Raw genomic sequence first — 287,496 nt, 5'->3', positions numbered from 1 at the left:
CTATAATACAATTTTGTATGTTAAACAACAGATGTCAAACAGAAGAAAGGAGAGAGGCCTTTGCTTTTCTTCTGTTGTGGACCTTGTTCTTCCAAAGCAGCCATTTTTTCAGTTGCCATGACAGTGTTAATAGGAGTTTATCATTTTCCCATGCCTGCTGCATACTAATGAGGGATCAATTCATGAATGTTATCTGTAAGGCTAAGAAGGGTCCGGCACTACAATCTGGGATTGTATTCACAACTCGGAACGGCATCACCTTCCCCAGCCCTTTGATAGCAACGCATAATTTTATAAGAAGCAGGCTTTCTGCGATTCAGCTTCTATTCATCGGTGCACCGTGATATGTAGCAGACAGACCTGACGACTGCATTGCTGAACGCGCCAACCAAAAAGTTTGACTCACTATTTCCTGATTTGTCATGAGGAAAACCAGTCATGAAATATTCACAAAGATAAGGGAATTGCTTCAGAGGTGTGTCATGGGGAAAGCAGAGATTTGTGTGAATTTGGTGTGACTCTGGGAGCTGGAAACTTCCAAGTTTCTGGCATTTGGGGCGCTTTGTTGTAGGCAGCCAGTGAAAAGGCAAGTCACACCTTCTGCGGGAAAGCACTTGGGGCCTGCGGTCCTGCGTTCAGCCGGGTACTGTGCACTGTGCGCTGCGGGCTGGATCCGGCCCCGCCAGCCACTTTCCTCACCTCCCAGTGGCGCAAATAGACGAAGCAGCCCAAAGATTAGCAACTGATTGGAGAACTGCTGCAAATGGAGTTAAAGAGATGGTAAACAGTTTTACTGCACGAGTTAAGGGAAACGTCATAAATTCCGTGATACAAAATACATTTCCAACATCATATGCCAGAAAAGCTCTTTCCTGGGTGCAAGCTTTTCTTTCCTTTCTCAATTTATCAGCTGCACTGATAAACATGCTTTTTAATCGATGATTATTCATATTCACGTTGTGATTTATTATAAGTAGCAAACTGAGATCCAAGCAAGGCTCACTTGGGGTGTAGAAAACTTTTCAAAGACATGTTATTCATCACACTTCTCATGCAGCTGATTCTTATATATAAATCATATGCTGTTTACTTGTGCTTTTTTTTTGTAACTTTAAAAGGCCAAAGCAGAGTTCTTCCCTTCTTCCCTCCCCTCCCCCCCACACCCAATTTTTTTAAAAGAAATCTGAGGGCATTTGGGGCTTTTCTTTTTTGTTATTTGCAGTTGTTCTTTTATCATTATCTTCAGGAAGCAGCGTTACCATGTTGCAGATAAGAGGCACATCCAGATGTGCATATCAAAGGATGAACAACTACTTATTAAGAAAAACTTCTTTTACGCCGAGCAAGGTTCAAAGGAATAGTAAAGTCTATGGCATAAGCGACAAAACTGTCTGGCAATTCTGTGCATTGTCAACCTAATGCACAGAACTGGGGGGGAAAACACTTTCATCAAAAAGAAATGGTGGCGAATTGCATGTAGAGAGAAGAAAAGGCAGTCGGCTTAAAGAGCAAACACCCTTCTAAGCACAGACAATATCAAGCATTCATTTAATTCTTGTGCTATAAAAATATAATTATAATCTATAAAAAAAAATCCCCAACTGATTTCAGTGGTGGAAAATTTGTTGAAATATGCTTTTTTCTAACCTCTTTTTAAAAAAAAGTTCCCAAAGTATTTGAAGATTTTTCATGGCTATATCCAGAGCTTTATGTGTTGCCACTCATTTTAACTATTTGAGTATGTATTCATTTGGTGTAAAGGCAGATTAAGAGAGACTCATGGGTTCCTATTTTTGTAATTCTGGGAAATGTTTGAGTTTGTAATGAACGTATAGCAATATCTTCATGTATTACTCATAATCTTTGAGACAAATTGCGCTCTCCCTTTAAACTGAAGGAAAAGTGTGGTTAGCCGCATGTATAGCTGGGCTATTCTGCAGTGATGGCATAATTCAGCGTCTGGATCCGAACTTGGAGAGGTCTTGAGCAGTGTGGTCACTTCTGTAACTGTGATGAGTACAAGAAATGTCACTGACTCTGCCTCGCTGAACAAAGACAGCATAGAGACTAGCTGACGTTAAACAGTTTTACTGGTAAATTGGCTGCAAACACAATTTTTCCTTTTTTGGCCTTCTGTCATAAAGGCGGGGAGTGTGCACAATGGCGCAAACCCCTCTGCTTTTCTTCGGGGCTCCCTATCACAGAACATTAGGGGGCTGGAAAAAGGAAGCAAGTGGCGTTACTTCTGTTTCACTTTCAGGATGTGACCACTAACATGATCCTTTATTTAGCACGCTCCATGTTAACCTGGAGCAAAATTTGTAGTTGTTCCAGGTTTAGCGTTGGAGTCATGGATTTAGATTTGCTGAAGTGGCTGAAGATCAGCTTTTCCTCCCCTCTGTTTCACTGTTCAGCAGAGATTGTAAAGGCACCTTCAAGGAAGGGCCGCATTCACGAATTAGGTGTCTTTGCTTTCTGATAGTTGCTCCGTGATAAAGTAAAAGCCGGACTCTGAATGTCTGGAATTGTATGCCACATGTAGGACCTGATGCATTTTAAAATGCTGCTGAGGTTCAGGAGTCCAAAATTTGCTTTTTCAGGAGGAAATGTCTGTTGAGGTATGTCCTGGATATACTCAGGACCCATCCTGCCAAATTTTGAGCAAAATTTAGTTGCAAATAAAGCAATATTTTTCATAGTTGTCTGAAAGGCCTTTTGATAGATAGTTTATAATCAGTCTTTCATTCTGAGTAAATTGAAATGAAATCTTATTCAGGTTCCCGTCCTGGTAATGATATAAAACATAATAGCTTAGCAGCTAGCATAATCATTCCAAGCTTCCAAGCTTTTTTCATTTTTAGCTGTGTTGAAAATATGAGATTGCATAATGCATTATGGTTTATGTAACCGTCTCACATGGCTTTACGTTATAATTTCACTTCAGTTTTACCTCAGAGTTTCTGACAGGTCAAGCAACCTTCTGATTTCATTTAGAGTTTCCATTATTCTCTTCTGAAAGGGAAAATCTAGCTCTTGTTTGGACAGCTTTGGTAACTCCAAAGGAAAAATTGGGCATTATAGTGAATACAAAAGATTCACTTTCCATGCATTAGGCTTTTCAATTGCTTTCTTAATGCAAAGTTGGACAGGAGAGTATTGGCAAGAAAAAAAAAGATCATTTTGTGTCCATGGTCAGATGTCAATATTGACAAAAATAAATGGAATGTAACAATAGATCCTTGCAAAGATGAAGGTCATACGACTAAAATGTCTAACCAGACCTTGCACTATAGCTGTAACTTCCAAGTACTAATGCTGCTTGTGATAAGTTGCGGGGGGAGGGCATTCCCCTGCTTTAAAACATGCTGAAAGAGAGTAAGACTAGAATTTTAACACTAGACTATTTTAGGCTAGAATACTGAAGGTAAATCAGAAGTGAAGTGCTTAGAGAATTTAAAAAAAAAAAAGCCCAAGGAGGGCAGAAGTATTAGGCCGCAGAGGTCTGTGCTCATAACTCCCTCCTGCATTCTTCAAAATTTCTTTCTTCAAAACTTAAATGATGATCCCTATTCTCTCTGCCCAGGGCAGTGGACTGAATTCCAGTTTGTAAATTGGGTTAATTAGTCATCATCTGAAAGGTCATTGACTCAAATTGAGAGTTTTCTCATTTTCTCTCACTCTTAAACTAAGAGTTTTCTTCACTTCAAATTTTCTTGCCCAAGCCAAACCTTTTATGAAATCAGCCTTTGAAGTTGTTTCTTTTCTTCATAGTAACATTATTGTTTTAAATTTAATACACAAAACAATAACTTAGATGCTGTTGAGCATCCAAGCCCTTTTCCCTAGAGATATTTTTCCAATATGTGGCAGCAAAGTATAACCCTTCACAGCACCATCAAGCTGGCTCACAAGTACCTGTGTATAGACAACTTCTGGCCACATCAGGAGTGTTACTGAGAGGCTAAATGTCAAGCAAAACATGGTTCATAGAGGTAATAGAAAATTTAATTCATTCACATTTACAAATGATTCGGGAACTTTGACTCAGAGACTCTTGAGAAGTTTGAAATGCCTCATGCATTTATTTCCCAAATACAGTCTCCCTCCTTACTGCATCGTCTCATATCATTGATGTTCCTACCTCTTTCTGCCTTGTTATATGAAGGCTTATAATACAGTCATCTCTGACTTATCTGAATGCCTACCTCTCTCTTGGGAGGCTAAAAGATAAAAATCTTAGTTCCCCATTGTTCCCTGTTCCCTGTTCAGAAATATGGACCTATACCTAATGCAATCCAATTTAAAAAAAAAAAAAAAAGAACTGAATTTGTGGCTGATTTATAGATCTGATGAAAGCTCTTTTCTGAACATGAAATAATCGCATTAAACAAATGACTCATTTTTTATTGCCGCTGCAGTCTTAAAAGTTCTTTGTGTCTTCTCTTGCATGTGGAAAAACTGACCATTAACTTGATTCCAGTAGACAAAGAAGTAGACAGAGGTTTCACAACCACAGTGTTGGCCTTCCAGAGTCCTGAACAGCCTCTCCAAGTTCATTTCAATTACTGAATCCAAAATGTTTCTTCAAAGGGCTCATCTGACTGAAGGGTCGTGATCATAGGTGGAAGGTCAGTTGGTCATTTGCTGAGGCGTTCACTTCTCAGTCAAATAATCTTTCATAAATCTTAAAGGAATGCAACAGTGTGTGCCAGGAGAAGTAGAGGAGGTGGGTGGAAAGAGGAGGTAAAATATATTTCTCCAAAATATATTTCTCCAAGCACAGTATAGATATTTTTTTTCTTTGTACCTGTGGAATGAAACCGTTTCTTCTTCTCCAAAGATGAAGAAGTTATGTTGTTCCCAACAAGAGGAACTGTCCAGGTGTCTGCCCAGGCTCAGAGCAGGGTCTTCCAGTGGATTTGGCTATCATGCATAGGTCTGGATGTAATCTTGGTTCGGGCCACCCTTGCCTCTGTGCTGCGTTGTGCTGGCACAGCTCTGGGGAACACGCAGAGAGAAGACTGGGATGACTTTATATATTGCCAATTTTAGTGCAACTCCGACAGACTTTTGTACAGAATTCTTGAATTCTGAATTTGACTGGTAATTCATATTATAATGGTCAACTTTGGTATGGGAAATTCTTACTCTAAATGCAAGCAATCTGTCTCATAGACTGCAGTAAACGATCCTGGTGCTTATCTGACATGTGCAATGTGTCTGTCCAGGAGATGCAACAATTCTGTCATTGAATGGCAAAAGAAAAGTCCCTTAAATAGATGGTAAGTTGTTACTTATCGGCTACTAATACTAGGAGAAAGATTCCCAGTGTAATATTTGTTATGGTGGAAAATGTAGAGAAATTGCATCAGTGCCTCAGTTTTCTAATGTAGCTAGGTTTAATTACTGTCGTTTCACAGAAGTTCCTCCCCCCCCCCCAACAAAAGCGTTTGTCTGTGCAGTTTGTTAGAACTGCTAGAAAAAATGGGAGTTACTAGTGCCAGTATTATCAGAATTGGTTTCATTTCTTAAAAAAAAATACTGCATTCATAAATATGCACTGTAGATTCCTCCAGGGAAATCAGAATTTTTAGCTGCTTAAAAAAATATATGGGCTGATTGTCCCCTCGCACTCATCTGTAGCACACAACAACAAAGTTCTCCACAACGTTTCTGAACATGAGTTTGATGATGAGGTGTGAAATGTTTCAGTGATTTGTTTTGTGTTTGTTCCTTTCATTTCTAGATCACTCATGACAAATAGCAGTGTATCAGCATTACGGTTTGCCACTGCATGAGCTAAAAGGTGAAAATTGTTCCATACGTTTTTTTATATCTCTTTTGTAGCTATTATACTGCACTAAAGATGACTCGGGGTCACAGTGCTTGCACTCAGCATAGTTTATGCATTAATAACTTATTCAGATGATCTCACCCTATTTATTTTAGGGTCCTTAGATAAGGGTGACTGTTGCCTGGGCTTCCTTCCATAGTAACCCTTTCTGTCATGTGATTCGAATAATTGCTTTCTTATTGAAAAGAAAAAGCAGAAAACCCTCAGCTGAAGTTTATCAGCTCCATGGATTTTTCTCGTGTATGTACATGACAATTTAGTGTGTGTGAGCAGGGCAGTTTAGCAGAACTTTGTGCTTAAACTACTCATGTGAATAAGTCACATGCACATCAGCTACAAAAGGAGCTTTGGTCAGTTATGTATAAATCTCCATTAAGTGGCAAAAATAGGAAAGTTTTACGTGACTGGTATCTCATTCAGAATAACTAACTCATTAACTTTAACCATCTCAAACCACTATACGATCAAGGTCAAAATGCCTGGACAAATTAAACGCTCCGGTCACTTTGCTAGACCTACAGGAAAAGTCAGTATTGGTAGTTTCAGTCTCTAGTTCTTATGATATATTTAGTCTTTATAAATTTAAAGCTTTTTGTCCGGATTTATGCCGGAAAGGAGCCCTATGTGATAATGCAGTATCTGTCTCTCTTGCAGTGCACATTTCTCTCCGAGGTGGCACTAGAACTTGTTGGCTAGTCTGACCTAAATTTGCCCAAGAGGGAGACGTCTCAAAGATGGTATGTTCCAAGCAAATTGCCAGCTAGATATATGACGATATCTGCGTTTGCAGACTGAAGACAAGGATGTAACGTGTTCAACCTTTATGAGGCTATAGAGAGTCCAACTACGTGATATGCAGGAAACCTTCTTTTGTTAATTTGCAACAGAAAAGAGTAGAAATAGAAACAAGTTGGGTGAATTGCTGTGGATACATGTCCCCTTCCAGTTTGATGAGGGTACCGCTGGTGGCAGCCTCGCTGCCCCTCTCGGCAGTCCTCCGCGCGGCTCCCTGCCAAAGCCAGGCTGCCTCCTGAGCTTGTTTACCTGCAAAAGTTTAAATTACAGCTCCCTGCGAACCCGATTCATCTCCCTGAGCTGTAATGGTAAGAGTACGCGTGACTGCAGTGATGGTAAAAAAAAAAATTACTGTTTTCCTCCAAGGGAGAAGAAATAATTCCTCCTGTAGAAGCTCATTTTAAGTGAGCTTCAGGTATGGATTTTTATTCATACTTGCATTAGATTATGGAAATATTCCACATCATTAGAGGAAATAGCGAGCCCAATTTTTAATGTGCCTCTAAATCTGCATGCAGTTTTAGAGACCTGGGGTGTTTATTATGGACTGTTGCACACGCAAACGCAGGCGCAGGCTCCGAGCCGGCCGCGCAGACACCCTCCCGCTTTGCCTGCGCAGATCAGCGGCGGGACGAGCGTGTGACCAGCCGCAACGTGAGCAGTTTGTGCTTGCAAAAAAAGGACCGGGGCAGGCGGCATGCTAGTGCTGCGCAGCTCTCGCTTGGCAGAGTGCTTGCGGGCAGGCAGCGGCGAGGTCTCAGCCTGAAAGCTGCTCCAATTTGGAACGCAGACAGCCAGAGGCTCAGTTGGAGAAAACTGATATCTTTATGCCACTTTACCCTATCAAAGATTTGATTCTAGGGTGGCGCTGCCGTAGCACCCTGGTGGGGACGGGCCCTGTTTTAGCACATGGTAAATCAGGTGGCGTCGACCCGCGGCAGTGTACGGCGCTGGCCTTGCCTCCACGTGGCAGACGTGGAAAGTGCCTTGTTTCCACGTGGTTATCTCGCTGTGAAACTGCTCTCGCACGCTGGTTATCACCTTGTAAGAAGACACCTTTGTGGCAGTCAAGACTAAGCCCTGGAGGGCCTGATTCGGAAATGCTTTGAAACATTCACACAGGTCCAGAACTGTCGGGAGGACATGTAAGAGCATCCCTGAGTCCCACGATGGCAAAGCTTAGGTGTTCTTCCCAAACCAGTATTTTCAGTGTAAATACTTGGGCTTATTAGTTTAAAAGTCGCTTTCTCTAAATATTCCCTTTCATACCAGTAGCTACCCTTTCTGTAAGCGTTCCCCCAGCAAGCAAGTCTCTTATGGGAAGAAAACATGCAAGGATGTGGGGACAACCAAGTAAAATTATTGTATTTTTTTTTAACTGTCGATATATCGAGGGTTTTTTTCCCAGCCCTGCCTGTGCCAAAGATATCTGAGCCCTTCGCCTTTCCGTCACATAAAGCCAAAAAGAAGCAAGTTACAGAAACAGCTTGGCAACCTTTGTTTCACCCATTGGCATTTTAGGCATTTTCAGTTAAAACTCTGCGAAAGGTGAGTGCCACACTGCGACCGCGCGTATCTGCAGGCAGCCTCTTTTTCAGTAGCGTGCTATAATCGTGCTGCGTGAAGCTGACCCCTACAGCAATAACTGGCAGGCTTGCTGCGTTGGTATGACGGGAAGTCTCTGAACTCTTCTGTATTCTGCCAGGGCTTAACAGGTTTGTACTCTCTGTTTCAGCAAAGTGTTTGCATGGGCGTACGCTCGCCTCTGCGTGTGGGAGAGACATCTGAGAGATGTTACTCTTCCAGATCAAGAGGGACGAAGAGCAGCTCTTTCAGGCAGGTACTCTCATTTGCCTTCTCTGCTCTTTGCAATGCAGGCGCCGCAGCTAAGCAGTTGTCGTTAAGCTATAAAAGCAGGAGTACGCATGAGAAGGAAACCGGCACATAAAGCCATCCTGCACAGAAGGCGACATCCATGAGATTATTCTTGCTTTGAGCAACTTTTTGATTTGTAAAAGGGCGAAAGGAAGCACAGCTTTTGTACAAAGGTTCTGATAAATGTGTTTATGTCAAGCAGCACTGAGCATGTGGCCGGGGCAGACGCTTGGCAGGCGTGAGAAGAGAGCGCAGCCACCGGCGCTGCGCTGGGTTGTGTCAGCTGAGGATACCATCTTCCCTAAAAACGTGGGGGACCGTGTCCACCCTACTTCTCTTTGAAGTTAAGCATGCTCCTTTGGTAGGAGCCAATCCAGCAGGCCAGTTCGAGCTGTGGATAACCACCTCGGCAATCCCACCACTGCTAAGCACCAGCAAGCCTTGAAGTGATGAGGTCAGATTGAGCTGCCAACTGATCTAGATTTGCTTATGTACATTTGCTGAGTCCCCCAGCTTCACAGTTTCAAGTATTATGCTTCATGGCATGGAATCCTTTTCCTTTGGGACAATATTCAACCCCTGCTTGCATTAAATGCATCAGCAAGAAACAACTTCACTTTTTATTCCGGGGGGTTTGCAGAGGAAGTCTGGCTGAAATTGTTGATTATAGTCATAACCGAAAAGCACTTCCTTTCATGCTTCATTTTAAATGCAGCTCCAATGCTTGCCAATAATAAAATACAGGCTAGTCCCTGTGGTTTAAAAAGCTAGTAAAGCACATAAGCAATTCTGGGATTTTCTTGTTTCCATTAAAAACGGCCAATGTCCTTTATTTGCACGGTTGCTAACATGATTTAGGTCTGGACTGCTAAGCTCTTTTCAATGTACTGTAGGTCTAATTGTACGATTTTTGCAAAGAGGAACAGCAGCTTTTTCCCTTTCTGTGGCGCAGGAGCAGTCCTGCTGTGAGCTTGCAGCAGGGCTCAGCTCCCGGCAGGGCGCAGCGGGGGGACTTCCTCTGCCAGGCGGGGAGCGGGGTCGTCCCCGGGGGCTTCCCCGGCTCACCTGGGGCCGCGCTCTCTCTGCCGTTTACCCCACCTGTGCAAGGCCACTAAACAGTTTTATGAGAAAAAGCCCTTAATGCCTTCCAGTAAAAATCATTTCAGAGGTTCCCACCCTCGGTGCCTCCCTCTGCGTGCACCTCCGCCTCTCCTCCTGGGCTCTGCGCGCTGAACCTAATTCCCCGCTAATGCGAACAATCCCATCGCTGGTTTTTATACATTCGGTATAAACGTTTCCTGAAGCTCATAAACACCTTTGTCATTTATCAGTGCAGTGAAAGATGTTTATTGCCTAAATATGAAAACTATGATGGGGTTAGTACTTAAAGAGGTTGGCTGCCTGCTCCCGTAGGGTGGCATTCTCCGAAGGAGGGCCAAAACCAGGGGCCAGGTTTCCATTTTGAATATAGGTGGGGGTGCCCACTTCTTAATTACTCATAGTGATGATTCCAGCTTGCAGCATGAAACGGTGAGCACTGTCTGACCAGAGCTCATTTTACAGCCGTTCTGGTATGTACCAAATTGAAGGAGGTAAAAGAAACTGGTCGGGGTGGTGGGGGAGGAAGAGGAGATCTATAACTGGCATGTTAATAAAACTCCAGTTTGTCACTTCAGCAGCACACCCTGAGTGTAATAACTAAGCTTCCTTTCTATACCCCCTATGAGTTCCTTTGTATTGACAGATGCCATTTGTTCATTTACGACGTGATAATAAAAACCTTCAGCTTTACTGAATGTTGTTCTTTTCCTCCCCTGACACTGGGGCACCAAATGGTTTGTACTGCACTCAGCAGGCACTTTTCATTAAAGATCATGGCATGAAAATGAACTGTATTTGAAAACCATTTAGCAGCAGAAGTTCTGGTATTAAATAGGCTGCATATAAACATTGCCCGCCTACGAAGCAGGGCTTCCTGGGCGCCTCGGCGCACGCTGACACATGCATGCTGAAATAATGTGTGTCTTTATGTTCGTGCAGCGGTTCACAGTCCAAATGCTCAGATTTCTATAGCAATGATCATATATTGGTGTCAGTTTTCTCTGAAATTTTTTTAATCTCCATCCAGCTTTACGTGGCTCAGAAATGTTTCTTTTGGCTTATCTGCCTTTCTTTAAACTTGTGATTGCAAATGTTTCCAGAAGCTTTCACACACACACACAAAAATTAAGTCAAAACTGTAAATTTGGGTGTCTGAAAACTCGCATCTGAATTGATAATGAAACCTTCATTCAGGAACGCTTGTAAATATCAGCTGAAAGTGTATGCTTAAGTGCTATTCGAAATTCGGGCTTACAGCACCTAGTAATGCGGTTTGATTTTCAAAGATACTGAATGCTTAGAATTCCCATTGACCCAACATGAACATAAGTGCATGAGTTTGGGTTAGCTCCACCTTTGAAAATGATGGCCATGATGAGAAGAGTTTTCACTGCTAACACTGAAATATAACACCATAAAAATAATTTAAAAATAAGCAAATGAATGAACATCATTTGCTTAGCGTGTTTTTTTTTAATATGCCGGGAGAAAAATAGCATTGCTATACTCTGTAGAGGATAGCTATAGTACATAGCTGTATATTTTGCTGCAAGTAATACATCTAAGCTTACAAAAACAGTTAATACATAACAATAATGCATACCAGTTATTTACCTTTAAGTCAAAAAAGTGATTATTAAACCAAAAAGTATTCAGCTAAACCGGAACATAGCCACATACCATTCTCTTCAAGTACTAGTAGAGCGATCTCTGTGTTCTTTCCCAGGCAACTCTAGCAACCCATCACAAGCTTCTGCAATGCTGCAATAGGACAATGTTGCTTTTTAAAAAAATTATTTTAATCCCTCATATTTCATTGTATTTGGCAAAATATCTGTAAAAAGAGTGTTTATTAACCACAGGAAAGGTAATAACGACTGTTATCGTCTTTCCCTGATCATCTAGGAGAGACTTTTATCACTAACATTATCACTTGTTGCCAAACAAGTACAGAGATGTTAGCCCGGAGGATGAAATAGTTTAATCATGGGGAAACAATTTGCAGTGCACAGATCTCAGCTGGTTCCCCTTTCATCTGCTCTCAGTTACTAAGCGACTTCTGAAAATCTGTTTTGTAGCTGTAATAAAATTCATTCTATGGTCTCGCACGCACACACCAAATGGTTTACCTAATTCAGAAGTGTTACAATCATCTGGAACAAAGAGAGAATTCATAAGTTTTGAGGAGAGTTATTTTGTTTTTTAAATCACATAAATATGATATTTGTCTTCTAACAAGAAAAAAAAAAAGTGGCTCCTTGGTTCTGATTCCTTCTGAAAGACAGCTATGATAAAGCTATTAGACAGATTATTGCAGAGAAAAATCAGCCCCAAACTTAATGTGGCCTGGGAATCCCAATATTCAGTGCTCATAAAATGTCATAGCAACGTATCATTTTTAAGTATGCCTCCGGGAGTGTATTCTCCATATTAAATAAATTCCTTTTATAATCTGCAGAAATTTTCAATATTTATGTTCCTAGCATTTCAGTAGAAGAGTGAAGTTTTGATACCACTATGTGCAAAGGCCTTTGTGAAATCTTTGCCCCTTCTGAAGTTGGTGGCACTCCTCAAAGTTACTCTGAGGACCCTGTATTTTTGTCCTTCTGCTCTTGGAGCAAAACCAATGCCAAGTCATCTTCTGACCCAAAGGGACAATATATTCTAATATTACACTCAGAGCTCGGATAAATCCCAAACCCTGAAAGCTCTTTGTTTTAAGCATGTGAGCATATGAGTAACTTCCTTGCTTAAGTGCCTTGCTTGCTTTGGTAATAACCTAAGAGTATCGCTCTGATGGCACAGGATCAGAAACTGATTCTGCTGCATTGTGAGTGAAGCTTCCCTTGGACTTCATGTGATTGCAGCTCACTTGAAGGGTTCGTCCCTGAAGTTAACATAGTTATATCCATTTAAAGTGTATTATTCAACTCTACTTCTCTATCTTTTCATGTGATAGTGGGGGAGAATTGTCATAAAATTGTTTTTATTTAGCTATAGACTAATCCCTACCTTTTTCCTCTCTTTCACATGTGATGGGAAAGACTAAGTACCTTACCGAGACATAGATAGAGCAGTCTCTGGGAGAGAAGAAAATTAAAATTTTTGTATCTGCACAAACGTCATTAAGATTAAATTAAAAACAAGCTTTAACTGAAAAACTCTGTTGTTGGAGTCGCATTCCATGGTTTCACCAATTGGACAGTATTTTACCACAAGATGAGCTCATGTGTAGTTCTAGCAACGACATTTTCCGCTTGTGAGTATTCCCCCCAGGACGCCTGTGCTGTCAGTGGGCTAGGGAGCAGGAACAGCGCCGGATCGTTCAGATCCCCGCTTCCAACGCAGAAGCCTGCGCTTCAGCTCCAGGCCTGGTACATGGCTTGCGAGTCATTGACTCTTGGTAAGTATATTAGAAGTGCAGATAAAATGAGGAAATGGAGGATGTGCTCATGGGTCATGTATCAGCAGGTAGCTTTGGGCCTGGTTTCTTAATTCCTTCTTAATAGTTTTTATTGAAAGCCACCACACACCAAGGAGTTGCATTGACACAGCCAAGTGGTGGGCTCTCATACCCTTACTCACATTGAATATTACTTCATGACAGGAGCAGCTCTGTTGAATTAAAGGCCTTTTTCTTGTTTGTTTGTTTACAGCAAAAGGAAACTGTGCTAATTTATCTCTCCGTTTCTTATGGAAGCTTATGAAACCTGGTTGCAACAAGCTGGTGACAACTGGCTTCCAAACTTGAATAACATTCAGGAGGTTACAAGAGTCAGTTCCAGCTTTATCTCTAGATTTGCAAAAGCTATTTGATTATGCAGCCCATATTACATTTGTTTTAGTTCTCTGCATGGTAATGTTTTTGCTACTGATGTTTTTGGCTACTAAAAGAGGACAGGTATACTTATTCAATACGCCCTGTTTCTTAATTATATTAAAAAGTAAAATAAAAAGTGCATTAAAACGTAGGATTTTATCTGTAGTTACGCTGTTCCAAAATACCAACAGTCTCACTTCGTAGACCAACAAACAATTACTTTTTGGAGTTTAATTGCTAGAATATAAGTCATTTCAATGTAACTGGAAGAGTCTATCAGCTTCTAATTAACTGTCTGAATATGCCTGTTTCTTAGATGCTGACTTCCACTGGCAATATATAAAAGCCTGTTGTAATACACCTTAAGAAGGTGCTCTCTTATGAGCTTCAAACCACCATACCTCTGAATTCAAGAAATGGAAATAAATGTCTAATGTTTTTCATATTATCTTATCTCTTCCTCTTGCACAAAAATGGCTTTTGCTGAGCAACAGATAACATCTCTCTCTAAGCACAATGCGCTGGGGTTAGCTCAAAGAGTTCCCACTCTTCTCAGGCTCAACATACTGTAGGCCGTTATTGTGGTCATGCAGTAACCAAAAAGAAAAAGTGCTTGGTTCACTCTGAAAAAGGAACTAGTAGAAACCTATCTACACCAAATCACAGATATATCAGTGCAGGTAGGATTAATTTATAAAGAAAAGCAAAGAGAACTTTCTAATTCTTACCAGCCAAAGCAAGGAAATTCAGTTAGGTCAGGATGTCTCTCCATCATTACCGTGTCAGATTGTGTCTACAGGTTACATCAGTCTCCGGAACGGGGATTTATCGTTTACTGTGTTACAAAAGAGACGTGTAAGATTTGAATACTCAACTTGCAGCTAGTGAGCAACGGTGGAGAAGTTAGTTCTGATGTGCGGGGTGAATTAAGTGAGAGCAGAATTTAAGCCTTTAGATTAGGCTGGTGACAGTCAATGGTTGTTTGGTTTCCAAGAGCATCATTTTCTACGAATTACTGTGGTGGGTCTGCCTGTGCCCCCACGATACCTCTTGTTTCTTTAGTCAGCCTGCTTACACTGTGGAAGTCCCGCGCTGTGAATCTGTCAGGACAGTGATCACGGTGGGCAGTTTGCAACGTGATGTAGCGCAGGTCTGATACATGATGCGCTGCTGCAGCTGTAGGAAACAGAAACAGCTACGTATTGATAGCTGAGCAAGAAAGCACGGTCTACCTTCCAGGCTACGTCAGTGTTCTGGTACCAAAGTCGGCATTAAGCTCCGTGTTTATTCATTGTGGCACTGGCTAGAGTGGGGATAAGTTTTGTACAGGGCACACAAGGCAAGGTGGGGACCTCTTACAGTTCCTCCATCTGATGCAACTTGTCCACATGCTTCACACCGCCCATTAGACACCATTGTTAATGAAAATCTCACGCCTCACCTGAAATCTCTATCTAGAGAGGAAGAAATGTTGAAAGGAAGGATGGATGCAGCTAGGGTCCCTGACAGCCTACATTCAATCCCTCCTTCTGCTGCAAACTTCCTGCATAACTTTGAGCAATTGAGCTGCTCTCCCTTTGCCTCAGTTTCACCCTTTATACAGGAAAATGTGCAGATTATAATGTTTCCCAATGTCAGTGTGATATTGTGACATATCATATTCAGATACTATGTAATGAGGACCATATAAATTCCATAGCTAGTTTATCTGATCCAGCAGTCATGAGTCTGCCTGTCTGAAAGTTGCTGCTCTTGATAAGAAAACATTCCTGCTCTTGAAATTCCTTTATGAGAAGCGACTAAGGAAGGTCTCAGCCACATTTTGAGGAGCAGGTGCTTTTGTGACGGTAGTGCAACGGTCAAACCCTACTTGCAGCTCAAGCCCTGATGCTCTGGGACAAAAAAAGCTCTTTAAATGTACAGCCTTGACCCTCAAGAAAGAGGTGGTAATTTGTCGGGCACCTTCTGCTGTTTTTCTGCAATGCGGAGGTAGTCCTGGACCTCAAACCATTGTGTCATATCTTTATAACTATGTAGGAATGTTAAGTTACTGCTTTCATGTTTCTTTTGAAATAGCAGAATAAAGAAAATTAATTGTTATCATCCTATTTGAAAATTAAACTTTTCATTTATTTTAATAGGCATAAAAGGTCTTGATTTTGGCCATTTTTGAATGAAAACAAATTAATAAATTTTTTTCTCTTTGTAGTGCTTTTGCATGAAGTTTTAGCCTGATCCTACAGATCTATAACCATCTGAATATCTTTGCTCGTGGTGGTATGACAGCTGACTCTTAAGTCTGAAAGAATGCTGGATTATTTTTCTTCTGCTGTTAATCTGGCCAAAAGAACTCCAAAACACCCACCTATATTACTCTATCTGCAAACTAAAAAAGGTTTCCAGGTTACAATGGTGACTCTAGAAGTTCCTCAGCTAGGCAGACTTCATGGCAGCAGTCCATGCAAAGCCTTTCCTCTTACCAAGGTCAGGGAACACTTCCTCAATAAGAGGAACTCTTTGGAAGATGAGACCGCAGATCTCTGCCTGCACGGAGCACTTCTCTGTATTAGCATCTTTAATGTCCGAAATACTTCTAAAACTCATCCTAAGAGTTTTAAAATGGGATTTAAAAGGCTGAATTACACATGTACTTTTCAAAATTGTCCTTAGTATAGTTATTGCTATTTATTATTATTATGTTATTCGTATTGTGAAAGCACTAGAGGCTGGATGACTAGAGGACTAAAATGTTACTGTACAAGTTGCTATACATTTCTTCATAGAATGATTTGCAAAAATAGTACTTTAATCTTAATTTATAAAGGAAATTTATGAAGATTATTATACTTAAGATTATTAATACTTCCATTTTTTGAAATGTTTTGATCAAATGTGGATTTTAACAGTTCAGACCATGTCTAGTACAAAACTCTCACCCTTCCTCTCTACCTTTTAATTTTGCCTTCGTATAGTGAGTCCTACAGTATTAATGCAAATAATCTGTTTATTACTCAAGCAGTTCAGAAGAAACATGACTTGTCTAATTCTGTTTATAGAGCATGTAATCATTAGAATAAAATAAAATAAAGCTCAAAACAGCTAAATTACCATCATCTAGATTTAAAACTGACCTCCAGTCTTTTCTGTAACAAAAATACCACAGTGATCACTTCTGAAGCTCCTCAGACCTAAACTTTGCAGTATTTTCCATTTTTAACAATGTATCTCATTATCTTTTGTTATAGTATTTTTCCCTATGTATGTTCCCCATTTATTTACATTCTGTTCCTGTGGTAGTTGCTCCTGATTTGAAAGGGAAGGCTATAGTGTCAGTTGGCTGAAATCACATTAATTGAGCTCTTTCTGATATAAAGATCTTAAATCAATGCAGTCTCCACCTTGTAAAATGCACAATTTTTGTCTTTTTGTGCCTCCTGAGATGCAATGTATTAAAATCCACGTGGAACTAACTTTTCTTTCTCTTCTCACTCCCACACTTCCCCATATGTGGTTCTGATTTTCCCCTCAGGGTACCTATGGGAGGTCTGGCAGAGTCTTGGGAGCTTTCAAAGAATGTTAATATGTATTCCACTGCATTTTTACTTTTAAATGAAACGCAAAAAGATATTTATTTTTGAGGATAAACAAGTAAAGCTGCTAGTTAAAAAACTACTTGTGAGAGAAAGTTCCCCTTTTTTGTAAAAAGCTTGATAATGTTTAATTGTACTTCGTAGCATTTGGCACTCAGGGTATTAAGCATTTACAATTCCTTGTAAAATGTCTAGGCAACACTGCATTTTAATTCTCCTGAGTTTTCTTTTTTTCTTGACAAAAAATTTCTACTTAATGGCCCGGTCCAGCATTTGCTATTCAATCCTTAAGCATTTTGTTTGCCAAAGAGCAGAATCTGGTCCTGGATATCTGTGCTGATCTTTATAAACCTTGTCTCAATGCTGTGATACTTACCACTGTGAATACTGTGATTATAATCACAAATGGGAGCAGAGCTTTCTGCTATATGTAATTCTGCAGATAACAAGAATAAGCATTTGTAAGACCAGACCCTCAAGCTAAAGCATATGCAGACGAGCAAAAAGACGCAGGCACTTTTAGATAGATGAGCATTTTTCAGCGGCGATCAACGTTCATTAAGTTATTGGTTATAGTTTCGCTCCTTCATTTTACCCTCACTTGCAAAGTTAGCTCGTCCGTCGGTGCTGCAGATAAAGACTGTGAAATCTGATCACTGGAACTAAAATGGACGGCTTAGCTGCCTAATCTCCTCCATCCCGTTATCATCAGCTCCCCATCCCCTCCCCACACCATCCTCAAAATTGGGAAATAGCTACAGACTTATGGGAATATGCTACTGAGCTAAAATAAACGATCCTCCGAGAGTGTGTGGCCTCAGCCACCAGCCACAGCTTGACCTGTTTATGAGACCCAAAAGGGGAAATAGACCTTTGGGGAGATTTCAGCATTTCTGATCAGCTTCAGAAAGCTGATAATTCCTTGTGTTCGTATTAATAGTGATATTTGAAAAGGATCTAATAATATATTCCTCACTTGCATAATCTGATTTTAGCCCTGCAGACTTGTATAATTCTGGTTTTATCACTGAAGACTGAAATCTCAGAGATACAGTATGCCATTTTCACTAGAATATTAGCCCATGTCAGGAGAATTAGATCCCTCATTTACACAGTGAGCCCACCATCACAGCATTTAGGTAGGGTAAAAAGAAATGTTTTTAAAAGGCCTTTGAGTGACACCCTGCAATGGAGAGCAGGTTACAGTTTTCAAGGCTGCTCAAGTCAAAAGCAGCTGGAAGCAGGGGGAGACCCACCTGTCGCTCCTGCGACCGCTCCAGGTCCTCTCCTCCCGCGCAGCCGCTGCACCGTGCTTTGGGGCTGCGCCCTCAATAAGCAGCCCTGAGCACCCTGCAGCACCTCGGCTCCGCATCCCCAATCCTTACTGCCACTCCAGAAGCTCACAAGAGTGTGGCTGCGCAATTTAATCTAGGAAGCCAAAATTGCTTTCTCTGCAAGGTCGTTTATACAGACATAGCAAGCAGTCCTGTATCTATGAAATCCTTCCTCTATATCGACCTGTTTGTTTGGGTTTATTTTTTTCCAAAATAGACGACTACTTCTTAAGCAAAAACTAGCTTCTTTTTTCCGCACCTTGTTATGAGATAAGTTAGCGCTCTCTGCCTTGTGGATACGCAGAGAAGCCAGATTGAGGTGAGGAGCAAAACCTAACAGGGTTTGCATGCTGGTTCCCATAACCTGCTACACTCATGCTTCTCCCAAAGCAAGCTCTTACTGACTTTGATAAATGCACGTGGGCTCCCTATCTTGTCAGTGCATATGTTTTGTTAATGGAAGGTCCTTTACCAGAACCGCTGAACAAGAAGAAAAAATAAGATTACTACCGACATCACATGTGTCTCTTTTACATCTGTAGACTTTGCTGAGCTTTACAAAGGGGAGGAAAAGTAGTTATCTACATTTTCTTGGTGGTAATTGACAAGTTCAGCTAAAATCCTAATCTTAAACTATAATATAATATGAGATGTTTACTCCATATTGCTGGATCACACAGACACTCTCATAATAGCCCAAATTTCAACTGTATTAGGTGCTGGAAAAATTATAACAAAAAGATAGTTCCTTTTCCAAATTTCTGCAGTCTCAATGTGAGAAAAGATAACGAAATGAGACAGAAACGTATGAAGCAGACAAAAGCAAATGGATTTGGCTAAGAGTCTGAACCTTTGAAAGTTACAGCCAAATATGTTTATTATTAAGTTTTAACTGGACACCACACTGGGTATGCTGATAAAGTATCCCATTCTACATTCTGTATTACCACGAATGTTTCCAAGGGATATGAGGTGCTGCTAATTAAACTGAATTGTGATTATCTATCTGATTTGTTATACAGGAATGTCATTTTTGCGAGTTTGCCACTGGTCTGTCAGATCTGGGCTCCCGCTTTGGGCTGAAAACAATGTCTGCACTCCGGACAACAGTGCAAATCTCCCAAGTAAATGTGTAATGGTATATGGGGAATTAGGTTTGGTCTTTACAATGTTGTATAAGGATTCTTGTGAGAATAAGTAAATGATAGTCTGTTATTATTATATATTTTACATTTCTTCTACTTAATTTAAATTAAGTGTGCTCTATCCAAAAACAGGTATTTTCTACTCTACACTTCCCATCCCCCTTACACAACCAAGGGCATATTTAAAACTTAAGGGCAAATGTTCCATAAAACACTGCCCAACCCTTTGCAAATTCCCTGCATAACTCTCACATGCATCCTCTAACTTTAGTCCATCCCTACTCCAAAGTTGTTATTTGCCCTCCAGTCCTCTTTTTTTCTCTCTTTTTTTACAATCTTTGAGATGGCAATTAGCTCAAGAGATGCACTTAGAGCTTTGCTTCAATTACAGATCCCTCCATTTCAAGTTATGTGCTCTGCTGTTTTATGCTAATTTGAATGTCCTTTTGCATGAAACATCAGTCTGAATTCTCTAATTGTTCCCTCCTTATCTGAGATTTGTCTCATGCTTTCCACCCATGGGTGTGGTGATCTACATCCCACATAGTCCCAAAGGCTAACTCTTTTGCCTGTACCTAGGTTTTGTTAATGAAATCCCCTTTAGGCAGAACCACTCCGGCAAAAGAAAAAATAGAAGTATTAGTGCTGACCGCTGACCGTTCATACAGTCCTTTTCTCTCTGCAGATCTTGCAAAGCTTCACAAAGAGGCGTAAATGTTGTCATCTGCATTTTACAGGTACATAAATTAAGGCAAAGAGGGGAAAGGTACATCTGATAGACCCGGATAGAGGCAGACCCGATACAAGTAGTTGGTGGGTTTGAGGACATTATGCCCAGTTTTTCCTAAAATGACAACACTTATCAAAAGTGTGATGTGGCTGGGGACAGCTACAGGGGTTATCATGTCTTCTGTTACTTTTCGTGAGTTTTGTCTCAAATATATGCAAGTGAGGACCTTAAAAGTAATTAATACTTCTATTGTGAACTTCAACACTAAATAGAAAGCTTCTGTCTTCACTTCAACTCTACCAGTGCTTCCCATCCCAGTCTCCAAAGGTATCCCTTCTTCCTGTCTCCAGAAACGTTTTGGTACAAAACAGAGTAAGAAATGTGTTGGGGGAGAAATATTAGGTTGGTGAAGGTTGTTGCTACGAGCTAGAACCTGCGGTACCAAATGCTCTGAAGGCTTCAGTGGAAGAAAGGAGATGCCCTTGAGTATTTCAAGGAAGCAAAGAAAGCCTGTCTTCATGCTAGCAGTCCTGATTGAAAAATGACACCAGACTTTATGACTAGCAAGACACAATATTGTATATGACACTTTCATTCTTGGTCTTACTCCTCACCCCCCAAATCTCTGCTGCTATATATTAAGTATCCCCCTTGTGAAGTTAAAGCAGCTCATAAAAGTGTTAAGTAAAAAGTCAAAACTTACATGGGAACAGTTACATTTTCTCTGTGTGGCCATAATGAGGTTATTTATGGTACATGTAGGAAAGATTAAAGGTTTTCATAATAAAGGAAAGCAAGAGCTCAAGAACTGGGTGCCTCCTAACAGCACTGACTCTCAAGACAGGATAAATCACCCAAGCAACCATTAAAACTTCAAGAAGATTGCTTGTAAACCTCCAAGCAATGCCAATAAAGCATATTCCTTGCCATATAGCAGTCCATATGGTGGAGCTCAGCAGTTTTTCAAAACTAAGGGCTATTCACAATTTAACCCTACTGTCTTTTTCCTTATAGGGCATAGTGCCAATGAACCACTATCAAATCAATGCAATCTTTAAATGTGGGAGGGTGGGAGACATGGGAAGCAGACTGCAGTCTCAAGGAAAGTTAACTTATCAGGAGGTGAGGTCCTCAAGAGCATGAAGATGTTTTAGGATTCCTGTGTTTAACAGCTCAGTGCCTTTTTCCATTCTCTTGGTTCTTGCAGGTCTCCCACCAAAACAAAATGCTAGAGACACATTTTTACCGGCTCTCAGGAAGTTTGGGAAATATTCCAAGGGCCCTCAAGGTTCCAGTTCGTTTGCATTTTAAAAAGTCAAGTCTGTCCATCCCTTCCACTCTGAAAGGCCAAGGTAGTGAAAACTGCAATAAATCACAAAGTAAGCTTGTGTGTGGCATAACATCAGCAACTGCATAGGATGAAGTCAGAAATCCTCCCTCAAAGTTTACACCAGAGAAAAGCCCAAAGCCAAATATATTTTTTTTCTTTTCTTTTCTTATCTTTTCTTTTTTCTTTTCTTTTCTTTTTTTTTCCAGTGCTTTGTCAGCAAAATCTAATCTAGATTCAGATATTTGATCCTACTGGCTCAGGCTGTACAAAGGTAAGCACTGAGGAGGCTGGGGGAGGAATGAAAATGGATCAGCAGTGGCTGAACAGTAATTCTCATAGGTGACCAAATTCGTGTCTAGGCCAAATTCTGTGGTCCTTACCCAATGAATTTCTCTTTTGTTTCACTTTTTTTTTTTCAGTCTTTACTCAGGAAAAGTTACCAGGTCTGATCTTCATGTTAATTCTTAAACTTGATTTAAGAGAGTAGAACAAACTTAGGAAGAGTCTTAATTCTGAAGACTACAAGCTCCTCATGGCAATCTCTTGTACGTTTGTGGGGAATTTGGATAACACATTTGTTTCGCACAATGAAAGCCTCATCCACACTGGGATATTTCTAGTATTACTACATGAGAAATAAAAGTGGTGATAATAAAGACAAGGAAAATCCGTTGGTATTTGAATAACTTGGATTTAAGTAAGTGCTCAGCTTTCAAGAAATATTTTTTTGGGCATATTTGTCCACTGCCTTTGGTGCATCCACGGACTGGGGTTTAACAAAGAGAGAGATCGATCCGAAGTGTCTGGCCGTACAAACCAGACTCTAATGCAGTCTCCAATGCAGGCATTGGATACCTTAGCGATTGTTGCCATAGACTACCTGCAGACCTAACTTTAAAAAGTAATGCACTTTCAAGTCTCCTAGTAAAATCAATGAAAGCTGTAGGTGTTTAAAATCTCCAAAAATTAGGTGCTAACATGATAGATGTTAACCTGATCAGGACTGGACTCTGCCTCTCGCAGTGGGAGGAAAGGACGGAAGCATAAGGGCCAAAACCATCTGGCCTCAGTGAGTGCTTCCCTTTCCACAGGCAGTTCGGATACCAGGATCCACACTGGGAGAGGAGTACTGGCGTTGCTGGGGAGTTCCTGGGAACGAGCCCCCTCGCAGCATTAGCAAGGCCAGGAGCACGGAGTCGCCAGGCGGGAGGGTTGCGTGGAGGATGGCCGTGAGACACCAGTCCGTGCTCAAAGAGATGCTCCAGCCATTGCACACGTTCATCTAGAAGGAGCTTTTGACCCAACACGTGGCATAAATGGGAAGAGAGCTTCTGTTTGGGGACAGAAAATGGCATTTCACACGTAGCTGTGGTGTATTTTCTTTGTCTATGGGCAGATCAAAAGCTCTAAAGAGTCAGGCCTAAAGTAAGAGCAAAGCAGAGAAAGTGATAATAGTAAAATTTTAAATGGAAAAAATTATAGTGAATGTTACACAAATCCACTCAAATCTCGTTACTGTTTATTCCCCCTTCCCTTACTCCTCAAAAATCCGTATGTTGCTAGCACAATATATGATTTTTCAGTGCACTTCTGAAGTAACCGTCTTATTAGCAGAGCAGGATCATTCAACAATGCATCCAGAAATGCCCAGGAGATTTCAAGTTAGCATGGAAATCTTACAAAGGACACCAAAGATAACTGCATTGGCTCTTCTGTTGCATTTCCATTTTATGGCATCTTTTTATATTCTGTAGTAGGCTTTTCTGAATAAAAATGAGACAGTCTCTTAAGAGGCCTTTTTATTATTTGCATTTGGCAAAAACAGCCTTAATGAGCTGTTAAGAGTCATTCCCCACTCCTATTGTTGGAGATGCATGGGAGCCTGTAAAGTGTTGAAAAGCCAAAAGACAATTTATGATCCCTGATGCTATCCCTTCCTGAGACAATTCTTCAGAAAGGAAGATATCTGAGGAGTAGGAAGTCCCATTATTTAAATGCCTGAGTAACTTTTACTGGAGTCATAACTGTGGAATTTGCTATTTTCATTTCAGAACTGTTTACACTGTCTGTTTTCCCCTTAAAAGCAGCAGTGCAATGCGTGTGGTGCACGGTCATTCAAAGCTGCAACACTGAAGAATGGGAAAATGACTCAAGCAAAATTTGCCATCCTTTCACAGGACTGAATAAATAGCACCAAATTGCAAGCAAACACTAATCAACTTATAACACTTTTTTTTTTTCAAGCAGTGCTTATGCTTAATAGTTAGAGCAAGCGATCCCTTTGTCAGCCCTAGTCACGTTAGCTTGGTGCACACAGGTCTAGGAAGTGTAATGAAGTAAAATTCACTGCCATATGGGAGAAGAGGGTTATTCAGGGCAGTGGAAAAAAATGAAACAAAGAGTTTCACAAGTTTCTGCGGCAGACGGATGTGTGGTTCCTGGCATTGCTGTCTCTTTGAAAATGGACAGCAGACAGTAAATGTTGGAGGTGTTTGTTATTGACTGAGGGTGCTGCAAAGACAATCAAATATTTGTGACAAAGGCAAAGACCTTGGATGTTATCGTTGACACTCAGTCGTTTCAAAGAAAAAAGCAAATATTGCATTCATTGTATTGTCTCTTACTGTAAATGACAAAATGACATCTTTTACCAGGCGCATGTGTATTGATTTGCTTCAGCCCTTACCAGCTTAAGTACTGCAAATGGATAAGGGATAGGTTTGTCTCTTTGACAGTAATTAAGTGATACTCTCACCGAAAGAGATGACCCAATGAGGCCTTAAACTGTGCGATTTTCCTATCTTGAAAGAGCTATGCTCATTTCTACTATTAATAAAAAGAAGTAAGGCATTGAAATAGTGAAAGATCAAAAGCTCTGTTTTAAGCCATTTTTTAAATTTGGGAGCTATGTTCTTTTACTCTAATACTTGAAAATTAAAAACCAAAAAAGTGTTCTGCTCTGTGATACTTCCGTTGCGTGCCTTACCATATAATCTCAGCACCACTTCAGCGTACGGCCAACATCCTGTATGCAGCGAACCAGCACATGGAAATCATGATTCTGGGTGGAGGGAAAGTTATTTAAATGGTTAATTAATTCACCTGGAAAAGCTAGATTTAGTGACTGGCTTAAGAAAGAAAGAAAGAAAGAAAGAAAGAAAGAAAGAAAGAAAGAAAGAAAGAAAGGCTTCAAACATTGTTGTGCCTCTGACCAGAAAATCTCTCTGCCGTGATACCGTCCCAGGGAAGAGGAGCCCCAGGCGCACCGTGCCCGGTGGCGTGCGGTGTGGCTGGACTCGCGCCGGATTCGCTTTGGACCTTTGGCTAGAAATCTCCCATGGAGGCCGGAGGGAGCAGCCCCCAGTTTGGGCTACCATCCGGGCACGAACCAAGGCACAAGGAGAGCAGGGCAGCGAGGATCCAGGCCATTGCTACACTGAGCTTTTCATGTAGTTTGAAAGGGCACACACTTTTAGATGTATAATTTACAAAATATTTTTGACTAAATACTCGTGTTTGTGTAATTGGATTGCCTTCCTTTTATTGGTACATATAATAGTCGCTTATGGTCTACAGTAACACAATAACGTTTCCAAAAATAAAGTGACTTAGTCTTGCTAAAGGTGCCAGCATGGGTATTAATCTTTAGTTCTCTCTCTAAGGAAGCATGATAAAATATCAGATCTTGCAGTGGTTTTTCCAGATCAGATTTCCATTGGTTCTAGCCTCGGCCTGGTCTCTAATTTTTCAGACACGATCACGTTTTTCTGCTTGAGTTGGATTTTTGAAATCCCCCGAAACGTCAGGGTCTGATTCTGACCTGAACCTCTTGAAATATGTAGGGCGACTGTCGGACTTACTCCTTCTTCCATTAATAGCAATATAACTGCTGTATAATTTGCTCTTCAATGAGGCAAATATTGCCTCGCTGCTTTGTTAAAGCCCGAGTCCTTTGTCTGAAATGTAATCATCAGCAATTACCCCTGTGCAGAGCATTTTGTCACAGTTACTTACTGCTCGCAAGCCAGCCCTGTGTAGTAAACAATGAGAGCCAGGGCCAGACTCTTGCTGCTGGAAGCTGCTATGAGGAGCCTGACAATAAAGCTATGCAAATTTACAACAGCTGGATTCTTGGCTCCTTCCGCGGCTTCTGACTATTTTAATCTGTTCTCTCCTTCCGTAATTTTATTTGCATAAAAACACAACACAATAATTTGACGACTACTCACTCTCACGCTGTGCATAGAAGCAAAACAGCTTACTGCTCAACGGAGCAATCAATTCTACTTTTTTGCTGAAATCACACAGCTTTCGCTTTCTTTCATATGCTGCGACTTACAAAAGTGACTTACAGTGCTGCTGGGTTAGGAGGTAAAATGAGTAATTCGTAGCTGTTAAGAGAAAAGGATTATTCTGCTATTAACTCGTGGAACAAAGCTTCCCAATAAATGACGTATTATGCTATGCGCTGAGTGCTTTTGTCCAGTTCATAGCACAAATCATACTGTTCCTGAGTGCTCATCCACAGCAGTATTCTTTAATGCTTAACTCAGTGACCTCACAAAAATAATTGGTGTGAAGCAAATTTACTTAGCCCGCTGCCTTTATTTGCGGACTGAATGGCTCAGAGAATTGTGCATATTGTTTATGGAAATGAAGAGGCAGAAAAGAAAACAGAATGTTGCTCAGCAGATAAAGGTGGTCCCATGCCCAGATGAAACACAGGGGCTTAGCATGGTGTCCCTGCCTGCAGTATAGACACCTAATGAAAGATGCTGATAGGCTAATACAACTGCAAATCAGTTCAGAAACTGTGAAAATCCATGCCAGCTGCTGTGATTTAAAACGGCTGACATATTTTAGGTTATTCTTAGGTTAAAATTTCAAGTCTAACTGTGAGCTTTGATTAATAATTATCCCCCAGATGTAAACAGTAATAATTTATGAGCAGATTTCTGTTGACTTATCAGTAAAAGAAGAGGCCTGATTCTCATTTACAGCTGTGTAAATCTGAAAAAAAAGCCCTAATGCCAACCCTGTTTGAAACTTTTTGCATTTCCAGCATAGACGGTGTTCCAAACGCAGGGACCTTGTTTCACACTTTATCCTTTTTCCGTGTGGTTAGTGCTGATGAACACGTCTGTCTCGTACTGAGATCCCTTGGAGGAAGACAGAGAAAGGGGTGGGAGGGGTGCTGGGGAGCATATCAAAACACTGCCTGTTTGTGTGTGTGTGCACGTATATTTGTATGTATATATATGTAAATCTGCCCTACAGGGGGAAAAAACAATTACGTAGTTTAAAACACGGTGATAGACATAACAGAGCAGTTGTGCTTGATGTGCATGTGATATAACCATAACACAAAAGCAGCTTACCAAACAGCTTGCAGAGATTAGCTAACAAGAACTAAGCCATTCTTTTCAGAAGGTGTTATTAGCATATTTTTCATCAATACTATACTTAACAGCTACTACATAGCAGGAAGTGGTATTTAACCTCTTGTTACAATGTAACGAGATTACTTTGTATGGTTATGTTACATTCCATTCATAAGGGCCCTCCTGTGTCCAGTTAATTAGATTCACTGTTTGGCTGCCTTAACCTAAAGAAAATGTAACAAATTGTATTTGGAATATTTAAACATTTTGGTGATTTTTGGTTTTGTTGTTGCTTTGGCTTACTTCAAGGCTATGTTGAGAGCTGCGTAAAACTTGATTTTGAGAGATTAATGATGACATTCATTAGACTGTTTTGCTAGGCTTTGAGGAATATATATATAACCAGCTAAATATAACCACTTAAATCCGCACTGAATTTAAAAGGAAGCTAATTCTCAAAGTGAAAGTCATCTGAAATAGATGAATGTCACCTGATTTTTGAGTCAAAACCATGTGAAACTGGTTTTGCTTGATTTTGCTGCAAAATTCTCAGCAAGATTGTATTCTTGCTGCAAGACTGTTGCTTTTCAGTGAATCCACGCTCAGCCTGGAAAAGGCTAGGAACTTTCAGAAGAAAATGATCTGAATTTAGAGTCTGGAATAAAACTATAAGCAGGTGAGACTTGTGAGATGTAGTATTTCTATTCTGAGCAACTTAAGTGGTCCTAGCAATTTTTCAATGAAAGATGTTTCCTTTCTAAAGATTTCCTGGGTGGCAAGATCAGTGTCATGACTTTCATCTGTTATTTGAAAGAGTCAACATTAATTTTTAAAAAAAGATTAAAAAAAAAAAAAAACTTGTAACAGCTGCATATTTTTGGCAGAGTTACGATGAGCATGAAAGAAAAAGAGGAATCAGCATCTCTCCTGCAAAAGCTGTTCTGTGATTCTACAAAAACCTTGGAAAAATAATTAAACAAGCCTTATTTTTTCATCTTCTGCAAAGACATGATTTTACCTTTGTGTAAGAGGAGGGGTGGGAAGTGATGAAGTAGCAACCCAGCTGAACAACGCTACCCTTTAGCTGTTTGGCCAGGCAGGGAGCATGCCATGCCACCGTGGTACGGGCAGCAGCACAAAAAACATATCAGAGCTCTCTTTCCTGGCCTTCCACTCACCTCCATAAAACCCTTCAGCACAACCCTTCTCTGTATGATTTGAGAATCAAACTTTTTACCATGTAAAAAGTTATAAGTGAGGAGTGAAAATGTTTTTAACCCCAAGACAGAAGTTAAAAAGCAAATTAGGAAAAATTTGCAGCTGTTTTTTTTTTTTTTTTCCTTCTGTTTGGCAATGTGAGAACTGGTTTTAGGTTACGTTGAACTGTCTTTTAAAACACATTCTGAAAGCACTAATATGACATGGGGTATCTTACAGGGTGCCTCTTCCGGTTAGTGGGCTGCGAGGAGCTAAAATCCAAAGCACAGCCACAGAGCACACTTACATTTTTAGGAGGGTGTTAATGTGGATGCGGCGAAATTGCATGCTCCAAATGGAGGGAGATGGCTGCCAGCCTGGCTGGTTGCCTGTGCAGCCTTTCCTCGCTTTTTCAGGCCGTGGCATGGTGAAAGACTGGGAGGTCGCCAGCGCCGTGTGCCAAAGCCCACCGGGATCCCTTTCTCGGGAGCAACATAGCAAATGTCAGCTTTACCACTTGTTTTCCTTCAGATCAGAAATTCTTAAAAACATTTTTGTGTGCATTTCCAGACTGAAAAATTAATTCAAAGGGACGCCATCAAGGTTCGCAAGCTCAGAATTTGATTTGGCTGTGCATGATTTGGAAAGCCCACGCGGTTCTTTACGTGTACGAGAGGACAAAGATTTTTCTCCAGGGAAAGTGTATCAAAGCTGTAGATCTGTCTTCACGAGTGATCCTGTTGTATCTGCCTGGTGTTCATACATAAGAGAGAGAAAGTAAATCAGAATGAAAACAAACTTCCTCTCCAAGCTTCCCAAATGAATGAGTTTGTTTAATTTAAAAAAAAAGGGGGGGGGAGGGGATTTTATAAACAGCGTACAACTCTTTGAATTAAAAAAAAAAAAAAAAAAAGAGTATTTGTCAGTGGATTATGGGGCACTTATTGACTCCTGCAATGGTTCCCACACTTCCCATGGTTACACTTAGGCAATATCTCTTCACATCTGCTTCATCCCCTCCAGATATAACTGACAAATCCTCCTGACATCCAGACTTTTACACTGTAATTAAGCATGCAGTGGACTTATCAATTATTCAGTCAATAATATGTAAGCTATGTATCCTCCTGCATCTATTTGCAGAACCTTCTTTTTTCCCCCCTTACTGTGACCTTGCTCAGGGAAATGAAAGAAAGTAAAGCTTTCGGGTTTTTTAGCTGCCCTTGCCCTCAGACACGTGTGTGCACAAACTTTATTAATAAAGTGTCACTTTTAGCCCAGAAAACATATACGATCTACATATTTTACTAAGAGAGAGACTGTGCCAGCCTTCAGCTGTGTATCAGTTTATCATAGAAATGGCCTTCACGAGATCACAGCTGAGCTTACTAAGGCCCTGTTCAGCGTGAGCAGTGCAGATGCTAAAGAGGAGGTGATCTGCTTTTGAACTGGAAAATGCCAGAGAGTCATCTACAAATAAAATTATCCCAAAAGCAGATGTTTCCGCTCCTCTGCCATCATTTCAGAAAGAAAAGTCATAGAAAGTTATTAAAACATTCAGACAATTCAGTTAAATAGACATATCTGTCATCTCTGAAATTTTCAAAAGGCAGTAAAAGCCATTTTTTCATAACATTTCTTACAGCTTTTCAGCCATTTCTAATATTTAAGCCTTTTTAGAAATAAAACATAAATATATCACAATAAAATATATCACCTGTCCATGTCTTAAGGGCAGCTAAACCTCGTACTTGTCCAGATTCTTAAGCTGTAGAGACAAATTACATAAAAATGAACCTTGAAACTTGCTCCTCATTTCAACAGAACTGTGCTTATTTTTTGCAAATCCTCCCAGAAAAGCTAAGAAAGCTATTTGCTGTAATGCAGGTACCTGATTAAGTCTTTACAACATTGAGGTCTCTGTCAACAGATAAATGCATAACTGCTTATCTGCTGAGGCATTTGACATCCTTAACTTCTGAAAATCAAGCTTATGTGGTCTCTCTGCCAGGGCATTAGAAATGGTCACTTTGTCATAGGGATGACAGAGCAGATACTTATTTTAAGATGCTGTGGAGTTGTGGAGTATGGGTAGCATTAACAAATCGAATGCCTTGCAGCACTTCAGATAAACAGCACAACTGCAAAAATATCTTTCTAAGTTTCGCCATATTTTCATCTCTTCGTATACAAGCCATTTCTCTTAAAGGTACTGACAGGTTGGCAAGCATCTTCTATATGCTGTTTATCAGGATCCGATCCATGGGATTTTATCTTGCATTGCAATAAAATATTTTACTCTCTAGGAGCAAAATAATACTCCAGAAGTGTTCAGAAACATTATGAATAAAAGCTGTGAAACACTGCAAGCTTAGTTGAAAAGTTCACTTTCGGTTAAAAAGTTATATTTCTATTTTTAATGATAATTGGAGTAGATTTAATTATAGTTTTTTCCTTTCTTCTCACTACCTTTTTTTTTTAATTCTACCACCAGAACAGGGGCTAAAAGAAACAATGTTTAAAAAAAAAAATTATTTTTTGAAAGAAGGAGTACTTTCCGAATAACTCCTGAAAAGAAGCTTCAGATTTAATTTCCTGATTTTGCTTTTGCGGTATCGCACGTTTATGGTTTTAACTCGATTTACAGCCAGGTCCTGCGGAAGTCTTTCTGAAAAATTTGAAGAAAGCTGGAAGCCCCGGGTGAGATTTCTGTGCGTTTACGTTTTCTTACAGCGGGCGCTCCAAACGCTCCCGTGGACTTCGACAGCGGCAGAAGGTGTTTGAGACGCGGCGGCGGCGGCGGCTGCGTTTCGCTCCGGCAAGGCGCGCCAGGCTGCTGCTCCTCCTCCCGCGCTGGTGCGCGAGTGCGGAGCGCGGCGGGGGCGCGCGGCGGGGGCGCGCAGGCGGCGGCGCGGCCGGGGAGCTGTCCAGCAGCAGCAGCGGCGGCGGCGGCCGCGCCGGCTTCCCGGCGGCGCCCCGCAGCCCCCCGGCGCCGAGCCTGCTGCTGCTTTGCGCCAGCTGAGAACCGGGGCTCGTTTATTTCCATCTCCAGCAAACTTTACAGAATCGCATCAGCCTCACCAGATCTGCCTACATAAAGGAAATGTTTGCCCCCCTTTTTTTTTTTGTTGGTGTGATGAGTCACTTTTCTTTTCTATGAGCGTAAACACACCTGCAGACACAGACATGTACACCCTCAGTGCCTGTTCCGAACAAACATACTGCGTCCTAGGATGTGGCAGCATGATGCTACTCACCTCGGCTGACAAGTGGGTGGATGCTTCAAATCATTCCTGAAAAGCAAGTGTTCGCTTGCATGGGCCACCACGGGAAAGATGGTTGTTTCCCGTTCTGTAAAACTCTGAGTAATTGTATCATTGTTTTTTTTCAAGGCTTCATTCTCTCACATATATATAATGAGTACCTGAAGAAGTTATCTTTAATCTTTTGCTGTAGGGCTTTCTCCATTATCTTTTTTATCCCCCAGAAACCATCTTAGGTTTTAGGAACCTTTCACCTTCTGCTGGTAAGTAGTTAAGCATAAGACACAACTGCTCCACTTGTCAGGACTTATAAGGACAATCATATATGATGGATCAACTATTTGTCCATAATTCAGCAAAATACTGAGACACGTGCCAAAATTTAAACACATATGTTCTCCTGGGGTTACTTATATGCTTAAAGTTGGGCACACGCTTAAGCAGTTTGTGGGATCAAGGCCTAAAGAGTTATGTTATTTCTCAGTATAAATTATACTTTTAATGCTCATTCTAGAGCACCATGGTAAAATAAATCTTTGTCTTAGCTACTTAGTACTAATGAAAAACATTATTATTGGTATTTTTCCTATAGCAATTCACTTAAAGAGAAATGTTGTACAATTACAGAGAATGGCTAACCGTGCTTCTTGATCAACCTGATAATTAATAGGAATAGAAGAAAAAGCCCTGTATTTCTGAGTGCCGATCAGGCAGCAAAGGCACTCCAAACATCTGAAGAAAAAACAGTTTGTTAATTGCTGTCTAGACAGTTTATTGCTGCAATAAGATCAAAACACAGAATACTGAGGTTTGTGGTATGAATCATGCAGACTAAACAATTGTTTTATTGCATTTACAGAGCACTTGATTTATAACACAGTCAGCTTGGTAATAAAATTCCTCCATTGTATATCCTGAATAATTTCACTCCTTTCTGCATCTTCCTGTTTTATTTCGATATCAAGATGTTTTAAAATGTGTGCACAGGGGTGGGGGTGGGGGGTTCTGTCACATATAAATAAAGTTACTTGTCTTGGATCTCTGTTATATCTTCCCTAAGCGTATAACATCAGCTGAGTCTTGATCAGCTGATGGTAATATGGATACAACGAGGAGCAGATTTGTTGAGATTTGGTCTGCAGTCAGTATGCTGGAGGAAAAGTAACCCCATGTCCCATCGCAGTAGGTTTCGTTCCACTGCACGCTGAACCAAAAGAGGTCAATCAGGCAAGTGACATTTTTTTAACTTTATTATTCTGTAATTTTTTTTACTGAGAATGGTTCCTCTGTCCTATCCTGTGAACATACCCAGAAGAGGCTTAAGGGGAATTTTCTGGGGCTGCTGGAAAATCTTCTTGCCTTTACCTCGTTCTCAAGGGGGATAAGTGAATTGTTGCCTGAGTCTGAGTCTGCCCAACGTGCCAACTTCCTCTGTGACCAGAAAGATATTGCTGCCTGTGGCTTTTATGTAAGATAACTTTGTATTTCTGTCATTTCTTATTTTCAACCAATTGTGATCATTTCAATGTCCACGGAGAGCAAAGAAATAACGGATCAGAACGTAGCGCTGCAGCAAAATCAAACTGAAACCAAAAGCCTGGAAACTCAAATTCCACAAATTAGACTCTGAAATCACTCCCATTGAGTTTGATGGAAATGTCGCTATTGATTGCTTTGAGTTAAGGTTGCACCCACAAATATAGCAACATACATACATCCGCAGTTGGCTTGACTCCCACTAGTAAAAGCCGATATTCCCGATGGTCAAATTAAATTATTCTCCAAATAGCACTAGGCCTATGTCAAGACTCTTCCATTCACAGAGGTGCTGTATGCATACTTCATTATCTCCCGGTACAAACTGCCCTCTGAAAAATGACAGCAATGCTCTGGTACAAATTTTAACTCCTGTGGCCCAAGGATCACAGTGATTAGAAACCAGTCTTGATTCTTTAAAATCTCCAGGTATTGAATTGCCTTTCTGCTTTGTAGTTCCTCTTGCAGCTTTGTAGGAAGATGGTGTGGCTCCATTTGAAGCCACATCTGGATCTCAAGCTGCCATCTGACCTAGGGAAGCCTTCCTGAATTTCCTCAGCATGTGAAGAGCAGAGTTTGTGGGGAGCAGATGGTCCCCGAGACACGCACAGGACAGTGCACGGCAGAGGAGCAGCATCAAAGGAAGCAAGGGCCCTGGGAAAAGGTAAGCCTCTAAACAGCAACCTGGACAGTGTCTGTTTTGCAGCTGATCTTACAGGAAGGCAGAGCGTCAGCTGGCACACTTTGAGAAAAGACCTACAAGTTCTTGGACACCCAGACAAACTTGGAGAAGAATCCATTAATGAAAGGAAAGTCTTTTGGGTAGATATTATGTTTCCCAAAATACCACCTCCACTGTCCTCAATTCAAGAATTTCTTCTCCAAATGATGCAGAAACAAACGCAAGCAGAGAACAGAGAAATTGCCTTTATAAATAGCTAATTTATTTCAAAAATAAGTAGTGATAGTCTTGGATAAAAGCGAACACTTAAAGCCTCCATGACAGGGCCGGGCAAGGCAGGCAAAGGGGATTTCTAACAGCATAAATCAATGCCTTGCAGAGAGATGCTGTAAAGAATACCTGAGATATAAATAGAATTCAGTAATCTTGTAATTGATCACTTAGAGATTTTCATGAATAAAATGGTAAAGTAAATCTATAACATTAATGTCAATAATGTGGAACTACAGTTTCCAGTTTTGAGAGTCCAGATAGATAAATTGTTTGGTTGCTTTCTTTGGGTTAGAATGAGAGAGTCTGTTACTGTCTAAGAGGATTTGGCATTAAATTAGCTTGTAGGCATAGCAGCAAAAGCTCTTTTCAGAGTTCAGCTGCTGTGCAGGTGGTTTTTCAAGCAGGTAAATACTTCTAGAAAGGGTGCCTTGTTTCCTGGTCGTAGGAGACTACTCTGTGCCTTTCAAGAGATGTTGCTACCAGAGCTTTCTGATACCAATTCAGGCAGTCCTCTCCTCTGGATCTCTAATGCTTCACACGTAACAGTGTCAATCACCAGCACCTTATGCAAACTTTGAAGCATAGTTCCTGCATATCTAGCCCAAAATGCTCGGAGTCCATCCCTTACCTCAGAGGACCTGCTGAACCCACCCTACCAGGGCTGGCGAGAAGGCACTGACGTTTCAGACAGTCTATTTTTGTGACAAACTTCTGGAGACAATGATAGAAATTTTTTTTTCCACTTTCCAGCTGAGTTTTGGCTTACTGTTCCCTGACGGCCTTGAGTGTGTTATTCCAGAAAATTACTTCCCTCACACCTGCTGGGAGTGTGAATCCAGCCAGAAGGGGACGGAGCAGACACACCGGATGCCTTCTCCGGTCCAAGACGCTCCTCAGTACAAAAGAGCAGAGGAATTTATGGTGGGAGAAGGCAGAGTGAGAGAAGGATGAGTCTAGGGAAAGGCACCAAAATGTTGTAGATACTGCAAGCAACAAATGCAGGTGCTGAAAGGCATTATGGACCACAGACCTGGGGGGTGATAGCTCAACAACCTGTAGTCCTAGACTGACAGCTCTGGCTCCTCCAGCACAGGACCTTCTCTCGCAGCAGTCCAACGTAAGCTGCTGCGAGCACGCATACTCGGGGGCAGCCAGCCCTTCACACTTTCTTTTACATGGCTTTAAATGCTGTTGGAAGTATTTCTGTTGTTTATGGCTGCTCAATAAAGTTTTATCTTGTGAAAGTCATGATTTATTCACTCCATCTTGCCAAACAGACATGTGCGCTCTCCCACATCAGCACCCCTTTACCAGATTCATAAAACGTGTTAACAATTCATTTAAAATTCATATACAAGCCATGTACAGCTCCTTCACAAAGCTGTAGCCAGTAATATAAAGCAGCACGTGCCCTGACATATGGTACACTATCAATGCATGCTCTTAAGGTCTCCCTGAGCTGTAAGTACCTCAGCGCACTTTTGCAATTGCTCTCCTGTCTAGCCAGATTTAGAGAAACACTGGTCAAGAGTTTATCTCCAGCCCTTCAGTTCACCAATTGCTTGCTTAGCAGGAGGCTTTCACCTGCCCAGACAAGAGGCAGCTTTTTTTCTGGCCTATGCGTGGCTTATGCAAGCTAAAAGGTAAAGTGAGAATCAAAATGGGGATTTTGATCCCTCTGGGAAAACTGTCTTTGCCGGTAGCTCCTCCAGTAGTCCTCAGTCTGAAAGGCACAATCCTCATATGGCTTCGGTGACCTTTTACTAATGGCTTTGAAATATCTCTGATTATAGCCGTTGCCTGTATATTCGGTTTTACTGTAGCTTACCTACTCACAGCACTAATATTTTCATTTTCCAGTAGAAAAGACTCCTGGCTCTGAACCTGACCCCAAAACATCGTGCCTCTAGGCTCCTCATAGCAAGGTGCCCTGCTTTCAGTCTGGGCCAGAAAAAGAGAAGATTGTGGGAATCTGACCTCGGACTCCGCTATCCTCCGGTTTCTCGCAACGTGCGCGCAACCCTCAGTATGATGACAAAATGCAAGGATGCTGGGATGTCTGTGTGTGCTCTTTCCTTCTTTCCCTATTTTAACAGTACATGCACTAGGAAAGGCAGGCCACGGTTTGCACCTCCTAAGGGGGAAAATATTGGCGGCTTTGTGCTGGTAATGTTTCTGAGTGTGGACAGGGCCCGAGTAAGCGCTTCAGACCCTGAGTAGCCTTCAAAGAGCACCCAGCTGGGCTCTCTGCTCTCTGTGGAGCTGGAAAGAGCCCTTGCTGCATTCCTCACAATGTTGCTACACACATTTGTGCAATATTTGGCTTATTTGTGCAACATAATTAATGAAACACGTCTCATTGGCACCAGCATCCCTAGGGACCCGAAAGCAAATGGGAGCCTTTGAAGCCTTAAAGGGTCTTAAAAGCAGAAAATATTTACAGTAAGTTTATTAAACTAAGTTTTACTGGTAATAAATTAGCAGCCCATAGATGTGCCCTTTTCTTGGGGATCTGATATAATCTTTTAGAAAATACAGGAACGACTTGCAATTTTCATAGCACCTTTCGATCTCTGGATTCAAAAGCTACCGATATGCTTTGTTACCAAGACGTATCCCTTCCTGAGGCAAGGACTCTGCAGAGCCAGCACTGAGTCAGAAGGACTTCTGTTCATATGCAGTCCTCAGCCTTATACTTTGCCTAGAGGAGCAAGTGCGCAAAACCTCACACATAACACTGTGGCGTTACTCCTTTTCCTGTAGCCACTGATCCATGACGCTGGAAGTATTTTAAAGACATTGACCCAGAGTCTCAGTAACTGAGCTGCCGGGTGGCTGATATGTCCATTCCCTTGCTACATCTGCAGTGTAGGTTATGTGATCTTACCGGGCTGTTTCAAAACCGCAAAACGCCGGGGGGTGTTTGCAGATTTGCACATCTCTTACACTGTTTCATTGTATGGTAAATTATATTGGAGCCTCTCCTGAGCTCATTGACAAAAGCCCATTGTTCCATGTGTTATATATCCCGCATGCTCTGCCCTGGGACTATACTTGTGTCGTGAAAGTGTTGGAGCGTTTGCATGAGACCTGCTTTCTGGTATTTCTGTTTGGCCTTTTAATGACAATTGTGCAGGTGCACGGCTAAAAATAACGAATCTTTTTCGAACCTATGAAGTTGTTCTAAAATTTAGGTAGATCAGTTGTCATTCCTAGCACAGCCTGATGGAGCAGTGACTTCAAAGTTGTTGCTAGATGACTTATTACTCGGTTTTATTTGTTAAGAGTACGAGTGAGTATCTTTCCATTAAACAGGGGGACTGGGCAGGGAAGAACTCGTTTAGGACAGTGGTCTGTAAATCATTTCAAAAGATTCAGTCCTGGGCACTTGCGCAATTGCACTAGGGTATATTTTCAGATTTTAATAAGCTCATGATTTCAGTGTAAATGCTGTTTTAAGCTAATAAATGATTAAGTTGTTTTGCAGGATCAAGTCTTGTATGCCAGCAAGTATGTTCCTTCGACGTGATCTGCTAACCACTCAAAAGGGCCGAAATCGATGACCTGAACCATGGCATCTGCAACCATGGTTTCATGACAGAAAGGCTTTTTTACTGGCATAAAGTGTTCTTGCCCCATTATACCCAGCTGCCACCCTGAGCTGGCCCTCCACCTCTTTTTTTCTCTTATTTTTAAGCTGGATCAGCCCCCTAAACTGGATCACGGAGTGGTTTTCCGAGTAGATGAACCAGCACAGAAAAGATTGTAGTGCAGGGAAGAGAAAAAGTGGAGGGAGGACCAGCTTATTGGAAACCACTATTGCCTCCAAAGTCTCCGTAACATGAAACCGCAGATAAGGTTAGTCATAGCCCGCGACGTGCAGCTGACGAATGACCCCATGGGAGAATAGCTTCCCGGCACGATTGTGCAAGGGGCTGATACTGTGTCTTCCTAAATCCTGCAGGGCTGCAGCTTATTTGTACAACAAACAAGAGCTGATTAGAGTTTGCCACGCAGAATTGGGCCTCTCTAATGTCATTCGGCTGCATACGTACTTCATTGCAAAGAAAACATGGTTACAACTTGTGCTATGTTCTTTCACCAGGGGATATTACATTAGTGTTAAACGTTCGTTTGACTTCCGTGTGTTAATAGAAGTGCATTGGGCAGGATCCTGAAAAAATGCAAATCAGAAGTGACTCATCTAAAATATTCAGATGGGAATGGGATCAGGGTCGAGCCACTTGTCCTAGTTTCTGTCACACAAACACTAACCCTTTATAAATCATTAATTTCCAGACTGTTTATTATCCAGGGGAAGTAACAAAACAGTAGTATCACGTAACACATCCTAAGAATGCCTTGTTCATTTTAAGAGCAAATAAAACTAAATAGCACCAAGTTGTTAGTGATGTAGCCTATGAGACCAAGCAGAAGCACAAAAAGGGGAACTTAATCAGGCTGGGGCCACAAAATAAACAAGGGAACGGGTGGGAAAAAAAAAAAGGATTGGACGAGAGCACCGGTCGCTCCCTTCACATAGGTGCTCTTTGTTTGCTATCGCATGGAAAGCGTCTCGGCTCACTCCGTGGCAGCGCTTTCAGGGGGATGCTCCGGCGGTGTTATTGCATTGCGAATGATTTCCCCAGCTGCCGTTCCCCTTGCTCACCCTTCTCACAGGCATAATTTAACACCTATCCACAGGCAGGGGAGAGAGCAGAGCCACCGTTTCAAAAAATAAGCTTCACAGTTCATTATTCCCAACAAGAAAACAAACTTTTGGCTGCTTCATAAACAAGGGCCCTCTTCTAACGCGTTTGTCATATGTTTTCCGAGAGCCTTCTGTGATGAGGCAATGGCATTAAATCGGACCTGAAGGTGACGCAGAGGAAGAATAAGAACGACGCTGAGCTTTGCTACAGCTTCCGGGACGTTCGGGGCCCCCCTTCCAGCGGTGCCGCCGGCTGCAGAGGCGCAGGGCAGGTGTCCTCGCGGCACCTCCCTTCCGGCAGGGCGTCCCAGCCTTTGCGCCCAAGCGCAGACTCCGCTAAGGCACAAAGAGCAAAAGCCTGCAATTTGTTTGAAAATGTAATGACAGCGTTGCAAGACAGCGAGGCTTAGGTAAAATAGGATGAAATTCTAATTTATTTTTGTAATATTTAAATGGGTCGCGCTGACAGCTGGGAAATTTACAGTTATTTGTTGCCCACAGTTTTGCTAGTACAGCGATGCCAGAAGCAGGGCTGTGTCAGTGCTGTCAGACCTCCCGAGCACAGACCGTATTGGCTTTTTGTCAGTTTAGCTTAGATCAGTTCCTAGTTTGCACTAGTAAAAAGTCCTTTTTTTAGCCAATATCACTGAGTCGTTCCTGAGCAAGCTTTTTCGCTAGTATTATTTGTCAATCAAGTATTGTATATCTAACAGTGATGTTAGCAAAGCTGGAATCCAGGCCTGACAGATGATTTGGGTCCATATGTTATTTATTTTAATCTCCTTAGGTTCCAAAATGCTATATATTTATGGTTACTCTTTAAAGTTATTGTTAGTCACAAAATATTAGAAACCGTTTCATCTGTACAAATGCATAATTAATTTAATCTTTACCATATTTTTTTTTACATCACACAGGAAACATCCTAGTCTGATGAATACCATGGACATATAATTAGTACTTTACACAGTAAACTAGATTATAACTTACACTGTCCACTGTGGCTCCAAAAACCCTTACAGATTTTAATTCAATTGCTGCACTTTATCTAGATGAAAGCATTTGAATTCAATTATTATTATTCAGTGTGCGTTTGTGCCCTTATATAGGTTAGATGTGGTAGTAGTTTTAAAACAGAAGTTTAGTGGAAGTCTCACATTAGGTATTTTGATCTATATTTAGGCATCTACCAGATTTTAAATGCTGAACATCTGATTTTTCCAGCCGAGGTTTGACTAAGTCAGGGCTGAATAAGACTCGAGACTGGAAGGTAAAAATAAGTCAGTTCTGAGGCATTTCTGAATTTCAGTGCGAATTAGGCACCTGACTCACTTTGACACTCTTGAAAGTCCTGCTATATGCCTATCTGTACCTTTTAAAGGCCTAAATGCCTTAAAAAACATGGCTGAACACTTTGGATACATGCTTAACAGTAAAGCCCTATACAGTTTCCTCTCTCTCTTTGATTTGTTCTTTCCCCTGGCTCAGAAAGTTTTAGATATTTTTGGGACCGAGGCTTCTCTTGAAGTGAGTCTGCCCTTTTTAATTTTAGCTGAAGAGATGTTAGATGCGTTAATGTATTTTAAGATATTTTTAAAAATGGGCTCCTTGAATTAGCCACGCGCTTCTATATTTAGGCATCTCGCAGAGAGAAGGGGACAGATCTGCCGCGGTTCGGTGTCGCGCTCCGCTCGGCCGCCGCTCCGCGGGGCGCGCAGCCGCTGCTGCTGGGGGAAGCAGGGGCAGCCCATTTATTCTCCTATTACAGGCCATCCCTGTGTTTATACCATTTTGTTTAGCTTACTCCTAATGCACATCCTAAGACGTACCTCTAATACACATCCTAAGACATGTTTATGAAAATTCTTTATAAGCAAAATATTTTACTTCCATCGAGTCAGTTCAGATACAGAACAGCCTTGTCGCTATGGGCCAGTTCAGCCACACTCTTGCTCTCGCCCTGTGCATCTTTTATTTAAAAAATTCTGCCTTCAGGCCACCCACATTACCACGGCGAGACCCAATAATTGTAACACATGGATTCGCAGCCGATCGCGTTTTGCTCTTGCTAACATGCTTGCAGGCTGTGATTATTCTTCAGAAGATTAAATACGATGTAGGGCTGCAGAAGGTAAGTTGCTAGCTGCAGAACCAACAACTGGATTTTGGATTTGTTTTTGTTTTTAATTTCCTAAATGCTTATTTAGAGCAGATACTGAATCCCTTTAGGAAGCACACATTCCCTAGATGTGATCCTCCACTGTCCACTAGTTTTGAAATCTGTTACATCAAATGGGCTCAAATCAATGGCATCACCAAACGGGCTAAGCATAAAAACCATGCCTTGAACTTAAAAAGATTTTGAATGCTTACAGAGCCCATTGACTGAGTTTCTGGGTGCTCAGCACTTCTGAAAACCAGGCAAGAAGCTTTTAAAGATTAAACAATAGCCCAACTCCAGCAGGAAGTAAGATCATTTAAAATTTGAAGAGAGACACATAAAAAGGGGACATGACATTCAAGAGATATTTTATTATATTAGACAGCAAATTCATAGGAAATGCTTTTTCTGCAAAGTGATTTATTAGGCTGTGGGACTCGCAGGCCACCAAGAACAAGGATTTAAAAAGTTTCATGCACAGACTGGATGACAGAGCTATCTTTGTTTAACTGCTATTGCTAATAGCATTTTTGCAAGGGTGGTTTAATCTCAGGCTTCAGGGTTTGATCTACACTCTGATATTCAGATCAAGATGAAACCTGATGTGGTGGCCGATTGTCCTGCATCAGCTTAAAGCAAAGTCTTTCACACTGGTTTTCCTGAGCGTTTACTGATGTCCAGTGTCAAAAATAGTTATTTCATTACAAAGAATCCTCCCCCCCCAACAAGGTTTAGTCCCACTTAGTAATTTTTGTAATCCTAAAATCAGGTTTTGGTGGTCAGGCACTGCAAAGAGTGTGCAAGCACCCTGCAGAGGGATTCAGTCTCTGGAAGACAGAGATGATGAACCCCGAGTACAACAGCGTCCAGCTCCTCAGATAGAAAGGATTTTTCCCCACACCCTGGCGTCTCTCCACGGAGCCGTGCTGCACCTGGGCCTGATCCCACACGCTCTGATCTCGGTGTCATCCGAACTGAGGTGGGCGCAGCTTGCCGTGCCGCTGAACCCAGCCTTCTCCTGCATTATTTATGTTTACTCTGTTCTGAAAAAAAAAAAAGTAAAAATGTTTTACGTGCTTTTTAAACTCATAAATACAATGAATCAAAGGCAATTTGGCAAATCCGTTTTATGGCTAGAGGCCCACCTTGGATCTGCACACTTAGTTAAACTCAGTCTTGCTGAGGCATCTTTCTACCACCAAAGAATCTGTGCCAATAGATCACGGTGACATGCCGTTCTTCGTGAGCATTAGAAGGCATGTTTCTTTTTATTTGGCCATTACTTTACTTCCTGCCATCTATCTTCCTTGATATTTCTTTTCCCTATTTTCAATATCTCTTAGAATTTGTCTCCCTGCACTCTGTTTACCCTCTGTGACCATCAGACTAAAACCAGATAGAGACCGAGGCTCATATTCTCATCAGGCTGAAATCTGATTTCCTGTGTCTTTTTTATTCATGTATCACTGATAGTGCCTGGAAAACTGAATATGCACTGGGTTTGGATGAAAAAAATTCACATAAGAGTGAGACAAACCCAGCATTATGCAGCACAGGTATCCCAAAAAATCAGATATTAGCTCCAGTTTCCCCAAAAGCTCCAAAATTATTTTAAAGTCCTCTGAGATTTATATATATGTATATATATGCATATATATATATGTATATTTATGTGAAATGTTTTATTTACTTTCTGTGGTTTTGTGACTTTAGAGTGAACCCTATGGAGGCCCCACGTTTCCAAGCTTTTCTTTGTGACCAAGTGTTTTAAGATTACTTTACATCTCTGTTGAAGAAAAGCTTCTCATACAATCATTTGTTTCTCTAGGAACTTCAGCTCTAAATGAAACATCAAATATCGTGGGAGTTAGTAACCTGAACCTGAGCAGAATAGTTCCTATCAAGAAACTGCTTGATACAAAAATATGAGTGCTCTGAATAGCGGTCATTCATTTTCAGAAGTGCTGTCAGCTGGCCATACAATAGTAGAATCCCAAAATCAGGGAAGTTTGCTAAATACCTCCTTAAACTAGCACTAACGAATTTTTTTTTCTCTTTGCTTATGGATGTATGGATGGAATTTCCGTAACACTTAGCAGATGGCACATAATTACAGGTAAGGTTTGATTAAACAAAATCACTGTTTCTTAAATAAAGGCTGAAAGCAGGGGGCAACGTAGAAGAAGAGTGAGTGGGCCATTACAGTTACGGGGCCAGAGCCTCAGCTGTTGCATGTTACACAGGCGCTGCTGGAGCTCATTTATACCCACCACCACGCCAAAGGCAGTTCCTGCCTCAGGGATGAGCGAAAGGCTTGTGAGACACACGTGGGAAAAGGTGTTACTCTACAGCTACCAAGTAACCTCCTAATGGAAGAGCTGGAGATCTCATTCCTTAAGGTCTATGAAGACTAAACAGGTGAATTTACTGATGACTTTTTGCTCCTCTCTTGTGTTAGCAGTGTGGTTTGGCTAGATAGAGCAGGGTTTTAAAAAAATAAAAACAAAACCTTTGGCCATATGATTCAACTTGAGGTAAATTCACCCTGGCCCAGGAAACTGTGTCCTGGCTGCTCATTCAGAGCACTTCTTCCTGAGATGGTTGTTTGTTTGTGTACAGCTGCCCCAGGCGATAGCATCAAAATTGCTCGCTCGCACTGAAGCAACTCCAGCTGTACAGGCAGGGCCTGAAATAATTTAGAATGAGATTAACACAGAGCTGTTGGTACTGGCTATTCCACTGCAGGTTTATACCCCAACTGATCTAAACTAAGACCCCTTTATATACAGCCCTGTTGATGAATTAAAAATTTAGAGGAACAAAGCTGGAGCAGGAGGGAGAAATTGCTAGTGCTTATATTTGCACTGTACATCTGAAACCTCCCCGCCTGCTCGAAGGGTTACTGAATGCACAGACTGAACTTCAGAGTGGCTGGTAAGTATGTAATCGCAGACTGATTTACCCTTTCCTAGAGGTGGAAAAGTTACATTGGTGGCAAAAAGAACTGTGCAGGCTTCTCAAAAGGAGAAAATGCTCCCAGATACACGCAACCTGATTCTGTCCTTACTTCTAGAGTTACGTGTTGAAAACCAAAGTGGGAGAACGGGGTGCTGGTGTTGTGAAGGGTCCCTTTTGCGTGCAGCATGGGAGTCTCCTGCAGTGATTGCAGTCCCCGGCTTTCCCTGGGGAGAGGTCCTGGGTGGCGTGGCTGAAGGCTTTGTGCTGTGATGAGCACATTTGAGCCCCATGTCCGCCCCCCTGGGGGGTGTAGGGGTCTGGAGCCACTGGAAGTTTCTGTCCCTGCTATGAATGGCAGTCTGTGCTACAGTGCTCAGCAGCACCATTTCTGCAGCCAGCAGTTGAGTTTGCCCTTCTACTCCCACCAGCTGTGCTGGGCTGCCACAAGGACTCTTGTGGCCATGGTCTGAGGAAATGAGCTAGCTGAGTCGGTAACTATATTTTCTACTGGGCTATTTTATTTCCAGTGCAATATAAAAGGAAGGAGAGATGGTGGGAGTGGAGGTTGCAGCTATGGTGCTGTTTGGTGAGGATGCTCAAAAGCTGCTGAGCTAACCCCGGTGGCTCTGGCTCTGGGAGCTGCGCCAAAGCCTTGCTGTCACCCAAGGGAGAGGACTTTGCTCTTCTGCTTTCCTTTTCCTATCCCTGCCCCTTCTGCCCTCCTTCTTGCCTCTTGCACTCGTCAGCTTTGCTAGACTAATCCCTGAGTCAGTCCAGTCCACTGATCCAGCAGAAAGCTTGCCTCCTCTTCTGCTGGGCTGCTGTGAGGAGCGAGCCCCAGCAAGTGTCCAGGTGGGTGCAGAGCACCCCAGGGTGCCAGACCGTGAACGGCGACAGAGCGGCTCTGCACAGCAGCCAGCCAGATATTTTGGCTCATCCCTTGCTGTGCAGTTTCACCTTAAGGGAAAACACCAGTTCTCCAGATTGTGAGCCACTTGGGCCTTGTCATCTCCTGTGTTTACATAGTCCTGAGCATACTGACTGCCCAAAATAAATAGCAGGAGGGGGGAAAAAAAATGAGGGTGATAGACTGCTGGCTGATTACTGTAGGTGGTGATACCATTTCTGGAGAGCTGCATTAGCATTCAAAATTCAGGCTATTCAGCCTTGATTTCACCATTACTCATGGGGAGGTCAGACAACTGCTCTCTTATAAAGTCTCCAAGCATCAGTATTCAGGATTTTGTATGCAGTGAGTGAGTGAGTATGTGCCATTGCTGCACTGAGCTTTTCTTTCATTATGTCATATTGAGGAAACGCCCTGCAAATTGGTGAAGCATGATCAAGTCTTTCGGCCCTCAGGCAATAACTTTATACCTTCTTCGGTGTGGCTGAAGGGATGATAAATGTACATGTTTCTTAAGATGACTTCAGACAGTCTCTGAAGACCAAAGGTTTTTTTCCCCCATATTTTGCTTTTCCCAAAATTATAACAATAAAATCTCAGCCATCTTAAAACATATCAGGAGGTCTCGGATGCAAATTGCAGCCTGAAAAGGTTTGTAGGAAACAAGTCGGTAAATGTATTTAGTATATGAAGAATGATCTTTCTAAAAAAGTACAAGATGTTCTGTTTCACCTAATTCTCTGTATTGATCTGTCGCATCAGCTTTCTCTTTTTCTTCTTTTAATGCATTTCTATTTCTTCCAAATGCACAAAAAAGGTTTCTTTTGCAAAACAGAACAAACAAAGTTTTTCTCAATCAGTAATTTGTTTTCTTTTGTAACTGTAAAAAGAAACTCCTAAAAAATCAATATATCATTGCCAAGTCATACACAATCCGGAATGGAGCAAGCTTAGTAAATAAAGGAAATTGCAATTTTTTCCTATTTGGTCAGCCTTTAGCACACTCGAGGTGACTACCAATGTCTTCTGTGCTTCTGGTTTGTTCTCCCCCAACCCCCACTGCCTGAAAATCTAAAAGTTAATCTCAGATGAAAAGAAAAGTTTGAAAATAACTGTTCTTAGAGGCAAAATTCCTGATGTCCTAAATTACAGCAACCCCCACCCCAGAGTGACTGGCTCCTTAAAGTAATCTGACCTCTCTCAATTAACTAGCAGAGAGATAAAGATTGCTCATGCTAAAGTTGTCACATAACACCAGGCTTAGAAATTGGAAAATCTCAAGTAAAAGACAGATACCTCTCCAGTTGTATCAATAGTTTCAACAAATATCAATATTTGGAAATGATTTGCTCTCTTGATGTGCAAAATTGAGTGAATTTATGCACCTAAGGCTGACAAGAGGGGCTTCTTGTTGAATAACCACTTTAATTAAAATGGATAAGAGATCATTTACAAAGTCTTTTAAAAGAGCTAGGGCCTGTGTTGCCTTTTTCAAGGTATAACCATCACCTGCAAAATATATGCAGAGAATTTTGAAGCTCAGAAATGAACTGCATGCAAATCCCCCCTCCCTCAAGGGAGGGGGCGGAAGGAAAAGGATGTTATACCTACTTGATTTGCACCTGCAATTAAACAGCCACACAGGCTACTCTAATTTACACTGAAATTTAATTGCAAGCATAAATCTTGTGTATACGAGTACCATATAAATAAAAACTCTCCTAGATATCCACGATGCTGTTGCACAAAGAAGCTCAAAAGTTCCATATTTTCTTTCTTCATCATTATGGGTCTCCTTTGTGGGCATGGAAATGCTTGAATACATTTGTCATCTTCCCTGAGAACACTTATACCCCCCCCGCCCCGCCCAAATCGGGATCCAGTTTGCCTTGCAGGTAGGGTTACCTTTAAACCCAGGTGCCATTAATGGGGGTGAGCAGCAGAAAGTGGGGAGATACAGGGTGCGGGCTGCAGTGTGCTAAGGGCAATTCCAGCTTGCAGGGGCTTCCTCCGCTGGCAGCAGTGGTTTGTGCTGCTGCGTTTTCTGTGGCGTGAACCATGCTGAGAGAGTTACAGGGGATGGCTCAGGGGATTATAGATTTGTTGAGGCCACTTTTACGAGAGTCTATGCAAGTGGAGCAGGAGTGGATCAGCACTCTTTACACAGGTGGCACGTTTTTCTGATGAAACTCAAAGGAGAAGGCAAAAAAAAAAATTCTAAAAAGAACAAAAAGCAACCCGATTTTGGTATCTTCCCCTGAGATATGGATAAATTCTTATATGAGAATATTTCTTACGTAACTTTTTTTTTTCCATATAAGCTTCAACATTAGGGAGCTTTTGAGGAGTCTGGATAAGAAGACTGAATGAAACCAAGATGTAGAAGCCCAAAAGACCTAAAGTCATTTCATGCTTGGAGCAGAATGGAGCAGCATAGTCACTCACTGAATAATGGTGGAAACTTTATGGAAACTTATATTGAAGTAGGATTAGGTATTTTTGAAGGCTGAATTTTAAGTTCTTTTTTTCTTAATGGCTGGTCAGTTAAGAGACTGCTAGGTTTTTATTTTTCTTCCACAAAATGTATTCTCTCTGTTTTTCCCACTTGAATTATGAGCCTGCTGCTATTCTGATAAGCCTGTTTATGGTGCGACCTACTTAACCAGATCTCTGGTGGCTCGAGGCTCACAGTAGTGCAAAGACTAAAGGCCACAAACAGGAAAAGATATCATATGAAAAAAAAAGTTTTCAAGCTTTTGTCCTTTACGTGCTGCAAGGTGTCAAGCACTGAACTAGAGCTGCGACCATTGTTCAACCAACTGCTCTTTTCAAATGTAAATATCTACAAAAGCCGTGTCAGCAAAAGGCATTCTTTGCTTAAACTGTGGCTCCTAGCCTATATCCTACAATAAAACCTGAGGCCTGTTAGTCTATACTTAGGACTTGTTACTAGATTTTAAAACTGCTTTCAGGCACAGTTTTAACCTAATCTGGCTGTATCACTAGCATCAGCAAGGTTGTGAAACTGCAAGGTTATGCTGTCTTGGACTGTTTTGTAGTTTCCACCAGTGCAACTGTTGTTTAAGTAATATATTTCTGCAAAAGGTATTGGCATGATACAGGACTAGCTATGTCCACACAGGAAACAGGATGGAGGTTATCCAAAAGGTCTGTTGATTTTTCAGCTTTCGTACTCTGAAGACATATTTCCTTTGAAGTGTCTCAGATAGGGTAGTATCCAATTATATTTGTAATCCCAATCTAATTCAATCAGGGACTCCAATTATAGCTGATCTGCCCCTTAATCTAGTTACAGTCTGTGGAGTAGACTGCACCTTAGCTAACCTAACTAAATTAAAGTTCAAGCTGTTGAAGAACACTTGTAAGCAGGGATAAACCAAGTTACAGCTGCAACTAGCTGAAAAGTGGGAGAGGGGACTGGGAGAGCAGGGGAAACGGGCCTAGCTTCGCTTAACTTTCAAACACTGCATCAGCTCTGCTTGTAGTCAGCTCTCTGCCAAGCTGCCAAGCTGCAGGGCCCGAGTAACTACTTCTGGACTGAGCCACATACAACGATTATTTCAGCCTTATCTAGTTGTCTCCCTCTGGGCTGCTTCACCCTGGCAGCCCCGCAGCTGGGTCGGGAGTGCTGCTGCAGTGCCACCTTCGCAAGCGTGCTAGCCAGCTGCTTGCCCGTGGCTCCGGCAGCACCTGGAGCAGCCCGGTCCGGTGCAAATCCACCCTGCGCAGGGCAAATGAGCCATCACAACCATGTGCTTCTGCAGGAAATAATCGGGCAGAGTTACGCGGTGTCCAGGTGTTAGAGCAGGCAGGCTATACAGGAGCTGTGCGGGAAGGCTTGAGGACGGCGATAGCCCTGCTTGCCAGCCATGCCGCGGCAGCGCAGCTTCGGAAAACAGGCGGCAAAGTGCAGAGCTGGCGTAGCCAGACCAAGAGGAAAATTTTCATTCTAGTTGATTAGCCAACGTTTAAAACAACAAGTCTGACAGCAGTTTGATCAGCCAGTGTGAATGGGGTTGCAAGCTGAGCTTCACAGGGGGAAATATTTTAGGTTTTATTATTATTTATCCTAAAACTGGCAGGCTGAAGTGACCTTGGCTGGCAAAACAGCAAGGATGCCTATCATGTTTAATCAGACTTGGGAGCAGCTATTCAATTTAATTAGTTCTGTCCCAGCTTTGCTGATTTCCAATGTATTCATTCAGCAGTTCCAAGTTCCTTTTTTTTTTTCCCTCCAGTTTTAACACTTGTACTTAAGCTCTCATGTCGAAGATTGAAGTCTGTTTCAGCTGTGCTGGGAGACAACTGTGTTTGAACTAATTAATTTGAACTAATACTGAAAAGGTATCCCCTTTGTTTGAAGAGAAAACTGAGTAGCAATAACGCTCTTTGCTAAAAGCAGTGTCTGCAGAAGAAACACCTTGCAGAAAATGCCGTTTACCGCAGCTCAGCCTGAACCTTCTGCTGTGACTAAAGACATGTTTATAAAGGCATATGAATTCTCTTAATTATAGTAATATAACTGCATGACTATAAAGCATCCAAACTGGGATTTATAACATTATAACCTGAATGTAATGTTTTTGGTGATGAGTTTTCTTTTGCAAATAAATTCCCATGTAATTGTTCAGTCGTCCTATTTAAGTAGAGATACTGAGTAGCATCAAATACAGGATCTTATCTCCAGTAGGCTCTCAGTTTATTGCTGCGGTACTTCAACACCTGTACGAAAAGCTAGACTTGTAAAATCCCTGTAACTATTCATTTAGAGGAGTGGTATTGGAAATTTCACCCAAACATTTAAATCAAAGAGTATCTTGAAAGAAGATGGCATTCTTAAGATTCAGAGCAGACAGAACATACCACCATCTTCAAGTTGTGGTCATTAATTGACCTGTAGGAAAGTTGGAACTGGGGAAAAAAAAGGATGATACTCAAACTTCACTCTTAAAACGAGATCTGTAAGTTACCAGAATAATATATTGCCCACAGTGAATTGTTTAGATGTTTAAGAAAGGTCATACTGTTCTGTGATCCTTTGATCTGCTCATTCTTGACATAAAGTATAGAGTATTACATTCAATCCATCTAGTTATTTAAGGTATCATCCTACATCTAAGTTAACACCTCGCAAAAAAGTGCAATTCATAGATTTTGTACTTCTGTTTTAGGCTTGTTTTTCAGACAATTGTGTGGACTTCAATCTATTCATGCTTTAAAGCGCTAATGGGTTTTTCTCCACTGCCTACCAACCATAACAGTTGAGGACAGAGTTTTGGAGTCTTTGTGTATGTATACATGGGAAAGCTTAGCTATTAAAGACCAGGTGGCACCTCTAAAATCTGCTAATGCTCTAGATCTCCAGTAACAATTGGTTATCAGCCCTTCCCTTGGGTATGGCAGGAACCAAATCCACCTGTGTGGAAACTAGCCAAAATTAGAACTGGGTTATAACTGATAAAGGTAGTAGGAAAAAAGCACTATAGCAAAAGAAATAGAATTAGGTCTACAATATCAAGAAAAACATTCTTAGTAATCATACTCACAAAAGTAGAGAATAAGAGCTAATTTTACGAAGTAGAAAAGATCATTACCAAGTGGTATTTTGACATCTAAATATAACTGAATTTTTATCATAATGCTTCACTGAAAAAAAAAAAAAAAAGGAAACTGGTAATCTTCCCTGGACTGTGCTTTCAATATTTCTGTGCCCAATTAGCCCAATTTTCCTTGCAACTCTCAGGAACGTAGACCTGGGAAGAGACTCCTGAAAGCAAGCTCAGTCCTTTGCTATGACAAGCAACATGTTTCATTTGCTGCTCATGAAATGCAGGAAGCTGCATTTTAGGATAGTACAGCAGTGTGATATATTGATGAATTGATTATGGAGCAATATTGCATGCAATTCAATCGTGGTTATCTAAGATGCTAAGGATATGGGAGGAGGCTGTCCTAATTTGCTACCTACTAAACTGTATTTAGCATTGTGTCATCTGATTAAATATTTCATAATTGCATTTGGATACGGCCTGATATCCGCTGCAAAATTATCTTATAATCAAAACCCACTGGCCTAATTCCCAACTATGTAAGGAACTTGCCATAGGAAACTGGGCAAGCTGCGGAGAAGCTAGAGGCAGCCCCACGGCACCAGCGACAGGGTCTGCTGCTCACAGCCGTTAGTCCCTAAGTCCCCTTCTGCTGTGCCTACGTTTCCCGTTTCCCCCTCTAAAGGGGATGACAATTGGACATCTCCAAAGGCTCCATGACAGCTTAGTGCTCTTAAAAAAAAAAAAAAAAAAAAAAAAAAGTATACTTTGTCTGGAAGAAAAAGTTCTCACAGGATTCCCCTTCCTATCTGCCAGGTACCGTTGGGTCATGAAATTCAAGGAAAACAGTCCCACAGTGGCAACTTACCACTTACCTCTGATCTTACAGTTTTTCAGAGGCAAGCAAGTGTTTGAAAATGAATAAATATTGCAGCATGTAGGGGAATGTTATTCATTTAACTTTCACGTAATCCATTCCTTAAAAGCTTTGTTTTGGTGGTTTGGGTTTTTAGGCAAAGCTTGATCTCCTATTCTCCAAATTGTGTCCCCCATCTAATATAATATGTTATACTAGGAGACTTTTCACGCCATGAGAAATAGAGCTGATCGTGTTTACTCTTGCCTAGATGAAACGCTTGGGCATTTTAACAAACATCCACAGATTTGTTTGTTTACTCACCTAGCCCACATGCCTCTCATTCCTCCTGGTTGTGGAGCCAGTTGGAGAATTTTTTTTTTTTTTTCCAAAAAGCTATAATTCCTATCTTACTCCTTACCTTACTTGGGAGATCTAAGCTTTCAAACTAAGTTGTTTCCTGCATCTTTGGTCAGATGTACCTTTGGTAAAATGCATCTTTGACATAACAGCATAGAACTCACGGGAATTAACAGTCCATTAGTTGCATTAGGAGTATCATTATGAAGGTGATACTTCTCTAGTGTTTATAAAATGTCTTAGAACCAGCAGCATTGTCAAGCTGAGCACATGAAAATGTGTTTACAAAGTGAAGAGGGAGGCCAACTAAGCATTTTTACTCCTTACACCCCTGGTTACTTTTCTCCCTCACCTTTCCATGCTGCAAGGAAGGTGTGACCATCATGTCACCTCAAAAATCCTCCTCCATCACATCATCGACCTCCAGATATCATTCCTGCAACACAACTGCAAAATTATGTGATCTTTTTATAAATCCTAGTTAATGGAGCTGAAGAGGCCACCACAAGCACGGGGCACTGGGATGACGGTGCAGAGCCCCAGCTCCTAAGGCAACAGAGCTTGCCGTGATCAGAAAGCCTTACAACAGAATAAACAACCGCCCACTCTAAACAACTAGTTATTAACTAATAGCAGTTTTGTGATGCATTTGTTCAGTGATGTGAAGAAAATACGAGGCTCTGCTAACACCTTTGTAGCAGCTCTTCATTACTGTTTTACTTACTGTTTTACCTCTTAAATATTTAAGACTGAGTATCTGAGGGAATTAGATGCCAAATCCCTTTGATGCCAACTCTTTTGAAAATCCTAGCCTAAAGATTTCAGCACTGTGAAAGGAAAATTAGAAGCAATTTCAGGAGAGTTTCTAATTTTGCTTAAATTAAAGCTTATTCATGCAAAGTGGTACCCTTTTAATTATATTGCCCTGCAAACATATATAATATAGAACCATCCCCCTAGTGAGGGTAGTTGTATTGGTATTAACAGTTCCTGTGAAGAAGATGATTAAACTGTATATGGGGCCTATATAACTGCAGTTATACTAGAAGTATAAATAGGTCAATAAGCAATTTGTTGCCTGAGTAGCTGACTCAGAAGGCCTGTCTCTAAAGACTCATGCTGCATCATTCTCCCACCCCTCAGCATTTTGCCTGCTCGGTCCAGTCCAACGTCCTTGATTTGTTTGGGTGGCTGGTGCCAGCACACGTGTGCGCTGCTCTGGGGTGACAAGCTGCGCGTGCGCTGCCTAGCCAGCTGGCTGCCGTGTTGTACACAGAGAAGGTTTGAACTACATTTATTTCCTTCAGTGAGGACGTTCATCTGAACCTTTTCTTCCCTACCCAGATGCTGATTGTCATGCAATCTGCAAGAACCTTTGCAAGGTGTTTGAAGCCACTGCCTGCTTTTGGTTCGATTTGGCCAAAATTGCTGGCAGATTCAGAAGTCGTTTGAAAGACGGATGGATGGATTGGTGGACAGATCATGGAAATAAATAAACCTTATTTTCTTATAAAGTAGGAGGAAAAATAATATCCCTTAATTACCGCAGTTATAATGGTATAAAAACTGTTTACAGAGACTGTCTCCCGACTTTGGGTTCAGTTAGTCTGGAGGAGTCGTATGTACTTTCCAATATGCAATTTAACGTACTTATTAACCACTTCCGAATTTGAGTGTCTCAGATTCTGCCTTTAATCTTGATTAATCGGCCCAACAACGAACATAAATTACGCTGATTTACATTACCTACAGAGCTATGGTCAACTTGATATCATCAAACTTGAGGCTTCCTAACCGTGTTCAAACCAGGGTAACGTTCACGCAGCCTTCCGTGCAGTGAAGGTAAGTCCCGTGAGCTTAAACTGCAGGGTTTAACTTCCAATAAGCTGTATTCTTATCCTGTAATAAGATTACAGCAGGAAAATAAACTGCACCTATATTATTTCTTCTCTGAACTATAAAGGTGTGGGTAACGTCGTGCAACTTAGAAAAAGGCATTTCTCTTTTTAGTTATCTTTCAATTCAGAACTGAGAAAAAAAGAGGAGCAGTTTTTAAATCTGCACATTCTTCCCAGCAATAAGCTGAACCAACTGGAAAACAGCACAAGTTTAAGTAAATGTTCCTTACTTTGGTGGAAGTGAGTGTGTGTGGGGAGGGGGGGGAACATATATATATTTACGTACACACACAAATGCTTATCAGATTTGTCATAGTCCTACTCATTTTGTGAGGACATTCCTAAATACAGGAATTTCCCGGGCTGGGCAGAGCTGTAGTTCCTGCCTCTGGCAACAGTTTCTGGTGGCAATGAGTTGCACGTGCTCATAACGCAGGGCATTAGGAAAAGCCTCCTTTTATCAGCGCAGAGGGTGGGTTGGGCTGAGGTTGGAAGCATGCCTATCAAGAACGATGCCTGGGCTCTGTTGGTGGTAGAAGATTGTTCCTCTGGACTTTTCTTAAAAAAATAAATAAATGTCAAGCCAGGAAAGGAAGCCTGCTATTTTTCAAATCCAGAAGCTGTAATCATGCTAATCCATATGATCGTACTAAAGCCAAATAACATGCCTTTTGCATATGATGTAATCACTCAGGATAGCCTATTTATAATCACTGCTAGCTGGGAACTCCTTCCCAGAAATTACATGCAGAGCAGTTTTGCCTTAGTAACAGTTCTTCCTCCCTACATTTTCCAGTTAGTGGTGCTTTCCCCTGCTGGTGCTGTCCTCCCCCCCCCCCCAGCACCCCTTGTTTTGTTCTTCATTTTAAATTAATGCTTCCCTACACTTCTTCCACTCTTTCAGTAAGATAGAGCCATACTGAGTGAAAACCCAGTCCTGCGCAATCAATACCAAAACTGCAATTGATTTCATATAATATATTCTTTTAAATTCAGTACAAATGCTCTACATGAGTTAGCTAATTTAAATATGGATCTACTGTACAGAGCTATCTGTCTCTCAGCTTGATATAGAAAACTGTTTAATTCTCCAGTGTGGGGTGGTAGCATTATGTGTAATAAACGAAAATCTGTCGGTTATACTGAGCATATCAAGTGCAAAAGGAGAAAATTCATCAATATAAATATCTATTTGCGGATCAATCAGTATCAATCTTGTTTAACAGTCTGTTTCCTCAGGACACACTTTGGAAACAAAGAGCATATCAAACTGCCGGTTGGTTAAACAAATAAATATATAGAAGCTCCTTAGGCAACACGGGGGTGGAGTAATCAGCACATAAAAATGCTCAGAGTGATTTTAAATACCTGATAATTTCTTTTATTCTGTATTCCAAATACAGAGTTTTTCCTGATGTTAACACGTCTGGTATACCAGTGCATCCAGAGAGGGGTGTGCAAAGCAATTATTTGCTCGTGAGGAAGTGGCAAGGAAAGTACCCTGAAAAACAAAATGTGTCCCCTGACCTCCATGTTCAATAATTGTCCAGGGAGGGGGGTGATACCTTCTGCTCGGCAAGATTTTTCTAAGGTTTGTATTATCCTTAGCTAAATAAAACCCCTGAAGAGACACTATAAAAACAAAACAAAACCCCAAGAGGATATATAACTAATTAGATCATGATGCACTGTTTACCTTGGTCTACAATGTTAAGATCTTTTCATGGCTGTCCCATACAAACTACAGCTCCCCCTTCCTGAAGAGCCACAAAAAGTCAGTCCTCAACAATATCGTGGACGTTTGGTGTAGCTGTATTCACAGACACCAACTTCAGAATATAATAAACGTTGTACGAAAGCCAGGTGCTTTGCAAGTTAAAAACGCTGATAAAGTAACTGTTAAAAGGAGACTGTACTGTTGTGCAACGGTCTGTGGCAATTGCTGTGACCTCATTATAAACCATTGCTTCTCGCCTCTGTCTTCCTGCCAGCTATTAAAATTCAACTTTTTCACTCTCCATCATGGTTCTGAACCCCCACATAGTCACCGATGGACGTTTATCCTCAGAGCAGCCTTGCAGCTAGGGAAATATCGTCCTCGTTTTACCAGTGGGAAACTGAGGCACAGACCCTGGGAAATCGCCTGCTGATGAACACAAGGGCAAGGGTGTATTGGGTCCTGGGACTGAACCTTGGTCTGCTGAATCCATAACCAACGCCCTGCCCACCAAATCGACCTTCCTCTCCGGTTTCTTCCATCAATCCGTTTCATTTTTGATAGACAGATCCGGAAGGGGTTCAACGGGAAAACAAAGAGACACCATCTTCCCCACAAAAGATTGTTGCAATCCACATCCCCAAATATTCAAGGATCCTCACGTTTGTGGTTATGCAGGATCCCTTTGGCTTCCCCGGGCATCACAGGGGATGGAGGTGACTGTGCTGTGCGACACTCGGGGGCTTTGCAGCAACAGAAACGGGAGCCTCGGCGGAGCTGGGTGCTGCGATCCCGTCCAGCCAGCCGGGCGCTGCCTGCAGCGCGCCACCGCGCCCCAGGGGCCACCCAGGCGGGGCAGCATTTAAATCTGGCGCATTTACATATAGAAACGAACGGAAGACGGGAGTAAAAATAAAAATTAGTCCTCCACGGACTTCTGCAGTCGCTTAGTTTAGGCAAACATTTTCAATATGTTCCTATACACTTGCTTCATTTTTTTTTCACACAAATCTTTTGTGCTTTTTAACTTTTTTACTTCCTTTGAAAAACGCTACTGGCTCATATTTTTTCCAGCCTCCCAGAAAGTGCTACTTTAAAGAAATCTTTAGGCAAGTGAAACAACGCGAAGCGTAATTACGCGCCGTCTGGATCCGCTTTTAAAAGCGCTCTAACTTGCCACAGCATCACCCTCCAGGAGACCCCCCCAGTTTCGCCCACTTGGACAATCAGTGCTCTTTCCTGTTCAACCTTATCTCACGACAAAGGGAAGAGCTAGCTAGCGCAGTCCCGGGCTGCTGCTTGCTTTCCGAAAAAAAAAAAACCAACAACTTTAAAACACAATATAAAAAGCGCAGGTGAGATAACAAAGGTATTGTTGTCCCCCGCCAGCCCGGCTTGTTTGTTTACTCCCAAAGATGGATCCCGCCGCCTGCTCGCAGCGCGGAGGTGCGCGGAGGGCCCGGCGCAGCCCCCGCCTTTGTGCCCGCCCGGGCGGGCCGGGCCGAGCCGTGCCGGGCCGGGACTACAAGGCCCAGCGTGCCCCTGGGCGCCCTGATCAATGGACCTTATTTGAATAATCTGTGAGCCTTTGGACTCAGGCCAATCAGCTGTCAGGGACCCATGATAAATCGCAATGCATTATTGATAATCATAATTACTCTGACATGCGCATTCCGCCCAATGGGGGTAATTTCCCAACTCTAGGAATTTGTTGTGAAGAGGAAAATAATTGCTACTATTTTGCTCCCGATGCTGGTGCACCATGTCGCGACGCAAGCAGGCGAAACCCCAGCACATCAACTCCGAGGAGCAGCCTCCAGATGCTGCAAGTGGTAAGGCGCAAAGTAAGGCGCGGAGCCGCGGCGAGTCCCAACTTTTCCCTGATGCGCGGAGGAGCCGCCGCGGAGCGCAGGGGCGTTTTCTGGGGGGCCTTTTTCTCCCCTCGTGCCCCCCTCTCCGGCTCCTTTTTCTCCCACGGGCTCCGCTCGGAGCCCGACCCCCCAAGTACCCGCTGCCCCCCTGGGGCATTTAAATCCCCGCGACCCGCCGGGGCCCCCGCGTGATATTGTTCCGCGGGGCAGAAAGGGGCGACGGCCCCTCTTTATTTCCTGGGGGGGGGGGGTGACTCGGCTTGGAGCCGCACAGCGGAGCGCGGGGCCGCCGTGGGGGGGTCCCTCGGCCGGCCGGGCTTCCGCCCCCCCCCGGTATTCCCCCCCCCCCCCGACGCGGCCCCGCGGAGCCTGCGCCGGCCCCCGCGTGGGGGGCGCGGGGCTGCGGCGGCCCGGGCGCGCCCGCCGGCGCTCCGCGCGGGGTGCAGCCTGCAGGGGAGTGCGCTCCAAACCCTCCCCGAGGTGGAAAGGCTTTCTTTTTTGAGGGGGGGAGGAATTGCAAGCCGTCTCCTGAGGGTTAGGAAATGACTCGAGTTTAATTTCCCCCGATCTTTCTGTTTAATACTTTATCGGTAGTTAAGTGAGGATTTTTGTGGGGCTTAAAAACAAAAAAAACGCTTGGACTATTTTTGTTGGAGATCACAATCGCCCTGGACCTTTTGTAGCTTGACCTCCAGCCATCTTTGATTTCCGACTTCCTAAAATAACTCCGGTGAGCTAATGTGGGGTGTGCGTGAGCGCTTTGTATTTGCGTGGAGTGGGGGATTTCGGTACCGCAAATCACTGTCCCTCCTTTTAGGTGCTCTTGCAGATCTGTGTCCCGCAAAGGAAAGCGGAAAGTATATATTTGACTCAAATTATCCCAGAGCTCTGCGTTGGGGTGGGCACGGAGGGGGAGGGGATGGAGGGGCAGTTGGTAGCCAGAGCGCCCCCCCCCCCCCCCCCCGGAGCCCGCCGGAGCGGAGCGGGGGTCGGGCCCGGGACCGTGCCAGGCTTTCCGCGGCAGAGCAGCATCTTTCCGCAGGGGCCGGGCGGCGGGGCCGGCCGCCCCCGGGGTCCAGCCCGGGCTCATCCGGCAGCCCAAAAGGTGGAGGCGAGCGGCGCTGCCGGGGCGCGGAGCGGGGCTCGGGCGGACGCGTCCCGCGTGGGGAGAGGGGGAGGCTGGTCTGTGGACTGAGCTGGGCTGCGCTTCTTAAGAATCGTTTTGACTGTTGAGCCTAAACCTTTTAGTATCTCCCCCAGGACCTTTTTTTTGGGGGGTGGGGTGGGGTGGGGGACTCTCTGCCTTCCTAAGGGGCTGATTTTGGTTCTCTTCCCTTCCTAGAACTGATCAATAGCAATGCACATTGCAGGCGCTCCTTATTCCCAAACCGCAGGAGGTTCGGGCTCTTAATTTTTTTCCTCCCCCCTACTCTTCTTTGAGTCGAAATGTGCAATTGTTGGGTCCGGTTAATGGTGACTTAAGAAACAGCAAGCTGGCCAGAAGGCAATAAATCCCATGTTTAATGCATGACTGTTTTCCTTTGTGCATATGGTTAGGTTGGGGGATGGAGGTGATGTTTCCACATGTAAATCTCTGCCCACTGCTGGAAAGCCACCTCCGGGGCTGCGCTGAGACAAAAGGGTTAATAACTCCTGATGCAGCCCGCTCGGGGCGGAGGGGGGGGTGCGTGTTGGGAGGGGAGGGTGGCTACACACCGTCCTCTGTGGGGCAGTGGGCAGCTGCTTTTTTGTTGTTGTTTGGGGGTAGTTTTTTTTTTTAACTCCTCTTTTTAACAGCGACACCCTCAATGAAAATCCTCCGGGAGTGGGTGCAGCAGCTGCACGGGCCGGCGGGCTTGGCTAAGTTGTTGCCCCGCCGAGGGGCTTCCCTCCTGCCTGGGGCCGGTTTTGTAGGTCGAGGTGCTGGTGCGGGGCCGCTGGCGGTCGCCAGCCCCTGGCTGGCAAACGCTGCCGGGGGGGGGGGGGGGGGGGGGGACGGAGCGCCGGCGCTGCGGGCGCCGCCCCGCGGCCGCGCTCCGCGGTGCGGAGGGGGCGGCAGCTCATGCCCCCCCCCCCCCCTCCGCGGCGGGCCGGGGCCGGGGGGGTCCCGGAGCCGCAAGCGCCGGGGGGCGGCGGGGTCTGCCGGCGGCCGCTCCCGCGGAGGGCCGGGGCGGCGGCGGCCAGCGCACATCTCCCGCTCAAACGCCCTCCGGCCGCGATCTCTGCGCTCTCGGAAATCAAAATCCAGGCTCCGACCTCGATGGCTCCTATCGCCCGCAAATCTTCAAAATAGTCTAGATGTTCCCTGTTCTAGGTGTGCCCTTAGTGATGTGTGCCCCAAGTGATGAAGCTGCATAACAAAGTCAAAATACCTCCAGAGATTTGTCTGGGAAATTATCGAGTATAGGCATAATTGTAATAATAAAATCAAGCCCTTATCTCCTGCTTTGCAAGTGTTCCTTTGCAAAGCGATTTGGGACCCACCTCTGTGAACAATGCAGCGTGTTAAGAGACGGTTCTGCGAACCTGGTGATCAATTAACAGGTCAAAAAATCAGCAGGTGGTCACTTGAGAATAATACTACATACTGAAAATTAGCATTTCCACAAAAGGGGTGAAAATACCCATTGTGCTGGATTACTGCCATTAAAAACCCGCTCCAGTCTTTAAAAGATACAATATCAAACCCCAGCTTCGCTGGCTAAAACCAGAGATTTCCGTGTTCCGATTCCGCAGATCGTGCTTCGATCTCTGCTAAAGCTGAGGGGGCCGGGCGGGTTGGGGGCGATGTTTAAGGAAGAAATCCAAGTTTGGAGCTTGGCCGAAACTAGGCTTGGCGGGGCCGGCGGGAGGAGCCCGCGGGCGCGGAGCGGCCGCGCTGCCCCGCGGAGCCGGCCGCCCTTAGCGGCCCAGCGTTGGCCTTAAAGCGAGGGAGCCGCTAGGCGCTCGGGGCGCGGGGCCATGTGCGAAGGGAGCCGGAGGGGTGGGCGGGGGGGATGCCGGCCTTGTTTTTCCTTTTACGTAAGTGAAACATTATATTGGTTGTAGTGCTCGAGTCCTTTTGCTGGGCTCGGCGGCATGTGACGTTTTGACAGAGCTGCTGCTCTAACCTTTGCCTCCTCCTGCTTGCTGTGGGTGGTAAGTTGATGTCAGGCTTACAATTAGGACTCTCATGCAATTGACCTTGGCAGCGGGGTTTGTGCCGTTTAGCTCGGTCTTAAACACTGTCCTAGTGTTAAGTGTGGGCTTGGGCCGCCGTGTTTATAGCTGGGGGCCGCGGGGGGGGGGGGGGGGGGGGACAGGAGCCGCCGTGGAGCAGGTAGCGGCCGCGGCGGCTTCCTCTCCTCGGGGGAGCCTCTGCCTTCGTGCCCTTCCTCGCTGGCTTGAACCAGCCTTCAGAAACATCCTCTAGCCTGAATTTTTTTTTTTTAAATGTTTCTAATTGCGGGCAGTGCTCGCTTTGCCGTGCGGCCGCGGAGCCGGCTCCGCTCCCGCGTGGCGCCTTCTGCCGGCGGCGCCCGCTGGCGACGGCGCCGCCGGGGCTGCCGGAGGCCGCGCGGCCGCGCAGCGCTGCGCGGGGCGGCGGTGCCCGCCGGCGGCCTCGGCGCAGCCCCGCGGCGTGCGGCTGCCGCAGCTTTCGGGGGGGGGGGTGCGCCGCAGCAGGTAACGTGCCGACGTTTTAAGGGGGGTTGTCACGGCTTTCGGTAATTTTGTGAGTTGTTGTTGTGTTTTTTTGTTGTGTGTGGTGTGTTTTTTTTTTTTTTTAAGCCCTTTGAAACTCCGTCAAAAGGTTCCTGGCGCCAGGACCGGGCGCAGGGGCCTGCCCTGCAGCCGGGGCCATGCCCACGGTTTGAAACTGGAAATTTACTTCTCTGAGCTTAACTTTTCCCGTGTCTTTCATCACCTCTAGCTTGTCAGATCAGTTTGTTCACATCTTTTTTTTTTTTTCTTATTTTCTACCCGTTGCTTAATGTTTCTCTTTGGTAGGGGATAATCAAAAATCGCATAGGTAGGTCGGTAGGTGGCTAAACCATAACTAAAGCCTTGAGAGAAAACGACCACTGTTTAATGTACTTTCAGGTGAGATGTAACGCGTTTCTGGCTTCTTCTTGGGTAAAACGTTGATTTAATTCAGTGTAGAAAACCTTAAGTAAGGCCTTTGGAATATTTCTCAATAAGCAATCAGTCAAATGTATTTAGCTTACTCAAGTACATTTTGATAGTTGTAGTTGTAGAAAGTATGTTTAAAACGGTGTGATATAGTGGGGGGAGAGGGGAAACTTTTTACAGTTTAAAGTTCCTGAAATGTCCTAAATTTTCCAGCTGGGATTAGCAGGAAGGAAAAAAAAAATCAAGGAAGCACAACCTCTTGAGAGGACTGAGGAGCTGGTGGCAGAAGTTTTCACATTTAAGGACAGATACTTTCTAATCCTTTGTGTGTTAATTTTAGCTGCAAGTGCATGGTCATGCTGATGTTGAAGTACTAAAGTTGATCAAACCTAGTCTATGGAAAAAGTAACCTCACCAAAGGAATTACATTCTTTCTAAAGAAAAAGAAAATAAAAAAGCTTGAGCTCTGAGCAATTCCTCCTAATTCAAGTGAAATAAAATTTTATCACAGTTGAAAAAAATCAGGTCACTAATTGCTCAGATGAGTGGTAGACTAGCACTAGCAGCACCCTTTCTGAAATCAAATCAAACCAGATGAAGACTTATTTTACTCCTCACCTAATGATTCCCACCAAAAATTAATTCGAGCCCTGTGGACTTTATCAGCCTTCCTTGTCGATGACCGCCTTGTCCTACACAATAGTGGATTTTTTTCCATCCATTTGCCAGTGATTCAATCTAACCCCCCTGCTGGGTTTACTGCATTCTTCTAACTTATTGGATAACTAGATGCTGAGAGATAACATTCCTGAAATTCGGGGGTGGGGAGATAAAAAAAAAAAAAAAACAGTAGAAGGTCTATCCCTGGGAAGCCTTTGGAGAGGGTTAACTTAAGTGCACAAGCAATTGTCCTAGCAGGACCCTCTTGCTCCTCGGTAAATACTATTACAGTATTTGGACAGAGCTAGCCGCAGCTGTAGGCACATGCACAGGGAGCTTTCTTTGCAGAGAAGCAAGCCCACGTTTTAAGATCGTTAAATACATGTCACTGATAACTGCTCAGGGTGGGGGAGGGAGGGCGGCCCATGGTTTTTTGGTAAATGAGGTGCTCTGGTTGCAGACACTTAGTGCTCCTTCAAGACTTGGAAGAGGGTGTAGCTAGAAATTAAGATGAAGAGTTTCAGAGAAGCTTTTTCTTTTCTTTTTTTTTCTTTTAAAGAAACAGTAAACTGTTCCTTCGTTATTCCAGCTACACACAATATTTGAGCATCCTGTTCTTACAGTCTATATCTCCTAACCCTTTGGAGACGGGGGAAGCTATTATCCTCATTTTTGCTTAGGTGGAAGGGAAATAAGGCAAAACCCCTAGGGAGGGGCCCTATCATGCAGCAAGTCAGTACAAGCTGGGAAGTGAAGTCGTTTGGAGTCCTGAACCAGTGCCTTACTGTCAAACAGGGCAACCGGAAACCGAGATGTGTGACAGTGACAGTGCCAGTGCTAGCTGGCTGCCGCAGGGCCGCTAGCCTGCCTGCTCGTGCCTGGTGCACATGCGTTCAATTTACTGCAGTTTCTCTCCCTGAGGTGCTGACTGATGCTTAGGACCATATAAAACATCTCTCCCTCCTTTGCATTATTAAAATTAGGAACAGGCCCTGTGGTGGAGTGTGCGAAAGGGGGGGCTTTGGATTTAGTATGGTCTTTTGTCAGTGTAAAAGTAGACAAACAAGAAGGTACTATCAGCACAAGGGAGATAAAGAATCATACACTCTAAAGTAGTTAAAGTGTGAGGACGTGTCTACATGTGGTTATTGTGGAATATCTCCTTGTGGTGGGCAGCAGTCTTCAACGCAAGTATCTCTGTTCTGCTTGAAGCAGAAGGGATCTGAACTGCAGTGCGAAATGTGTGCGCTCACTGAGGAGCGGCTGCAGAAGAGCTTTGTGCTTTCTAAAGCAAACCCTAAGGTTATTTTGCAGCACAGGGAGGCTGTACAGATGGGCTTGGGAGATTTGATGGCTGAGGTTCTAAATACTGGTGGATTAGGGGAGGGGGGAGGGTTTGGTAGTCTAACTTGCAGTTCTGTAAAATTCCTGTTGGATTGGAAGAGTTATAGTGAAAACATTCACGAAGAGCCCTCTCGAGTCCATGTACAGTATAGTTATGAAAGCTTCTTGTCTTTTTTAACACACATTACTTTCCTATTATATCTGCTCAGACTTGCAAAGATGGGAGTTTAAAAACAACCATTCTTGACCTCAGGTGACCCCATTTTATTGATCAAGTTTTCAATCATGTACTACTTATACTTGCGTAGTTGGCAGACTCGATTCCCATGTATATTTTCTCCATAGAATTGCATTAACTTTAGGGGGCATCGATTTAATGTTTGGGCTGGGAAAGGTATGAAAAACCTTTTTCCTGATTTCCTTCATTTGTGAAAGTTATTTTGGTTAAGCGGGCCAGGGGAGAAAGTGTTTCACTCTTCCAGCTGGACTATTTAGATGCAAAGGATCTGACCAGTTTTGATCGTAGTTGTGTTGAGAACATCTTTTTCTTGCTCTTCAAGGTGTTTTTGACTTGTAACACTGAAGCATACATGATTAACAGAATTGCATGTTAGAAACTTGAATTTATTGGTCTGCAGACCTTAGCATAACAGGTCTCTGGCACTTGCATTTTTCAAATCAATCTTAAAAAAAAAAAAAAAAAACTTATGTGCACTTTCCATCACTCAGTATTAAACATCAGAAGTTTGATTTGCTGACTGTATATATGTAATACCCTTGTTACCCTTGCAAATGTCAGGGTTTACAATGTCCTCCCCCACAGAGCTTTTCATGCCGCCCCAAAACAGTGAGCGAGCGTGCACGCCAGGGCTGCCGCTTGGACATGCTCGCCCTCCACCCTGCCATGTACAGGATATACAAGTGTATCAGATGTGTGGTTCAGTTGCACCTTTGAAACGAAAGCCGCAAAAGCTCTTGTGCTTGCAGAGTCTTTGGCTCTGTTTTTGAAGACAGCGTGGGCTTGTAACGTGAAATCGGAGATAAATCCCAAAGTGAGTTAGTGGAGACATGAGACTTGAATATAAGCGGTCTTGTACTGCAAGCTCTCCAAATTACTGAGGTCTGCAGTGTGCAATTAACGGTGAGTTACGGCATGTTTCCCCTGGTGTGGGCTGTTGGATTATCTGATGCCCTTCCTTCTTCCCCCTCGGTTGCATCAGCCTTGGGTTTTACCTCTTGAGTACTCCTGCTTCCTGCGCCCGGCGCCCTCGCTCCCCTTGAGCGCTCAGTGTCTGATGGGTTTTCTCTTTGGCGAAGGCTGGACTGGGCAGAAACATCCTGTTTTGGTTTAGAGTTTCTTTAAACCTCTGTTCCAGTTCTAATATTTCTCTGAATTATATTTCATTGTCTGCACACAAATTATGATGATCTGTGGGCACTGGTGGAGGCAGGTAGGAGTAGGCTTGCAAACTAGCTTTCTTATCCCTTCCTCTCCTTATTTAGTTGCATTTCTAATTTGTCTGCCTTTTATAGTATTCCAAGAAGGTTTAAAATTATTTCATGTAAATGCTGCAAAGAGGACTTGTTCGTTGGCTCTCCTAATCATCCATGACAACGTAGACTCATACCTGCATGTGGGTTTTGTCAGTTGATCACTTTTCTTTACTACTGTGACTTTTTAAGAATTATTTTTATATGGACTTACTTTTGAATATTTTAAAAGCAAAAGCAAGAAGCAAAATGTTTGATCAGCTGCCTTCAGTAGTAATTACCTCCATAATGGAGGAATGAATGCTGCTTCATATATCGGCGTTGAATTAAGAACTATGCTAAAGTTTTGGGTTAATAATCTTATATGAATTACTAGGAGGTTACTAACTATGAATTACTACCTGAAATAAAAAACACAAACTAAGCTTAATGTGATGTTCTGCTTTATATATTAGATGCCGTCTCTGTTTTGCTTTGGGTGGTGTTCCTTTTAACCTGTTTGCAGGGACTAACAGAATTACTGCGCTGTTCCATTTTTACCTGTATGAAGGGGCTTGCAGTGACCTTCTCTCTCCCTCGAGCCTTGTGCAATTTGTTTTATGTTGTTTTTTATGGAAAAGAGGACTGGGATGCAGGCTTTCTTGGGGCTGCAACTGAACTGGTAGCAAAGCAAATGCTAGGACTCCAGTTCTGTCTGCAAACTTGGTACCTGTTTCTTGCACCTGTAATTTGAAATTCTGGTCAAGTCAATGATCTTAAGAATAGGAAAAACTTGATCAAAATTTAGCTATTAATGTGACTTTCCTTGTATTTTTAAGGGAGTCCACAAGACGTCCCAGGTGACGGAGATGGTGAAATGAGTTCCAAAAGGTGCCGAACAGAGGAAACCAAAATCTGTGAGAAATGCTGTGCAGAATTCTTTGATCTCTCTGAATTCCTTGAGCATAAGAAAAATTGCACTAAAAATCCACCTGTCCTAATCATGAACGACAGTGAGGGAACCGTACCCCCTGAAAGCTTCTCTGAAGCTTCTCTGGGGAGCTTTTCAAGCGATCGACTGGACAGCAGGACACGCAAGGACGTTCAGGCAAAGGGCTGCACTGGCTCTATGGAAAAGAGAGAAGGGAAAATTGATGCTGAATCGATGGGAGGAATGTATCTTAAAATAGAGCCCCCTGTTACACCTGCCACTCCCGGGCTAAGCTATTTACCAAAATCCAAAGTACCTAACACTAATGTGACTTTGCAGACGATACGTGGCACTAAAGTGGCTGTGAACCAACGTACCTCTGATGCCCTCTCTTCCTCAGCAGCCAGTTTTAATGCCATTCCGATGATCCTCGAGCAGCTTGTGTGTTTGCAGCAGCAGCAACTCCAGCAAATTCAGCTGACAGAGCAAATTCGTATTCAGATTGCCATGATGGCTCCCCATGCCCTACACCCCTCTATAGCAGCTGCTGCTGATCCACTCAAAGCTTTGGGTGCTCATATGTCTCAGCAGCTGTCTGCTGCTGTTGCTTTGATCGGACAAAAAGCTGGGAGCCAGAGCCTATCACTGGAATCCTTGAAGCAAGGAAAACTACCTCATTCTAACACTGGCGTTGCGGCTGCCGGCTCTCTGGCTGCCGGGCTTTCCTCCTCCTTCCCCTTGAAGCCGGAGGCAAACAGAAGCTTCCCTGGTTCAATTTCTCGGTTCCCGAATCCTTTGCTACCTCAGTCCTCCAACTCCGTCATCTTCCAAAATCCACTTTCGGCCGTTTCTTCTGTAATAGATTCCTCGAAGAAGGGGAAAGGAAAACCTCCCAACATTAGCGTGTCTGAAAGCAAACCGAATGCTGCAGAAGAGCCTTTCTTCAAACACAAGTGTAAATTCTGCGGCAAAGTCTTCGGCAATGACAGTGCCCTGCAGATTCACCTCCGTTCCCACACTGGTGAAAGACCCTACAAGTGTAATATTTGCGGTAACCGCTTTACAACCAAAGGAAACCTTAAAGTGCATTTTCAGCGTCACAAAGACAAATACCCGCACATAAAGATGAATCCTTATCCGGTTCCTGAGCACCTGGACAATGTTCCCACTAGCAGTGGCATCCCCTATGGGATGTCTGTACCGCTGGACGAGTCTAACCTAATTGTGGATAGTAAGCCTCTCCTTACAACCCTGCCTACCTCTGTGGCTACCAGTGTTCCTCAGAACGTCTCCAATCTAGCAGGCATCAAGGAGTCTGTCACTGGTACGTTCTCAAGTGACCTGCCATCAAGGCCTTCTCCAGAAAGCGAAGGTGGCTCTTCCTCATCGGGGGCAGTTGGTCATGAGTCTGGCACAGAACAGAGCTTGAATTCACCACAAGCAACCTGCAGCGTGAGCATCTTCCATGTAAGCGGGTCAAATGAGCAAGGTTCGGAGACATCAAAGCTTCAGCAACTGGTTGAAAACATTGATAAATCTACTGCTGACCCCAATGAGTGCCTGATCTGTCACAGAGTGCTGAGCTGCCAGAGTTCACTCAAAATGCATTATCGTACTCACACCGGAGAGAGGCCGTTCAAGTGTAAAATCTGTGGCCGTGCCTTCTCCACTAAAGGAAACCTTAAAACTCATTATGGTGTCCACCGGGCCAATACCCCTTTGAAGATGCAGCATTCATGTCCTATTTGCCAGAAGAAGTTTACAAACGCAGTTGTGTTGCAGCAGCATATCCGCATGCATATGGGGGGACAAATACCTAACACACCAATGCCAGAAAACGCCTGCGACAGTGCTGACGTGGATCCTGCAGTGGCTGAGAAGAACGGAGACGTCAGCCGCCCAGATGAGAACGTGGAAAGCATAGAGATGGAAGAGGACCTGGACTCTCAGGATGGCCCGAGGAGTTCTTCAAAGCCTCCTACTCCGTACGATGCACAATCAGATTCCCCGGCCACGGCAGCTGGTTTCTCTGGGATCGCAGCACTGGAGAATCAAATGAAAATTGTAAACTCTACCTTGAACTTGCAGCGGCAAAGTAGCTTGAAGTCTAGTGACAACGGCTCAGCAGAAAGCGATGGCATGACAAACGATTCTTCCTCTGTGGCGGGAGACCCAGATTATCAGAATGGCAGGAGTCCTGCTGCCTCTGAGTCCGCATCCCTCCACGCCCTGTCCCCAGCCAACAGCCAAGCTGAGAGCGTGAGGTCAAAGTCACCTAGCTTCAACAATCAAGAAGATGCAGGTGTGGGAAATAAAGCGGAGGGTCCTGACAACACATCTGCAGAAATGGAAGGGGTTGGTGCTTTGGATTTAACATATGGCAATATTGGTCGAAAGGTCATTAAAGAAGAACCTGGCTTACACTTTGCCAATGGAGAATATGGTGAGTTATTTGAAATGTTGGCGGTAGCTTGTGTGTGGTGGGTAGCACGGGGGGGAAACCCTTTTCAAAAGAACCAACAGACCCATCTCTACTTCTTCCTCTTTTTCCTCCCTCACTGAGAGAAGGGTGCATGCCCTAGAAAGTTGGTGGGGGGGGGGGGTGGGTTTTTTGCTTATTGTTTTTCTATGATATCAGATTCAAAGTTAAACCAAATTTAAAGTCTAAGTGCTCTCTTCCTCTGCAAGAGGGAGCACAGAGATCCCTAAAATAAATGAGGGCTGTGCACTTTCATAGGCTCACCTAATATCTCCCTGTAGCTCCCTAAAGCAAGCAGCTCTACGTTTGTGTTTCGTGGAAAACTGTTTAACCTGAGAATGTGGTGTTAAAACTTGGAAATATCTTGTGAGGGTTTTGAGCTTTTTAGCGCTGTGGTTGATATTGATCTAAATTTGATCAAAAGGGAGACTTCTTAACGCCTAATCTCACCAGTAAAAATAGGAATGAGCTGATTTTTCTGTCTGAACATACCTGCAAGCTTAATAGCAGTCCTGTCACATGGCTTCTGAGTCTGAGGGCTTTGTGAGTATGTTGTTCAGGCACGTGCCGCTACAAAAGGCAGGACTGGATATCTTAGGCCAGGTTTAAGCTTGAAAGCAGAAGGTGGAATAAATGTTATCTTCGCTCTCTTTCCAGGTCGAAATAGTATTCCAGCTGCTTTTGTTAGAGCCCCACCAGCCCTCATAAAAATGGAAATACCCAGCGAGCGTCCCATTAGCACTAGCCATTTCATTGGCCCACCGGCTCTCTCGCCTGGTGTTGCCCCGCTCCTCGTGCCACGACCGAAATTCTGCCGTCCGGCCAAACAGCACATCTGCACTACGTGTGGGAAGAACTTCTCCTCCGCGAGCGCCCTTCAGATTCACGAACGGACCCACACTGGTGAAAAGCCGTTTGCCTGCACCATCTGTGGGAGAGCCTTCACAACAAAAGGAAACCTGAAGGTAAACTACCCATTTTAGGTGTTTAAGTTGTGATTTCCTTTGTCAGGGAAAGTCATTCTAGAGTGGGAGACTATTGCTGATATTTGTCTGGCCTTTGAGGACAACTTGGATTTACTTATAGTTCCTCAAGTGATTATCTTTGACTTCTGTCTCTCCTTTGAGTTTCTTCCAGCAACCTGCTGGCTAGATGGTGTATTGGGATCACAATTAGGTCTCTCCTGTAGAAGTTTTACTACTGTCATTGATTTTCTTTCATTCCTGGATGGTAGGAGAAGATTTAGCCCTTATTGAACAGGTTGCTTTATTTTCATTTGGATTTGGAGGTATCAGGACATAAATTCAACTATTGAATGCAATAAAGTGACGTTTACAGAATACGTGCACTACACTTCATTGTTTGGAACAGCGTGCAGGACAAGAAGGAATAAAACTGAAAGAAGATATTCCTGAAGTGGTGCGGAGTCCTTGAGCGTTTGGGCCTAGGCACTTACTAGACAAATGCCTCAAGTCTGTCTGAATTGTCACGTTAATCCCCTTGTTCTGTAAGGGACTCATAGGTTCCTTATTCTCACAGTGGCTTCTCACTTCCCACGAGAACCTTTTCAAGCTCTCCAGTCTTTTATATAAGTGCTGATAGAGAGGAAAAATGCTTTGTCTTATGAACAATCATTTGCTGTTAAGTGCTAGCACTGTGTCTGCGGTGTGGAAGATTTTTAGCTTAGGTGTAATATATCTTCTGAATCCTTGGGGTCTTTTTGGTTTTTTTGTTTTGTTTTTTTCCATTTACTGGTATTTGGTGCAATCTGTTCACAAGAAGTAATGTGGTTTTGGTGGAGGAGGAAACCCAGCCAATTTCACTTACTCTAAGTGTAAAAACCCCATCCTACGAGCACTTTGGCAGTGAAATCTAAAGACCCATGGTTATGTACAGCTGTAGAATGACTGTATCCTACACAATTAAGGAAGAGAACAAAGACAGACAAGAACTAGCTAGTTCAATTAAATATCTACCTGAATGCAAATTGGGCACACAACTTCTCTTGAGCAACTTGGCTGTAAGCAAGGTAAAGCATGAATGTACCATACAAATGAAGTATTAATGATTCTCTTTACTTTCCTCCCTCCCTCCCTGAAAGGTCCATGTAGGAACTCACATGTGGAATAACTCTGCCAGGCGCGGAAGAAGGCTCTCAATTGATAATCCCATGGCTCTGCTGGGCAATGATCCCAAGAAGGTATCTGAAATGTTTCCAAAGGATATAATGCCTCCTTCGGTGAGCATTGACCCCACAGTATGGAATCAGTATGCAGCGGTACTCAGCAATGGCATAGCAATGAAGACTAATGAGATCTCGGTGATCCAGAGTGGTGGCTTACCTACCCTACCAGTCACCATTGGGGGTGGTTCGGCAATAAATACTGCTACAGTCTCCAAAATAGATGGGACCCAGTCTGGGACTGGTTCTGATATGGAGAAGGCCAGTGGTGCTGCTGCAGACAATGTGCCAAAACACCAGTTCCCTCACTTCATGGAGGAGAACAAAATTGCTGTTAGTTAAAAACTCTAGTGAAGTTGACCTACAAAAAGAACAAATATATATATATACACAAACATATATTTTTAAGAGATTCCACTTCAGCCTCCTATTTTCCTAGTGACGTGCAAATGATTTTATGGTTGTCTTTGTAAGAGTTGCCCAGAGTACAATCATGATATTGCTTTGCAAATAGTAAATAATAAAGAATAGGAACTCCTTCTATTTGGAAAGATGCGGGTCTTGCAAAGTAGTTCTTACTTCAATGACTTCAATGTTGTACAGCCTTACCGAAGTTTCTACAACTTGAAATTCCAAAGTTCAGAATATTTACCTCTTTGTTTAGAGTGAAATACTTGGGGGTTTGAACAGAGTGGAAACAACCTACTGTTAATGGAAAAGCTTATTTACTGATGACAAATGAAAACTATTAATGCGGGTAAATATCCTAGAATGTCTGCCACCCTTTTAGAAGTAGTCTTTCTGTTTGGTTTTTGGCTCTGTATGGTTTCTGAATGTACTTTTTACTATAATGGCTACAAAAACTACAAAAAAACCCTTTTTTTATATAAAAGTTCCTTTTTGCCTCAAGTTCTATGAAAAGAAAGTTACTGTTTTTCTTTAATCACTGCTCCGAAGGAATTGATTCTCTGTATTGTTGACTGCTGCTTATTTAATACTACTATTGGGACAGTCCTTCAAGAATAGTGCCAAAACTCCTACTTCCAAAGATGTGCAGTTTTTCCTAGATGTTTTATTTCATTACCGAGAGCCCCAAACAAGCATGGGTGGGTATGTATATACTTTTTTTTTTCCTCTTTTGAAAGGGAAGACTTGCCTTGGGAAGTCAGGTCTAAAAGCTCTGCAAGGAATCTTAGGTGACTGTTGCAACTAGGCATGGGAACTGGTTTCCTTAGCAAGAGACTTTTTTTTTTTAATTTTTTATTTTTGTTTGGGTAATGTAGAAGATCAGTCTGTGTAAACCTGTATTTAAATATGAAGTATTCATGCTTAGGTTAAATGTTTTGTGAGTTTTTGGATGGCGTTCCTACTCTGGTCATTAAGTTTCTTGGTGGTCTGTGAACTTGCATTCTACCAAAATGGTAATTAATGATCCATGTGTATTGTATGAAGGTTGCTGGGATAGTCATCTGGATTCTAAGTTATCTACCTCATTTTTTTTCCTTTTGTAGATGTAGTGTCTATTTTTCTATTAATGACCACTGTAATGAACTGAGATTCAAGCAGATGCTTCCATGCACTATCTGAAACCAAAACCTGATGTATTAGTGGAAGCACCTGAAGACTTACTGGACTTACCTTTCACTATTCCTCTAATGTCTGCTGGAACTGTATGTGTAATGGAATCTAAACTAGATTGGAAACTAAGTGTTTGGTATGAAAGGACTGAATGATGGAGAAAAGTCTGATTTTTGACTGCAGGAAGTCTTCAAGTCCAGTCTCCGTTGTGGAAGGCCCCAAAAATGCATATTACCAAAAGTTTGTGTAATGTTGTTGCACCTGATTCTTGCTTATGATCTCTGTATGCCGAGTTGTGCCTTTCCTGCTGGACTTGTAAGTAAGAACATACCAGTACCTGTTTACACTGTAAAATGGATATTGTTACATAGAACATGCAAAAGGCATCCCAATTGTCAAGTTTCTGCATTGTGAATGTATGACTTTTAAGAACTCTGTAGTTTTGAGTATCTACTGATGCGTTTCTGTTGACATTTTGAGAATAAATTTTTTGGGATGGCTTTTTCCACACTTAATGCCTAAACTTTTCTGGCAAAGCGTTTGTTTCCTGAAGAGCATGTTGAGTATGCAGCATGTGGTCTCTGTCCAGTGACTCTTTTTAAAAATCTATGCTGCTGGGTTATGCTTTTTCTATCTGTTTATTGAAACAAGATACTAGGTAACACTGGAGGAGTGCCTAGATTAGTTTCTAGGGAATAGTTGGGCTTTGGTAGGGGTTGATACTTGCCAGGAATGTCAATTCCCATACTAAATTAGAACCACAGCAATGTGCTCACTCTAGAAAGGGAAAGTAATGCCAAGTCATCAAATTGCCAATGTTTAGTGATGCCAGCTGCATAAGAAAACAAGAATAACTTTCCCTTATAGAGCAAAAAGAAAACTGAGCTCTGAACATCAGCCCTCAAGTGGCAAAAGAATAGTTAAGGTTCTGACACTTACTTACAACCTCAACTAGTGAATGTGTTTTGCTGTTGGAGGTGATGCTGGAGGAAAATGGTGCAGAAACAGTGTACGCTGATAAAACTGTTCCATTGGGGAAAGGCAAGGCTGGACCAATAGCAGCTGCACCCTGACTGAGGTGCCTCTTGCACAAGGCTAGTGCTGGAGGGGGGAAAAAGGGCATTTGCTCTCTAGGCTCTGCCAAAGTTGTCAACAGAGCCAGGAGCTCTGAAGGGAGGAAAAGAGGAGGGGAAAAGGAGGGAAGGACAGCTGTGAAGTGGCCTAGCAAGGTGGACAAAGAAAATTAAGGAGCAGAAAATAGGTAACAAATCTGGTGGATGCACAAGAAGGTAAAAAACATCCAATTCTTAAACTGCATGCTCTGTACAGGCTGGTTAAAAGTAGCACTATAATTCCAGAAGGTAGATATTTTGGGGTGAAAGTAGAAGATGTGATACCCTCCCCTCTTCTGCTCAGGGAAACAAAGAGATTATGATCTGAACCACTAAGAATGAAAGTTATAGCATGAGGCCTTTAAGCACAGTGATAAGAAGTAAAAATAAACTGTTTATCACTATATGGTCTTCCTCACCTAGACCCATTAATGGACCTGTTAGACTCCTTGGGTTGGATTCGTGGCTGGCTCCTCGCAACTGTGGTGCTGGCACCCCTGTCCATGACCCACTGCCAGGCAGGACTTGCTGCAGCAGCGCTAGAAGCAACTTGGTGTCAAATCAGAAGTGCTGGGTGTCCAGGAGAGGTAGAGGCAGGCATACTTTTCATCTTGGAAGACCTGACCTAACTGGGAAGTCTTTTCTGTAGCACGGTACAGCTGTGAATAATGTAAAAAGATGGCCTGCTCTCAAAAGAGCAGCTAGCCTATGCTACCAGGCACACTCAACTGATGTCATGAAAATGTTTGCAGTAGCAAGAGTAAATAAGCAGGTCTGCTAGTAGGAAGCCTACAAAACCTGCCTTCCTGCACGTTTGCATCTCAGTAGCCTCTGTGGATGTCTTCTCATTCAAACATCACCTGAGGCTTGGAATATTTTTCTCTTCTGTAGATTCTGAATGTGTCCAGTGAGGCTTTATCTCAAAAGGTGCCAACCTGTGGGGCTCTATGTGGCTGCACGTTTCATGACAGTTAAGATATAAATACATATTTAGATCTCTATGCTCTTTAACTGTGCTATTCAGCAGGATGGAGATTAAGGGGACATGGGGAGGGAGAAGTTAGTTAAAGAATGAGCTCTGGTCTGGATATAGGTGATCAGAATACTTGGTCAAAACCTCCTATTGGCACTTGGGCCAAATGTTCTCCTGGTTTCCCAGCAAACAGTTGCACCATGTCCCTGTGGCTTGGAGAAATTGTGAGCCCCTTGGGGAGGGAGGGGGGGCATCGAGCAGAGGCAGAGCCTGGCTGTGCCACCCCTGCTTGGGTGGATGCCGGCAGAAGTGGACCAGCGTGCCTTGGCACCCAGTTGCTGCCAGGGTTTGCTGCCCAGGCCACGGTGCAGGCTCCCTGCGTGCAGAGCTGTATCTCACAGCTCAGGGCCAGAGCAGCTCCAGATGGCACAGCACATCTAGCTAAACTGGAGTGGCCCTAGAGCTATGGACAAGTCACCGATCTTATTTTAAAATCCAAAGAACGGGTAGGACCTATCCGATGTCTGCCACCCTAGCAAGAAGTAGGGACACTTCTGCTGTAAGGAGCTGGAGGGCTGGGAATTACCTGCTCCCCAGCGCACGTGAGCTGCACGAGCAGCTCCTGAACCTCGGGGTGCTGGAACTGACTGCGCTGGCAGCTGTGTGAGGTTGAAAGCAACACTGAATTTTAACAATTAAAAAAGACAACTGATTCTCTTCTGTGATGATGTAAATTAGGAGTAAGTTTACTGAAGCTAATAGAGTTATGTTGGTGTGAGAGAAGAACTGGGCATGGTGTATGCACTGTCTCTGCTTGTTAGCCTCTCGCTTGGCCTAAAGCGCTGTCCTGTTCATAAGTGTTACTGCTTCCTTTGCTCACTGCAGCTGCATAGTGGGCTTTCCCAGGCTGTTGCTCTGACTTTGTGAAAGTAGCATATTTACTAGCATGAGCAGAGGTAAAGACTGCTTTACTTAAAATGTTCAAATCTGAACCTAGTTGCATCATTTTCAAAAAAAAAAAAAAAAGAAGAATTGATGTGTACTAGGCTTATATTAATGCAATAGCTCTATTCCTCTAAAGATCCATTTGCCTTGACCGACTGGTTTTGTTCACAACTGTCCAGCAAGCTCAGCAAGCTTGAGAGCAGGAGAACTGGTGAGGGCTTTGAGGGGTAAGTTTGCCTGAAAATCATCCAGATAATCGTCTCTCTAGGCTGAGTGCCATAAGGGCCAATTGCCTTTCCAGCAGCTGGCAATGAGGAGGTAGGAGCCTTCAGGTGGCAGCTGAGAAATGCACGGAGAAAAGTGTAAATTGCCTTTGAGCTGGGAGGTGCAGGGGGGAGAAGACCGGGCTGAGGGAGGCTGAAACGAAGGGGAAGAGCTTTACCGGATTCGTTTATAATGTTTTCCTGTTGAAAATCGTTTTGCTTACTGTGGCGTTTGCAATACGTTTGGAAACGGAGAAGATGACGGCCTGTGTTTGCAAAGTCCCGTGTCTGCGCAACCCCCCTGCCGCGGGCTGAAGCTTTCTCGGGCACCGGGCGTGCGGCGCAGAGGGCTCCTCTCCACGCAGAGGGCTCTGCGCTCGCCTCGCGTGGGTGGGCACCGGGCTCGCCGCTGCTCCGCTCCATCCCACGCTCGGCGCTGACCTAGAAACGCTTCTCTCGCTGCCCCCCCGCTGCAGGACAGGAAACATAACTCAGAAGCAGAGAAGAGAGCCGACAACTACACGCACCTGCCTATTATCACATTTCCTATTTTCTGCACTTTGAGTTAATTGCTTATAAAGGGTAGTGTTTTCTGCAACATTTTGATTTCTGTTAATACCACTGATACTTGAGAAGGTGTCTGACAGATGTTAATTTATTGGGAAACAGGCTTTTTGGTGCCTATTGTAACTGAATGATGTGCTAGACGTTGCCGCGGGTCTGATGCAGCATAGTTGTCCTTTCAGAGTTCTTCATCAGCCTCTCTGGTTGTCACATTTTGCAGCCCAAAGATTAACTTCTCTGATTAAATTACTTCATGCAGAAAATGCCTCAATTCAGAATGAGAACGGGTAAATCTCGTTGTGTGCCTCATTCTCTAGCACTGGGTTCAGGCAGAGTCCAAGCATTACTGAAGGTTTGTATGGCAGTGTCTCTCTCAAGAAAGTTAAAGAATGAATCAGGCAAAACGAGGAGCACCTGGCAATATTTTATACCATTAAAAGTATCCATTTGAATCCAGTATGTGAGGAGCACTGTTCTGACTATTTCATATATTGACTATTTCATATATTAAACAAAGATCATTACAAACTGTGAATCTTCCTCTTGCCACATGGACTTTGTATCTTTAGAGGCTGTTGCAGTCCTTCCTCATACAAATAGCTATGTGGGCTTGCAAAGTCAGGGTCTGCTTAGGAAAGAATTTATAGGGTTTTTGGGGGGTTGGGGGGGGGGGTGTTGTTCCAGCATAGACTATGGGATGCACGGAGGAGGTGCAGAGATACCGTCTGTAACGTCAGTGCAATACCTAGAACTGTAGTTCTTGAAACCATGAGCTTTAGGGGGCCAGGTGTACAAAATGTGGTGCAGTGCAAACAGAGAGGTAAAATGCAGGAGGAATCTTTGGGGCAAATAACTACTAGACAAGTTAACCATATCCTTAGCATAATAATACAGAATCTGTCCTGAAACCTGTTGTGTGCATTGTCTTCCTAGTCCCTCACTGCCTTCGCAATCCTATATACGTGATGAGAGAAGATGCTTTTTAATCGAGTTAACTGAACTGGCTTAACAGCCCCTTACGTTCCAGTAAAGTTGTTTTAGAAGAAAAAAATTTCTCTATACGGTCTAAACCTTCATTTGGAGTATCAAACACATAAATAATTGTTGACACACTGGTTGTTTCAGTGAAGCCAGCTTGATTACTTAGGTCCTTAAAGTTAAGCACGTGCTCAAGGGACTTGCTGATTTGAGGTGCCTACATCTCTGTATGTAATAAAAGTATTCCCTGTCACCTCATGATGTCTAACTTCAGAAAATAATCCAGCTTCCTCATTATGAGCTTTTCAATTCTGCCTATCAATTCTTCAGTCTTTTTCTAACTGATAGAGCAACCACTTTATACAGACTTTTTTGTAAAGTTTGCAAATATAAAATGAACAATATACCAATTTATTCTCAGTTGAAAGCTCCTTTCTTTTAGCACACCCACAGGGTGTGTAACACAGAGAAATAAAAATCAATATGGTGAGAGCTTATAAAATAGTTATTAGAAAAATCATTTCGAGAGCTAGCAAAATGAAAATATGTGGGGTTATTTTCTAGAAAAAAAATGTACCCTTTTCTCTATTCATTTTTATATTCAACAACTATCCTAGGAACAATTGTTCCTAGGAACAACAGTTGGACACTATTATTGTTTTGGGAGTTAGGTGCTGAAGGGTTGCTTTCTTCTTGATTTGCAACATATAATTGTGCAAGGAAGAAAAAGATCCTATACAAAAACTGCACTTCCTCAGATCAACGTGAACAGTATCAGCTCTGAAACTTCATTACGAAAACACCAAATGTTCTCCCAGTAACAGAGCCTATGGCAGTGGGAGCTTTATTGTAGTTTCCCTTAGCAAGTGTTGATGGATTTATGGAGGGCTTCATTAAATATAGGCTTAAAGGATATCCGCTATCGCCCACTTGTCAAAAGAAAAAATAATATCAAAGCCATCCGTGCAGATCAGAGATGCAGGTGTTAACAGTGCATTATAATCTGGTAGTGTTTAACTCACCAATTAATTGCAGTAGTCTTGTCTGAGTTCAGACATTGAAAAGATAAATTTAAAAGATGAATGCATCTTGTGTGGACTTAGGGCACACGTACAACGATACTGTGTTGCTAATGATTCTTGCTTTGGCATCCCGGTTCACGTTTGTGTTTCTCTTGCAAACATGCTCCTTCCTAGCAATGACTGCGTGTGTGCAGCTGTTAAGCTGTGGGAATGGGCTGCTCTTGCACACGTTTGTTTGTTTGTTTAAGAGAGTGAATGTATTGGTCCGAGCATGTTTCAGTACTGCCTTGAGAAAAAGTAATGCTTCCCGTCACCTAACTTGCCTGTTTCCTTCTCATTTTTAGAGCGAGCCAGCAGCAACGGGAAACAGCGCAGCGCGCGAGTGCAAGGTTTCGAGCCCCTAGCAACCAAATCGCAGTGCCTGCACGCTTGTCTGTCCTTGCAAAGAGCAGAGCTGCAAACCCAGCTCTGAAACAAAGCTGAAAACGCCAAACGCACCGGGCTAAAGGTTCAGAGACAGAAGGTGCATCCTCGTATGCATAAAACGCGGCACTTATGAGATCAGGTAATAAACAGTAGGCACAACTAATAATGGCACAGTTTGTGTGTGCCTCAATTGCCTGTGCAATCACATACTTTTTGTGCAGCCAGGCACACCTCGGGTCTGAGCCATCTCTTTAGATGTCAGAATTACCTATAATTTGGTAGTTATGCTTTGAGATAAAAATGCCATAAACAAAGTAAGCAAAAGTGAATGTAGTTCAGTACCTCTCACTCCAAAATTGAACTAGCCCTCCAGAATTAAAAATATCAAAACAATGTTATATTTTCACCTTCTGCAATGTTCATCAGGCAAAAGGAAGGAATGAGTCCTATGCATAAAAGACTCAAAATATTCATTTGCTAGCACAACTAAAACAGAGTAAAATATGTAGCATGTTATCCTAGACAGGTAACAAGTAGAATTTGCAAACACACTGTTAAAACTAACATCCTTTGGTTTCAGTGGGAAACTATCGCCTTGGACTAGCTCCTTGGAGGAATTTAGGCACCCACCTATAATACCATATATTACTTATATATTCTTTATCCAGTGGCGGTAAGACACCTGGATCCATTTGAGGATCCCTGAAACACTTTGGAAGGTATCACTGGTGATGGAGAGAGGAGGAAGCACAGCAGTGAGGAGAAGGAGGAGGTGGAGGTGGAGGTGGAGATGGAGGCGGCAGCAGCAGCCCTGGGCAGCGCAGGTGCAACAGGGAGGTGGGAGGAGATGGACAGAAAGGATCAGGCATGAAGGCTTGCTACCAAAATGCTGGGAACCACTACAGTAAAGGCTCACTTTTTTTTCCTAGCACACCAGCAGTTCAAAACATTAGGAATCTAAGGTATTTGTATAAAACACTGAGTTTTTAGCATGGATTCAGTTGATTTCTCAGCATTTACTCTGCATGATTTGAACTTTGTTCTCATTATGTCATATGAAATGGCTGGATGCAAAAATTTGATTTAGATGCTCACAGCTAGTCCGTCGTGTACCTAGACGGTTCATAGCCAGACCAGACTTCTATTTGCCTTTGCAAACCTGCATGGCAGACACAGGCGACTGATGAGTATTCAGTGCATCAAATATTATTCCTACTTGCAAAATAAGTGTGCTGGCATTGTCTGCTATGGAAAAAGATATTAAATCGTCCTAATCAATAGCCTGATAGTTTCTTACAACCTTTTGCATTAAAAATGGGAGCTCGGCCTTGGACTTTCCAAAAAATGATTTCTGTTTTTAAAACAGGATCTATAATTGTGCAGTGATAAAAACACTAATAACGTTTGATAAACTCTCCCTACAGGACAGCCTCAGAAGTCATAGACCACGTGGTTCAGAATTGGTGCAATGACAAATCATTCGAGGGGAAAAAAATTAAAGCCGTACTTGCTGTGGCATTAATTTAATCATCTGGGCAAAAGAAACCCTGGAGCAAGGCAGGGAATAAGAGGAGGAAAAATATAGATGATGATTTAAAATTATGAAAACTAATTAGGTCCTTTTAATTAGCAGCTGTTCAGTATGAAGTCTGTAACATGTAGGGCTTGCTTGTGAGCCCAAGTTCTGTGCTAACAAAAATCAAACATCAGAAAAATAAGCCAGAGGCATCAGAGAAACCAAAGGAGGTTTTATTTCACTTGATCGAACAAATCCAATCTTTTAGTCTGAGGCTGGAAGCTTCCTTTAGGGACTCCATCTCAACAGGCAAGTGAAAGATGCTTCACCCCCATCCCAAAACCAAAGGCTTGGAAACCTGGGGAACATGAATCTGCTGTGGAATGAGAGACCGCGTGCGGATCTTTGTGGTGAAGCTAACACTAAGCAAGAAGTACATTAAGGAGTGAGTTTAGCCCATTGGGCTACAGTCTAGCCTAGACTAATCTCTCACTGCGATTTTTCCAACTAAAAATCAAAAGTATTACAATTCAAGCCAGAAATTTAGAGTGCCCGTAAAGAAGGCTCTGAAAGTTTGCTTGAAGCCTCAGCTGCCACAGTAGTAATTTTGCAGGCTGCCGTATGATAGTATCGTTTCTTCTGTCACTGTGGCTTGATTTCTATCACTGCTTGCTATAGGCATTATCACTGATTATACAGACATGTGTAAACCTGGGCGCACACCCCTTCCCTCCTCTGTTAGGGTGGTGGGAATCGAGCGCTGCTTACGCCAGCCAGTTGTTGTCGGAGGGCAGAGTTGAGTAATGTGAAGAAATGACGTAAAGGAAAAATTTCTGCTCCATATGAAGGAGTGATGTAATTCATTTCTGTCCTGAAACGCAACAATATCGAGGGCCAAAAGGCGATGCTTAAAAGAACACTGGCACTTTTTAACCTTATATTTGATGCTGCTTGCAATTCAGAGAAAATAAGAGTGACATTTGAAAGGCTTTATTTCAGTTACAGACTGAGCCTCAAGTCTTGAGGCTGTGATTATCACGTAAACCAGTTTTAAAGCATTAAACCAGTGGTTTTGTGGCAATGGTGTTATCTTAATATAACAGTTTTGGTCAAGTATAATATCCTGTTTAGGTTCTTCAGCTGCTGCTCTTACTAAACTATCACTTAAAGTGAATTCTATCATCTATATCCTTTCTCTCTTAAAAAAAAAATAATAATTTTATTCCTGCACCTAAGTACTGAGAAAAAATGGAACAAACATTTTTCATGAGCTGGAATGTTTATGGGAGGAGAAAGGACTTCTATTTCAATTGTCCCCATGAGTGGATAAGAAAAGTAAGATTGATAAGAGTAAGAAATTAAAATATAACTATATTGAAATAGAGTCTAAAAGTCAGTTCTACAAACAGTTGTTGTAAAACAAACAAACAAACAAAACTCACCACCAACAACTGCCATAGCTAGAATGGCGTTAAAAATGTCTACATAAACATTCTTAGTATTTGTGCCTGAAACTGGTGTAAGTTTTCTATTAATTACATTGTTGAAATGTCCTCATTACAAAACATCAGGATGACTCGGCTTCAACTGAAAAGGAAAAATTTTAAATGACAGTTGCAGTTTTTGCAGTTTTCATGCTGTTGTAATCCATAGTATAACCTGAGCTGTAACTCAGCGAGGGTAGGAAATAAAACAGAGCTATCCAGAAATGCTGATGGCACTTGCTACTCCTTGCTGGTCTCACTCTTTCTCTCTTTCTCTTCTCTCTCTCTTTTTTTTTTTTTAACATATGTAGTCTTTGCTTTTCTTTTTTTCTAATAGTCTTAATCTATCACTAGGAAAATACTGACCATCATTTAAATTACTTTGAGCTCAGTTGAAGATACACCTCTCACCTTAAAAAAAAAAAAAAATCTTCAGTCAATTTGGTATATACTATGCTGGAAAAATGTTCTTTATGGTAGATCCAATTATAGCATTAGTGAGATGCTAATCAGAGTTGTCATTTAAATGTTATTAGACTACATTCCCCTAACTTGTGGGCACTCCCTACAAAAGAAGAAAGATCTAAGAACTAGCATTTGTGGTTCCAGTGCTATTGCTTTGGAGCAAGTGATATTTTTAACAACAGTATAGATAGGTATGTCCTGCTCATGTTTCTCTCCATGCAACTACAAAGGAACTTCCACAGGAGACTAAGCATATTTTTTTGAAATCAGTTCTCATTTAAGGCTAATAAATTATTTTTTTAAAGAGAAAATTCAACAACAAAAATTCTAGGCTTACATGATTTTCTTACAAACTTAACATTGAAATCAGATGGTCTAATCATAGCATATGAAGTAAACATGGAGGACTGAAGCTGCAGGTTATGAGCCTCTGGGGACAGGTACTGTATCCTAGCCTTCTTGGCTCCAGCAGAGATTTTGAAATATATCATTTAAATACCTCAATTTTCATATTACCACAAACAACATGCTTGTATAGTATTGTTTAATTAACAAAGAGATTCATTTTTTTTTATCATGCATTTTTGTTGCCCACAATCCCAAGATGAATGAAATGTGGCAGAAAAGCACGTTGTACGTAGTGTGGACTGGAAACAGGAACGCTTTCTACTTTTTAGCATGTTAAAGAAACAGTGATTTTGAACGGACACTAGGTCTTACTCAGTTATTCTCTGCTCTTGGTCACTGTGATTGTGGTATTTTAGTTCAAGAGAAAAATGAGCGATTTTGGTTGCCTGGGTAGGTGGAGAAGCCCTGACTACCAGGGATAGCAGGCAGGCGAGAGAGGCAGTCGCAGGGCCTGAACGAGACGCCCGCTGTAGGTGGGCTAAACAAGGCTGCTGCAGGTATGGGGAGTCTTTGCCGAGGAAATGTATCCAAACAGCATCTTTGTTTTAGGGAAGCTTTTGCTGACCGTTTGCAAAGGGCAGCTGGCCTTGCGCTAGAAAGAGGTTCAGATTGCAGGGGGACTGGGACTACAGTGTAAGATGCCGAGATGGCTATGCAGATCTGACTAGTTTATATGATCTTTGTCTGCACTGGGCATTTCCTCCATCTGTGTAAAGGCACTGGTGTAAATCTTAGTGGTTTTGAAAAGGAAGATGCTACGCTGGATAAAAGAGACAGTCTATACCGACCTGGTGCATCCATGGGCACCAGCCAGCACAAGGCTTCAGTTAGAGAAAATATTTAACAAAGTTGCTCATAGTGAAAATATCTAACAACCACGCGATGGTTCCTCAAGAGGCAAGTGCTGCCAAAGAAGTTTCTGGTCCAGGCCCTGGTCCCCCTGAGGCTACCGCTCTTGTTCAGCTGCTGGTAGGCTGTGCTCAACGCCAATCCGGTAACAGGATTTAATTGAAATAAATAAAAAAAATGATCCCTCCCAGGCAGGTGTTTTTAATAAAACCAGTCACTTTGCAGGTCTGATTTAGAGCTTAGCCACACAAAGAGGTGAGCTTTACGGGGCAGGGAGAAGAGGGAGGAAATGATACGTAAGGGCTGAGGACTGGACCCTCATCAACCAAATGTGAAACCGTAACATGGAACCAGAGCCCAATTAGTTACACAACTTGAAAGCAAATTATTATTCTTTGTTACTATTGCTGTCATTTTCTCAATCTCTTTTTGGTTTTCCTTGCTGACTTTAATCAAGCTTCCACTAGGCTATCGTCACAGTTTCTGGTGGTTGACCAGGTATCATTAACCCTGTGAGGCTTCCCTGTTTGTGGTTTTTCTAGATGCAACTTAACAGCCCACATTTCAAAAAGGATGCGTTAGATGATTTGACCAAAATTTTTCATCATAACATTGCTAGAAAAGTATACATCATTTCAATGGGACCATTACAGCACCAGTTTGTAGTCTTCCTCATGAAATACATTTTAGCTGCTGGGAATTTTGTTTTCTTGTTTAAACAAAGAACAAGGTCAACAGCATGAAAACTGCATGTGTTGGAGGTCAGCAGGGTGTACGATTGCTGAAGCGACCCTTTGCTTTCCCCTGGAGTGCAGCAAAGATGAACGTGAGGATCACACAGGAACGTGAGGAGACAGCAGGACCAAACGCAACGGAGGTAGAAGAGTTGGAGCGACGTGCAGACGAACGGCTGGAGAAGGCCAAGGGGAGTCAAGTGACAGGCTGGACAGAGTTTAGCTGGGACAGGAATATGAGACTGCTGGCAGGAAAGCATCAGGCTGCATCCAGGAGCCGTGTCTGACAAAATACAAAGTTTATCAGGCCAAGCACATAAATGTTGGTGTGCAAAAAGTCTCTCCTTCAGGAGTCCAGTACTTAATGGGAATCTGATTCGTATACTTATTTTTAATGAGTGCTTAGTGTCTCTGTAAAGAAAAAACTTCAAGTCATAAACCGAATGGAAATACTGGAGCAATTTGTGCCTGAATTTGCAGCGGAAATAACAATACAGCTCAGATGTAGCTCACTTACTTCTATCTAGACCTTCTCTTACGTGGCCAAGTAATAGAAAATAATGCTGCCTTAAAAAAAAAAAATCACCTAGCATGGTCAGCCAGTTCTTTTAACCTAATTAACCCAAGCTCAGCACACTGCTATACTAAGCCCCACTCCAGGCTTGGCCCAGTGGCTTGAGCAGTAACGCCCTAGCTGCTGAGCAGCATCCCCCTGCCCGGGGCCCTCTCGGCTGCAGCAAGGAGCAGCCCCGACCACCCAGCCCAGGCCTCCTCCATCGCCGCTGCCTGGATCAGGCCCTAGAAACGAGCACTGCCGGGTGGGCGCAGACCACCGAGCCAGAAGGGTGCAAGAAGCCACCCTGTAAAACACGGCTGCGTGAGGTGGGTAAGGGAACGGCTGTGGCTCAATGACAGGGAGATGTGGCTTGCATCTTCAAGCGTCCTGGATGCCCTGGCTGCAAACGGCCACCGCGTGCGCCTTTCGCCCTGGGGAAGCAGGGAGCGCCGGGGCAGAGCGAGGGAGCCGGGCCCGGAGGAACCGAGGGGCGGCCCCCAGCGCTGCAGGGCATGAAAGCGGAGCAGGTGCCGGCCGAACCGAGCCGCTCCCGAGTAGGCGGAGCGCCGCGAGCCCAGCTGAGCCGAACCGGGCCGGAGCAGGCGGAGCGCGCTGAGCCGAACCGGGCCGGAGCAGGCGGAGCGCGCTGAGCCGAACCGGGCCGGAGCAGGCGGAGCGCGCTGAGCTCGAACCGGGCCGGAGCAGGCGGAGCGCAGCGAGCCCAGTTGAGCCGAACCGGGCCGGAGCAGGCGGAGCGCGCTGAGCGCGAACCGGGCCGGAGCAGGCGGAGCGCCGCGAGCCCAGCCGCAGCGCACCGGGGCCGAACCGGGCGGGGCGGGGCGGGGCGGGGCGGGCGCGGCACCTGCGTGCTGGGAGCCCGGCGCCGCCGCCGAGCCCGGCCCCCTCGGCGGCGCCGCCAGACGGCGGGCCGGGCCGAGCCGAGCCGAGGCGCTGCTGGGAAGAGCATCCCACCCCGCTCCGCTCCGCCCCGGCCGCCGCGGCCATGACCGACAACATCCCGCTGCAGCCCGTGCGGCAGAAGAAGCGGATGGACAGCAAGCGCCGCAGCGGGTGAGCGCGCCGCGGAGCCCGGCCCGGGCCGCGGAGGGGAGCGGCGCGGAGCCTCGGCGGCGGCAGGAGCGGGGCGGCGCGGTCCGCGCGCGGCGGGGGCGCTGGGAACGCGGCGGAGCGGGGACCCGCGTCGCCCTGCGGTGCGCGGCCGCGCTGCGAGCCCGGCGGGAGGAGGAGGAGGAGGAGGAGGCAGGCGCTGACAGGTTGCTCTTGACGCCATTGCCGCGGCACGGCACGCCCGGCCGCAGCCCGGGCGGGGGGCAGGTTCGGCTCGGCCCGGCCCGGCCCGGTTCGGCGGCTCCAGCGCCGCGCCCGGGGGAGCCGAGCCGGGCCGGGCCGGGCGGGGAGGGTGAAATCGCCTCCCCGCGCCCTTCCTCCGGCCGCTCTCCCCGCAGACAAAGCGGTGCCCGGCGCCGCCGGGGGGGCCGCGGGGCTCGCGCTGTGCTGTCGCCGCCGCTGCGCTTGGCACAGCGCTGGCACGCTGCAAGCTGAGGCTTTTTTTTTTTTTCCCCCCCTGAAGAACCAACCGTGAAGGAGCAGAAGTAGTGTGTATAATTCTGTAGCAAAGGTCTGTAGCTAAAGGCGGAAGGCACCGTTCAACTGTATCGGTTGAAGCAACACAATGTCCTTGCTGTGGGGTGTTACAATGTCCTGGGTGTGGGGTGTCTTCTTACAGTATCCTTGGTGTGGGATGTTTCCTTGTAGGAGATACAGGTTCGTAGAGGTATTCCCATGCAGGAGGTTAAATAGGAAAAAGATCCTTTCATGCTCTTCCAGTAAGAAATTGCACCACTATTCGGACGAGTTGGTTTGTCCCCAGTGGGGGGTACAGGGTATTCAGGTTACCTGGCTGTCAACTATTGCGCTGCATAATTAGTCTCTGGATCATATATGTTCTCAAGTATGATGAGTAATATTAGCAAAATAAACCAAAATCTCAAAAAAAATTTATGACTCTTGGAACAAAAGAAAGTTGGTATTTTTCCTTGTTCGTTACGGGGTTTGTTGACAGTTTTGATTCAGATTCTTCTAATTGAAATTGCTCCATGTGGCTTATTTACTGACAGAACGTTGTTTCTAAAAATCAGTGTAGTAACATTCACGCCAGGTTGTATTGCAGACAGAGCTGTGATATTTGTGTGATGCAGCAAGTAACTCCCCTCCCGCTGCAGAGCACGCTTTGCCGGGCAGTCCCCAGGGTCAGCTACCTTTGCAGTAAGTTTGTTGCATCAGTTATGCGATCGAGAGAGAGGTGGAGGCATGAGGAAATTTCCAAAGTTTCTTGACAGGTTTGTTGTCATAAAGTTCCCTAATCTCCCCTGAGGCCCTCCTAGGTTGTAGGATGTTGTCAGCGGTGTCTAACAGAAATTGCCGTGATTTAACGTAAGTTCCAGATCGTTGGTTGTGGAGCCCTAACTGGTTAGCAGCCACAGAGCTGGTAGTTCCTGTGTTAGCCGGAAGTTTTGGTAGTATGAAGTTCTGAAGGAAGATGGCTTGGGATTTTTTGTAATGGTAGTCTGATTAACTTGGATTCTTCTGTTTGGCGTGGTGACTCTCCTATTTGCAGATAGGACTTATCATGCATATTGGGAACTCTTTTCTTGTTTTATTGATGAGTAGCCTGCAATATATTAGTTGATCAAATGATAGTGGGCATGGCAAAGTGTCTAAATAGAGCAAGTCCAAAACAGGTTATCCAAATCGTAAACCAAAGGAGAAATCGGTCAGCAAGGCCAGGAGAGTCCCTGGTATCAGATCCAGAACTGGGAGAACTGGGAAACTTAGACCGTAATCAAGACCTTCTTTCTGATGTTCCCTCAGAGAAAAACACAGACCAAAGCACCTGTAAGTCAGCTTCCTTCATATATATGAAACCCTCAGTGATGACCAAGTCTCGAAAGATTTCACCTGAGCACAGCCCTGACTGCAGTTTCTATTGTTTGTTTTTCTCAGACGGGGATCTTCTTGTCTGTCTAGTCTCCTGGAACGGGGAACAGAAATCTGTTCCCGTACTGAATGACTTAATAGAAGTCTTCCTGAATGTTAAGAAAAAAGAACAAAACATTTAATTCTCATGTAGGCAGCAAAGGGCAGGTGTCATCCTGGCAAGGCTTTAATTATAGCCTCGGCCTCTCGCTTACTTTGAAGAGAAGCCAGCAAGGAACTTGCGCTGTAGACCTGTGCAGATGACTGACGGTGCAGACAGCTGTGATACATTTAACAAACCAATGAGGGTGGTGGTTATCTATTCCTGAGCATGGCTTTAGCGTGGATCTTCCTGGCTGCCGCCAAAGGGTAAGCGCTAAATTCTGCAGCTGTATTCCTTGAATTCAGCCGTGTTCTTCAAAATGCTTTGCAACACTCTGAAAGCCACTATGAAATACATGCCAATTGGGAAGGAAGCGTAGCGTTACACGCTGCGGGAACGCTGGTGGTACGGCAGCAGGGCTGAGCTCTGGCAGAAAAGCTGCAAGTTCCTGTAATGCCCAGACGCTCCAGTCAATGTATGACGCGAGATTTTTCCCTAAATAGCTGATGGTCTCAGCCTGCAATCCTGCAAGGCTTTTCTGAAACCAGCAAACTGCTGTGCAATGTAAGAAGGCCTTGATCCCTAAACGTGGTGGGGGAAGAACGAGGCAGGGAAGGAGGAGGATTCCTGGGAGGCTTCGCATGGTGCTCATGTGGGACGAGCGCGTGCGCTCTTTGGATTATTTAAAATAGCAAATTCCATTTCAAGGTGAGCAGAGAGCGATGGGAGCTCCTGCCCTGGGTCTGACTGCGTGTGGGGGTGCCTCGGGGTGTGCAGAGCCCGGCTGGTTTCCTACCGACGGGCTGTTTGGCACCGAGGCGTTTGCTGGCTGGGAAGGGCTGGGCTGCAGAAAGAGCCTGTCTCCTTGGCCGTTCCGGAGGCGCTCCAGCTGCACAGTCATGCTGCTGGAAACCCGGAAACGCTCACATAATGTGGCTATACATTAAAAGGCTAGCTGGTTGTCATACGCAGTTCTGACTACTGTTTTGTTTTATTTTTTTAATTGGTAGGAGGAAAAAAAAAACACCTTCTTTATTTTAAAAGCATATAATGAAATGAGGCAGGTTTGTTTGTATATTAAAGATGCTAAACATGGTTGTTGAACAGCATAGCCTGTGAGAAGCACTGAAACATCATATGAGAAATCTGATTGTTGTGGTAGAAATGAGAAAATACATTGGTGAACTTCAGCACTGATTTGACAAATACTAGCCCAATATTAGGAAAAGGCAGCACATTTCTTCATTAGGTTATTTTACATGAAAAATGCTTGTGAAAGCATTTTTCATTTTCTCTCTCAAATATTTCTCTGTAAAACATGCTGCATTTATAAATAATACTTTTTTTTTCTTAGTAATGGCAGTTAATCTAGCATCTGACAATCTGTCATATTTGTATTTCTTGCATCATAACTAGGGACTGTATTTGGTTACAAAAGCACATGCGGTGTAAAGTACACACGCTAGACCTTTGTGCTCTTCACTGACTCACGTTCATCTAGATCCTTGTGCAGATTAAGGGCCACATCACCTACAGGACTCAAAGCTGGGGATACAGTTGGCATTGTATTAGATGTTTTCAGTGGCTGTGTTTTTGTTCTGGGATTTGTTGTGTTTTTTGCCAAGTTGTGATTAAACTGAATAGCAATGCTCTTTAAATATTCCATATGAGTTTTTTTCATATATTTTTTCACATTCTTCCTATACAATCTTCATTAGCAAGTCACTGTATGCCATGACTTTTTTCTAATTTACTGCACATCAGGGGCTATTGCAATATTGTTCAATACTTCAACTGCAAAGCAGAGGAGGAGAAATATCTTCTGAATTCCTAAACTTTTACAGAAAAATACTCACATTTCTGTGACTTTGACTCCTGTTCCTGGTAAGTGCATGCTAATTCTAGTAGCACCCCCTAAACAGCAGGGAGGCAGTGAAGTAAACTTCTAGCTGTCTTTTTGAGCATCTTTTCCCCTCCTTTTATGAAAGCAGCCATTGGATTTCCCAGTGGTAAATGTTTTGTTATCCTAATAACGTCAACAGTCCTCCCCTGGCAGAAACAGCCTGCTTTCTGCAGTGTTGACATAGCCCTTGCCCTGAAGAGAGAAACTTTGGCGTCATGTGTTGGCCTGAGTGGTCCCTTCCTTCATAATGCAGGTCTTGATACCCAAAAATGCCAAAAATAGGGATGGTATCCAAAGAAACAGTAGGTCACCAAACACAGCTATGCAAGTGCATGTAAAATTCCTTTAGGGAGGAACAAGTGAGTTACCTGGAAAAAGCTGATAATCATAATCTAGAAGCCTTCTTATTTAATGAGTTCTTGATAAATGCCAGATTTGTGTACTTGTTTGTGCATGATCAGAGTATGTCATTGTTCCTGGTGTCCAGCTGACCTGATTTGTGTCAGTCTGTTATTTGTGCTCCTGTTGAAGCTCACCAGAAGTCTTTGGGCATCTTCTCTGCCTGGTACTCTCAGCATGAGTCACAGCTGTCTACAGCGTGTTGGGGATAGAAAACCTGTCATCCTAGCATGCGGGCATCTTAGGTCGTGCTACTTAACGTCAGGCTTAAGGCTTTGCACCCTAAGCCTAGCCACGTCTCGCAGCGTTACAAGACCTCGGCGGGCGTTTGGGGCTCTTGCTGCGGACGCTGCGCGCCAGCCGCCGAGCGCCCGGGAGGCAGCGCTGGGCTGCGCCGGGCAGGCGCCTGGCTCTGGAGCCTGGGGTTCGCCCGTTTGCAACGCTAGCGTGGGTCGGGCGGAAAGGGTTGGGGCGGCGCGCGTGTCCCTGGGCTCAGCGGCGAAACCTGCCCTCGGTCTGTTGAGACGCTGATTGCTGCTGCAGCCACTCCTGTTTGTGTAAAGTGATTTGCAAGGCTCGCAGGTGGAGTGGAGAGGAGTTTAAAGCAGAGCTAACGAGTTTAAGTGTGTATTCTTCATTAATGAAGTCTTGAGACATCACAAAAAAGAGAAGTGATGGCACTTGACTGTCTTTTTGGGGGGGGGGGGAGTAAATCCTCGCCTGTAAGAGCGAGCACATGGTTCTGCGTGTGAGAAATGTGTTTTCTCACCACGAGCTCCGTTTCCAACTTATTTCAGCAAGTCGTGTCCTGGCACTTGCACGATGAGTGTGCGGAGATAACTGTCACCGCTTAGCCTTCCTGGCAGCACTGGCTGGCGCTGTGGGTTTCTGCTGTCCCTGCTCAGCAAAACGTAGCCAGGGCGCCTGGTGGTGTGGGGGACAAAAGGGAAAAAAACAAGGTCAGACAGTAGGTAAGAGTTAAATTCCTGCCGCCCAGCTGGTTGGCTCTATGCTTTCATAATCAAAGCTCTTCAGGCAGGTTCTCCAATGTGTATCGACACTGTAAGAGCAACGTTGGCACTGCCAGATTTTTAGCCGTGTTGTAGCCCCTTTGGTGGAAACGCGCACTAGCGGGTGACTGGTTTTGCTCAGCGCTGTAAATCGGGGAAGAGGCATCGCATAATGACGTAATGCGATGGCAGCGTCCCCGATCGACCTCCCCAGTTAAACTGCTGCACCGTGCGACTTTGTAGGATCGCTGGTTGTAGTGCTGTTGCATTAGTCGGATCGGCCCCCCCAATTCCTTTATATTGCAGAGAAACCTTGTGCTACAAGGCTATTTTTAGGAGCCTTTCTAGTATCGCAGGGAATGCTAGATATTCTGTGCCTGGGCATTGATACTACTGATAAATTGCCTGCAAAAACTTGCTAGGCAGGAAGTTTTCCTTATGTTTGTCTAATTAGCTTTTCGGTTTGCTTTCCCTGTAACTCAGCAGGTTGTGAAAACTTTGCAACGTTTAGCTGGGAGTTTCACAAAACTCATTTTGACACAGCAGATTTTCTCATACCCTTTCTTGTTAGTTAGGACTGCATAATGTTTTTGATTGATTTTTCAAGCATAGTAGTAATGGAGCATTTGCAAGCTAAAATTCCTATGGCAACAGGTTTCGATGTGATGGGAAAGCTATGAGAGGTAATGCTTCTGATTGCAAAACGTGCGCTAAAGTTTGGGTTATTTCACTTTTGTGAAATTGCTGCTTACTTCCCTCTCTTTTGGGTGCTGTCAATATTGAGGGCTACCGTCCCTGGGGCCTCATTTAGATAAGCACGCCTGTAAGTAGTTTTGCAGGACCACGATCTTGTATTTAAGCTGTGGTGATAGGTGTTAGCATTCATGGGATACTGCGTACATAGTAATTTGAAGAAGGCTAAGAGCAATTTTAATCATATGTACACAGTCGGGCAGAACGCCGCCTTCTTAAGGCAACACGTTCTGCTGGTTTGTGGGGTTCATTTGTCATTTTCTTATATGTTCATGAAGAAAAAAGCTGCTGTGTTATTTGAACCATCTGAAATTATCTGGAAGTCTACTTTGGGAAATTTAGATATTGGTTAAACCATCTTGTGAGATATTTAGTTATTGGTTTTGATATTTTAAATTTGTCTTTTGGGACGTATCGGTGAATTTTACTTTATAAAAATGAAAAGCACAAAGGAAATACCTATTGAATTATAGCAGTCCCCTGTCCAAGCCTTATCCTATTGTAAATACATTATAGGTACGTAGCTCTTTATTTCACTGTTCAGTAAAATCCCTAGAAGAGGCCCAGCCTAAAAGGTAAACAAAGGTGACTGGTTTCAAATATCTGCTTGCAAGGAGCTGCTTGCTGCGTCTCTAACTGGGAAGCAAGTTGTGATGAAACCGCGTGTGTAAACACCAGGTTTGCTCCCTTGGGCAAAAGCCTCTTGTTTAGAGCTTTATCATAGAGGTCATTTGAAATGCAAGTAGTTAAAACATGAAATCAAGGCTAATCTTTTGTGTGTTGTTGCTCTGTGGAACAAATCATTTCCCCTTCTTTTGCGATGGAGCAAATATATTTTCTATTAAATTGTGGTCTGAATACCACTGTTTTCACTCCTTTCCTTTAAAATATATTTGGGATAGAAGTTACTCCTGAAGATTTATCTTACCTCTTTGTCTGCAAACACAAAAGAGAGTAGCAATTTGAAGTTATCAAACTAATAAAAGATATTTTTGAAGTACACTTTGAATTTGAGTGTTTAACCCTGACTTTACTGCTTACCCCGTGTAGGTAACTGCCTTTTTGATGTGGGTATTATACGCAACAGTGGGGAAGGAATACCTTTCAGCTCTTTTTTTCTTAAAGAGGGGGGAAAATGTTTGTAGACTAGACAAAACCTGATAAGCTCAGGAGCAAGTGTAACTTTTTGAGGCTGGTAGCGTTTAGGTTACTGGTGTTGATTATGTTTCTTCTTAAGGTAATTGGAAACAACAGTAATGGTGCTAGAAGACCTTTGTAACGCAGATGCCTCTTGTATGTACTTGAACAGTAACACATCTGCAATTATTTTATTCCAGGAATTTGGCCTAGTTGTTCCTTGTCATCAGTGTTTTGAGTTGTTCGCGCTACCAACTGTGTTTATTTTGGCTGGATTTTCCTGCATCCCCTAATTTTTTCTCCTCCAGCAAATGAACAATTTGCAAGTGAGCAGGGTTGACAGCTGCGGAGAGGCTAATAAAGCGACTTCTGTGTTGGGGGTGAATCTGTGTACGCTAAAGTAGCAGGGTGGTTGTCGAAACGTGGCAGACTTTGAAAGCACTCGGATGCCAGAGTTCGGGATTTGACTCACCTGGAGCTGGTAAGAGACTGTTCTGCGCCATCCAAAGTTCGTAATTCCATATCCCTTCAGTCCAAATGTGCGTGTGCACTATATAGTGCTCTGCAACCTTGTTAGCACTTTAATTTGAAAGCTTCTTTGAGCACTAAAATATTTTTCCTTGGATGGTACCTGTGCTCACATGGAGTCATGGCTTAGGTTGCTCTGTAATATAGGCTAGAGAAAATCCACCTTTTCAGGGCTCATCTACCACTTTCTGTGAAATATAATAATGTCAGAATAGTAATTTGATTACGCAAAATCCTTTTACCTACTTTGAAAAGCTTGAGAGAAGTTGCCTTGTAAGTCACCCTGTTGTAAACTTAAAGTCCTTGCATGCTCTCATGTAGTACTGAATCAAACTGGGATACCTTTTCTTTGCTTGCTTCTGGAAGCAAAGTTGTTTTATATTCCTCTTACTTAACTGGTAAGACTCCTTTCTGTTCATTTGCATCCAGCACGGCATAAAACATTTTTAAAAAAAAAAAAGATATCTTTATATAAAACCACCTTGTGTAAAGTGAGTTGTAAACCTCGCTTATCATGCTACTATGTATCTTGTAGCAAGATACAGGCTTCAAGAGCTGAATGCTCCCAATACTTCCTTGAATAGTTATTTACTTTCAGTTACACATGTATTTAACTCTAGTTTTTTGCAGCAGAATGCTATGATCCGAGACAGATCTTAGCATCGCTTTTGGAAAGATTTCTGTTAGAGCTCTGAAACTTTGGGATATCAACGTGGCTGATGCTAGCTTTCCCCAAACGTCAAGGAGATTCAACAGGGCTGTCATTAAAGGAACTAGAGGGGTTGGGAAGAGATTGGCTTTGAGTAAGAAGCAGTGACAACAGAAAAACAACACTTTTGTGACCTCCCAGACCAAAATGCTTTGATTTTTGAAGAGAGAGACTATTTTTCAGCTTCCCTTGAGGAACTGCTGGTGGGCCCTCGTATCTTCCCCAGGGCAGCCTAGGCTCCCTTTGATTCGTTCCTCCGAGTAACGACCCGTTGCATCAGGTAACGCAAGGTTTGATTCTGCCGTGTTGAGGAGGAGGGTTTTGGCAGGAGCTCGCCAGGAGCCGATGAGACGCACCGGGAAACGTTCCCGCTGTAAGTTGGAAAGACTAGCACGGTGACTAGGCATGAAGGCCGCTGTTCTCTCCGAGCGGAGCATGGCGTTGCTGGCAGGCGCCGTGAGCCATCCTCTCCGCTGTTACGGGGCCGCAGGCACCGACTGACCGCGGAGCCTGAGCGCGCGGTGGTTTGCAGGGACGTGGCTGCCGGCCGCTTGCTCCAGTGCTGAACCGTTCTTCCTCCCGCAAGAAGGCGTGTAGCCCGCGAGCAGCTCTTGTAGTGGAGTAAATGCATATTCTAGCCAAAGGTACTGAAATATCTATGTTCACCAAAAGCAGTGCACCATTCTGTAATGTTGCTGTTATTGCAATAGAGAATATACATAAATATATTTATATTCTCTATTTACTATTTTCATACTCAAGTGGATTTCGGTTGCTTAAAATGACTTGAAGGCAGTGCGGTGGAACCGCTGTGATTGGAGCGGCCGCCGGTCCGCGCTGCCCGCAGGGTGCGTGCGGAGGCCCTGGGCGAGCGGAGCAGGCGCCCAATTCCCCGTGCGCGTGAACTAGGGCTGGGGCAGCACGAAATAATCGCTCCCCAAACAGTCAGGAGCGCAAGCTGTCTCTGTGCAAGGAGAACAGTTTCACTGCTGGTTCTGAGCACTGAAAAGCTGCAAGACTTATTTCTTAAATATTTTTAAAAATTTTTATGAGGATGTGGTTTTTTTCTTTTGAGTCTCTGGAGATACCACTTCCCCCCACCCTTTCATATATTTCTCTGACATTAGTAGGGCCACGAAAAGAACCTCAACATTAAAAAAAAAAAAAAAAAGAAAAAAAGTTTCCTGTAATCTAATCCTCGTTTTTAGCTGAGGAAAACCGTATCTAGTGGGAACGGTTATAAGCGACACAGTGACTTGCAAAACAGGGTATGCAGTTTTATCACGTATGATACCCAGCTGTGTGCTGGAGGAAATTTTAACTTGGGTAGGTGCAAATATCTGAATCGGAGAGATGGCGTGTTGCATTTAATAAATCTAGTAAGCTCCAAACCGCCCCGAGTGCAGCTAGGGAGAGGTCAGTGGTCCGTCTGTCCTTGTTTGTAGCCGAGCTGAAGAGACAAATGGTGATGGTTTGTAAACTCCTGGTTAAAGCACATGCTCAGAGAGCTAGCTCAGCTCATATTTTATAACTTGCACTTCAAATATCTCCCCAGGAGAGAAGAGGGTATCCTTCAGTAACTGGGTCAGCCATGGCAGAGTTGGTGCGGCTTTCAGGGTTTCCCTTGTAGCTTTTAGCAAGGGGCAGGAACAATGTTAAATAAATCTCTTTAATATGGGCCTGAGTTAGGAAAGTAGAAAATGAGCATGCTATGATGAATAATGTTTATATTTTATTTATCTTGAACAATTTTCTGGGAAGCTGGCATAACGAGGTTTTAAAAAATGACTTTCAAGCTAGGTAATTGAAACTTGATGAGCTGCAACCTGATAGAGAATATTTTCTGTAACAAGGACAGGTACTTTTGACAAAGCGGATTAAAATTGCAGAAGAAAAAAAGTACAACAGAGGTTATACTGGACAAATCTAATTCAAAATAGTGTGAGCTTGTGCGCTGATAGTGAATGCAGGCATCAGGTGTTTGGGCTGCTGGAGCTCGCTGCCTCTGCCATGGTGCTGCAGGTAGAACAGTAATCTCGGGAGCTAAAACATGGTTTAGTATAGATAAAGTGGGAAACCAGGATTCTGTAGCTGGATCTGTAGTGCGTGTCCTCTGTCGACAAGAATGTGTATTACTCATTAGTAGGTAGCATATAATTTGCCATTAATATAAACAGAGCTAATGACTGGTAATACCACATGCAAATGAAATCGGTAGTCCTTCAATATCTCATTTCAGATTCTTCCTAATGTTTCATTTTTGGGGAGGAATATAGAGTATTTTTACTTCGTAAGGCTGTTTTGAAGGGTAAAAATTCAAACATGCAACTATTAAACCCTTCTGCTAAAAATTCACAGGTAAGATTTCTATGAAGTAGGGGTTGCAGGGAAGGAGAAGAATCTCCCTCTTCCTCGGGGTGCATCAGATCACTTTACAGATGTGCATTCCTGTTTCAGTTCATAAGTGGGAAAACATCCCTTTGTTTGGGAGTTTTCATACATCAGTAAGGAAATAGAACAAATAGTAAAAAGCATTTGATAATATTTTTTTGTGGTAGCTTTCTGGTGTAAAAGCTGCAAGAGAGCATCAGTGCAAGGGGACCTTTCTGCCTGTGCCCTAGATCTTCTTGCTTCCTGAAGTCGCTTTCGTCCCAAGGTGGCAGCTCTTCCGTCAGCCAGGCAAGAACAAACCACGGAGCAGATGCTCTGTGCTCGCTGGCCCATGGGGTAGGATGTAGCAACGACCCGACTGACTCAGTCGAGTCATGAACTTGGTCCATGCTTTTCCACGCATCGGTTTCCTGAAAGTAAACCAAGGAGACTGCACACCCACGCACTGCTCCAGGCGCCTTTCTGAGCGCTGATGTGCGTCTACGCAGCTCTGGACACGTAGTTGCCCGTGTTTATTAGCAGATCTAATGCTGTATGAGGTGTTTGCTCGTAGCTCAGCGAACTGTGAGGCAGGCCTGCAGCAGCTCAGGTAGGCTGGATGTCTACCTCTAGTAACGCTGAGGTCTTGGTTTTCAGGATGCTTGTGATGTAGTAGATAATCGGCAGGTGAGAGGTGGTGAGCGACGAACAAAGAAGTGATGCTTGGCTTTGGCTTGGCTGGTGGAGAGGGTCTGGGGTGTTAAGCATGTGCGAGTCAGGGATGCGTGGGTTGAAAATTAACTTTGTTCCTCCTGTAGGTGTTGCGAGTGCCTAAGATGCTGTGGGAGAAGAGACCCGAGGCCTCGTACTGTTTGGCTTGGCCACCCGGAAAAGAGGGACCAGAGGTACCCTCGCAATGTGATCAACAACCAGAAATACAACTTTTTTACTTTCCTCCCTGGGGTAAGTGTGCAGAAAGTTACTTCTCATCACCTCGCCCTAATCCTTTCCCCGTTTTCATTGGCTTTATAGTGTACAAGTACAGAATCAGAGGAAATAATTAACAATCTGGTGCCGGATGGACTTCCTGCAAAGGCTGGCTCAGGACACCAGGAAAAGTAGACATTTGTCTAGCATGGTGCATTGCTAGGTGTGATGAAATGGTGAGGACCTTGTTGCCTCCCTTCCTGTGCTGAGGCCCTGAAAAGCCAGTCACGAAGCTGTTCAGGGTGGAGTCGGGATGTGTGGGACTGGCAGAGGCTGTTTTGGTGTTACATGTTCCTGGGAGGAGCTGCAGGATTCAGCCATCCCACATGTCCTTTTGGTGGCAACAGGAGAAACAAGTCTGGTTCCCCAGGGATATTCCCTGATTTTTGTTTGTTTGTTTTTATTCTTTCCTGTCCTTCCTGTGCCAAGAGCTTTTCCGCCCTGCCAAGTCCTTCACCCTTGGGAGAAGGTTGCTCTCCCAGAGCTTCCTAGCTGTCTCTCTCCTCAACCCCATGTGCGACTCCTCTGTGCTGCAGTGTTGGTTATTTAAATGGGAGACATTCAAATTTTCTGAGTTCATTGAATTCTTTTAACATGTGTTCAGCATGATTTTGCAAACCAAATATAGTAGACGGTTATGCTGCTGTTTGGTGTGAGTATCGCTTTGCAGAGTGGGGGTTGTCAGAGCTTAAAATAAAGGTGGAATTGATGCGTTTGTGTTAGACTTGAGTCCAGCTGCATGGCAGTGTTGCAACAACTCACTTCGCAACAGGCAGAGCGAGCTGACCTTTAGGAATGAATTTCCAGGACTGCTTTAAGTCTGCTCTGAGTTAGCATTCAGGCACTAGAGGTGCCAGCAAAACTTTCTTATTGTTAGTTCAATATGCATAACTTCTGAACTCATTAATCTTCTCCCTCCTCTTTTTTTTTTTTTTTTTTTAGGTGTTGTTTAACCAGTTCAAATACTTCTTCAATCTTTATTTCTTGCTTTTGGCCTGCTCTCAATTCGTCGTTGAAATGAGGCTTGGTGCACTTTACACATACTGGGTTCCTCTGGTAGGTAATTTATTCAAGAAAGTTTCGATGTTTGACTACAACATTTCTTTTGCCGCCTTTTCTCTGGGGTGTAAATTTGCACCTAAAATCATTTTGTTTGCTTGTTTTCTTAAGGCCTCCTGTGTACGTGTTCTAGTGTAGATGCTTACTCCTGCTTCAAGATTTATTTTGCAAAGGTTGAACAGGGCTGAGGGAAGGATATGTTTCGCAGTTTAATCACATTGTGAAAAACAAACAGAAAGAACAGAGATGCCCCCCCCCCCCCAAAACCTCCTGTGTGTATGCCCATGAGACTTGTGTGTAAACACATACAAGCTCACACTCTTGCAAGATGCAGATGCTCTTTCCTTTCTGTACACTGTTTCCCCTTGTCTTTTGGTAGCCATGTGTTTCACCTGTGATCAAAGCAAATCAATAATAATCAGGTTTGAAGCAGAAACTCTGAGGCTGTCAAAGGACACCACGAGGAACGGTTGCACAGAACGGCTAATGCAGGGCTTGTTAATTCTCCAAAATACTTTGCACGAGCCACTTACAGCTCTAGTGGATTCTTAAATATAGGTACCTCCTCCCCCCACCCCCAGTTTTTATCCCAATAAAACTGCTATTTCTCTTTTTATGGGATTGTTTTTGCTACGCTTCAGCTCGGAGAATCGTGGATTAATTTAGATTCAGAGGGACCGCTAGTCCAACCGCCTGCTCAAAGCAGGGCTGTCTTGGTGTTGGCCTCATCCGCTTCAGTTTTGAAAATCTCCAAAGACAGAGATCCTTTTTACTTTAAAGAAATGACACAAAATCAGCTGATTATAAAAGAACAACCCTCTTTCTACAGTACTAGTTGTCTGCAGCCTTGAGAAGTGGTAGTATAGTTTGTGGCTCTGCTGAGGGAGTTGAGGATGAGCGAAGGAGATTTAAGTCTGAAGGGCAGGAACAAATACAGTGAGATTCCTGCTGGGAAAAGCTGGAAAAAAATAAAGGGGCTGCTGCCTGAGGCTACTAAAATTCTGTGTGGATTAGAGCTGGATTTCACCGAATTCTCACTTCAGTAGGTGCTTATAATTGCGTTTGCTGCATAAATCTAACACTAGTTTCACCAGATCCTGTTGTACAAGTAAAATGCAAGCAGGATATCTCTTTTCAAGCTTTGTATAGGCAATTGTGACTTATCTGTGCCAGGTGAGCAATTCAAATGTGGCATATGAGCTGCCAGAAAACCACATGAGAAAGGTCTTTGTTCGTTACTGGCTGCTGATACAAGTGTTTGGGATAGAATTACATATGTGAAGGCAGCACATGTGGGAATATTTTGGGATGATTATTTGAAGACTCTTCAAGTGGTTAAAACATAAGCTGAAAATAATTGATGCTTTTTAATTTTATGTTGGAGAGCAGGCAGTTGATTCTAGCTAAACACACAAATGCAACTTTTAAATAGAAAAGAAATGGTCATTCTTTTCCTTGGGACTCCCTGGATGTAATTCTTGCTAAAGGAGCCAGGCGGGTGTATGGAAGAATGTCTCTAACTTTCACTTTTGATCCTTACCCTTCTCTGTATGCAGAAAAGTCATGGGTTTTATTGTTACAGATCTTTCCCTCCTAATTAATAAATGTTGCCTCTTTCTAACTGCGCATGTGCTCTTGGAAAGGCAATAGATGGGGCTGAGAGGTTTGGAGTACAATACTTAAATTTGAAATTCAAGCCACAAAGGAAAATTTTAATTATGATAAGTAGGAATACTTTTTCAAAGGGGCATTCATGTGTTTAGGTCTTTTTATTTATTCCTGCATTTTTAAATACTGCAGAAACGCACTACATTATATTTCAAGGGTAGTATGATCTAGATTAGGAAAAGTTATTATATTTAGACACAATGTGTATGGACTAGAGTTCAGGACTATATAGCTTTATTATGGGATTGTGAGTGTGAGCAGGTTAGGTGTATACCTTACTCTTTTTACTAATTACAGAAACAGCTCTCCTTCAGTCTCAGTAGCTCTCAGATCATCCTTTATAACTTTCTTTTATTTGAAATTTTGGATTGCTATTGTGTGGAGTATCGTAACCAATACTGCACAGCAAGACTTCTCCAAAGTGGTTGTGGAGTTGAGGGTTGCTCGTCTGTGGGGTGAGATGAAATGTTATTTACCCACTTCAGATAAACTCTGCGAAGATTTGCTTGGGACGTACTGGGGGAGCATCATGGTACAACTCGGAAACACAGTCATGTTTTTTAAGTGACAAGCCCACTGTCAGTTTACTATTAGGAGTTCTGGACAGCAACTCATAGCATCACTGTAATGACTGAGTGACAGAAAATAGGCTAAGGAAACGTGGATTGCAGGCAGCGGTGCTGGTAAGTGTCGTGCATTGCTCTCAGAGGCAGATGTGATCTCCCCCCTCCTCCCCCAGCCATTTTTATCTATTTCTGCTCCGTTTTAGGGATTCGTGCTTGCCGTCACAGTCATCCGCGAGGCAACGGAGGAGATCCGATGCTACATGCGCGACAAGGAAGTGAACTCGCAGATCTACAGCAAGCTCACGGCGAGAGGTCAGCGCCGCGGCTCGGGCGCCCGCCATCCGCCGCGGCTCCCGCCGGGTCGCAGCTCGATCCCGCGCCGCCGGCGGTCGGCGAAGCCGAGTTCGTGGGGCGGCGGGCGGGTGGCGTGACTCGTAATTGTTTTAAAAACTTTTCTTACTCCTAACCTCAGTGTATGCCGACACTTTTATTTTCTCCCCTATTATTGTGTCCTTTGGTTACACCGATTCACCCGCCCTGCCCCGGGGGGTGAATCTGGGTCTGGATCAGCCTTGGTTCTGGAGTTGGATTTTTCCAAAGGGAAACGTGCTTTCCCTCCTGCGAAGTTGAGACGTGAGAGCAGCCCTCCAAAACGTTTCGTGGAGGGAGGGAGGGAGGTGCAACCACAGGGAACCCTGTAGGAGGAAGACGACAAGAATACAGGAGATGGGATGTACTGCTTGGACTTCTTGTTGTTTTTTCCTCCAATTTTAGTAATCGTGCAGCTGTCTCTCCTGTGTCGTATGCCTTGCTTGATCGCCGTGTGGGCAAGAGAGACCAATGTAAGACGGGTTCCTATAAACTAGCGCTTCATATTCTTTAATGGAAGCAACCCATCTTTACTTGAGAAAAGGGAGCAGGATCCACACCTGCAAATTATTTACAAAAGCACCCCACCAAGAAGTTAAAGGTGGGTTTGTGACGCTGTCAGGAGATGGCTATGCCAGGCAGATTGAGCTGCTGGGGTTAGGTAGGAGCAGGCTCCCCGCGCGGGGCAGAGTCGGGTAGAATGGCCTACTCATAACGGTAGCCTTAGGTGGTCTTGTGCCCTGACGCTTTCATCGATCAGAAGGAATATTTGAGTATTTCACTTTGGCCGTTAATCTGAAAACACACCTAGTTACAGTGTCTGGTATTGAGAACCCTTTCAGCCTCTGTTTGGCAGATTATAGTTATGTGAAAGCACGCGACGTACTAAAGACCTCGCTCGTGAGCGTGCGCGCTGACTTTAAGGCGACTTGCTTGATGTGCAGGCACGTCCGTTCATTTGTTGCGCGTGCGATGCCGGTTGAGTTCCCGTGGTTCTTCTGGGCTGTGCCAGGCAGGGACTTACCACCGCAAGCTAGAAGAGATCGTGTGATACGTTACCACGTCTTTTGTGTTGAGCAGCGCGTGATTGTAGTTCCTCAATATTGGCAATGTCTTCTCTTATGTCTTTGCATGTATCTTGTTCAGCCCCTGCTCTCCCCCGGTTGGGAGGAATTCAGAAACCCCCTTCCTAAGGGAGCCCGCGTGTCAGCTGCATCTGATCATTGCTGCTGGTCGCCGTTATTTCGTTGTACCTAACAAAGACATTTAAATTCCCGTTTGAAAAATCGAAGGCTTCCTTGCTGCGGAGTTACTGCTAATACCGTGACAATGTCAGTGAGGCCGGGGTTTTGTTTTTAAACAGGGAATGAACTGAATTTAAGCAACTTCTTTTTTTGTTTAAATTTTCTTTGTTATAAAAGTAGATACCCCTGAATTAAGAAGTGGTGAGCTAGTTGTACTAAAAATACGCTGCTTTCAACACTTTTAAGAATAAGCCTCCTTTTTAAATGTAATTGCTTAGGGCTGTATATATTTCACATGCCAGGAATTATGAGGCAACTGCAAACTAAGGAACTGGAGTTTCTGAATATTAAATCCCCTTTTAATAACATGTTCTTACTACAACACTTAAAATGCTTGGCAACCAACAAAAGCCCCATCCAAGAGGGGTGTACTACATCTATTTAAAGATATAAAAGAGTTGCCTTCTGGATTCCATTCAATGATGTATAAGGGGCCTGACCTCTCCTTTAGTTCTTTTCATATTGCTATTACGTTTCCCATGAATGATCTCCCTCCCCCCAGCCCTTTAACTCTTCTAATTTTGTGAAAGAAACCAAGGAGGATTGGCAGCTGGGCACTAACAGAAAATCTTAAGCCATTTTATTTTTTTATCATGCCTTTGGTGTGTATTTAAAAAAAAAAAAAAACCAACAAGAGTCTTCAGCAGTATAGTTTAGAAAAATGAGAAATGCAGAAAATCATTTATAATTGGCTAGCAGTTTGGGGAGAAAAGTCAAATTCTCTCACTCACTCACAGGCACACACACAAAATCTGATGTTTTTCAGTAATCTAGCTTTCAAAAAGACTCAAACATCAATTTTTTTCACCGATTAAAACCTTAACATCTCCAAGCATCATCTACAAACATGGGAGTAGTTTGTGGTGTCAACATGGGTTGGGGGCAGGGGGGGGACTGGATGCTTTAAACCAAAGGAAAGGTGTAATTCTTTTTTATTTATTTTAACTATTAGTATAGTTAAAATGTAGATAAGCTTTCAAGCAAGTGCTTCTTCAGGTGAAAAGTAGAAGCAGCAAATATCAGGAGTTAAAAAAAAAAAAAAAGTTGGGAACAGCTGATCTTTCTCACCATTTATTTTCAGTGGAGCTGATGAAACTTGCTGCCGAGAGCCTATAGGCCGTTTAACTTTTCCCTCTGTTGTAAAGCACGGTTCACGCTCCAGGATATTAGCACAGTCCTGTCCTGAAAAGGGCAGCGCAGAAGGGCACCGGGGCACAAAAGCCCTCTGAAACTCTGAAATGTTGCTGCTGCTGCTTTTTTATTTTTATTTTTTAGTTTCACAATAGTTTCACCTCTAAAGCTGGTGCTTGGCAGGGGGAGAGGTTAGGTGAGGCTGGAAGCTGAACACCGCTGTTCTCCAAGATTGGCTATAACAGATCTAATGGATCTCTGCAGCTTTCTTCAAGCTATTTTTATTTCTGCTGTGTGATTTCACTAAGCTGCTGTTAAAGTGTAGGACTGGAGAAGAGTTTTTCCCATCTCCAGCCTTGGCCTCCTGGCCCAACCCCGGGGATGTAAATACCTACTCAGTTCTGAATGAAGACAGAGAGCCTTAAGAACAGGCTTATGTGCTTTTTTGAATAGGGATAGAAGTAAGCACAGATTTAAGTGCTTTCCTGAAGCAGGATCCTCTTGTCCTCTTTGTGTGCGCTTTCTCGCGCTTTGCATTCTTGCTGGCGCTCTCTGGGCAGAGACCAGCTGCACGCTCAGTTGAGCAGACCCTGCTACTGCACCTCCAAGGACAACCTCTCCCATCAGCTGAACGCGAGGAGCTCTCCAGCATCGAGCTCGCTAACATGATACCCCTGGTATTTTGTAATTATTGGTGATTTGCAGCTTTGCTGCTGTATGTGAAAGTGTGTGTGGTTTTGTGTTTTTTTTTTTTTTTTAATGCACTCATCTCATTAAGCTTGCTGAGATTCACTGAGCTATTTTCTTTATAGAGAAAAAGGGAGAATCCTCTTTGGATCATGTTTTATTTTGAATATAGTTGCTAAATTCCAGTGACTAATCTTTTTGGAGGACAGTGTGAGGCAAGGCAGATAGCAGGGTGTTTTCTGTGTGGGACTGGTCCCTTTAATTTACATAACAAAAAAAAGCAAACAAACAAAAAACACTCTAAAAACTAAACCTGTTTTCCCTTTTTACTGCTATGATCCATTTAAGTTCCAAAGTGATGAAACCAGAAGACTTCTGGAAAGCATTTTTTAATAGAATGCTGTGTATTTAGAGGACAGTTGTTTGGATTGTAATAAAAAACAATCAAATTTCAATCCCCTATTCATAAAACCTACAAGACTGCTTGTGTTCGGAGGTCTGTATGCCGGCTTTCTGCTTGACAGAAAGCTAAAACAGTGCTTGCAAATTCTTGGTTTGTTTTTCTTCTCTCTCGCTCCCCCCCCCTCGGGTAACACAGCATAATAGAGAGAAACTCCACAGCGAGAAATGGGAAGAGACCTCCTACTGAGGGGTGCTACTTCGGATACAGATCATTGGCATTTACCAGCCATATAAAAACAATATTTTCCCAAACCCTCTGAGTCTTGCTCCACAGTTTATGCAGCATAAGGTACCAAAGCCAGAAGTTTGGTGCAGCGGGTCCAAACAATCCCCCTTTCAGATTCTAGGGTGCATTTGGCATGTTTTAATAAACCGGTTTTAACTCATTTTTTAATTCCAAATTAAGTATTTTGATCTCTACCTCAATGAAAACTGTGTGTCTCTCTTGTGAGATCTTGACTTACAAGGCGCTTACGTGGTACAAAGAGACGTTTCTCCTGGCTGATGTATTTAATACTTTAAATAATCTGTGCTGGGATCACGCTGCCGATTTGGTGATAATTCCAAAGGCCGTAGCTGAAGTTGGAGCAAACTATTTCCATTTAATTGTGCCTTCTTTTTTCTGCTCGTGTATTATGAGCAAAGATAAATCTATAGAATATTTATTTATCGGTATATAGCAAAGATAAATGCAAAATACAAACAAATATCATTAAAACTTTAAGAATTGATTTGTGTTAACATAAGAGATCAAGAGTAGTTGTGTGTGTTTGTTAACCACTGATTGACTTGTATTCTGGTTAGCTTCTGAAAATACAGACTGGAAGCAAAGCTGTAAATGTTATCGAATCCACACTAGTTCTAAATATACCTATTTGTATTTAGAGGGAATATTTTTAGATGCATTTATAAAAGCACTAACTTAGTAGTAAAACAACATTGAGAATTGAAGCACTAGTCCTCTTAGCTAGTTTCTTAAACTTGTGTGAGAAAACACACATCTAGTATTTAGCAGCTAGCTTTTACACCGAAAGAAAAAGGAATTGCAGAATTCCCAAGATCGAAATAAAACTAATGCAAGTAAGTTGCTTTATGGGAGTCCTGAGTCAAAGGAAACATCTGGTCCTGTGCCGCCTTAGTAGGACATATGGTACATGCTGCAGAGATGTCATCCACGAGAGGCCACAAGCATGGCTGGAGAAGCAGAATGAGTTTTGCTATCTAAAAAGGGGATCTCATTTATACAACAGTTATTAAAAAATGCACATTGGTTAGAAAGATACTTCTGTCCTCTCTTTCTTTTATCTTAAAGTAGCTGAGGCTTTTGAGAGACTTACTGGGCACAACAAATCTGTTCCAGTCGCTGTTTCTTCTGGGTGAAAAAATTTTGAAGCAGATAACATTATTTGCAAAATACTGATCTAAAAATCCTTTCATGCCCATAATGATGGGAGATCGTTGTGTTATGGCTTTGTCCAGGCATTACATTTTTTTCCAGCGTGAATTTACATCACTGTGGAAAGTGCAATGAAAATAAGTTTCCTTTCCATTTCCAAACCCTGCAGGTAGTGCTTCCGATGCTGATAGTCGCTGAATAAAACTTTGTGATCTTCAAGAGAAGTATATAAAATATGGTTAAACAAAGCCACCTATCCTAACCAAAAGGCTTTACTCAATTATTTGGGAATTTTTATGCCTGGGGGGAGAGAATGCAGTTTTTCCTCCTTTGCACAGTAGAATATTCAAAAGCGCTTTTTGTTGTTTCATGAATAACCGTATTAGAAGGGGAGGAAGAGATGTTATCTGTCAGACCCTTTTAGTGTCATAGTACCTAACTTTGTATAGCCCATACATAAGACTACCAGGGATGCTTTTTTGGATCCTCTTGGAGTGCGGCTTTTCTTTTTAAGCCTCTGCGTAATGGACTCTTAATCCCTGGTATGCTTCCTGCCCCATCAGAGGTGTCTTTAACCCAGCATTCATTCTGTTTACCCTTTTTAACTCCAAAAAAAAAAAAAAAAAGTTGCCAGGCAAAACCCTGACTCTACGAAAGACCTATGAGATATTTGTGAAATGGGCCATGACTGCTTATAATTTGTAGGAATAATTACAGCATGCAAGGAAGTCTGCATTTATTAGGAGCAGTGATGAAGCATGTTGTTAAGCACACAGTGTGTCACCAAAGCAGCAGGCTGCCCGGCAGCTCAGAATGGCTTTCTTTGTTAATTTGGAGCAGAAACACTGAAGCATATCCTGCGAAGGATGCTAATGAAGGGACTGCCAGTAGTAAAATCCTAGTGACCTTTGTGCTTTGTGCTAATTTCTATTCCCCGTGCCTTCCCCCCTCTGCTTGGCCCCTGAGCTGCCCGGCTAGCCCGTGGATGAATCTGGAGGTACAGTAGGAGTGTTGTCCCTCCCGGGCTTCTGCCTGGCGTGAGCTCCCACGTGCCTCCCCCACTCCCACTCGGGTCGCTGCAGAGCAAAGAGGCTTTTGTTGAAACGAAGCAGATGGACACGTAGAGGCAGGGATCAAATTAACTGATTATAAATCACTAGTTACGCCGAGAAAGCCACATCTAGGGCTGGCTAATGATCTAAAATTACTGGCCGATTGTTAAATTAATCCTCTATTTTAAAGCAACCGGTAAACGCTTGACAACCCCAAAGGAGTAAGTACCGGGGTGTTTTCCGTAGGACCTGCGCTCTGCGCGGTTTGTTCGGACTGTGGCCGCAGAGAGGCCGATGAGCGGCTGTAGGACTGAGCCAGGTATAACGGCTGAGACGCAGAAGGAAGTGAGCCTTGTTTTTAAGACGCGTCCGTTTTAATGACGGCTTCCAGGTCTCGGCTGGAAGGCGTAAGCTTTAAATCTTCATCCGCTTGGGGAAGGGGAATCGCAAGTTGGTGCTCCTCGATTGTCACCGTACTTTTCCCGCGTTGTTGTCGCCTGGTGGTATTTTCAAATTCCTGGATTAAACGATGTGAAAACAGTAGAAAGGCTAGTTTCAAAGGGGTCACTAGAGAGCGAAGGAGGGGGCTCTGTTTCCAAGACTGAGGTGCGTAGCTGCGTACACCAGTGGTTTTCAACCTTTTTCACAGGCTGAAAACCGCTGCTTTACCTGGTGGAAGCGGTGGGTTTGAGGAGCCTTTATCGGGCAGCGTTGCGCGATTCTTGCGGTAGAAACGTTACTCGCTTCCTCTCGAAGACCGAGCTGGAAGGAGACGCGATGAGAGCACGGCCCCGCGCTGGCAAGCCTGGTCCCGCTGGCGCGAGATGTGGCTGCCGCTCACCCGCGTCTCTCCTCCGCAGGGACCGTGAAGGTGAAGAGCTCTAACATACAAGTAGGCGACCTCATCATCGTTGAAAAGGTTAGTGCGTGCGTTTTATTTGCAAAGTACTTTTTGCACAAGCTCATAGAAAATATAGATATTTTGAAATCCTGTTGGTTTTATGATGCGCTCAGAATATTGAGTGCGGGATATTAGCTACGATATTTAATCATTTGTCAGGGTTTTTTTGTCCGTCCTGAAAATAGCATCACAGTCTTTAGAAACAAGAGCAAATCTCTGGTTAAACACCTGTGACTTGAATTTTTCCACTTACACTACAGCAACATAAAAAAAAAAAACACTGTGTGACCCTATCTCTGACTATTGAATGTGGGTAAAATATCGGATACAAGGGCAGCATCAAAATGTTGTGTTGCGTGTAAACACCCAACACAAGTGTTGGGAGACAGAGATCCATGTGCAGGCCTCTATATGTACAGATACGTTTCCTCTTTACGATGCATTTTTTCACATGCTGTCTGTGCAGGAAAGTGTGTACCCTAAAACTACTGGTATGAAAATATTCCATACAAAAAGAGGAAAAAGGTGCCTGTATGCTCAAGACACATGCTTTCCTCTAGCACAGAGTCTCTTGAAAGGAAAATAGCGCTAGTCTAAAATTCCTTCATACCTCTAGGGTTACTCACTAGCCCTTTTGTAAAGCTAGACGTTAGTCCAGGCCGGTCAGTGGGAGCTGGCACCGGTTATTGTTCTGCACTTGGGATTCTGCAGGGAAGTGATTTCAGGATTCAAAGCAAAATGAATGCCAAGCTTCAGTCTGACAAAGAAATACACATTCTCCTCCCGAGCCCTTTGCCTCGTCACCGTGGGGCTGTGGACGGAGGTCGCACACGCGTGCGGGGCTGCATGCACAATAATGGCCTTTCTTCTCGCAACAGAACCAGCGGGTCCCTGCTGACATGATCTTCCTGAGGACGTCGGAGAAGAATGGTAAACATCTGGAACCAATTGTCAAAATAGTCATTAACCTTTCACTGGTTGTTCAGAGAAAATTATCTTTTGGAAATGTGAAAGAAATAGATAATAGTTGAATTTTAGGGAGACAGAGAATTCAAACACTTTAGTGGACCACCACTTCTCATGTTGTTATATTCTGATTTTGCTTGTTAATTAAAGAATGTAGGTAGTTGGATCCAACTACGTACCAATGGCTTGTGCATTGTAGGTGTAAATCATTTTATTTGCCGTTTAGGTTTGTTTTGTTAAGGGTGGGATAGGAAATGTTTGATCAAAAGACTTGGAAAACATAAGGACTAATGAGAATATTTTGAATGTCTTAAAGATACAGTGTGGAGGCTCTCTGTATGCAGACTGTTGGAAGGATCTGAACGCGTAATGCAAGGATAAAATTATTTTGGTTCGTACGTTGTTAACAAACATTACTTTAAATCAGATACTGTTTTCAAAGGAAGAAAAGTGCCCTAGCTATGAACCTGTTTCATGAGCTGATGACGTACCTAAGTCACGCCTAGAGAGAACGCTAACTGCTGTTGAAAATCCACAGGATCTTGTTTCCTTCGCACCGATCAGCTGGATGGTGAGACGGACTGGAAACTGCGCCTGCCTGTGACCTGTACCCAGAGATTGCCAACCGCTTCTGTAAGCTGAGCTCTTGCAAAACGCTTTATTTGTTAAAAAGACGCATCTGATTTACCTGAAGAGTGTTCAGTTCCTTCAGTTAATGGGCTGTTTGAGAAACTGGTGAATTTAGCATTGCTTCGCACATAACCTCCATCAAATGTGGTGTTTTCCAAAACCCTCTAGCAAATGTAGTTTGCATTTTTAAAAAAGGAAGAAAACAGAGGGAATCCAAATACCTGTTATTGAAGTTCTTTCTGTAAAAAGTGCAATAAATTTACAGATGTTTTGAAGAAGGACGTTCTCTAGTGGTGGGATGACTAGTTCCTATGTGTGTAGGAGTCAGCAGTGAAAAAGCTGTGCAGAATTAGAGTATCTTCTTGTTGCCATAGAACGGCTCCCAATGACAATGGCACCTCGAACTAAATATCAAGTGATAGGATGTTCCTAGTTTGCCTTGGGAGACTAGTCTAAGTCATCTGTACTCCAAAGTAAAGAGAGTCATAGGCTGTCTTGATTCCTGAGGCTGAAATTTCTTTTATGGGGCACCTACAACTAACTCACTCCCAGGAGTCTCTTTGTGGTCTCACTTCAAGAAACACCTCAGAAAAATACTGTCAGGGAAGCTGGTATAATGGTTGTCTTTTCTCCTAGATAGTTGTCCTCAAGTAAAGTAATATAATTAATAATAATCATTATTAATCATTATGATAATAATTATCATAACTTGATTAAGTAACTCTTGCTTGAAATATTTTGGTGGAAAATTTTCTATGTTATTAAAATATCATGGTCTAACCATCTGCTAAATCATGCTGTTTTAAAGGATCTACTTCAAATCCGATCCTACGTATATGCAGAAGAGCCCAATATTGATATACATAATTTTGTGGGGACCTTCACAAGGGTGAGTGTTCCTGATGTGTCTTTTAAATAATATAGGTAGTGTTTGCAGTGCAAACCTTTTGAAAGTTTCCAAGTTTCCGGATGTTTTCAGGAGAAATAGAGAAGGGTTGCTATTCCTTGAACTATTTTTTTCCTCCCTCATAAAAATCATACGTGAATTAAATCTGAAAGAAATATATAGTAATTGAAGCTCTGATTTGAAGACAGTGTCATAGGCAGTTCAGGATTAAAGACCCTACTCTGAAGGCATTAGATCTGAACATATAAATCACATTGGTAGTCACATAATCATTGTGTCTGTTCAGAAAGACCACCACAGACTTGGAAGGATTAAAATTGTTTTCCCAGCTGTGAAAAGGCCATGAAAGGGGATCTCGACTAGGTGAGGCAACAGCAGTCTTGATTCTGAGTCAGGCGGTTTTTTGCTTTCAGTTGAATGCAACCTGTGTGAGCTCAGTTATATATGCCCTCTATCTCAGAGGGCAGAGGCTCAGAGCTGCTGTGAAATATCACTGTTTTAAAAAAAAAAAAAAAAAAAAAAAAAAAAAAAGTCTTTTGACTTGATAGGAAGATGCATTGCCTATTTAAGGTTTCTTTTTCTTTTTTCCTTCTTTTCCTTTTTTTTTTTTTCTTTCCTCTTCTCTCTTGCATCTCACTGGCACTATGAAAAGTCTGAGATGCACCTAAAACCCTTAGGGAGCTTTCAGAAGACAAATAGTTGGGTGACAAATAGGAGACAGTGCTTTTTAGAAGCTGTTTACTGGTATTTAAGTTTAATATTGCAAGTTTGGGGTTTGCCTGCTTGTCTTTAGGAGGTATGGTTAATCTGGTTTAATAGGAACTAGTGCTGGCATGGAATAGGCTAATATAGCTTGGGCAGGGCAGTTCTTTTATAAACCTTGAGCAGGCATTAAATTACTTTCTCATGGAAAGGTGCTGTTCTGTAGAATTAATCTTCTGGTATCTGAGAGGAATGACACTTTCTTAAAACTGTTCTTTGTTGGTGCGTGTCAGACAACTTTCCAGGCATCGCTGAGCCTGGAAACAGGTTCTCAGTGAGATCTTACATAGAAGGAGAAACGCTTGTAATCTGCATGAGCCAACCAAGAAGAATATTTTCCTGTAGTCCCAGGAGAGTTTCTGACACGCTCATTTATAATTCCCAGAGGTGTTCAGCAGAAAGAGAAATTTTAATAGATTTCTTTTCCAACCCTTCCACTCTACTGAAAGAAAGCGCCTGTGTTTTTAACCCAACCAGAGATTTAACTGTGTTTGTGAAAATCCTCCCTCTTATGCAAGAAGTCCACTACCAGCTCCCCCAGTGTCCCTATCCATTTTGATGTAACTTTGTCATACACTGATCTTTTAAATTACTTCTAAATTACTGACTAGTTTAAGACTTTTTTTTTCCTGTTGTAGGAGGACAGTGACCCTCCAGTGAATGAAAGTTTAAGCATAGAAAACACCCTATGGGCCAGCACAGTGATCGCATCAGGTAAGGCGGAGGCGTGTGTAATTTTTTTTTTTTTTTAAGGGGAAGTATGTTAACAATTTTTAAAGGTCTTTTTGTAATGGAATAATGATCTTTGTCGGTTGGAGAAATTAGCCGTTCGAACGAGGTTTCCCACTTGTCCTAACACCTCTGGGGAACTGAGTTGACGTCTAATTGCCTCTTGGACATTCTTAGATGAGAAAGAATTGGAGTGGCCTTTGGGCACTTCTTTAGCATCTACAACCAGAATAGCACTTAATTGCACTCCACATTGACATTCTAATCTGTAACAGAAATGGTGTCAAATAGATGCTGGTAACAGAAGCTAAGATGAAAGGTCTCCAGGTAAGTGCTTCCATTGAGTTCTAGTCTTGTGTAATTTTACAAAGGAAAAAATAAATTCTTTGATGGATTTTGGTCTCCCTATACAATGAATTTGCAAGGCATGAGATCAGTCAGTGTTCTCTAGTACAGGCTTCCCAAAACAAAAGCCTTGTTCCTCTCCAGTGTAGTGTGCTTGCAAGGTTTACAGCACAGTATCTGGAAGACAGTAAAATTCTGCAATGCGGTTGTGCAACTAAACTTATTGAATGGAGAGGTTTCACAGTGCAGTACCAAGCTGTACATGGAATTATTGATGGGAAGGAACATGGACTTCTAAAGAACTTCTAATGTGAAGCATTGGAAAAAATGCCCCCAAGTGTAAATATATGTATTAGGACTGGCAGCTTCAAATACCAAACAGGCCACTTGGTGCATCAATTCATCCAGCTGTTGAAAAAAATAAAAGGAGAAATGGAAATCTATTTTTATTGTGATTCTGTCCCGTGCTTTTTTTATCTCTTGTACTGAAGATTTAATTCATATCAGTTCTTAATTCGAAAAACCTATGTGTTGATCTCCTCATGGCACTGCACTGATGTGGCTGAATTTAACACACCAGACTGTGTAACAGGGAACCATCCTACTGAAACCGCTGGAAAATGATCCCCTGCCCTCAGCAGGATCACACCCAGCACCTACGCAGCGTGCAAGCTCTTCCTCTGCCGTTCGTTTGGACACACGTGTTATGTGTGTGCACTTCTGTGCACAAGCATCTTTTCCAAACGGAGGGCGCAGCACACACTCTGCTCTGCCTGATTAGTTGTTTGCTATTTTAGTGTCCTTTAGGAATCCCAACTGGCACTGCTGCATCTTGGTGTCTGTGTAAAGGCATGCAAAGACCTGCTCTTGCCTAAATGAACTTGCCGTTTGACTCTAATCCTCCCTTCTGAAGATGAACAAGGTTACCAGTAGATGGACATCTTTGTGGGTTCAGATAATCCAAATAACGTTTACAAATATTTTCATCATTCAGAATTGCTTTGTATAATGCAGTCTGGTTTAAATATCCCTAAACCAATTAACAACGCTCTTTTTGTGCCTGCCAGTGTGCCTTCAAGTTGTTTTCTAGCCTGATAGGTTTTTCTCCTCATTTTGATTTATTTGATCAACATAATACTGTTTTGTTTCTGCTATGGTAGTAATAAATATCTTGCCTAGTGTATGCATGTTGCAGGTTCTTTCTGTAAAGAAAACCTATTGGTTACGAAAAATTGTGGATATTATTTTTCTTCTTCTGGAAGTGAAAGCTGTCAAGCTGTGCTGATGCCATCTCGCTAGGGCAGCCTTTGCTTGTAAGATGAAGCAGAGCTATGTGGCTTTCTCCATCTGCCGCTGTAGTAGGAGCGGGTCTGACTCTGATTGTTTGCTGCTGATTTGGAGTAGCTGTGCCATCTGCTGATCTGAATTGTGATGATCTTACCACCTCCTGCCATCTGGCTCCAGAGATTTGTTTTTTTAAGGGAATGTTTCCCAACGTATTTTTAGAAACTACCTCTTTCAAATTAGTCCTATTTAAAAATAATTCACTTGCAGCTTGTTAAAACCTTGGTCATTAATGGGAGCAGGGGAATAGCAGAGTATAAAATGGCAATGTATTTGCAGCAGTGGTTTTTCTTCAGTGTTGTTTTTCTCCGTTTTTACAAGCCCCTAAAATTTTCTAGTAGAAACTTGGACCTTGGCAACACAGCTTTTAAACTTTTTACAGTAGCCAGCTTTTTCTTAGTAGTCTTTTGCAAAGTCTTTAAGAGAAACCTGTAGAAAACAGGGGTTTATAGTACTATGTTTCTGCAGGAGAAAAAGGGAGAGCATTGTTGCTCTTAGCTCTGTAGAAACTGTGGGACATAGCATTAAAATATATTGATAGGTTCCCAGTAGCTCCATCTGTTTCAGTAAGGTAGGAGTTAGTATGATTCACCTTTTGGTGGGAACAGCAACTAGACAAATACTTGATTTATACTTAAACTGTAGATTTTAAATAAGGTAATTCTGTCTTTAAAAGCTGTAAGAATTCATTGGTTTTATTCTGATTTTAGCAGCCTTCTCCGATAAAAAACCATAGCCCAGAGCACTGATTAATTTTGGCAGACTTAAAACATAATGAAGACTTTGAGCTTTTTTTAAAAGCAGATCAATTGGACTTAGGTTAATGAGTTTGTAATTTCACAGCTTTGCTAGTCATTTGATTTTGCTGTTGGTTTGTAAATGGAGATCGGAAGGAGAATTATCTTGTAATGGTGAGGAACAGTAAGCTTAAACCAAGGTCTCCTCTGAATCGCCTTTGAAGTTGAGAGAAGTGCCAAGCCTGGATGAAGCTATCCCAGCAAAACTTTTCCAGTACTGGTATGGCTCCTTTCGCTCCGGGGAGCTCAAGTTCTCGCTGCAGGTACAGGATGGTTAGGGTGACTGTTTCTGCGCTAGGAGTACTTTAGCCTTACAGAATATGGATATCCTATTGCAGCAGAAGGTGTTCATCTTGTCAGCGTAGACTCATTGTATTGGTTGTCTGGGAGGAGAGGTACAGTTCCTCAGCTCCTGTGCAGAGGGAAAGCTGATCCTCGCTGCTGTTGCTGCAAGGTGGTAGGTCATACCCGTAGACCTTGGAGCCACCACCAAGACAATGGAAACTTCAGGAGTGAACAAGCACCGGTTTGCGTGTAGAAGTGACTGAGGCCAGCGGTAAAGTTTAGCTGGATGTATCTGAATAAACGCCTTCCCCAGTTATGGAAGGATCAGAGTGGCTGGTGCCTGTCCTTTCCGTTCTGGGCAGACAGAGCACCTTAATGCTTGGATGCTGATGCTGCGCAGTGCTGGTGGATGTTTGCAGATTGTGATGATGTTTAAATGCTGTTCAAGCTAGCAGGTGATATCTTGCAGCTCAGGACAGAGCGGATGGAGGATCATTAGCTGGTACGAGGCAAATTTACAAATACATTAATGGAGTTAAAGTAGTGGAAGGAAAAACTTGCAATTTTTCCTCTTAGCAGCTTTTATTTCTAGTGGGAGAGACAACTGACATCAAAAGGGGGTCAGGGAAAGGTGAGAGAGCAAAGGAGTCGAATTCCCTTCTATGCCTATTAGTTGATGTGGTGTCACGTCAAGCGTGAGCAGTGTGGTTGTAGACTGCTGACTTCGAAGTAGGATGTCTTGTGTTCAAAATCTGTGTTCCTGGGTTTTGTATTTCAGGTATCTACTTCTTTAGTCTCTGGTTGCTACTGCTTCTGCAATTAACCTGCTAAAAAACCCCTCTACGTGTTGAGCTTATGGATACAACAACAAGCGTTTTTGAGCCATTTTAGAGAAAACAAACTGACATTGTTCTTCCTGGACTGATGCAGGCACTGTTTTGTTTAGGTACTGTTGTGGGAGTTGTTCTCTACACTGGAAGGGAACTACGCAGTGTGATGAATGCTTCAAACCCTAGAAGTAAGGTATGGTAAAGAAGCAGAGTCTTATACTAAATAAAAAAGAGGAAAATTTATAATTAAAAAAACAAAAAAAACCCCTTCCAAATGCTATGTGTACATACTACAGGGACAACACCATATGCATATTGATTAACTTCCAGAAAAACATTTAAGATAGTTACTGCAGCAGAACCTACTTCCTCTTATTTTTTTTAATCCTACTTGTATCTTCCCACTCTTTTTTTTTTTTTTTTTTTTTTTTAAGATAAGTTAAAATGTTGTTTTATACAGTTTGGACGAGATGCTTTTGTCCAGTTAGAATAGGAAAGCTTATTTTTCTGCTTTCTTCTACTCTAGCAAGGTCAAGACAAAGCGTCAGGATATTACATATAGTCTGCAGCTTTTGACAGCATGAGTCCTCTCACACCTCATGCGTTGCTCAGCTTCCAGAGGATGGAGGTCTCATTTATTGTGCTGACAACAGTGCAGTTTATACGTTCGACTGTTTGTAATCTTTTAAATAAAGAGAAGCAGCTTATTAGTTGGGAATGACTCTTTGGACATGGGAATTTCCCTTTGTGAATGCTACATTGAGCTAACATCTTCACTTGTGTGATTGAAATGCCTGTTTTATTTGCTTAGATTGGTCTCTTTGACTTGGAAGTGAACTGTCTCACCAAGATCCTGTTTGGGGCGCTTGTGGTAGTCTCACTCGTCATGGTGGCCCTTCAGCATTTTGCTGGCCGTTGGTATCTTCAGATCATAAGATTTCTCCTTCTTTTCTCAAACATCATTCCGATTAGGTAAGGCGATTGCTAATTTTTCCCGGGAAAATATTGCTTCCTTTGCATATTCCTCCATGTTTCTTGTTTGACTAGGCATTTAAATTCTTATCAGTTCTTCATTTGGCAACTGAACAATTCTAGAAATAGAAATCAGAGGACTGTTAGGAATTGCTTGGTTGTTTCTGCTAAATTCATCTAGCACATTAGCCTATTTGCTGCCCGTGCTCTGTAACTTAGGCTACAACTTAGTCATTTAGGGAAGCAGTGGTTTGGTTTTTCCCTGTGGTGTCAGTATTTTGATAGAATTATCAATATTCTTGTAGAGGCTTTGTAGCTCCCAGGGAACGTGGTGCCATTGGAAACCAAGCGCAAATGAGACTGGAGTATCTCTAGAAATAATGGACCACAAGTGCCTATTGCAGGCAGACCTTTCTATCGCTGTTCAGGCCACCTGGTTTCTCTGATGAAAGGAGCAAAAAATGGACAAAGAGAGATGTCACATTTATACAGCATTGCACTATTACATGTTATAGTGTATAAGCATGTTCTGCCTTGATTTATGTTGCCTTTATACTGTCTTTGAGAGGATATTGAGATTTTAATGTTTAATTATGTTATATTCATAAGTAGATTGTTACTTTCAGTGTAGGTTTGGGATTCATTTAAGTTCCACTTTTAACCTGCTGTCTCATCATCAGTCATGCTGTCCTCATTCATATATGTCCATCTTCCTCTCAAATTTTATCTCTTCTCAGCAAAATTTTGTTATATACTTTCTTGGATTACTGTACCCCTGGAGCAATGTACAGCTCCTTTCCCCGTTTGCCACCTGATCACTCGCTTTGTATATACTTCTCCGTAAAGATCCTGGTTTGGCTTCTCCATTTTGGTAGGCAAGATGTGTCCTTTTATTACACTGTGGCATTCACAATGATTTTATCCAAAGTTTTACTGCAGATATACTTCATTTTTCTCTTCTCCCTTCCTCCTGTGTAGTTTACGTGTGAATCTGGACATGGGGAAAATTGTCTACAGCTGGGTGATTCGCAGAGATTCCAAAATCCCTGGGACGGTCGTTCGATCCAGCACCATTCCAGAGCAGCTGGGGCGGATATCCTATTTGCTCACAGATAAAACAGGTATGTATCTAGAGAACACAGTTTTGGGTCACAATATTTTGTTGTTGGGGTTTTTTTTTTTTTGTTACATTTTTGGTTTACTAGAGCGTATAATTAAAGATCCCTTTGGGCTAGAAGAAGCACTTCCTGTCACTCTGTCACTTTGACAGTATGTTTTAGTCAATTTTAAAAGTATTTGGAATGCTTTTGTTTTGAGTTGGCTATAAATAAGAGAGAACAGGAGATTTTTTTGCTTTAAAAAACAACTCTAAATATTTCTTTGGTTTTGCTATTTTTGCCCTCCACTTTTGGTTTAATAGCATGCTTTAAACGTTTTTCGAAGTCGGCGGGAGACAGGTCATGTGTGCAGGCAGGATCGTGCCATCTGGCTGACTGCTGCTGTCCTCCCGTCTTCAGAGCTGTGCTCCAGGTCAGAAGCTCCAAGCTGTAACCAAAAGCTTGATCTGACCTAAAGTCCTGCTCCTGTTAAAGTTGTTCCCAGAAGTTTTCTTCGGTTCCAACAGGACCGGAACTATGCCCACACGTTCTTATTTGCATTGACTTTTGGGTGAATAATCTCATTTTCACTGCCTCAGTGATGTGCTGCACCACTGCTTCCTGGGAGAATCTGCCCTCAGGGCTGTGAACACCATCATGTCCCCCGGCCTCAGCCTGCACTGAGAGCACAGCGCGTAACTGGTTACGCTTCCCGGCCCAGTTTCTCTTTGATCCAGGGTATAGCAAAGAACAGAAAGTGCATTGGGAAATAATGCGGTGGTTAATGCTCAGGGTCTGGTACCGCTTCTGTTACAGGAACCCTCACACAGAACGAGATGGTTTTCAAAAGGCTTCACCTGGGAACAGTAGCTTACGGTCTGGACTCCATGGACGAAGTGCAGAGCCACATATTCAGTATATATACGCAGGTAAAATTAAATTGGATTACTTAACTCTGTGTTCACAAAAGAACAGTTTTCCAGGTCACTGGGTTACTGTTGAGTTAATATGTCAGGGACTGGCTATTAAATTTTACTTTTGGAAAACTATTAAGATCATTGCATGCTTAACCCATAAATAATATCACAATTGCTTATTACATTTGTAGATTGTTTCCACATCTAACAGCTCCAGCTGCCACGGCACATGCAGAGATGCAGTGTTCAGTACTGTTTTCTGTAAGCAATACAAATGTGCGTATGCGCCTGTATCTTGTTACTGAAGTCTGATTGTAAAAAGGCATATTTTATTTAGTTATTCACCACTTATGGCAATCACAGCATTTGCATTTGTTGAAAAATTAGCGCTGGGTAATATTTAGTGGATTACGTTGCTGTTTGTAAGGTTGTGTAGTTGGAAATAAGAAAGGGAGAGAAACTGTCAGTACTCAGTGAGCAGCAGCAGAGATCAGCTTACCAGTACCACTGCTGTAGGCCTAGGGATTAAAAAATAAAAAAGAAAATTAGGAAAGGAAATTAGGATTTTTGAATAATGCAATAGTGGCTTCCAAAAATCTTATGCAGTTCATAACTGATGCCTGCTATTAAAAAGTAGCTGCAGCTACTGGAGGTGGCAAATGCAATATGTAAAGTATGGAACAGGAAAATCCTATTTTGAGAAGTCTCCTCTCTTTCAGTTTCCCTGCATGAGCCAGGATCCATAGCGTCTTCATCTCTGTTCTTACAGTTTTAGTTCAGCTTTGTACAAAACCCAGGTAATGCTGCATTACCTGTCAGGTTCAGCAGACGATATTCCTTGGTACGTTACAGTGGAAAAGATGCTGGTTGGTAGAAGTGTCATATAAACATGCACACTTCTTTCTTAAACCAGGGCATGAGGTTTTACTTGAGGATATTACTTATATTTTTCAAGTGTAGAAATGCAGCAGTTTGTGGGGAAACTGTCAGCAGCTAGTGTTTCAGCCCCCTTTCTGTGTGGTACTTATAAAAGATTTAAGAGTTGTTACTAATTATGTAGTTATAGAAGCCTTGTTTTTAATTTGCTGTTAATAAGGGTTCTCTCAACCTGCAATATCTTCTGCAGGAAGAAATAAATGACTTTTGGGGGACTTACCAACTATCCGATTTTCTCTTTTGTAAAATGCGATTCCACTGATGCAATCCACACTGCTTAGTGATGGATTACTATTCCCACGTTGTAAGCCAAGCGTTTTCGTTTCTTAATGGTTGTGGTATTCCTTCATTTCTACAGAGACTTCAGAGGTAGTTTTCCAAGTGCCTGTGCTTTTCCTTAAGCAAATACATCCAAGGCAGTACATTGGATTTTGCATATCACTTTGTTTTTGTTTTGCTCTAGAGATTTCAGATTTAAGTGTGCTTTCTGAGCCCCCATAAAGTAAAACAATGAAGCCTTCATTCTTACCTGGGAAAGGTAGAATGCTCTGTACTGTAGATAGGACTCTTATTTTTGGATTTTGTTCATGTTGGTAGAGAAGATGCACAGCAGTTTTCCTTGAACTTGGTAATCTGGTGGCCTAGCTTTTCCCTGGTCGGGGAAAATCCCCCTGTCAGGCTATGGTCTTCTATTTTTAACTAAGCATACAGTAGCTGATAAATATCTGGTATTTTGAGTAATTTTTTTTTTTTTAACTGGCATGGGTCTCTGGTAGCATTTTCCAGCAACACAAGCTTTGTGTGAATTTTTATGGACAGATCTTATAACTACCTTAGCCATCTCTTTTTTTTCTACCTCAGCTTTCATAGCCTTCTTACCATCTGCTGCTTCTCCTGGTGCTGAGACCCAAAAATGACTTAACTGTACTTTCAGTGTGTAAATAGACGTCAGATCTAGTTGCCCCTGTTTTTGCATTCAGTCTCCAGAGGGTAAAAAACTTGACTAGTTGTTAGTTAATTTCCAAAGCATTCAATATTTGTCAAGGACATTTGGAATGAGACTGAGGTCAATATGTAAATAGTGCTATGGGTCAATTTAAATGCACTTCAACTGCGAGTTTACTGCTGGTTAAAGGCCTATCACAACAGTGATGATGAGCAGCAATATTAAATTTGAAGATCGTATGTGTCTTAATCACTAGAATTCGAAAAAACGGCATTTAATTTTATGGAATCAATATTGGTAAAGGGTATGTCTCATAAAGCATCTATCATGACAAAGTTAGACTCCTTATAATGAGAAGCATTTGCTGGTAGTGATTCATTTTGAACTGTAGTTCTTATTCTTTACTCTTATTTTTACCATGTTGTGGCCTTTGACCTGGAAGCGAAACTTTTGTCCTCTTGACACTAAAGGTTAACAGAGCAGGAAACTAGATCACTGTGTGTCCCCTCTTCAACCACGATAATTTAGTAATTGTGCAATTATCTGAGGAGTCCCATTCTGATACTAAAAATAGTATTAAAAATTAAATGAATGTAATTAAGATTTTCTAGATCCATACGAGACATCTGTTTTCTGTTTTCAGCAATTATATGCTCTTGCATGTGAAACCCCAGTTGACTCTAAACTTCCAGAGCCACTGGTCTTTTGTGGGGCAAAGAGAAGTTGCAATGGGTCTTGTGTGACTTTGGTCTTTCACCCATCAGTGTTCTGCGGATCTGCAAGAAAGGGTCATTTTCTCCATATACTGCTCAGGTTTAGATAAATCTCTTGGGGCACTTTCCTCCACCCGGAATATTGTTAAGTTGCATTACGCTGGGGAGCACTCCTGTGATGGTAGCGCAAAGGTGCACAAAGAGTCCACCTTGTTCCAGGCGACGTAAGAGTCCGCAGCTACTACATCGATCGTCTTCGTGGAAGTAAAAACTTTTTTCCTTATAGTAAGAGTCTATTCTACTTTTCCTTTCTATAAGCAATCCCAGGACCCACCCGCTCTGAAGGGCGTTACCTTAGCCACCAAGGTGCGAAAAACCATGAGCAGCCGAGTGCACGAGGCAGTGAAGGCGATCGCCCTGTGCCACAATGTCACACCAGTGTACGAGTCCAACGGCGTGACGGATCAGGCTGAAGCTGAGAGACACTATGAAGATTCCTGCAGGGTGTACCAGGCTTCCAGTCCCGATGAGGTCAGTATCCATTTGGGTTGATAAAAATATAAATCCAACTTTGCTTGTTGCACGAAAGAATTTTCTTCGTTAAAAATGTTTCGTGTGTTGGTTACATTTCTTGGATACGTATTTTTTTAATGGAGCTGCAGTAAAACAATTAGTTTTCTATTAATTTGTATAATTATACTTGCGCTTCACCATTAAAAGACTGAAACTTGAAACTTCCCGTAAGAACCCTACCAATGATATACTGAGATCCTATCACCACTTTGACAGCGTTTGAAGGGTTCTTTCATTTATTGCTCCAAATGAACAGACTTGCCTCTGATAATAACCATTTTCACCTTCAGCATCAGAAAGGAAGCTGGCTTTCCCCATTGCTAGAGGTGAGAAATTGTTTGCAGAGAAATCTGTTTACTGTTTAAAATCCTCGAGAAGCCAGGCTTCTGAGGGTGTGCGCGTATTATCGAACGACTGGCATGCAGAGTTAGGTCCCGCTTTCACCTACCATTTAAAATATTCCCAATAGGTTTTTTTCAAATACACAATTAATTCATTTAATATAATATGTTCTTGTCTGTATGATGAGAGCTTCTTTGCCTTTTTCCCTCTCCATTGATGTGCCTGCGGCAACAACGAATGCTCATGCTTCTCTGGTTTTATAGCTACTGTGTGGTGTGTGTGTGTGTGTGTGTGTGTCCTCTCTCACGCTGTAATCCAGCTCTGTGTTCTGCTTACCTGTTTTTCTCCTCTAATGTGTTGCTCTCCCCCGTAAGGGCAGCTTTACAGAAAGCAAATGCCTTTGGATTGAAATGAGATCTGAATGATTTCCAGATGGTAATTTTTGTGATCTGTGTTTAAGGTCTCTTTTTTTTTTAATTTTTTTTAAATGCATTTACTAGCTATTTAGGCACAAATTCTCTGTTTATTTACCTGTATGCTGTGGTGTGGTATACAGCAAAGCCAGTTATTTTTCTTTTCCTTTTTGGCTTTATGCTATTCTGTCTTTAAAATATTTGTCTGGAATACCCAAGGGTTTATTGTGTGTTTTGTTTTTTGCTATAACATGATAATAATCCTTCCAGGATTACTGTTTAAATTCTTTTTTTCTTTCTTGTGGTTTCTTAAGTAGAGAATTACCGTAGATTCAGAAATCAGATATGCTTTGGTGCACTGAGGAAATCTTGTCTGTAGCTCTTAGATATACAAATATTGTTTAGACATGCTCTGCGTGCGTCGTACTGGAGGCTACAAAATGCGGGATCAGCACAAGCTGAGTCCCTGAGACGAGAGCAATGCTGCTAAGTAACGTTCCCTGTAGGGGAATGCTTTGGACTCCTGTTAAAGCCAGCCTTTGAAATCCTATAGCAATAAAATATTGCCATGGCAGGGAAGGTCAGTTTATGAAATGAGTACAAAAACTTGTATTCTCTTTACTTTAACAGCAAGGGTAATTTCTACCAGTTGGCATAGGATTCATTTCCTGTAACAGAAAGCAGGATTTCCTAAATTTGTTTCCTGTGCACGCTGCCATTTAGAGCTCTTGAAGAATCTTTATTCAGATATCGGTTACAGCCTTGGGGCTCTGCAAGCGTGTCAGTGGTAGCCATACAGTAACTAACAGGGGAAATGAAATAGATATAATCTGATGGGAGATAAGAGTGCCTGGGATTCCTGGGCAAACCGTCGTTAACCCTGACAACGCTCCGCAGCGGCCAGGACATGAAAGGGTGCCGAGCCACTGGCTTCTGCCCGTCCTCGGCGCGCCTAGGCAACCCTGAATGGGACGCTTGTCGAGCAACTCATGACGCAGACGGATCCGTTGGTCTCTCTAGAATGAAATTTATTAGTCGATATCCATTTCAGTGGTGGCTGGGGCGATTTAATTGTCAGAGCGAAGTTTGGGGGACAGTACGCCGAGTGGCTGCGGCCGCTCGGCTTCGTAACGCGTAGAGCTGCGTCCACCTTGACTCCTGGAGCGCCGTAAGGAGATCTGTTGATTTCTCTTCATCGGCGAGCACGGACTCTCTTGATGGGTGCGAGGGGTTTCAAGGTTGAATCTCACTTGTTTAAGCTGCAAAAATATTTTTGCATCCTAAATGTTTCTCCTGTTATGACTGGGAGCCCATATAGTTAGTTTTAAATGGTGGAGAATAAATGTCTGCTGTCTTGGACCGTTCTGAAAACGTACCTCCCGTATGAGGGTGCCCAAAATCTGCCACAGCGAGCCAGCGCTTCTGTTGCAGTCGCTGTTGTTTGTTGGCACAGCGGTACTTTCTAGCGGCAAGGCCCCATTGTGTTGCGTGTTGAACAGGGATGGCAACTTAAATGCTTTTAGTAGGTCTGATAGGAACACTTCAAAACTGTATCACTTTTCCCCTCGGTAATTATTCATCAAGTCCTACAGAGGCTGGAAAGTGGCATGTTAAAAGGGATCGGTAGCGCTTCGTCAGTGCTGGTGCTGGACGCTGTTCACCTGGAGGGCCGTTAAGGGCTGCGAGAAGTGCTCTGGGCCTGGAGCTGGCTCAGGAGCAGCACGGGAAGAGGGAAACTTCTTTTGTTATTCTTCCTCTTCTGTTGGCGTGCCTTTTTGGAGCCTTAGTGCCAGCCGACACAAACAGTGTTGTGCAATGATACGTGGTTAGTGCAAGGGTCTGTCACAGGCACGTGACATAGCACATATCGTGTGCTGCTCTTCCATTTGTTACTCTGCGCGAGGCTTTGCTTTTGGGAGGTTTAAATGCTTCTGGACGTCGAATTTAAATGAGGCCCAGCAGGGACAGAGGGAGGAAACGTTCGTCAAAGAACGTAGCAAAGGGTGCTTTAATAGGCTGGGTTGGGAGCGGAGATTTGCAGCTTACGGGCATGGACATGTGAACATCTAGCGTTGTGTGCACCGAACAAATGCCCGTCTGACATCACGCTGTGAAAAATTCTGAACAATTATCTATTAACCAGAGTATTAAAAGCAGAGCTCAATCTCTGCTCTAGAAAACTCTTAGGAGGAGTTTCCAACTCACTGTCTCAGTGAGTACTTTCTCAGTCTAAGGGTGTCTTGAGGAAACTTTGGAAAAAGATAAGCTTGGGAGATCCTTTGCTTTTTGTAACCTTTGCGAATATATCTGTAAAAACGTACTAATATTAATTGATGTAAGGTCTTTTAAGGCAAAGCCAAATCAACTTTTTTTTTCAGTTTGATGATTTAAGACTGAAAAAGCTACCTAAAATAAAGCTTTTCTTTTTTAAGATAATCTGTTTATGGGTGAAAGTGAGCTGAAAATGTTCACAAAAGCTTGTTTAATTAGACCAGTTATCTGGAAAAACTTGTCTGGTAAAACCTGGACTCAACGCAAGTATTTATAGATTTTATTTTTATATGTATCTTGTGTATGTGATTTCCCAAAATAAATTACATTTTAATCTAAGGCATCTGTGGCTGTTGGAAGAAGTAAAGGCAGAAACTGAAAGACACAAAGGATCATTAACCTTCGAGTCTGTGTTGATCATGTGCCTAGCCCTCTTATGCCTTTGAAAATGTCGCTGTAAAATACTTCTAGTCTTCTGTATCTATTTGAAACAAATATTCCTTGATCCATTTTAGAGGCAAATGATAGATGGGCTTATGTCAGCTAGCCCTGCCATCTGTTACTGCCGAGATGTCCTCTAGGACTGAACCCCTGTATCTCAGCAGACTGGATTTTTGATGGAAGTGTCAGCTGAGGTGGGAAGTCTGGGCAGGATTGCCGGGGAAGGAACACAAAGGATTTGGTCTTCTGCCTTGACTCTGGTTGTGTTTAGTGAAAGCTTGTGGAAAAAAAATCAGTGCTAGAGATCTTTAAATAGTAGAAGCTGCAGTCAATATGATGTTCATAAGTTCCAGTAGATGAGATCAGGTGTGTGCCTTGAAAAATCTGAAGGCGTTTTTTGGTTTTTGTTTTATAAGGTTTGTGGAGCAGGGGTTTCCTACTGAAGGACCTGTTAGCTGTCTTATTGTTTAGATGCTGATCGGTACAGAGATTGGAAGCTGGTGATGAACTGTGTTACTGCCAAGCAGATAGGAGTATAACACAGAGCTCATTTATTTGTTTTGTTTTTTAGTGTGAATTGTCTCACACTCGTTTAAATAATAGGTTTTTTTTCTTTAATAGTTTAGTCAGTTTTCCTGTTTTCGTCAGGTGTTGTAAGAATGGATTCTTCCATCCAATAGGACTTGGATTGTATTTCTGGATGAAGAAGCATATTTCTTGGTGTTCTCAGAGAACCTGAGCAACTCCCACTCGTTTCGTAAACGGAGGCTTCTAGGGACGATAGGCTGGCTTTGTTGCAGGCTTGAGTCTTGATGACAATTTCAGAGAAGCTTTGTAATTACTTCTGGGAGTGTTTTCTTAGGAAAAAATAAGTACTTTTATATTTCACATTTTTGAATATGAACTGGTGTTGAACATATTTTAAGATCAGGAGAATAATTTGCCTCAGTCAATACTGTGGTATTATCTCCATTGAAATAATTTTGTTTGACAAACCTCTGTTGTGTGGCCTGAGCCTGCCATGTGTTACTCTATCGAGAACCGTTGTCCAGGAGGAGACTCCAATGAGCTGTACGTGGTATCATCTGATGGGCAAATACAGCTCTTCAGTAAGTTGTTATTCTGGCTTCAGTGAAAATAGCCTATATGCCTTGTTTGTCAATGTGTAGACCTGTCCGTTAAATTAGAGCATGATAGAAATAGCCCTTTGATTGAAGAGTGTAAACTGGTAACAACACTGGGCAAGGAAGCAAGAGATGATGAGGTGAATGTGGAAGTTGACTGACTTTGCTTTGTGTTAGTGTTTCTGGTTTTGATAACTGTAAATCCAGAGTGAATGCAGTGTTTTTTATTTGATATTTCATAAACAGCAGTCTGAAACGGCACGTTCGGAAAGTAAGTGTTTGTAAATAGGATTTCCCTAACGTGCCAAACCATAGGTTTGAGAACTCTAGGCTTGTGCAGAGAGTACCTTCATTTGCTGAGGGATTTTCTTTCAGGACCTTGTAGTTGAAGGCAGGTGATGACCTTGTGTGAGGAGCCTAGGAAAGCTTTGCAGCTGAATCGGACAGGAGCTGGGCTACGAAAATTCTGGAAATACTGTTAGCAGGTTTTGCCTTAAGTTAAAAGTTTACTGTAAAGAGCCACATGAGAGCACCTGCATATAAAATACCTCATTAGACTGAGTTCTCAATGATCTGACCCAAAGGCCATCAGTTTTGTTGGAAAGTTCGGACTGGACCTAGTACCCAAAGCCGTGGTTAGAGTGCTGGGGCTAAGCTGGTGTTTTATTTTTTCTCTCCATGAACACGAACAGCTTTAACTTATGATAAAGCACATGTTTCAAAATAAGATTACATATTAATGATTTAGTCAAAGTGTTATGATAGTTGTTTCACAGATTCCTTTGGAAGGTGAAGAAGTATTCAGTCCTGTGAGGAATAAATTGAATTACGTCCCCCTGCTTTACAAGAAGTTAAATGCTACAAATAATTATGGTCGTAGAAATGGTTGTTCTAATGAAACAAATAAAAAAACAAAGATAAACAAACCTTACAGTGAGCCTCTGAACAGAATAAGACAAGAAACAGAAACTTGTTTATGTTTAAAAAAAAAAAAAAAAACACTCCTGGACGAGAGATTCATGCACCCTGCGATTCTGTTTATTTACTGAGGAACTTGTGGCACGTGAGCGGACGCAGCAGCTTTCCTTCTCCCAGATTTGCACAGGCCCTGGATGCAAATCCTTTCTGCCCCGGAGCACTGGAGACGGGCGGCACGCGCTGCCGGGCTGCCCCACGCTGCCGAAGCGATGCCAGCAGCGGGCTTGTTGCCACCTCTCTCTTGGGTGAGGCTGAGCTGCCGCGAGGGACTCGGGTTCGACCTGATGATTTGTCTGTCGTTCCCGTTGCCCGGCAGGACACAGCACCATCAGTCTCCTCTGATGCTCTGCTGAGTTGCTCTGTGGTCTCTGTCACTGCCATCTCTGAAGGCACCACAATTAGCTCGTGTCCAGCACTCTCTATGGTTGTCTCCTGTTTGTTTGCAACCATAGCTGCATCCTCCGACATCACTGTGTCCAGCACCTGACAGCCCGGCGTGACCTCTCCACCTGACTCTCTTCCACCGACCTCCCTCACTTCCAACCAGCGGTGACGTTCGTGGTGGTCCCGTCCCACGAGCTTGGTGCTGGAGCCCCTGCTGCGCTTGGGTTGGCTCCTCCACTGACTGCTTTTTGTGTTTCATGTTATTCGCCTGACCAAAGGGGATGCGGAGGCTCGTACTATAGGTTACACAGTCCATAAACCCTCCTCCGGCTGGAGGGAAGCTCTTGCAGGGCCAGGGCCGGCCCTAGGGAAAACCACACTGAAGGGATCATTTGTTCTCATCACGTGGTCAAGGGAGAAAAACGGATCTGCTTTATTGTGCCATTAATGACTAAGGAACTTCTTTTCCAGCTAAAACCCGCTGTCCCTTCCCTTCTGGTGCTCTCTTACGTGACCTCTGGCCCGTCAGCCTCAGCGGATGGCCTGACCTCTAACCCTGCTTGCGTTTAGGTGGCCCTGGTCCAGTGGACGGAGAGTGTGGGCTTAACCCTGGTGGGCAGAGACCAGTCCTCCATGCAGCTGAGGACACCGGGTGGCCAGATACTGAACTTCACCATCCTCCAGATCTTCCCCTTCACTTATGAAAGCAAACGAATGGGAATAATCGTTCGGGTAAGTGGCTTTGGATACGTCTTTGTGAATGTCCTGGTAGTGTAACCTGAAGAAGAAGGTAAAACATGCTTACTCTCAGCAGTGATGTTCTTCCTTGGAGAATTTTACAGTATCTCTTATCTCTGATTATAAACTGGTTCCATGTTTTGAGCTAATAGCTTCACATTGCTGGGATTGTTTCGTACTATAACTTTTTTTCCTTTCCTGTATTCTGCCACACACGCTGTTAGGTATCCTGTGACATTCTTAGTCCCTCGCTCAAAGTAACAGCAAAATAGCGGGGGGAACTAGTTTCAGTTGATGGTTTAGAGTGTGTGTGTGCACGTGCACGCGTGAGTCCTCCGCAGTTACAGCTTCCTCTAGCTGCTCCTTCCTGCTTTCTTTTTTAATTTCTGTTTGTATTTTCTGGGGTGCATTTTGGCAGCACAGCTCCGCGGGCCCCTGCTGCGCAGCCGTGCACACGCCGGTGCCGGCGCAGCACAGCGGGACGACGTCGCGGCTGGCCGGGGCCGTGCAGCCAGCGCTGCCAGCGGCTGTGCAAGCACCGCCTCGGGGGCAGCGAGGGGGCTGCCGGGGGAAGAAGCGGTAGCTGGGGTACGTCCCAGGGGGCTGCCAAACCAAGGGCCCTGGAGGTGCTGGAAAACACTCGGAGGATTTTTGCTGCAAGTGCAAGGGAGAAGGAGAAGCAGGAGGACCTCAGGGGGAGGAAGAGAGCTACAGTCTGAACGTCTCGGCTATCTGCGCACTGAACCCAGGCGCAGAGGCTTTGATAGTTGGTAGAGATGCCTAGTTCGCTCTCAAATAAGCCTGTTGGTTCAAGTGCTCCTTAAGGCAGCACTTAGCCGTCGTACTTATCCTCTTCCCTGGGACCCAAATTGCGTTTTCCCTGCCTGTGTTGTGCCATCCCACAGACTGACCCACGCGAGGAGGCAGGGGAACGCGGGAAGGAGCAGCACCACGCGCGCAAGGAGACCGGGCAAGCAGCAGTGCCTCTGCGCCGCTTAAGCGGCCTTTGGAGCCCGCTCTGCGTCCTTGGGGGTTGTCTTCTCTCTTCGCTGTGGTTGAAAGCGCCTGCCGTTCCTCTCGTGTCCTCGCCGCAGTCAGGCTGGCAGAGCTGTTTGGGACTGGGGCTGCGAGTCAACCTGGTCACACGAGTCCCCTTCCCGATCCCGCCTGCAGGCAGGATCAGCCACCAGGAGGAGTTCACAGGCCCAGCTTAGTGTATCTTCAGAGCAGTCGTGGTGGTTTAACTGAGGGGTCGTGGAGACAGCGACAAGCAGGAAGGAGGAAGGGGATCACAAACTGCTGCCACAGCAAATAACTTAATCCTGACTCAAAGTCTGCAGCAGATAAGTGATAGCAGCTCGTTTGTGGCACGCTGGAAGCGCTACCTACGCCTCCGCCAGGCGTCGAGACTCTCGTGAGACCCCGTGGAGGTGCGCAAGGCGAGCGTGCGCGCGTGCTGCAACTGCAGGGAACTCCGGAGAATTTGTTGAGCCTGTTTAACATAGCTCACAGATACGCTGAGGACACTATCGTGAGCACGGTTTGATATAGCGGACTTAGGTAGATGGCTGCATCCGTGCCAGCAGGTGCCTTTATCAGCAGCAGCAGGCGCTGCAGAGGCTATGTAGGTGCCCAGTTGAAATTGTACACGTAACTTTGTGGTTCTGTATGCAAACCCAACAGAAGATCAGACTCTCAAAAATAAATCACCCTGAAAGAGGAAGAAAGTGTGGATGCTAAAAACAGTAGAGGAGAGGAGTTGTCACCATTATTATCATTAGTTTTCAAGAAAATGCTAAAGAATTAACGTTAGTAAGATGAACTCACCCGGTTAAAGTGAGGTACTTCCGTCTGCCTGCAGAGCAAGCAAGGTGAAGCAGTTAGAATATTTCTTTTATAGTTGATTACAACATCCTTGTGTGGATTTTTTTGTTTATTTGTTGTCCTTTTTAACTGAAAGTACAGACATATAATCTGTGCTAGGAATCTAAAGCATGAATATGGAACCTGTGATCCAGAGCAAGATATGATTTGCTGTATCTCTTCAGGTGATCAGCAGCCTTGTTATTTAGGGTGGGGAGAATGGGTAAGATCTTACTTTTACTTTGTGGTAAAACAGGATTTCTTGGACATTTGTTTTGGGGTACCTGGAAATAGGGTATGGAAAATATCTTCTGCCTCTTGTCTTAAAAGTTACATCAGTGCAAGAGATGCACTTTGTTTTTAGTTGGGAGTATTTGGGATCGTTATCTCATATAAAGGGCTCTTCTAGAACAGATTAATTTGGTCTGCTCTATTGGCTGACGTTTCATAGTTTCACAAATTTGAACTTCTTTGGAGACCTGGAAGAGCACAGCCCCTGTCCAGAATTGGCACTACGGGAAGATAATGTGAAAGTGGGCAATGCAATGGTTGTGTTCAACAACAACAAAAAATAGGGAGAACTTCGGTGTTCTTGTTGCCAAAAGATGAGATGATAAAGATGGAACGGTGACGTGTGCACATAACGTCACTTTTTGGTAAGCTGTGAATGGCAATTTGCGTTTAGCACAAATTGAAAGCGCTAAAGCTCATGCAGTGGACACCCCGTTTGCATTATCCCACTTGCGCACTTCAGACTTGGATCTCCTGCCGCTCGGGGAGCGAATGCTTTTAAATTTTGGAGCAGAGACCACAGTATGGTATAGGGGGACAAATCTGTATTTGAAGTTGTTCCAGGCTTTGAAACATTAAAATATGCCCAAGGGCAGGAATGTTAGTTGAAGTGGGGCTACCAGGGCGAGCTTGTTCAAAGTAATCGGTGTGTTAAATCTGTGAACGCGGAGAGCTGACCGAGTGCGTGTGAGCAGAGGGAGTTCCTGCCGGCACTGCGACAAACGTCTGGTATCGCGCTGGAGGGCTGCAAGGAGTATTGTGCATAGCCATTCAAGTACAGCAGGTGTAATTTCTTCAGATAAATTATTTTTTACAGTGAAAATGACATGGAGATTTTAGGCAGCCTTTTAAAGACCTAAAAGAAAAATGCTAGCAGTAGAAGAGAGAGGATTGAACAACTTCCCCCTCCATCGCTTAGCGTAAGTGCAAGCTTTTCGTGAGATACTATTTTATCAAAGCTATAGAAAGTGAGATAACTATCACAGCCACTGTACATTTCATTAAATTGTGTTCATAGGCTCAGCAGAGAAACGAATGCCCTGAACTTCTTTCTCAACTACATGGAAAGCAGCCTGCTTTGGGCAACTTTTTTTTATCCCCCCCTCCTCCTCCTTTGTACGGTATGACAAGCTGGTGATTTGAAGCTTATATATTTTTAAATATATATTAGCTACATGCCTCTCCTTTCAGAAGAAAAAGGTTTCTATTACCATTTCTGTATTTGGTGTAGTGCTGCTGAAGGAGATGGCAAAACTCCCACCCGTGGTCACTGGGAGCAACATCAGGCCCCAGACGCTGAGCCTCTAACGCAGGGATTTATCTTGTTGGTAGAAGCATCAGCCCCTCTCTGTTGCACTTGTTACTTGAGTATCTTCATTTTGCACCCAGTGAGCTGTATCTAAATCATGCTCTCTCTACACAGAAGCAGGTTTTGCGTAGCAGACGCTGGCTGGCTGGGTATTACCTTGTGGTGCTCCTGTACATGGTGAAATACGATCCTCAAGCAGGTTTTTGATTTTCATCTAAAAAGAAAATGTTTATAAATCAGTAACTGACAGGTAAAATTTTCTTGTATTAAATATACATATATGCATGTTTAGGCACTCATGTTGGTTTTGATTCCTAACTTGCAAGGTAGTTACCTCTTTAGTATATTTTCTGAAACTGTTGCCTGTTTGTGGAAAAAAAAAAAAAAAAAGAAATAATGGAAGGCAAAGCAGCATAAAGTAACGAGAGGGCAGCAGAAGCAGTGAGCAGCCGCGGCAGGGAGGAATTGCAGAGTGAAAGCACAATCCGCGCTCGGGAGTGCAGTAAGTAGAATTAAAATGGTAATATTTTCTGCTCAGCTATGCAGATATTGGCCCATTCTTACAAACTGCCATTTTCTAGGCTGGCAGGAGCCACTGTGCTCATCTTGCCAGACTTCCTGCTTAATCTGGATGTAGAGTTCCAACAAGTGATTCATGCGTCCAGCTTGGTCTTGCTGTTACTGAAATCCTTGGCAGAGACGTCTGTCTCCCCTGCTGGTCCTGTCCTGTCTGTCTCTTATAAAAGATCTCTTTTAACACATCACTTTAAATAAAGTAGCAGTTAATATTGAAAACAAGTGGCAGATGTTACCTTATTTGGGACATTTTTGCAATATCTGCTTGTTACATGTGATCAACTCTCCTTCCTTGGTAGCTTATTATTCCAGTTCTCAGAGGTCTCGTCTGAACAAGGCAGCCGCTCTCTTTACAGTGCTGCTCGCTTACTTATCGTCTTCTTGAAAGAAGGCCTGTTTGTTTGACCACAACATTTTCCATTCTTCTTTTTCTGTGCTCTTTTTCCCCTTACCCATGTGGAATGATCTTTGTTGTAAAGCAAAGATAGCGCTATTGTCATATCTGGAATTGAAAGAAGCCTTTGAACTATGGCCAGATTCAGACCACGGTGGAAAAAGATGCCTCTCCAAAACAATATAACTGGCAAATCTCTGTGCAGATTTATAGCATGATCTTACCATAATATGAGAACGCACTAACCTCCTACTGAACTCGGTGAGAGGAAATGACTAATGCAAGGAGATAGCTGATACAGTATTTATATTGGACAAAAAGTCTAAACTATCTTAAGCCAGCTCTGCAGCACGGGAAGTGGAATCTGTATTCAGTTTCCTACAGAGATGTTGCTAGACACTTTTTAATCAAATAATTTAATAGATAAGCCTTTACCTTTTGCCGCTACCAGAAGTGTTATGTTTTACTTTAGCAGATTCTAGTTGTTTTGGTAGTTATATGTATTTTATTTTGGGGATGTAGGATGTGTGCCTATCGGTATACGAACACTGAGCGTTGCAGAAGACACGGGAAAACATCCTTAAGTTCAATTATAAGAATCTTACTTGTAAAGATCTTTATGACCTTGGCAGGAGTGCTCGGTAAAGGATCTTGATTATCTTTGGCTCCTTCTTCTGAATTTTGTTACCAAAGACACTTTTTGCCTGTTTATTACCTGCATTAGGTGTTGCCTTTCGTAGCCGTGGGCGTAAACTCTTTTCCCTGTGCCGCAGGCTGTTGGACTTTTACCCTGACTCAGATTCCTGTGTGAGAGCTGTCACTGCTGGTTTCTGCAATGGCAGAATAGATTGAGAAGTGTATTAAAGGATTAAAAATGAAAAAGTGTTCATTGTACTTGTTTTTAAGTAATTTTTCCCTCTTCATTCACAGCCATCTATTTCCAGACCTTCCTGGGCTTTTTGGTTTTGCGTGTTAAGTTTATTTTCTTCCTATCCCTGGTGGCTATCTCTGTTTACAGTGCAGTGTGTTCGTTACTCATTGTTTTGTCTCCTTTGAGGAAATTGCCAGGGTTTCCATTAGCTTATAATGCTAATAGCTGTGACCTCCTTAGGTATCTGTCTGGTTAGAAGGGATTTTTTAATTTGTGGTAATGTAAATATGCCTTGCTCGCAGCCTACAAATTGCTTATATCAGATAAGGCAGGCAGCAATCTAACCTTTCTGTGGCGAGCTTAAACTTCAATTGTGTTTATGCCGTATAATGTAATAGAAGGGTAAATTAGGGTGATTTCTACTCTGTTAAGCTTTGCACATCTGTGTTATTGTTTCAGGAAAGTATAAGGTTTGAAGCAGCTTTGGGGCGTGCGGGGTGGTTATTCCAGTGGCATATGCTGTCAGAAGAGAGAGGTGTCTGCCTGGAGATCACGCGTTGCTGATTCAATGCTGATCATCCTCTTCTAAAACACCAATTCCCACCGCGAATAACCAAACTTCAGTCAAATAGACATCTCCTTTTGGCCACGAGACAGGACGTTGAGCTACATTGGACCTTCAGCCTGACCCAATACAGCTATTTTTGACTTATGCAGAAAAACCTTGTGTCCTAGCTTGCTGAGCTCACTCAAAATGTGCTAATCGGGTGCCCAGCTTAGACTCTTTTGCTTGTCTTCTTCAGGATGAATCAACAGGAGAGATCACTTTCTACATGAAGGGGGCTGATGTGGTCATGGCTGGCATCGTGCAGTACAACGACTGGCTGGAAGAAGAGGTACGGGGCAGTCTGCCTTAGATAACGCAGGATTTCTTGGGCGAGTGCTTTTCTTGTGCCAGGGCGGCATGTCGCAAAGCTAGTGATATCAATGTAGCAGGATGGAGTAGCTGTTAAAACACCTGCAGGCTGAAAGATCGTTGATACAGCAATTCATTGGATTAGCAGTCAGCCAAATATATGTGCAACAGCAGTGCCTTTTAACGGAAGTCGGGTGGCAAGTTCAACACATCCAGTGCAGGATAATTCCCGTAGGTGAAATTTGGCTCAGAACTGACTGACGCTCAAGATGGCCAAATTTATCATGGGCTTGATCCTGCATTTGGATTTATTTTAAACTGAAGGATCTATTTAATTTCAAAACTGCATTTGGTAGTTTTCTGCTGGGATGTGTTTGTCAGGTTGGCCGTAACATTGACACAGACTTCGCAGCAGTAGCTTCAATTACTGTTTTTCTTCCCTGTGTTCATAGAGATAATCCATTAGTCTTGTTTTAAAGGCTTTGCAGCCAAAGATTGCAGGTCTTCGAGTCGAAGGCTTGCGTCCTTTCACTTGTAGCCGGAGAAAATGAAATTAATGGAGCTAGTTTTGCCGTACAGATATGGACGTTTTTGTTTCTGATCACTGAGGCAGATTATAAAACCATTTCAGATCTCCTCCATTTTTCCTCTTGAGTTTATCATGCACTTTATCAAGATGTTGTAGACTCAATAGGGTTGTTCAGATGGGACAGTTATTTTCTTAACCTGCTCTCTTACGTTGCAATCTCTGAAATGCTATGCATAAATCATCTTCCTCAAGATGCTGTTTATGGTTTACAGTGTAATTTTTCTTTGCAGTGTGGTAACATGGCTAGGGAAGGCCTGAGGGTTCTTGTTGTAGCCAAGAAGTCTCTGACTGAGGAGCAGTATCAAGACTTTGAAGTAAGTTTTTTTTTGTTTTTGCTTTATTTTTAAACAAATAATAACTGAAGTGATTCTCACAGACCTCTCATGATAATACTGCCTCCCATCTCCCTACTCCTTCTGACAGAATTGTTCTTAAACATTTTGCTGTTCATTTAATCCAAGTAGTGTTTTGAGTGGCATGCAAGAAACTAGATCCTATCCAGTTCATGAATCATGAGTAGTTCATGAATCCTGCCTTATAGTCTTTTGTGTTTATAGATTCTGCAAATATTCATCATTTGTTAGTCAAGTTGTGTTTTGGGGGTAAATGTATTGGCTTTTGATTTTCATGTTTGCATCCTGACATCAACGGAGACTGCGAACAACCTGAATATAACACAGCCAGGCTTCGTGGACATACAGACTTTGTGCATGGGGTTTGTTACATGGGACCCCAAACACAACATTAATTTATTTACCCCAGGCAGGCAGAATTCAAAGGAGAATTACTTGGTTGAATGCAGAGATGAGATGGTTGACATGTTTAGGACTCTCTATGGCCCTTACTAGTAGGAAGCGTGCTAGTCGTGAAAGCCATGGTTAGACCTGTAGTGTGAGGGAGTCATTTCCAGGCTTTCTGCAGGTGTCACTTCAGTGAGTGTTGTGCACTTGTGTGCAGAAGGACACAGTGTAAATCGCACCGTCCGCTTGGCACAGGACTGAGACAAGGTGCCAACAACTTCCTGAAATATTTTCAGCTTCGTTCTGTAATACAGAGCTAGTGTTCCCAGGGCATTACAGGTGGCACCCTTGAAGATAGGGAGACTTTGGTGGTCCTGCTGGTTAACCCTTTGTTCCACAGAAACAGAGTGGCTGCTCGAGAGACTGTGACTGTGAGTGTGTGTCTGGTCTGTCCTCAGGCTCGCTATGTGCAGGCGAAGCTGAGTGTGCACGATCGCTCGCTGAAGGTGGCCACAGTGATCGAGAGCCTGGAGATGGAGATGGAGCTGCTGTGCCTCACTGGAGTGGAGGATCAGCTGCAGACAGACGTCCGACCTACTCTGGAGACACTGAGAAACGCTGGCATTAAGGTCTGACTAACCTAACGTTTCCACTCACAGGAATCCCATGGAGTACGTGGCAGTGTCCTGCAGATAGTAAATTGAAACAGTTTGGAGCCCTGTTGAGCTAAATATTTCATCAGATGCCCTTTGGGAGTGGGAACAGTGAGCGTCTGAGCATCGCTTTGCATACAGAAAGTGCTCAGTGTGTTAAATATTAACATAGCATATCATTGATACTTTTCCTCCCCCAGCCTGCTCTGGCTCGTTCTACAGAGAAACCTATAGCTACTCTCCTGCCTATGCCTTTGAAGCTTGGGTTTTTTTTTTTGTTTTTTTTTTAGGGTGTAAGTGTTTCTTTCAAATGGTTGCATGAAGTTAGACTGAGTTAGATCTGTTCTGTCTCCTGGCGCGCAAGTTCTTGGGCTGGGGCTGAAGCACCCAGCTGTGAATATGAAAGTGTTGGAGTAGCCGCTAGAGGGGGCCTGAGCCAAAAGAATGAGGAGTGGGAAGGCTTTTTCCAGCTTTCTAGCCTTTGCATCCAAGACTTGAACACCTATAGTCTGAGCTGTATTCAGCAGCGAAGGAGCAGGCATGATTCCTGCTTAATTTTCCCCTCTAAAAATTTCTCAGTCAAATCCTGGATTTGCAAAAGGGAAATAATGGACCAAATGCCCAGATTTGGGCAAGAAAAGTAAGTAGAAGGGTTCTGGTTGTGGTTTCTCTGTTTCAAATACCAAAGTGAGCAAACTCCCAAGCTGGACTACGAATCCAAAAGCAGGGCTGCTGTTTGGGACTTAGATAGGAAGCAGGACGCGAAGCTTCGAACAGGCTTTCAGAAGCGCTTTCCGTCTGGAGCCATCCCTGTGCGCAGCAGGAGCTTCGGCAAGAGGAACGGAGCGAGGAGCCTTAGCCGTACTGCGGCGCTCTCGCCCTGCAGTGCGGTCCCAGCTAGACGTTCAAAAGCGGTTTCGTTTTTTCTTTTCACCTTGGCTGGAGGCACGGCCGGGGCGCTGAGTGCGCAGTCTTGCATGCTGAGCGCTGCGGTTTTCTGCAGTCTCTGTGATGGTATGTTCGTTAGGGTGTTGCATGCAAGAAGTAAATCCAGGCTGAAGGCAGTCTTATAGTTGGTCACAGGGACCATCTTGTTAAGATCGAATCTTTTTCTAACGTCAGATTATTAAACAAATAACTGTCGTCCTTTGTTTGTTTGCTGGGGTTTTTGTTGTCTTTTAAGTTTAGTTAAATGTTGTTGGGCGTTGTCTTCGAAGAATAAAAACACCAATGGAAAAATAAAATAAACTCTGATATATTTATACTGCTGAGGGAATTCCCTGCCAGATTTGGGGAGTATTGCTGCTGGCATTGCTCGCTAATGCCCCCCCACCCGAAGCGCAAAATGAAAGGAGCAGTGTGTATAAAAACAACTTGGTCTGTTCCAGCCGCACACATCAGCAGTGAGCTAACCCCGGTTGCATCATCCACGTTTCGGGCAGGGCCGTGAGGGATCTCTGCAGCACGATCTGCTTATTTCAGCCTGCGAGAAATAGCTGGGATGGGATGCGTTAACACATGCATACACGTTCCTTAGCTTGCGTTTTGTGGGGTTTATCAGCAGTATGTTGAAATGTTGCAGGTGGAAAAATGTTGCACCTAGTTTGTAGTCTCTTTTGCATTTCAGCTGCTAAAAGCTCTGCCCTCTTTCATGCATAAGAATTTTTTGTCCGTTTTAAAACAGAGCTTTCTCTAAAAAAAAAAAAATAATAATAATAATAATGATGATAATTTGTATATATATCCTAACAGTCCTTTGGTATGCCTGACCTGGCAGGTGGTACTTCTAGACCTCTTGAAGATGTGGTTAAATTTTGTGTTTAATATATTGAATATCTGGATTTCAGGTGTGGATGCTGACAGGGGATAAGTTAGAGACAGCCACGTGTACAGCGAAGAACGCACATTTGGTGACAAGAACACAGGACATCCATATATTCAGACTAGTGAGTAAAGCAGATGTGCCTCTCTCTCCAGACTTGCTCTGCACACTGAATTCTGGGTCAGGAGGGGTGCTGAGAGCACAGCTGTAGCCCAGGAGTAGACCTAGAATATTTAAGTTCTTTTACCCCGACTCTGAGTTTTTGTTTATCTGGCTGTATTCTTTGAACAACTCGGTGTGCTGCCTGTTCATTCCAGTTTTGCTCCCTTTTCAGACCGTTTTGTTTATTTTTTTCACCTCAGCCGACACAATCCTTCCTCAGTTGCCATGTTTTCTTCCAGGTGACTAACCGTGGAGAAGCCCATTTAGAGCTGAATGCCTTCCGCCGGAAACATGACTGCGCGCTTGTTATTTCTGGCGACTCACTGGAGGTAAACTCCAAACTCCTCAGACTGTTCAGGAACAGTCTCAACACACTATAGCTGAATTGGGATTTTTAAGGAAATATTTGTAGCACAAATATCAGTGGCGCTTCTGTTCCCTGTAAAATAGGTGTGTCTGAAATACTATGAGTATGAGTTCATGGAGCTGGCTTGCCAGTGCCCTGCTGTGGTGTGCTGCAGATGCGCACCAACGCAGAAGGCCCAGATCGTGCGCTTGCTCCAGGAGAGAACCGGGAAACTCACCTGTGCAGTAGGTAAGAGCTTCATTTAGTAGGTAAGACCCCCGTTATAGTCCCCTCAGACTCATTCCTGTGTCTGTATTAGGCAAAGCTTCTTTGATATGATGCGTATGTGGATATCTATAGCTGCGCCTGGATATGGAAAGACTGAAGAGTGTTTTAAGCATGTAAACTGCTGGGGGGTTTTTTGTTTTGTTTTTAAGGCCTGACTTCTGTCGGCTTAAGGTTGCAAGGAACCAAAGTTTGAAGTTGGAAAGAAGTGGTTTTTTTACTACCTTACTGCACAATAAGAGATTTATTATGCTTATTTCAGAACTAAAAGGTGGCCGCACTAGTTAAGGTTGAGTGACCACGTATGTCATTTTTATTTTTTATGTTCTTGAGTGAACGGTCCTGTGTCATCTCACAACACCTGGAAATGCTGAGTTAAGGAACAGGTGTTTTGTAGGATGATTGATAAGATGAGGTTTTGCATATGGAAACTTTAATGACAGGAATAGATATTTGGGGTGGTATATTTACAAAACAAAGAGTTTAAACTTGATCCGGGAAGGTGCCATTGCTGGTATGAGGTGAATTTCAGCGTTGCAGATAAAAGGCAATGCTGAACCCTACAAACCAGATTTAGGTGACCAGGAGCTTTGAAATCTTGTGGCTCTATAAAAAACTGCTTAAAGAATTTAATCTCCTAGTTTCTATTTAAAGTCTTGCATTTTTTAATAGGGTTTAATGTTTCTTCTAGCGTTACAGTCTAGTCCAGGTGCCTTTGGTGGGATTGCAAGTTGCCTGTGCTGCTTAACTGCCAATGTCCTTTATTTGTGCTCTGACCCACAGGTGATGGAGGGAATGACGTCAGCATGATCCAGGAGGCTGACTGTGGTGTTGGAGTTGAAGGAAAGGTGGGGTTATGTCATGGTTAATAACACTTCCTATGGCACTTCAGAAGCAAGTCTGCAGACTACTCCTAAATGAATCTTCAGAAATTCATGCAAGAAGGGAAAATCACCAGACCAGAAGTCTTACCATGAAAAATAATTTGGCTGTAAACTAGGCTACTGTTCATCTGAACTCAAATTCATTATTTGGTCCTTGGAAGTTTCCCTGATTTTGGACCTTTTAATTTTTTCATGATGTGCCAAATTCTGGAGCTGTAATTGCTCTGATAACATACTGCAGGTACAATTTAAGAACTGATTTTATTAGTTTAGAAAGCAAACACTGGGTTAGCAGTCGGGTTCCTGCGTGGAGCTCCTTGGAAGGCAAGGACGGGATTTGGAGGCTGTGGAAAAGACTCTGCTTGCAGTGAGCCAAAACATTCAAATTGAGTGAACTTTTGAGACTGAAAATTTGTGTTTAAAATTGACTTGATATAAAATGAGTATCATGCTAACATGCATGTTGTGAATCATAATCCAGAGGGTTGCTTAGAGTCTGAGGCCAAGGATCAAGTGGGAATTCTCGTCATAGTTCTGCTCTTTGCTGAAGAGCCGTGGTGGCAGGCAGAAGTACTGAGGTCATACTGTCCTCCGCCTAATGCAGCGTAAATTTTGTTGGAAATTCTGTCAGTAGTAGCTATAATGGTATGGTATTTCTTTGTCTCCAGTAATGAAATGATCTCATTGTGCTTTTACTTGCTTTTGTACACAGGAAGGAAAACAAGCATCGCTTGCAGCAGATTTCTCTATCACACAGTTTAAACATCTGGGCCGTTTACTAATGGTGCATGGAAGGAACAGTTACAAAAGGTCGGCAGCTCTCAGCCAGTTTGTAATCCACAGGAGCTTGTGCATCAGTACAATGCAGGTAAATGCGCTGTTTCGTGTGGGCTTTTCCTATGGGGAGATGGAAGAAAATCAAAAAGCAAAGGTTTTACATTTCAAGTTGGATGCGACTATTTCTTCTCCTTGAAATGTTCATAAATTGGAACCTGAGATCTGAAAACACACAAGTTCTTGGTGTTGGACCAACATCAGCAACTTTTTCAAAACTGGGCAAACAATATCCTATCTTAGAAAATACTGCTGTGATGCAGCGTGTTATTGCTGCTGTTCAATGATGTTATGAAATACCTAATCGTGTAGTAGGGCAGCGCTCTTAAGGCCTCTACTAAGTAAGTGCACTTACTTACAGGTGCGTTTTAAGTTAGGCCTTCAAGCAGTGAGACAGAAGTTAAGTAACTATCTGAAGAGGACCTGGCTCAGACCCCGATGAGGTTACTGCAACCTCAATCTGGCATGGGGAGGAGTGTTCCCGGGAGCTGGGCCGGGAAGGTGGTTGAAGCACATACTGACTTTCCCAAGTGCTCCTACAGCAACGTGAAAGCAGTCTGTTCCTCTCCATTTCAAAGGGAACCTGAGAAACAGATGTAGTATTTACAAAATTTCAAGCACTGCTGGTGTACAGAGCCCCGGCGTAACACAAATGCAATTGCCAGTTGGCAGAGGGAATTTAAGGACATTTTAAGAGTTCGTGAGCCAAATTCCATTCTTAGCTGTGTTCCCCTGAGTGAAAGATACAGTTAAGGACAGAGTTTGCTCTTTGGGAGTTGTGTTTCCATGCCATAATGTACTAATGATTATATCCTTTCAAAACACTAAGGTTTTTCAGTAAAATACTTGATGTTTTTGAGAAGACTTGTCCTTCCCTCTCCCCTCTTTAGAATAAAGGTGTTGGAGAGAGATGAGTAGAGACGTAAGGTTTGAACTCAGGGGACAGTCTAGATTGTTCTGTGGTAGAGACACTTCCCAAGAAAAAAAGAAGTAATTTCTGTAACTGACCAGAAATTAACTTTAAATGCATTGGAGTTTGGAGTTTGTATTCGTGGGTGCCAGTTCTTTTTACGTTGTTGAAGGCAGCATCTGAGGGTGAGGTGTAAATAAGTACACACCTGTCCTTCACAGCCTCTGCATGGCTTTGATCAAGCCAGTCGGCTTTGGAGGAAAGCCCTTAAATTCCTTTTCGTGGAATTAGTTTTCCATGTTCAGTTCTCCAGTGTTTGCTATTAAACATAGCTTTCTTCCAAGGTTTGTGCAGGAATTAAGAGCTGATATTACATTCTTCTGTCTTCATTCCAGGAATTTGGAGAGCCCACTGCAAGTAGTTTCCAGTTTGAACAAAGTATATGTTTCAGCTGTAACTTGTATTGCAGTGCATCATGCCTGAAAAGCTTCTTTCTTTCTTTTCTTTCCTAGGCTGTTTTCTCGTCAGTATTTTACTTTGCTTCAGTTCCTCTCTACCAGGGCTTTCTCATCATTGGGTAAGCGCTCACTTCTTTTATTAACAGTGTGGAAAACCTATGCACAATGAATAGATTTTGGTCACTTAACATGCAGGGCATGCCTGCCTCTGCTCCAAGTGTTTCACAACACTGCTTGGGAGGGCGGGTGCAGTCCTCGTCTCCTTCCCGCTCCTCTGCGCTGAGCGAAGGGGCTGAGGCCCTGCAAGCCCTGCTAGCAGCCTTCCCGAGCGGAAAATTTGTCTAATTCAGAATAGCAGAAAGTAACAGCAAGCCGTTCTTCCAAGAAGAGGTCCTTCAGTCCTGGCGTAAAGCAGAGGGACAGTCATATCACAGCGCTGCGGAGCCTGCGAGGAGCCAGCCGGGACCGGGCACCCCCCGAGTGAGACGGCAAGGGCTTCCCCCACCTCTCGCTCCTGGCTGTGCTTGCCCTGGGCCCCTCGCAGGGACCACCTGGGCTCGTCAACAGGAGGAATCAGTTGCAGTGTGAAATACACTGGTATTTCAGTTGCAGTCATGTGGTTTTGTATGCTGTCAAGCACATAATTAATTAAAATTGAATAAAGTTAATTAAATTAAAATTAATTAAAAAAAGAAATGGGCACAGCAAATTCATCCCTGCTGCCTTCTGATGCAAACAGCTCCCCAGCCTGAACCGTGCAGCAGCATTTGGAGTGGGGTAGGTCTGTCCCAGACTCCTTAATAAACTTATAACAGCAGTTGCAGTACCTGAACCAGTCATCCATCTATGAATGTTTCTAATCAAAAGCTAATCACGAAGCAAATACTGCAGGTTTTTCTTACCTGCAAAACTCTGGTGTGTTGCATGTGCAAATTTTTATAATACGCGCATTGTTTAAGATTTGGAGAGTACTATGTGTGTTTTTTTTTTTCCCCCTGAGGGCTAGCATTTCTATTTGTTCATCTAATCCTTAGATAATTTTGTGGTTTTCCACCTTTTTCCCAGGTACTCCACAATTTACACCATGTTTCCAGTGTTTTCTCTAGTCCTGGACAAGGATGTTAAGTCTGAAGTTGCAATGTTGTACCCAGAACTCTACAAAGATCTTCTAAAGGTTTGGAAGACTTGCTTCTCTGTTTTGGTTTAAGATATCTGTCTTGATTTGGGACTTCCTCTAGAAAAGGAGTCAAATATATTATCTGTAGATACGGAACTTTATCGGACATTTTCAAGCAAAATTCTTTTAAAGGCAAACTTGAGTTAACAGATATAACTCGATTTCCTTGCAGTTTGTCGTTGAATACTGCATGAAATACAATTTATTAGAAACGGCTGGGAAATAGAAGTTCCATTCTGTGGGTTATTCTAAGGATTTAATATTACCAACTTGTTCCAAAATAAAGGGAGAGGAGAAATTGTCAGGCGTTTGGCACTATCCTAAAGCCAGAAAAGGGGAGGGGGAGGAGAAGATATCTACTCATTTGATGAGGAGAAGGAGGTTATCACATAGTTTCTGGAATCGAAATTTGCTTTAAGGGTAATCTAAAGGGATCTAAAGACTTGTTTGTGTATCCTTTTTGTCGCATTACCGTGAAAGGCAGCGATCTTTTTCTTAAAGCAAAGAAAAAATGTATTTAATATTTACCATAGAAATATCAGGAAGGTAAATTTTGTCCGTAGTGCGTTTTGGTTTTCTGTTTTCCGTGTTGTTTTCTCCTCGCCCCTGTTCTCCCTGGAAAATTTTTTGAGTAACTGGAGTATGTGGACTGGGAACATCTTCCTTAATTGAAGGAAAGGGTGGGCTGAGGCTTCAACAGATCCTTTCCCTCAAGGATTTCTGTTAAACAGATACTTTCAGAAGCAAAGCCTATTTTTCCAATAGCCTGAATAAGTCTCCATCTGGTTTCACTTGCATGTTGTCTCTGATGTCATAAACCACTAATTCTCTAACTATCCTTAGGCTTGGTCAAAGCATAGTTTTTTTTTGTACTGGTATAGCTGTGTTGGCTGGAGATGCTCCTTTTTAAAACCTGTCTGCCTTCAGTATGATGTGATTTGTCTGTGTGTTTGTGTATAGAAATACAATATTAATGTGCACGTATGTATGCGTATACACATATGTATGCACGTATTTCACAGTACATTGATTAGACTCGTGAGACATCTTTACATTGAATTAACTGTGTGTGCAGTAAGGAAGAGGTTGTACTGAACTGTGCAGTCAGTGGAGTTCTGGAGTCTCAGGCCTCCTTCATGCAGCATGAAAAATGAGGATAAAGAGACAATGCTTCAGGGCTGCTTGTTTGCTTTTGCGTTTTTTCCAAGTCACCTTCAGACTCTCTCTCATTAATGCTGGATTGGTATGTAAGTGAATGATCATAAAAGAAAAACCCAACAGAGCTTTGTGTTTTTTTCTTTCCCTAGGGGCGACCGTTATCATACAAAACGTTTTTGATATGGGTCTTGATAAGCATCTATCAAGGTAAGAAATTAACTTCTGTTTGTGCCTTTACAAGTATTAACAGGTACAGAATATCTAACTTCTTGTATCACAGGAAGTTAAGTCAGTCATGAAGTTAGGCACGCATCCTTAGGCTAGTGAATATGTATATTTTTTATCTCAGGAAATGTTGGCAGCATTACTAAGGCAAGAAATGATCAAAAACAAAATGTTGTCAGTAACTGGTCAACACTGTCGCAGGCAACAATGTTCAAGTTCAAAGCATTATGCTTCTTCCTATTGGGACCATCCAATAGGATGTCCTTTGTAATTCTGGACAAGTTCCTTTCAGAGTTTCAATTGCTCTGTCTGTAACATAGAGCTTGTGACTCGTCATTTCTTTTGAAAATGTTTTCAAATCTATGAATGATGCAAGTTGCTAACATCAGTATGCAAAATACAGAAATCATAGATTTACATTCCTTTCTGTGTGTTATCTAAACCTGTCTATTAGCTATGACAATTATTCTGGTTACGTCGTAGCCGTCTCTAGTGAAGGACTGGAATGGAGCTCAAATTCTTGATCATATCCCTTGCACTCTAATTAGGCTGCTGAAACAGTTAACCAAATTCCTAAATTACAATGCATCCACTTTCCAAAAGTGGAAGTAGTAATTGGGATGTATGTCTAAGAAGGCCTTTTCTTTCGGTTCATCCCTTTTTTTTTTTTTTTTTTTTTTTTTTAAATCAAGTAATCTCAGACATAAATACTTTCTATTACTGATAATCGGGGAATCATGGAAAACACAAACATAACGCTGTACTATAAAGTTAAAATATAGCAATACGATCCTGTGACAGAATTTGTTGTTTTCCAAAACTCCTTTATCAACAAGAGTTGGAAGAAATGTGCCAGAATAAGCAGCTAATTCTTACTGATTTGGATGATGTTACCATCCTTAACAAGGGAGTGAGGCCAAGAATATAAAAACTCTCTTAGCGTTATCCTCTGAAGTCTAATGCAGTAGAATGCTGTGACAGGGACAGTGGTCTTCTGTTGCTATATAAATATGATGGCAAAGCCAAGGCATTTATAGAAAATTCACAAGTGGTGGAAATCTAAAGCCGAAGGATGATGCATTGAGGGAAAGATTTCTTTTTGAGCTAAGACCACTATCTGGTTACAATATTTGGTTAAAGTGACTTCACTTCTGATGTGTTAAATAACTAGAAAACAGCAGACCAAACAATTGGACTAGTTGCTAGCAGAGATGAGCCTAACCGAAAACTGGAGCAGCCCGAAAGTTTGGAAAGTTCACAGCTGGATTTGAACTTTATGGCTCAAGCTCTAGTCGCTTGCAGGTTTTCCCTTCCGAAACTAGCCTAGTGTGATGGATGTTGGTGTAGATTACTCATGCTGCTAGCATGAGTTATTTGTGCAGGTGGCTGTCCGGGGCGTTGTGAGCCTTCGCTGGCTAGCCAGAATAGGAGCATGAAACAATGCATCATAAATGACGCTTTAATATGTGCTTCTTGTAGGGGGAAATGTAAAGGGGAGAGAATTTGGTCAAAGTAGTGCAAAGAGAGGTCAGGTTGTATTCACTAAGCTTTTCAACACCTTACTTCCATCTGGGCACTGAGGCAATGCAGTAGATTTTAGAAGTATTTAATATCTTTTAGCCTCTGAGTAGTGTCCAGCCACTTTTCTGGGAGGATAGAGTTTCATGATGTTAGAAGTCTCCAATTGCCAAAAATGGTGTGCATTAATTTCCTATCTCCGTGTGTCTATAAATATGATAGACTGTTATAAAATCTGGGCACCTCTACAGTAACTTTTCCCTGTCTTGTCATCAGTTCTGTCTCCTAAATAGTAACTGATTCATTGTCATTAAATCCAACAGGTTTCATGAGAAACAGTTTCAGGACACGAGTATGTTTCAGCCTTTCCAGGATTAGCCGTGGGTTTTAGGGCTTAGACTGATATTTGAATAAAATATCGAAACATTCCGTTCTCTGACAGGTAGCATCATTATGTATGGAGCACTTCTCCTCTTTGAATCAGAATTTGTCCACATCGTCGCCATTTCCTTCACATCCTTGATTCTCACCGAGTTGCTGATGGTGGCGTTGACAATCCAGACGTGGCATTGGCTCATGATAGTGGCTGAACTCCTTAGTCTCTCTTGCTACATAGCTTCTCTGGTCTTCTTACATGAGTTTATTGGTAAGGTGAAATGTTTTGTCTTTTCTCCAAACAGTTGTTTTGTAACCTGGATAGAAATAGGACTGTAAGGACATGAATTGAGCTTAAAGGCTGTTGATGAGGGCAGCATAGTTATAATTACAGTGGTTCTCACTGGAATAAAGTCTCTTTGATTTGGAGGCACTTGAAAGATGATTCCTCCTCATAGCCAGACACTAGAGGAGATGAAGGCGGTCAGTAAATTGTGTGGTGCCCAGTGAATCTCACCCTTACTTTCAGAGCTCCACCGCATATAAAAAATCGTATACAACAATGGTCTTTGTTTCCCTGTGGGAGCTGAACTTAAAAATGTAAGTCTCTATCGTTGGTTTGAAACATTTCATCTTTTAACTTGGTGAAGTAGCTGCCTCGTAAAACTTCCTAGTTTTGTTTGCTTCACTGGCACCCTTTTCTTGCTGTGAGTTTTATCTTTTGGGTTTTTTTTTTCTTTTGCCTGAAACAGAGCTAATACTTTTCATCTTCCTGGCTAAAGGAAATAGGCTGAGGAATTCCAGGTTCCCCGATAGCCATCTAGTCGCACGTATCAGATCCCTAGAGGTTGTTTCAGTGTTCGGTCAGGAACCACAAGATGTCACTGCTTGCTCCATAAAGCTCTGCAAACTCTGAGGGTAGTGAGGATAACTTCCCAGTGTGATAGATCTGTATGTCTTGCATATGGATATACTGGCTCCATTTTGAACGATCCTTCAGCTATTTTTGCAGTGCTTCCAAGATGCAATAACCGAATGATTCGCTGCAATACCAGCCAAGCAGAAGACAGGAACTCCTGGAGTGAGCGAACAAGTAGTGCATTTAAAGAAAGCTCAGTCCTGCTAGAAGATGGAAGCCCTGTTTCATATGGGGCTTACGACGGGTACTTGCCCGTGATGAATTCTATGCCTTGCTGGAATTCCATGAGAAACCTGCTCTGTGTGTTTTGTGAAAGAGAAGGGAAGAAGAGTAAGGAAGCAAACTGTATGGGTTTTGAGCTGTTGTGCATGTGGAGAAGGTGAGGCTGCTAGTGTAGTTAGATATTATTCCTTCTCTGTGCCTCCTCCCAAAATGTACTTCCCATCTTCACTGATTCTGTGCTTCCCCCCTACCCCCCCCCCCTTTTTTTTTTTTTAAACAGATGTTTACTTCATTGCAACCCTGTCGTTCTTGTGGAAGGTCACCGTCATCACCCTGGTGAGCTGCCTCCCCCTCTACGTCCTGAAGTACCTGAGGCGAAGGTTTTCTCCCCCGAGCTATTCAAAGCTCACGTCATAGGGCTGCTCTCCTGGCCCACCAGAGACAAATATTGCACATGGCTGAGAGACAAAAATCGTGTAGTTGTTACTATACCGAATACATGTGGTATTTGTGTAAGGATCACATGGTGATCTCTGCTACATGCTGCTTTATTGAGAAAGACTTAACAACTGCCGTGACCAGAAACCTAACGATAAATGTGAGTTTTTGGAGGGTGAAGGCTCTTGTTAGTTCATCCAATTTTTGTCACTTTTGTTCAACTGACTTGGGGCAGAATGCATGCAACTGCAATGATGATTGCTTTCTCATGTGTGAGGCAGAGTATCTGAAAGCTGCTAACTGACCTTGGAATTTATATGTGATGAAAATTTTAAGTTACTTTTTAAGTATCTGTGATGTTCTTTACATGTTGTTACGTTGTTTTATATTATTTATCTTTTTGATTCAAGTAGGTACATTCTTTCTCCATCTTGGAAAACCCTTACTGTAGGTGAGGCACTGTACTGCTAACAGCCAATCCCTGATTTGTGCCATGCCTTTCTCATAACGGAGCTCCAGCGTGCTGGATCTACACATGTTTCAGAATCTAAGCCTGTCCGAGATTTTCCTTCCGTTGAATTGTGGTTAACCTAGTGTTTTTGGCGCTATCCAGCCATTGATAAATATAGAGAAATTTAGAGATAAATACAGAGAAATATATCCCAAAGTAAAGAAAATTCCATTTTGTTTAGCTTTTGTGCTTCCTGTTAAAGGGAACTGGTGACATAATAGCTTAACTCTGTATTTATTTGTATAGGAGAAAATTATCTAAATTAAAAAACCCTGTTGGAAAGAAATTTGCAGCTGATCAGCCTTAAAATGTGTTGACAACGTGAGAAGCGACTCGTACGGCTCCGCAGACAATGCGGCAGACATGTCTTGAATCCTTGGAGACTGAAAGGAAAGGTCATGGAGCTGCTGCTCCTCACAGCTACACAAAATCTGTTTCCTGTTAGGATGAAATAGTGAAGATGAGCCACAAATAAGCTGAGGCACTCTAAGTGGATGTTGTTCGTGACACAGTCTTTGCAGAGAGGCAGTTTTTGAGAACTTGTTTGCTCTAAAAACTAAACCTGAATTGGAGAGGCAGGCACGGAGGCTGTACCATGGGCACTAGACTAGTATGCAGAGCAAATTAGGTTTTTCATTTTTTTTAACCTTTAAAAATCTCAGTGAGTTTTGTTTTTATCATAAGCATTGGTCCACGTTATAAAACAGACTGCTCAAGCGAACGACAGTCAGTTAAAGGAACCTTGAAGGGTTGAACGTGGCTGAGCTTTCAGTGACTGCCAGTCTCATCTAGTGACTGTTTAGTCTGTGATGAATTAGTTGCTTGCTGTCTCGTTCCCACATCATAAAACCCACCATTGTAGCTGGCATTGCTTGGTGCCCTGGTTGGTAGGCTGTGTGGAGGCCAGAAGCGGTGGATCCCAGCAGCCTGAACTCCCTTCTCCTCTCTAAAGACCAGATCAGGGAAGTCGTGCTGGTACGAGGAGCAGAAGCTCCTTTGGCTTCCCTGTGCCGTGCTGGACCTCCTTTAATGGAGCGCCAGCTTCTGCTGCCATTGCACAGGTGTCCCACTGTCGCAAGCAGCACAATGCTGCATAAAAAGCTCTACTGAGAAAATCGGAGTGGAAAATGGGTGTCTGGTTTTAAAATGAGAGATGCAGTCTCTATTGAGCCGTAGTGGTGCATCTTGAATTTTCAGATCTGAGAAGCCATGTTTATGGGGCTGATGCATGCTAAGTACCGTGAGCAAGGTTTTGCACAACCTGGCCTGCCTTCCTTGCTCTGAATTACTGTGAGTAAATATCAAAGATGAGGTGAAGCAAGTTCCGAAAGATTTGGAGAAAAACTGGACGTGCACGCGGCTCAGGGGGAGAGGAGGGTGCAACTAAGTAAGACCCTGTTATTTTGTGTGAGGCAACCCTAAGGAGGCTAGACGGCTTCCCTAAAGAAACCTAGAGAGTAAATAGCAGCAGTGCCTGGGATGGCGCTCCAGTGGGGCGGACCGAAGGGTGCTGCGTCCTTCCGCTGCCGCCTTTCTTCTCTGGAGCAAACCCACTCTTCGTGATGTAGATGCGATGTTCTCCTTCAGCCTTTTTCTCTTAATAGCCTCTTTGGTAGCAACCCTATTTCTCTGCCATCCAAAAAGGCCTCTCAGACTGTGGATATCCTGTTGGATTTATTTATTTGTAGGAAACACACTGAACTGGGAAGACTGCAAAATAGGCAGCTTCTCCCATTCTCCTTGGGCACTGGCTTTTCAGTGGCGCTCCTGCAGGTCTAGAGAAAAAGCAAAAAACACGCACAGTTTCTTCCTACCACATTGATTTTGTGTCCTTTTACTTCTCTCCCGTTTGCTTTTCTGCTTTTCCAGGGGAGGGAGTCAATCGAATCAATACAGGCGATAGGTACTACTGTGTCCCCTTTGGGAGTGCAATGTGTGTTTTAGAAGGCAAAAACACAAAAAACACAAGAAATAGTCCCTCCCCTCAAAAAGTTAGTTCCAACGGTGTCCTCTGTGTGTGCTTAATTTAGAAAGTTTTGTTTCAAAATCCTTGAGGAATAAGAACGGTAAACACTTTAATCTAAAACAATGGCTTTTCTTTTGTGCTCCCTTCTGATTAGGCTCTTTTTTGGGGTCCTAATACTTAGCACCCACCTTTATAAACAACCTAGTGACTAAAGACATTTAGCTAATTCTTGGTATTCATCTTTTCAGTAATGGTTTTAAATTTTACCTTTATTTCCTTCTCTTCTAAATTTTTCCAGAACAAAAATTCAGCCCTTTTACTTGTATATTCAAATTGGGAGAGGCCCTGAAAGTCCCATATTTTTAAGTGATTTGTCTGACAGAAGAAAAGCCGTGCCTGAAGAGCCCTATTGTGGAAGAATTGGGCTATCAGCCTTTTGTGAATTTTGCCGCTTTGCCAAAAAGGTTCTTAATGTCGTCTTTGTCGTGACTTGCTACAGCTCCTGGATGGTGTCAGCCTTGCAGATGCTCTGGATTCCCCAATCAATATTTGATTTAAGTAGATTTAGATATGACAGTCAGGAAATTTTCTTTTTTTTTTTTTTTTTTGGCAACTTTTGTGACTGACAAGTCAAGTCTCTCTTATTCTTTGGAAAATACATGACAGCGTACATCTTTGTAAAAACCCTGTCCTTATCTGTTGTGTATTAGTAGTTAAACGTCCTGCGACAATAACAGTGCCATGCTACTGTATGTAAATATTTGAGAAGTATATATGGTAGAATTCACTGTTTCCTGAAGTCAATACAGTTTACACTGAGTGGACCATATTTGCAAAATACTAGTTTATACCAAGAAAGGGAGTGAATTGTGATTTCAGTAATATTTATTGAATCATAACTTTAATAAGGAACTTGTATTTAGTGCGTTGCTAGTAATTTGTAGCTGTGTTTTGGGTGGGGGTTATGTTCCTTTGCGGCTAGTTTTTTGCACGAGGTTGTAAATCCAGGAAGCAATTTCTCTCTAGGTACACGTTGCGTTTTTTTAAAGCAATCGGAAAATTAAAACTGCTGTCTAACAAACAGCCGCAGCAAGGAATGATTGTTGCATTTTCCATGCTTAGCACGTTGTAAACTATTTCCCTTAAGTTATTTAAAAATTTTTTTTGGAAAAGAAAGTTTAATGCATGTGTTCATACTGCATAGTTGAATAAATGTATCTTTGCTGGAAATTAATTTCATCTTTTTCCTCTAGTATGCTCATAACTTGTACAGAGTGAAGCAGTTTTCCTCCTCTGTGTAGTATTTTTTTTGGTCATAGAATTTATTTTGTGTTCTTATTCCTTTGTTTTAATGTTCTGTGTACTGTAGCAGTTCATATAACTTGTGTGCTTTGCAACTGCTGCAGACGATGCCGTGGGACAGCAGCATACGTCACCCCGTGGGCTCTTGCTCCCGCGGCTGCTTCTGGAAGGTGTCCAGCCAGTGCTTTGTTTCTTCTGTGGGTGGTTAACGTGTAGTTTTGTGACAAACCCTGTTCTGTCCTTCATCACTGCAGTAATTCAGGGTGTGCTGTCACCCTCATTTTATTTTATTTTATTTTATTTTATTTTTTAACTCTTGTATGCGTTTCCTCCCCTCTGTATCATACACCTTACCTGGAAATGCCACCGAGCTTGTCCTGTTTGTTGTGGTTTTGCTCAGTTCATAGTCAAATTGCAACGTGACACTCTTAATTCGACAGCAACAGCCTAAATTTGTGCAGTGTCCTATCGCAGTGGGGTTGGTGAGTGATGAGTGACATCCCTAATGTGCCCTCAGTCGAGAAATATGTGCTGAGAGCTTCAGCTGTGGCTGGACCAAACTGAGCAGCACCAAACCTATTGTTTTCCTGTGGTCTGCTGAACTATCACAATTAAAAGCAATGATGAGCTCTCTTACCCTCTGCAACTCCTGAGGGAAATTTTGCTATAGTTGGGCAGGGATCGAGTTACATGTATGAATCCCTAAAGCCTGTGTTTTGTTTTTCTTCTCTGAAAAGAGCTGCTCCATCATCAGATGTATAAATCTTTAGTTTGCACATACAGTGCTCTCAACCACATAGGCGCACTGCTAATTGCATGCAGCTCACCATCATGAGTCCTTTGCACAGAGCTGTCCAGGTGGGAGCAGACTCATCTCCGCAGTTGCATGGCCAAGGCCTGATCCATTTCCCACTGGAGTTTTCAGGATGAGATGAATGGGCTATTTTATTTACTTATTTAAGTATTGCATAGTTAATAGTCTTTGATTTGCATGAAATCCTGGGTTCTACAGCTTTGCCGATATGGTCCACTATTACTGCCTACTACAACTTGTGTACTTATATGCCTTTCAAAATATTTATAATTGTCAAAGTTGTTTAAAAATGTTAATTTAATTTAATTTTTAATTGGGGAAATGGATTCTGGTGTCAAAATGATATTTACTGTGATGCCGATGTTTTGTACCTGTCATCTAGTTAAACAACATGTAAATACTCTTGATTCAAGAGAAATATGAATGCCAATTATTTATTGTTCTGTGGAGCTATATGTTGCAGATGTGTAAGAACGTAAAAGGGAATGTTGTAAAACAAGGTGGAAAAAATAAATTTTATGCAACCTCTTTATTTCACCCATATATACCACGTATGATGCACCTGAGTTTGTCCTGGTGCAGTCAGTCCCAGATGTGCTTTGGCAGAATTGAAGTATATAGGTTAAGTTGCGTTGTGGCCCTTTCGCTTGGCTGAATGGGAAACACACATCTGAGCAGTGGTCCCGTACTTTCTACTGACCGGCGCAGACCTGCGACATTATGCTTTGTTAGAATGTCTCTGTTAAAAGCAGTTTTCTAGCTGTCTTAACTCAGTAAAAAAAAAAAAATATATATATATATATACACACACACACACACACACACACACATATATATATACATATATATAGGTTTGGAAAGGGCAGCTTTTGCTGTCCTTTATTGATAGCTAGCTTCTTGCAAGATTGCCTTCTGCAGGTCAGCATGGGTCTTTATTGTAGTTTAATGATGTGGAGTGGTTTTGTGGAGAACAAAATTTGGCAGTGGGAAGGCTGTGCACCCTGTGTGTGTCCTTGGGTGCCTTTCCCCCCCACCCCGGTTCCTGTGCCCCTGGACAAGTTGCTAGAGACGGTCGGGTACTGAGGACCTCGCGAGTTTGACCGCTAGGTGGAACTTCAGCCCTGGGATTGCCTGTCTGGCCGCTGTGTTTTCTAGAACCAGTTAGTCCCAGAGTACCCGACTGTCCCAGGGCTGCCTGCCCTTTTTTTTTTTTTTTTTTTTTTTTTAAACATTCACTCCAATTTGAACATTCGATGTGAGGAGACTCAACTCATTTAGGAAAGATAGTGGGCAAATTATCCTCGCACTTTTTTTGAACTGGTGTAACCCAGTTGTGGAGAACAAAGCTATTAATGCTGAAACCTGCTGGTGGGAGTTAGGAGAACTGGGCCTTTTGCTTGAAAAGCATACGTGCTTCTTTTAGAAAAACAATGATGCAATATCATTAGGAACAGCTATTTTTAGGATGTTCTCATCACTTGAACGTTTGATTAAGTAACGTGCTTTACCGTAGTCACACTGATAGGTCTGGCTGCTACGCTTTTGTGTCAGAAACAGTGGGAAAAGGCAGGAATTTGAAACTGAATATTCTCCAAAGGGAAAACTTCAATAACATTGATTTCAAACATAGTGCAATATGTTCGAACCAAACGAGTTCTACCAAAAACTAATAGTTATAAACATTCTCAAGAAAATAAGAAGATAGAATTGGATAAGGTAAATCTATAAGTTGTGTTACAATATTTAAATAAAACGGTGATTAAAAACTACATTATAAACTCAGTTGCAGTCATATGAAAAAGTTTTTCTTTTGGATTCTATAGGGTGTGGATGCCAGCATCTTAACCTCTCTCATGAGTAACAACTTTGGGGAGGTAAAGTAGTTAATACAAATGTTAAATAAACATTTTTGTGATGTTTGCACACATATAATGAATGCTGTAGACTCCAAAAATTACAGTAACAGACTTCTCTCCCAAGTGTTACCAATTTCCCATTTTAAATGGGTTACATAAGTCCTAGTTAGTGGTTCTTTTAATTTCTGTACAGTTTCTTTTTAATGGTGAAATGTGTAATTAAAAAAAGCTAGAAATAGTTTTTCTAGACTCGCTCTGGAAAGGGAAGGAGAATTTCTGCAAATCTTTTTTTTCACCCAAACATTGCATAATAGTAGAAATGTCAAAGATTTCCACGGGGTTTAATTTCGTTCTTTGTATGGCTGTGGTCATATAAGAAGTTTGAACACTGCAGGGGTTGGCAGATTTTTGGAAGATCACACATCCTGGGATAAGTTTTCAGCCTGAGCTTTACCAAAGAATGCCAGCGGCCTTATTTTTTTGAGTTGTGGTTGTATTATACACTGGTGTCTTTTTTTTTTTAAAGGAAAAAAAGAATAGGTGCTGGCTGGTAATTGGGTATCTTAAGGCCCTGTGCCTCATGTGTTGCAATAAAACATATAGTAGCTTCTCTTTACTTTAAAACATACAAAGAGCCAGAAAACATTGCTGATATGCCCTCTGCCTGCCTTTCCTTCTAATTTGTCAAGTACTGACAGCTGTCTATCTACTTTGCCTATTCTCTGGTGTGTTAGCCTGGCAGTAAATATCATAGTCAGCATAGTTATTCAGCAGAGGAAGGCCAAGTGCTCCTATCCCCATGTCTCAGGTAGGAAACGGCGGCAGATGGAGCCTGGGCTCTTCAGGTTGTACCGAAAACCCATGACAGAGCATGGAAAGCAACACTATTTTCTTTTTTCAACTATGAGGCTTTCTCCTCGCTTTAAACATTGAAGTCAATCCTGTAGGAAAGGTACTTACTCCATAAAGCATTCAGATTCTCTTCTTAAATTTGGAATGTGATTGCAGGCTTTAAAAAAAAAAAAAAAAGAAACTCCATATAATAGGGACTGATAAACCTCGATCCCAAATTTTTGCTGGGTGCCTCCACCTTGCAATTGGAATTGCAGTTCTAAATTACATCTGTGCTACATGCTTTGCAACTCCATGCTAAGGCACCAAGTTTCAGAAAAACGTAAGCAGCAGGTACCTGTGGAAATAGCATTGCCGCAACGACAGAGGTATAACACAAGCAAAAAGGCAGCTGAGTGTGATAGCAGTTATTTGCAGCATTAAATCCTGCTCCGGCACCCATTAAAGGTCGCTAGTGACCCTGACATGAGTGGCTCGCCTGTTTAGATGCTGTGGCTTCCTTGGCCCACAAGCTAGTCTTTGCTTGTCCTGAAACTCTTTGGGTGGTGTGGTGCTCTCTAGATTACATGGTGAATCTCCGAGTTTCTGCTTCTTGTAATTAAAGTCATAGATGATCAGCAAATTGCACAATCTGGCCTTCCTAAAAAAGTCCTTCCTTCTTCTGCTTTTTCTCCCTTTGTGGCCTAAGACCTAACTATTATTGGGTGAGTGGGTTACAAAAAAAAGGGCTTTAAAATCATTGCATTCCCACTTTAAAGCCTCCTTCTCTTGGCTTGCAGTAACTGTGCACGTAAGGAGGAATATTGTGTGCTGTTCAGAGTCTCTCACAGAAAGTAGTAACAAGAACAATCTGTGCGAAAGAATTTAGCGCATTAAAGATGGGGGTAATAGTCATTCTCATTTGTCCTTTTATGTGAAACAGATTTTATTTTAAATGTACACTCTGAGTAGCTTAACTACATCCAGAAACTTGTTTACCAGGGTAAAAGTAGAGTTGCCCACCATTTGAACTAAGAGCATGAATAGAAGCGAGTTCATTATGCTGCAAGATTCTGCTTAGTCAGCTCAGAAACACTGCCGAAGTGCACACCTTGTTGGGCACGTGGGAAGGGGGTATCTTCTGAGCCTGTGATTTCATCAGGCAGTGCATGCACTCATGTGTTGCGCATCTGCTCCCAAAAAGCTATGTTATAACTCCGTTCTAGGGTTTATATTCTCTGCATTTAAACGCAGCTCTGCCTTGTGCTAGAATTCTGGCTTTTACGTTTTTAAGACACATCACTTTTGATTCATCTTGTCTAGCAGCAGATTTTACCGGTGCATAATTTGTCAGAAAGTGATGCAAATTGCGATTGATCAGGATTCCTATTTAAAAAGAGAATAAACCTTGCCTCAGTGAGGTCGTCATATAAAATGCCACTGATGCCACGTAATGGTCTTGATGAAGCATGATACCTATTTCAATAGTAATGATGTAACTACGCTGAAAAGAAACGCCGTTTGGTGCTGAGCCTACCATAAGGGCAAGGAACGCTGTCCGCAGAAGCAGAATTCCTTTGCATCATTTGTAAATTTGAAATTAAGGTTTTGAATAAAAGGCACATTTATAAGGATCAGCATTCAGACATTCATGACAGCCTCTGTCGGACAACGTCTCCTTTCTGACCGAGTGGTTTCCAGTGAATCACTGCGTTCGGCATCTGCCGTTGCTATGGCTGCAGTCCCGTATGGCAGTGCACGCCGGGCCATCGCTGTAATCCCTGCTAGGAAGGTCCCACGTGTGAATCGGCTCCCTTGGGCTGTTCAGGGCACTGTGATGTGGAGCTGGAAGCTCGCGTGGGTCGCTGTTATCACATTGTATTACCTTTGATCCTGTTTCGAGAATTAAACAGGATAGGACCTTTGAGAAGAGACCTCTGGCTTGCAGCAGCGTGAAACAGCGTATCAGCTTGCGGCGGGGGCTAACAGCACGGCCAGCGCTCTTCTGCTGGCCCATGCAAGGTAGGATCTTACTTCTCCCTAGAGATTGTGCTGGAAACGTTTATTATGCTCTCCAGCTGCACCCCTATTAGACTCCATCCTGTTCTCCTTACGTTTGACAACCAGCCCACCATGAGCTGTAAAATTTCAGAGCCCTAGTGAAGACCAGCCAACATTTTAACCGCTCTCCTGCCAAGGCTCCCTTAGAGCGAGCCTCCAGTGCAGTGATGAGAGCTCCTGCCACTGCAGCTGTGCTAGCGGTTAGCAAGCCTGGTGAAACCTAAGCACAAGTTTTGCCCAGACAAGGTTAACCTCCCCTAATGCTCACTGCGTGGCATCCTGGGTGTCAGCCCGCTCTGTGGTCACGCCTGATTTCCATGTGTTTGTACATAGCTATTGCCTATGGATGTGGATGCGTTTCCAACTCACTTGACCTGCATGAGATCCTTTTCTCAATTTAGTCCTTAAAAATAACTGGAGCAAGTTATATCTTGATGTTTACTAATGTAGCTTTAAGTACTTAATGTACCATTTTGTCTTCATTCTAGCCTGGAACAATTACTGCAAGCCCCACAACAAGCAGAAAGGTGGTTCTAACATTGAAGGAGAATAAAGCTAAAGAAGAGCAAGCAGATTTTTCCTCTAAATTGTGAGCTGGAAACCAGCACTGCTTCCTCCCCTTATCTCCATTTGTCTCTGTTCAAGGTAAGTAAAATCCTTGGAGGAGAAGACCAGTTTTAAATAGGTTCTCCACCATCATTGTCTGCTGTTAACTATACTAAAGCAGCATTTGTCAGTGATTCACAGTGTGGCATAGGAACTTGGACATTCACCCTGACAGCTGGGCTATAAAACGAAAAAGAGATTTCTAAAAGGCCAAGGTTAGACATTATCAACTCCTCATCTATTTGGCCTTCTCCGGATACGCATCTTTCCAATCTTTAGTACCCTTTTATTTATTTGTCAAGATGCATTGCTGCCTTTTAGCTGGGTCCAGATAAATTAACCCAAGTGACAGTTTACATTTTAGGTTGAAACTAGTGCCAGAATTTCCCAGGCATCTCTCTACAGACTAAAGTTTGATTTGAAGCCACTCAGTTTTGCTTCTAGGAAGTCTCAAGCCTGCTGATGATCAGATTTTAACATCTGATCTTTCCTTTGTATGAGGAGAAATGGTCTCGAAAACAAATTTGCTAAATGAGGTTGCTATTTGCAACACTTAAGGAGAAAAATCCTTCCAAAATTAACATTGAAAAAAGTGCATTGTGCTGATATTTTGGTGCAAGATCCATGGCTGGTGTAAACTGTAAACAGACAGGTCATGCTTATTCGCACCTTTAGTGAATCTAGCCGGTTTTGTTCAAGTCCAAGTTTAATTCTTGTGAGTCTCTGTTTCTGAAGCGTGGAACTAATTTTTACAGGTGCAGTGTTCACCATAAATAGTCCTCAACAGAAAGAAACATCTTGTATTTCATGTCTGAATGACAGCTATTTCCTTCAACAGCCCATGTGTCTTTCTGTGATCTTTCATCAGGAGGGTATCACGCAGGGAAGTGATTTATAAGTGTTCCCACTCCTCTTGCTTTCAGCTCCTTCCTGTTGCCATTCCAGCTTCGAAGAACATAATGTGGCAAAGCGTTCAGTAAAACCAGAGCCTGAAGGAAATATCAGGTGTTAACATCCAATAAAATGCTAACACGCCTGAATGAACTAGAATTGCGAGGTACCTCTTGTATGGCCCAAGCAAGAACTGACCTAATGCAGCATTTTTATGATGGTGGCAGGTAAGTAGTAATTATAGACCCTGGACTCCATCATGAACTGACTTGTCAAGTTAACTTACTGTCTGAAGTACCTACAATTACATTGTGAGGGCTTTCTAAGTCCTTGTATAACTGAATGCAGTTGCTCCTGAAGAAACATAGCAACTAAATTTCAGGTGCTGAAAGAAATACTGCACTGGAAATTATGCTGGAGGGAACATTTTGTATGCTTTGGGGTAAATTAATGACTAGGTTTGGGTTTTTTAGAAAAAAAAAAGTTGTGCACAAATACATACTTTAAAATATATTTTCCTTCAAACACCAACCATTTTAACAACAGTGTAAATCAGATTTTACAGACCACATATTTCAAGTATGAAGTTCATTAAATGTGTGAAATTCTAGATTAGCTGCTGGGTGTGGCCAGTGCCACAGTAATGAATTGTAAACTGTATTTAGGATATAATATCAGATTCCCTCACCCTGGTGGTGATGTTAAAGGGGTAGCACCACCTTTTCAAAACAGTCATAACCTCTTGTTATTATCATTAGTTAGTTTAGCCATCGTGTGATATAGTTAATGACTGCATCAGTGTTTCCATCCCAAAGCTACTGTTCAGGTGTCTAACTGTATTAGTCCATTGTTGTTATAATTGATAAACCAACTCCTATCCTAGTGTAACTGAAACTTAAGGCCATCTAGTTATACATAAAATGTAGCTAGTGCTCTGATATATGTCTTTAGATATGAGAACATCACCCATCGCTATGAATCACTTCTGCATTGCATGAAAAAATCACTTTATATAGTGAGAGCAATGTGACTTTGGGTGTTGGAAACTGTCCACCAGTGCAGCTGTATACTCCAGCTGAGCCTGGAGTTGATAGGTGAAGTTATCTGAGTCCCAGAGTTCCTTGAGTATGGTGGGTTTTATAGACATCATCTTGGTCTAAGATTTCCAAATAAAGTCCTGCCTGAATAAGTCCTGCTGTGAATGCTTTGCCCTTTCAAAAGCTTTGCAAACACCCATCCCGCTGCTGCACAAGACCTAATCTCCAGCCCTGCTGGAAGGGATGCTTGCCACTCTTTGGAGGAGGGTCCATGCTGAGAACTGTGAAGCCCTTGATGCATGGTCATATGTACCTCAGTGAGGTCCAAACCCAGTCTTCCTGAAGTGAACAGCATGGGAAAAACGTTCATTTTCCCTGCAATCAGAAGGACCTCTTCAAATTCCTGCCTTCATTCTCTGCAGTAACTCCTTGGGGGGGGGGGGGAGGGCGGGGAGCAGAGGCGTATAGCTGGGGGAACTCATGAATTAGTAATGGAAAATTCCCAGGTAGCAACACAATGAGGCTGAAAATTCAGTGTTAAGAAGTTTAAGAATTGTGCAGGCACTTCTCATGCAAAGCTGTTGTTGGAGACCTGCAGCCTGGTGACTGCGGTTACAGTGACTTAAGCACTGAAAGAAACAGGTAAATGGTAAAACAAGGTTTACTTGCCTTTCCTGCACAGAGGAGCACCTCTCCAACTCCCAAACATGGCTGATGTTCCTTCTAATTACTCTAGCAAGCAATTGCTCTATTTGGCTCTCTCTCTCTTTCTCTGAGCCACAACTTAAAAACTATAGAAAGCAAAAAAAAAAAAAAACCCTATAAATATGGTTTTATAATCTTCAAGACAAGATATCTTTGGCAAGAAACCATCATTTTTCTTTTTAGTTGTTGTTGTTGTTTAATTAGCCTTGAAGTTAAAAAAAAGATTATAGTTCAATTTTGTCCTACATGCTTGTTTGCAAAGAGACTTGGAGCTGTTAACCTAATCATTGATAGTAGTTAGTAAGGCAGTGCCAATCTGGAGGGCTTAAGTGTTCCCTGAAAACAATGTTTGATGTTTAGATAAAAACATAAATCATGGAGTATAAACATCCCTCTTGATACACGTTTGCTGAATCAGAGTACACTAAGTGAATTTCAGATTTGGAATAGATCTAATGCCATTTACATCCAGTAAATGAAATTATCGCTTTTATTTCTAAGTTGTCACATTTGAATCGTGCTTGCAAAGTTCACAGTCCACTTGTACCTTCCAGAAACATTGCTTTTCCTGGCTGACTCACCCCTCGTCCTGCCACAAGCAGAAACTTCCCTAAAGTGGCTCCTTTCAAGTGTTGTGCAGACATGCTACCCAGGATCTTCCGAGGGTAATGGGATTGTCTCTTCGTCTGTTTTGTTCCCCATAACGCTTTCTTTGGCTTTGCCTATCTCTAAATTTTTTGATTCAGCTGAACGGTTTGGTTTATCTTCAGCCCAGGTGTATGTGGTCAGTGGTTAATGCTGAATCTGTTTGTGTGCCCCCGTGAGATGAATCTCCAGGAGTGTTTCAGCATTTAGCACATTATAGGAAATCTCTTGTGCAGGTCAAAACAGGCCTCCTGGGGAGAAGATTGTCCCCTTCTTGGCATGTGATGGGTTGGCCTGCCTCTTTTTCAGCGTCTTGCGCACGTGAACTCCCGCACTGCTACAATTCAGGCCTAGCAATGCCATCGCTTCGGTTCTCACCTGCAAAAAAAAAAAAGAGGTCCAGTTTTTCAGGAGGTTGCGGTCCCAGATCACTTTTCCTGTTGCTGCAGGTGCAGAGCTGGTGCTTCTCTCACAAAGAACCTGACATGAAGGTGTTGGACACTTCCATATAGAAGTAGTTACAAGCAGCCTTGTGACTGCTTTGCAAATGTGCTTCACTGACTGGAGTCTTAAATATTTCCAGGAGACAGACACGGTAGTAGGTAAAATGGAAAATTGTAGCCTAGGATGGTATTATATCAGGCCAATTCAAATAATTATATCCTCCTGGTCTCATAAAAGGACACTAATTCAAGAGCTGCCTGACTAAAGACAGCGAGAATGGGGCCCTATTGTTCTACGAGTGAGTTGAAAGACATCTATTTTTTCCTTTACAGGAAATTTTTGAGGGGAGGGGGAAGAGGAAGAATGTTCTTTACACTTTCTTCAATATCATTTTTATTTGTGGTTCTGTTTTCTGCAACTGCCTTTGTTGAAAAAAGAAATCACTCTTCACTTATAAAAATTATTTCTAATTTTCTTAAAAGAACCCTTTTACTAAAAGTCAGTTCTCCTCCCCGTTTTTTTTAAACTACTTTAACTCAAAAAATAGTCTTTCAGTTTATTGAGTTTTATTGAAAAAACAGAAAATTTCAACCAATTTTCATTTTAGATGAAAAGCTATTTCTCATTTGGAAAAAATGTTCTGATGGGAAAAATTCAAGCGGCTCTAGTTCCAATCTTTCTCTGAGAGCTGTATGTGGGTGGATTCCCCAAGCCACGTGGAGCTCATTACAAGATCAGACACTCCGTTTGTAACTTAATTAAGTGACTGAATATGTTATTCAGACAAGTGCATTGTCAGAAGTAAGCTTAAGTTGGTAACATGTTTTCTGTAGCCCTAATGCTCTAGGACTGTTATGAAAAAGGAGGGAGGTGCCAGTTTGCATTACTTAAGCAGGCCGAGCTGCAGATGTCGAGTTATTTGGTCCTCGCTTGGCTCTCTTTGGGAGTCCAGGTTAGCTGCAGCGAAGACACACCCAGAGTGTATAAATCTGGCGTTTAGGCACCAGCTCCACTTAATGCCTTAAACATGTTGAGGTTGTTCTCGGGAGTGCTTTGTATGTGGTGGCAGATTCGGGGAGAGCTGTATTTACTTTGGAAGGGTGATGAGCTTTTGTCAAAAATACTTATTGTTGCTGTGAGCCTGAAATACCTTTGCAAGTGGAAAATAGAGGTGTCTCCATGAAGTCTATTATGATAAACCCTGGGCAGTTGCCCCAGTGGCCTGAGAGCACATCCTCAGGAAGCCTTGATGTATTATCTTCTGGAGAACACAAGGAAAAAAAAAAAAGGAAACAAAAAAAGAAAAAAACCCCACCATTTTGGTTGTATTGCAAATGTTCTGGCCAGGGAGACTCTCCTTGCAAGTGCCATCTGCAGTGAACTGTACAGCAGCCCCGGCCCCGCGCTCTGCACCTTTGGTCCGGGCAGCGAGGGCATCGCTTGGTCTCCTGCAACGCGCTTGGCCAGGGGCTATCGCAGTGACAGCATCGCTCCTCAAAGCTACCTCTGTAGCTGGGGCCTGGGCTGCGACCTGGAGACATGCTCCCTCCCCTGTGTCCCAAAAAGCCTGGTCTGTTCTTGGTGAATCTCAGAGGGAGCCCTGTGCATGGTGGGGAGAGGGGGCTGGTTTTGGGGGGTAGGGATGTGGTCCAGAATGGGCCCCTCAAAGGCAGAGGAAGTGTCCTCCTAAAGAGGGAATAAATAACTATAAATATTAGCTATAAATAGGTCCTTACCTCCAAAAATAAAATCCCTTAGTGATACCAAAATAAGAAAGCAAAGGAAAGTCGGAGGTATTTGGCCTTCCTTTGAAAAGGAAGCTAAAAATAACTATATATATATAAAAATCTCTCGTTTCTAGGGAAAGTCTCTGCCCCCGCATCCAGCTTGTACAGTTATATAAGACTTGAACTATATCCCCCTTCTCCTCCATGGCCACTCGCAAAGCTCTGGGAGCAGCAGCCAGATGGAGAAAGGTTCCATCAGGAAAGTTTAACTCAGCCGTGAAGCTGCAGCCAATGGAGGACACGATTCTCTCGCTGAACTCTCCAAAAGCCTTGGAAATCTTACAGTTGTGTCATATGCTGGTTTGGGGAATGCTAGCAGTACCGAGGCCGCCGCCAGCCCTCTTTCACTTTTTTTTTTTTTCTTCACTTTGCACTGAGTTTAATTTGGGTAGCAGGATTCAGCATTTTTAAGTTGGAAAAAACTTGGTGGAAGAAGATATTTTAGGAAAACCCTGTCATGTGAACTAGCGGGAGCCGATCAAACCGAGCTATTAAAAGAAAGACATTGTATTTTTAAACGGTCCAGACTAGGGAAGCCAACCTGTGTGCCATAACCGCTGAGCTGTGACTGCTCCCCCGATTATAGCTCAGCGTGGGAGGAGGCGAAGCTTTCCATCGGGGTAGCCCATTCTCCGCTCGCTCTGGGATACCCTTTGGCAGACCGTGATGCCCGTGGACCGCCGCAGCTGCTCTCCTCTCCCACCCCTGCACCCAGCTACCCCTGCACCTCGCCCCTTCCTTAATCTTTTACCCTCAGCCCTGCTTTAACGTTGCCCCTCATCGAAGCCCCCTCCCTCATTCCTCTCCTCTGGTTTTCCCAGTGCAGTTATTACTAGTGATGCTGCAGTGAGCAGTTCAGTGCCGCGGCAAGGGGTTTGGCAGGTGGAGGGGAGGGAGGTCAGGCAAAAACAACAGTTCTGCCCTTCTCTCCAAGCAAACCAGTTATCTCGGGTTCCCCTTAATATTTCCCAATAGCAATCAGGTTGCTCCAACTTTACTTTAAAGCAGCAACTGATGCAAATAGTAGGTCCGGTCTTGAGCTTGCTTGGAAAGCACGCTGAATGGGCGTTAGGCTTTAATAGGCATGAAACCTAGCATCTATTAAAAGGCACAGAAATTCGTAGGCAGCTAGAGCTGCATGGTCCTGCCCCTGAGGCTTGTGGAGGAGCAGTGCCAGTGCTGGTACGGGATCTTCTCTCATGCATATCATGACTTGCAAGTGCTCAGTTCAGAGGGCTGTTAAAACACAGAGTATCTAGGTATGAATCTCAGTTTGAGGCATAGGTGTTTTTTGCCTTTTTGAGCCCGCTGCCGTTAAGTCCCTGGGGCTCAGGGGCTGAGCCTGGCATGGAGTAACCAAGAGAAAATCACGACAAGGGGACCAAAGGCAAAGCTTGCCAACTGCCTTACTGCTTGGAGAGCAGAAGGCATCAACAGCCCCTGATGGCGCGGGCGTTTAAACGGGGATGGAAGGAAGAGGCTTCCGGACAGCCTCTTCTTAGGGGGTTTACAAATCTCCAGGTAGCTCTTAATCACGATCCAACTCGGATAATTAAGATGCGCTGCTGGGGTAGCTGGGAGCTGGTCTCCGCCAGGGGAGCTTCCAGCGGGGGGGTCGTGCATCTTAGTTAATTGACCCTAGAAACGGGCCGTTAACGTGAAGTCCCCAAAGAGCAGGCTCCCTGACACTCTGAGGGTTCAGTGGAAGTACATTACATAACAGGCCCGTGGAGCCGGGGAAGGTATTTCCGCCTCAGCATGTCCAAAAATGACAAAGACTAGGAAAGTGAGGTGCACTGAGTTTCCCTGGCCTGCCTGCAGTTGCTAGCCTGCAAGACAACAAACTAGAGAAGCAGAAAGTTTGATTGTGATACCTCCTTCGAGTCGATTTTGGGACTCAGAGAGTGAAAAATGGAAATGTCGTGCGGGTGCCAGCCAGCCCTCCATGCAGCTCCAGGCCAAGTGCATCTGCAAAGTGACTCACTCCGGTTGCTACCCAAGACTGACCTCGACAGCCATCCCTATTTAAAATGTAAATTTCAAAGATTGGTCAGATTATATAGAAACACAGAGCAACTGCAGAGCTGTCAAGGTCCCAGATGAAGCCTTTTATATATCTGAACTCTTGATCTCTTCTGGAAAAAATATATGCAAGTCCAGTTGCATGTAGCCACAGCATTCAGGAAAGAATCAAGAGGCAGATGCTTGTTAACATTAACAGTGAAAACTATACGTTGTGAGACAGCACACGCTTCACGATATCTTTGACTTTATTTTCCTGTTTTCTTTTGCTTTATTTTCCTGTTTATACGTAGTACATGTAAACACACAGGGGTTGTCTTGGTTTCGGAGGCTTCCTTGGCTATTTCATTCTTGCTAAGCTCCACGTGTATCACTGGAAAGCCATGGGGTTTCTCCTCTCTCTTTCTAAATGGATCTAAAAATAGCAGCAGAGAGAGGTCTGTGAAATGCCACTAAACAAATTAACCGATTTTTTTTTTCATCTTCTGGGTAAAGAATTGAACCAGTGGTAATTAGAAGCGAAAGCCTGTGCCAATAACAAGATGGGTATTAATAGGGTGCTGGCAAATATAAAGACATAAATATAAGCTTGGGACTTGAGTTTTCTGAATGATTTATTCAAAGGTAAAAGCAGCAGCAGTCCGAGCTTGTCTCTACTGGGAAGAAGGAAAATTTCTGCACAGAAGCCCTGTTGCTTTGAAAGGTTTTGCAGTGCCTGCAAGTTTTGTTTAAAAAGCACACACTGGGATTTTTAACATCATCCATATTTCTTTCTTTCTTGCTCTCTAACTTTCTGCTCAACAATTAAGCGCTTGTGCTGCAGACTCAGAAAGCCGCAGAGCTGCCTTGGCCTGGAGCTGGGGAGACGTCATGGATTCCTGAGTGTGAAGTTTGCAGGAAAGCCCTCAGTTTGGGAGATGGAGGCGATCCAGGGGTTTCCATGGCACTGGGATAAACAGGAGGAAACAGTGAGGGAATCCCGTTATTTTACAGCATTCAAAGACTATAAACACTCAGAGCAGGGAAGGAAGTGGCCTTTCCCTCTCTAGTAACCCTCATCTCAGAGCAGAGAACTGACTTCACTTCAGGAACAAGCTCAGCCCAGTTCGGATCCCTCTTTGCACCTCCAAACGCTTACGGAGGAGGCGAGCAAGACGGGTTCCCTCTGCCCAGGCAGCACTGGTTGAACATGGTTTAAAGAAGATTTTTTTTTCTTTTTTCCTACTATTGATTTTTTTTTTTTTTTAATTCCTGATGCAGAGAGAAACTGCCTGTAGGCTGGTACATTACCACCACATCATGAGGTCTATGGATCAAGGTAGGGTCCTACTCCTCCTACGCTCTGTGTTTGTGTGTTGTGCGTGTGCCCTCCTGTGCGTGTTCCCTTCTTCGGTGGGGGTCTGCACAGCTCGCTCTTTTGCCCAGGTGGTTTATTGTGCTGGCTTTTACGCTCGCTCGCAGGCAACTCTGCTTGGTAGGCAGGGAGGGTTCGTGGCGAGAAGATCCCTCGGGAAGGGACTGGACGGGGTTTAGGTTTGGTTTGAAGCGCTCTGCGAAGGCGATACAAATCTGTCTGGAGAAACCTCCTTTAAACTCCAGCCAGAGGGACTCTCCTCTTCCATCACCAGAGGAGTCTCGCTTACTACCCTCCCGGCCGCTTAACCCTTCCGTTACCTGCCCAGGTCGGCGTTTCAGGGCGTTGCAGGCGGCTTTCCCGGGCCCGGCGGAGGCTGCGGCGGGGCTGGGCCGGTCCGGCGGCCCCGCTGCCGCCGGGGCGAGCCCGGCTCCCGGCGGCCGCCCGCCCCGTCGGGGCCGGCGCCGCGGCGGGGCGCCCGGGGAGGGGAGGGGAGGGGGGGAGGCCGGGCGCTGCGCGGGGCGCGGCGGCCGCGGTGCGGGCCCCCCCCGCGCCCTCCGCCGCCGCGGCCGGGCGGGCGCCGGAGGAGGCAAGAGTTAAGCGCGGCGAGAGGAGGAGTCTGCGCCGCTGTCAGCGCCCAGCGCGCCCCGAGCGCGGCGCGGACGGGCCGCTGCGCACCGCGGGTTTGCTCCGTGCCCAAGTCATCGGGGGCCGCCGGCGGCTCGCGGCAGAGCGCTGCCCTCCCGGCCCCGCCGGTGCGGGGGCGGCGCAGGCCGGGCGATGCCGGAGAGCGGCGGCCGTCCAGGCTCGCCGTCCTCCCCCGCCGCCCCGGGCGGCGAGCGGCGCGCCGGGCCCCGGGGGAGGGCGCGGCGCCGGGAGCGGCCCTGCGCGGGGCTGCGGCGGTGAAACGCCGGCACGGAGCCTTGGGAAGGGAAGGGAAGGGAAGGGGAAGGAAGGGAAAGGAAGGGAAGAGGAAGGGGCATCTCTCCGGGCGGCGGGGGCTGACAGGGAGCGGCGCCGCGGGGCCGCGGTCTGCCGCGCCCGGCGCTCTCGGCGGCGGCGCGGCCCCTCGCTGCGGAGCCGGGCGGAGGATGCTCCGCGCTTGGGTCGCCGCAGCCCGGCTCTTGTGAAGCACCCGCGGCTCAGGCAGCCCAGCGGGAGCGCTGGCTGCTCCCCGGGCTGTGCAGCCCCCCCCCGCCCCGGGTGCTCGGCGCTGCAGCCCCGGGGGTGGGCGCGGAGCGCAGGTGAGTTACTATTTTTACACGTCAGCGGGCTGCTGGTCCAAGGAGCTGTTTGGCGAGGGAGCAGGGGAGGGAGGTGGGGAAGGGAAGCACTTTTCCATTGACTAGCTCCATTTTAGATTCTACCCGCCCCCCTCCCGGCCAGCGTCGATCAAGCCTGGGAGGCTGCTCCGCGCCCGCGGAGGGGAGCTGAGCCGCCCGCGCTGGCAGAGGCGCTCAGCGCAGTGAGTTCCCGCGGCCGGGCACAGGCTCGGCCCCGCCGCTGGGGCCGGTGCAGAGCATGTAGCCGGTGTGATAACCGGTGGTATCAGAGGGCTTCGTTTGAAGGCCTTTTAGTAGTGGCTATTTATTTTCTTTTGCCTCAGCAGCTCTCGTAGTACCTGCCAAAACACACTCATTAACACATGCACCCGAAGGGGCTCATCCAAGAATTTATAAAAGCCAGTGGAAAGACTGACTGGCTTTACCGCCTAAGATCAGGCCAATTGCCCTGTCCTGTTGATCCTCGGCTTTCTCCAGCCATAACCCCCTCTCTCCTGAGTACTTCAGCTACCCTTGTTCACTCTCCTAACACCCCAGAGAAGTTATTTTGCTGCAGAGAAAGCAGGAAAGGAAAGAGATAAGAGACTGCTTGCTCTTCCCTGTGTTGGCAAGGCCACACTCTCACCTGCTTTATAGGGGCAGCATATCAAAGCGCAAGACAGCACTCTGATGGCAGCTACGAAATTTCTTTCCATTATTATGCAGCTCTGCTTTCTCCCAGGGCAGATGTTCCATGGGACATCCCTTCCCTCGGGCCCCTGAGCCCTGCAGTCGCAGACTGAAATGAAAAGCAGTGATTTTTTTTTTCCAGATCAAATATTTGAGACCGCAGTAGCCAGACTAGCAGTGCAGTCCGTTACACAACCCAGCCCAGAGATACTCCAGGAGGGATATATTCCTAGTCCCAGACGTCCATTTTCCCTAACGTAAAATGCTTACTTCTGCCAGCGGAGTAGGGGGTACAGCCTGACACAGATGTAGCTTCGTGTTGCAATTCTTCTCCCACCCGTTCCACAAAGGAAGAGCTGCATTAGGCTGCTATGGGTTAACAGCTCAAGGCACTTTTGGGATCAGTGTGTGGCTTTGGGAGGATTTCTGTACCCACAACAAAGTACAGTAGTCTCATAAATGTAGGGTGTGTAAAAGATACTGTGTTAATAATTCTGGGCTCAAGCTCCCTTTTATGATTAGAGCAGGCTCAGAATGGGAAATGAAGACTGCATGGCCTAAGCCTGTTAGAAAAAAGACGCTTCAGTGTCCTTGCTTCCTCACGCTGTGATTCTGCAAGTGTCAGCAAGGCACTAGATGTATGAAAGAGGTTCATCAGGTGACCGTGGGCCCCTATGTCATCTTGTTGGCCCATATCTGTTGCTGCTGTCACTTGCGTTAGCCCTTTTCTAGCTGTCCGTGTGCACTGTGAAACACAGTTACACCATCTAACAACCAGTGAATCATTTTCAGAGTCTTTCTTATAGCACAGAAATCACATTCACAGATGGGACACTGACATAATTGGAACGCTCTTTTATAACATTCCAATAGATATTCTAACTGAAATGTTTCATCATTCATTTTTTGAAATAGCCAAGGATAATAATATCCTAGAACTTCTTTTCCACTATTGGCTTAATCTATTATTTTTAACTATGATATGTGCATTCCTTTGGTTTGCACAGCAGACTTCACAACTTAATAGGAACATGGAGATAGGAGCAATTTTTCCATTGTCCTTTCTTGCCAAACCACTTTGAGTCTGAAATTGGGGGGTAATGTCTCTGACTCAACCTGACCCCAAAATTGAATAGTAGTGTGTGTGCGTGGGTGTCTCTTAAAGGACGTACCGGAATAATATTTCTCTCCTCTCTTTTTTTCTCTATTAGCACTCCCCACACTCCAGACCAAGCAACTAGTCACTCACGGTCTGAGCTCATTTTAAAGAGCTTGGATTAAGTCCATGTGCAAGTTTTAGTTGCCTGTTAAATTTCTAATGCCTGCCACATACACCATTAGAGCACTTAGATTTTGAGACAGCATTGGCTAGTTTTTTCTCTGTTTTTTTAGATGCTTAATGGAATTTTTTAATTTTAAATACACTTTTCTTTACTTCTTTTTCTGTTTAAAAGTTCAATGTAAGGGTATTACAGTATCACAAAAGCAGTGTAAATTGTGTGTCATCTGGTCCACTTAAAGATTAGTAGAGTCAACATATTTCTGAGATTATTTTTCTACAAGTTTCTTCAGTTTGGAATATCATTTGATCGCTTGCATTTGTGAAGCTACTGAGGCGGGGAATACAATAAGATGGTCTAAGTAGAAACCAAATAATAGTGAAGGACAGGTTTAACTTACTGCAGTAAGTTTAAACACTGAGAAGTATGTTAAGCACTTCTTAAATCATGGTTTGTATCATACTAGAAACTGTTCTTTCTTAGCTTTGTTTTCAGACTCCTAGTCCCTGGTACCTGGGTAGTTCAGCATTCACATACTTTTAAAGTTTATTAAAGCAAAGCCCTGCCAAAGTCAAGCAGTGATCCAACTACGTGGAAGGGCCTCCTTCCATTCTCCAGTTCCCTGAAATGGCAGCGCAACGTATTTCCAGTCATGCTCTGTGCAGAGGCTGCTGCAAGTATACGTGGCTGCAATTTTTGTTAATGCTGCCAAGGACAGATTTTGCCTAAGATCTTGAAACACCTTTCTGGCTCATGAAAACAGCTTTACAGAAAAAAAGGAGTTAATTCTGACTCCCAGCTCTCTAAAATGGGTATTAGGAATCCAAGCAGGGTCGTGGCCAGAGGCTGGGGCTTGTGACCATGTTGGCCTTTTTATGGTGGTAGAAGGAGAACAAATGAAGGGTCCCTGTAGAAAGGAAGGGTTTCTGGTGTGAAGACGACTGAGATTTAGGGAAACTAGCTAGTATTTCCAGTCTTTGGACACTGTATTCTAGTATTTCACTCCAGCCCTAATGGAAAATAAGCATTAGGAAGTGTTTGTCACATTGTTTGGGTTTTTCCTTTGATTTGGAGTGGCTGCGTGCTTTTTCTGAGTGCATGTGTTGAACTGAAGAGTCCACAGACTATTCAAGTCTAGTAGTTTTCCTGCTTTTTCTTCATTGCTAATTATTAACAACAGACTATGGGCAGTATTTGTAAGTTATGTAGCTATAACAGCTAAAATTTAAACAATTTACAGTGCTTTATTTTCACTGTTGGCCAGAAAGCATGTTTTGGGTCTCAACTAAAATATACTCAGCCTTTGGAGGTCTTCAAAGCCTACAGCTGTCACTTGGTCTGAATTCTGCAGCTGCTCGAACCTAGTAATGGTTTCATGTGTCTCTAACATTTAGGCCAGATCTGTATTTTGTGGATTTGGACCACTTCTGCTCAAAATAACACACTGGTATGTTCCAGCGCAGCCCACAGAGTATATAGCGTTATAACTCACACCTCTATGCACTTGAAGCCTGTGGAAACTGTTATTCCTATATGATACACCATAGCGGTCATGTGGGACCAATGTCCTTATGTGCCCTGTCCATGTACTGCAGAAGGGAGCAGAGGGAGTCTGCTCGACTGCACGCCCGTCGGGTATTGCTCTGGACATCTGTGAAACTGTGTGTTGGGCAAAACCGTTGAATTCTACAAGCTGAGCTAATCCATACGTTTGTCCAACACTTTGCTCATTGCTGTCTTGTCACCCTAATTCTTCGCCAGTGTGAGAATTTATGATGGCATGAAATAGCGATGGAACTATTTGAAATTACACGGTCAGTTTGGAAAGCAAAAGGTACATTTTCCATTTGTGGAGTGTCACTAATTCTAGGAGTGGTTAAGGATATGCTTGAAACTTAACATTCTTAATAGAGTTGCAGGCAAGCTAGGAAATGAAGGATAAAGGATAGGGTAAAGATTTAGCAGCAGTTGGGGTCATTTCCCCAGGCTCTCCTGCCCATCACCCATAACTTACTTAAAAAAAGGCCTGTGTTATTGTTCATGTCTTTCCTTTTTGTGGCTAGTATAAATGATGCTATCCAATCATGCTCCATGTGTTGTTAGTAGGAAGGATGACAGCTTTCTTTAGTGCTAAGCCAAAATCAGCAAGTATATTTAGTTTTTCTAATGAATTTTAAGTAGAAAGGCAAATGATGAAAGGCTAGCTCTCCAACAAACAGTAAGCATCATTTTAAAACGGATATATAAATATGTCAATTTAATATATTTTTTCTTCAAATTTAAACAATTTAGAATGAATCAGGCATATTCAACAACATATGCTCCCCCAGGGCTCAGCAGACAGCAGTGCCCCAGACACGTTCCCAGGGGTACCCGCAGGGCTCAGCTCTGTGCGCAGCACGCCTGCTGGGGTGGCCTCACTTCTGCATCCAGTAGCCAAGACCACTAATCGCAGGCAGCGCAGGCCTCCCACTCCGTGCCAGCGGCAGGAGAGCTCCGTCGCCAGCCCTACCAGAGAGTCAAAGAAACTCCCGCGAGCCAGCGCCTTGTGTAGCATTAAGAATCACTGCAGCAGATGAGGTAGACTTTAGCTGTGGTCTCCAGCTCGACCACAGAGAGAGCATTGGCTCCTTTTCAACATAGGCATCAGCAGTCCCCGCACCAATGAAAAAGCCACACCAGGCCAGGAAGAAGCATCATATTGCACAAGAGCAGACATGCACAGCCTATGAGCTTTTCACGCCTCTTACACACACATGCACGCACACACACACACACCAAGCTGTGTGCTGACAATGTGGAAACCCAGTAAATTGCCGTTCCTGGTTGTTTTGGCAGTGCGTGCCGGAGAAAGTTCAAGTAGCTTGGTCCAAGGAAGCTATTGTGTTACTATGTATATTATGCATTAATGAGAAAAAATATTGTCCTTTTAGTCTCTGCTGAGTGAAAATATGCCATCAATTACAGTGAAATTGCTCATTAAGCTAGGGACTATGAACACAGAGTAATGGCTCTTCCGTCTCTGTTTAAAATGCACTCCAGTACTGAATGCATAGGGAGCATATACGAGTAGGGTTCCTGGTATTCCCAGGTAACCATCTCTTTATGTAAATATCTCAGTAAAAATATCTAGCAAATCAGCTCTGCAGGATCACCTGTCCTTCCTGAAAGTCTGCTTTCCCTATCCCTTGGCATTTTCTGCTAAAGAATTAGTGTCGTAAAGGCCTAATTCCAGTTTGAGTATTCCTCCCTGCCCCGACTACATGCACCTACAAAGGCAGTGGTCTTGCAGTCATCCTCACTTTCCCTTCCCGCCAGAAAGTGCTGTGCAGTGTTTCTGTTCACCAATAGGTGCCTCTAACGCATCCTGGTAGCTGCTGTTGGATGAAGGGGCCATGTGAACACGAGCTGCTGAGGTTCTTCAGAAGCTCCATGTAGAAGCTGATTTGACAGCGTAGGAAAAGTCTGACTTCTTGCGTCCTAAACTGGCACAGGATAGAGGAACGGGATGTGACGAGCTGTATGTGTACTGCGTCGTTACTTGTCTGGCTATATTAATGGTAAAAGTGATAGGGTATTAGCCAAAACGTAGAGATCCTGGTTCGTGCATGCTATAATAGAGACTTTCTGTGACCTGGGACAAGTAACTTAGGGCCAGATTTGTAAAGTATGTACTTAATGCTGTCGTGCTAACAGGCTTAGCAAATAAAAACAAAGTTGAAGTAAACAGCAAAGTATTTCTTTAACGACCTTGGTCCCTCTGCCTTTGCCTCCCTTCCCTGTCTACAGATTGAGAACGTTTTTCAGACTCAGACCTGGTGACAGCAATCTGTGCATTTATAAAGGGGAACATATAAACAGGTAAGCAAGGGAACAGAGTCTTCTGACCGCAGATGCTCTAAACACACAAATTTAGGATCCCCAGGTACCCACGAGTGAAGTCATTGCTGTTAGTAGCAGCCATCAGAGAGGAGAAGGCGGTCGGGAGGCAGTGACCAGCACTTTATGAAGTGCTCGGGGAAGAGGTGATGAATAGGGCCAATGTGGTGAAGGTGGCCCGGGCACCTCGGGAAGCTGGCAGCGCCGGCAGTGTGGTCGGTAGGGAACGCGGTGAGAGCCGTGGAAGGCCCATGCTGTGAAATACTGTTTATGAGCAAGGCAAGGGAAGAACAGAGGCCTTGTGCACGATGGAGTTTGCGCTTCTGAAGGCGTCCCGGTTAGGAGATGCATCCAGAAAACTGCCTGCTGCTGCCTTAGCAGCAGCCTGGAATGAGCGGAAGGAGCATGCGGCAGGGGATGCACGAAGCCCGGAGAAGGCAAGGGAAGAGCCTGGAGCTGCTGGAGACCCTGGAAACCACATCAGAAAGGGGCCCAGTCGCTGGGGAGCAGGAGGCTGCACGCAAGCGAGCGAGCGGTGCTCAGCCTAGGGTAACAGCAGCAGCTGAGGGGCAGAGACGGGCTCCCTGAAGGGGGTTTCTGGAGGCTCCCCTGGCCGCTGCCACCCCCAGCCCCGCGTAAGGCCCTTTCTTTCCCCCGCGGCCCTGCTTTTCCCTTTGCCTTTTCACCCCTGCTCCTCCGCAGGCCCCCTCTGCTGTGCCGACGAGCTCCGCCGGAGGAGCCCGCTCTGCCCCGGGGCCGCGGCCGGGGCCGGGGCCGGGGCCGGTGCGGGCAGGGCAGGGCTCCTCCTCCGCGGGGGCGGCCCCGGGCGGCAGGTGGCTGCTCGGGAGCAGGAAGCCGCCGCGGCTCCTCTCGCCGATCCCCCCTCGTGTGCCGCCGCTGGGGCTCGCCGCCCGCCCCCTCCCCCCCCCGGGACCGGGGGCAATTCTCGTCTTTTTTTGTTGTTGTTATTGTTTGTTTTGTTTCCCTTCCCCCCCCCCCCCAATCCCTCCGCCCTTGCCCTTGGAAGGATACCTACAGGTTTTATCGCGGCTGTTGCGTCTTGGGCTCCTTTCGGCAGCAGGCCAGCCCCGGGACGAGCCTCCCGGCCTGCCGGTGCCCGGCAGCAGTTGGCCCAGATGAGCGCCGCTGCCCAGGCTCCCGAGCCGGAGCCGCAGGAGGGGGGCCCCGGCCCCGGCCCCGGCCCCGGCCCCGGCGCGGCCCGGGCGGGCAGCCCCCAGGAGGAGTTCGACTTCTCCATCCTCTTCGACTACGACTACCTGAAGCCGATTGAAGGTTGGTGAGGAGCCCCGGCCCCCCCCGGAGGCGCTGCTCTGCCGCGGCGGGGCCGGGCTGCGGGGCCCGCGGCTGCCCCGCGTCCGACGTGCGCGGCCGGGCCGGGCCGGGTCCCGTCTCGCCTCGTCCCTCGCCGCTTCTCCGGCCCCGGCGCGGGCGATGCCGGTGGCTCGCGGCTTTGCCCGCTCTGCTCGGGGCTGCTGCGCGTTGGTTGTGGCGCTGGAAAGCGGCAGCTGTCACTGGCGGCTCGGGGTGTGCGCGGTGGCCCGGGCGCCCGCGAGCGCCTCGGGGACTTTCCTCGGACTTGCAGAAAGTTTTGCAGGCGGGTGTCAGAGCGCGGTGCTGAAAGAACAAGCAGCAGAGCTGCGCGGGGTCAGGCTGCTTGTGACTGTCCCCCCTCCCGGGAGAGGCTGTTCTGGAAGCTCAGCCAAAACGGCAGCCCGAGCGCGGAGCGGAGGTGGTTACCCGAGTCTGACCCTTCCTGCCTGGACGGCCTGGAATTGGGGGGGGGGGGGGGGGGGGGGGGGAGAGGGGGCTCCGGTTGGGGTCCAGGCACCGTAAGCTTAAATTAAAAAAAAAAAAAAAGAGCCAGTCTATTTTCATACTTTCCTGAGCCTGTGTATGTCTGGGATACTGAAAGCATTGCAGCGAGCGTTCCCTGATTCTTTAAATTACAATTGTCTGTTAATTACGCTAAAAAATGATGCTTCCTGTCTCATAAAACACAGATTTGTGTAAACTAGACAAAGCTAAAGGAGACAGGACCCAGAGGAAGGAATTACTGGGATGTTGTTTCTAAGATACGTTCATCATTCATCGTGATCCAGCGCAGTTAAGAGGTGGTGCTTCTTTAGGGCGTTCGAAGAGAGAGATGCTGTGTTCCTAAGGGACAGTGCAGGAGAAGGAGACCTATTAGGCCTGAGTTGTGGTATCACTAGTAAAATAGAGTTATTACTGAGTTTTATTTTCGTGTTTACTTGTTTAAATACAGAATGTGTGTCAGCGTCAGGATGGTTAATTCATCAGCTCTACAAAGCTGCATTTTCTTTCAAGGTTTAATGCAGATCAAAAGTTGCTGAAATAAGTTGATGACAGGGAGAGGTCAGTGATTTTAATGAAAATGTATTAAACTCAGTGAAAGCTTCAGATGTTGCTTTTGTTCATGGCTTTATAGTAGAGATGACTGCTGTGAAGCCTTAAGTGGGAAGTTCCACAAAATACAATAGTACGTGGGTGGGGGGTAGAAAGTTAAATCTTTTCAACCGCACAAATGCAGAGCAGTATATGCTTGTAGTAGAAGTAACTTCCTTCTTAAGCCTGCTTTCTCCCCATTTGAATGACTGGAAACCATAATTAGTAGTCATTTTCTTCATTCCAAAGATGGAAATCATTAGCATAAAGAAAGATCACGGCCCTATATACTAGCACTGTAATCTGGAGAACATTCTCGCTCGCTTTGAAAAGACCCCAGCTAAAGTCTGTAAGCAATGCAGTATACAGCCGTGACCTTTAATGTACAAAAGATTAAAGCTTGTTTACACGAGAACAGAAAATGTTCAAATTTTGAGAAGGAGCTTTATGCACATGCTGTGGGAAAACGATGCTGGTTGTTCGTGTGAGATTGTGGCCTCATCTGAACTGCAGTGGGGAAAACGAGGCCTTTTCGGTGGAGGATTCAGAATGGAACCAAAACTACAGGAGTGTCTGGGGAGCCCAGACCTTGACTCTGGTTCCTGCGTTGGGAGAGCGGCTGAAAGAGGCTCCAGTTTCCTCAGTCTAGGCTGCCCCACCCACCATTCACAACCAGTCCTATAATAACAAATCTCTGTAAACTTGCTGAAAGTGATTTTTATTTTATTTTTTAAGAAAAAAACCATAAATGCCAGGCTCTAGGAATGGCTGGGGAGGAAAGTTGATCTTAGATAAATGATTTTTAAAAGGCTCTGAGTTGACAGTATCAATTTAAGCTAGTGTTTTAAAAGTAGGATCTATATCACAACTTGTTGCCATGGAAATGCCAGAAATATCCTTACTGAAAGCAGCTGGCACTCACTAGTACTTATGTGTGCCTGAGACAACAGGAACATGGACTGCTATAAAAGCAACAGGGGAAAAAGTGTAAATAAAAATCCTACAGTCAATATTATTAATATTAGATATTCCTCTTTAAGCCAGCCATTTCCATAAGCAGGAGTGTTGTACAGAGTGCCATTTTCCATGTGCTTTTTGCTTGTAACTTTGCTTGCCAGACTTTTATTAGCTATCTTCTTCCCAGCATTTTCAAACCAGAAACATCTGCTTTTAGCAGGCTGAACTCAGAGACGTGTCCAGGTGAGCAGTCCTCTGGAATTTTGCAGAGCAGGTATCCCGGACTGTTAGGCTAAGTTTGAGATTTCACTTGGTCAGGGAAGATGTTTTCTGCGCTTAAAAAAAAAGTTTTAGATTCATTCCCTTGAAAGGTGCATGTGGAGATAATGTCAGTGGTATCCCAAGTTTTATCTTATTTCAATCTTGAAAGTGCTGAATATCTTTGTTTCTCAAAGAAGATTGACAGAAAATAGTTACACATGATGAACTTCCCGGTCAGATTATAACTTCTCTGGTCTTAAATCCTATATATATATATCTGTCTATATATATGTGTGTGTGTGTATGTATGTATGTATATTTGTCCTGTTTCTTCTTTTTCCCCCAATACAAAGCCATTGAAAGGAGGAAAAAAATTAGTAACAGCTCAGTCCTGGTAGCTGGCTCAGTAACACAGGACACAGTGTTCATCAGCAGCCCTACAGTAAAAAAAAATATGCACATGTAATAGCGAATACCAGATTTCACTCAGGAAACCAACTTTCACTTTAAGCTTCCAAGCAGCTAGTGTAAATAAGAGAATACAGAGCTTTTGAAAAATGCAAAAATAATCTGGACTGGGCCCTTGAAATGACAAGAAGCTACTTAATTTAAAAATTTCGGGCTCTTTTCCTTATGCAGATAAGTAACTCCATTGAAATCCCAGGAGTTGCACCGCAGCAAGCGGATGTGAGGTCAAAACTGAACTTCTCCCCCTGCGTTCCCTTGGCTCCTTTGTCCTGCAGGGAGCTATCTTTAGCTTTTCTTAGATGATGATTTGTATAAACCCATCATGGAACGCAGTTGCTCTGGTGATCTATTATTCCCTAATTTCAGGCTGATTCGCAAGGTCACATTTGGCTGACTGAACAGCTTTGAAGTTACTGCCTTGTTTAAAAAACAGGGGAGGGTGGGTCATTGCAAATCCGTGTGTGCACGCACTTGGGTACGTGGGTTCAGGCTGGGGAGATCTGTCAAGCCGAGCAGCTGGAGTGGGATTTCCTCTTGCTGCCTTTCAGAGGTGTGTGGAAAAGGAGTTGGGTTTTTTTTCTTTTCTTTTCTTTTTTTTTTAATCAAGAGTCTTTTAAATGCCTGTAGAACTTAACTTGATTTTTTTCACGTGTGTTTTACCTCTTCTTACTAATCCCTTCTAATGCCAGCCCTGACAGTGAGCACCTGGGGGTGCTGCCCAGCTGCCGGGTGGCTGGCCGAGCTGCCACTCGTTTGGGAGTGTGTCTGTAGGAGCCGGCTTGCTGGTTGGTTGTAGCACGGTGGCACCCGGAGCCCTGCTCCCGGTCCCTATTGTGAGGGAATGAATTAGGAACCGGGTAGAGAACACGGGACAAAGGGGCGGAATAAACGCTGGCAGCTGGTGTGCCATCCCGACCGGTGGGGAGGGAGGACGTGCTCCAGGCACAGGAGGCTTGGGTAAGAGAGGTGGGTGGTGAAATAAGCTTGCTGGCAGGCCCAGCTAATGCTGACTGAGACTGTGAGGGCTGGCCAGTGCTGGCGCCACGCGCACCTCGTCTTCTCTTTAATCTCCTTTCAGACAAGAGGGATCTTTTGAGATCAGAGAATGATGAAATGCCAGTGAAACCTAAGGCTGAGAAATGCCCGAGTAGTAGAAGCTGGGGAAGCTCTGTAACTCTCCATCCAGGAGGAGGTGTCAGAGGGGCTGTGCTGGAGCGGCTGCGGATGGCTCCCTGAGAGGCTGCTGCAGCAGTAGTCTCAAAAACGGTAGCGAGGACAGCCCTTCATGGGGCAGTTTTCAGGCTGTGTTTGGAGATGCAATGTGCAGGAACAGAGGAATCCTTGAAGATGGTGGGAAGAAGTGCAACCCCGGGTGCTCAGCTGTACCTCTGCGAGGCTGCCTCATGAGGTTTCAGACCTACTTCAGTTATGGGAAAACACCTCCTTCCCCAGGCTGGTTGGTCGTGTAACTGTCCTCCTGCGGGGAGACACCGTGACCAGCGGCTTCCTTGGGGACCCAGCCGGAGGGAGCAGGGCTGCCTGGCATCTCCAGCACAGCAGAGGGCCTGGGACATCCTGCACTCTGCGCCCACCTCCCACTGCGTGGCTCCTGCTCCCCTCAGCCGGTTCTCCTTGAGGAGACACGTGGGCATCGTTGCCACCTGCCTGCATCCTCCCGTGGCCTGGGCTGCTCCGTGGCCGTGGAGGGAAAGCGGCTGGCTGGCCCTGGTCACGGGAACGGCCTCTTTCCAGGCCCCCGTGTCGCCCCTCGGCGCAGGAGGCTGCCGCTGTTTAGGAAACCAAGCTCACGTGGGGAAGCGGGATGTCGGCTTGGGCTTTCCCCAGTCCTGGAGCAGATGCCAACCCCGGGCAGTCTTGGCCAAACTGGCAGCGAGCGGAAGGATCCAGTCCCATTCCTACCAAAACTAAAGGCTAAATTTCTATAGATTTCAATGGAAGAGCGGTCTCCTTGGGGAAAGCAGGACTTGCTGCTTCACCTGGCCTTGTCTCTTCCTCCTCCGGCCAGGTCGCACTATTGCGTTTGTACCAATGCAACCGTTCCCGTGACATTGCAGCTGTGGGCAATAGCTGCCTCGGACGACAGTTTCATTGCACCACTGAAGCTGTGCAGGGTTGGGAGTTGGGCAGGAGACGTCCCCAAAAAGCCAGCCCCCCTCAGCCCTGCCAAAGCCATGTGGATGAGTCAGGGAGCAGCAGCCTCCTCTGAGTCAGCGGGAGCTGGAGAAGCTGGGCGTGCTGGGGAGCGTCCCCAGCCAGAGCACCGGCCTCCCGCTCCCGTCACCTCTGCTTATTGCACTTTCCCAGACGCTCTAGAAACGAGCTGAAGTTTCTCAGCCAGAGCCTTGCCCGCGTGCCCATGCTCCTGCCTGCTGCACTGATAAATCGCCACGGCGGGGAAATGAAATAGTTTTGCTCCAAAAAAGGCCATGGGTGTTGCCTGGTTGGCAAAGGGTATCTGCCTCGTTTCTTGCGTATTAGCAATGGGTGAGCAATGCCGGCTTGCGTGGCCCGTAAACGCTCTGGAGCGCTTTGTGAAGAAGGCTGTGTGAAGGCAAAGTCATGCTGCAGCTCGCTGTTGCGCATAAGCATTGTTATTAATACCTAGGACGTGAATCCTCTTAGAGGGAGGGTGAATGGCAAGGATGAAAGTACTCGTTTAAACACAAAATATTTCAATGAAAAGCAAAGAAAATGTAAAGTAAAGCTCAGTTTATTACTGGCAAAAAGTGGGCTGTGTTTGTTTATTTGCAGGGCCTTAAAAATTGCTCTCGAACGCACAGATATGTTTATTGTGTGTCTATCTGCCAGCTGACAGCATTGATGATACGGTTTGACATGTATGGTGAATACATGTAGATGAGGTGAATTACTGTAGATGAGGTGAATGGGGAACTGAAACAGTCGTCCGTTCCTTGATGTGAGATCATCTGGCGTGGAGAGCTTTTCTGCGATTACGGAGGCACTGCACAAATTCCTGTCTTGCACCTTGATGTCAAGCCCTGCTCTGCTGGGTGCTCGTTTGGCTCTCTTGCATCACTTTAAGTAGGAGTAATTCTTCAGAAAGCAATGGGGATGATGCTTTGTGTGACTGTGCAGGGCTGCGTGGCTCTGTTCAGTCCTGGGAGGGAGATGTTCTTGTTGAAGTGAGTCATAGCATCAGTATATATGCTTGATGCCTCAGAAGTTGAGTGATGTGAATGACAGTCCTTTTCTGTGAATGCCAAAGCTCTGATATCAACGATGCTAAAAGATGCTCACTTCAACATTCAGTTACTCTTGTTGCTGTTTTCCCTATCCTAAAACAGCTATGCGCTGGGATTAAAAGCCAGAGGAAACCTTAAGAGATCTGCAAGCGAGACTCTTCCAGCTGCCCGGGTTGCTGTCACGTACCAAATCTGTGTGCTGGTTTGTTTGGTTGGCTGCTTGGTGTTTTTCACTAAACACTATGGCTCAGCAATTCCTGCCAAATTTGAATAGAATTTACTCTAGGTTGTGCAAAATATTCGGAACAAAAAGTAGAACTTGTCCAAACTACAGCTTTTTCTTTGTTTTTGCAGTCTTGAAGATGCATTAATTTTACGAAAATTCCCTCATGCAGCTAATGAGTTCTTCACTTGCAAAATGTTGCCATTTTTGAGGGTGAGAACAGGCTCATCACCAAAAAGTAAAGATAGCCTTGAATTTTTTTATATGCTCGCTACAAAGCCATCATTTTGCTTTCACATGAAGAAGAATTTAAACCTGAGAACTAACAAAATACCCCTGACATGAAAACACAGTATTTCTGTGTGTAAAAGTTTCACAACCTTTCACTACTTTTGCAAAAAGTACAGCCAGCTCCTACCTGGTTTTGTGTGTAATGTTATTTGTTCATGAGAAATGCTGTCTCACGTAGTGTAGGAGTCGGAGAAAATGCTGGAGAAGTTATTTGAATATTTAAATGAAACATTCTTTGCCTCTGACACGTATTGATCTTTGCCTGAGGGTGAACAGTGCCAATTAATTTCTAACTGTGGTGCCATTTCAAATATTTTCTGCCGAATATATTGAAATCTTTAAAAACGTATAAAAATCCTGATTGTATTTTGTATACTTTTGCATAATGACAAGTATTGTTCAGCTCCCAGACTAGGGTAACCACAACAGCATGGCAGCTGATGTGTTGTTCCTTGTCTGTCCTGGGCCGTTTGGCATGACTTTGCCCTCTGCCACCACTGGGGTTAAGGATGTGAAGGGGTGGTGGGATGAGATCAGGACTGCACTCGGGAACAGCAAGGAGAATTCGCTGTTGCCGAGGAAAAGACCTGTGCTGCAGTCTGGGGACAGTTTGCAAAACCGAGAATCTCTGAAAATTGAGGGTGTTTTTTTTTTTTTTTTTTTGCACCAGGAGAGGATGTTGGACTGAATGTTTACTAGTTTATTCTGAATGTTATAATCCCTCTTTGGCCATAGTGTTCCTTGAGTTGGAATTGGAAAGTGATTGCCTGTAAGCATAGGGCTGGATCCCTTCTATCTCTCTTCCTTTTCCTACAAATATTTGTGATTGTATTTTCTGATCATCTGAAGCTTCCTCATGTGAATCCTGTTACCAGAACTTGTTGACATGATATGGAGCCAAACAAATCATCACACAGAACTGAGCTTTTCATTCAAGAGCTTGAATTCAGCTTTGGTTTCATTAAGCCTTTTTTTTGGCTGGCCTTTGCTGTATAAGAAAGGTTGTGGGGGGTTTTTCCCTTCACCAAAACCTGCTTCTCAACCTTTTAGTTTTACGTAGTCCTATTTGGAACCAGTTTTGTGATGTGATGGTCTCAGTCCAGCTCCTTGTTGACAAAAGTTGACCAAAATCACACCACCTCAATCAATGCAAACGGTATCTTTGACAGAATCAGCAGAGAGGCCAGCAATTAAATGGGCAGAGAGGCTGAAGTTTCTTCTTAGCCTTGCAGGTGATCCCTCTAGGTCAGGGCTTGGGTAGCAGGGGGCAGACAGGGCAGTGTGGAGAAGTTTGCACTGCTCTGGTCCATGCTGCATCTGCTCTGAGCACTTGAGCTTCCCTGGCTGTTAATCCAGTACTTTTCACGAGCATTAATTGTAGTTAAAAATAATTAAGCGAATCTAATATTTACCTATTGCCAGATCACATCCCATTTATAAATATGCATTTTTTTAAATCCATGATTGCTCAGCTTCTGTAGTAGTATTTATAGTCTTAAAGAGACCCTTCTTTTTCCAGAAGAACCGACTCCACATAAAACCAACAGCCCACCCTCTGGAGTTACATACGCTCATGATGACTTGGACTGTGGCCTCAAGCCATGCCCCCTGGCTTTTTCTAGCCTTTCTGCAGATCCCATGGGCAGATATGGACAGCCAGATAGCATAGGGACAACACCTGCACACCCTGCAAACGCTGCAGGGGCCTCTGCTCCGAGCCCTAGGATTGAAATTACTCCATATCATGAACTGATTCATTCAGGGGGTCCCTTCCGCAGCAGAGACACAGATCTCTTGGTAGAACATCAGTCAAACTCTGCTACCACTAGCCCCAGGGTTACCCTGCCTGTCCCTGGCTTTGAGGGCTACAGAGAACCGCTGTGTTTGAGCCCAGCTAGTAGTGGCTCATCTGCAAGTTTCATTTCAGAGACAAATTTCTCTCCTTACACATCACCATGTGTTTCACCAAATAATGGTCCTAGTGATGACCTTTGTCCACAGTTTCAAAACATCCATACTCATTATTCTCCTAGAACCTCTCCAATAATGTCACCACGAACAAGCATCACGGAGGAAACCTGCTTGGGACAACATTCACCATCACCCCGTCCCAACTCAAGGTCTTCATCACCAGGTGCAAAACGGAGGTACTCTTGCACTGAGCTCTACAATACTCAGCCGCCTTCCACTTCTCCACGACAGTCAAGGACCCCCTCTCCACAATCCTCTCCTCGCATCCCTTTGAGAGAAGACAGCTCTTCGGTTACTTACACACAGTTGCCCAGCGCTTCTATTTCCATGGATGCTATGAACAGCCTTCCTACGGATCCTTCTTGTGGTGTTCCCACAAAAATTTGGAAAACCAGCCCTGATCCTTCATCGATGCCTTCCCACAAAAACAGCATTCCATGTCACGTCTTTCAGACTGTTGACTTCCATGGGCCTTGTGAGCAGGAGGACAGGAGAAACTCAGCCCCAGAATCGATTTTGTTGGTACCTCCATCTTGGACAAAGCAGCTGATGCCTGCAATACCTCTCTGCAGGTATGTAACACGTACTGTGCTTGTGTGTTTTCTTATCTCCTGAGGCCCTCTGCCATGCGTGGTGACTCCTAGGAGGTGTTTCCTTGGGTGGATCTTCCTGCAGAACAGAGCTAAATATTCAGGGATGGCAGTGACTGTGCCAGGGTGCATGTGAACCCATTATGATTCTGAGATAAATCTGGGTTTTCAAAGAAACATCATGAAAGTTGTTAGTGATGCCACAATATACAACAAATTCACCTCAGTTTGCCAAACTACTTGTCCAAAAAGCAAATTCCAAGCAGCTTTTGACAAAGGTCAGAGACTCTCGCTCTGTCCAAACACTTTTAAAGAAAATGGTTTGATTGCTTCTCTAAATTCAGTGAATATGTCACTCAGAAATTTCCTTCAAGGATGGAAATGCTTTAAATAATTCCTGATTCAAAATAGAGAATACTACTCCAAGTCAGACTGAACATTCATTCATCCCCTAGTGATTTATTGCTGGTTGTTAATTTGTTAATTGTCATTTAACTAAAATCTCAGTCGCTTGCCCTGCCCTCATCAACTTGCTCTATTGTCTGACGCTGGCACTAGAGACACCCGGCAGCACAGCGTGCAGGTTTGGACCCTGCTCAGCTCGTATCTGCCAGGATAGTGGTTTCCAAACTTGTGACTCCACTTCCAGTTGCAACTGGAATCCTGTCAGCCCTCTCGTCGGCAAGGTTATCCCCATGCTGAGGTTATCCCATGCTGTTCTGGACCAAGTAAACACAAATTGCAAGCAAAAGAACATGGGCCGTGACTTTCCATGCTTTGTTAGAGCAGTCTTGGCAGCAGCTTATACTAATAAGGTAACGGTTGGTTAAAATCCAGCACAAGTTCTTATCGTACTTCTTAATGTATTCATTTCATGCGATAAACTCTTGTCTGTTTCATAACAGGAAAACTAGTATCAGGTAAGAATATTTAGCATTTTATTCTTGTTCCTCTTGTTATTTATAGAAATCAGAAATTTTATTTTAAAATAGTATTTTTAAAGAAACTACTAGTTTATGCAACTGGTAAGTAATGGTGAATGGAGATAACATTTCACAATATAGATTAGCTATGCTCAAAGTTTAAGATGCATAGCAAAAATTAGATAAAAGAGGCGGGATCTTTGAAATAACATTACCACTACAGACACTTCTATTTAAGAGTAGGGAGTTCCCTTGCTTCTGCTAGGAGAGGAGCCCACAGAAAACACTGATTACAAACTTTGCTGAAAGTCAGGATGAACGCAAAGGTGATTAGGGCAGCATATGCTCGCTGAAATTAATAGCAAGCGCCCAGTCATTTCAGCGAGAGGAGGAGAGCAGCCACGTTGGGGTACTTGGAGGAAGAGCAGAGCAGAGCAGGGCTTTGAGAAATAAAGTACTAGAAGAGTGTCAGACTGTGTGATCTCGCCCTGCCCAGCTTGCCCGTGCAGTCGCTCCCACCGCTCGAGTGGCCGCTCTCCAGCCAGTCTGGCTCTTACGAGTTACGGATCGAAGTGCAGCCGAAGCCCCACCACCGTGCGCACTATGAGACGGAGGGAAGTCGGGGGGCGGTTAAGGCACCAACCGGAGGTCATCCCGTCGTCCAGGTAAGGGATTGGAGAATACCTGGATAACAATGAAGTTGGGGATGAGTTCATTTTTGAGCATCTTGCTTGGGGATGACCCTGAGAAGGGAGGAGCGTATGCATCTGGGTGTGTTTGTAAACAGACGTAACTGTCTCAGGTTGGACAGTGACGAATTTCTAGAAGTTTGGAAGCTTGGCTTGGATTAGCTTGTGAAAGCTCAGACATTCAGCCAAAGTATTTGCCATCTTTTCTGTGCTAGATATTAAACCTCCTGTGATCAAACTCTGTCATAAGCTATGCAGCTGTTCTGGACTCCAGCTGTACCCATTTTGTCTTGGAAACCCTCTTCTGTGTCGCTTATGGCTTTTTGTGAGGTTCAAAACGTGCAAACATCCTAGCTTTCAAGCTCAGCTTAGCATGGCGTCCAAACTGCGATTTAAAATAAATAGCAGATCATGTTAGATCTGAAGTAAAAGTGGTGCATGAAAGTGTTGGACCTTGCTCCTCTAGCTCCCTTCAGTGCAAGTTGGTGTGACAGGGAGGTGCTACGTGTATTTCTGACCCTGTTTGATCCTTGGCTCCCCGCTGTTGCCTACAACCAAATGGTACGAGATTCATCCAAAACCTTTTAGCGTTTAAGAGAAGGCAAGGCAACCGTCGTTAACCTTACCAATAGATGGATTAGGAATGAATTTATGGAGCTTAAACTGCAGTTTCCCAAGAGTTAGTAACACAGCCCTCATGCAGTCCAGTTGCTGACCTCCAGCTTGAGGGCTTCCCCGTCAGGTCAGGCCACGCCACGTGGGATGGCTGCGGTTGCCAGCTGCTCTGTCTCTGCCATCAGACCAGCTGCTTGAATCCCTCCTTCCAGCAGTCGCTGAACCAACGTAATCCAAAACTGAGACGTCTTCAGGGCAGGCTGAGTCTGAGGTTGTGCAGACCTTTCAAATAGTTTGGGAAATTAATTTCAAAATTATTTTGGGCTAACAAATCACTTTTTGCACAGTAGTGCAAACTCTTCTGTCTTCTCATCTGTGCCTCAGGGGCTTTCAAAACCTGATTTCTCTTCTCATACGCTGCTCGGCTCCTTTTCATTTCATTGTAGTATCAAGAGTCTGCTCACCCGTGTAAAAGAGGAAAATGTGGCCAAGTGTTTTTCTACACAGTGGGAAGCTTTTGCTTATATAAGGGGGGTAGGAAGCTCAATTAGCTGACATGAATCCTTTGTATATGATACTGTGAAGCAGTTTTATTTTTCCAGCGAGATTTCTCTTCCTGCCCCCCCCCCCCCCCCGCTAGTCATGTTTTTCATGCATTTCCATTTTTCCTTAGCTCCTGTCTCTTTTCCTCTCTTGTTTTTCTCTCCCAGGTAGGTAGCAAAACTTCTGATTTTAAGGACATTTAAGTTTAGGTCAGAGAATGTCGTCTGTGTATAATTCAGGCACTCATTTTGGTTGATCTGTAACTTGCTGACACTGGGTCCTCCCTCGCATGCAGTTCTGCTCGTCATCTGTGGCAACGCTGCCTTCTTCTGATGTCTGGATATGTGACTCCAGTAGGAAATCTCTGCAATAGCTATAGTTGTGGTGTGATAGGAACAGAGAAGGACAACTTAATTACGCTGCGGTGGGGATGATTTCAAAGACAATTTTGATGGCCTCTCTAAAGCTGTAAATACAGAGAGGGTCATGTTTCCTGATTTTGTGACCCTAGAGAGAAAGGGTGAGGGAGTTTCAGCAGGAGCTCACTTGTGAATTGGGTTGGTGTCACTACAGAAACAACTGAAAGGGGCGAAGAGGCTGCAAACTGACAGCAATGGAGGTAACCAAATTTGCCTGTCTGCTAACCTGAAAGGAGGATGAGCTGAACCATTAGTCTGTTACAGAGGGTGGAGGCCTTCTCCTTCACCATGGCAAGTTTTGTGTAAAATAATGATTGCATAGCTGAACTGTGTTCATTTGGGGCCACGTCAGTCTCTTCATTCATTTCCTCCTGATTTCAGCTAATACCAGTCAGGAAGTAAAGCCACGCTTTTGGCTGGGGTTGCAAGGTGCTATTATGATATTGCTAGTAATGATATACAGTAACTGTACACATCAACCACAGCCACAACTTCTATTAAGTGAAGTTAGGGTGCATCCTACATGTGCTCCTGTCACAACCATGACTTGCCATGGCAAGGCTAAGCCAGGAAAACATTTGAGCCTATGCTTAATTTTAAGGATGTGATTAATACCACTAATTTCACTGGTTGATTTGTGCTTAACATCAAACATATGTTAAATGTTCCCCTGAAGGCTCAGCCCCTTTTAAAATCAAGCCATAAATTGTTGTATCAATGAGTTTGTTTACTTCATTTGGGCTGGACTTGTGTGCATGGGTTGGATATTTGAGGAAAGGGTGCAGGGTAATAATAAGTAGTGATCACATTTGATAAACCTTAAGATGTGCAGTCTTTTTAGATTATGAATCTGACAAACTCTTAACCCACTGTGATGTGTTTGCAGCCTCATGGATACACAAACTCCAGTCAGCACTTACTCTTTTCTCAGCATGCTTGTATCGTTTGCCTTCCCAATATATTCCTATCAACAGGATGTTTATTACAATGAAGGAGTTTCTTGTGAAATGGGGAAATAAAAGTGCTTTATTTCCTTCCTGTAATCATTATCAATCAGAGAGGAATTTATATTTTCTGTTGGAGACAGGCACTGACATTCCTAGTTTTATCCTAATTTACTATCAGGCTTAAGGGATGCTGAACTGTAAATTCAAAGATCCGTGTTAAAGACTCCCAAGCAGATGTGCCTCTGCACAGCTGTGCCTGCATATGGGGAAAATATGGACAGTTTCTTTATGGAGGTTTATTATAAACATGGAAGTATTCATTGGATTTGTGTTCATTTTAACATAACAAGGTTCATATGGGTACAATGCAATGAGATAGTTGCACCTGTATAGTTTATGACATCTGAAACTTGTGAAAGCTAGTAAAATCCCAAGTTTTCATGTCGTAAAAGTTATTTGGCTCCAAGTTTTTTTTTTATTTTTTCCCCTCAGTGAATTTCAACTTTTGTATTTTTGTCGAGTTCAACAGTACAAAAATAGACAAAATGAAACAGGCAAGCATCCATTTTTAAATAGTAGATGCTGTGTTGAGGAAAGTATGCAGGAGTTAAAGGCAACTGGTTGCAATGAAATTAAATGAAATGAGTTTTCAACAAGATCTATCACTTCCCAGTCCCAGAGCGGGGAATGGTGCTGCTTGCCTGGGGATAACAGGGCTGTAGCTCTCCTATGGGCTACAAATTTTCGGTAGAGACTTAGGGCACCTTGGAAATGACAGACTTGAACCCACCATCCTGCGGATTTTTTGGAGTGCTAGGACCTCTCCATAGCAACTCCCCTGAATTCAGTGCTCTGCCTTATATCCTTGCACTTAAATACAGAGAAGCCAAACTTATCCAGTGTGGAAGAATCCCATCAGAGCAGCGTGGTTTACACTATGACTGAATGCCTCATTTAGGTTATTAAATTTTACAGCCACTTTTGATAGAATGCAGTTCCAGCATTTTGATTAACTTCTTTAAAATATTGTCTGATTCTTAATTTTTTCTAACAGCTTCCCTTTAAATTAACCCTTCCTGTGACTCATTATCCATCTGAACCTTCTACAGGAGAAAATGCTGGCTTAGTTTTGCAGCGTGGTGTTGACCTGCAGTATTTATTTTTTGAAAACTGTTTTGCATGCAAGTTTCTTTTGGGTGCTCTGAAGCTACAGACCAGCAGATCTCATATCCTCCAGGCCTTATCTTGTGGTTTATCTTTCTGATGCTGCTTCCTCTTCTTCACGTGTCTAGCCCCGAGAGTTTGTGCACAAGACTCTGCACCAGTTCTGCACTCTCAGCGTAGCAGAAGGAGAGTCTGATTAAACCAAAACCTCTGGTTAGATGCTCCATACAGAAGAGGGCATTTACTACTTTGTTTACCTGGGCAGAAGGAAGAGAGAAGCCCATGTAACGTTCACACCACCTAACTTTTGAGTCCACCTAGAGCTGCACAGAGAAACGTAGGCTCCCAGTTTAGGTGTTCTGAATCACTCTTGGGAGGAAGCTGCAGCTTGCTATTAACTATAGAGAAGCTGGGCTTCTATTTTAGGGACCTATGTTGAATGCCAATATTTAGACAGTGAGAGTATCCCCTAGATGTTAAGTCACTGAAAACAGCAAGGAAATCCGGTGTAGCAAGGACAAAGCTGAAGTTTACGTACACCTATTGCCTTGCAGGTCCACCCAGTCACTGAGACTGCAGGCGAGGGGTAGACATTATTTTTCTCCTCCTTTCCAACTCTTTCAGCAAGTTAGAAGGGCCACTCTTGTTTGTACTACAGCTGCCCCGGTCAAAGCTCTGAAAGAGGCTGTCCCCTGTGAAGGGCAGAGACTGCTCCTGCATCAAGAGCTTACAGATAAGACTGGGATTGAGATGGCAGTCGAGAACCAAACCTAGTTCTATCCAAGGTCCGCCCAGCAACAGACTCCCTGTCCAGAGGGGTAAAAATCTCCGTCTCTGCATGCTTTTAGGCAAACGTCTGCTAGAATGGACATGGATATATTTGAATTCTGCTGGGGACAGGAGAGATGGATCCCTTGAGATCTCTCACAGCAGTATTTTCAATAATGTCTCCAAGAACTCCCACCACTCAGAAGATATTAACATTTGGAGGTTGTTGGCATTGCTCACTCCCTTGCAGCCCCATTGCCCTTGACACGTGATAACGCTTGAGTCATGCTAGATGCTGGCATGGGTGTCTCTTTCTCATACTGCCCACAAAAAAATGTTGAAATAAGACCTCTTCCCTCTGTTACCTCCCAAAAAGGAGGGGAGAGACAGAGGATCCTAAACAGAGATTTTAATTTTTTCAGAAAAGGTTCTTCTATCTTTCAATTGTTTAAGATGGTGCTGAGAAGGAAAGACCACCTTAGTGGCAAAGACTGGGTTTGGAGGAGCTTCACCCATGGTCAAGCAGAGTCTATGATCACTTAAAAGCCATATAAACATTGTTTTGAAGACTTCCACTAAATTTAGTGGGTCTGTTTTTGTGCTTTGCATGAAGCCATTTTTTTTAAAGCATTCAAACATGTGGAAATGATGTTTCACACAATTGTGTGACATTTCAGGGAGCTGTAAGGAGAGCCCTTGTCCTTCCTTAGCAGCAAGTGGGAGTGAAAGGAAATGCTTTTATAGAGGATAGGCTGTTGCTTTATGCAAATGACTGTCCACATACTCTGGATAATCGGAGCTGTACTTGTGTCATTAGAAATGTGTTGCAGTTATAAGTGTGTTGCAGGTCATGTGTATAATTGACACAGACCCATTTTACCTGATAATTTTCCCACGTTCTGAAGTCCTCGGGTGTCCTTGGAGGGGAAGGTGCTCAGTAAATATATGATTTACTGCTGGATTCACCCAATATAACTGGGAGCAGTGACACAGGGCATCAAGTTCAATTGTACATCTGCCATGGACTATAAAGAGGTTGAGGTATATTATTTCGTTAAAACTTTGTTTATGAGAATTCAGCTAAGTCTTGGGGTAAAAGAATACATACAGGCTTCCTTATTTTTACTTACTGTTCCTCCCCTGCTTTTTTTCCCCGTCTCTGTGTTTTGGACTTATTTGGCTGTACACAATCGTTAAGAAAGCTGCTTTTCTGCATAGCTCTTCAGCACAGTAATTTGTAGTAATTTTCTCAAAGGAACATACCCAACTCTGGCATTTTGTTTTTTGTTGCGCTCTCAGCAGCTCTTTCCCCGATGTATTGCTTTGCTAGTGTGTCTTTATAAAAGGCTCAAATACTTCTGAATGAAAAGCAGTACATAAGTAACTTATGAATGTCTCTCACTTTTTTCTGTCATGTTCACTGTATTGTTAACTCTGTTTTTCATCGGAGACCTTGTTTTTCTTTCCACTGCTTGTGTCAGATAATCTAATCAATTCAGTGCAATCTGAGGTGGCAGTTTTCGAAAGCAGTTAAGGGCCTCTCGGGCCCCCAATTCGCAAAGGCGTCGCTCTGTCCCCGGGGCGAGGCCTGAGCGATGCAGCCAACCGGCCGAGCCCACGATGTGCCCTGCATCCGTGACCACCTGATTCAGGGGGTGAAAATTCCTCCTTAGAGGCCTCTTGTTGGGCTTGGACGTTTGCACCTTCCCACAGGCAGAAGGAGAGGGAAATCAGGGCCAGCGCGACACGGCGACGGGCTCTGCCCGAGCTTGGCACCGGGAAAGGCTGCGCCAGGAGCAGCGGAGGTCGGCGCCGTTGCTGCAAGCCAGTGCGGTGGCTCGTGTCTGGCGGCTGGAGCGGGAGGACGAGTCAATGGTGGCACTGCTGCCTACTGCCTTTAAGCACCAGCTTGGGCGGTTTCGGCGCTTCCCCAGGAAGTGGGGGAGCTGCGTGTGGGCCCTCCCGGCCGCAGCGCTCAGCCCGGCGGCCCCCACTGCACACAGAGATCCTTGGGTAGTTAAAAGCTACGGGTGAAACTCGGGAGCGTGGTTGGGAGGCAGGCGGGATCTTCTCCCTTCGAGTCGGACCCCCAGGACTCCTCCTTCCCCCCGTTTCCCCCTTGCAGCAGGAGGAGAAATCTCGGGTGGACCCTGCCTGCAGCCAGCGTCCTGAAACCACCCAGGAGCATTAGTTAGCAAAAGCTCTGGTGACACAGACGTCTCGGGTGTCCTTGGTGTTCTCCGTCCTTGGTGCACAAGCTATCAGAAGCTGTTGACAGTTCCTCCATGGGAGAGGTTTTGGAGGAGTACTCTCCAGCGGGGCAGCGGTGGGCAACCTGGGCACGAGCCAGCCTCCAGCAGGCACTGCCGAGGCCAACAAGTTTGTCTCCCCGCAACCTCAATCTCCAAAGCCAAGGGGAGGTGGTAATTCTGGTATGAGCTGTCATCCTGCTGACGTAATTACATCTCCTTTAGGGCTTTTACTGGCCTGAATGTCATGTTAAAAAATTAAATGAATTACCTAACTGTTTAATGCTGGTGCAACAGCCAAATGTAGAGCAAGTCTACAAAACACGGGTGTTGAAAAGGAGGGCAGGGGGGCGTGCGGCGTGCCTGCGTGTGCTGGGCTCCTCCTTACCGCAGTTCTTTAATGCAGGAAAACTCTCTGGAGAGGGGCCCTTTCCGTTCTGCAGCATTCACCCAGCTTTCCCTTGGGTTTAAACCTTTAAAACTGTGGTGACTGTCATTGCCCGCCCCCCCCCCCCCTTTTTAATTATAAAGAAGCTGTAATTATAGAGTTGTTAATGGAGCACATAGGAGCTGCTTTGCAATAACAAACTTATGTTCCACTTTCCTTTTATAATTTGAATTTGGCCGTATGTGTTTTCTTGTGGTTTCAAAGTCAAAGAAGACATTGTTTTCTAGTGTAGGCTTCCCGTGGGGCCCTGACTTTTCAATGTATGTGACTTCCAGCATGCAACTAATTCTCTTGCTTATTAGTAGAACGAGGACCTTTGGTGGAAACTCAGAGCCAGCTCAGAGCCTGATATTGTGATTCGTGCTCTCACGAGTAGGGCTTGATTAGAAATGCAGTCCTACTGGAATCAAAGCTAGCTTGCCAGGAAGATTTGCTGGTAAGGGCAAACAGGACTAGTTTAGTCCTTTTCTGTCTGTCTTCCGACTTGCAGTGTTTAGCTGAGGGGAAGTCGGGGGCCAGAGTGAAGCTCGGTGCGTTTTGCACTTCCTCAGTGTTTGGCCGCGCTGCGCTCATGCCGTGGAGCAGGCTCATGCTGTAGAGGATTTTTGTGCTGTACTCATTGCATTTACTTCCTTTTTCTAGCAAGCAGGAGCCTCGAGCAGGCTCTGCTGTTTTTGGATCTTGCAAGGATTATACCCATACAGGGCAGTGCATGACAAATTGACTGTGCATTTCACGCCTAATTTACCTACAGGATTACAGGGGGCTGTTTGCACCACGGTGATGGTTGTGCGTGCCATTTAAGCTTGGAGCTGTTGGTTTGTGGATATGTTTACTACAGTTACAAGTGCTTATTGCAAGGACAGATGTGCGGATCTGGGAAGTTCTGTTCAAAAATATCCCGTCAGATTTAAGGGTAGATCAGCCAGTTACCCCTCACACTACAGCTCACGGCAACAGCATGCCCAAACCTTGGCATCTGTCTATCTGAAGGCTCACTCGAGCCACCTAGGAAATGAAATTACTAGATAAACCAAAAATAGTGTGGGAAAAGGCAGATGAGCCTGAACTTGGCTTGTGTTAAGATATGGAACTGGATGGAATAACAGGGAATATCAAATACGATTTCTAATAAACCAAGATCAGAGGAAGAGCTGGCTTGTCAAGGCATAAATGCTTTCTCTAGTACTCCTGCGAGAAGAGAACTGTGGGATAACGGTGAGGATAATTCGCTAGTGGGAGAAATCATCTGCAAACAAGCTGGATCCTGTGTTGCTTGAAGTCTTTAAACTGGACCCGCATGTCTGTGTGTGGAAGGGATGCAGCCCCTCTGGCAGAGGTTACGCGCGGAGGGAGCGTGTGCTAGGAGAGGGTCTCCACTTTGGGTTCCTTAAGAAGCTCTTTTCATAATTACTGGAATTGCCTTGGACCGATACCTTCTGTGTCGCAGGTGTTGTGTGCTCTGACTGAGGCGCGTTGCACCACCCCCAGAAGCAGGCAAGGCGATATCGCCCTGCTTTGCGGTTGGGGTGCCAAGTTTGGGTGCCGCTTTGTGCTAGAGCGACTGAAAGGTCGTTGCTGAAACGTTCAGTGTCCAAAAAATAGAGTCCGGTCTACCATGCTTTGCTTTTGATGGAAAGTAACTTTGGTGGAGGGGAGGGAACAGAAAATATACCAAACAGTTGGAGGATAAAGACATGACTTTGAGATGCAAAAGGCCCCGGTTCAAATTCCTTGATTAGGTAGATCCGAGGCTTGGGCTACTCTCATGAGTGCTTTAACTGGGGGGCTGCGCTCAGGACTTGTCTGCGTGGGGGAGCCAGCGTGCAGGACAGCAGCGTTAGCGTGTATGGCTGTTAGCCGTGCACGTGGACGCTCGCAGCCCAGCAGTGATGCTTGCAAAGCTTGTCCCGTTCACAGCGCAGTAAGAGTCTCCGCAGGAGAAGTTTATGCACAGCGGGCAGTGTCCTGTAAACTCACGTTGGAGCTTTCTGGTCATCTGCTTCACTCTGCAGCTAAGCCTCTAGTTCCTCCCTCCCTCTCAAGACCAATGTCTGTTTAATCGCAACCCTGCCTTGCTCCAAGTAAGGACCTGCACCTGGGTCTCCCGTGTCCTGGGGGAGCGTTTTGCTCGGCAGGCTGATAGCTCTTCAGGGCAAAAGGGACTGGACTCCTCCTGCCTGGCTCTTGGTGAAAATTTTCTAGGGTCTCTCTATTTCATTCTGAAACAACTATTGAGACCTCTGCGCTTCCAACAGGCCTGAGTTATTTGCTCTTTGAGCATGCCTCCTGTTGCTGATTTCCGCATGAGAATGAAACTGGTGAGGAGAGAGGCTCCTGGGGCTCTTTTTTTTCTCCAAAAATGCTTTTTGGCCATGATTGTTTCCCAAATCTGACATTCAGTCAAATACCTGTGCCTGAGCAAAGGACCGACCCCGTGTGCCTGGACACAGACCCTCCTCTGGCAGGAGACATGGCTCTGAGCTCTGCTGGAGAATGGTGATTTGCTTGCAGGTTCAATTCATTCAAATCAGTTTTCACTGCAGGTTGAACCGAGTAGCTCCATGATGCTGTTGCTGCTACTTCTGCCCTGTCTTCTCCCTTCTCAAGCTCTGCACTCTATCTCAGCCGCTCAGCGCAGTGTCGGGGCTGTCCAGCAGCCAACAAGTTGCTCCCGAGGCTGCGTGCTCGGTGCTGCACCTGAAGCATTGCTACTTCTTCTGTCTGCCAGGAAGAACAAAATGACTGTTGCAGAGGAAGCTGCAAAGTTAGGCAATAAGAGAGCATTTCAGCTTGCCACCCTTCACTCTGCTCCAGCTCACCGGGCTGATGGCTGTTCCCACGCCACCTCTGACGGCCAGCGAGGGAGCGACCTAGCCAACAGGGACGCTGGCAGCAGAGCCGTGGGCCTAGGTCCTGCCGGCTCAGTGCTGTTGAAATCTTGCACCCTCTATTTTACTTGTGGCACAAACAACTTTTTCTTGCTAGAGGATGTTTAAAACTTTTGTCTTGAATGTATGCACATGGAAGCTGTTTAATTATTATTTCTTAGCATGAAGAAAACCACATTTTCACTCAACTGTGAAAATCTGATCTCTAAATACCCATATCTGCATATGTGTAAATAGTCAGATGCATAATGCCTTTTTTTTTTTTTTTTTTTTTAACTTTCAACTGAGATAGCCAAAGCATCTTGAAAATGGGATCAGCTCTTCATAGGGGTAGGGAAGTTGAGGCACAGAGCAGAAACAGCTTGCCCATGTTGCAATGGAAGGTCAGTGTCAAAAGTGTCAGGAACAAAACTGTGCTTCGACCCTCACTTGCTTTCTCCTGCGAGTTGCCTTCCCTGGCCTAGACCTCTCTTTTAGCCCAGTGTGAAAATAGAAAGCCCAGTTAGACACTGGGAGTCTGGTTGTCATTTACTGTAAGGAACGGTAGAGCAAATGAGACTCAGTCCTTGGAATTTTGACAAGATTGTCACCAAAATAAGAAACATGCAAAAATGAGTATAATAAAAACTCATCATTTAGGAGAATCAGATGTTCAAAGGATTATCTTCTGAGGCCTTTTTAGACTGCTTCAGTAAGGAGTAAAAAAACCGAGGCAGAGATTTCCTTCTGGTTTGCGTTCTTTTGCTATGTCCCAAGTACATTAAAGTGAACCAAAACATGTGACAAGTTTCAACTTTATTGCTGAGTGTCAGCCCTAACTAAAGCAAGCAGGCGAGCTGCTACATGATATGGTGTCTGGATGAGGTCTTTATGCTAATTACTGTCAGCTATTGATAGGCCAGTCTCCCCAAGACAATACAGTGAGCTTTTCCATCTTGGTTGGCGTATTGTTGAATTAAGACCTGAAAATATCCTTGAAGTTGTTGCAGTCAGGGTGCATTAATGACGAGAATTAATGATCAAACTGAAAATGCAGAGTTCCTTCAACCAGGAAAAGAGCAGAGCGGGCATGACCGAAAGAGCTGTGGCAAGCAGGGTGTACTGAGACAAGCACATCTTCATCTCCTCTGCTTCGTATTGTCTTGAAACGCTTGCTGGCATGGAAAACGGCCTCGGGGCGGAGGGAGAGCCTGAGCAGAGGACTCATTTGTGGTGTCAAAAACTCAAAGCCATCGGTTTAACTCTGCAGCCTCTTGCTGTTTCTGGAGGAAGGAGGGCATTCAGGGCGCAGGGGCTCCCTGGAACGGGGCGAGCTGCCTGCCGAAACCGGGCGCTGCTGCTTGGGAGCCCTGGGAAGGGCCTGCAAGCGCTCTCTTATCTCCTTGTCTACAGCAGGAAAAGGGAAGCGGTAGGAGGAAGCGATTTCTCACGCGGCTTTGTATTCACTTCTAATTAAGCATTGCCAGCTGAGCTCTGTTTTCCCACTTTTCACTAACGGCTGATGACTGTCTATCTGAATCACCGTGGCCTTATTTCCAAAGCTGACCACACACATACACACCCTGGTCGGAGGCAAGCTAAAATGACTTCCACAGGGAGATAGCAAGTCGTACGCGGCAGTTAATAGGCTAAGCCTCATGTTACAGTGAGCTGAAACAAGTGGGAGAGCTGATTAGTTTCAAGCAAATAAAATTACCAAGGCTAGTGAATTCATTCCCCAGTTTTATACTTTCCTTCTGGCAGTAGCTGACGTTGTCTAGACAGGAAGATGTGTGCAATCAGCTTTAAAGATGCAGCTTTAACCATTCTCAGGGGAGAAAGACCTAAATGCCTGACAAGCAAGGCTCTGCTGGGATGAATGGGAAACAAATTATTCCCTTCTTGTCTCTTAAGGCAACTGGTGTCTGTGTTGCATAAGGTGAGGTTTTCACCAGGCCTCTTCAAAGGTGCTGGTAAGATTTGCAGATGCTCCTGCTTTTGTCTTGCAAAGCCTATCACATTAGCATGTGGGCCAGGTCTCTAACTTTCTCATGTGCAATACCCAAACTAGAAATCCTAAGGACAATGTGGCTCCAAAACCTGTCGGTTAAAAAGGCAAGTACCGCAGCTTGCAATACTAGTAGGAACCAAGGTAACGTGGCCAGTGCACATTGGTGCCATTTGCAGCCCGAGGGTGAGAAGCCCTTCGGTGAGGCTGGCTGGCCGCTCTGCTGCACGCGGGGCGACGGCACCCTCGGGTTTCTCGTTGCCTTTGAGCTGCACCTTCCCCAGGGGGCCTGGCAAATCACTGCACCTCTCTATCTTGGCTTCCCCTTTTACAAATCTAAAAGGAATGTGACTCCCCACCTACTGGGAATCCTCCTACCTCATGCTAATAATATTATTCTATGTAAAATACAATAATATTTACACTCAAGTTACTATGTCTGAGGTTCAGAGGTCTGCATTTCAAAGATCTCACTGAATTCCCTCGCTGCGTACATGCATTGTATCTATAGGTGACCACCTGCAAAATCTTTAAGGAATTCACCTCTCTCAGTGACTCCACTGTCAATTTACCACTCAGTTGTTTGATAGCATAGCTAAGCAATGATGCAAGCATCACTTTTGCAAAGGGGTTTGCTGTTTATACAACGCAGAGGTGCAGATGCAGAGAGTTTTTTCATCTGAACACTGGGACAGGGACTGAATTTCAAACTCTCTCTTTAAGCGCTTGCGTGTTTGGAGCTGGGTTCTCAGTTTGTAAGAAGACCATGGCTTTAAAATAGTTCAGGAAAAAATTGTGTTCTTTTGTATGCCTAATGTGTGGTCTCGTTTGCTATAGTTGCCCACAGAGTCACAGTAGCTGTGTGTTTAGGTGGGTAACTGGATGGCTGATGTGCAGCTGCTAATGGCACATCTGCTCGTTTTTTTTGCATGCAGAATTTCACACATGTGCCATTCTGTGCAGTAATATGTGCGTTTAACCGCTTCTCACAAATTTAACTGATATTGATCCATGGATGGAGTGCAGAATGAATGAGTTTTCTTTTTGCAGAGGTGAGCCAATAATTTTAATCCTTCCACAAATTTCCATTTTGTTTAGAAAACCAATCGTAGCAGCAAACCAAACAAGAAAAGCCTCCTTGTTTTCTGAATGATGTTATTTGTTTATCTGCCAAAGTGCTTTGCATTTCCTCAGGTCACAGACCAGCCCATGTCTGGCTATGTTAATATTCTAAGAGTAATGCAAAAGCAAAGTTTAAGAAAAATCTTTTGACTGAAAGAAATAGGATCCTAAAATCCCAAAATAGAGTATGGAAAGGTACACATCATGTCTGGCTTCTCTTTCCCCTTGTGGCAAATGTGACTCAAAGGAGTTGGGTTTTTTCCAGCCTGATCTGTATACAGTTTGGGGGAGTTTTATTGTGAATAGCTCACCTTATAATGCACAAAAATATTTCCTTCCAGGGTTCTCTATTCATAAATCTTTCTTGAGTCTCACTCTCTTGAAACTGAAATCCAGATGCTTTTTTTTTTTCTTCACTGAAAGAAGAGTGAAAAAGACAGAGAACACCTTGGCCCTGGGTTGGTCCTCTGGTCTCGTCTCTGGTGAAACTCCCAGTTAGCCCAAAAAAATAGCATAGCCTCATACCCTCCCCTTGGGCAGCTGCTTCTCATTGCAATGTGAACTGAGGTCTCCCTTTCCGTTAGATGAGCAAAACTGTAGGATTGAGAAATTTAGACTTTTAGAGTGATTTGATTGTTGCTAGGGCAGAAAAAATGAACCTAAAACATTTTTAAAATAATAACTTTTAAGTTTTCACTTCTCCATGGGGTTCTTTTGGAAACTGCTTTTCCTCTCCCCTTCTTTGCGCCACCACAGAAAAGATCAGCTTTTTGGTTAAATTGTGAAGTGGTTGGCTAGGATAGCCTAGGTGAGTGTTTATCAAGAATAATGGTCTCTCATATTTCAATACTGCGGAAAGATGCATCTGAAACAGAGCCTTTGTGTTCTTTCATTCTTGCTCACAATGAATTTCTCTCTATAAAAAGGCAGCACAAAACATTAACTCATTACTGTCTCTGGGAAGTAGGGTTAGCATCACTAATCCCATGTTACAGATAAACAGAGAGGTTATATGACATGAACAAAGCCATGCAGTAAGTTTACGGCAGAGCTGGGGTTAGGACGCTGATTGTAACATGCCTGGAGCAGGTCTGTGAGCTCCCACCTTCATTTTTTGCTCCTAAGTCAGCCTAGCATGTTCTTGCAGTGTAAAAGGTAGCTGGAAGTGCTCATGGTAAATCATCACCTATCTTAGCCCTTTAAATACAAAATGTAAACAAATAAAGATAAGGATGTACCCTTTAAGCCTCTGTGTTTGGCTCTCATGTATCTATTTTTTTCATTCTCTTTGCATTTTATAAGACTATTTTAATTTTCCAGCGATGTCATCCCAAAGCATTGCCATGATGTCATAAATTACTAAGTAATTTTCTTACTTTCTTCTATTGATCAAACAAAAGATTTAAAATCTGGTCCTTTGAAGGACCAGAAGCTCTTATACTGTGTGTTTTATACCCCCTAGTCCAGCAGGTGATATAAACATTGCTGTATGAGCAGGAAACCGATTCCTTTCTCTTTTAAATATGTATGTATTTATATGGACACACACCCACAGACATAGATATTATTAGAAGACTGTGAATAGTTTTACCTTGGGAACTCATTCTATGCATGAGCAAAACCACTACTGAAAATTACTTCTAAAGGTGGCCAGTATTAAAAAATTGTGAGTAGAGCTGGCTCTATTACAGCCGCTACTGACTATGTGCTCACTGGGGGCAGATTTTCTTTCATAATTCATTATCTGTTTTCCTCCATTCCAGTCTCCCATCTATAATTCAGGGATTTTGTTCTGCCAGGGCAGGGGGCAGAAGAAGTGGTGTTTTGCTGCCACTGTAATAACTATTCCAGTCTGGAGGATCCTCTCCTCATCTTAGCTGGATCCATGCAGAACTATTGCTGTCAGGCATGAGAATAAACACACTCAGTATTTAAATGTACTCCCCTCTCCTCCCTCTCCCCTTGTAAAGACAAGGTGGCTTTTTTTTGTGCACTGGCTTTTCACTGAAGGCCAGGAAATCTTGGATCCCGAAAGTACCAAGCTTGGGATGAATTTCAGTATGGCTCTCCAAGGAACGGCGTCCAGTGGGCCTCTGCCCACTGAACAAGGGATGATCCACACATTCATGCCTGTTCCCAACAGACGTGTCGTTCTGACCTCCGTTACCTTTAATCTTCTAACCTTCAACTTTACCCCATACATGTCTAAATCTCCTTGTGGCTGCAATTGTATTTATCACGTTCTTGGCACAGCTGCTTCCCTGATACCATCCCGGTATCCAGCTCTGCTCCTTCTCCATCTCATCCTAGAGCCAACTTGGCTGTCTGCACAGAGCTTTGTACCCTATTTCACCTCTTAACAATCCCCTGAAGAGCTTGCGCGACTGAAATACCCTAGGAGTCCGCACTGTGGCTGGGCTGGATTTTGCCATTCTTTCATACACGGCCCTTCCTTACGTCCCGTTGTCTTCAGTGGAGCTATTCGCGTAGGTGGAGGCTGCAAACTTGGGCCCTTGGGTTGCAGGGTCCCTGGAGCATAGAGCTAGTCTTTGCATGCCTTGCCAGTACATGCTTGATGAACGATGGTAGCTCGGAAGAGTGTGTCGCATTACTGTGCTGAAGGGAGGCTGCCAGGGTTGCAGGGAGGCTGCATGTGGTCCTGTTCCAGGGGGGAATTAGTCCCTCTATGCAAAGATACCTCCTGCTGACTGGTGAAAAGAAAAGAGAAAAAAAGGTTCGGCCGTGAATGTTATTAGGCTAATCATTCTTTTCTCTGATCTTTCCGTACTATTTGCTTTGTATGGCTTCATCAAGGTTTTGTTTGTGGACAGAATAATTAAAAACAAATTTAGCATGTCTCAGACCATAAAGTTCCTTTTCAGCTAGATGGCTGGCTATGCGGTAGATAAATGAATGTCTGTTTTTAATTTTTGGTTATGTGAGATGTTTAGAATGGTTTGAGTTGTAATTTTGAATGTTAATAAAGAAAAAGATATTTCCTCATCTCCTGGCCTGTGGAGGGATTCTGGCTTTGTGTGCTTCTCCAACAGCAAACGCTCTTTATAAAAATGCTACTTAGTACAAAAGAGTCTATTTTATTTCCTTGAGCCCTAGTGGCCCCAGCCATGAACTGAGACCTCTTTGTGCCAGGCACTGTACAATTACAGAACGAAACCATCATCTCTACCTGTATAGATTGCAATGTAATGTAATGCAAGTCCCATGGCTGAACGTGGACTAAAAACAGGAGGGGAAGGATGAGGTTCAAGGAGCAGTGAATCAGCCCCGGCCACATAAGTGACTTCAGGAGAACAAGAACGTATTCTTTCTTTTAAGACTATTGAAGAGTATTGCAGTTAGGGGGTCTTGTAGGGTGGAGATGTAGGTATTGAAAGTGCAGAGCCTCCCTTGGGGGCGAGGCAGAATGGCAGAAAATTCAATGCTGTGACTGTTTAAGAACCTAATGCTGGTGTTTGGTGCTGGATTTGGGAAGTCTGAGAATAGATATGGATAACTGGCTACAAAATGAGAGGTGGGAGAGCGAAGAGAAGAGCTTGAAGGGGAGGACAGCTAGCTTACGTCTGGTATGAGGAGACAAAGGAACTGGAGAGATGTGAAGCGAGGGGTGACTCGAGTAGAACGAGGGGTTGGGAGGATTATCTTTCCAGTGGGGTTTGGAGGGGTTGGGAGCGGCCGAGAGTGCACGTACTGAGGCCAGAGAAAAAGATGTTGCAGGCGTCATTAATTTTTTAAAACGTTTGTACATAATTTAGCATTTCAATTCTCAAAAACACAGATGCATTTTCTAGATACTTCCTGTTTGGGGGAAAAAAAGGTATTTTTTTACTGCAGTTGTAGTAGGAGTCACAGGCTGAGTTGGGGCAAAACCATTGTAGTGAATGTTAGGTTGGACATAAACTAGACGTGTTTACAAGCTGGATAGCACATAGGGCCTGACCAAAAGCCCACTGAAGCCAATGGGCATTTTCCGTTAGCTTTGTTAAGCTAACGGAAAGCTCTCGTGCAGGTCCATGCAGCTCCATAGCATCAGAGCATATGGGGGTACGGCGTATACACCATAACATCAAAACGTATGGGGGGATGGTGTATTCCTGGCAGCGATGCCAGCAGAAGGACGCTTTGTTCGCTCCTTACTGCGTTTCCTACCAGCCAGAGCAGGGAGCACTGCCCCAGGCTGCAGGTGCCGGGAGTCACCTCCACTTTGCAACTGTATCCATGCACCAGGCAAAAGTCTTTTGAAACTTATTTTGGAACTGGTCGCAGCAAATTAAATAAACATACTGAAAAACGTACCCTGCTAGTGGATTTATCAATCCTTTTTGGATACAATTAACAAATTTCTGGTAATGGAGAGCTTAAGTCTGGATTTTTTTTTCTTCTTGATATGTTTCATATCATAAGATTAATAATATGTTTTCATTAGCTGCCTCCCACGTGTACCATGGACTCCAGCAAATACTCTTACGAGGAAATCTATCTCTGAGAGTAGAAAAAAGTCTGGTTTTAGTACTACACATAACTTTGTATCTATATATGTCTACATATCTATATGCATGTTTTTAGAACTTTTTGGTTTCTAAATATGAGGGTATTGCAAGTCCTGTGGATGGTAACAGATTTTTAATTTCTTACCAGCTTCACGGTTACATGGAGAACAAACCTTTGGGTCTTCAGATCTTCATTGGGACAGCAGACGAACGGATACTTAAACCTCATGCATTCTATCAAGTCCATCGCATTACGGGAAAAACTGTCACTACCACCAGCTATGAAAAAATCATTGGCAACACCAAAGTTTTAGAGATCCCACTGGAACCCAAAAACAATATGAAAGCAACGTAAGCATTTTTTTTTTTATTAGCAAAGTTGAGGAGGATTAAATTGGCATGTGAAGTTCTTCCTCCTACAGAAAGGACTCACTTAAATGAATAAAGATGTCTGCTCTAGAGGGACTCCCTATTCCAATGCATTGGGACGATATATGAGTACACATATTTTTTCCTGTTTACCTAATTGCTGCAGTGACTGTATGATAATCATCTGTCATATTCAAAGTCAGAATGGTTTTGTAGGAAAATGAGACTTGAATCTCCAGTCTTTATGCTGCAGTGATACAGTGAGAAAAGATGCAAGAGCAGCAAGGACCAGTAGGCAGTGGAGGAAAGGTGTATGTTTTGTTTTAGGACGTTTAATGGAATAGAAAGCATCTCCTGAACTCAAGCCAGGTTGCTCTGGCCGTGAAATCACAGTATCTCTCATTGTAGTATATTATCAGAAAAGCAAGTACAGGCACATCTTTTCTATATTATTTCTTCTAGTTTTATGGAGGAAGAGGGATGAAGTGGGCACCAGTCTGAAATGTCAGGGCTGAATGTGTTCCAGGCAGCGTTAGAGTGATTGCTCTGTAGAGGGAAGAGCTATATGTCCATCCTTCAGCGGATATTGAAAAAATTGGCAGAACTGCTATGTTTTTAAGCCCCCTACTTCCATCGCAAAATCCACATTCTTTCTTCATATCTTTTTCAGAACAAATACCTCATTTATCCCTTTCCCTCAAGCCTCTCCTTCTCCCTGCACCCAAGGAAATAAATAATAGTCCACGTCTCAAACTTAAGCAGCCAAGCACCAAATGGAACATAAGTTTCTGTTCCTAATGAGTAACCCTAGAATAATAAACCCTTGCGCATGTACAGTGGCAAGGAACAGTGTGGGTGTAGGAAACAGTGGGGTTTATGCCTCACAAGAAATGATTTTAATTCTTGTCAATGAAGGAAAAATAGTGTATGTATCAAAACAGTACTTGATAGTATCCATATAGTAACAGTTTTCATTGCACCCTCTGCAAAGTGTTGCTGAACTGAAGATCCCAAGCTCTGTGAAGATTAACTGGTCCGGCTTACACAAACTGGTTTAGCAGTCCTAATCCTTTCCCAGCCCCATCCTCCTTCCTAAACCCTCCCTTTGCGCAGGGCCATAGGGACTGGGAGCAGAGAACCATTTGCTTTGCTGTAGGTTGTTTCCTTGGCTGGGAATGACCTCTGAGGGCCTTGGTGGGTAACGTGGTAACCTGAGCCAGGGCTGGAGACTGCAGTTTTAGCAGTAGCCCCTACCTTGTCTGAAAGGAGCAGCAGCGTTTTGGTTCCTGCTCTGAAAATGAATTCAGTGCTGCTTGTCCATACAAATTGTGAGCAAAACATGCTCGAACGTTGCGTGCTCTTAGGTAGTTCAACTGCTGAGATTTCCCGCAGAGCTGGACTAATTTGCCTGCATGATGGTAATAGCTGCTGTGCAACTGCTGGGCTCTAAAGCTGTTTGGAGAGCTGGCAGGGGAGACTTTAGCGCCTTACAGCTCTCCAGCACAGGCTCCATGCGTTGCCTGTTCCACCTTGTACTTCTTGTTCATGTTTATGTGCCCTATCCCGGTGTGCCGCAGCACCAGGATGGGTGCTGCCTTGGGCCTCTTGTGTTTAGCGTAGGAGAGAAATAAGATTCAGAGGGTTATAACATTTTGGAGGAGTCCCCGGCATGGAAGCCACTAAACACTAACTCTGGCCTTGTCCCCGGGCTGGGACGTGCCTAGGACATGCTGAGCCACCAGGCCAAGGACTGTTTGGAGGAGAGGTCCAACAGCGTCCCTCACTTCCCTGGGGCATCCTTTGCTGAGCCCTAGCGCTCGTTTTGGGGTTCTTGCTCTGTTACCTGTTCAAATGGCAATATCGAGGCCCTAAAGGGAATGAGACTCTGGAGCTCCTCCTAACCAAATTTAGTCCTCAGGAAAATCAGTCCTAGGAAAGTTTAGTCCTCTTGACTATCATCTATGTAATAGTTGATTTGAGAGCAGGAGTATTAAGCTACGTCTACTCTAAGCGGCTTGTGTGCTTGGCAGCATCGACTGTGCAGGGATTTTGAAGCTGAGGAATGCAGACATTGAGCTGCGTAAAGGAGAGACAGACATTGGCCGGAAGAACACCCGCGTTCGGCTCGTCTTCCGCGTGCACATCCCGGAGGCCAACGGCAGAATCATTTCCCTGCAGGCGGCATCTAACCCCATCGAGTGCTGTAAGTATCCCCTGAGATTTGCTTGTTCTGTCTCTTGCAACAATGATCTTCCTGCCTAGTGCTCCAGCCTAGCACAGAGGGAGAAAAACCTACATCCACGCAGCAGTCAAATAAGCAAGAATGCAAGGTGCTCTGCTGTTGTGGCACGCTGTTGCTGGCTGGCTCAGTGTGACCATGCAGCTCTAAGTTGTATGAGCTCCTTTTTTCTGCTCCACACAGCTCCACTGGAGTCTGCGGGCTCTTCAGTCAAGCAGGGATGGCCCAAAGGTTTGTGAGAAGGTGAGCCAGAGACCTTGTCATGCAGCAGAGGCTGGCTGCCAGGTGTGTGCTCTGGACAGGAGAAGTAAGCTTTGGTAGGAGGTGGGCTCCTTCGAGCATGCTTGGAGCTTGTGAGGACAGCAAGGGATTTCGGAGCTTTTGAAAATGTTGTTTATTAGTTTGCTGCTGCTGGATCCTTGTGGCTAGGAGGTCTTTTGTGGGAGCAGCGGAGTCAATGTGGGCGTGTGTATATGGGCGTGCACTCTGTGCGAGTGTGATATTCTGTCTGCCTTGCAGACAGTGATTTTATTTTTAGGAACAGTGCAAGCAGAAGTTATTATCCACAGCCTACAGGTGCTAAGAGGCTTGAAATTGAAACCTGGACCAGATCCCAGCATTGTGGCCAATCCTTCCTTTTTAAGGAGTGACCACCGTCCTCTGCTCTGAGCTGTGGTAGGAACACAGATGAAATGGAGAAGAGGTTTGATTTTGAGGCTGAGGCTCATCCTGGTTATTGTTTTTCTAGATAACAGCTCTCAGGGGTGTGCATCTCAGGAGGCTGCAGCTGAACCAGGGAAAGCCCCAGTTATTCTGGTATTCCCCTGAGGGACAGAAGAAAGGTTGCAGTTTTGATTCCTGGAGCAAATCCTACAAGTGTGTAAACTGAGAAACCCTTACCTCCCACTCATTTTAACGTACTGGATCCTGAGAAAGAGAGGCCTTCAGCAAGGGGCCCCAAAGTCACAGTCATTTCTGGAAGGGCTTCACCCACTTTTCTGGTTTATGTGCATCCTGTGATGCTTTTTGTTGGTAAATTGTGCCTTTTCAGCGGTTTGGGGATTTCACAAATACAAAATGAACAGTTTTCCTCTCCCTCTACTGAATGACTCACCCACTTCAGCAGAACCTGTCTTGCCATAAGTCATGTGAAGAAAGTCATTGAAGAGCTTCCCATGTGTGAGTTTTATTTATTGAGAGGCAGGCTCTGCTTAAATATCAATTTCTTATTAGTTACAGTAAGAGAGGAGCCAGTTTTGGATGGGAAATCAAGAGAAAATGTAACTAGTGAATTATTGAGGATGGCTTTGAAAAGAACAGTAGAAATGAATAAACAAGGAAAGACTAGGGAGAGGGTGGTGGGCAGGTATGATCCCTTGGTAACTTTTATGAGAAGATACCAGCTATCTAAGTGTTTTACCAGTTATAGGAAAACTCCTGGCACCATGAAAGAGAAAAGAGAATAGGGGGAGTAGCCACCACCTTTCTCCATAGGAAACCCTTAGGGTCCTTTATGGAACCAGATGGTTGAAACAATAGTGGCCTCCATCCCGAACAGGCACCTGTCCCAGCTCAAACAAAGGCCCTTTTGCTAAAGGAAACGTTTGGTAAACTGCAACTTCTGTGGATAGAAAAGGAATTGCAGCAAAAGATCACTGGCTTCCCCGCAATTTCTTTTCCTAGTGAAAACAGCCTCCTCCTGCCTGAAATTGGGAGCTGCTCAGGTGGTGTAACTCCAAGTGTAGCTCTTACATAAGATAAGTCCAGGACAAAGGGTGATGGCCACCAGTTATGCAGTGAGCCCCACAGCTCATCCCCTAGTAATGTGAGTTCTCCTACAGGAAGAGCAAATAGCTCTTTCAGAAAGAGTTAGCCAGGCATTTCTAAGGACTTGCCAAAATTGCACATTGTATTTGTGCCCGTCATCAAAGAGAGGTCACGGTTTATAGAATAGACCTCATTTTCTAACTTGCACGTGCACATCTAATTTGCCTGTGCAATGACTGCTATTTGCAACGGTTTCTTTACTATGGCTAAGCATTTATTCTGAGGACATGCTCACTTTGATGAATCATAGAGGCATAAAAATCCATGAGTGGAGGTACTGGTTTAAGTGGCTTATTTATAAGGTCATTAGAATTAAATTGAAAATATTAAAATGTTGGCTGCGTAGCAGACAATAAAGTTCCTAGGAGAAAAAATACATTTGTTTGCCAAGAAAAAATGAAAGCTTTATCTTTTGGAAACTGGATATACTGGTAATCTTGGAGGGATATGTTAAGGACTATCCTTTACTGAACTCACAGAAGTAAGATAAAGTAATCCAGAGAAATAAGCCTATTCCGTTTGGAATTTGCATTTGTTGCGGATAGAGCGCACCGTCACAGCATCGCGCATTTAGCAATGCTTATGCATTTTAGTACCACTTTCTGATCTTAGCCATCTTCTGGGAAGATGGTTAATAAACATTAGTTGATTCAACTAGCAGGTAGAAATGCAGGTTAAATCACACTGCAGAGGATTAATCTAGGTTTCTCCAGGACAGTCTGTATATTTCAGAGCTCAGTCTCCTTTTAACTCATATAAGCTGAAGTCACCTTGCTAGCCCTGATGTTGCAGAAGGGGACAGGCTGGGGCTCTGCAGCATCTTCTCCTTGGGTCCCATCTCCTTGCACTGTCAGAGTGCTCTTTTCTTCTTTGTTTGCTTTTCGTTCTTTTTTACATGGCCACTCAGGAATCCTTGTCCCTAAGGAACTCGTCCATAAGATCACTCCTGTCTGATAGCTGTTAATAACACCCCATAGGGAGTCAGTAGCAGCTTTAAGATGACTGGCCATTTTCCCTAGCCCAGGGGTTCCCCTCGGGAGTGCCGTTGCTACCAGCAGACTATCCGAGTGCTTTCCCCAGCAGAAGCCGATCCCAGTTAAGAGCTCCCACCAGTGTCAGAGGACCATTAGCTGCAATGAAGCAAGACCTGCGGAGTGTCTGCTTTTCGTGGGGTGTTCTGGTTCTACCTCGTCTGTGTCACATTCAGCCCTTGACAGGTTTTAGGAGGAGATTTCACAGGTTCAAAGAATCATCTGGAGCAAGTTCCTTCCCAGGCAGCTGGTGGGAGGACCAAGGAGGTGATACGTTGTTAAATGATCAGTTATGCCTCAAAATGGACCTCGTATCCAGACATGCCTGCACATTCAGCAGCTAGCAGCTCTTTTCTCCTTTTGCCAGCTGATTCGTTGTGAAGCCACTGAGGAGAAAAAAGCCTTTTGAGAGTCCTCTGGTAACTGTAGCAACAGGTTATCATTTAGGAAGGGGTAAAAAGCTACCGTCTTGTGGGTGTGGTGCTGGAAAGGTGAGGAAGATCCCTTCTCCTGGGTGTTGCTCTGTGCCGAGGCCCTGCAATGGCAGTACACCCAGTGGAGGCTACATTAGGTCTCCCTGCGATCTGCAGCCGACGGATCTGTGCAGCAACGCCTTCCTTGGCCCGACGCCCGCCTGCACACCCCTCTGCGTGTGAACGCTTTTGCACAGCTATTTGCATGGCTGTCTGATGCCCCAGGGCTCCCCTGAGCAAGCTGCCCTGTGCCATCCTGTACGCCACCACCCTGGGCTGCAACAAAATGCTGATACTGCTCAGCAATGCAAGGTATAAGCTTTGAGTATCTAAAATCTACTAGCAATGACCTGAAATCTAAGTCAGTAAACATGAGCCCTAATGTCTTAATGTCTTCAAAACATCATTACTAAGAGAACTGAACGCTCTTCCATTGCATTTCTTGGTGCTAAAACATGTTATTGTCATCAGCATCACAGCATGTCCAAACGCACAGCTGCTGTCTCAGAGCTGGGTGAAGTCTCTGGTGTGAAGAGTTACCAAGCTAGCTTGTCCCTTAAAATACAACCACAGTAACAACAGTCCACTGGGCGAATTAGCCCTGGAGGGTTTTGATCTTGACAGATGTGAGCATTGTTTTCAGACTGTTCAAACACTTTCTGTAATATTAGTTCTGTTCATTTGCTTTGATTTACCTTTCATGATGAGCAGAAACTCATTTCTTGGTGAGTGATTTATCGTTGAGGTCATGTTTCTACTCCTTGGCTGAAACGTCCATAAGGCAGAGGAGTATTGAAGGGATTTCGGAGTAGCCACATTAGCACCTGTCGGGCTGAGGCAGATGTGCAGTTTGTTTTACTCTACGATATTTGCAACCAAATATTGCTTAACGCAGACGTCTGTGAGATATGCGTGTAGAGGTTATGAGTAACATTCACACTACCTCAGTGCTTTCATTCTCATGGATCTTGGTTAATCCTTTCCAAAGTGTTTCACAGTTCTTGTGTTATAGAATCCATGTTTGCTGCTACTAAGCTGTGCACAGGAATCCCTTAAATGATTGCTCTTGGCATGAGAAAGAGAAGGATTCTAAAATCTTGTTCTTATAATAGATATTCCAAGGTGGTAAAAACAAAACAAACCAACCAAAATTTATTACTGAAGAACAGAGTGTCCATCTGAGGAATTTAAATGGTTTCTATTATTGACAGTATTTTGTTCCACTAAATTGGGTCAAATATCTTATTTCCTTTTAATCAATTTCCCTGGAAGTTTCCTTTATTTTTTTCTCCTTCTAGTAGATTTTCCCATAAAACTAGACATTCTGAGCCTATGATATGTGACACATTAATAACTACAGAGGAAAGAGCTAGTCATCTGAAAGAATGTTGTCTTGGCAAACCAGTGCGTGCTTTTCCTCAGCTGTGAGTTGTGCTGGGCAAATACAATGGCAGGCAAGAAGAGTCCTCGCTTATTGAGATTAAAAAGCAGAAATGAATGGTCTCTTTGCACCTGGGAGAGACCCCCTTGCAGTTTTAAGCAGGAGCATGATTATTGTGAGAGTGGCATGGTTTACAGTTAAATTAAAGGAATTTTCCCCTCCCTTTCATTTCGCCTGCAAGGCCATCACCTGATTTGTCATAAACACAGCTGACACAAAAACGGATGCTTTTTCTAAAGTAAAAATATTCCCTTTCCTAAAACACAGAATTAAAAAGTTAATTCTGACATTTGCCACTTTTAATGCACAACCAGAAGATTTTAGTCTGGAAACTCTGAGTCAGACAGAAGGAAAGCTAGTGCCCGCCCTTTCTGCAGGCTGCAAGCCATGGTATGAGAGTAAACTCCTGTTCACTTCTTGTCTTTACACTGCTGCTGTTGGTAGAAGCAAGCAGCCCAGCCTATTACACAGACCATGGATTTCTGAGCATAAGTTAAGCTCAGCAGCTCTCCTCCACGAGGGATTAAAGGGAAATGCTGTGCATACCCGCAGAGATGATCGACAGAGAAGTGAACCGAGGCCATGGTTTTCCTGTCATTAATCACACGCTGGTTTAGTGAGCTGGCTGCAGTTCATAGAAAGTATCATACTTATCTGACACTGCTGCCATCAGTGCTTGTCACTGCGCCTTCTTGAGGACATCATATAATAAATTATGTGCAGAAAAAGGAGGTGGAGAAAAGCCCTCTCTTTTTGGCGCTTTTCTTTTGAATGGCTCTGCACAAATTGCTGGTTAAGTCTGGCTGGCAGCAAGTTGAAAACTGTTGTCATCTCATACTGGCTTCTTCTTTTTGTAGCTCTTGGGTGTATTTAGATCACATTTTAAAGGTTTCTCATCTAATCACAAAGTTTAGAAACTTACTTTATTTACTTGATCCTCACATAAGCCTCTGCTACCCCACACTCCTATAAGAAGACCATCTGATCCCCCCAATTAGAAGATTGTGACTTGATATGGCACATTACTGGTGTCTGCCTGCCTCCCAGAGCTGTCTCCTGGCCTTGGTCTCCCCCAGCTCACCGCATGCAGCCCTCAGCCTCTCTCTGCCTCCCCTTGCTCCCTTCCCATAAGTCCGCATCCCACTGGGAAAGCTCAGAGCGCTTGAGCACGTGATGGATGGGATCAAAGTCTCTCAGGACATTGATGTGTTGGATGAGCGTGGAGCACGGGAGCTCTGCTCCTATCAACCCTGCCTCAGGCAAGCAGTCTGCTGTAAATAAACATCTGTCACAGGAGGAAGGAGCTATTTACTTTGGCTCGTTAAGGTTTGCACTGAGGTGGAAGAAGTAATCCCTCAACAAATTATGCTGTTGTTAAGGCTCTCCTATTGCTTGTAGGGTTTTTTTTAGCATCAGACACCCAGCTCTACCTGCCCTTCCCAAGCCTGGCAGGAATCAGTGGCTTGAGCCGAGAGCCTTTGGGGCTTAGGGGGACAAGTCAGGAATGGTGAGTCCTGCCTCGAAAGGTGGTTTACTTGGCTTGTGATGGCAATTAGAGGTAACGCCAGCTTTGTATTCACTGAATTGGAGGCATTCCTCGGTCTTGCTGCTTATTACCACCCAGGATAAGACCTTTCCTTAAGTGTATTCAGCTGTAGGGACTCTGGATGCAGTTTTGTAGGTGTTAGAAAGATGGTATAGAGCAGATCTCACTCCAGAGTTATTCTTTGGCCCCTGTTTCCATAGTGGGGTGCAGGGAGGCTTTCAGGCACCCTGTGGAATAAGGCTGATGCACAGCTGCTGCGGAGCACCTCCACTGTGTAAGTGACGGTCAGATCCATGTTGCTCTGTGGAGAGTTCACAAGCCTGTTTCTCCCAACAGGCAGATCATGTTAGCATTTCTGCCTTGCCTGTGTTACCCAAACCAGCCCTCCTCCTTATTGCACATGCAAGGAGAGTGATTGCCTAGACGGTTCCTCTCTGGGGGCTCTTAAGAGACATTTAGGTTCAGTTAAGACTCCTCATAAAACAAGTCAGCATTTGGGCAAGACAAGACAGTGCTTGGAAGCCCTCCAAGCCAAGGGAAGGAAACACGATGCTAACGCAGGGCTCGAACTGCTCATCCGAGGAGATGTGTTACAGGAGGAATGCTGAAAGGGAGAGCTGCACGGAGAGGAGCGAAAGGGGCTCTCAGGTGAAGCCAGGATGACTTAAGGAGTGCATTAGGGAACACAGCCAAGGGAATTAGGGAGCACAACCAAGGCTGTTACTTGGATCCTATTAGCAGCTATGGGTACCGCTCCCCTGGGCAAGATCTGGAGCCACTACAGACTTGTCCTAGCAGTCGCCTGTCTCATAATATTGCTTTGTCTTCCCATGAACCCATCAGCCTCTCTGCTAGAAAAAGACCTGACTGTAAATGCTCTCCATGGCTGTGGGCAGGTGGGAAAGCCAGCAACACCTCTGCCCTTGCTTTGGCATGCTCCAGCCTCCAGGCTTGTGCATTCCCTGGGCAGCGTTTGGCCTATTGAACCAGAGATTTAAGCCAGCTTAACCTTTTCCTCCACCTGCTGGCATAGGTAAGGGGATTAATAGCTCCCCACCACGAGATGTAAGCCCCTTCTCCTCCCTGCAAGCACCTGCCGGGCAGCGGGACTGCCGGGAGCTGCCAGGGGCGGCAGGACTGGGGTTTGTGCTCAGCCGCGGCCATCTCTTGCTGGAGGTGGTGGAGAGCATGCAGACAGCAGCTCCTTTTCTCTCTCATGTCATAGTGTGTATTGTATTTCTTGGCAACAGGCATCCATGACATCTTGATTTGCAGACAGTCGAATAAAATAGAAAAATAATGTCCCCTGTTAATAGGTTGACACACTGCTTCAGGGCCAAGTGCGAGTATTTCTGTAGCATTTGCTTTGCTGCCTTATGTCAGTAACTGTTGCTATTGAAAGTAAACACCCCAACTGGTTAAATCAACAGCGTTTTGTTTATTCAAAGCTCATAAACTCCAGTAGCTGTAGGTCACTTTATGAAGTGCCAACCCCTTGGGGAAGAGAAGGAATAGTGTGAAATTATTGCATGCAGTCCACCCATCATGAGCCTTAGAGGAAGGGGTTTTTTTGGCAATTAATATTTCTTGCAGAGGAAAATAAAGTAATCCTATTGAAGGCAGCGCCACACTGAACCTTGAGCCTCCTTACTAGTGGAAATAGGGAATGGGGTGAGACCTTCTTACAGACCTGGACAAAAAATATACCTTGGAAAATGAAAACCCTTTTTTTTGTTGCTGTTTTAGAAAAGGGTTTGCAAACCACCTAGTGGGAGCAGGAGTCTGTAGGCAAAACTGGTCAGCAGAAACCTAGTGCTCAGGAGGTAGCAGCATTCTCTGTCTATCCCTTTATTGTGATATCTACAGAGAAAGGAAACTGAAACACCTCCAAGTGGTATTTTTACTCTTCATATCTTACATTTTTATCTGTGTAGCTGTACGTGTAGTTCCAGCTACGCACCAGAGCTGGGTGCTGGGGGGCACCTGCCTGCTCCTATGGCCAACATGTCCAGTGAAGGGAGGCCCAAACCTCTAGGGCTTTGTGGGATCCAGCCTTTGCCGCGCAGTAACTGTGCATGGAAAGCGCACTGGATGGTTAAAAAGTGTCGCGTGCCAATCCTGCTGCACATTTAAAGCATACCTGGGTTTGGTGCCCCTACCAGCAGGACTAATTCTGGGTCAGGGTGAAAGCACCTGCAGAGGTGTCGGCTCTTCAGGCATAGCTGAGCCAGCTTTGCAGCGACTTGGAGCATGCGACGTGGCAGCACGGAGGGTAACCACGACCTACCTCTGCACATCGCAGGCTTCCAGGCAGCGCTGCCCAGAGCACCAACGCTAGCCTGGGAGTGTCTGTAGGATTTTTGGCATTTCCTAAGAGCTGGGTGCGTGGACGTTCCCAGTGAGCGTGCTGTCCTTTCCGGCTCCCTTGTAGGTCGCAATGTACACAAACAATGCGCTCTATGGAAGTTGGACAGAGACTTGGTCTTCAGCAGCGATTTCCAACTTGCCCAGATCCAAGTGTAATTAAGATGAGTCAGGCGGTTATTTCGAGGCTAAAATTTGGCCTTCTTCATCCTGAAAAAGCTTTGAGAACCACTGATCTGTAGGAGGTCAGGTATAAAGCTCTCTCTCAGCACGCTGAAGTCTGTGGGACATGAACGTTAATCTGGAAATTTGACAATTAGAGTCACTGTGGAAGTGAAATCTGTGAATTGAATAGGAATAAATACTGTCCAGGGCAAAGTTTAAATACGTTTTCTCTTGACTATTGCAGATATGTTTTTGATGATTGCTATTTATTCTTAAGCCTTTGAGGTTAGAAATCTGTCTTTGTGGGCAAATCCAATTATGAACTCATCAAAAATTTGAGTATTTAGGGAGAGAGATTAATCATACAGCCATATGAAACAAATTAGCAGCTTCTGTGACAATAATCTGAATATATATTCTTAATTGGCAGTATCTTAGCCCAGCTGCTTTAATATAGTTGATGGAAACAATGAGTCATAAGGTTGTTTTCAATAGTTTAAAAAAAATCCCTCTCAAATGGCTTAAGAGACTGATAAATGTTGAATTATTTATATTTTTAACACGAACAAAAGCTCTGTGTCATGACTGGCAGGAGGGGCTCAGCTGAGCTTGTTTTTGCTGGAAAGATTGTTCTCCTCTTCTACAGAGACCTGTCCGAAAGATCAGTACTTGTGTTTTTCCCACCAAATACTCTAGCCCTGGCATTTTTTCTTGCAAGTGATAGAATTTGTACAGCACTCACTGGGGCCAAGAGCCGTTGTATTTTAGGCTTCCTAAAGGGTGCACAGCAGTAAAAGGGTGCCTGGACAGACTTGTAGAAAGCACAGTTTTGCTTCTATGCGAGAGGAGGCCCAGTACCGAACATATAGGATAACATTTCCTTATTTTTGGCTCAGCAGTGAACGGTGTTCAGTGAAGGGAAGACACAAGTGCTTAGGGTCTCTTGGGAGCAAGCTCTTTGTCAGAGAAAGTTAAAATCCAGCCAAGACAGCTGTTAAATAGATGAACGGCATCCTCTGGAGGCCTTTGCAGTTGGGGTGGATGAATCTGGAGGAGTTTGAGTGCAGGTCATGAACTCACAGCTCACCAGACCCAAACTGCTGCCCACCTGATTTGGTTGCAGGGAACTCATGATGTTTTCCAGCTGTCTGTGTGCTAGGGAAGAGTTCTTGCATCTTCATGTTTTTTGGCTCCTGCTGCTTGTTAGCAAACTGTTGAAATAGGATTGTGGGGAGGGCGACCACGGCTGATCATGCAAATGGCCCTTTCAAAGGGATGAGAGGAAAGTAGGTGGAGAGATGGTGTTACCTTTTTTTATTCTGGCTGTGGAAACAAAGAATAACTTGCCAAAGTCACACTCCCAGTCTGTAGGCAAGAACAGTAGAGACCTTGGAAATCCTTGATCGCATACATGCCTATCTAGGGTCTACCCTACCCGGGCCGTAACCAGAAAAATATCTTCCTTCCAACCCTCTCTGCATTTTTCTTGGTCTTTTATAACCAAACACAGTCTGTAACGTAGGGCCCTGTTTCTTGGATATTCAAGCTGAGGCAAAAAACCCTGCAAAAGGCCCAGGCCACAGCAGAAACCTGGTGCGGCCCCCTCCTGCTCGCGTGGGGCTCTGGGTTGCAAACGCTGCTGTGTGATGGCCCTCCCTGCTGCGTGTGCCAGGCACTCCGCGCCCACATGGAGACCGTGTTGTTGTTGGCACGCGGACCCTTCCAAGCCCAACATGCTGCCTGTTCTGTAGGAAGGAGTGGGGTTTTGTAGAAGGGTTTTATTTTTATTTTTTTTTCTGAAGGAATTCAGCATTATTCAGTGGAATCCTCTCTGCAGGTGGAATTTTTGGGCTCCAGGACTGTAGTGTGCCTGCACTTGAAAAGTTGGCCATTTATTTGGAAACAGACATGGGCAAGTTCCAGCTCATTCATCTAAGCTGTCCTTTCTCAAGGACAAGGAGTAAGGCCAGCACAGCTGAAACGCTGCAGCCAGCTCCTGAATGTTTCCAAATAAAATGCCTTGAGTAAGTTTATTTTTCCCTCTCAAACCTAAATTTAGCACCCTGGAGAAGCTGCTTTGGCAGTCAGCAGATGGTAACGATGACAAGATCGATCTGTGGATAGTTCTGGGAAGATTTGGAAAGTCCCGGTAAAATAATTGATTTCATTCATGTCTGCATTTTGTCCACAGCCCAAAGGTCTGCTCATGAACTTCCAATGGTTGAAAGACAAGATATTGATAGCTGCCTTGTTTATGGAGGACAACAGATGATCCTGACTGGACAGAATTTCACAGCAGAGTCCAAGGTGGTGTTCACAGAGAAAACGTCAGGTAAGACAGTATTCTCCAACTTTCCCTAACGCAATAAGGCAAACGTGTAGTACTGTTTTGTCTCATGGTCTCATCCGAAGAATATTTGTGCTCACATGTAACTCTGCTCAAGTGAGTAGCCCCATTCAAGTTCATCTAAGCAAAACCAAATCTCTTGAGGTAACTGTGTAAGAAAAATCAGCCATGGGAGCAAACATCTGCATTATTGGCCTTTAATTTTTCAGGCAGTGTTGAATAGTAAATCAAAACCATGTCATAGGGAAGGTTTGCAAGAATGCAGGCGTTGAGAACTGGCAGAAACAGGAAACATTGTCAAAGAAATGGGATGACTGCTACAAGTTCCCCTGTGCTAGTTTTAATCTGCTGGTTAGTGAACACTGCTGTAGAAATCATAATTGAAATGAACATTTTTCATTGCAAATGAACTACAAACAAAGGTTGGGATTTCCACCTTTAAAAGTCTATGGGGGAGACTAAATGTCAAAATCTTATGTCAAAACAAGATTATTTTTATCTTCATGCTGAAATGGAAGAATACATTATTTCATCTTCCATATTTCTTCAGAGTTTTTTACATTGATAGTTTCTACATTGGTTCTTAGAAAGAATAGTCTTAAGCCTAAACAAGACCAAATATTTCCCTATAGTTTGAAGGGAAACAATGCCTCCATGGGCAAATGAAATTCAGGGATTTGAAATGTGCTGAGGTTAAATGGAAAATAATCCAAGATGTCACAGAAAATAAACAAAAATCTTATTTTACTGACTGGGACCCTGCTTCTGTAAGGCTTCTTTCTCTTCCATTTTGATTATCTCTTGGCAGCCGCTGAGCTCTTTGAAGGATTTGTCTCTAACTTCACCACATATCCCTGAATGATATCATCAAAATTTGCGTGTTGCATTTGTATTTGCAAGTCTCACCTTTGTGCTCACTGAATATTCATTGCTTTCGGGCATGCAGATTTGCATCTCCCCAGCATTACCATTACAAGGTGAAGCACTGGCTGTAATCACGCAGAGATCTAAGCCTGTGCATCCACGTGCATCTGTCCTGCTATTTGAGCGGGCAGCTCCCTCTTTCCTTGTATAATCATAATCCAGCAGGTCCCAAGGGAGTTCTCCAGTGAGAAATCCACAAAAGGAAAGATCAGACTGTAGGAGAAAATTCAAATTCAGTTTGATTCAGAGAGTCCCCTGTCACAGCACAGTATTATTTTTTTCCAGTAGAGCTGCTTGTTTTAAAAAATGTTTTGCCAGAGTTTTCAAATAACCTTACTAGCTCTTGAAGAACTGCAGAGGGGGAATGAGTGGCAGATTGTAGATTATCTATTTTCTCTTTACATCTTATCTACTTATTTGCTCAACTTGTACAGACCCAGCTCAAGATGGTCCCAAGCCCTGACTGGTGTTGCAGGAATATTAATAATAGAATAATGAATGGTCACTGGGCCTCATTTAGTTGCCTAGCATCACCTTTAATGCCTTTGTTGAGCTTGTTATTGTGTTTTCCTAATGGCGTGCCATAATAAACATCACCTGATTTCTAGCTCAAAGAATACCTGGCCCCAGAAGATATGCTTATCATGGTCTAATGGTTAAAGTGGGTAGCAGAAATCCAGGTTTTCTTGTTTACAGGAGAAAATGCAAACAAATGCACTCTGCTGTAATTAGTTACCTGTTTTCTCAGTGCTGATCCTCATTTCTTTTCTAATATCATATGCATGCAGGCAGTTCATCTCACCTCACTAAGCAGTGTGTGTATTTTATTGAATTTTCTAAGTCTTTTGCAAAGGGGTATTTGTTTCTTTATAAATGATCTGGACTTGTTTAACTTACCATTCCTTAGTCTTGATTTTTTATACTCTAATATTTAATGTGCTCTGGAAGGATGAGGATGATGTCCAGCGATCAAGTACTTTGCAAACACGAAAGGCCAGGCTCTGCCATCCTTCGCTCCTGTTGATTTCAGCAAGGCAGAGGGCTGTGCAGGACAAAAGACTAGCAGCCTGTTTAATTGAAACTTCACAGTCCCCTTGTGCAGCTCAGAAAACATGTTGCTGTTAAGTTTTGGGTCAGTAAACTAAGATGGGGAAGCGTAAGTGATCTGTCCAGTGAGTTGCAAGAAGGGATTTGAGAAATTTCAACCCCTGAGTGAACAGCATGTGCGTGATTTATAGGATCATGGTGGAATGGGAAGGCAGCATGCTCTGGGTCCCAGTTTCTCCACAGACCACCAGAAAATCATGCTTTTTTACAGCATGAATCGGAGCCTCGGGGCCTCTGAATGGTGAAGGTTGAGATGAGTGCTCAGTCTGAGCCCTTTTCTTGGCACCCTGCACTTCCTCGCAAGCCCATGTATTAATTCCTCCCCGCTGCCGCTGTTCCGCCGATGTCAGTGAGCCAGGAAGGTGCGTGGGAACACACTTGGCAGCCAGCGATGGTACCTGCCCCAGGAATGCTTTGCAGTAACTAGAGGAGAGGAGGTAGCTCCTAATACCGTTTTGAGGAAACATCTGAAATGCCCAGCCCTTATTTCCACGTGAGAGCAGAGAAGGCTCTGGCTGGGATAGATGTGAGAAAGTAAAAAGAACAACAACATTTTCCACACTAAATCTAAAGCTTTTGTTCACTCCTGCAGAAACTGTGTTTTTTTTCTTTTTTTTAACCTCATAATAGCCAAGAGGCATGACTTCTCCCAAAAGCGGTACCTGATCCGGAGCAGGGATTTCCGCACTGGTATTCCATATCCCGCACGAATGCTCCTGCCAGCCCTCGGCCTCTGCTGTCCATCTCTCAGTTGGCGGGATGCTAAATAAATGACTAGCAGAGGGAGAATTTAGAGGGTTGGAGGCCCACGTTCAACTGCTTGCTCTGAATCAGAAGCTTGTGTGGAGCTTTGTGGTTTGCAGTGTGTCATCTGTGGGACTGTCCTCCGTGCTGAAGGCTAGCAAGCTCTCTATATAGCCACGCTCTGTTTTATAATGCCGTTATCCCTCTTACAGAAATTGCACTGAAGTGCTTTTAAGTTGAAGATGGCTTTCTTTAATAGCACCCAGGAGTATCTTAAGGTGAGGGCAGTGAAGGAACTGGCCTGCGTATGCAAATCACGTAGGGTCTGACCTGACCCTGGCTGACTGCAGTGGATTGGGAATTCAGTCTTTGTGCTCGGGTCGTCAGAGGTTAATGAGTGTCCCAACCTGCCTGAAGATCTCCTGATTTTCTCTTACGCACCTGTGACCTTCAGCTTCCTTTTTTATAAATGGTAGAAAATTGAAATTATCTTTTCTGTGGCCATGCCTAGTCATTGTTGCGTTAGGCTGCATGAACACAGAACAAAAAGGGGCACGTTTTGTGGCCCGGATTATCAATTAGAAACATCACCGGGGGAAGGTGGAGGAGCATGCTGCATGTGCCTGCGAGAGAGCTCACTTGCTGCAGCTTGGGCCCACATGGCGCCTTGCAGAAAGCACCGATAAGCTGCTCTGAAGCAACCGAAGCCACAATAAACAGCGAGGTGGGCGGATGGCGCTGTACTCGGGTGACCCTGTCATCGGTGCAGCCTCTTCCAGAGTCACAGACCTACTCCTTGGTGAAGGCAGGAAGATGCCCCTGCTCTCAGGGGACCCATGGTTTTCTTTGAGTTTCATTTTTTCAGCTCATGAGCCTTGTCTGTGCTAGCAAATGGTATTCACAGTTCCCGCTTTTGCCATCAGGTTTAGCTATAGTGGTAGTGACAACTGTGAGAAGAGTAGCGTAGACAAGCATCTAGTAGCCTTGGGCATGTTTTATCCTTTAAAACTCTTGGCTTGGCTCGTCTGTCCAGTTTTTATGATGAGGGCGATAAGACTTTTTTTTTTTCCGTCCAAAAAGCTTTGTGCAGGGATTTCTTCTGCAGGGAGAATTTCTCCTGTTATCTGTTTCATAAACACTCCAAAACTCAGGGTACTCAGGGTGTACCCTGAATCTGGGGTCAGGATCAGTGTCTGCAACGAACTGGCTGCTAAGGAGGTCCAGCTTTGTGTGTTACAAAGCAGAGGTAAAGGGCTCCTGAGGTTCACAGCTGTACATCAGGTTTCACCCTCAGACTGACACTCAAAACCTATTGCATTTTCCTCTGGATTTTGTAGGCGTTTCTTCACTCCCCGTTAGCAACACAGAGAAAAGTAGAACTGTTTCATATATGTGACCAAAATCCAACATACCTCTAAGAACAGTAATGAATAGTTTTTACATCTCTGCTACGCAGCAATACAGATAGCCTGTCTTTCCCTGGAAAGATCTGGAAAATGAAATATCTGGAATATCTGGAATATTCCCCAAATGAGGCTCTGATGGCAGTATGAAAATAACTGGCTTGCTGTAATATGCTGTCTGCAAATTCCTCCAATTAACTTGCCACCCAAAGCTCTGTCGAAGACTGTCATTTTAAGCTCATGACAGGAAACGGTAGCAGGAAGCGAGCTGAAGGGGCTGGAGCGAAGTGCTTTGGGCGAGAGTGGTGGGAGAAAGTGCTTGTGTCTGAGATGCTGAGTGTCAGTCGCTTTCTTAATGATAAGGTTTACCAATGTGCAAGCATTATAGTTTTAGGTTCTTTTTAACGTTATCTCTTCCTAATGAAAGATTGTAATCTTCAGCGGCTGTGAGCTGGGGGAACTCACGAATTTAGTAGAGTCAGCCCAGCATACAGAAGCAGAGTTTGGCTCAAAGAGTTTTAAGATCCAAATTTTGCTTTAACTCAAAGAGACATAGCTGAGCTCATCTGAATAAAAATAGCTAAGGGGAAGCGACTAGATCTGATTACACACATAGAAATTTTTGAAGTGTGCGTATTCTTTAAATATTGATCTGGAAGAGAGGGCTTGAAAAAGAGATCTTATGGCTAAAAAGGATTTTGAATGTCCTGAAGATCAAGGGTGTTAGTGTTTGGTTGGGGCCCAGATGTTACAATGCAGTTAAAAAAAGAAAAGGTTTGGAATTCCCCTTTTTATTTGTTTTAATTATCATGTAATAATTTGCAAGTCAGATGCTGTTGGTTGCATTGTGTTTACTCCCATTTGTGTACTGGTTACTGCTGCTCTGCTGTGAGTGATAGGGAAGTTTCATGTTTCTCTGGGAGAAAAGTGCAAATGGACTGCGCTTTCCTCTGCCAAACTCTTATGGTGGCCACATGGACATCATGAATCATCGCTAGGACAATGTGGGTGGTGGAGGAACAACCCAAACAGAAAGCGTATGCCTTTGGAGGGGATCCATCATAAATCTCTCAATTCGGCTCGGCAGTGTAAAGAGAGGAGGTGGCGCCCTCTGTGCCCTTTGAACTGGTGCAGCTGTCAAGGTCTCTGAACCATGGACCCTGCAAGTTCATTTCAAAAAAATAAATCTTTTCAGCCTCTAGATTCAAGGAGTGGGATTCTAATGCCTTTTTCCCTGGAGGTCCTTCATGTGTCCATCTTCACCTCCATCAGAGTCTCATGACAGTGGTTTCAAAGGGTGCCAGTACCTGGAGCAGGTGAAGCCGTGTACCACGTGAAGGTTCACCAGAGCTTGCTGCAGGGCCAGGGCTCTGCTGAGGCTCCACCAGGCAGGAGCACCACGATGGCGCTCAATGTACGCACCAAATCGCACCCTAAGATAGCATCCTTCGCTAGTTGAGGCTTCAGCCTCACAGTGCCACGGGTACCTGTTTTGCCCCAAGGTGTTATTTATTCATTTACACTCTTGGCTTGCTGGAAGCCTGACTGTTATTGGAAGATCTGCTTCTAATGACAACTGCACTGCTTTACACTGTCTCTTTTTCTGATTCCCAGCAGCTCTGTACATCTCTGATTGCACACACATGCTTTATTTTAACTCTGGGCAAATCATTCCAGTTCTTTGAAACATATTCCTTCCAGTTCTACAAGCAAGCAAGCAAGCAAGCAGGCAATGCAGTGGTTTCACTCTCAAACTTACGCTTTTCAGTATTCCTGCTGTATCACATTCAAGCAGATGAGCACAGCAGCACTTTCTGGTTTTGGAGTTTCTACTCTCTAGAAAAATTCTTGTTTATAAAGCGCAGTAAGTTGGAATCACTGATGCTATCAATCTTCATTCATTGCTCCCTGCAGAACTTTAAAGGAAATCACAGCCCACTAGAAAGCTTTTGTATTCACAAGTTATAGCTGGGGAGAGTGAAGATTTGTTAAATATATATTTAAGTATAGTTACAATGCTCAACAGATAAAAAGATAAAAAATTAAGAATTCATAATTTCTTACACTGCTCCCTTCTGGCCTGCAGCTGCAGCAATACTCAGTGCTTCTGGGTGTTTGGGCACAGGACTTGCTTATGAAAAGCAGCTAGGGAGTCCAGTGAAATGGGGTAAATCCATTGTTAATGGGATGTGGGAGTCCTCAGCATTCAGTTTTGGAGCAATGACCTTTTGGCTGTATGCCAGGCCATAAAGGAGGAATGGGACAGCCTTGCAGGGCAGTTAAGGAGTGACAATATTTTACTTTGAGCCTTAGCTCTGGTGGAGGTTAAAGGGTGGGTCTGCTGAGTCCGCAGAAAGTGTTTCCCCAGATCCATGGCACATACTGGCTGACATTTTATCAAAAGTAAAGCAAATGTTGCAAGAGCTCTTCTTGTAATGCAGGAGATGCCTTTTGCAGCCCATACCTGTCTAATTGTATAGGCTGCTAGGTACCTGCCCAAATTCATGCAAATAACTTGAAAGGTATCTTCTGGCCAGAACAATTAACTATAGAAAACAATAACATGGTAATGGCATGGGATTGTGGCAAGTCGTATCTGCCATAATGTGAACAGAAGGTTGCTTGTATATTGATTTTGCTGATAGTGGAGGAACCACGACTGAAGATCAATACCCTCTGTGGAAGGTGCTAAGCTTAATTATAAGACTGACTAGAGCAATGTCCCCCTTTTCTGTTGTGTCAAGTCTAAAATTTCTCACTGTGCTGAAAACGGGGAACTAGATGCCTCTAGATAGACTCACAATTTCACGACTGATCAAAAAGTCTCCCAGGGAATGCGAAAAGGAGCCAACTATTTTCAACAACTCTCTCTTTAGACTTAAGGATGCAAAATTAATGATGCAACCTGCTCTGGCAAATTAAAGATAAAAAAGACCCCCAAAACACCAAAAACCCTCTAAATTTTTCCTAGGTCTACCCAACAGAGATGTTTGCTATCTGATCCCTGCAAACAACCTTAAATATTTCACGAAAGCTCCAGGCAGTTCCCTCGCTGAATTTCTAATACTAGCGAGTTGAAATGCAAGGTTTAAGTTATGGGGGAATTGAGAGGAAGAGAACATATTTTAGAATCAGGATCATAACTCAGTTGCACACACAGACCATTGCAGAACGTGCATTACTGTGTAGATTTTAAGATATCTTAACACGACACGAGAGCCGAAGGAAAATAAACTTGTTGTTTGTTTTTTTAAATGGGAAAGGCCGAGGAAAAGTAGAAATTTCTGGAAGTAGTTACAGAATTAGTAAAACTGACAGCGGTACCCCTTTAATCTGAAATTATTCAATTTGTTTGGAGCACGTGAAGTTCTACAGAGAGTACATGAAATAATTCTGCTGTATTGCTATTTTCTTGGTAGTTTAGATGAGCACGCAATCACTAGCACTTTCTCTACTCTGCTCATGTTGTGGCTGGAGTCCAACGTTTAGAGCTGGATGTTTCTAAGTGGATGCACATCTTCTCTGCTATAAACCTGCAGAGCGATGAGATGATGCAGGGGAATAAATTTTACATGTCCCTGTTGGGAAGCCCACCTGATTTTTACATTAGCTAAAGGTGATTGCCTTACGGGTTAATCTCCTCTCCTTATGCCTTGCAGCGCACCCAAGTAAAGCGGGTGCAGACTGGAGCCCAAGACCTGCTTGGCTCTTCTCGCTCCAAAAAGATGTTCGACTTCGGCATCGAGGCACACAGCTGGGAAGGAGCAGGCAGATTTTGGTCTGTTCAGTTTTCTGTTTGCTCTTTTTGAGCAAAAGTGGAAGGCATCTCAGTAAATCCCGTCATCTGTGAACTCTGAAGAGTAACAAGTGCTAATCAGGCAGATTAAAGTTTGCCCTTTCATGCTATGCAGGCTAGAAGGTTTCAGGGTAGATAGGACACCTCCTGCTTTTCCTTACTCTTGCTGTTGCTGAAAGCTCAGTGAACCTTTTTGCCTTCAGGTTTACCCCTTGGTTGAAATGCAGCACCTGCCCCAGGTGTCCTTGTAATCCCATGGGGCAACTAGCAGGCATTAAACTGGGGATCTCAGAAAAACACTGCAAAACAGGAAAAAATCTAAGGCTCACATGCTCAAAAATGCAAAAGAGTGTAGCTGCAGAAACTGAGTTGCCATAGCTGTTAGAGACTCAGTGAGACAGGGTGGAATCCAGTGTTTTGGAAGGTTTCCTCGTATGACACAAGATTTTGGAATTTTACAGCTGGTAAATCCTTATTAACATAGGCAGCCACTACTGGCCTGGATTCCTTGGCTCACTGTTTACTATGGGGGCGCCTAGTGGAAGTATGCCTGGTCCTGATTATTCAGCTTTGAATCGTAATTGTTTAGAGAGAATATTAAAAAATAATAAGAATTTTTGGAATAAACAAAAGGCAGAGAGAGAAGTTCCCATCACCTGTTGACAGAAAATTGATCATGTAAAAAGCTGGCATGGGGAGTGGAATTCCCTATTCTCCCACTTAGTCATCGCATCCTGGTGTGACTCATTTTATTGCATGGAGGTTCCCAGTGGTTTTATTTTGAGTGGAGCTTTTGTTCAATAATTTACATACACACACAGACACACACACATACACACACACACACACACACACACACACACACACACATAATCTTAAAACAAAATCTATTTTGATGAATTGGCATAAGGAATTGTTTGGAAGAGCTCTGGAATGACAGACTGCCCCTGCTGCTTCACTGCTCAACTACTGTATTTATGTTTTATTTTAGTGCAAACTGAATTCCTCAACAATAGATGGGGGGGGGGGGAAATCTCCTCTAGACTTGTTCTCACTGTACAAAATGTCAGATTTGGGGCTGGGCTGGATGGTGGATGACTAATCTGTTGGCCTTTTACCTCCCAGACCTTGACTTGTATCTTTGGCCTGGGTGACTCAAACTCACATCCCAGTGAAATGAAGGCACTGGCCTCAGCTCACCATAAACACAGCTTAATTAACTGCAGTGGGCAGTCTTGGTTCAGAAAGAAAAAGAAATCTGTGGAAATGAAGCTCAGTGAAAAATCCAATAGCTCTTCTTTTGTGAGTTGGAAAAAGCTCATTTGTGCTGTGTTTATTTTAAAGTTTGAAAACTATCCCAAAGTAAAAGCTGATAAGGAGACCACTGCTTAGGGCCAGAATCTGCGCACTTTGCGCTGGCATGAAGCAGAATAACCTTTCCAGCTGAAATCAGGATTCGTCCCCTAAAAGAGTAGCAAAGACTTTGTGCAAGTTTTCCCCTGTCTGCAAGGTTTCCACATCTCCAAAGTGCTGTCTGTTCTGCTAGGAAGCATTCATTTTTACATGCTTTGTTCTTGGGGTGGCTTAAGAAACCTTGACTGTTTTGCAAGGATGCCTGTCATCTGCTGATAAAAGCTGACAGATAATGTTTTTGGAAGACCTTCCAAGAAATGCAGTGAATAGGGACAATTCATAGCCAAGCCCAAAGGGAACTCTGCAGATATGTTTAGTGAGGGCAGCTGCCCCACCAGCTATCAGGCTCAGTGTCTTTGGGGCGCTAGCCTGGTTGCTGCCTGGGAAAAAGGTAACAGGTTGTTCATTAAGTAATTTGTGTAATGCTTGACTGAAAAGCAGTGTACATTTTCAAGTATAAAATCGCATGCGGGCACAGAATCACGTACAGAACCAGCACAATAGTACACTTAGTTTTCAGTTGGAGAGACTTGCAAAGAAAATTTCCTGAACCTCTCAGTCCATCAGTCATGCTTGTTCAAATAAAGCGGTAAGTTTGTTTCTCCGCTAGTTACTGACCCCAAAGTCATAAGTAAGGGTTCGTGAATAATGTGTAAAGGCTGTAACTGGTTCAAGAAAACCTTTAATTGACTAATTAAAAAAAGCCCTATAAGGGACTGCAGAGAATCACCCAAAACGGTCCTAATGCAGCCTGACATTTTGATTTTCCTCAAAGTTTGAAGCAAGGCTTTTGGTATGATCATAGTTTAGGTTAGCGAGGGTAGAATTACTTTCTTCCAACAACTCATTCATTCCTCCAAAGAGTGCTGACACAATCAGATCTCTCATCAGGGTTTAACGCTAAGTCTCATAGCCCTGAAGCAGCACAAAAATCTCTATTTCCTGAACGTTTCACTGACCTGTTGGGTTAAAGACTTGCCAACTAAGACAAACCATTACATGAGCAGGGAACCACAACAGTAAAAGTATTACAGGAGGCAGCTATGGCTGGTAAGACCTTGGCGTTCTAAATCAAAAACTATGTTATCATCTTTAGTGGAACCTCTGCTTTTTTCATGGATTTGACAATGTGCTCCTGCGTGAGCCATGCATGTCATGGGACCACCTTTGTGGTGGTGCTGGCTGGCAAGTGCAGCTTCCTGGAGGGTCCAGGCACCGCTTGCAACTTGGAGGGCGCATGGTCTCTTCATCTTCGTGCTTGCACTCTCACAAGGGTTTAGCAAAAATGATGCCGTTGCTGTTTTGCAGTTTTCTTAACGTCTTTGTTGAAGCAGGTTTAACTTATGCAATAAGCAGCTGTTTGTAGACTTTAGATTAAATTATCAGTCAAGCTGAGGCTTAATTGTCTCGGTGCGCAAGCAGGGAAGCTACTGGTGGTTTCCCCCGTTTGTGGCATGACTGAATAAAAGGATAATTAAGGGACCTCAGCAGGTCACCTAGCCCAACCTCCTGCCCCAAGCAGGGCGCGTCCGTGGTGTTTGGGCACCGCTGATGTTGCAGTATTGGCGCTGCATATTTTGGTCAGTGAGGAAGGGGCCTACTTCTAAGTATAAAGGCGATGAAGTGTCTTTTGCTTTGGGTCCTGGGCCCTGCCGTTGTCTAAGCATTATTATTTCTGGCCCCTCCACCTTCACGGTGAAGATCACATCCTTGCTGATGGTTTTCTTCAAACATTCACTTCGACGTCCCCCTCTAAACATTCTCATTTATGCACACTTTAAAAACGATAAACATGCTATGCTGACAATTTTGTAGAAGTTTTCTGTATTCAAAATTTCCCCACGTTGTCCTATGAATGAGCTTCCTTTTTAATATATTCTTCCTGCTTTTGGTTAGCTCTCTGAGTGTGCATAATTAAGAGATTTCTTGCCATTACCAGCAAAAATAATAGGTTACAGTAAGGAGTTATTTATGAATGCAGTTGTATTTTTCATTTTATTCGTGACCTCCTTCATCCTTCTGCCAAAAGCTCACTGTAATGTGTGTATCCAGAGGAGTTAAAGCAAAAGCAAATATTGATCGTCTCGTATTAAAGTTTGTACATTCACAACTATAAAAGTGAAGCAGTGAGACAGATGGAGCCACATCGTAATATTGAAGCATAAAGGTCAGTGAGTGAGTTGCAGAATGGTTATATTCAACAGTGCTTTGGTGCTTAAAGACCAGGAACTGCCACTGCTGATAGATCTGTTAGAAACCTGTGTAGCTGCCGTGAGCAGGAGTATATCCAAACAGAAGCATCTATCATCATTAGAACGATAACCCCACATACATTTGTTTCGTGTTTGGTTGGGGTTATTCTCATTCTTATTCCTAATCCCCACAGACTTTGGACTCAGCCTAAGCGTCATCTGATTTTTATGGTTGGCTTCATTAGCTTTTAGTGCAATTTCAGTGGCTCAGTTACTAAATCAAATCACCTGTAATTGTGGCTGCATATGCTTCACGGGCCTCCTGAATATGGCAGATGACTTTGAGGCCCATTTCTCCTTTATTTCGTGTGTTTTGAATGGACAAATCCTTCTGATTTCTACCTTATATGTGAAGTTAATGCTGTTGTATCAGCACAGACTAGTTGAATTTAAGCAGTACAGGAACAAAGATGAAAACATTCTGCCTGGAGGAAAAGCAGTGTCAAATATTCCCGCTCGGCTGTCCCTGCTGTCAGGCCACCTTCATGTTGCACTGCTTAGACAGTTCCTGATGTATGTCTCTAGCCGAGCTTTTATTTCGTGACATATTTTGTTGTTTCCTCCTCTTCCCTTCAGAGGGCTGTAAAAATTTCTCTTGGGATTTTTGGGGGTGTGGGAGGCCTCTTAATATGGTGGTTGCTTTTCAGAAAGATGACCTAGAAAGGGAACCTCCCCCGTTAAGCATCGCCGCCTCCGCACGCATCCCCGGTGGCATCTAAGTGTAAGGGACACAGCGTCGGGCCGGGGCCGGCGGCCTCCCCAGGGCGGTCCCCTCCGTGGCGGACCGGGGTGGGCTCGTGCCGCGCGCTGGGCGCCGCGCCGGGCCCGGGGGAGCGCAGCAAGCGGGCGATCGGAGGAGCCGTCCCAGGAGGGGCAGTGACTCAGCCGGGGCTCGCTCCCAGGGCCTTCCTCACCGCCTCCTTGCTGGGGAGAGGAAGGGAAAGGGAGAGCGGCGGCAGCGGCGGCAGCGGCCGAGGAGTCACGTCCGAGGCTTCCTCGGGGCGATGCCGGCTGGAGACCTGAGCACTTCTGTCAGCTCACTGTCTGCATGGAGCAGGGGACAAAAACAGCATGAAAATGCAAAATGCATTTAAAAATACGCTTTCATTTCCCTTTTTACCAGAAGCAGAAGTGCTGAAATAACAGAGGACAAAAGCAGCTCTTGCAGAATTTCCAAGAATCAGGAAAAATAAAAAGTTCTGCGAGAAGAAGTGTTTTTTTATGAGACTTCCACCTCTCTTGTGCCAAACCTGGGCACACAGGCTGGGGAACCTACCAGTAGAAATGCAGCCCAGGAGATTCCTCCCCCTCTCTAAAACAAACAGCAGGCTTGTGGCTACAGTATTTCATGTCACGTCAGTTATTTTGGATACGTATCCCCTATTCATTTTAAAATCAAACTTTCTAAAAGGTATGAGGCAATCTTTTTTCCATCAGTATTTTTCTTCAGAAAATGACTTGGTTAGAAGACTCAGCACACTATTATTAAAATCGAAGGGGTAGAGACTAAAATCTTAAAAAAAAAAAAAAGAAAGGCATTGCTAAAAATATTTCTATGAAGGGTGGGATGACAGTGGGTTTAAGACATATTTTGTAGCCTGACGAAGCACCCAGTCTGTGCACAAATATTCTGCGACTACTTATGTACTCTTATAGTTCTGGGTTACTTTGATGATATTCCATAGGAAGAGATCAAATTTTATTTTACGCTATAAATACAATTTTATGTAGCTCAGAATTGAGACGAGCTGCGTGGATATAATTAAGAGCAGAAAGACTTCCAGTGGGTCCAGGACAAAAGCCTTTGCACATGCGATGAGCTGCTGCTCCAGTGAATATTTAGCCCGTTACAGTGGCTGAAGCCGGGGCTGAAAGCCTGTGGCACGTGGTGGAAACCTGGAGTGGCGGCAGCGCAAAGGTGCGTGTCCACTGTTAGAGATGGAAGGTTTGTTCCTAGATCAGAGAAGAGGCATTGCTAGATAGCATGTGTCTAGGTTTCATTTTGCATATATAAGAAATGACTCTAAGTAGTATGAAGGCATGCCTAACACAGTAATCAAGCACCCTGTATAGCTGGCATCCTAATTACAGTAAATAATTTGCCACTGTGAATTACTTCTAGAAAAACCTAAGCTCCTGTGAGCATTCAGATGATCTGCCAGTTTGGCTGGGCAGCACCTCTAAAAATGAACCTGAAGTGGCTCAGTTGGCATGTTGAGATATCCAGGCACCCACTATCAGATTTTTTTTGTTAGCTTGTCCTTCCTCCACCTGCTCACCCCCATCACCACACTAGCGGAGAGCCATGTGATCTTAGGTTAAAACAGTGGAAAGTCTGCTGAGCTACTGACCAGTGTGACCATAAATGAGTTATCTGACCTACTTGAACCCCCCCACCAATCAAGCTGGCTGCAGTCAAGTTTGGTAAAAAGCAGATGTTGCACCTGTGCTGAATATTTCATTCTTCAGTTCAGCAAATTTCTTCATATACATTTATTTTTAATATGTATGTAAGCCTTTTCCTGACCAGAGAAGTGTTCAATGATGTGTTAAAATTAAAAGGTATTGCTTTTGGTTAGGACTGGGAAGGTGCTTAAAATTAAGTCAGTTTTGAGAGCTTTGCTAACCTGATGCCTTTACTTTGTCCTTTTCTTTAAGGCAAGTTTTGTGATTTAAAAAAATGCAAGGAGATTAATACTGTGATATTCTTTTAGATGGGCAGCAGATCTGGGAAATGGAGGCGACGGTGGATAAAGATAAGAGCCAGCCTGTAAGTATGCAGAACGCTGGATGTCCTATCCTTGAGTGTCTCAGACAGCAACTTGTATTCAAGGGGTAGTTTTCAAAGAGTATCTCAAAAGCAGAAAGAGCAACACAATTTGCTGTGATGAGCAAATGTCAAATGCTTCAGCAGTGAATTTGCTGCAAAAAGAAACTATTCATTTAGCAGTAACCCACAGCAAATTGAACAGCTGCTAGATTTTGTGTTCTTGCAGAGGACTCTATTGTATCAGGCCAGTTTTGAAAGTCCTCTGCAGGATGCTGGCTGGTCTAACTTCCTCTTGCTTGTGTGGAGTCTTGGGTGCTCTGTACTTTGCAGGACAAGATTTGTGCTGTATTATTTAAAATTAACATTGATCTTTCAAGGGAATGAGCTTCTTTGTTCACTCTGCTTAATGGGACCTTCCTGTAGTTGTTCAGTAGCTTTTAGGAGCTATTACTTACATTGCCATAGGCCAAGCGTGCACTTGCGGAAGAGAACAGGACGCTCACTGTTAATTTCCATGGAAGTGGGATCCAGCTGTGTATAAGTAACAAGCCTATAGAGTAATCAAGTTTACTGTAACAAAAGCAGAGGAATTTCTGCAACGCATACATGTTTATCAAGCATGGTATGATTAACAGCATTGCTGCAGCCTTTAGCACCAGTCTGTGTATTTTATTTGTAGCTGAGATTTCTCTCTTCAAGTTCAGGACAACCTCAATACCACAGAGGATATTCAGAAATGCCAGAAATTTCTAATACCAGAAGCTTTCAAGTTCTGTTCCATCTGCCCTTTCTTCTCTTCTTCCTCACATACCCTTCTTTTTAGGGATGGATAGGAAGATTTCTTTTCCTTTACCCCTGAATGTGTAACAGGGAAGGCTTACCTAAGAATCTACTGCTAGCTTCAGTTACTAATAATATATCTTCTGCCTTTTGTTGTTTCAGAGCATGCTTTTTGTAGAAATACCAGAATACCGTAACAAGCACATCCGTACACCTGTGAAGGTGAATTTCTATGTCATCAATGGGAAAAGAAAAAGAAGCCAACCCCAGCATTTTACCTATCACCCAGGTAATTCTCAAGGACAGAGCAAGTTGTCTTATTTCTCATGAGCAAGATTTTATTTTCTGCCATGCTGTTTTCTTGTCATTATCTAGGGATCTGATTTTACTAATTTAATTTAAACATGCAGCTAAGCACTCAACAACTGTTTGGTTTAAAGGATGCGTATGATTTAGGAGCAGGAATTTCCCATAAATCTAAGGGGCCAGATATCTTGGCAGTGGGCTGATCCTGCCCCATTCAGCTGATGGGAGTTTGCCTACAGCTTCAGTGAGAGCAGACTCAGTCTGTGACATGTTGTGACTGTGAAAACAGTGAGCGTTGCCTTCCTCATTTGACGTGTACCCCAGTAAGATAACATCAGATCTGGGAAAATAACAAGGGCTTGGTAGGAAGGAAGAAGAAGAGCAATATATATTCTTCAGAATGAGGCTGGCTGAGAAAAATATGAATGCTTTTCTGATGTTCTTCCCCTTGGGAACGGATGAGCAATCTCACAATAAATGCAACAGGATTACTAATAAGATTCCCAGAATTTCTCAGCTTTGGCTGGGAGAAGAATATTGTGAGAAAGTTAGAGTATTGTGCTTGCGAAAACCAGAAAGCACAAAATAACAGTACCAGATTTTTTGCAGACTTCAAAATGATGTCTTAATTCCACTGGTTTCCAAGGATGGGCAGACATTTGTACTGGTTCTTATTTCAGTCTCTTCTAGCCCAAAATTCTCTGCTCATCTCCCTGAATTCATAATTCATGGAGGGCATCACTATTTCATCACACATGAATCGTATAGTTGCTACATTGTTGCACTGTGGAATAGTATTGAGAAATATGATATTACTTCAATATGGCCTTTCAAATAGACTGCTTCAGAGAAGGAAACCTTATACTTCCAAAAAATAACCCTGTTGAATGACCATTAGATGGTTTCCATGGTATGGTGTCTCTGTACTGAGCTTTTGGGAAGAGTTTACAGACATAAGCACTAGAAATGTCAGTATTTGTCTGCAGAGGACCATTGTTTACGCACACCAAGATTCACACACCTTGTACTGAGGTAGAAATCGTGATCTTTTAAACGCTGGTGTCAGAAAGGTCTTCAGCAGTTCCTGCTGAGGGAGTTACATGCAGCAAGGGAGCTAAAAAGGAAGCCCTAAAACTTCAACTAACTTCATTTAACTTCAGCTCTGCCCTTGGTCACTAATTAAATGTTTGACTGTAAAATGAAGAGCTGTGTATTTCATAGGAATTCTATTTATTTAGCCTTCCTTTGAGATGGAAATACTGCAAGAAACATCTACCTGCTCGTTTCTTTTGCTTATGCTCCAGCTAGAATGGCCCTTAAATGAATTAAAATGAGTTAAAATATTGGATTTTTAAATTTTCAGAAATATGTGGTTAAATTGTTGGATAGAGATTTTCATGTCCCTCTTAATACAGAGTGCTTTCAGGAGAGAGTCTCCCATGATGGCAGTTACATGCTTTATTGAACCCAGCACTTGTTAGATAAGAGCTCACACATACAAACCTTGTAAATGACTTAAATCTCTTATTACTTAAAGGAAAACCTCTCTGCTTCTCATCAGCTTCTTACGAATAATGTCCTTTGCATGCTTTATTCTAGTACCATCAATCAAAACAGAGCCCATTGATGACTATGATCCAGCCTTAATCTGCAATACAGTACACAGTGGTCTGGGAACAGTAACACAGCCCTACTATTCACAGCACACAATGGTCACCGAGTCCCCTTCCTGTCTTGTGGCCCCTATGGCCCCCTGCCAGCAGTTGCGCTCAGGCCTTTCTTCTCCCGATTCTCGATACCATCAGCAGAATCCAGCCGCTGTAATATACCAAAGAAGCAAGAGCCTTAGCCCTAGCCAACTGGGCTACCAGCAATCCAGTTTGATGGCTACACCGGTGGCTATTTCAGATGCCCATAGGTCAGTGCTGGTGCATGCTGGTTCCCCAGGCCAAACTTCAGCGGTGCTCCACCACTCGCCAGGCAACCAGCAGTCTTCTCCTGTGATCCACTATTCTCCAACTAACCAGCAGCTGAGATGTGGAAGTCACCAAGAATTTCAGCACATCATGTGCTGTGAAAATTTTACGTCCAACGTTGCGAGAACCAGCCAGCCCCAAGTCAGTCAAGCACAAAGGTTAAGTCCGAGTTCGTATCCTACCGTGATTCAGCAGCAGACAGCCTCAGGCCAGCGAGCAGCAAAAAATGGACCACCGGTTAGCGAGCAGAAAGAAGTGTTACCAGCTGGAGTCACTATTAAACAGGAACAGAATCTGGACCAAGCATATCTGGATGATGGTAAGCACCACTCTTTTGCTGTATGGGTTGGCTTGTCGGAGGGAGGGAAGAAGTTTACGACTTCTAAGTCCTACCTATTCCTCTGCACAAAAACAATATGGCCTCCTTTTGATTGGGGTGGATCTGTTGCTCATGAAATTCTGCATTTTAGTCTTTCATCAGTTGCCTTTTTGGTAGATGGCAAAGCATTTTGGCAACTGGGCAAAAGTAGACAATGTTCTGCAGAAAGCCTCTGTCTTGCTTCCTGACGTGGAGGGAGCTGTCAGGTTTTAAGCTGTTGCCATTTTGTTTCCATTTGCCAAACCTTAGTTTGGAAAAACGGAGAAACTGAAACATGCACTTCTAAATTATTTTTTTATTATTCATATCAGGGCAAAGTCCACTTTGTAAAATGCTTTTGTACATTTTGTACCAAAAAAAAAAAGCCCATTGAACAGTCTATCAAGGCCTGTAATGAATGGGGTAGTGCTGCAGGCAAAACTTTTGCAGATGTTCTAGATGAACAGTAGGACATTGATAAGTAAAACAGTGCTGTTTCTTTGTTGTGAGCCCAGCAGATCTAGTCTTTAGGAATGAATATGAGTTAGAGTAGAGCTTGCTTTGAACATATCCTGCTTATTCTTAGGTAGGCAGCTATTGGCAAACTGGTTCATTGGTTCTTTTATTAAAGTAGTAGTACTGTTCCTTGCGAGAGGAAAAAAATGCAAAGTTAATACTTGCAGCTGGTCGCTGCAATCATAAAAATCAGTAGCAAAACCTACGCTGGCTTTAGTGGGAACAGAGTGAGGTTGCTGGATACACTGCTGCAAATATAGGGTGTTCTTATGTAGGATTTTCACATATGTTCACTGGTCTTACCCTCACAATCTAGGCAGTTGCATGCATGATTTGATTTTGTGAATGTGCAGAGTTATGTGGTTTGAGTGTTCAAATTCAGTACCAAGTAGTTTATGATTTCTCTTGCAATTACTCACCTACAGTTGTGAAGTTGTGCCCATGAAAGTTTTATTTTCTTAGCTTCAGGAACCAAACGCTCTACTGCTGTATATCGTGTGCAGTCTTCATTGCTGCTTTTGCGAGGAGAGTAGGGTTTGGAGTGTTTTCCCCCTCAGTCGGTGTTTGTAGCTTTGGTGCAATCATAGGAAAATCTAGATAACTTTTTACTACTTACTGTTTGAAGAAGGAATATTGCTGGTATTGAAGTGAGATTTAATAGTGATTTTGATTTAGGAGATTTTGCTGGACCTGAAATAAAATAAAAAGCATTCCCCGTTCAGGGAGTGGAACATGATAACAAAACAAGATAATATTTCCAATAGCAAAGCTGAACACTGGGTTTTAAGGCACTTTTATTATGAGAAGCTGAGAGATTCTTCCACATTTCTAGAAATACTTGGTACAAACCTTGTAACAGAAGTAAAAAAGAAGAAGGAAATTTGAAGTTAAAGATGACAAACTTTAGACATGAGCCAAAGTCCTCTTAAATGAACTCCAAAAATGAACTGCAAAATTGATTGCACTGGATTTTGAATCAGGCCAGTAGCATCTACCTATAGCACACCTCATAAGGGATACGCTCCACCTCCGTGCTAACAGGAACAGTTGGGACAGAATAGCAGCAAGTTAGAAATGAAATTCCAGACTTCTGCTTGGCTGATGGGATCATCCAGAATTGATCTAAACTAGAGATTAATTTATCAATTTATAACACCCAATTCAGGCAAGGTAAGTCTGGTCACATGCAGTCTAATAGCTGAATTCAGGGGATCTATGTGATTAAGAAGTCTGACTGGGGAGAATTGTGATTTACTTTAGGGCCTTTGTGAAACATTTGATTCTAAAATGTTCAGGACTTGAATTGAAAAGCCACTTTGTTTGCTGCTGGGGAAAAGTGACTCAGAACATAACAAAAGCCACATTTTTGCTAACTATAAAGTTTATTTTTGTGCTTTATAGTATTAAAAGAAACCAAACCAAAAGGATTATGGAGGCTTTTACCCACAAATCCCTTTTATCCAGAAAGCTCTTCTAAGATAACATGAGCCAATAGGTCTTCCTGTGACTTTTCCTGGGTAGTTGCTCAGGTGATCGCTTCCCAGTCAGGAATGGCAGGAGCGTGTTATACCGCTGCTGATATACAGACTCTCAGGCAGCAACGGTTTTGGTGTCTCTGGCTTCCTTTCTTTCTCCTGGCCCTCCCCCCCATCTTCCTCCTCCCTTGTCTTTGTTCTTCTTTCTCTATATTTCTGCTGACAGCCCAGCTTTCTTCCCTTTCTACACTTGTGACCTCCTCTTGCCAACTCTCTCCTCTGCTTTCATGGTTTAAGCACAGCCTTGATGTTCTGGATGTTGTGTCTATTCTGGGCTCTGCCATGAACTTCTTGTCTGACTTTGGACAAGCCCTGCTCTGTTGCTTCCTCATTTCTTGAGCTGATGCCTCACTGAGAGGGTACGCTGTGCCCCAGTCTTTGAGCTCTTTTGGAAGTGATCAAAGTATGTCTTACAGATAATACAGCTGCTACTTCTCTTTGATTCTTCCAGTCTCTTGCTGCCACTGCTGGCAGGACCCTTCACTAGCTATTTTCTTATATCCTCTGCTGTAGAAGTTTTTGGCCTTCTTTCTGAGATCATGGTTTGTTCTTTGCTCAGAGCCTTCACTGTTCCACGGGGCACATGACACAGGAGACTTAGCACAGCTAATCTCTCCTTACCTCCCGCCTTGTAAAGACCTAGTTTGTTCCACCTCCACAGAAGGATTACAGTCAAAGGCACAACCACAGCTCACAAACCTTTGAGCTCTCTAGGTTGCATAGCATCAGCAGTGTAGCCAAAACAGCATGGACTTTAAAGCAGATGATGGCCCAAGTGTTCACCTATCTTCTCGAGTAGGTTTTGCCATTTACAAGGACCTCTGGGTGCAGTAGCTACACAACTGGTACCATTCCTAAACTTCCTTAAACTACCATAAAGTACCATAAGCTATCCATAAACTACTTAAAGGCAACTTTAGCGTGTCTCTAGTTCATCTATGACTGCGCTGCAGATGTAGGCATCTGTCATTTGCTTTGCTGGAGGGAGATATTTGCCCCTGTTCTCCTCTTATCTGTACTACCTCAGGGCAAGAAATGCCCATTCGAGCAGACCACAGCTGACTTCCAACTTCTCAGCTTCTTTCCCCTCATGGACAGAATTGACAAACCTCTTACATGTGATCATGTGGTTGCTGGAAAGAAGACTTTAGCTATCTAGTGGTAGAGGTTGGATTTGAAAGTGCAGCTGTAGGGGAGACAGACTTGGGTTAGACATTGCCTCACATACGTCCGTACATCTTCACAGCTTTGGGTTTGGATTTGCGTCTGTCTTTGTTTCTGAAGCCTATGTTGACCTATTAAATGTAGGGGGGTGGACAGAAGGTATAAGCTGCATGTTAGTCTTTTCTCTGACAAGAATACCACAGCTTTTTGATATCAAATAGTGTAGAGGAGCCTCCCCAGGGGAAGGGCCTATTCACTGCAGAAACTGGTAGACAAACCCTTGCAGCACCATCCCAAACTTATTGAAGCTGATGGGAATATACAGTTGACTTTTATAGGATCAGGATCCAGAGAGAGGATGGCCAAGGGCGCTGGTCCATCCCATGGATCGCTTGTGCTCATGCTACAAAGCCACAGGCTTCCTGCGTAGCCTTGGGGAAGGCACTCTGCTGCTGTGTGCCACAGTTCCCCATCTGCGACACAGAGATACTAGGATCGTGTGACAAGAGCAATAGGAAGACAAATGTATTGCATATTGTGAAGCACTCAGATTCAACAAGCTCTAGAAATGCCTCACAGAGATTTGGTGTGAAGTGTGGTGGTCCTAAACAAGTAAATGGACGTGTAGCTGTTGTCTTGAATCTTATCAATTTGCCTGACTAAGGTTTAGTTCTTCTTCAGGTTCAGCTGTCATGTTATGTGCTTTTTACTTTACAAAGAAAAATGTTTGTCATTATTCAAATGGTAATTATCTAACCACATCTGACACTCAAAATTGCATCTGAGACAGCCTCTCCAAATTATTTTTGGTGCACAAGAAATCTTTAATAGGGAGGAGAAAAGCAAAGCAGATGCATGTGCGGTGGTTAATCAGACTGCCGATCAGCAGAGACATTTTATAGCGAACTCACGTATTTTACATAAAATTTTCAGATGCAGCAGATACTTCATTAGAAAAGGGAATTGCAGTGTGTGTAATGCGGTGCTTGTAGGTGACCCAACACTGGATCACCTTCACTATGAGCCATGTGTTAATTTGAGCAGTTTTGCTCCCCACTGCAGTAACTGTTGTCTCAACCACTGGTCTTATCCCAGACCATTTGGAGTGTATTTAGTCCCTATTTCTCTTTATTTTGGTGTTCTTTCATTCAACAACAAGAAACGTTTGAAAACCCTCAGTTTGTCCCCTCAGTGAAATGAAACCAAAAGGAAATCTCTTCTTTTTCTTTCTTTCTTGACTTTTCCTTTCCTTCTTTCCTGACCAGCTCATCTCTCCTTAGCTATGGCACAAGCCTGAACAGGCTGTACCGCCAGGAGGCCCCAGGTTTCCTGGAGATCCAAGAAGTAAAGCTACTGTGTCAGTGGTGCAGAAGTGGCAGTCAGGGCCCCTAGCACCTACCCCTTGCTTGTTCCTGCAGCTTTGGTCACAAGCAGCCCCTCTGCGTGCATGCTGGAAGAAAGGAGAGGGTTTGGACAAGGCGAGAAGAGGAGGAGCAGGAGGCTCTGCAGTTACTTGCAGGACACAGGTCTCCTGCTTCCATCCAGCGTGATCCTCATGGGGCCTCTGCTCTGGCATTAGCGCTGCATGAGCATCCCACTTGCTCTCACCAGCCCCGGCGTGGCGGGTGGAGGAGCGAGTGGCACTGGGCCAGCTCTGTCAGCATGTGCCAGCTGAGTATTCCCCGGTTGGGGAACCTCAGCTGCATGACCGAGGCAGCTTGAAGCCCTTTGTGTGTTAGCAGAGGCCGGGTCCGGTCCCAGCCACTGGCATGGCTGTAGGGAAAGCGCCTTTCCCTGTTAACACAGTGCTGATTTCAAACCCAGAAAGCGCAGAAGATGGCAGTTTTAGCAGCGTGTTTTACTTTGATTTTGAGTTCTCTTCACTCTATGTCAACGCTGGACAAAAGCGGAGAGGAAAATAGTGATGGAGGGCACAGGAGGAAATGGTGTTCTCTCTTTCTATTTCCTTGCCTTTGAGACAGGAGTGAATTTGAATGTTGCAAATGGGCTCTGGTTCACTTAGAGTGACAATTTGCATCAAAAAAAGCCACATTCTGTTTTTAATTAAAACTACTTTTCGTAGAAGGTGTGGTCATTTCTGTTCAGGCAGCGTTTGGCTAGGAGTGAAGCATGTATGTTCTCCAAAAAGTTTTGCTCAACCACTCTAGCAAATCTGTGCATTCATCAGACTCATTCCTGATGCTCTGACTCACTTTATGCCGGATTTCCTACCCTCTCCTGGGAGTTTATGCTACTCTTTGGGTACACTATATGCTTTATTTTTGGATTGTTGCTATTGTGTGTTTGTATTGCGTTAGGACCTTGGTCTCCTAGTCATATGCCTGAGTCCTGCTTAGTGAGGTGCAATAGGAACACAGAACAAAAAGGTGGTCCCTGTGCCCAAAAGCCTATAGACTATTGCCAGGAAATAGGAAGATCATTATATCAAGAGGCAGGTCTGCTGGGTTTTATCTGAGCTCTGCCTTTCAGCAAAATATTTTACTTCTCTGCACCTCAGTTTACCATTATTAACATGTATCTTGTTAACCTTCTGTCTAGTAGTGTTAAGACATTTGACTGATTCACTTTAATAAGACCTGCAGGGATTCTCAGAAAAAAAAAAAGCCGCGTACTTGGCTAGGAACTAAGTATTTGTATGGTTATGGCAGACTAGCATTTGATGTTCTTCTTCACCTCTAGAAACAGTTTGCTATTTGAAAATTCAAGTAAAACCAGCCCCTTTTCAAGACTGCTCTTTCCCCAGTGGTCTTTCTGAGTGGCTGTCCTGCTGTCTAAAAACATGCAAAACAAAACAAAGCGGGAAAAAAAAGAAAAAACCCATACATCCAAAATCAGCAGTGGAGGAAGGAAGAAAATGAATCAAGTGATTAAAAACATAGTTCCACTGGCACCCCTTTGTTCTCGGGTTCAGGAATCTTTAATTGGTGCAGTACAGTGCCCACAGGCGAGTTGTGTTACAAAGCATTTCCTGTTCAAAAGAACATGCAGATCCCATTAGAGGAGCAAGGGCACCGCCACGAAGGGCCGGCAGCACAGGATGGGTACGTAGACACTCCCTCCGCGCCCTCGGTGGGCAGCGTCCCACCAGGAACTGCTGTACCAAGACAAAAAAACTCAGTCCCAGCGATTTTCTGCTGGAAGACATGCCATGGTTTGCAGGCTAGACCGGTGGTGGGCTGTTATCAGTGGAAAGCCCTCAAGTTTTCAGAAGGCATCAAGCAATTTTCAGTGATGGTTTTGAAATACTAGCAAAGAGTGACTTGAAAAAAAGAACTTGTTCAGGCAGTTGGGAATTGAAAGCTTCTAAACCACAATAAAGTCCTTTCCCAGACTTGCTGTCCATTTACTCTGTGCTCATAGCATTCCTTAGACGATCTGAATCACAGACAGCAGACAGCTCTTATAAAGACGACCATAGACACCCATCTGTTGGAAGACATCTGCCAAAATAGACCATACATTTACTTTTATTCCTTCAGTCCACTTTCAATTTAAAGGGGTAACAACAATAACATTTTTCGGTCCAGTGACACTATGCAGTCAGAGAAACAGTAACGAATTAAAATAATGCCAGTGTAAAAAGAAGCAGGCAAGCATTTTTCCCAAATCTTGCAGATGGATAAAGTGGGGCAGAGCACCATTAAGTGACTTGTCCTAGGTGATGCAAAACATCACTGGTGAAACCATAACTGGCCTGTGGGATCCCATCCTGCGAGGTCATCCAGCTGCAGGGGCGACCCCCTTGCGCGGGTGCCCTGTGGCACAGGGGCCGCGAGGGAGCAGTGAGCACGTGTTGCACCTGAGGAAAGGCAGAGCTCTCCTTTTCCGGTCTTTCCAGCAGACTTGCTCCTTTCATGCTATATTTCAAGGTATACTAGCTGCTTTCTAGGAGTGAACTCGTGACTGGTAGCAAGCAATATCCTACCCGTCGCTGCTAGAGGTGTGCCTGTTAGAAACAGCCTTGTTTCATGGGACAAAGCCTGGAGAAAGAGCAAAGCTGTTGTATGAGCAAGTACAGGGTGTAAGACAAACAAATCAGTTGTCATCCCCTCAGCTAGGGATGACACTGGGTGTTCTATGCAAAAACTCGTTTAATTCAGTCAAAATCATGACTGTTTTGACAACAGTGATAAAATTCAAGAAGGGTAAAAATGGAGGCTTTGGCGATCACAAGCAAGAAGTGCACCCGGAAACGAGCCTATAACCAAACATGCAAAGCAGACAAGGGGGGTAACTCCTTCTTCTAGAGCTAAATTCACCAGTTTGAATTGAGCCTGAGCAGTGCTCCCTGGAAATCTTCTACAGGGCTTGTTTTAACCCTTAGATGGCTCACCACATAACTATGCTGCTTAAGGTGGTTAATTTTTTTTCTTCTGCTAACAGAGCTATTATGGTAATAGTCCTTGTATGGATGCAGCTCTGTTGGTATAAAAACGCTGGGATCAGCACAGCTCATGCCAAGTCAGGGAACCACCAGCAGCTGTTTCAGTGAGAGGCTTGTGCACTAGTATGACTGCATTGGAAGGGTTTCACCAGCCCTACCGGTGCTGCTAAGTTACTAAACTTATAAAGGTAGCTACAGCCTGTGTAATGTGTAATGGATTTTCAGACAGGTAAAAATTGCACGAGCTCAGGCTGCTTGCTTTGTACATTTACCACTTCAGAATGAATCCTGATGTTGCTAACTTGCAGCAAAGATGATGCAATCCACTGGATTTGTTTATTAGAAAGATGCTTTGAGGGGGTTTGTACGCTTCCTTAGAACCACATAAGCAACCTGCAGCGAAGTGTGTAGCTGTCCTCGCAGTTTATCTTCTTATCTCCTCTTTGAACTTAGAGCTGAGTAATTGAATATAAGTATAACCAGTTAACTGGCTTTCATCCACATGGCAGCTCAAAGTTATTACAAATTCTTTGCAATTTCATTGTGAGTCTTGGAATATTTATGATGATTTAGAGTCCCTGTGCAGGTGACTGCAGCAAAATATGGGTGTGTTTCTTTTTTTTCTTTTAGTGATATTTTCAAGTTAGATCCAAGAAAAATCCAAACATTAGAAATATGAATGTCTGTGTTTTGATGTTTCAAAATCTAGGCAGACAAAAATGATGCAACTTTGTGTGTGTGTGTTGGGAGCGAGGGGGTATGTTAGTTGCATGGTTTTAAAACCTATCTTTCTCATGATTATTAGAGGCCTGACTCACGAACCCTGCGTGCCTGGGTTTGGCACCGCTGCTCCTCACTGTTTCATTTGTTAAGAATTTTGTTAATGTTAAGAATGTGCAAAGATGGGGAAAGGGTAGGGCTCTTTTCCCCCTTAAAGCGCAGTAGAATACCTGGGAGGATTGAGCTCCTATTGCAAAGCCTAGTGCAAAGGCAGCTTGAGCCATTTTCGAACTGCAGCTCTGAAATCTTGCAAGCAGCTGCAAAGAGCCCTGCTGCTTTGAAAAGTTTTGGACAACATCTGCACATTTCTTTAACTATTGTGAAATAAAATGTCTGGCAAGAATAACCGTCTTAAAGATATACAGTCTTTTATGGTGCAAACTGAAAGCCAATTATAAAGTCCTCTAAAATACAAAAATGGCTGGATTCTCAGCATTATTCGCACAAGCAGAACTTTTCCAATTAAAGTCAACTACTGCCAACGATCATGGATGGGTGATGGGGGCCTTTTTGTCCACATGGATCTTTTCTCTCAGAGAAATAAAAACCTATAGATGATTAATTTAAAGCCCAGTTTTCTTCCACTTCATTTTTGTACTTTGTTTCTTATAAAAATATTATTATTATTTATAAATCCCTGGCCATTTTGAAAAAAAAAAAAAGGAGGATGAATCATCTGAACTTCACGTCCAAGTTAATTTTCTTACGAGAACTCTAAACAGTGAGAGCCACTCTCTGTCCCGCAGAAGCTGGTATGGCTTTACACTCCCAGACCATTTTATAGCTCAGTTTACTCACCATTTCCAAGAGACTTTTATGCGCTAACTTGGATGCTGTATGTTTTTAGAGGAATTTTAAAAGCAGACTGGACAACTGTACAAGAAGAAACACCATCAGGAACAATCCTGCCTTGGCGAGGAGAGGTACTAGATGACCTAATAGGTCATCCCTACTTTTGTGATTTGAAAAACAAGCAGCACATCTGTAGTCATGCCAGCAGGAAAGTCAGAGATAGGGGAAGAAGTGCAAAGGATTGAATACCATAAAGCTGCCTTCCCAGCATATTAGCTTCTAATTTGAATTTTCAACCGGCTGCTGACTTTCATACTCCTTTTCTCTCTCATTTTGTAGTGTAACTCTTTTTAGGATTACCAGAAAAGAAACGAGAGTAAAGTAAAAGCCAACCTAAAAGGTATAAACAATGCAATTGTGTCTGAATCCACACTCCCAAGTCCTCATGCTTCAGTTTTGCAAGCACAGAAATCTGGGTGCGCATCCAGCTGCAAATTTCACAGATGGATCCTCTCTCTAGAACGGGGCTTCACAAAACCCCGAAATCCAAATACTCCCAACTTTGGAAACATTCACGTTCCCCAGTTTAGGCACACGTCTTCTACAGAGATTACAAACTATTTGGCACTTCAAATCTGTGATCTCTCTGTACTCGTGTGACTAATGGTCTAATAACAGTGACTGAAGACTTGGTCTTGAGTTGTGTTTAACCAGAGGACTATGTTAGCTATAAAAGAGTTAAATCTTCAGCTACTGTAAACTGGAGTGAAACCATTCAGGATGAAAGGACTACAAAAATGATGTCCACGTGACTAAGCAGGGCAATGCTAACTCACTAAGTGAGGAAACGAATCTAATGCTCTCCATCTTCCAGCAGGTTCTCCGAATCCACACAGTTCCCATTTTAATCAAGCCATGTCCTTTTGTGGGTTTTTAATTTGGAAACTGTTTGTACTCCAAAACTCAGACTAAACTCTGCCCTCAGCTGAACAAACGTGATTTCCTTAGAGTGAAATCCTGGTTTTACTAGATTCAGTGAGAGAAGTATAATTGACTTCTGCCCATAGACACCAAAGTGAGTGATATGTTTGCATCTGAGGGAGAATTTTTCTGCGTGGATAATTGTCAAGTGTGAAAGTAAAGGTCAAAGCGCACTACTACCCCTTGCTTTCCTCCAGCTGCAGGCCTTTGTGCATGCTTGGACTCACGGACGGTGGGAGGGTAGCGGCAGCGCGACGGTTGTCTGCCAGACCTGTTTGTGCACCAGAGTGCAGCGGAGTGCACGGCTGGAAAAACTTCGGAGCAGGCGAGAGGGACCTGGGGCCCTGCAGAAATACGTGGATGATATAACAACAAAGTGACAGTGTAGTTCAGTCCTTTTTCAGCGCTTATCTCTTGACTTGTTCTGCTTTGCACAACGACTCTGATCCTTGCTTTTAATGAGCAAAGAATAATTTGGGCCAGGGAGAAAGAAGCAGCAGAGGAGTATGAGCTTGTAATCATTCCCTCTGATCGTCCCTGCCAGGGGAGTCTAGTCAAAGATTCCCAAATTGTGGTGTGGTTTGGTTTGGTTTGGTTTCTTAATGATAAGTGACTTCATCATCCATGAATGAATCGAGTCAAATGTAGGACAAATAGTGAGACACATGAATGACTCTTATGACATTTGCAATGTCTCAATCAGTGTTCGTTTATTTAGGTGGTTTCTAAGTTTCTTTGGAAAGAGTGAGAATGACTAAATGAAGGGGGAGCCGCTTCAGAAGTATGGGAGCTGGCGGTGAAAGTACCGTGACAGTTAAACCTCCCTGGGTTAAATATCTTGTCATTATGAGCAACGCAGCATCGGTTATTTTGTAAGAGCTCTCTTCCAGGAGTCTCTGTAGCCACAAGGCCAAAGGCAGCCGGATGATGTACCAGATCTTGCCTTCCCAGTTTGGTCATATAATGCCTGGTGCTAGAGATGTGGCTTTATCAGCCACCGCGGGTTTCCTATTCGTCTAGGGAGGCAGAAGGGCTGTTCTCTGAAAGTGTCTATAAAGGTCCTAATTTTGAAGGTCTGACCCTCTGTGGCTATCTGTGTTGGCGTCTGGGCTGCCCACCAGCAGTAGCCTCTGCTTTCCGGGTGAAGGTGCCGGCACGGGCACCCAAGGCAGCTGCCTTTCCTATGCTTTATTCGTACGTGGCACTGGTCTGCCAGCCAATTTAAACATATGCCCAGCATTTCTATAGGCAAACAGTCCTAAAACTAGGAAGCTGTCCTTGGACATGAAATAATTATAATTTTCTATAAACTGAAGCTCGCAAAAGGCTGGAAATAGTCGCTAAAAATGAGCACTGACTTTCTAGGCGCTAGGCAAGTTCAGTAAGCAAACTGGCTTGCATTAAACCAGAACTGAGACAAATCAAAGGAGAACTTTTAAGATATGCATTCTTTAATTACATGGTGTTTTGTAGGTCTTTTTTTCTTTAAAATTACTTTTAACTTTTCCTCTTTTTGTTTCTTTGTCATGCATCTTCATTTCTTTTCAGTAGGGTGCTGTCTTCTCTCTTGGGAAGCATCCCAAGATACTGATTTCCAGCAGGCAAACCACAGGGTGAGATTATCAGCTAGGTGGGCTAGGTTACATGAAACCTCTTCTCCTGGGGTCATCCTGCAACTTTATATCTTCAAGTAATATTTACTATATTTTCAGATCTTTTTCTTTTTAAAAAAACTATAGAATTTAATACAATTACTTGGTATAAATTTTATAGGCTAACATTAAAATAAAAAACACACAACCCTCTTCTTTAATTGTCAGTTCTTAAAATTAATATCTGTGGAGCTTTGTTTTATACTTACAACTTTTCATAGCTTTTCCCAACCTCAAAAGTGCAGCAAGTTTTTGGTCAATATTAAGACTTTCCCAAAATTCAGGTGCTTCTGATAGTGGTCTTTGTCTAGATGCAGCTTTTAGTGCTCCTCCAACCTTTTCTGGCATGCAGAAAAACATTTCTGCTTTTGAAAAACCACAGCTGAGTGTGAGCCTCTGCTGAAGGGCGGGAAGAAACCTCTCCCGCGTGTGACTTTCCAGCGCAGCTCTCACTCTCTGGGAGAATACCCCAGCAGTGCAAATAATCTAGCCCTTAATCACAGTTGGACTGTAATATTTACTAGCATTTCAACAGATTGTGGTGACTATAACAAGACACTCATTTCCTCCCCTGCATGCAAGCGGAGATGCGCGCCGTAGACGGCTGGTTTATTGCAGGAAGCTCGTGTTGCCGCACGCTGCGCTCAAGCTAGCTCGGTCTGGGAGGATCTGAGGCTGAGGAACCGGGGTGATTAGCCAAGGCCAGTCTCTCCCCCTTCTCTGCCGTGAAGGTAACTCGCTTCAGGCCGTGTATGTGGACCAAAACCTCTTGAGGTTTTTGTCTTTTTAAGACGCACGTTGCCTTCGGCTGAAAGGCAGATGCACTAGTTATCTGGGGAGTCCCTGTCTGTGGCACCTAGACAAAAATGCTTTGGCAGATGGATAAGCGAGGAAATCCATTTTCTTGTCTTTAGAAAACAGTGTGCACCATCACGCCTGGATAGATCGAATTTGTTATGATAGCAAAACAAATTCTATGGAAACCATTGTGAGCCCTGGAGCGAGGCTGCCCAGGAGAGTTGGGGAAAGCCGCTTTTGTTTGTTGTGCTTGGCATCGTTTTGCTCTGGATGAAGATGCTTTAATTTTGTGGGGAGACCCAAGAGAGCATTCCTCTTTTTCCATACCAGAAAGCCTTCCAAGCTGGCATAAACGTCCCCTCTTTCCAGCTGCTCCTTTCCAAACACACTGTGCCTCCTAAAGATAGTTTTTACAGTGGCTGGGGCTGGTGGAAAACATGAAGCCTGCATGGATTAGCAGAAGAATTCATTTGGGCTGACGAATTGGGTTTCCCTCTATAAACAGCACTAGTGTTTTCATCTTCTGGACGGCACAGCACACTTTGCGTCCCCGCGCTCCTCGGCCCGCCTCTCGCGCGCTGGGCTGCGCCTGCTCCCGCTCAGCCGCTGCAAAGACCCGCTGCTGAGGTCTGCTGGGGGGATGGAAAACAGCGTGCCATCAGCGAGGCCTTTTCAGCTCTCCCCCTTCCCAAACAGCTTTTTTCCAACCTTTAAAAGAAATGGTGGGGTTATTTTGTTTTCACGGGGTTTCTTGTTTGTTGTTTCCAGGTAAAAGGGAAATGCAGGTAATCCCTCCTCCGCTGGTTCAGTGATCCTACAAGCAGCCCACTCTATATATTTGTGTGTGTACTCTGCTGCTTTTTCTCCAGCGGCGATGGGCGTATTGTCTGCAGCGTATAAAACATAGCAGGGTTTACGGGTTCTCGAAGGAAGGGCTTTGTCTGCCCCACGTGCCCTGGGTTTGGCACGCTGCAGGTTGGCTTGCAGGAGCCGTGCTGCTCCGGCGGCCAGGCACGGCGTCCTGGGCTGCCAGCCCCTGCCTGGCACGGTGGGCTCGGAGAGAGGCACGGACAGCGTGCCTCCCAGCACCTGAAAACCAGCAACTTTGCTCTTTCCCAAGCACTCCTCATGCCAGTTTGCAGGATAGGTGCTGAGTTTTGTAACCCCTAGCAGACCGCGGGGGTGTGACTCATTTCAGCCAGGGGCCGACTGGCTGAGATGTGTCCAGGATCCCGACTTCGTGCCCCATCACGGCTCCCTGTTTTCCTTCACGGTTGTAAAACCCTTCACTGAGCACCTCCCTAGCACTCCTCAGAAAACCTCTCCTGCAACAGAAGCACTTCTTGTATAGCTTGCGCTTGTTTTTTTATAGCTTGCTTGGTAAATATAATCATCTGGGGTTGTTCAGCACCCAGCATTGTTTCTGTCATTGCTCAGGAGGAGGCGAAAGACATGCAAGGGCCAGTTATGTGATCAGGCTACATTTAGTAGTGGTTTGTATTCACCTGACTAGTGAGTAATGGATGATTTTGTCTCTGTCACCGAGTAACTCAGTACAGATTTAGAGCTGTGGGGACAAAACTTGGGGACTTGGGGAATTCAGCTGTCGAATGGAAGAATTATTTAAGTAATAAAGCCCTGTCCCTTAACTTAACTTAATCACCATGTTTTCACATGCATAACCAACACCCCATTAAAAGTACATTCCTTGGAAATAAATCTGCACGAGCCTCCATCCTCCCATAAGGCGCCACGGTCTCGCCCTCCTCCGAGGCACGCTGCGCCCGGCAGGGCTCTGGCTCCTGCCGGCAGTATCTGCTCCGGGGCAGGGAGAAGGGTGATGGGATGACGGCAGTCCCGAGAGAGCAGGCGACTGCCACAGCAGTGGCACGAAAGGGTGTTGGGGTAAATGTATTACCCGCACGCATGTATATCCTGTGCTGCTGCTGAATCGTGGTGTTGTTACGGACAGCTCATGGGTTATACTCATGAAAATAAGGCACTTTTAAAAACAGACTCAGAAAAAAAACCAGAAAACCTGTAGGTGGAGAGCAATACCTTAGTGTTTCACAACTTTATCAATCCACAGTATATTTATTATGATACAGTTCTTGGCATAAGCGTTGCCCTGCTTTTTAAAGGTGCAAAAGTTGGTGTCAAGATGCTGCTGGGTGCAACTAGAGTATTTTCTCTACCAAATCATTAGATGCAGATACCTGTTTGAGCTGTTCCCAGTCGCGCCACTCCAGATGCATCATGTCTGCTGTGGTTCTGACAGTGTCAAGCACTGTTGCCATCAAGGTGATGAGGCAGCTGCCCAGGGAACCCAGGGGGAGGCCCAGGGTGCTGGTAGGAGACAAAGGTGCTGGCCAGGACACAGGCTTTCATGTATCACTGCTTTAAGCAGGCTCACTGGCAGCCAAAGGTTTTGCAGCTGGAGCATCAGCCATGCTGAACCACACGAGGAAAACAAAACCCAACAGATTTCCAAAATACTAACAGCTGGATGCAGATGACATTTCAGGACTGAAAAAAAAAAAAAAAAGCCCAAACCAAACAAACCTCTCTCGCATTGCTCTTTGGCCTCCTCCTGACGTTGCCTCGCGCAGCGGCAACCCCCGGCTGGGGTGCCTCGCACAAGCAGGCAACCCAGCACTGCAACTGGGGGGGTCACTGGGGCATCCAGCGCAGGTGGCAGAGGGGAGGCGGCGTGCCCACCGGAAAGCTAATCTTCCTGAACTGTGAAAATTGCCTCTGTCTTGGCATGCGAAAGGCGAGAATGGGAGCTGAGAAGGAGCCAGTGGCGAAGCAGCCCTCCTCATCCCACTCAGTGCTGTGCTCCCAGCCGGGGCCAGCGGTGACCAAACCTTCTCCTGACACTCTTGAGTGTTGCTATTAACAGTGCTGGTTTACGGCACAAATTCAAACTGTGGCGTCATTATTAGTGTTGATTACAATCATGCCTAAGGGTCCCTCTGAGAGGAAAGCCCCATTGTGCTAGATGTGGTGCAAGCCCCGGGCAGCTAATGCTCCCCACCCCATGGAGAAACCGCCTCCACGGCCGCTGTGGCCTCCTCGCGGACAGCCCGCGGGGATGCTGACCGCAGCGTGGGCCTGGGGGCAGAAACCGTTCTTTCACTCGAGGAGGCTCCGCTTGAGGTCAGCAGTCAGTGTCAGCACAACACGGGCGAGTTTGCATTTCGGCACCTCTCTCCCCGCTCCCTGTTCAGCAAAGCACCACAGCATGAGCTTACATTGAAATCAGTGGGGCTTAACCACGCGTTCAAACTTGAGCGCGTTTTTCTAATTCTTGGCTGAAAAGGAGGAAGACCCAGTCTTTTGGACAGTCTTATTTTTTCTCATTACATCCATTTTTAGGTCTGCTGAAGTGACATGTTTGTAGTGCCTAAAACACTCCCTCCCCATTACCAGGCACCTTCCTGTTCTCTTGCTGTTGGGCTCACCAGGGCCAGCGGGAGAGTGCAGGCAGGGCCCAGATCTGCAGCTGTCCTTTTACTTCATCTGGAGTCCCTGCTGCTTTGGTGTCCTTCCCCTTTGCATTTAGCCTGCGGCAAAGCAAAGCAGCTAGTGGTAGTCAGCGGTGCCAGTAGCTTGGTCCCAACTTCCAAAAGAAGAGATTAGGACAGTGCTGTTCAATGTCACTCTGACAGTGACGACGGGGTGATCACATCGTGATGTTGCATAGCACATGGCGAGCCTTCCTCGCACTGCTGCTGCTGCGAGGAGCAGGCAAGGAGTCAGTTTTACCATACCACCAATGAATCAGACTCAGGTATTTGCGCTTGCTAGTACAAAACCTTCCCATCTCTGTTCAGCATCCCAAAGGATGGTCACAAATTCCTACTGAAGGACCTCCACTATTGCTGTTCACCAGCATTTGTTCCATGCTGTCTATCCGGGAAACACCAGATATAGTCTGGGTCAGGTTCGGAAAGGTGATGAATACTTGTGTCTTTGCATACTTGATTTTTTTCTTTTTTTTGAAGTAGGTAGATGTCTAATCCACAGTGGTTTGATTGGAAGTTAGCTACCAGAATACCTTTAAAACTCTGGCCAGTGGTTTTGTACAGTTTCATTACGCCATGTGTGTTAGTTGATGCATTTCACTCTTGTTTGCAGATATGGCAATTAACTGTCTCCCGAGACCTCTCAGAAAGAGCTATGGCGATCTTGGCCTTCAAATTGTGACTTTTCAGCTATCTGTGCCTAGTTCCCCAACTGCAGGGCAAACAGTCTTCCCATTTAATCTGCATTCCCAGCCGGAGGAATGGTTTGCCAATTGGTTTTGCATGTGTTCTGTAGTCAGACGAGAGCATGTGAAACGTAACCAAGTTTTATCTTTATTTTAGGCAAGAGGGTGTTTTATCACTGTGTGGTTCCAAAGCCTGTTGTTGTTTGGTTGGAATTCACCCAGGAAATGTAGCAGTGGACACTTAAATCCAAACTAATAGGTTCAATATGAGGTGCAGCTGTGGAGCTAGTGAGCTGGCTGTGCATGCTCATGTGTGAAGGAGAATGTTGCCATAGGGCTGACGAGGGCTTGGGACCCATCATGACGCTCTCGCTGGGTACTTGCAGCTTCTTGCACCACGCCCTCGAGATTCACTAATGAGGACAGTGTTTAATATCCTGCCCGGGTGGCATGGGGATACACACAGCAGTGAGTCCTCAGAGTTGGCAAATTACAATGGCTCGTTCCTCCTGGGAAGGATTCCCTGGGGCACTCCATTTTGGTGGTCGCTCCTAAGTCTTGATCTGGAATGTGGATGGGAGGTCTGCAAATAATCGAGGCCTAAGTTTTCAATAAATGTTGGTTCTTGCTGTTGAGGTGAGGTTGGGAATTGCCCAACCTCTATAGCTCCAGCTGCACTTCAGCTAAAGATAGTCACCTCAACAACTATTATACATTATGGAGCTCAGTCCTATTTCTGGTAATTTATACCTCTCCCCCCCCCCCCCCCGCTTTTTTCCTTTCCTTACTGAGAACAAAAGTTTTATCGTTTGTGCCATTGACTCAGATCGAAAGTTTTAACTCTTTGGATGATGCATATTCATATTTCTTATGCTCTCAAGCTATTTACTGTCAGACCTTTCTGGCCTTCTGTAAGTGAGATGCAAAGTCAGTTACAGTATATGCTTCCCATGGTCTCTGCACTTTTTCTTGTTTTAGTTATGGGTGTCTCCGATAATTAGTGCTCCCTTCCTCATCATGTTCTCTGATCTGTACATGTGCCGCATGGTACTATTTATTATTATTATTATTACTATATTACTATACTGATGAGGAACTCCCTCACAGATGAGAACCCTGTTGTGCGTCTCATAAGGAGAAGACTCTGACACTGTCAATAACCAGTTAAATATTTAATGATCTGGATCCTTTCCAGCTGTCTTGGGACTTGTCACTGCAGCCCCAAACCTAGGAGCTCAGTTGTCCTGGAGACGCTCCTCACCAAGCTCAGAAGAACTCTCTAGCAGTGCCTGCCCCTTTCCGTCACCTGCAGGAAGAATCTGGCCCAAAACATTTATTTTCTGAAGAAGTGGAATTGTGATAGAAAAATAATCTGTATGAAAAAATGCTTGCATTTGTTCCTGTGCTCAGTGTTTTCCACCAAGAACTGTGTGCCTGCTTCCCATAACGCTAAGATAAGGCGCATGAGAAACATATGCCTTCTTGCACTTGCTGTTCCTAAGTTGTTTGTGAAAGCAGCATGATTGCAAGCAGAAGCTTATTTGCGTGCCTGTTCCATAAGAAAGCTTGGTTGATCTAGAAAAATTGTAGGCCACTTGTGCATCTTTTCTGTTACTTTGGGACAGTTATTTTCTCCTGGCTACCAGAGCACCAGCTTCAAAATGCAGTTCAGACGTGTTCTGAGAGAAATTTGGTTTGCTCTGGAGGGCCAGATCCTGCAAGAATCCACAAGTCCTTCAGGAGAGCCGCTTGTGAAGTTAAGACACAGCAGAAGATAAGATGCCCGAGAAGTAGAGCCAGTAAATAGTTTTGTGGATTAATAGATACAAGCGCTAGAGCTTTAGGTAGGAAAATAAATTATGTTATTGACTGTTCATCCCCTAAAAAATTGCCTAAAGGGAAGCGTAACATGGTTTGCTTCCCCACAGTTAAGTATTAGTTAGATGGTTTGTTTCCCCTCAATTACATATTTGTTCTGGTAATTCTTTTGTGACAAAAATAAGAATCAGTAGCATTGCCTGTTCTTGTTACTTTGAGTTAATCCTGAACATGCTGTAACAGTTCTTTGATTCTTCCCCTCAATTATTTTCTGTAAAAGAAAATGCCTTTCTCCCATCCATTTTTTTTCTCTGTTTTTAAACACTTGACTGAATGACTCATATCGCCTCCTAGTAAATAGGTTAAGTCTAGGAGAATGATGAAACTGCAAATGACATGTGACTAAATAGTGCTATCGCTGGTGTGCTTTTCCTGCCAGCATTTGCTATTTCAGAGGCATTGTGGTATCTACTGCAAATTTCATTAGCGTTTAAACCGTGAGGTGCAAGCTACTATAGGAAAAATTCATCACCAACCTCTTTCAGTTTTGCTGTTTTTAATCTGAAAGCAAGATATATTAATACCAAATAGCACTGCTTATCTCAGCAGTTATGTAGCACATTCACAAGGCCCGAACCATGCACAGAAACGTAGACCTGAGCGTAATTCAGCCTCATGCTTTGCAGGAGTTTGCAGGGAGAGCAGGGGTTCGGAGTGACAAAGTGGAGGCTCCTGCCTTCTGTTTTGAAGCTGCAGTTCAGTCAGTGTAATATTTCTGTATTGGTTTAGCCAACTAATGTGGTTTAAGAAAATGAACTCCAACCCTTCTGGTATAAGTTTTTGTATATTTATTTGTTATGTGTGTATTCTACTTGAAATATTTCACTTGGTCTCATCACATGTTAACTAAAACTAAACACAAGCTTAATCTTCTCTCAGTAACTTCCTAACTATCAACTAGCGAGAGCCAGCTGCATGACTCAAACACGTGGCCTTCCCTTACAATTTCGGCCAAAACTATCTGGCATCAGAGTATTGCAGAATGAAAGTCATATCTAAATATATGTGAGCAGAGAGAAAGTCAGTTAAAAAAAGACTTTGTTATGGAAAGCTACTACAAACCAAATCCACGGTGGCCTGGAGTTCCTCATCACACCCAGTCTGATCTAGTTTTCCACTTTCAAGGTATGCTTCCCAAATTGGCTGTTGACACTCATAGACAAACTGCACAAAGATATCAGACCTTGTTCCAGCCCTTACTGCCTTACGTATATTAACTAAACAGGCATAAAGGGTTTGTCTAAGGAATAAAGAAAGTATCTATGGTCCTCTTAGCAAATTTAGTAAGACAGTTTTTCCTTCCTACTCATACAGTTCCTGACTGTGCTGCCCTTAATATTCAGAGTCACTCCTTTTACCAAGTAGCTTGCTGATGAGATTGGCGGTGGGTACCGCACTGGATTTCATCAGTCTGATTCGGTTTCTCTATGTGCAGCGCTGTGGACCAGGCAGAAAAAGGGTGTCGAGAATGATATTTAAAGCAACACCTCCTCGCACCCACTCTGATGGGGTGCCTCTTCCCGTGCAGTGACTGCAGTGCAGCTCCTCTGAATTAACGGAGTTTTTTACACCAGTGGGACGGACCCTGCAGATGGGCTCCAGGGGCTTCCTGCAGCGATGTGCTGAAGCCTAGCAGTTTGCACGAGAGGAAGGAAAGTACATGAAATGTTGCCTGAAGGTGCACTTTCCTGATTGCCAGATGACGCGGGTTCTTCCTCTGGCCTGAGGGGAAGGCAGGGTTTACGCCTGTCTTAAGAGTCTTCTGATAAAAAATTGATGATTAAATACTGAAATCCATCAAGCAAACAGGAAATTACACTCTGAAGGCAAAAATTGTTCGGCCTTTCCCTTGCCTCTCCCATTAACAACCCGGGATGAGAAAGCTAGTACGTGTGTGCGTGTGTGGCCTGCGAACATCACATAACCGCTCTGCTGGTTCGTGGAGAAGGTTCCTAGGACACTTAACTCATTGATTTCCAATAGATTCAAACAGGGATTCAGATGGAGTAAATAACTGCAACTACCACAAATGGCCCGTTATCATCCTCCGAGCTCCTTCATTCAGCTCACTTTAATGCAGCATTTGGTACCTGTTTCTCCAGGAGGTTATGTCACTTGTAAGCAATGTCATTCTCCCGTACATTGTTTGCACTTCAGATTTTAATCCTCTGGTTGCGGGGTCCCAATAACTGGCCTTTCAGGGAGCTGAGCAATCAGTTAACACCCAGTTCTCTTCTTAACTGATTAACTGCGTGAAAGTCCTCTGGCCATGGAAGTGTAATGATTTTTTACTAATCACTTACAGGCTCAGGCGGAACTTATTACTGATTTACAAGGTCGTAACCATTTGCGTAGCAAGCTGAAGTGAAGCATGGCAAAATGGACAGGCCCCCAATAGCTCCGTGCATGGCGTGTAGTACAGGGAAAGCAAATATAGGTTTCAAATTATCTCCGCTCATGCAAATTGCTGTTTTCTTTCCCCTGTAACTGATCGCTTTTCTTTATATCACCGAGGAGAAAATGCCTGGAGGGAACAGTTTGCAGAGTAACAACTTCTGTTTGAGGATTAAGCATGAGTAAACAGAAGCACAGGGATGCTTGTCTGAAAGAAAGTACGCGGAGCTGCTGCTGCCAGGGGATGCCGGGCCCTGCGCAGCCGGTGGGGCGAGGGCGCGCGCAGCCTCCGGCACGCTCCTCGCAGGCTCCCTGGGTGCCGCCTCCCCGCGCAGCAGGGATGCGCTTAGTCTCCTGAGGTTAGCTGCCATACTGCGGAGTCAGAATAGACCGCTAAGTCTTCAAATCGCTTTCTGTTAACTACGTTGGCTCAATTTTGATCATCCTAATAGGAATACCTGGGACCTAATTTTTAGCCGTAATGAGCGCTCGAATCTTGACTGAAATTTATGGGACCTGCCTTGTCTGTGTAAAGGTTCTTATCTTAAATTGTTGCCTATTAGGATTTTTTGGTGCGCCAAAGTGAGCTGAGCTCTTGTGCCTTTGGAAGTTTGCTAAGCTACCTAAAGGCTTTAAAAACATCCCTGCAGGGACCTTTGAAAATGATTGCTTTCCACTGCACCCACGGGTTGGTGCAGGCTTGTTCTGTGCAAACCTTGACTCACCATTTTGGGCTGTTCTTTTCTGTTCGCTAGGCATCAGGTACTTCAGTTTCCTGAATGCAGCTTTCCGTGTCTTTCTGCATTTTTCAGACCAAAGCAAATCTGCAATAAAGCCAGTCCTTCTGGGATACTCTGGATTTGGCCTGGGCCATATGGCAAGATGATGACGTGGCTGAGGACCAAGTTCTGGAATCTAGTCTTTCCAGTCTTGTGCCTTAACCACTAGGTCACAGTTTTTCCTAACAGTTTTAAGACAACTGTTTCATAGAAGTGGGCTGTCGATCCCTTCTGGAAACAGATTGACAATAATTAAATTACTTAAAATATCCGTAGAATTTCTAGGGTGGTGACACAAACAGATTTGTGTCTTAAATATTTCCTTCTTGATACTTTTGATGTAGGGTGCATTTAGCAGATTTATGAGGGTTTTTTAGAAAAACTGCTATCTTTATTTTCTGCTCTTTTGTCACAGGCACACCCAGCTTCCTGTTAAAGATTTTGGGTAGGATACTACAACAGATGTTGCTTTTTTTTTTGCACCTCTCTGAGGAACCTTATTGAAATACAAGGGGAGGATATTTAAATGTCGAGTGAAAGATCCTGTGAATCACGGGAGTGTAGATATTAATTTCAGTGGGGACAGGCTGTAGCCAGAAATATACATTTTATTTAGATTCTGTTTTCCATCAGATATCTAGATAATGATGTTGAATTTGTCAAAAGATGCTGATGGGTTTTGAATGTGTTTAAACTATTGTAACAAAAATGCATCATGGGACTTGAATTGCCATATAGTTTGAGATCTGTAACTTCTTACAAAAATTTGCTTAATTAATGGATATGACCTAATTGCCACAGGGCTGGATGATGCTAAAGAAGCTTATAGTTTACATAGATTACATAGATTACAAATAGAACAAGGAAGAAAAGTCCCAGGGTGTGTCTGTTGGGGTTATTTCGATATGTAGTTAAACCTTTAGGGGTGGACATGTAATTAAGGCAAAGTTTTACATCTGAGAGAGTTTCAGTATTTAGATGTCCCCATTTTCCAGACAAAGCCTTGAATTGTTGTTGATTTATAAAAAGAACCCCCTGGAATATATTTTCCAACACAGTTTGCTGGGGTTGGGCTCCTTGTGCCCAATAAACCTAAGTTTGTATTTACCAGTCAATTCATTGCTCTGCTTGCATGTGCAAAGGCTGATTTTCCAGGACGCAGGATATGAAATAGGCTGTGTACTGAATGGTAGGTTCAAGTGCATGATACGTGGCTGCACAGTCTTAGGGAGCCAAGTAAAATATTTCTCTTCTATATATAGTCACCTGAAATCCAGCAGCAAAGACACTTCTGAAACTTGTACTCAAAACTAGCTTAGTCTGTAGGAAGCATTCTTTCTTTCTTAAATTACAACTATTTTTTAATTTCCACATGGTTTTGCAGGAAGCACTAACTGTTTTCATGATGAATTCAAAATAAATCTAAAAAGATTAGAAAGGAAAAAAGAGATAGAATTTTAAATATTGCCATTTTATGAGAAAAAAATTTCACCTTATTCGAGTTTGAAGCAAAGACTATAACTTTCAGAATTTCTTTGCACATATCTTTCCTGTTCTTTATAATTAAGGCAAAGTCTAATTTACATGGCCATTGTGGTTAGATCTCTTATTTAAAAGGGACTGACTTTTGATCTGGCATAAATGTGTCATGTTTTATTTGGGCCACTAAGATGATAATATAACTGAATTTTGCAAAAGGCAGTGACTAGTCTTTGACCTGACTTACAAGACACATGGACCTCCTGTGCCTCTGAAGTCTCAGATCATATTATCAGCATTCCTTATAAGTTTTGTGATCAATTTAGCAGTGTAATTTTTTGCATATTTATTTTTAGATAATATCAGTTGAGAAAAGAGGGGAAAAAAGTAAAATGTAGTGCTGGATCTGAGCAAGCAGAAAGGTCAGCGGTTAAGTTCTGCCTTATGTATTGTATATGCTGAAATGTCCTTTAATAAATTAAAACACAAAATGGAAGAGTAGCTGAAAAGTGTAACATTTGGCCTTGCAACATAGGTCGAAGGTTACTTTTTTTTTCTCAAAAATGGTTTTGCAAATCTTTTTCAGAGCTGATAGATACACACCTTAGCTGGATACAAAACATTATATGAAAAAGAATGACTGTGATCTTTGATCCAAGCAATCAAAATGAAAGGTAATTGGTATTTTTCTGCCTTTTCTCCAGCTGTGTGTTTTTCTTAACCTATATTTATTTTTTTTTTCCAGTGAAAAAGTCATGCCCCTTTTTATTTGGCTTAGAGGGCTTTACATCTTATTTAATTTAATTTAATTTTTAAATTCTTTTTCTTCCCCACTTGTATACCGCAAAGCTATCCTGAAATAGCTGGGGCCTGGCGGGCAGGGAAGGAGAGCTGGGATTGTGCATGCTGGGCTAATGCATAGAGCTGTTCCCACGCTGCAGTTATGCTCTGTTATAAAGACCACAGCTTACCTGGCTATTCCAGCCATGTTTTTGCCATCACACTAAAAATTCAGGGTTAAACTTCCCTCCCCAGTCCTCACTGGAGGTCCCTGATATGCTCTCAGTTCCTCCATGCATGTTTTGTGCTTGTTTCGCGCGTAAAACGGCTCCTGGCCTTGTCAGTGGAGCACGCATGGCACCTGCAGGATCCCCAAAGGGCAGGAGATCCCCGTCACTGCCCCTGGTTGAGGGTGCTGAGACAGCACCGACTTCATTGCTGTTATGCTTGACATACAGGTGGAATAATGCTGTGTGTTTGTGGATGTGTACCTGTGGATGTTGAACGTGAATGGGTGTTTGTAATCAATTACAAGGAGCTTGACTCAAAGCCAGCTAAAACTGGAGACTGTTTTCTATCTCTGGACTACTAGCTGGAGCTCGGTATTTAATATAACCCACTATCAGCCCGCAAGTGAATACGCTCCAGATTTCAATCTGAGAGGATGTGAATTGGAATCTTAAATGTCTTTGAGGCCTGGAGCCTGAGAGACTGACTCTAACGCATCAAAGCTGAGAGCTTAGAGGAACGCAGCCGTTCTCCCATGATTTTAGTCAGGCTCTTGCATTAAGCTCACTTGGGGATCTCCAAGCACTGGGGTTGCTGTAATACTCACCCAGCAGCAGTATCAGATAATAAGCTGCTGTATCTGCCAAGATAAGCTGAAAGGATTCGGGTCGAATGAACATTTCCTTGGTCTGGATGGCTGACATCAGTTCATTTCGATATACTTTTTTATGATTTAATTTTTCATAATTTTTTGCGTATGTCATCACGGCCCTGTTTAATCAGTTCTCTTTCATTAAACCGATCAATAACAGTGTGCTCCAAAGCGGCCATGTGCCAGGCACCTTAAATAACAACATTTTATTTATTAATCACGTCATCTCTCTTTCCTCTCGACTACAAATGAGCAAATAATGAGAACTGATACTTGAAAGACATTTCAACCATGTTACCAAAAAAAGATTGATAAGAGTTCAGAATAGCAAGTTCAGTGCATGATCTCAGCTTCCTCTGAAGTTTAGCTATGTCTCAGGTTGCTGATTCTGTTCAACCTACTATTGAGACCCAAGTCAGTGCGATTACACCTGGATTTGGATTCAGGCTCCAAATCTGGAGCAGATGCAGCGAAGATGTGTCATTTTCCTGGACTCCATCTGGAAGTGCCTCCAAGCTAGGAGAGAGATTCACTGAATTACACGTGCTTCTCTTAGAGCTCCCCAGACTACCGTTGCCCAGCCTGAACTTCTCCAAAATCCCTTCCCCACATGGATTTAGGTGAAATTCAGGCTGAGCACAGGATGTTCAGGCCAACTAACAGTAGCAAGGCAGCTTCCCTGTCATTCAGACATTTACTAGATACTTACAACAAAAATCTGACTGCAACCTTTAAGAGCTCAAATGGAGAGAGCCCAACTCTGCCCTTGGGTATCATCCTGCAGCTCGTCTGTGGGGCTGATGTTTCATACTGTTCCCCTAACAGAACTTTTTAGCCCTTTTCAGAGGTTATAGGGTTGTCCCCCTATAACCTCTGCCCACAAAACCCACTGCTGACCTCCAACACAGCACACAGGAGGGAAAGTGAAGTTTACAGGCTGAGGAAGCCCTTTACTGCACTGTCCAACCTGCTTGCAGCCACTAAGCTGAGACCTCTTTTCTGGCCAGTCTCCTGGCTTGCGCTTTGCTTGCGCTGTACTACAGATTTTGCTTGGTACAATGTTCAGGCTGGGAAACAGAACAAAAAAATGGAACCTTCAAAAGACTGCAGGTTCAGTAAAGCCCATTTAATCACCTGCGCATTTTCTCCTACTGCGTTAACCCTCCCCAGACTGAGGTGACTGTTGGCTACGATGTTTCCATAAGTGGTGGTTATATTAAATAAAAGGAAACTCAAATACAATAGTTTTTTGGTACGGTGGCTGCTCAAGCAAGCATGTTGATAAATAAATTGGCCTGCAGTCTCAGCCCACTTATTTTTTTAAAGGAAATGACCCTGAGAGAGTGGGTGCCCACTTCTTTTACCTCACTGCTATTTTTAGCCGAGGCTGCGAAAAATTTCCATTGAAGACCTGCTCCTCTCATTTCCTGGGTAGAGCAAACAGGAAGCTCTTCAAACAGAGTCGCAGTAGGGTTTTGCCTGAAAGTAGACCAACCTCACCTCCCGCTGGCTGCTTGCTTACACTGCAGAGTAGCAATACAGCACATACCCTGCCTCCGGCTCTGTTTGTATGAACTGGCCCAAAAGGTGGTGGGCAGAGGCCAGGAGGTGAAGGTGGCAGATGGAGAGTTGGGCACCAGGAGATGCCAGTGCTTCTTGCTGTTGCAATTGCTCTCGGCCACATTTTGTTGCGGGAATCCACACGCTGTCCCCCAGGCACTAACCAGGCCAAGATCAGGCATTTCCTGACTGGAATTAGAAAGTAGGGCTAAACCCTGAGCTGGTAGCGGTGGGGTTTCGGAGCACGGAGGGATGGAAACCACCTTGTGTCGCAGCAGGCGGCAGTGAATGGAGCCACTCGGCACCCTGGTGGGCTCCCTAGCCCCTCGGGCTCGCTGCACCCCTCGTGGACGGGGTGTTTGAGAACCGAGCACCTGCATACCCAGCAGCCGGGTCCTGTGCCGGGGCTGGCACAGCCCTTCATGGGAGGTTCCTGTACCCAGATACGCAGAGGGCTGGTTCCCTTCTCTCCTCCCATCAAACACCAATGCTATGCTCGTTACAAATATTTCATCCTTGAGGATTATAACCCATCAGATAGACAAGTCTATAGTAAGAACATGTAGCTTTGCACAAAACATAGATTTTTTTTTACTTCTTCTGAGATAAATTTCATTGCATAGGGGGTGGAAGGGAGCTTTCAAGCTGCTAGTCATAACCATTAAAAATTAATATATGTGTTCTCCTCAAGGACGATAAGAGATCAAGCAGCATTTGATTTAATTGTTGCAAAGTGATGAAATTCTCTGTTTATTACAACTTTTTGTACACATTTGTTAGAAATGGGCCTAACTATTGGTTACCTGAGGATTAATCAGTTTTGGGTGAGGATCTTCTCTGATTTGAAATAGTCTAGCCCTTGAATATCAGAAGGAAGAAATCATATAGTTCTTTCAGTGCATGCCCTTCATACGGGTTTGATCTTGTCCCAGCATTAACCTGGCTATTTCCTGTTGAAAAGAATGAAAGTTGCCCACTATAAGCTGAAGACAGGCATGTACTTTATCTTGTGGACAAGTTGAATGGCACTGTTGAATCACATGTAGTGCAAGTGTAAGGAGACTCAAATTCTCTCTGAAGAAATGTAGTCTTTTCATTGTTAAAATGCCCTAACATTCGTCCACTAAAAACAGAAATTTATTTTTTTGAAAGGAGCACTGTTGTTTTATGAACCACAAGCTCATTTATTAAAATAGTTCTTTTATCGTTTGATAACGATAAAAGCCTATGCTTAAGTGGGTTCATTTGTTTCTATTGGATTTTAATTTGTGGTGCACTCAGCTGTTGTATTTTCAAAATACATATTTTTTTCAGTGCTAAAGGTCTTAGTGTAATTGTCTACCTTTTCTGAGTCAGGTGCATATTCAGAAAAAATGAACCCTTCCTAAAACAGAGGATATTGGAAAATTTGTGAGCCCTTTTTCAAATTTGTGTCTGTTTGACACATGCCTTCTCCGTCCCTGTCACTATACATTCATCTGAGTTGGAAAGACCTGTTTTTGCAAAAGGAATTCCAAAAAATGCCATTGAACTCCAAGACTAAAACAAGAAGCATGCCCATAACTGCAAGAGCAGTAACATAGGTCCATGTGAATCTGGAACTGCACCCAAAACTGATCTGTCCCCATAGATTTTGGGAGAAGATGTGGAGTAACTTTGCTACCAATTTAAATATGGATCCTAAACATGGATCCTAAACATGGTCTTCAGTTTTAAGGCAAATTTCTCAAAGTAGACTGTTTCCAAACTGTGGAGCACCGTTGTGAATATGGCACCAGGAAGCTACATGCGAGGTGGAGCCATAAACAAGCAGTTTGGATGAGAACATCTGCATCAAAGTCTCCTGTCACAGGTCTCTCTTAGGGAAAGCCTTGCCTAATGAGAGGGGCTAGTCCAAGCGGAGACCAGACTTTGCTTTAGACGGGACAAGTCTGAAATGTAGACAGAGGAGTTCAGGAGAGAACGGCTGCTGTATATAACACGTCATATTGTTCTGGGTTTTTAAACAGAGGTTAGAGTGCTTCAGTGCCTTCTTCTGAGCTTCATTAGCAATCGCTAGCACAGAGTCCCAGCCTGTCAGAGTCAAAATTTATGGAGGAGCATGAAAGTTTGCTTATGCTGTCTCACCACGATCTGCAAACAAACTGTGACAAAAATGTAGAACGAATAGACTTAGGATGAGATTTTTTTTTCAAAAAAAAAAAAGCCCAAAACCCAAAACACCTTTCACCTGTGTTGCAGTCTTTGCATTTTCAGCACTATCTATCTATCTATCTTCTGTGTTTCCTCCAAATCTGTCCCTTCTCTTTTCAAAATATTATTTCTGCTTAGTAAAAATGTTAAAATGCTCAGATACTCATGGATTTTTTTCTACCTGGGTAAACGAAATGGCTGTGAAAGAGAGAAAGTGTTGTTTTATATAAGGGATGTAGCATGGACTGGTCACGATACAACATGTCAGTCATCATCTTGTAGTACTTGAAGGATGCTGAACACAATGTAGACCCTCTCTCTCCTCTCCTTCCTCCTTTTCTTCAAAAAATATGTAGTCTGGGTAGTTAGGCTGAAAGTTTTAAGTTGTAATCAGAATTCTGTTATGAATATCACCGGGATGTTTTTGGCTTAAGAGCAAACTGCCTGGGATGGCTTTCGCGTCTCGTGTTTTTCAGAGTGCTCTAACATTTCTTTCTCTTTCTTTATTTCACAGTTAATGAAATTATCAGGAAGGAATTTTCTGGACTCCCTGCCAGAAATCAGACATAGAAGCAGAGATTTGCAAGACAACTTTTACTGAATCCTTCCATAACTGACCTCTTAGATCCTTCCAGTGCCCCTGCAACCTCCTGCTTCCTTAACTGTTCATCTCAAGGCACCAATTCAATGCAAGGAACAATGTATTGGCATCAGGCTGACAGCCTTGACTAAGCAGCTCGCCACCTCTCTCTGTAAACATCGAAAAGGACACCCTTCCTTTAGTCCAAAGATCGTATTGTTCTCATATAACAGAGCATCTGTCTGAGGAAACTCTTCAAGCCTGCTGCAAAATATCTATCTATGTATCGATCTATCTTAGTAATAAAGGAGAAGTAAGATGTCACTCCTGAACACTGCACAAAGCAGGGGAGGTTATATATTAGCGCTTATTTGGGTGGGGTGGGAAACGAGGGAAGAAAGAGTAATATATTCCATGAAAGAATAACAACATTTTGCAGTTTGCTAACAATGAGTTGCCTTCCAAGTTTCAAAGCCCTTTGGAAAAATGTTATTGTTGTAGGAAACTGAGGCAGCCCAAGCTTGCTCGGCCTTTGGCCAACCTGGGGTCAAAACCCATGTTCTCTGACTCTGAGCACTGTGATCAGTATTTCAAGCAGTAGCTGTCAGCTGAATCCAGAAGTTTTCATTTTTCTGGATAGGATTTTGAAGAAGGAGGATATTTGAAGAAAACTAGTTAAAAGAGCAATTCAACAGTTCTAATGCTGTTCCCAAGTTAAAATAAACTCTGATAAAACAGAGATTAATCCATAGGAGTCACAGTGACCTAAGCACTGTTATGCCTAACCAAAGATTTTTTTATGATTGATCCTTGTTAATATTGAGGCAGTACATGAACACATCTTAGATGTTTTCTCTCTAATGATTTGTTGCTGTTTCTTTTCATACAGACCCTGCTATTGGCTTGTAACTTGTCTCATTTAGCAGCTGTACCATTTAACCACATAAGCTGCAGAGGAAAATAATTGCATCTCACAGAAGCCATATCTTCTAAACAAATGCGTAAACCTACTTACATTTCTTTAGCTTTGCAAAGCCACCAGCCATTTCTGGAAAGGTTCAATTTCCATGTGAGTTAGTGCGTTAGTTATGTTTTGCTTCAGGCGTTTGAATATGCTGTACTGATACGTGCTTATCACAATAAGAGATTGCCTCTGCTATTTGCAGTCGTACTGCTCGTAAGTTTGTAACATTTTTTGGTGTGTTATTGCTACCACGGTGTGATAAGAAGGCATCATGAATGCATAATCAATGTACAGTAAGAGGTAGCCATAGTATTATAGGAAATAATTAGTAATCATCTTTTCTGTTTCTGTAAATGAGGAACGCTGATGTCGTCATGGGTGCAGAGCTAAAGGTCTATTCTAGAAAACACAGTTAAACAATCCTGTTTTCAGCGGTCATAAACTTTGCTGAATACCAACATGTCCACAGGCTCACAGCAGGAATTAGATGATGGGAATATGGTAGGTCAGCAGAGCATCTGTAAAAGTTGTTCCCCAGCACTGCAAGATAGGTAATTGCATAAACCCTCTAGAATGAGTGAGTGCTAGATTCAACAGCGATACTCCCAGGAGTATTGAGAAAAATCTATTGTCTGCCACCAAAATCTAGCACTTAACCTATGCAAGGTCTTATGTTTTAGAGCAAGAGATAAAAGCTTACGCTTCTCAGAATGTCTAACCTACGCCTTTGTTATAATCTTAGATTTTAATCTGAAATCTGAATTTTGCAAGAGCAGCTCTGGAGTCAGCCAAGTCTCGATCCATGACCAGAGGGAAGTGCTGTAGCTTGAGCCCTCCTCCAGTCCGGATCTAGAGCTGGCATTAACAGCTCTGACATGGCTTGCCGAATTTGGTGCTTTTTCTTCCCCCCAGCATTACTGCTTAGCTGCGCAGGCAGTGCTGGAGTAATATGGAGACAGGAAGCACACCATCCATCTGGAAGGCATTAGCCTACTTTGCAAAATTAAAATCTTTTGTCACAGAATGATTCCCCTGTATCCCATGTCAGCAACACTAAAAAGGCTCCGGCTGTGGATGCTTCGTTCTGGTGCTCGTGCTGTGAGCTACATGTGGGGCGTCAGTAGGAGCGTAAATATATCCAAGTCTCAGCTTTTTACACGTAGAGGTGAGTGGCCTTTTTTTCTACTGACTTTTACAAGAACAAAACAGAGGCTTGGATTAGTGGAAATGGCTTCTGCACAGTGAAATTATTGATTGTTAAACAGCACTTATATTTGTCTAGCACTTCAGCTGCTTGCAAGCCTCCAACAAGCTATTCTGAATTGTTTTAAAACTGCTGTGTGCCAGAATCTGCCATACACCATGGATTTTTTTTAATGCAGTTTGAAGTTCTGGACAATTTTGACAATTCTTAAGGACAAAATTTGCCTGTCAGAAGTTCTTTATTGTGGCTGAGCAAAAGAACAGGCCAAATGTGTCACCCGGTTTCACAGAATTCATGCTGGGAACGACTGAAAATGACCAGCTAGTTTTCCCCACTCTAACTTATAAGATTAAGATATAGAAGTATTTTTAAAACATTTTAAGAGAAAAACCAAAATCTTAAATTAATTGCCAGAAACTTTCCTCTTGCTGAATTTTAAATAGGATACCAAAGAACGACACCTTATTTTCTAAGGCAAACTGTAAGCAAACTGACATTGTCTAAAAAATACTGCTGCCCATTTCACGAGGGATAGCAACTGGTTTTCAATAATTCTCTTTAGGCAGATGAGTGTCTCATCTCTAAGTGAGATAACTGCACATGCAAGTCCGCTAGCAACCTGCCGCCTGGAACGTGCAATCACACTATGCATGTTCACGATGGGGCCTGATGTTTCTTTTTTCCCCTTTTCTTTCTTTTTTTTTTTTTTTGCCACTATCCCCAGCTGATCATTTGAGCATCCTACATCATGTCCCCCTTCTTATTATGAGGCGTAAACATATAAAGCAGACAGAAAAAGTACAGGCTCAAGAGCGAAGGCTTTTGAGCCTTCAAAGGGGTCCATGCAGGCAAGCCCAAGAGCCCCTGCCGTGCTCCACTGAAGCTGCTTTGCAGGATGCACCCCTTCAACAGAAGGATAAGATTTGCATGGCTCGTAACGTGTTCTTTCAGGCACTTTGCTGTAGAGAGGGTGGGGAGAGGATATTTTTATGTGCTACAAATAGTGTCCTTGTTCTTGCATTAGTTATATTTCCTCCTAATTTTTAAGACATAGATGTTAATCTGTATGTGTGTTTGTGTAGGTGCATAGATATATATATATATATTTCCATAGCTATATGGATGTATATGATTTTATGTGTACACACACATAGACACACACACACAGAGTTACATTCTTGGGTCACGATCCTGGAAGTGGCTCTGGTCCAGCAGATCTGTGTAGCCACATAAAGCCAGCTACTGGATCAAGGGTTCATAAGATGTGTATAATATAGACTACATTTTAGTGGTTTTATTTACAGCTTCATGAGGTCAGGCTGTGCTACTCTATCTGCTTTTACATGCAACCATTAGATAAATAATACAGCTTTTACCAACTTCATATTTATTTCTGGAGAAAAGGAGTATCCTCAGACATAGCGTTACACATTGTTGTCTCTTTTTAAAAGTAAAGCAGATAGATAGATAGATACATTAAAATTATCTAGCTGTGCGGAAGAACTTCAAAATATACAGTACTAAATTATTTCTTGTTCTTGCTGAGCAGTGTTTTTCCAGTATTAATATTTTGTTACATAATGCAACTTGCTCTTTTTCTGTAGAAGCGTTAGATTAACCTTGGAAGAGTTAATACCATTTTGTGAGCAATTTGTTCTCACTTTATCTGGAAGATAGCCATATTTGCACATGAGGAAGTTCTGTCTTTCCTCAGTTATCTGAATGTTTCACCACAGTGCCTTCCTGCCATTGTACCAAAGGCTTCCAAATATATTGTCTACAGGGTGAACAACTCTAATGCATTTTCCATCAAAGTTATACCATGCAAAGTACATGGGGCTCATTGGAACGCAAAGTTCATCTCCTTCTTTTGGTGTGTGTGTGTGCATGTGTGAGGGGTGTTTTATTTCCATTTTTTCCATCCAAGCTTTGGCTGCAAATACAGGATGAGCTTCTATAAACTTCTGCATCAAATATATCAATACATAGAATAAAAATCATCATTCATGATAATATGTAGACATGATATGTCTGAGAGTGGAATGGGAGTTGACAGATATCAGGAAGATTTTTTTTTTTGTCAGTTATGAGTGTTGGAAGTAACGTTTGCCAGGAGAGTAATTGCTCGTGAAGATACTTGCAATGAAATATGAAGTGCCGTTTTTGTTTTTCTCCATGAGAATGAGCAAAATGTAAGATCTGAACAGCAGCGATGGAATGAAAGTGTCTAATGTATGTGTTTTTATTGGTAGAAAGAATGTAGAAGAGCCATGGTTTTTGCACTTGCTTTATTTGTATCCATGTAAATATGTATCACTTCCATTCTTCCTGTAGGAATCCAGCATTTTCTGAATGTAGAATATTTTCAAAAACAGCACTATGTTATTCTCTATTGTATAAAATGCTGCTGCTTGATAATATACCTAAAACAGTTCTCAAATTAGCTAGCATGTTTTTTAAAGTATATTTTGTAATCCATATCTTTGCAAAAAAGTGTCTATGCTTTTTGTCTGACCAAATATGCAACACCTTTTGGATTAAGGATAGTATTTATAAAGGATCAATTTTCATTTTTCTGAGGGTATTTTCTATGCAATTGTTGTTGAATTTTTATTGTCCTAAAAAAAATGTATTTGATAAATTTTCCAAAGACTTCAAAGACAGCTTTAAACACTTTAGAAATATTTTTTTAAATATTTCAATCATCTGACTTTTTTCCCTGAGTTACTTTCCAAATTTTTACTTAATAGAGAACAATCATCTGCCAGATGGGATTCAAGAAAGTGATTGTCTTAATTTCAAATCTTAAAATGCATCATAGATCTTCATAAATTTTGCACCACTTAAAATCATCTGATGTTTCAGTTTATGTGCCACCCTATATGTTATTTATATTACCTGTTCCTGTGCAATACGAAGAAACGCCTATGTTTTGTTTAGAGTGAGTGAATTGCAAATTCTCCAGAATCATCTGCTTGTTTTCCTCCTTGTTTACATTGCAGTGATTTCTTCCATGTAAATGTAAGGCATCTACCTGCCATCAAACGTGGACAGTTACAATTCTTTATTCATCTCAGTTCAGAATGACTAATCCACCCCTTTGAATGTTTGACATAAAAATGACATCCCTCTTCTTTCCTGTCTGCTACTTTATAGTGGCAGTGGGTGACAGCTGATAGCAATTTGCTTAGCTACCAATCAGTATGTAAGCCAGTGTAGTCTGTACAAGATTTGTTTAGCCATTTTTGTTGTTCCTGGTGTACAAAAATTAAATTGGTACCTGATCCACATTGCAAGAAAAATTTCAGATGAAGGTGCTGGTACTGTAAAGGATCATAAAGGCTAGAAATGTGTGGTTGCTGGGGAAAAATTCGTATTTTGAGTTTCTTGTCAATAACTGCTACAAAAAAGCAAAATTGGGTTGAAAGTTCTAGAATGACTGAGTCACAAAAGTGAACAATGATCTCTATGTTTGAAATAGCCCAGAAACTCACAGATGTGTGTTGGAATAGTCAGTTATTTTTGAAGAGCTATAAGGATGAAACTGCCATTGTGTTACTGATGCTGATCGGTACCTTACTACATAAGTAGCCCGATGAGACCAGGGAATATATAATCAAGGCACAGCTCAGTCTTAATAATGGTGGCCTAGCTGGGACCTTCACATCTCTGTGTGCATGTGTGCACGTGTGTGTGTAATTATGAAGAGTCTGAGGGGTTTTTTTGTTTTTGGTTTGGTTTTTTTTCATTCCCCCAGAAGTTCAAACCTCCTTGCTGGAGTCCTACCCTGCATGTTCAGGTAATAGCATACATTAACCGTAGACACACAAAGTGAGCAATTGTCTCTCGGATCATTCTAACAGATGTCTTTTTAATCAAATTGTTTGTTCAAAAGTCTAACTTCAAGAATTGAAAAGGGGTTTATATCATTCACATTCCTACAACAACATTGTTAACCTCCAATGTAATGATTTTTTTGCTATCTGTAAAATATTTTTATATATTGCCTGTATTATGGTAGTTTAGCAATAAATGAAAGGATATCTGCTGCATGAGTGTTTGGTCTATTCTTAAATGCCTTCATGCCCTTTGATAAAGTCACATCGAGGGGCTGAGTCACCCAGTCTTCTTGTCACTGCCACCCTCCTAAATACACACAAAGAAACTGTCCCGGGGGCTTTTCAACGTGGGTACGGATTTCAGAGTCTGCAGCACAAGACATAAATGAAGTTCCCAGTTTTCCTTTGAATCAAAATCCCATTCAGTTACTACTGATGACATCAATTCATATAGTGAAAATTTTATAAACTCCTTCATCTGCCCTTATTTTTTATTTTCCCACGTCTCATTCCCCTCTCCCCCGCCAGTAAAAAGCACTGAACAATCCACATCAACAGGTACGCTGCAGAAGTTTTTGCCATTACACAGCATTAATTTCCATCTGAGTAAGTGTCCTTCTGTATCAGTGTATGGTTTGCAGAGACTGGGGATGTGCACCATTTAATCTTTGTTCATCTAAATCCCAGCCCTGCATTTTTCTACTGGAGACACTAAAAGATACATTTTCATACTGCCGTGCTGGAAGGATGCCCAGAGCCCATTATGTCTCAGTATGAGTTGAGTTTATGTAGCGTACAATTAAAGACATTTACCTTAACAAAATCAATATTATCCTTTGCATTTAGAAACAGTGAATTCAAACCATATTTGATGCATTTGTTGGACATGGAGCAAGCGCTTTGCTTTGCTTATTCGCAAAAGCCTCGGAGCAAGAGCCATGTGGAAGCTCTTAACTCCCAGCACACGGTACAAAGGCTGGGACGCTCATAAACCAGACAGGCTTCGCCAACAAAGAAGCCGTTACTGGCTAAGAGAGAACATTTTATGATGAGCAAATATATGGCACTCAGGATTTTAGCTTTATTCAGCAACAGGAAAATTTAAGTAACTTAACCTGGAAATTCCACAGTTAAGGGCTGCGAACTTGAGCACCTGATGTGATACTCTGGCTTTAATTTATATCTTGGGTCCAAATTAAAACCCTACAACACTACCCCCAGATTTTTAGTCTTAACAGTAAATTTCCTGGATTTTGTAGACTTAACTCACTCCTTTATGCCCCTTCAACAATGCTGACTTTTTTTTCTTTTTTTTTTTTTTGTTTTTACTTTTCGTGGTAGCAGTAAGGAAGAAAGTTTCATGTTTCTAATGAACATCTGGGTTTAGTAATGAGAACTTGCTTGCGCGCGTGCTCCATTGAGTAAATATGCAATTTAGAAGTTTTTTTCCTTCTTTAAACAAATGTAATTTGCTCAATTTAAGAAGCCACCTTTGAGCTTTGTACAGATTCTTTTCTAAATAGCTCACCACTGGCTTGGCTCGCTCAGGTGCCCATGCTCAACTGGAGTGTTGCTAAAAACGCCTGTTTCAGAAAAAAGGTGAATATTATCCTTTCCTTCCCTATCCGATTGCTCACCTCCTACCTCTGAGTTAGACCGGCTGCTCCTACAAGCAGCCTATCTATCTATCTATCTCCTCCACAAAGTCATGATGGAAATATTTTTATTAGGCAGAGAATTAGGGACAGGAAGTCCATAGCACAGGAACCAAAGGGTAGGACTGCTGGCACAGCAAAATTGCTGAGGCTGTGAGGAACCACTTAACCTAAAAGCCTGGGGGAAGGGGGAGGCGGGAGAGGCTGGCAGGAGCTGCACTGCACGCAATTTGGTCAAATATATCCGCTCGAGGTGACTGCAGTACAAAGGCAGCTCTTTATTCAGTAGTGGGTAGGACCAAAATTGTAGCTGAAACCAAGTGGGAAGAGCATGGATGGTCAACAGACCAAGAAAAGCAGACATATAAAATAAAAGTAATCTCTAGCTGCCTCTCAAATATCGATATAGATATATACATCAATATAGATATATCTAAATATAAATACATTTATATAGTCCCAGGTGCTAGGAGCCCTGCAGTCCTTCCTTCCAGCAAAGCAGTGAGGAACGAGAAGAGGAAATATGACTCAAACATACCACCAGGAGCAGTTTATGTACCACCTCTGGCTGACAGCAGCAGGCAAAGAAACCTCCTCGTCCTGAATACTGCCGAAAATTCAGACTGGATTAGGAGGTTGCCTTGCAGGACCCTCTCTCCAGCAAAGCCAGAGGGATTGCCTGAGCCGGGTGCTCTCCCAAGGGCTCCATCCTCAAAGGTCTGGTGCCCTCTCAACCCTTGGCGTGAGCTGTTGGCGGGGCACCACCGATGCTTCGAAGGGGAAGATATTACAGCCCCTGTCACTGCCGAGCAGAACCGAGATGAACACTGTGATTTTTTTTTTTTTTTTTGGTGGCAAACCTTGAATGATACCCTAGGAGCAAGGGCAGAAGGAGTCAAGTTTGATTCATATTAGTTTTGATACATAATTTCAATTTTTTTTTTTGACAATTTCATGCTTCCCACCCCCCCAAAAAAACCAAAACCAAAAACAAAAACCCAAAACCTTAGATTTTTTTTTTACAATACCAGAAATTGGTAGAAATTCATGTGACCTAAGTTTTCACACCATTTGAACTTTAGCTATTAAAAGCCATCAGAAAGTAAGAACTACACTGCCTCCATTCCCCCGCCACATGACAACAGACTGCGCATCTCAGTGCCAGATACCATGCAAATATATATGCCATGCAGCTGTAGCCATGGCTCTAGCTTTAACACTAGTCTTCTTATACCAAAATATATTTCTACTTTTAGCTGAAATAAAAATAAAAAACTGGCTGGTGAAGGATGAAAATTCAGTAGTGGTGTCTACAGGTGTGCTGTATGGCAAACAGCAGCAGAGAGACTTTTAGGTTTTATACATCTTCTAGCAAGTGTGTGCAGGAAGGATGAATGTGCATTGCAAGCTTACTGTATCTATCAAACTTTCCCCATCCCAAATTGAAATTAAGTGACTTCAAGCATAAGAAAAACATCCATGGGAAATAAGGCTTCATTAGTGTCATTTACCATGGCAGCCCTGGAGTATTACTATTAATTCACAAAGCTTTCCAAGCGCCTTTATAAAACGAATTCATTTTTTGGCCTATAGCACAGACAGTTCCAATGTTTCCAGTCTGCAACGCAGTAGACTGCTCAGGTTTTGTACGGGTGCCTCTACAGCAGCACAGCTGGTCGGCCTCAGAAAGTGTAAAAAACTGGCGATAGTATCTCTGTGCAGTGTCAGGTAAGAGTATATGGACATGACAGTGATGTGAATGTATTTTCTACCCCATTGGCTACAATCCAGTGAAAGTGAAGCAGCACAGGCCGGCAGGGTATTTTTCCCCAACTTGATAATAAGAGCTCAGATTTGACCTGTCCCCAGTGGACACTCTTAATATACCAAATATTTGGCTGAAAGCTTTCACTAGAGGTAAGGCTTGATCACCGGTGAGATGAATAACTCCAAAGGTTTCTGTCAGCCTGAGTAAATTTGCTATGGGCCCTTTATTAAAAGAAGTCAGGCACTATCATAGAAACCTTCTGGACTCCTGAATATATCAGCATGAGCAAGCTACTCACACTATAATAAACACCGAACTGAAATCTAAGCCTAACAGAAGATTAATTTCCAAGCTTTTCCATGTTAGACTTCATGAAAGGAAAAGAGAGAGCAAGAGACCTCTTTTTTGAGCTGAAGTCTCCACTGAATAGCTCAGTTTACCATTAGTATCCAAGTACCTTTCTTTCCTTTTTTCTTTTTTTTCTTCCTTTCTGAATTCAAACAGTTCTATAAATCAGGACTCTTGCTGGCTATGTGCAGAGATCTTTCGCAAGAAACTGTTTTGCCTTTATTTACCTGAAATATATATATAAAATATACAGATAAAAACATATATATATACACACACATCATATATATACACACATACCATATCTATATCTATATATAAAATGCAAGTGAACCATGCCTGCATTTCTTACATTTTCTAGGCTTTTATATGGGAGTGGGGTAGGTAATACTTTGCCTCACAATGGCACTGCTCCCTCTAGGCTGCGCGTCGGTGCCAAAGCAAAGTTGATTCAAAATTCGCTCTTTGGGTTACAGGGAGGGTTTTGGTTTTGGTTTTTCCCCCTTGTGACCAACGGCAAGCCCCCCCGCCCCGGTTAGGAAGGAGCGGCGGCAGCGCGGGGTCTCGCTGCCCCCTGGAGGCGAGCGGCGCCCGGGGCCGCCCCGCTGCGCGGCCGCGCTCGGCGGCGAGCAGCCCGGGCCGGCCCCGGCCCCGGCCCCGGGGCCCCCGCACGCCCCTGCGCGACGCCTGGCCTCCGCCACCCGAGAGCCAGGCGGCCGGACGCCCTCCCGGCCGCCCACCCCTGCAGCGCTCCTCAGCCATCTCTTCCCAGCTCTCTGCCAGGCTACGCGGAGGCTAGGAAATGTTTCATGACTGCGAAAACTGTTTTGTCTGGAAAAACCTTGTTTTTTCCAGTCTTCCATGCAGCTTGTGCTGCTCGGTTCCCTCGTAAGCAGAGCAACGGGTTTCACCAGGCTAATCTCTGCCCCCACGCTTCACGCACTGGGCAGCAGGTGATGATACACCTTTTTCATTAATCTCGTTATTAAACCACTATTTACTCAGCTGCTGCGATGGCTATGTGACTTCCTGCCCTTTTTCTGAACTCCTTTGCCCGCCAGTCCACACTCCTCCTAGTGAGCAGCCAATAAGAGCCAATAGCCCCATTTCACAGATGAGAAAAGCGTAAAAAAGGCACCTGACAACCAGCGCGCAGCAGGTCAGTCAAGCAGAGCGCCAGCCTGGCCACTGCAACACCTCTACTGCCTTCAGGGACAGTATCAAAACCGGAGCAAGGTTCCTCCATCCTACATAAACACAGAAAGTGGCGGTCTTTGAACTCAGCCCCTGCAAGCTCTCTGGTCCATGCAACAGGGAGGGGCCTGGTGATAGTTTGCTATGTCTTTAATTATCCCTACATTCTTTAGAAACAAGTTAAATTAAACTTTCTTTTTCTTTTTTGGACTAAGGAGCAACATCTAAACAAGACACGTTTTGTCTTCATTACTGTCCAGAACTAAGCTACTTTCATAAAGTTATAGCAGATAAATCTAGATCTTGCTGGTCGAATTGGGGCCCTCTAAAATGAAATTAATGATGAAGGCTTAGCTGTTTTGTTTTTCTTCCCCATAGAGAGAGCTCCATTGGGAGAACTTAAGGAAATAAGAAGGCTTCTGTGCATGAAATGAAAAATGTGCAGACAAGGGTGCAGGTACTTTCTTGAGAAATGATATCTGACAAGGCACCAGTGGGAAAAGATGCAGTGACAGAGCTAACCACCGTGTGTCTTGTCTTTCCTGCAAAACCAAGTGCCAGCCTTTGGTTCAAAAATGTAACCACAGGTCTGAGTTTGAATGTGACTTTTTATAGGCTGACGCTCCAAAGCATCACATCCAAATATGCTGGCACCTTTGAACCTATCCTCAGCAGAGATCTACATCTCTAGTCATCATCTGGGCTAGGAGGCCATCAGCTGTTTGAGGAGATCAGGTGTACGTCTGTGGGTTTTTTGTTTCTGAAATAAGCAGATTTGAAATGAGTCGTGCTGGTTTGGAAAAGCTGTTAGAGTCCCTTGGGACTGAGGTACCTCTCATTGCAACAGAAGCACTTGGTAGTGGCTCATCCGTGCTGCATCTCAGGCTGAAGTACCCCTCCGTGAGCAAAACGTGGCACAATGAGATCAAAGAAAGAGGAGGGCTCACTTCTGCGTGAATTCATCCATCTGACATTTTGTTAAGTAATCAGAGTCAGAGGCTGGCCTGACGGGAGCTGAGAATTAGACTTACCCATTCAGCCTGGCCATCCCAGGGCAGTTTTCAGTGATGAAAGAATCCAACAGCAACAGAAAGAAGAAGTACTGAAACAATATTTGTAGACACGCTGATGAGAGAATGCCCTCAGATTAAGCTCTCCTTACAAGAACTATATGTGTTCACACGCTTATGTATTTAGCAGGACAGTCGGTTTGATTATGGTTTGGAAGGGATGGCGCTTTTCGAGCTGATAAACTCTAACAAATAGGGCACGTATCAATATATCAAGTTTCGCATATGTGACTTTAAGCCAGATGACCCACTGCATTGGCTGTCAATCACAAAGAAATCAAAACATTCAAAAAGTTCAGGTATTTTAAAATTACAAAATTTCTCAGGCTTATTCAGTGTTTTTCACTCACACAGCACAAACTACTCAAGGAAATATTGCCTTGTTTTTACAGATGGTGAAACTGAGGCACAGAGAAGCGAATCACCCAAAGTCCCAGCTCCAGCAGCTGGAATAACTGGGACTAGAAACCAATTATCAAAAGCCCAAGTCCAGATCAGTATCCCTGCCCCTACTCTCTCAAATTCACAACATTTAAGCAGGCTGCAGGCTTTTCTTACTGAAGACCGACCCCTGAGAAAGACTGGGTGCTGCCACACAAAGGCTGGCTCCAGGGCGAGCAACCACCGCGCCGAGCTCTTGTACAATAGTCTGGCACAGAAACGGTGGTTCACGTTGCCATTGTTGCTGTTGGCACTGGGCACCTGGGTACGCTGGAAGGAGAAACACCACCCCTGTTATTCTGCTGTCCTTTGTTTCTGATTTATGGTTCCCTCTAAAGTACATGGGAAATGCATTCACTTCACTTATGGTATGTGGTAGAAAGTGGGATTTCAAGCATGGCCAAAATACCTCTGAAATTTGCTTGCAAAGACAGCAAATTCCACATTTATTTCCTCTTCACTGGGTAAAAAAGTTGCATATTAATAAAAAAGACACTAGGATGTTGCTATAAATGGAGATTCAAAGTATGCTTTCCACCCTGTGATAGCACGTTTTAGTTAATTAATGTCCAATCCCAGATCTCGCATTTTTAGCAGCTGGGGTTACACTCTGTGTATACTGACATTATACCTGGCAGGCTGGACTGCTTCCCCTGCTGCTCACCATGGGTCTGGGGATGACTTATTTCCGTCTATGTTTTCTTCTGCAAGATTAAAGGTGTCTAACTGGAAGCATGAGCTCAGCATGGGAGATGCTTTGCAAGTCTCTGATCTGAGCCCCATGCCATAAACTAGCTGTGGCATCACTTTCCAGAGGGATAGTGGGTACCCCAGGACACCAGGTCACTGAAAAAAGTACAGGAATAGACAACATGCCCTAGGGAGTAAATCTGTACTGGCAGGCTGATACGAGCAAGATGTGTCTGATTCTGATTCTGATTCTGATTCTGTTGCTGATTCTGATCCAGTTCCTTCTCTTGAGCTTTCACTGGAATTTATCTATCTTAATGATGCAACTTGGCATTATACAGCTTTCCCTCTGCAGTACTATAGCTGACCAAGATGCAGAATCTGTTAGTCTGGATGCTTGAGCTAAAACTCACATAAATTGCAGGGGGCTTATACACCAGTATAGCTGGATTCTGACTCTTCGTCTGCTTTGTGCTCTCTCTCTCAGTTGCAATTTGTCTTTACACTATTCTCCTGCAAGTGAGAAGGCAGGGGCGCTTCTGTCCCAACATTTTATCCACTCTGCTGCCATGAACTCACTCATACAGTTTGCTTCCATCTGACTCAATTCTATTTCAGGCTTAACCATAGGAAGATTTTTCTTGCCTCTCATACAATATTTGTGGCATTAGTCCAATCCTTAATGAAGAAACATCTATGTCACCAGCACATCAATTATCATAAATGGCAGCAGTTGTGGGAGCCTCAGCGGGAGGGAGGAGTGAGAGCCAGCGAGCTGGGGAATCGCAGCACGTTAGGCTGCGCTAGCCTCTCACCTTTTCACAGATCCAGCTCAAAACTTCTCAACGCTGTAGGCAAATTGAATTTTGTCACTCTTAGGATACGGGGCTGGGTCTGCCAGCATTCCTGCTGTGGGAACCCGAGGAGGAGGGCTGGTGCAAGACAGCAGCAGCCAGGCTACGCCTCCAGGGCTCTGGCACAGGCCACGGAGCATCCGCCATCGGCCTCCCACAGCTTTCCTGCGCCCAGACCCCGTCCTGCCTGCTGCCATCCATCGAGAGCCGTTGGCATGGAGAGAAGAAAGCCGGCACCGGCCGTGTGCCAGACATGCTTCACTCTCTCCCTGGTGTCAAGCTGGGACCCCTCATCAGCACGGTCTTACTTGGAACTTTAAGTCACAGTTTTTCTTGCTCTTCTTTGTGTAATTTTAAATATCCCTCTCTAAAACATCTTTGGCTCTCCCCGAGATCTACAAACCCCAGCTGACTAGCCAGCACACTGTCTCCTCGTTCTTGGTGCTGTGCATCAGCACGCATAGAACGAGCACGCTGAAAGCATCGGGCTAGTGTTTCTCCAAATCTTTTTTTTCTTAAGCTGTAAAAAGAGAAAAGGGGGGAAGAGGGAGGGGAATTCATCCCACGAAACATATTTCTTGGTTGCTGAGAGACATCTGACTTTAAATCTCCCTAATGAATAAACACAGCGTGTTTAATTTTGTTTATGAAAACAGACTTATTGTGATGGCAAAAAGCATGAGTCAGTGCCCCGACTGAAGGGGTGTGCTGCAGCTGGAGACACTCACCGAAAAGAAATGCCTAGGAAACCAAAAGAGCTCTCATCTCGACCAGTGCCAACAGATGCAATTTCTCCCTTAACAAAAACCATTAGGATCCAGGCAGTGGGGTGAGGCTTCCTCATAGCCGGGCAACTGGCTGTTGAGCAAGCATCGCCGTGAGAAAGCTGAGAATTTGTGAACGAGGGCCGAGCTGGATGTGCTCGCTGCCATCGTGCCCCCTGCACCCACCCAGCAGTTACACTAATGATGCTCTTGAGTCCACCGGTCGGAGCCCAGCTTGCAGATTTGGGCTCCTGGGTAACAACTGCAGAGCTGCTGCTTGTCCCTCAGCAAAATACAGCAGAGAGACCAAAGGGCACGTATACATCTGAGCTTCTCAAGTGGGACGTGCTGCTGACTCCAAGGAGCACTTTTTACATTTATCTCTGCTTCCCCTCTGATGTTTGTCAGGGCATTTATTTTGCTCGGACAAAATGGGCAATTACTAAAGTGAGATTGAAAGCAAGAGGGACAGAGGGATTTGAAACTATCATTGAGGCTTCCCGACCTGGCAAAGGTCCTGAGGCTTCAAACGTGCAGGGGCAGCAGGAACGCTTTCCTTCCTTTAACTAATTTTACTCTTTTTACTTACCACTAGACTTGCTTCCCATAGGTATCTTCTGAAGGAGAGTAGCAAGCAAAACACACCCCATAACACGCCTTTAAGGACAGCCGAGCTGCCGAACACTTTGCTCTCCTTGCGGCAGTGCATGGTGGCATGTCACTGCCACCAGCACCCCGGCAGACCAAGTCAAGCAGCGAGTGGTTTAGATGTTCATCTAGTCCTCAGGACATAACTGGCGCTTCATAAATAATAACAGCCCTTCCTTCAGCTCATGTTTTGATTCCTCAGGTAGGCACATGTAAATCTGCCACACACGCATGAGGCTGGGCCGTGGTGGTGGATGATCCTGAATATGGAGCCACGCAGCCAGTTTTCACTGTACAGAGGTTCATTGTGCAGTGGAGGGTTAATACACAGAGCTCTGCTCAAACAAAATGAGGTAAACAGGAGTTCAACGTTTTCCCTTCCTTCAAAAAAAAAAAAAATCTGAAAGCCAAGCATGGAGGAAGAGAGGAAATTTCAGTTCAAAAATTAATTGCTCATCCTACACTGGTGCCTAGGTCAGATGCAGGCAAAGGTACTGGACACAAGCATGAAGCCCATCAGGACAAAAGTTTTTAGGTGCCACAGGGAAGGCAGCAATAGGGGGCCGCCATGTGCACTACGGGAGGTGTGTTGAGCTATGCAAGCTCACTAAAAATGTCCCCAAAAGATTGAAACAGAGAGGGATTTACAGTTCTATCTATTTTACTTTCCACTTAAGGTGGAGAAGAGCCTGTCAGTCTGCCGGATGGTTTCAGAATGAAGCACGCACGCGCAGCGATTGCTGCTGGCAGCCCCCATCGATGCATCCAGCCGTCCCTCCGTTATTTCATAACCTATGCACACAGGGCTACCAACATCCATCAGTCAGCCGGCTAAACAAAAGCACTGTGTGACTGCACACTCAACCGCCGACCATTGCATTTTTTTTAACATCCAGTCCATTGGGACTGACCCAAAAACTGAAGGTAGGTGATAAATCAGCAGATTTTCCCTTTTGACTGTAGTTAATATCCCTGCTAAAAGATAGCTCATCAGAAAAGAATGATAGATTTTTAGCTCCAGATTGTCCATTACTCAAAACACACAGCTTTAACCATATAGTAGAAGAAACCATGGTCCAGTGAGGGCTGTGCTTCGCACCACAATCACACAACCATTTAGTATTTATTTTCAACAGGTTCAACAGGTTCTCTAACAAGCCCAAAACTATTGCAGCAAACACGCCATGTCTACTAGCAGAGGAAGGCAGATGGGAACTCATGGAATTTCATTACTAAAGCCTACACTTTCAGTCTAAAATCAGCTGTAGAAAATCTGTATAAAACAATCCACTACAGCAAAAGGAGCAAAACTTTCACAGGCTGAAAGGTCACATTCATCCTATAGAGGAGACACCACTAGAGGGAGCAGATAAACAAGCACGTCAATGAGACTGCACTTGCGCAGACGCAGGACCATGCACCAGAACCGACGTGTGCTCGCTTCTCCGGCCGGAAAGGAGGAAAAGCTACAGGATGGCACACCTTGCATGTGGGCATATGAGAACAACCCCTGGGACAGACTGCATCAATACACACACACACACACACACACACACACAATGTACAAACAGGCTGGCCAACATAGATTTTCACATTCATTTTGCACTTGCAAGCAAAGCACACATATAAAGAGGAGCCTACAATTTCAGCGGGTTATTAGTGCAGCACTTTTCAACAACAGTAATTATATGTTCAGTTTAAAAATTCTACTTAAAGTGAGATGTATAAAATGGAGCCTTGGATAAGTAAGTGACAGCAGGCAATACTAGAAATCCTTTGGCAGGCTGCGTTAGCCACAGGTCAGTGCTGTTACTGTAATTCACAGAAAAATGGCCATAAAAATAAAAACTCTGTGATCTAAAAATAAAAACTCTGTGATCTAAGACTTTTTCCTGATTTTGATACCAGCTTTGTTCCCCAAATTTTAAGATGGCTGAATGGCAGCTGGGTCGTTTTTACATTCCTTTGAAGTTTCTGATTAAACAGTGACTTTTCATGTATCTTCAGTGCAAAACCGGGCCAATTCTTCATCTGCCACAGAAACAGCAAATGGGAGAAGATACAAAACCAGCCCAAACAAAACATCAGAATTTCTCATGTAAAACCTGTGGAAAATCCTCTTCAGTTTCCACAGAGCGATGTCAAGCTCTCCTGATTGCCTGGCTCCATCACGTGACGCAGGAGACCTCCCTAGAGGAGGCACCGAACTCCCAGCGGCATCCCAAATGCCCAAGGGCCCCGGTACACAATTTGCCATTTTGTCATGAGCTGCAACACACCTGGAGGTCTTGGCCCTTCATAACAGTCATACGCAAGACACTAATACAAAGAAACAATAGTGAATAATAATTTTCCCAGATGATCCATTTGAAATAGTCGGTATCCATACAGACTCATAATTCAGGGGGAAAAAATCTATTAAAAACTAGTTCTCTGGTACTGAACTTGGCTCAAGCCAGCCCCTTAAAAACAAAACACCAAAAAAATCTAAGCACTGTAGATTAGTTGGCTTTTCACCAACCAAGTCTTGATTGAAAATCAAATGCAGATGTGAGCAGAAAAAAGCAGCAATTTCAGCTCTCCCAGCAGCCGCCTGTTGCTGGCATGCTCCAGAAAAATATCAGTGCAAACTGGTACCGTCTGGACCACTCCGTAGCCTTCGTGGCAATTACGCGGCCAGCGTGTTCCTGCTGTCCCCATTAAGATAAACAGTGCTTTTCCGCAACAAAGCGAAAGGAGGGATTAAGGCAAACAAAAAGAAAAAGGACTCAGATGGGAAAGCTTAGTTTTCTTACAGCTAAAGGGTATGTGTGCAACTCAGCGCTAGGACTGAAAGCGTAAGCCAAGAAAATCATCCTCTGTCTGGTCCCTGACAGGGGCAGCATGGGAAGAGACCTCCTTCGCATGGCAAATGGGGGCTGCATCACCCAAAACCGTAACCCTCAGCCAGAGTTTGGCAACAGCCTCGAAATGGGGAGGACAAGAGCACTAAACACAGCTTTAAGCTCCTTTAGTTAAAAAAAGAAATGAAGACAAAAGAGAGAGTTTGATGATAAAAGATGTTTTGTGCTGTACTGGCAGAGGAGCAAGATGGATGATGTGATGAGTCAGATCCCTCTTCAGGGTTTGCAGCCCCAGACATGCATCTTCCAAAAGCAGCCTCTGTTTGAGGTCCCTGACTCCAACATCAGCAATACTTTCCCTGGGACAAGGGGAAAAACTCTCAAGACTCTTAACTCTTAACTCTTCTTTCAGGGGAAGAGAAAACTCCCACCCCACTGTTATGAACTCCTTTCAGGGCGGAGGGGCTGTTTGAGTAGCTGGTTGCCTTTAGGAGCAAGGGAGAACATGCTGTATCAAAATACTTTTCACGTGAATGACCCTGTTTATTGTACAAATTTCAGCCTAGTGTAACTTGCCGTACCCAGAAATACTGAGAATTAAACATGAAGAATTTAAAATTGCATGTGGTGTCAACGGCAGAATTTAACTCTGCAGGATTTTTTTGGTGTAGTTCATGCCACTGCATACACTCCCCTCCCTGCACTCCCAAACATCCGCTCCCTCACTCATGCTGTTTGCGGTGGCTATCACACAAGTTACACGTTGTCTATTGGCAAAAAGATGTGCAAAATGAGAGCTGGCTCAGAGCGCTGTTCACCAACAGCAGCAAAAAACGTCCTCGAAGCTTCTTAGAGAAACACAGCCAGAAGGTCTCTCTCTTCTTCTTAATTGATTCTCGCTGGAGAGTGGGAACTTGGAACTTCTCTGCAATACTGACTAGTAGTGTATTTTTTAAAAGAAAACAATTTAGTCCGTAATAATGGATAGCCCAGAAGCACTAACTTTCATGCTTTACTTTGTCCCATATATCTACGACAAAATTATCTGAGAACAGAAATATCATGAAAACAGAGAAGTTGGAAAAAAGATCCCTGCATTAGAAAACCTTTCACCAACACAGCCAAGGATAAAATATCAGTCTGGTTCATGACTCATCTCTGAATCTATAACTATTTAAATACCAAAGTACTTTGAGTCTTATGTGGTCATGATAAATAGCAACAGGCAATTGAATTCACATCCTTAATGTGTAATACTTTAATAAAGAAAGCCCCTCATCTTTTTCTTCCCCCTATTCTTTTTCTTGTTTCTTCATCAGCTTGCATTCCTACCCCTTTTTTCTCCCAAGAGGGCATCGAATTCCCAAAAGCAATCAGAACATTGGAGAATCATCTTGAAAGAAATGTGGAATATTCTACCAATTTTTAAAGGAACTTCTTTCATACTCTTTACATAATAAGATGCTGCGTATGTCTTAGTGTAAAGAAATACATAAGAGCTATCTCCTTACTGTTCAGCCATCACTATTATCAGCCGCAGAAAAAGAAGAAGTAGCACTATTTAATTGAAGTGTCACTCTGAAAATTAAGATTTTCTCTGCTTTTAACTCTGGTATCTTCCAGGACATGTTCTTCATACAGTATAACTGCAAGACTTGCAGTTTCTTGAGGGCTGGTTCTGGTGGGTACTGGGTCTGTGTCCTCCAGGAACTGAAGGAAAAGCAGCTCTCATCCCTCTCTGCACTCTAATCTCAGCTTGAAACTTTCATCCTCTTCCCAGCCCATGAGATGAGCCAACAATAATAAACTAATTGCGCTACTCCAAAAAGTTATTCCCAGTGGAATAACTTGCCCTATACTCTTAATTCTCCATGTGGAGCCATCAGACACCTCGCAGTTGCAAACTGTCTTCCCGAAACTGTCCTGCTTGGGGTTGGCCTGGTCCCCAGCTCTCCTCGAAGGAGCGATTTGCTCCCTGTGCCCTGGTTGCAGGGCAATTCCAGAGTGAGTGCAGTAAGGAGGGAGCACAGGGCAAAGTGTATCATAATGAAAATGGAGACAATTGGACTTTTTTCCCCCTCAGTAACTCTTCAGTGATGTGCTCCTTCTCCAAATTACACTTACAAACCTATATGTATTCAGTGTTCATATAAGACCTAATTTATCATCATTCAGCACCCCAAATTTAGGCACTACAGAAACTTTCCTCTGAGAGCCTGGAAGTCTAATGTAAATATTATTCCACCGGCACGAACACACCTTAATTATTTGATTGCAATGGGATAGGATGGTGCCACCCATTCTAAAGAGAAAACTGATGTGTCAGAAGGCAAAGCCCTAACGCAGCTTTTTAGCACAAGCTAATTAAAGGCAGGAATCCTGGCTCACCATCCTTCCTCTCACAACTGGGATCTTTGCCTGTTCAGGCTTTTCCCCCCTTATCCTGACAGTGGAGTGTCAGAGATCCCTTCCAGCCCTCTAAGTAACCATTACTCCATGAAAACTGCATTTCCTAGTCTGCTCTTTCCACGCTATTTGCTGTGTTTGTATTCAGACCACAGCACCCTTTCCCTCCCTGCAGCGCCCACCGAGCGCCTCTCTGACACAGTCCCGAGAGCCAGATTTCAAATAGTTCAGTGCCAGTGTTTCACAGAATACCTGTGAATTTAAGCTCTCATGAAAAGGGCAGTCTGGATTTCCAGTCCTCTGGATTATGAGGAAAATCCACTTCCCCCAGAAGATGGCCCAAGAGGGACCGATCTCCGAGCCCGCCTGCAGCTGGAGGCTGCGCGAGGAACGAGCGCAGGCGCACCGGGAAACGCTCCGTGCCACCGGAGTTTTTGTTCCCTTCGCCGGCGATCGGCCTGGCTGTAGTTTAGGCCTGCTATATATGCAAAGCATTTCAGTCCAAGCTTGGGATTTTGCTGGAAAACGGAACTGCTATATACACTGCCCTGCTCTTGTCTAATCTGCCCAGAGCGCACTGATGAGAGCAGTCCTGGGTCGGTGCTCAGACACCCGTTTTGCTCAAACTCTCCCCTCAAGTCAGAGCTAGAGCTGGACTTGAGCCTGCGCCAGGGCTTGCATGAAAGCATGCTGGCTCATGGGCGAGTCCGGGCTTGGAAACAGTCTTGAACATATGGTCCACGAACAGCATACACGTATCCCAAGAGCTGGGTGATCTGGCTTTTGCGAGCTTGATGGCTGTTGACCCCGAAACCTAAAGATCAATAATGATTTCAACTGCAATAATTTGAGCAGAGCCTTCCAGCTACTCTGGAGCTGGATTGTCAGCCTTCCTCCTGGGCCAGAAAGGCTGCTTAGTGCATTTGCTAAACCCAAACCCTTTTGGTTTCCTTGCTGCAGAGCTCTGTCCTGTACAGGGACAGCTTTAGCCAGAAACCGTTTGTCTCCGCCAGAAGGATTTAGGTCCCTTTTTGCACCATTCGCCAGTTCTCATCAGTTCCTTTTGGGCACTGAAAATCCACCAAGCTCAATGGCTCCACCGCTTATCCCACATCTCAAAGTACACGTCCGGATGGAAACACCTGCAATATCATGGTACCAGATTTACTCAGCGAGAACGAGTGCGGAGACCTGGACCAGGCGAGCACTGTTTCAGCGTTAGGCCTTATCGCTTTGAAGGTGCTCGGGTCCCTTCCCTGCCTCCTGGAGAGGGGCGCAACGTGGACTCTGCTCCCTTTGTCCTCCTCTAAGGCAACGTACTGCCATCTGCAATGCATTACAGCCTTTTCAAAGAAACGCTGTCTACATTAAGTAGAAGTATTTAATTAGCACTTCATTTAGAGCATGTGGTAAAGCTCACAGTCCCATTTTGGGCCAGAGATGGTTTTCAAGGGTGGGTGGAAAACAGCCGAAAATGCCAGGAGGCCAGTGCAGCTTGCAACAGCCACTCACTGCTTGTTTCTGTTTCCACGTTGTTGCAAACTTTGCAGAGAAGCTGCCCTCGTTTGTAGCGCTGGTGAACCCAAAAGAGGCCTTGAAAGCAAATACCAAGACAGGCATCGGAACAAGATTTACAACCGCCACGTGTCCTCTCGATCATGTTTCTCTCACCTGTGGCCATGCAGCGGGGGTAGGGTCCTTCAGGGGCTGACATTCAACTTGGAGGGAGACTGTTCCCGGAGGTCTGCGGAGCTGTAGGTAGCTCCTCGCCAGCCTCCCTCCCTCTCCCACCGCAGCCGGACACGTGGCGGGGCGCGTGCCCAGCCCCAGCCTCAGCCCGGGGAAGCCCCAGTGACTCAGGGATACCCCTCTGAGTCATAATTCCTCCTCAGCCACCCCAGGGAGATGCGAATCTGCGGCTGGCCTAAACCAGCAATGACTTGCACACCATGAGCGTGCGGGTGGTGTCGCGGCCCCCCCACCCCGGGACCCGTGCCCCGTGCGGCCCCGGCGGCCGTGGACCCCGCTCGGCCGGTAGCCCTCGCAGCACGCAGCCTGCTTGCTCCCCAGGGGGAACAGGCAGTCTGAATCACACGCGCTCAGCCTAGTTCCCAGGAAGTTTAAAAACAAAACTCTCCAGTATCATTTACTGGACCTTGCCCATAATTTTATCAGCTCCTATGAGGAGAGTCAAGTGTCCGTGCTGGCCTAAGTGTTCCTCCTTGGAAGGACAGCCAAAACCTCAAATGCGAGTTGCTGCCAAAATCAAGAGCAAGTAGAAAGACATCTTATAAACAGACAAGAGCAAATCGTTGCACTAGAGCTGTTGGAGTCAGCTGGCTGTGCATCTCACACTTTTGAAG

At 43.9% G+C, this 287,496-nt stretch overlaps 3 protein-coding genes and 1 long non-coding RNA gene across 13 annotated transcripts; 3 read left to right on the top strand and 1 right to left on the bottom strand.

The window, feature by feature from the left end:
• The first annotated feature begins 56,681 nt into the window (after nucleotides 1–56,681).
• SALL4 (spalt like transcription factor 4) lies at nucleotides 56,682–72,287 on the top strand. 5 transcript variants are annotated; one of them, XM_068912133.1, is made up of 5 exons: nucleotides 56,682–56,876; nucleotides 65,339–67,873; nucleotides 68,567–68,874; nucleotides 70,011–70,109; nucleotides 71,603–72,287. In XM_068912133.1, exons 1-5 carry the CDS (start codon nucleotides 56,807–56,809, stop codon nucleotides 71,606–71,608), a joined length of 3,018 nt encoding a protein of 1,005 aa, XP_068768234.1. In that variant the 5' UTR covers nucleotides 56,682–56,806; the 3' UTR covers nucleotides 71,609–72,287. The 5 variants fall into 5 exon arrangements, with proteins under 5 accessions (XP_068768234.1, XP_068768232.1, XP_068768235.1 ...); XM_068912134.1 differs by lacking the exon at nucleotides 56,682–56,876 and adding an exon at nucleotides 57,301–57,645 and having other exon boundaries at nucleotides 71,603–72,189; XM_068912135.1 differs by lacking the exon at nucleotides 56,682–56,876 and adding an exon at nucleotides 60,011–60,053 and having other exon boundaries at nucleotides 71,603–72,189.
• A 12,580-nt stretch (nucleotides 72,288–84,867) lies between these two features.
• ATP9A (ATPase phospholipid transporting 9A (putative)) lies at nucleotides 84,868–152,960 on the top strand. Its single transcript, XM_068912290.1, has 28 exons — nucleotides 84,868–85,035; nucleotides 96,692–96,836; nucleotides 97,803–97,916; nucleotides 100,357–100,465; nucleotides 107,415–107,473; nucleotides 108,334–108,385; nucleotides 108,960–109,054; nucleotides 109,860–109,940; nucleotides 111,359–111,434; nucleotides 115,167–115,243; nucleotides 115,862–116,022; nucleotides 117,001–117,143; nucleotides 117,936–118,048; nucleotides 120,950–121,162; nucleotides 127,728–127,889; nucleotides 134,003–134,095; nucleotides 134,935–135,018; nucleotides 135,903–136,073; nucleotides 137,945–138,043; nucleotides 138,321–138,410; nucleotides 138,532–138,676; nucleotides 139,496–139,560; nucleotides 140,309–140,464; nucleotides 141,853–141,917; nucleotides 142,864–142,972; nucleotides 144,283–144,340; nucleotides 146,319–146,522; nucleotides 147,673–152,960. The coding sequence occupies exons 1-28, from the start codon at nucleotides 84,968–84,970 to the stop codon at nucleotides 147,807–147,809; spliced, it is 3,144 nt and encodes a 1,047-aa protein (XP_068768391.1). The 5' UTR covers nucleotides 84,868–84,967; the 3' UTR covers nucleotides 147,810–152,960.
• Nucleotides 152,961–166,289: 13,329 nt separating this feature from the next.
• On the top strand, nucleotides 166,290–270,657 carry NFATC2 (nuclear factor of activated T cells 2). 5 transcript variants are annotated; one of them, XM_068912356.1, is made up of 11 exons: nucleotides 174,585–175,066; nucleotides 183,141–184,164; nucleotides 185,602–185,770; nucleotides 203,604–203,806; nucleotides 205,855–206,027; nucleotides 217,102–217,242; nucleotides 231,611–231,666; nucleotides 232,609–232,735; nucleotides 234,352–235,047; nucleotides 259,039–259,126; nucleotides 264,380–270,657. In XM_068912356.1, the coding sequence occupies exons 1-10, from the start codon at nucleotides 174,910–174,912 to the stop codon at nucleotides 259,080–259,082; spliced, it is 2,790 nt and encodes a 929-aa protein (XP_068768457.1). In that variant the 5' UTR covers nucleotides 174,585–174,909; the 3' UTR covers nucleotides 259,083–259,126; nucleotides 264,380–270,657. The 5 variants fall into 5 exon arrangements, with proteins under 5 accessions (XP_009682319.2, XP_068768457.1, XP_068768456.1 ...); XM_009684024.2 differs by lacking the exons at nucleotides 174,585–175,066; nucleotides 259,039–259,126 and adding an exon at nucleotides 166,290–166,626; XM_068912355.1 differs by lacking the exon at nucleotides 259,039–259,126 and having other exon boundaries at nucleotides 183,144–184,164.
• On the bottom strand, nucleotides 172,137–174,942 carry LOC138061497 (uncharacterized). 2 transcript variants are annotated; one of them, XR_011135296.1, is made up of 2 exons: nucleotides 174,810–174,942; nucleotides 172,137–173,443 (listed from the first exon to the last, which is right to left on the bottom strand). It is a non-coding gene; the product is annotated as an uncharacterized lncRNA (long non-coding RNA). The 2 variants fall into 2 exon arrangements; XR_011135295.1 differs by having other exon boundaries at nucleotides 172,137–174,241; nucleotides 174,810–174,886.
• Nucleotides 270,658–287,496: the final 16,839 nt, after the last annotated feature.

Source organism: Struthio camelus, chromosome 18, assembly GCF_040807025.1.
Source record: "Struthio camelus isolate bStrCam1 chromosome 18, bStrCam1.hap1, whole genome shotgun sequence".
NCBI classification, from domain to species: domain Eukaryota; kingdom Metazoa; phylum Chordata; class Aves; order Struthioniformes; family Struthionidae; genus Struthio; species Struthio camelus.
Note: the sequence above shows the minus strand (reverse complement) of the source record. Positions and strands in the feature narration are given on the sequence as shown.

Coding starts and splice junctions, on each gene's coding strand:
- ATP9A (XM_068912290.1), top strand. CDS start 84,968: ATGACCGACAACATCCCGCTGCAGCCCGTGCGGCAGAAGAAGCGGATG. Junction 140,465..141,852: donor TGTGCATCAGTACAATGCAG/GTAAATGCGCTG, acceptor TTTCTTTCCTAG/GCTGTTTTCTCGTCAGTATT. Junction 144,341..146,318: donor CTTGATAAGCATCTATCAAG/GTAAGAAATTAA, acceptor GTTCTCTGACAG/GTAGCATCATTATGTATGGA.
- SALL4 (XM_068912131.1), top strand. CDS start 56,807: ATGTCGCGACGCAAGCAGGCGAAACCCCAGCACATCAACTCCGAGGAG. Junction 56,877..65,338: donor GCCTCCAGATGCTGCAAGTG/GTAAGGCGCAAA, acceptor TGTATTTTTAAG/GGAGTCCACAAGACGTCCCA. Junction 67,874..68,566: donor CTTTGCCAATGGAGAATATG/GTGAGTTATTTG, acceptor CTCTCTTTCCAG/GTCGAAATAGTATTCCAGCT.
- NFATC2 (XM_068912354.1), top strand. CDS start 174,910: ATGAGCGCCGCTGCCCAGGCTCCCGAGCCGGAGCCGCAGGAGGGGGGC. Junction 185,771..203,603: donor GAGGTCATCCCGTCGTCCAG/GTAAGGGATTGG, acceptor ATTTCTTACCAG/CTTCACGGTTACATGGAGAA. Junction 231,667..232,608: donor ATAAAGATAAGAGCCAGCCT/GTAAGTATGCAG, acceptor TTGTTGTTTCAG/AGCATGCTTTTTGTAGAAAT.